The sequence below is a fragment of the Erythrolamprus reginae genome, chromosome 9 (assembly GCF_031021105.1).
Source record: "Erythrolamprus reginae isolate rEryReg1 chromosome 9, rEryReg1.hap1, whole genome shotgun sequence".
Classification (NCBI taxonomy): Eukaryota; Metazoa; Chordata; class Lepidosauria; order Squamata; family Dipsadidae; genus Erythrolamprus; species Erythrolamprus reginae.
In genome coordinates this window covers 227,489-487,687 of record NC_091958.1, presented here as the reverse complement: position 1 = coordinate 487,687, position 260,199 = coordinate 227,489, and the positions used below count along the sequence as shown (strand labels likewise).

The following is a 260,199-nucleotide window of genomic DNA, read 5'->3' as shown; positions in this document are numbered from 1 at the left end:
CTGGAGGAGAAAGAGAGTTCAGGGCTGGGAGGGGCTGCTCTGCACTGCAGGGAGGGAGGGTCCAGGAAAGGCAGGGGAACAGGGGCTCTCGCAAGGGGGTTGGGGCTGCCCACAATCTCCTTGGCTCTTCCTCACCCAGCTCCTAAGGGCAGGATGAACTGGGCTGCCTGAAGCCTCCTCTGGCTCCTCCCCAGTCACACTCACCCCCAGGAGCTGCCACATGATGGGTGGATCCCACTCGGGGCCCTGCCGGTGTGCTCACCATTTGCCTCCGAGGATCCCTGGAGGAAGCACTGCAGGAACTCTCGGCTGCTGGTCCGGATCCCCTTCGCCCCAGGATGCTGCTCCTGTCTTGCCTGCTGGCTTGGTTCTCCGTCTGCTTGGCAGATGTCCATCAGCTGGAGGCAGCCAGGATTATGAGTGTCACACCTGTGGTGGACGGGTAAGAGGATCCCTGCCTTCCTTTCGCTGCCCTGGGTTGGTGGAGAAGAGCTCCAGCCTTTGCCCTCCAGGGCCTCCTGTGGGCACTTAGCTGGCATCCAGCTTTCCACTGGGCTGGCTGGTTGGCGCAATGCCACAGGACTTCCAGCCGGGCTGACACACTCCACCCCCGGGAGACGGTGTTAAAATGTACGTGCAACGGGGCTGGGCTGCTTTCCAGGGAGCAGAATCTATAGGGCTGGCTGGGGTGGGGGGGAAGTTTCTCATCAAGGCTTTCTGAGAAAAAAAAAACCCTTTTAGAAGTGGCTAAATGGTGAAGTGCCCAGGGGGGGAGAAAGGTCTGGGCGAGTCCTTGAAGGGGGGGGGGGGTTAAAAAAAGCTGGTGACAAAGAATTGCACAAGAGTCTCTGCAAAGTAGGGAACAAACATTAAACTGTCAGATGTGGTTCAGTGGAAATAAAACAATGGATTTGGGAGCCAAACTCTGGAGGAGAGAGGCCTGAGGCTGAGCTCTCTCCCTGGGCAAGCGGGGGGGGGGGGTGAAGGAAGGTGATTCACCTGTAAGGAGGCAGGTTTTCTGGTAAGGTTCATGTGCAGCAGAACCGGAGAGGAAAGTCCCGATGGCTGTCATAGGGTGCAGGGTGTGACCTTCCTGGAGCAGCTTCCTGGATTTGGCCATCCTGGAAAGAATTTTTGGAGAAGGAGGCGGCAGGAGAAGCAGCCCAGTTAGCGGAGGGCTGGCCAAGCCCCACTGGGAGGAAAGACCTCTGTGCCAAGGCCTCTGTGAATTCCATTGAGCAGAGGGGGGAGAACGGCCCAGGAAGGATTCAGAGCAATGCAGGGGAAGAGATTACAGCCCCCTCCCCTCTCCACCCTGGCCTTGATCCAGCAGCCCTTTGTTCCGTGAATAATCAACCACCAGGTGATTGCCCTCAAGGCTGGCCAAACCTTACACCTCTCCCTGGAGGGTTCTGGCATTGAGGTGGACGTACAATGGCCAGGCAGCCTTGGAGGTGTTGGGAAACCCAAGGGTGAAGAAACGTAAAGGCTTTTTCAACCCTTCCCCCTTGCCTGCCTCTTGAAGACCAGCAGGGCTTCCAGTAGAACAGTGATGGCAAACCTTTTTTTCCTCCGGTGCCAACAGAGCACATGCTCAAGTGCCCACACCCATAATTCAATGCACGGGGAGGGGTGAAAACAGCTTCCCCTGCCCCCGAGAAGCCTCCTGGAGGCCAGAAATGTTTCCCAACTTCTGGTGGGCCCAGTAGGCTCGTCTTTCGCCTTCCCCAGGCTCCAAAGGCTTCCCTGGACCAAGGGAGGATAGAAACGCCTTTCCTCATCCCCCCTGGAGGCTCTCTGAAAGCCGAAAACGCCCTCTCAGAGCCTTTGTGTGAACCAAAAATCAGCTGGCCGGCACACACTTGCACAGTGAAGCTGAACTAGGGTAATGGCTCGCATGCCAGCAGATATAGCTCTGCAGGCCACTTGTGGCACCTGTGCCATAGGTTCGCCATCACTGCAATAGAACCTAGAAGTGGGTTGGTCCATCTCTGGGCACCAGGAAGCCAACAGCTCCTCCGACTCCTTGCTTGGGATTCCTTCTGAAGGTGGAAACAGCTGGGGCTGGGCAGGCACATTGATGCAATCTGGGGAACTGCAGGCGGATTCCAGCTGTTTTGTGTTAACAAATAGAGGTGAGTGGTGGCTGCGTATTCTGGGAATTAGGAAGGAAGATCAGTTTCAATTCAATACACAATTACCTTCAAGATCAAAGCAACTTTTAAAGAATAATAGACCTGTCCTCTCTCTCGTTTTAAAGAGAACTTGCTTTGATATTTAATGCAATTTGTTTTGAATTATAGCTGAACTTATTTCCTTCACATATTGGAAAAAGAGGCCGTTCGTGGTTTGGCTGCTCTGCCATTTCCAGTTAAATGCAATGAAATAACTGAACTTAGAAGACAAGCCATTAACGGACGAAGTAGCCTTTTCATGGCTTGTTAAGTACAGTGGTCAGAAGGGCAAGATCTCCCGCAGGGCCACGCAAGGTTGCTGGCGTTACAATAAGTGTATTGTGTGATACCAGAGCCTGATACCTGGTCTTTTGAGAGAGAGAAGGATGCCAACTGCAATGCAAATTAGGGATATAAGTGGAGGCGGTTGGCACCTTCATTACCTTCCCGCAGCCTTTTACGTTTTTAGCCTTTTTTTTGCATCTGTCTCTTTTATTTATTTGCTTATTTATTTATTTATTATTTGGATTTATATCCCGCTGCTCTCCCAGGACTCGGGGCAGCTTACGACATATAAAAGAAAACAACACAAGTATCCTAAATCCAATTAATTTAGATTAAGTAATCTAAAAATTGCATTAAAAGTCAATCATTCCCATTCAAACAACAAACAACCACAAACAGGCCTGACATTCACTGGCCAGTGGGGGGGGGGCTGGGGGGGGTAGATGAGTCTCCAAACTCTTGCAGAAGGTGAGGAGGGGGGGTCAGTACGAATCTGCAGAGCTTGGTTTATTATCTCTTTTATTGGTTTATTGTATTTTTATGTAGTTTTAAAATGTTTATGCTTTAATTGTACACCACCCAGAGTCACAAGTGAGATTTTGCCAAATAAATAATAAATTGATTGTTGTTGTTGTTCTATGAATGGCTTTCTCTGATCAAAGCAAGCCAGGTTCTTAGTGTTGCAAACCAGCCACTGACCTACCGCAGTTCAGCCCATCCTTTAATCCAATGGGAGGGAAACTAACCGTTACCATCTCGCCCTTTGCCCTCCAAGGACAATCGCCTTATCAATTAATCTGCTGCAATCAGCCTCTTGTATCATGACCCAGCATCTACCAAGATGATAAGTGGTTATCTTTCCTTTCTGCAGACACAACGATCTGCCCTGGCAGTTGCTGGAAAAATTCAACAACCAGCTGTCTTTGAAGGCAGCCAATCTGACCGACCTGCAAGACACTCACACCAACATTCGGAAGCTGCGTCTCGGCCACGTGGGCGCCCAGGTGAGAGATGAGCAAAAGACACCTGCAAGTCTCCCGTAGAACAAAATAGGGCAGATTAACTTTCCTGTCAAAATGTCCCATCACTCAGATATTTGCGAATTGCTCAGCCTTGTAAACTTGCTTGTTTTCAGGTAAAGATTTCCAGCCCAGCTTATTTGTTCAGCCTTTTGGCCGCGTTTCAAATTCCCCGTCGGTGGGTCCACCCTCTGCTGCCTGCCCACTTCCTTCCTGTGGAAAAGCGAGACCGCCTGTCCTCTCCCCTTGTCCCTTGGACCCCCTGCTGATCCAGATGTGGCCTCACCCAGGAAGCCTCGTAATGCCCCTTTGCCTTCCTCCTGCAGTTCTGGGCAGCCTACGTGCCCTGCGACACCCAAAACAAAGACGCCGTCAAGCGAACTCTGGAGCAGATCGATGTCGTCCATCAGATGTGCCACCGATATCCAGATGTCTTCAGTTGTGTTACTGACGCTGCAGGTGAGCGCAGAGACGGGGCCACGGCTGTTGCTTCCTGGCTGCCTGGGAGGGGCACAGGGCCAGGGGGGGCTGCTGCCCGGATGGAGGGGAACGCAGTGGGGTAGTGAAAATAGAGCTCCACCCCAGAGCCCCCAATTTGCACGGAAAGATGTTGAAAGAAAATGCAGGGCGCCTGCACAAGCCACGGCCACAGTGGGATAGTAAACATGTTGGAAGCCCTTCACTGCACAGGGCACCCTGCACGTCAGTGAGGCACCAGGTGAGTAGGGGGCTGCTCCACATGATGGAATCCAAGCCCCCTGGCTCAGCCTCAGGCCTCTGGAGACCACCACTGGCCCTTCGTGGTTAGCTACTTCCAGGGAAAATCAGGAGCAACATCAGCAACTGCTCTGGAATCAGGGCCAAAGGCCAGTGCTGGTTTTATCCTTGGCAGGAGAAAGTGTCTGGAGCTGTATTTACATGTAATGGGTGCAATCATTTTTAAAACCACGATTCATTGACTAAACCACAAAATACGACCTGCAACCCATGGATTGCAAAGCATTCGTGCCTGGGTTCACGCAATGACAACATCCAGTAGCTTGATCCTGGCTTGCCACACCGAGTGAACCCAGGTGACTGCACTTTATTCAACAAGCTAACAGTTGAGCAAGCCACAGCTTAGTTGATGTGTGAACCAGGCCAACATTCTAAACCAGGGGTAGGCAAAGTTGGCTCTTCTATGACTTGTGGACTTCAACTCCCAGAATTCCTGAGCTAGCAGGTTTGACTCAGGGATTCTGGGAGTTGAAGTCCACAAGTCATAGAAGAGCCAGCTTTGCCTACCCTGGTTCTAAACAAACTCTTAGCTGGTGTAGGGCAACACGTGAACTCCATCTCTGCCAGAATTCTCCATTATTCAGTGTGCAAAACCCAGCATGGGTCAGGTTGGAGAAGGGTAAGTTAGCCCTTAACTGTGAAAATCAAGTGTAGACTTCAACCATTTCATATTCCCAGCTGGTCAGCCTGGACGGAAATCCTTCTCTTGTAGGTATCCAGAAGGCTTTTGGCACTCGCCATGTGGCCAGCCTCATCGGCGTGGAGGGGGGGCATTCCATCGACAGCAGCTTGGCTGTCCTGCGCACCTTCTACCTGCTGGGCGTGCGCTACATGACCCTCACCCACAGCTGCAACACCCCCTGGTAAGCAGGGAGGCCCTGAAGCCTCCTTCCGAGTATGGACATAGCTACCCAGGGGCCCATCAGCAGGGCAGAGCCGCAGCGCATGGCTGTGGGGTAGCCCTGCAAGCGTTTGTGTAGGGAAGGACCTAAGAGGGTCGTGGGGCAAGTCGTTTCAACAGCAGAGTCCCATTTTGGGGGAAAGGAGGTGCACCCCAAGACTGTTTAGGGGAGGGAGGTGTAGAGAAGGAAGTGTCAGGATTCTATGCGCCTTCACCTGGGCTCCTCTTTCCTTGGCAGGGCTGACAACTGGCTGGTAGACACGGCGGAAGAAAAGCCTGTCCACAATGGCTTGACGGAATTTGGGAAGGTCAGCGAAGGGTCCGTGGAAGGATTGGAAGGGGGAGGGGGCGATACACGGCTACCCAAGCTGTGCAACTCATCCAGCAAAGGGAGGGGAGGTTTTGTCATTGTCCCAAAGCAGAGCCAGTTAACAATTGAAACAGGGGTTGCAAAAGTGACCCCACCAAGGGGCAACTGGTGGGAGATGAAGGCTCGTGCCATAGAGTTTGGGGCAGGCCCCCAACGCTTCCGGGGCTCCTCCTCTTGATCCCAGAGTCGCCTTCTCACACCATCACAGTGCCCAGTTGGGGCCAAATGACCCTCCGCTCCTTTGCTCCGCAGCGTGTGGTCCGAGAGATGAACCGGCTGGGCATGATGGTGGACTTGTCCCACGTCTCTGTGGGGACCATGAAGGCTGCCCTCGAGGTCTCCAGGGCCCCCGTGATATTTAGCCACTCCTCGGCCTTTGCAATTTGCCCCAACAGACGGAATGTGCCGGACGATGTCCTCCTCCAAGTGGTGAGCTTTGGGTGGGCGCGAATGGACGCACCTGCTCTCCACAGCATCAAGGCCGGTCGGGAGGGAAGCCTTTGCCCTGCGTGCTTCCTGGGCTCCTCTTCAAAGGGGTCAGCCCCCTACCTATCCACGGGCAGGCACGTGGTTGGGTGCAGCTGCAGCAGGGGGAGGAGGGGGCAGAGAAATGGGGGCTGTTGCTGTTTCCGGGCACCAGCTTCTGGGCGGCCCCTTTGGTGATGGCCTCTTCTCTTCGCACAGAAAGAGACACGCAGCCTCGTGATGGTCAACTTCTACAATGACTACGTCTCCTGCAGCAGCAGTGCCACTCTGGCCCAGGTAGCAGGTAAGCCCAACAGAGCAGGAAGGACGCGGGAGGAGGCACGGGAGGGGGAACTGAGGCACACAGAAAGGGGTCAACCTCTCATCCTTCTCGCCTGCAGACCACATGGACCACATAAAGCGCATTGCTGGAGCAAAGGCTGTGGGCATTGGAGGAGACTATGATGGGGTGCCCAGGTATCAGCAGGGGAGTTGGGGGGGTGGGGCGGGGAGGCTTGAAAGAAGCCCAACCTGCAGTGGGAGAAACGTCAGCCCCACGGCTGGAGGGGCTTCACTGCCTGAAGATTGGAGGCAGCTGCCAAGAATGATAGTCGCAGTTTAATGGAGGGCCGTGTGTCCCCATGGCATGTATATGCGGTGACCTTGAATGAACAGGGACTCGGAGAGGGGAAGTGGTCCTTGCTCTTAAGACGTCCTGCCCTCTGACCAAGACATGGCCGGTCAAGGTGCAGGTGGGTGCAGATGGGCTCCTGGATCAGCCCTGGCCCGAGATGGGCTCCAGATCAGCCCTGGCCCGAGAAGAGAGCATGAAAGGGTGGGGGCGAGAGACATGGAACCCTGCCCTTAATCTCTTGCAATTTCTCTGGGGGGGGTTTTGTGGGGGGGGCACACAGAGTCCCTGAAGGCTTAGAGGACGTCTCCAAATACCCCGACTTAATTGCTGAACTGCTGAGGAGGAAGTGGACAGAAAAGGAGGTGAAGGATGCCTTGGCCAACAATCTGTTGAGGGTCCTGCAGGAGGTGGAGCAGGTAAGACCTCTCAGAAGAGCTGGAGGGAGGTGGGGCAATAAGGGACTTGGGCGTGGAAGACCCTCAGCTCTGCAGGCCAGCCATGTTCTTCTCAGCGGCTCTTTCCTTTCCATGTTGCGCTCATTTTCGGGCCTTTTTGAACAGCTCCTGTTTGGAGAACCTCTTCCCAGCCAGGAGAACCAGGTTGACTCAAAAATTCTAGACGGAAGGGTGCCTTAATGGTTAAGGTGCTAGATCAGGATCTAGAATCCGGTTCCCTTCCACCCGTGGAAGCTCAGGGGTTGTCTTGCAACCCATCGTTTTCTTCCCCAGCCTCGTCTACCCAAGAGGGCAGGAGGGTGAAGAGGACTAGAACCCCATCTAAATCTAATGAACTAATCTCCTTCCTTAGGTGCGAGACGAAATGTCTAATGTCGCTGCCGATGACACCCCCATCGCCTTCGAGAAACTGGAAGGAGGGTGTCGGACGCACTATGGGTACGCCAACCAAGGAGACCACCCGAGAGCTCTGCCGGCTGTGCTCCTCCTACTGCTGCTGTCCACTCTGATCTAGTAGAAGCCCCAGAGTCGCCTTCCTTGTAGACTACGAGGGTCCTGCTAGGTTGGCCGAGAAGCATCGTTCCTACATCCAATTCCTATCGCACTTTAAACTCTGCCCAAATCTTGGACTCTTATCGCTCATTACCTCCATTAACTTTTGGCCGGTTACCAAAATGCCATCAGGGCCTCAGTTACTTCTGCTCTTTCCCTACGGTGGACATCGGAGGAGGAGCAAGCGGGAATCTGCTCTGAACTTTTCAAAGTATTTGCTGGCCACCTTCAATGCTCTGCAGACCTCAGGCGCATGCAGCAGGCCAGGCACACACGACGGGGAGTTCAGGGAAGAACACCAGGCAGCGCCACTTACGGGGTGTCCAGGGGGAAAGGGTTGGAATTCCCTGACATTTCCTTGTAACCTGAGATCTGGCTAAGGCGCGGTCGTAGATGACGTCACACCCAAAGCCATGGAGAAATATCGGCAGCTGAGGAAGCAAGTTGTGGCCACATTAATCTTCATTTTTCCTTGACTCTGCCAGGCAGCTCCACCTGTTTCTTTTTTTCACATGATTTTCTCTGACTTTTCAACACTTTAAAAGTTTGTCTTTTCCCCTTAATTTATTCCATTTTTTTCACGAATTCCCTGATATTTCCCTGATATTTCCTGAACTGCCCATTTCCCTGATGGTTCTGTTGTAGGTTTGCTGGAGCCCCTGCACTTGGGTGCTTCTTCGGTTTGCCTGGCTCTCCCCCCCCCCCCTGTGAAGGGCAGAGATCAGGGTGACAAGAGAGCAAGCAGACCCCCAGTGGGGGATGCAGATCAAAAGCCCCACAGTGGCACCCGCAGCCCTGAGTGCACGACGCAAGAAGCCCAGCGCTCGCCCCTGTGCCCCTCCCTCCCGTGAAGGCAAACAGCAGCATCGCTAATTCCTCCCCGTGAATCACCCTTCTGGGGTGGGGCGCTTGGCAGGTGGACAAAGCAGAGGAGCCAAACCCATTAGTTTTGAACAGGCTGTGTCTGCCCTCTCTCTCTCTCTCTCTCTCTCTCTGTGTACATTCGAAGAGCAGGGAGGGGTGAAAAAGAAGGTGCAGTTGTGCAGGATTCACATCAGTCCCGACTTAGCCCTTGCTGTGCCTAATAGCGCCAGTGGCCGATCCCAACAGTGGCCACTAAATGTAGACGACCTGCCTTATATCATAACCTGCATTGGTGTAAGGGAACCAAGGCCTTGGGCCAGAGCGCTGATGGCAAAGCTTTTCTTCCTTGGGTGCTGAATAACAGGTGTGCGTGTGCTATTGCACAAGTGCCCAAACCCATCATTCAATGCCTGGGAAGGGCAAAAATGGCCTCCCCCGTGCCCCCCTCCCGGAGGTTCTCTAGAGCCTAAAACAGCCACTTCCCAAACTTTGGTGGTCCCAGTCGGCCCGTTTTTCGGCCTCCCCAGGCTCAGAGGCAAGAACCCCCCTCACTGGAAGCCAAAAACGCCCCCCCAGAGCCTCCAGGCGAGACGGAAATCAGCTGGCTGGCACACACATGCACACTGCAGTGGAGCTACGGCAATGGCTCCGTGTGCCACCTGTGCCATAGGTTCTTCATCGCAGGCCTAGAACAAGGAGAGACGGTGAGTTCAAGCCCCACTGTCGCCTAACTGTCCCTCTCAGCCTAACTGGCCAGAGTTGTTCTTGGGAAAAGAGAAGGAATATTGGGGTCGTTTGCCACTGTGAGTTGTACATGGGAAAATAAATTGGGATACAAATCTTTCCTTAACCCTCCCCCCCTTGATGGAAATATGCAGGGTCCACGGTCTAGGCAAGGGGGGCTGACCTTTTTTTAAACAAAGCCCTGAGAAAGGGGATCAGACCCAGAAAGGGCCCTAAGGCCTGGTCGACTCGGGAACCAGGAAGCTCCCAGCCATCAGCTCCCGTGACTAAAGCCAACACCAACCAAAAGGAATTTTACCCCCTTCCTGGAGAGTTGATTTCCTTAGCTGCTCAACCCCGGTGACCTGCCCTGCTGCCCACCTGTCCCCCCTCCCTCACTGGGCCCCTCCCCCAGGAAGCAGCGCCTGTGAAGAGGGAAACAGACCCTCTCCCTGCAGGAGTCCCCCTCCCCTTCTCCCCCAAAGCAGGAAGCCCACCTGGGCTCCTTTGGGGCCTCCCCAACCACACAGCCGCTTCCGTGAACCATTTGGGCATCCCGGCCGACACACACACACACCAGCTTTGCAAACCTCCGGGCGGCTCCTGCTTCTTCCCAGAGAGAGTTTGTTTATTTAAGCCGGCATTAAAACAACAGCTGACAACATTCACTTTTCATTTACAAAAAGAAAAAAGGCAAAGACAATTTTCCGTAGTGTTGGAGGCTTCACTGCTCTGTACAAAGGAAACGTGCCAGGGAGGAGGGGGGGTCACACCTCCCCAGCCCAGAGGAGCCCCCGCCTGCAGCGATGGAGGACACACACACACACACACACACACGCAATGCCACCAGTAGAAGGGGATACTTGCTTGCCACCCCAACTTTGGCTTTTACAGAGAAACGGAATTCTCAAGGGGGGGGGGGATGGCCTTGCCTCTCATTTACACACAGACCCTCCCTCTCTCTCTCTCTCTCAGTCTGTGCAAGGGGGATCCTGGGGCTCGTAGCTCATAGGAATGGCCGGGTGGGGGTGGGCTAAAGCACCAGTGAGGCAGGAGGGTCTTCTCCTGAAGCTGGAGTGTTTGGCCACAAGACAGGCTGTGGGGAGGGGGGGGGAGGGGGGCGCATGCACGAAGGCCGACGGGGGGAAGGGCTGTTTCCAAAGGTCACTTTGTGGTCTGTCAATTCAAGGCAGGTTGAAAAGGGGCCCCTCCCCCTCCCTGGCAGCGTCTTCCCAACTTCCAAGCGGCCTGTCCCACCCCTACACCTAACAAGGGGGAGCGGGGCAGCCATCAGCACCCCAGGGTCTACGCGTGCAGCAGCCGGCCCCTTCCTCCCAGGAGTGCTCCCCCCCCCCCAAGGGCTGTGCTCCCACCAAGGCAAGTGCTGCAGGCTCAGGTGCCTCTCCTCAGGTCAGGGGAGGAAGAGGAGCAGGAGGAAGAAGAGGAAGAAGAGGGGGGCAGTGCAGGCTGGGAGGAGCAGCAGTTGGGGGGGGGGCAGGGTATCCAACCCAGGAGACCGGGCAGCCCAGGCAGAGTCCAGCTTCTTTAGACAGGAGCTCTGGTTGCTGGAGGATGAGGTGGTGGTCCACGCTGGGCACAGCAGACCTGCAGGGGTGGGCGGGGCAGTCTCCTCCCTGGCCCTCGAAGAGGGTGGCCAGAGGCTGGAGGGGCTCCGGGCAGAAACCCCACCAATCACAGCAGGACAAGGGAGGGGCGACTGAAGGCCACGGGGCAGGGGAATTAGTTCCGCAAGGCCGCCAACCTGGAAAGGTGAGAGAAGAAGGTTAAGGCAGGAAAACCAAACCTCGTCTGGCCCAACCGGCGTCCCAGAAGAGAGAGATTCCCAAATGCCGCATTGTTCCTCAGACACAGAGCCCCCCCGTGTGGCCTTGGCGCATGCTCCAAGCATGAGAGCTGCTTCCCTTTCAACTTCAGCCCTTTCTTCTCACCAAGGTTTCCAACACTTCTGGCCCCTCTTGTGAACACACGGTGTAAGGTCAGCCAATTAAGGATGGGCTCAGGTGCAGGCGGTGGATGTGCATAATGCTCAGCCAGGATTTCTTTTGACAATGGCCTGGTTCACATCTCATGCCATCCGCAATGGGCCAGTTCCCAAAAGCACTCGGAGCCCCCCACCTCACCCACCCGGCGCATGACTGGGACAGCTGCACCTCTGGCGTCACCGAGCGAGGCAGACCTGACAGGGTGAACCACGGCCAGAAGCAGGAAAGCTGACCACGCAGCCCCCCTGAGTGGCTGCAGACTTTGGGGGGGGACAGGAGCCCCCACCAGCCCAGATTTCCTTCTGCGCTTCTTTCGTGTAATGGGTCATTCTTTGTCAAGTGGACCAGGTGTCCCCACTCGACCCACCTTCAATTTCAATGAAACTTTGCACATATATTCCTTAGGGTATAAAACTGAGGAACTAAACACAAGGACCTAAAATTTTGCACACCTCAGTTTTATACCCTAAGGAAAATATGGGCAAAATTTCATCGAAATTGAAGGTGGGTCGAGTGGAGAAGATTCTGAAAATTGGTCCACTGGACAAAGAATGACCCTAATGCTATGCACATTTAATCTTCTCCCTTCTGGAAAGCTCCACCTGCCCAACTCTAGCTTTACGGGCTGGAAAGGGCTCCCGGCCAGAGGTCCGGTCCTGTGGTCAGGCAGAGGGAAGCAGACCAACCTCCGTGACAGCTGGTCCTCCTGAGAACGCGTTGAGCTCTCCCCCACGGCCGAGGCCCCTTCGGGCAGCTGGTTCAGCTGGTCCATGATCTCCAGGCCGTTCTCCTCGGCAATCTGCACTATCAAACTGTCCACCTGCTCCTGGGGCGTTGTCAAGGTGGTGGCCGAGCTCATGGAGTCCTCCATCACCTGCAGAGACCCCAAGCAGAGGCGTTGTGATCAAAGCAAACAACAGGTGGGAGCTACAGACAGACGCCCTGAACAAAACGCATTCCGGGGATTCAACCCCTTCACCTGCTTCTTGCTAGGGACCCACGTCCTCTCGCTGAACTCAACCACCCTCCCAAGCACGGTCATCTGCAGCCTCTTTGCTCAAGCCGTTTGGGGAAAGGAGGGCGCCTCTTCTTGCTGAACAGTGGAACATCTGGCACAAGGCAGGACAGGGGGCTGCATGAACCACTGGCCTGAAAGGCGACGGGGGCTGCCAGTGACAAAGCAAAGCGCTGGACTCCGCTTAGTCCTCTTTCAAAGCCTGCTTGGTCATCACCCGTGCCACCTCTCTGATGTGGAGATTTTGGCTCAATGGGGAATTCCCACAGATACCCAAACACTTTCACACGCACACAGAGAAGGCAGCAAAGGCTAGAGGAGGACAGGAGTAAGCTGACCGGCAGGAGACGATGAGCTCTGAAGCTCAGCTTTCCCTGCAGCACTTACTGAAGTGTGGACGTCCAAGTTCTGGACCTGCTGCTCAAACTTGTCCATCACAGCCGAAACCTTCTGAAGATCCATGGAGCCGAGAGCTTTGTCCAAGGCCTTGGTCACCTGGGCCATATTCTTGGTTACCTGCAACAGTCAGGAATCGTATTCACTTGGAGAAGTGGTTCTCAAACTTTCTAATGCCGCGACCCCTTAATACAGTTCCTCCTGTTGTGGTGACCCCCAACCATAAGTCTATCACCAATTCTCCCAACAGAGCTTTAAGCTGATTGGGTGGAAGGTGAGAGGGACACCCCCAATGTAAACTCCTGATTGGTCAGATTGTAAAAACATCTTCCAAGGCGCCAGAGTAGAAGCTTCCGTTCCTAACACCAGGGGACATTTGTCTCTCCCCATGAAGATCTTAGGCGACCCCTGTGAAAGGGGTCCCGACTCCCAGGCTGAGAACCCCTGACTTGGAGGAGCCACACCAAGCCAGGGCCAATCCTGCAAAGGGGGTGCCCCATGTGACCCTGGAACAGCAGCCCTGATCAGGTCCAAGAGAAAAGTGTGCAGTGGCCGGTCAGTGCCAATCTCTCAAGGGATCTTCCTCTTTTCCTTGTGGAAGCCCTGAGGCAGAAAGAAACCCAAGGCCACCGAGCGAAGGTCAGGCTGAGTCTGAGAGGCTGGTTGATAAAGGCCGGATGGCAACGGGCGAATGGGGCAAGAGGAAGCCAAGCGGCCTGATACTGTGTTTTCCAAAAAACAAGACCCTGACTTATATTCTTTGAACCCTGAAATAAGCCCTTGGCCTCACTGCCATGCACTCAGAAGCCCCACTGGGCTTATTATCAGGGGAGGCCTTGTTTTGGGGGGGACAGGGTAGGAAATCCAATGGGTAACTTCTACAAATCAACATACACTGCTCAGAAAAATCAAGGGAACCCTTAAACAACACAATATAACTCCAAGTAAGTGAAACCTCTGTGAAATCAAACTGTCCACTTTGGAAGCAACACTGATGGACCGTCAATTTCACCTGCTGTTGTCCACATTCAACTTTGTACAGAACAAAGGATTCAAGGAGAATGTTTCATTCACTCAGGTCTACGATGGGTTCATTGAATGTTCCCTTTGTTTTGGGGGGCAGTACAGTTTCAAACACTCCCTCCCCTAGAAATTTAGCTGGCTGGCAACGATGGCAGCTGTCCATACCTAGAAGGGGCCAGTTTAGTGTAGATGATTTTTTTTGGCAGCCTCCAACAAAGAAAACCTCTACCTGTCCCCCGAGCGCAAAGAAGGCCACGCAGTATCAAAATAGAGCTCCTTACTCCCTTCATGGTCACCGCTGTCTGGACCTTGGAGGCCACGGCGTCCACCCGGGAAGCCATGCGCAGCCAGTTCAAGCCCTCGTTCTTCTTCCGGATGGCATTCTCTGCGTAGACCCGGGCACACTCCACGTTCTTCTGCTGAAGGGCCTGGAATTCAAGACAAGGGGCAGAGCCTTCAGCTCCACAGCTTCTCCAGACAAAACCGAGAGCGGAAGGAAAAGAAGGGGACCAGACTTCCAGAGGCTGAGAGACACATTCTAGGCGTTTGTCTGCTTTGAAAGTGAGGAAGGGAAAGGGGTGTGTGGAAGGGAAAGAGGGGGGGGCTCCTCCAGCTCAGAAAGACATGGGAGGGGCAGGGCAGGACCAGGAGAGCAGAGACGCTCAAGCTAAGGAGAGGAAGGGGCTGCAGACAGACCCTCAGGCCAAGGCTCAGAAGAGTAGAAGCTCGATTGGTAAGAAAAGTGGGGCAGCCCAAAGGCTTAAAGGCAGCAGAGACGGAAGCCCGGCCTTCCCGACCCATTCCCCACCCATTACGCCTGGCCCTGGCATTCAGGCCCCTCACCTTCTTGACTTTGGCTTGTTCTGTTTTGGAGTCCTTCTCTGCCTTCTTGGCAAGCTTCTCCAGCTGCTTGGCTGTAAACTAGAGAGGGACAGATGTTCAGCAGGCCTGTAGGCAAGAGCAGCCCCCCACCCCCAGGCCCTCTGGATGGAGCAGAGGAGGATCCCGGTCCGACAGAAGGACAACCGGAGATGGAGGGATATGTACTGAAGGCCTGATGGATGGAGAGGCGGCTATAGCTCCAAGTGGCATGAAGAAAAACAGCCACCCCCAGATTTCTTGACAAAACGGGACCAGGAATTGTTCTGCTACAAAAACAGACAGTCCCTCTCCAAGGAGCAGTGTGTTTCCCAATCTGAGTGTTTATTGTGAAAGCATTAATTGTCTGTTAATTTTGCCACAAGAATTTTGATTTTAAGGCCTAAAAGAAGCACATTCCATGGCAGGACCACTCACCTTTAACTGAAACAGTGTATCTGTAAAGAGAAAAATGGGAGCAGTTGGAAGATTTAAGGATAAAAGGGATCTTCAATAGGAAGGGCAGATTTTTGGAAACATTCACAACATTATTTTGCCCAAATCTGTGCACTCCACAAAATGTTTCCATAAATTTGAAAGAATATGAAAACATTAGTTCCTTGTGTTTTTTAAAAAAATATCTGTTACTATTTCTCACAACTATAACACATTGGGGCTCATCCCTTTGATCGCTTAGAGCAGGCAAAGTTGGCTCTTCTATGACATGTGGACTTCAACTCCCAGAATTCCCGAGCTAGCACGATTGAAGTCCACAAGTCATAGTAGAGTAGTCATAGTAGAACCAACTTCGCCTGCCCCTGGCTTAGTTTTGAGGATGATCCCCAGAGATTTAAGATTAAACGCTCAGGTTTCCACTTACAGAATGACAAGGTAAATCTATCCATCCCTTGGCACAAGAAACCTAGAAGATTGGCGGCAGAAAAAGGCCTCCTGGTCCATCTCGTCTGCCCTTCTACTATTTCCTGTGTTTTATCTTAGGATGGATCTATGTTTATCCCAGGCATGTTTACATTCAGTGACTGTGGATTTACCAACCACGTCTGCTGGGAGTTTGTTCCAAGCCTCTACTACTCTTTCAGTCAAACCACATTTTCTCACGTTGCTTCTGATCTTTTCCCCAGCTAACTTCAGATTGTGCCCCGTGTTCTTGTGTTCACTTTCCTATTAAAGAGACTTCCCTCCTGAGCCTTATTTAACCCTTGTTCACGAAGTCTTTCCTGAGACTTAATGAGCCCGAGCAGTCGCAGAAGAAGAAAAAGAGGAAGGAGAAGAGGGCCTTATTCTGCCTAATTCAAACATCCGATTTAATTTCCGGGGGCCAGTCTGACGCTGCGACCCCTGGGCGGCACCGCCTGCCCTCTTTCCTTCGGCCACTCCCTGGCTTCTCCTTGGCCGTGCCCCCGCCCTCCTCGGCCCCCGCCCTTCCCTTTGGCCCCCCCTGGCGCCAGAAGTTCCGCACGACCACCACGGGTAGCCGCCCGGAGCCCAGCTGGAGTTGGGCGGCATATAAATGTCACAAGTAGAATAAATGAAATGAAATGAAATAAGCTCCAGTCAGCCGCCGCATTAGATGTGAAACACCCCCCCCTCCCCCCTCCAGCCCCTTTCCCCGCCCCGGGAAGAGACCCCCGCCCCTCCCTCACCGTCCATCCCGGCTGAAGTCCTCGCTCGCCTTTTCTTGCCAGGACTTCCGGGTTCCGGAGACGCTCACTTCCGCCTTCCTGCCGCTCGGGAGGCGGGGCCTCGGGCGGCGCATACGTCGCCCTCCCTAGACCGGACAGGGAAACAAAAGGCTCACGTACCTCTTTCAGAAGGCGGCCGCGGTTGCTGGGGCAACGAAGAGCCCGGATGTTGAGGAGCTCAGGGCCCTCCTCCAGCTTTTGTTTTGTTATTTTGTTTTTATTTATTTAGATTTCTCGAATTTTATTTTATTTTATATTATTTATTTATTATTTGCGCTGCAATAAATTCTTTGGGTGGTAAATAAGATTAATTGTAGAGCAGTTCAAAGCATCTTACTCCAGGCTTAAGGCTGGAGGTGTACAGTTCCCAGCCAGCCCTATTGGCTGATTGGGGATGATGGGTTTGGAAGTCCGATCTCCTGGAGATTCCAGCCCGGTCTCGGACCAGCTGCCACACCTGCTTTCCGCACCCTGATGCCCCGCTGCTTGCCGGGGTAGCCTTGACCCTGCGCCCACACGGGTTGGCCCTGCCTCCATGGGATCCACCTGGGCGCAGGGTCAGCAACCGCCTGTGTGGGAATCCAGGAGGGCCTGCAGGCTGGGTGATGAGTTTCTGGTCACTAAAGTCCTTGGCTGCTTTGCACCTGCAAAGAGAGTGGAGGTGTGTGACATTTGAAAACTGCTGGTGTCTTTTGCACTTGACTGAAATGAGAGGCCTCTGTCCAATGGTGAATTTTATGCATTTATTAAAGGCTCTGCTGATAAAATAGCAAACAGAATATTTCCTCTAACTATAAAAACTACATTTCCTGCTTTCTCACGATGATAAAAACATATTTCACTCACAAGGCTAAAAAGTGTATATAAACCTTGCTGATGTGCCAGGCTGTGGTCAGCCGTCCTAGAAACAAGCGTTGTACAATTTCAGTCCCAAATAAAGTAGAGAAACTTCTTCCCAGGCAGCTGCTGTTTGTGTTTTCTTTCCTTGGAACAGAATGCGAGACGTCCAGGCAGCTTTTAGCCCCCCCCCCTTAGAAAATGAACCCCCCCTGGGGGAGGGTGCGGGCCTTCCCTCTTCCACCAATGGGTGGAAACTAAATAAGGAGAGAAGCAACTTTAGAACTAAGGAGACATTTCCTGACAGTCAGAACAGTTGATCAGTGGAACAGAAGTTGCCTCCAGAAGCTGTGGATGCCCCAACACTGGAGGTTTTTAAGCAGATGTTGGATCACCACCTGTTTGAGGTGGTGTAGGGTTTCCTGTCTAAGCAGGAGGTTGGACTAGAACAGGGTTTCCCAACCTTGGCAACTTGAAGATATCTGGACTTCATTCGCTGGCTGGGGAATTCCCCGGGAGTTGAAATTCAAATATCTTCAAGATGCCAAGGTTAGGAAACCCTGGACTAGATGACCTCCCAGGTCCCTTCTTCCAAATCTGTCGTTCCATTTAAATGTGTTTGTTAAATGCAGGGAGTCAAGAGCAGATCTGTGCCTGCCCTAATAAATGAATATTGGGGATATAATTCTAGGGGCAGACCTCCTTTGTGAGAGTCTTCCCTTCCTAGAGTGAGGGAAGGGCTTCTGGGCCAGGGCTGCTGGGGGGGGGTGAGGGGGGAGCTGCCGACTGCCTTGGGGGGAGACGGGGGGAGGCTCTGGGAGAGAGGAGAAGCCATCGACTGCGCGGGGCGGCTGCATGGGGAAGGAGGCGGGCGGGGGGCGTCAGCGGCCTTCTTCGGCCCGCCCCTCCAGGTGGCCTGCGGGAGGCGGCGGGGAGGCGAGCATGGCGGAGCAAGAACCGGAGCCTCTCCGCCTGAAGCGGCTGCACGGCGGCTCCTTCGCGGTGCCGGCTGCACACCGGGTGGGCGAGCGGACTCCCTCCGGCTGCCCCGCTCGGGCCTCCTTCGGGCGGGCCGGGAGGGCCGGGGAGTCGGGCGGGCGCCGGGGCTGCAGCTGGGCCGGAGGAGCTGCGCCGGACTCGGGCGCCTCATCGCCGCCTTCTCCTTCCAGCTGGGAAGATGCCGGAGCGTCAAGGAGTTCGAGAAGCTCAACCGGATCGGAGAGGGCACCTACGGCATCGTCTGTGAGTCCCGCCGGGCGTCTTTGGCCCAGGAGACCCCCGCCGCCGCCGCCCCCCGCCCCTTTCTCCAGGGAGGGCGCTGCCCCGGCTTGGGGAGGGGTTGGGGGGTCCCTGGACGCCCCACTCTCTGGAACGGAGCAAGCGCCCCAGGCGGAAAGGCAGCCCGGGCAGCTTTGGGGGGGGGACTGTTTGTGCCCTGGGCTTGGGGGGACCAGGAGGAGGCGGGGGGGGCGTTACAACTCCCCAGACACTTTCTTTCTTTCTTTCTTTCTTTCTTTCTTTCTTTCTTTCTTTCTTTCTTTCTCTGTCTCTCTCTCTCTCTCTCTCTCTCTTAATTAATTAATTAGATTTGTATGCCGCCCCTCTCCAAAGACTCGGAGCGGCTCACAACAGACAATATACAGAGTACAAATCCAATATTAAAAACAGTATTTAAAACCCTTATAGTAAAAAACGATCAAACAACCCAAATAGACCATACATAAAGCATAATAACTGAGGGGTATATCAATTTCCCCATCCCTGACAACAGAGGTGGGTTTTCAGGAGCTTTCGAAAGGCAAGGAGGGTGGGGGCAATCCTAATTTCCAGGGGGAGTTGATTCCAGAGGACCGGGGCCGCCACAAAGAAGGCTCTTCCCCTGGGTCCTGCCAGACAGCATTATTTAGTCGACAGGACTGGAGAAGGCCAACTCTGTGGGACCTAATCGGTCGCTGGGATTCATATGGCAGAAGGTGGTCCCAGAAGTAGTCTGGTCCAGTGTCATGTAGGGCTTTATAGATCATTACCAACACTTTGAATTGTGACCAGAAACTGATTGGCAGGCAGTGCAAGCCGCGGAGTGTTGGAGAGACGTGGGCGAACATAGGTAACCCCACAATAGCTCTCGCGGCCACATTCTGCATCATCTGAAGTTTCCGGACGCTCTTCAAAGGTAGCCCCATGTAGAGAGTGTTGCAGTAGCCGAACCTCGAGGTGATGGGGGCATGAGTGACTGTGAGCAGTGACTCCCTGTCCAAATTTTCCTGCCCCGCTGTTTCAGACCGTGCCCGAGATACGCAGACGGGGGAGATTGTGGCTCTGAAGAAGGTGCGGATGGACAAAGAAAAGGACGGTGAGCAGAGGGGGGGGGGGCTCCTGTCAGGCCTGGCTGGGGGAGGAGCCAGGGCAGCCCCCCTCTGAGCTGGGTCCTCTCCCCCCCCCCCCCAGGAATCCCCATCAGCAGCTTGAGAGAAATCACCCTGCTGCTGAAGCTCCAGCATCCCAACATTGTGGAACTGAAGGAGGTGGTGGTGGGCAACCACCTGGAGAGGTAACTCCCTGGGCAGGTGGGCAAAGCACCTCCAGGTGGATGGGGGGGACACACACAAACGCTTGCAGAAAGTGCCCCTCCCCTCTCTGAGCAGAAGGAAAGGAGGGCTCAGCCTCTCCTGAGGGGCCTTTGGGGCAGGCCCCCTTTCCTGGCTGCAGCTGGGAACAGGCCTGCCCCCCCCCGCCCCGCCCCCCTGCAGCATCTTCTTGGTGATGGGCTACTGTGAGCAGGACCTGGCCAGCCTCCTCGAGAACATGCAGGTTCCCTTCTCCGAAGCCCAGGTGGGTCCGCAGGGCAGGTGCGGTGCTTGTGCTTCGCTTGGGGTGGTGCCCCATTGGAGGAGAGGCCAGAGAGCCTGGGGGGAGGGCTCTCGTCCGGGGCCAAAGGGCCGGGAGGGGCCTGCTCCAACCCAAGCAAGGTGTCCATAACAGGGTGTTGCCTGGTTCAATGGCAAGAGCCTGATATAAATTACAAAAAAAACCCATGGAATAATTCCAGCTGAAAACAACAGTGGGGCAGGGATCTGAAAGATTCACTTGATGCCCCAAAGACTGCAGTGCAGGGCAGCCTCTGGGGAGGGGGGGGGGAGTCAAGGCACAGCCTGGCAAATGGACATGTGACCCTCTGTGTCCGAACGGGGCTAATTTGTTCACATGGTTTGCTTTGTGCTGGCCAGGGCGACTGGCACAAGGTAGGCCCTGCGTGTCCAGTTGTAAACAAAGGAGCCATCATTTTAGCGTCTCCTTCTGGATCTTGAGTCCAGAACGGCATCCAGCACAGGACATCTAGGTTGGGGAGCCCCTAGTGACCCTCCTTTGTTTGGCCGCCTCCCTGCAGGTGAAGTGCATCGTTCTCCAGGTTCTCCACGGTCTTCAGTACCTGCACAACAACTTCATAATCCACAGGTGAGAAGGGCAGGGATGGGTCAAGCAGGGAGTGGGCGCTGGCATGGGTGGCCTGAACTCAGGCAGGACCCCCCCACCACCTGTGTTTGGTCAACTAACAGGGACCTGAAGGTGTCCAACTTGCTCATGACTGACAAAGGTTGCGTGAAGACAGGTGAGTCTTTGGCCACAGCATCTCGGTTGCCACATACTCAGCTCAGCTGCTGCAGAGGTAAAACCAGGCCCCTCTCTTCTCTCACAGCGGACTTTGGGCTGGCTCGGGCCTACAGGCTCCCCCTGAATCCGATGACTCCCAAAGTGGTGACCCTGTGGTGAGTTGGCTAGACAGCAACCCCCACCCCACCCCAATAGAGCACTGCGGACCTCCTTCGACAGGAGCGGGCTGGGCGTTGGGTCACTCTGTCTTTCTCCCTGCAGGTACCGGGCCCCCGAGCTCCTCTTGGGCACGATCACGCAGACCACGGCCATCGATATGTGGTGAGGGATAAAGAAGGGGGTAGGTGGGCAAAGTCTGAAGGAACAGAGTGGGCCTGGGGGGGAGGCAGTGTCGCGCAGTGGAGTTCTCGCCACCATCTCTCTTTGCCCTGCAGGGCAGTGGGCTGCATCCTGGCGGAACTGCTGGCCCATAAGCCTCTGCTGCCCGGGAGCTCTGAGATACAGCAGGTGGACCTGATTGTGCAGCTGCTGGGCACCCCGAACGAGACCATCTGGCCCGTGAGTCCCTCCCGCCCCCCTTTGCTCCTCCGGGCCCAATGAAAAGCACCATCCCCCCTTGGGCTTGTTGGGTGTGGCTGCCTGGGGAAGTCCGGGAGCTAAGCACTGGCCCCCTTGTGCCCGCCCCCCCTGCCGGCTTCCCAGGGCTTCTCCACGCTGCCCCCTAGTGAGCCAGTACGCCCTCCTCGCAAGCAGCCCTACAACCACCTGAAGCACAAGTTCGCCTGGCTGTCCGAGGCCGGCCTGCGTCTCCTGAACCTGCTCTTCATGTACGATCCCAACAAAAGGTGAGCGGCCTTCCCTGGCCAGCCCCCAGGTGCAGCTGCCCCCCAGGGAGGGGAGGCCTGGTGGGGTTCTCCGACTGGGGCTGAGGGGCCCTCGGTCGGCAGGCTCCTTCACCGCCCCCTCTCCTTCCCAGAGCAAACGCCGGAGACTGCTTGGAGAGCTCCTACTTCAAGGAGAAGCCCTGGCGTGAGTGGCCCCCGGGACCCCTTTCCTGCAGGGTGGGGCTGCCTCCTCCCCTCCCGGGGCTGACCCCTCTTCGCCCTCCTTCCTTCCTTCCAGCCTGCGAACCGGAGCTGATGCAACCTTCCCTCACCATCGCAACAAGAGGGCCGCCCCAAGCACGGGAGGGGACTGCCTGGGCAAACGCAGCCGGCCCTGAGAGGGCAGCTTCCGTGGGCACCCAACAGGTGGGGCAGGCTCATCCCAGAATGGCTGGGGGGGCAGGCTTTCACCCTGGCGCTGTTTTCAGGGACATCTGTGGCAATGCAAACCTCAAAAGTCTGACCTATCAGGCCGCTGGTTCCGTTAAAAGCAAACCCCTAGATCAGTCATGGCAAACCTACGGCACAGCTCCCCAGGTGGCACGCGGAGCCAGACCTGCTGTTACACGAGCCCGTTGCCCTAGCTCAGCTCCCACGTGCATGTGAGTGCCAGCCAGCTGGTTTGAGGCTCACACAGAGGCTCCAGGGGGCAATTTTATCTTCCCCTGCCCCAGGAAAGCCTTTGGAGCCTGGGGAGGGGGGAAACACACGAGCCTCCTGGGCCCAGCAGAGGTTGGGGGTCAGGGAAACTGTTTTCACCCTCCTTGGGCGTGGGTACTCGCACATCCACAATAGATACACAATAGGAAAAAAAGGTTTGCTGGTCAGCTATTGTGTGGGTTAAATCTGCCCGTGGGTCCCGCAGTTCCTCTTCCTTTTACAAGACCAAGAGAGCCAGGGACGTCCTTTTGGAGAAAGGCGGGTGGGTGTCTGTATGCAGCCCTCCCCTTTCCTGACGCTGCCTCCTTCCACCCCTGCCAGCCTCCTGCCAAGTGCTGCTCCCAACGCGCAGAGACGGCCCAGGAAAAAGTGGGAGGCAGCCGGATTCTGGGCTTTCCCTCCCGCTCAGCTCCGTGGGAAGCGAAGAGGCTCGCCGCGAGCGCAAGCACAGCACCCCTGAGGGGGCACACTGAGCAGCAGCAGGTGCCTCTGGAGCGTGGAGCCTGGGCCTTGCAGGGAGCTGCTCGGTGGCAGGAGCCGGGCAGCTGAGCCCTTTGGAAGAAGGGGAGGGGGCTGCTTCAATAAAGGCTTTTCCTCCGGCCTGAGGACTGCTGGGTGCCTTGTTGGGGGGGGGGGGGGCACCTGTGGGAGATCTCCAGACGCCGCTTTGCCCTCACCAGTTACGCACTCCCTGCGTGGGCGGCTGCTGCTCCGTCTGCTCCTGGGCCGTAAATAGACTATTGGGGGCGGAAGAGGTGCCAGTCCCAGCTACGTTGCTTCTGCACAAACGTGCACACACGCACACCGCCCACTGCCTTTCTGCTCCCGAGGATGAAACGCTGGCAGCTATGCCACCCATGCAAGCGGAAGCCCCCCACCCCTCATGCCCAGAGACAGCAGGAAGGAGCTCCGCCCTCCCCGGGCCCCTCTGTCAGTGGGCATGGCTTGCCCTGGGCACCGAGAGTGGCCCCTGGGCTCCTTCTGGGGAGGGGAGGCTGCTCTTCCCTTGGGCCCTAAGAGCCATCATCCCAGGCCCTCCTGGCTTTTGAGCGGGAGGCCAAGAGGGGCAGGCGGGGAGGGGGGGGGCGCCCAGACATCTCCAAGACGGAAGGTAGCTGTCAGTTAAGTTTATTACAACTGCATCTTTCATCAGACATCAGCAAAGGGACCACTACCAGGGGGTCCGTTCTGGATTTGTAAAAATGCTGCCTGCAGTTCCTCCCTCGCTTGGGCAGGAGTCTCTCCGCAGGGCAGCCTCAGGCCACGCAAATTCCAGGAGGGGAAAGGAGACCGGCCGGACGTTGGGACATTGGGAAAGGGCTCCCCAGGCGGGACGAGACTGGGTCCATCCAGAAACCCCCAGTCACAAGGTCTGCTCCCCACCTGCCTCCTCTAGACTTCACTGGGGCCTGGGGCCCTCATCAAACCTGGGCAAAGCCCTCCCCATCTCCCCCCCCTTCAATTCTCCGCCAACGAGGTCTACCCAGCTCAGGGAGGGGGGAGGCGCCCTTGACCGCTGGTGGCCCTGCGCTGCCTCAGGCCAGAGGAGGAAGAGGAGAGCAGGCTGGACCTCGCAGGGTGAGGGGCTCCCCACCCTACTGCCAGGACCCTCCCCCCTCCTGCAGCAGCCTGTCCACCTCTGTCCGTTGCAGCCACAGCCGCTGCTGCTTCTCGCTCTGCAGCTCTTCCACGAGGTGGTGGAGGCTCCGGCAGAGCTGGACCCCGTCGCAGCTGCCAACGTGCAGCAGCTGGCAGGTGTTGCAGCAGGAGCAGGGCAGGGACCCCGGGAGCAGGCAGCCGTGCATCTGGTAGCGGACCGGCTTGGGGCTAAGTCCTGGAGTGCTGCCGTGCGGGCTGGCCTGGCCGAGGCTCCTCCTGGACGGGGGGGAGGGAGGGCCGCTCGTTGCCTGCGAAGGGGGGTCAGAACTCTCGTAGCCCCCCAGGCCAGAGAACATGTACGGCCCCCCCAGCTGAGCAGGGAAGTCCAGCTCCGAAGTCCTGCCGAGCTCCCGCCTCAAGGAGATGAAGGAGAAGGAGGTGGCCAGGTCGGACTCCTCCGGGCCCAGGACTCCGTTGCCGCAGGAGGACTCCCGGCTCCAGGGCGGCTCACTCCGGGACTCGGCCAGCGGCTGGTAGCTCTTCCTCGGGAGCCGGGGGCTGCTGCACTCGCTGAGGGAAGAGGCTTCGGGGCCCCAGAGGCGGCTCCCCGCAGGCTCCCGGTAGAAGCTGTGCCCTTCCGGGCTCTCCCGGTAGAGGTCAAGCCCGCCGGACAGGTCCGAGGGAAGCTCACGGCTCCGCGGCCACCGCGTTGGGTTCTGCAGTTTGGCCACGCAGCGGTCCAGGCTGCCCTTGGCCTCCTTGCGCGCCTTCAGCAGCTCCTTGGGCGGCACCACCTGCGGCTCCAGCTCCTCCACGATTTTGGCCAGGATCTGGCACTCAACCCGGGCGGCAAAGAAGCAGCAGGCCGTACACAGCAGACTGGCACTGGGCGGCAGTCGGGAATTCACCAGGTGCAGCCGGTCTTGCTGCACGTAGCCCAGGCGGCGGAAGCTGCGGGCCAGCTCGGCCTCGGGCAGGACCCCCTGCAGGGCGTGGACGTAGACCCCCGAGAAGGTCTGCGGAGAGAGAGAGGGAGGGGTGGTGGTCAATGCCCGGGGCCTTCCGGGACCCCCTCCGCGCCCCCCCCGCCCCGCCCCCGCCGCGACCTTGATGGTGGCGAACTCCTTGCGCCAGGGGAAGAAGTAGAGGTTGACGGCGGCCACCTCCAGCACCTCGAAGGCCCGCGCCAGGCCCCGCAGCGCCGCCTTGGAGTCCAGGTGTCCGCGCAGGGCGGCGGCGAGCGTGGGCAGCGTCTCCTCCCCGCCCAGGCGGCCGTGCAGCTCCGCGTCGTCCAGCAGCCGGTGCCACAGCCGCTCCCTCAGGCCGGCGTCGCTGCAGGCCCCCACGTGGCCCCGCCGGAAGTCCCGCTCCAGGCAGCGGCGATACTCCTCCTGCAGCCCCGCCCCCGACGCCATCGCCCCGCCCACGCCCCGCCCCCCAACCGCCCACGCCCCGCCCGCAGCGCTCAGGACAGCGAAGGCGCGCGGACCCCGGCAGCCCCCGCCCAGCGTCCCCCGGAGCGGCCCGGGCGGGCAAGGCGGCCTGCGGTCCCGCGGGGGTCTCGGGGCGCCGCGGCGGGTCCACCGGTTGCGATTGGAACTCGCGCCCCGCCGCTCACCTGCCGGCGCCCGCTCGACGCTCCGCCGCTTCCGGCCCCGCCCACGCAGGCGCTGCGTCATAGGGGGCGGCGTCGGTTCCTCGGGCGACCGCGGCTCCTGGGGGCGGGGCTTCGCTCCCAGACACGCCTCCTTCTCCCCGCCCCCGCGGGTTGCAGGAAGCGTGTCCAGGGGCTCCCTGAAGCGGCCGCCCCGAGCGCCACCTAGCGGCCGCGGAGGGAAATGCCCCTCCCCGACATCCCCCGATTTCCCTGCTTGCAAAGGGGCCCCCGCTTCTACCCCCCCAAAGCCCCCCGCGGCGGGGCCGGGATTTCTAAGGCTACCAAGCCCCTCCACCTCTCTGCTGTGCTCTCCGGGAGCTCCCCCCCTTCCTGTGGCTTCCAGAAGCAGAATTCGGGGGGGGGGGGCTGTGCAGCACAGAGGGTCTGCCAGGAAGTGGAGCCCCCACTCGCCCCTCAGTGACCCTGCTGCCCACGTGCCCCCCCCCCCCAAAGAAACACAGCCAGCCGCGGGAGGCAGGAGAAGAGCAGCTTTATTCCCAAGAGGCTTCCAGAAGGGGAGGTGGACGGGGAGGGTCCGGTCAGTGCAGGGCCTGCTTCCTCTGGGGCAGTGGAGACCCCTCAGGACCCCCGAAGCCCCTCCCCAGCAGTGCCCGGCCACCCTCTGTCTCCCTTCCCCCCCCCCTCCCTTGGCTGCCTTGGGTTCCCTTGTGCAAAATCCTGCTGGCCACTCTCGGCCTTCCGGATTCCTCCTGGACATCAGTAGATAACGCACTGTCCCCCTGGGAAGCCGGCCCCCCCTTGCGGGCTCCCTCACAGAGGAACTCAAAGGCCTAACTTCATGCCAGGAGGGACCCCCGGCCTCCCCCAAGTCCATGAGAAGCCCAGCCGATGCCACGGGGAAAGGGGCCCCAGGGTGAAGCAGCTGCCCCACAGGAGGGGGCCATGCAGAGCAGAGGGGGGCATCGCTCCAAGGAAGGGGGGGCAGCTGAGAGAATTGGGGGGGGGGCTTTACAAGAACTCTTAGTGTTAATGCAGAAACCAGCTTTACGACTGTGGTGGGGAGGGGGGCGCAGGTGGGACAGAAGCCCCAGGGCAGGGCAGAGGCTGGTCAAGGTCTGCCTGCAAGCCCCCTCCCAACTATTGTGCAAGAGAAGCCGGGGTGGGTGGGGGCTCAGTTTCCCTGTGGCAGTCCTCCAAAGACAACAACCCCCCCAGGCAGCCGGGATCCCAGGTGAGGCGGCTCAGGGGGCTCGGCTACTTCCGGAGCACCAGGGACCCCTGCAGGCTCTGCAGGTAGGAGAGGGCACTCTGCAGAGAGGTCAGGCAATAGCCCTCTTCCCCAATCAGGTACCTGGGGGAAGAAACGGGGACTGGTCAGTCCTAAAGGGGGCGGGGCTTTACTCAATCATACACAAGAGGAGCTTTTTCCCAAACGCCCTCACTCTGCTAAACAAATCATTCCCCCAACACTGTCAAACTATTTGCTAAGTCTGCACTGGTATCACTACTAGTTTTTTCTCATCCTTCCTATCACCCCTCTCCTCCCACTTATGCATGACTGTCAGTTGTTGCTTGTCTCCTGAAGGTTTTTATTAATATTGTTTCCTCATTGCTTCTTTGACCCCTACAACAATCCTTAAGTGTTTTGTACCTTCTTGACAAATGTCTGTTTTCCATTTTTTATCTTCCCTGAGAGCATCTGCACCAAAGACAAATCCCTTGGGTGTCCAATCAATCAATTCAGAGTCCTATAACCAGGGATCACACAACCCACCTGCCCCCGAAGGCCCTTCCCGGCCCCATCCTCCCCTCCAGGCAGTGCTTCTCCACCTTCACAATGGGAGGAGGGGAGCCGGGTGGGGGGCCTGGCCCTGGGGCAGCCTCCCCTGAGAGGCAGCCGCCTACCCTTCGTGGATGAACTCTTCCAGGGCGGCACACTCGGACACCAGCTGGGGCAGGTTGCTCTGCAGGACCACGAAGGACAGGATGGGCAGGAGGTCGTCGGCCCCGCTGCAAAGGGGGGGGGGGGCAGAGCCAGTCAGCCCCGGGCAGTGCTGGGGGGGACACTGCCCAGGGCTTTCCCAGGAGTGGCCCCGAGAGGCCAGGCACCCCCTCTGGGCAGGACACGCTGTGCTCACATGGCGGCTGATGGCGGCTGCAGGCGGCTGCCACAGTATTCCTCGGCACATTCACAGATGACTCGTAGGGTCCTCACTGCAGAGACGGGGGGGGGGGGAGAGACACAGCACAGGGCTCTAGGCACCGGCCCCTTCCCTCCTGGACTCTCTTGGGGCAGCCTTTCTCCGCCTGAGGGGCCGCCAGGCCGCCATTCAAGCCCTCTGGGCCCTCCAGCCCCACCAGCTCCCTCCCTCCCTCTTGGGAAGCCCAGCCTTAAGTGGGGAGCCCTGGCCCCTCCCCCCATGCCCTGCCTGCCACCAAATGTGGGGGAGGAGTTTCTGAAGCCCCCCAGTGGGTGACACCCTCCCCCCGGCCCAGTTTGCCTCACCGATGCCCTCCAGCTTCCTCTGTGGGCAGCTGCTGAGGGGGAGGAGGAGCAGCTCCTGCACGGCTGCAGCGTATGGGGGGGTCCCTCCTTCCCTGGGGAGCAGCTTGGGGGGGATGCCCATCTCCGTGGGGGAGGCCTTCCTGCGCAGCTCCATGCTCCTGGAGAGAGCGTCTTCCTGGGCCCTGTAGACCGTCCTGCAGGGTGGGAGGGGAGCAAGGAAAGAGAGAGAGACAGGAAGGAAGGGAGGGGGGGAGCTGAGCAGACCCTTCCAGGTGAGAAGCCCCCCCACCCTGTCCTTTGCCCACCCTCCACTCCCGAGATGCTCCTTGCCAGGGGGAGGGGGGCTCCCTGCCTCTTCCGGCCCAGCAGCCCCTAAACTGCCCCCTTTCCAACAGCCCCACCCGATCAAGAGGGCCAGGGGGCGGGGGGGTGCTGGCCGGGCCACTCGCACCTGTACACGGTCAGCAGGGGCCCCCAGAGAGGGCCAAAGAAAGCTTCCTCCAGCCGCGCCAGGCTCTGGTCCTTGGCAGCCGCCGTGTTGAGGCCTTCGAAAGCCAGCAGGGTCAGCGACAGCAGTCGGTCTTCAGGGAGGAAGCGGCCGGCCTCCATCAGTGCAAACTCTCTGGGAAGGGGGAGTGCGCCTCCCCCTTTCCCTGGGATGCCCCTCCCCAGCAGCCCGGCCCCTCCGCGGGGGCTCACCGATGGCGTTGTGGATGTCCTTCACGAGCACCTTGAGGGCCTCCGCTTGGGAGCCCCTCTCCTCCCCAGGCAGGGGGCTCGGTGGGGGCCCAGCCGGCCGGGCTTCGGAGGTGGACAGGAAGCGCTCCAGGTCCTCGAAGGAGCTCTCCCGCTCGGCTTCCTGGGGGGGCAGCGAGAGGCTCTGGTCCTCAATGAAGGGGGTGCCCGAGAGGCTGCGGCGGAGGTTCCGCTTGTTGTGTTCCTGGACAGAGAACATGGAGTGCAAGCTTTGGGAGGAGCGCAGGGGCCGCCCCTCGGGGGCCAATGGCGGGAAGGCCTCGGAGTCCAGCGAGGAGGAGAGGGACCAGGCGCGCGGGGCCTCTCGCCGGCTCTGGACGATGAGCGGGTAGATCCGGTCATAGGCCGAGCACTGCAGCTTCTTCAGCAACTGGCAGATGGGATGATCCCCAAAGCTGGAAGGGAGGGAGGGAGGGAGGGAGGGAGGGAGAAATGGAAGGAAGGAGAGATGGAAGGAAGGAGGGAGGGAGGGAGGAGGGAGGGAGAAATGGAAGGAAGGAGGGAGAAATGGAAGGAAGGAGAGAAGGAAGGAGGGAGGGAGGGAGAAATGGAAGGAAGGAGAGAAGGAAGGAAGGAGGGAGAAATGGAAGGAAGGAGGGAAGGAAGGAAGGAGGGAGGGAGGGAGAAATGGAAGGAAGGAGAGATGGAAGGAAGGAGGGAGGGAGGGAGAAATGGAAGGAAGGAGAGATGGAAGGAAGGAGGGAGGGAGGGAGAAATGGAAGGAAGGAGAGATGGAAGGAAGGAGGGAGGGAGGGAGAAATGGAAGGAAGGAGAGATGGAAGGAAGGAGGGAGGGAGGGAGAAATGGAAGGAAGGAGAGATGGAAGGAAGGAGGGAGGGAGGGAGAAATGGAAGGAAGGAGAGAAGGAAGGAGGGAGGGAGAAATGGAAGGAAGGAGAGGGAAGGAAGGAGGGAGGGAGGGAGAAATGGAAGGAAGGAGAGAAGGAAGGAAGGAGGGAGGGAGGGAGAAATGGAAGGAAGGAAGGAAGAAAGGGTCGTCACCGAACCTGGCTGGGGTCCCCTTGCTTGAGAAGGATCTACTGGGGGCCCCTTGCTGCCCCCAAAAGGGGGAGGAGGAAGCAGCCTCTTCCGACAGGCTCAGGCCAAGGCCAGGGGCCGAGGGTCCTGCTCTCCCACCAGGCCAACACAAAAGTCCGCTAAGGGACCCAGAAGAATTCTTGAAACCGTGGCTCCCCCCCACTGGGTGGTTGTGCCCTGCTGCCCCCCTCCCTACCTGAGCAGGTGCGAGAGCAGCTTTGGCACCAAGGACGGATCGCTGGGGTGCTCTCTCAGCTGGGCCTTCCATAGTCTCGGCCAGTCCTGGGGAGAGCAGGGACCCCTGAGCAAGTGCCCCCCTCCCCCTTTGCCTCCCCCGGCCCCTCCCCGCCCGCTTCTGGGTCCTTCTGCAGGCTGAGAGCCCGCTCCGTCCTTGTGGGGCCCAGCCCTGCCGCCCGCCTACACACCTGGTCCTGCTCGTACTCCAGGACGGCTGCGTAGATGGCCCTCTGCTCCTGCTCTTCCGGGGTCAGCACCGCATTGCTGGAGAACCTCCTGGGGGGTGGGGGAAGAGGGGCTCAGAAGAGCAGGGGGGGCTCCTCCCTCCCCACCCGTGAATGGAGGGGGGGGCAAAGCCCAGCTGACTTGCCTGTTGGCAGCTTCCTGCAGTCGCAGCCGATGCTCCTCCATCTTTCTCTGGAGCTGGGGGGGGGCAGAGTCAAGGTCTTGCCCAACAAGCTTCAAACCCCACCTCCACAGCCCCCACCGGCAGTCCGGCTCAGTCCAGCTGGCTGCAGGGACAGCCAAAGAGGAACCAAGAGGTGGTCTGGGATGGGGGGCCACTAGGGGATCCCAGGGTTGCCAGCTCAGCCTGGGGGAGTTCTGCCTCCCTTCGGCACCAAAGAGCCAGAAAGGATACGGACTCTTCCCGGGCTTTTGCAATCACCAAATTCTCCATCATCTGGCGCTGCAGAGAAAGTGTCTGTGGAGCAAAACTCAGCTGTCAATCTCCCTGCCCAGGACTGGACGGAGGACGAGGGAAAGGACCCCCCCTCCCCCACCCTGAAAGGGGAAGGCCAGCCTCAGCTCAGCTCTCGGGCAAAGACCCCCCCCAAAAGGCGTGGGCCGTCTGGCCTGCCTCCCCCAGGACCCCCGGGGCCCCTCCTCTTCCCAGCCGGCCCCACTTGCCAGGGTGGTCTTCTGCACGGCCTGGTTGGGGTTGAGCCGGGCCAGCCGGGCCTCGTAGGTCGCCCTCAGCTTCTGGTTTTGCAGCGATGCCTCTTCCAGCGGGCTCAGCTCTCGGCTGCAACAACAGCAAGGGCAGCTAGGTTTGCCCCTTGCCCCCTGTGACCCCCTGGGTCCTCCGTTGACCCCCTCGGAAGGAGGGAAGGCCGAGTCACCCTTGAAGCAGCAGCAGAGGCAGCAGGGGCTCCTCGGAGGGCCGTGTCACCCGGGCCAGCTCCAGGCAACAGGCCACCCAGGGCCCAGAGCCCCCCCTACCCCCCCCACCGCCCCGTCTTACTTCCTGGGGCTCTGGCCTTGAGCGATCTGCAGCTTCTGGAACATCTCCGGGGGCAGGAAGGGCGAGAGCTTCCTGCCTTCGTCAGAGGAGACTCTGCGGTGGCGGAGAACGGGAGCGGGGCCCACCTTCTTCCCCAGCGGCTGGGCCTTGGCCTTCCCTGGAAGTGGGGGGTCCAGAAGAACACGGGGGGAGCCCCATTGGGGTCACAGCAAGCATCTCCCAGAGGGGCAAGGCAGGCCGGAGTGGCAGGGCCCAAGGGAGGGCTGGACAGCCAGCAAGGCCGACACAAGGGCCTGTGGCAAAGGCCAAGCACAGGGAGAGCATGTTCCAACTATAAGGCAGCACACGGGCTGCACACACACACAACACACACACAATACTCACACAACACACACACATTAGGCGTCTGCCCAGTTCAAAAACAATAATCAACACTGGGTCCCTCCTAGGCCCGTCTTGAGAAGGTAAGTAGGGTCAGACCAGGCTAGCAATTATAAGAAATAAATAAAAATCAAGTAAATAAAGAAATAAATAAATAAAATAAAACAAACACTTTACTGTCATTGTGTAAATCCACACAACGCCAGAGACCAATCTCGACACGCACAGACTCGACCCGCCACAATTTCCCACCTGAGCCTCCCAACATCCACACCACAGGCCAAGCACTACTGTCCAGCCGGTCACTGAGGGTGACCCCCTAGTACGTTGTCAAGTGGAATGATAGCTCTGGGATAAAATAAAATTAGCCGGGAGACCCACTGGACGCTCCCATTCGTCTGGCCTGGGGAAGTGGAAGAACACTCCCTGCAGGGAGGCCACCAAAGACCCTCCCCACACCGTTGCCCGGGAAATGGCCGGAGGGGCCCAGGGGAGCCACCAGGAATGCAAAATGGCCACTGAGAAGCAGCGGCCTCCACACTTGGAGCAAATTTAAGATTTGGAAACTTTTAATTCCAGAATTCTGGGAGTTGAAATCCCCACGTCCTAAAGTTGCCAAGTCTGGAGACTCCCGACTGGTGGAAGCTTCATTCTAAGATGACCACTTGGAGAGGAAGCGCTGACCGAGCAGCGAGGCCCACGCCCCCTTTCCCACCTGGACTCAACCTTTTAGCCGGGTCCTGTTGAAACGAGGGAGACCCCCTCCTTCCTTGACTCTGCTTGATGAAAAGGGGGGTGGGTGGGGTGGGGGAGGAGCTATAAAAAGGGGGCATGCCCACCTATCTTTGAAGCGCTGCTCTTGGCTCTTTCCAGGCACTGCTCGGCCACCTTGAGCATCTTGGGGGTGTCGGGCGCCAGGTCGTCTTCATCCCCTTCGGGACAAGGAATGTGTGATTGTGTCTGTCCAATTACAAGGGGATGCAGACCCACCTCAAAAAGGCCTCCCAGGGAGCTCCGTGTCCGCCAGCCCCCTCTCCCCCCTCCCCTGGTGGCAGCATCACCCAGCGTCCCACCCCCGAGCAGGCCCTGCAGTGTCTCTCACCTTTAGGGACAGTTAAGAGACACAGACCCCTCAAGGGCCAGGATCCCCTGCTCAGAAGGGATGGCTGGGGGATGCTGGGCACTGAAGTCCAACTAGTGGCACGGGGTGGGAAAGGCCCGTCCAAGGGGGCCACTCCTGTCAAGGCTTTGGCCCCTCACCTTCAGGAAGTGGTGTATGAGTGTGAGAAGGGGGGCCCAACAGTGCAGCTCCAAAGGCAATGATCTGAGCATTAACTATTAATAATAATAATAATAATAATAATTTATGAGACTTGTCAAGGCTGCATTTCTCAGGAGGGGGGTTGAGGGCCTTCCTTCCATTGTCCTGAAGGCACCAACTCCAAAGCCGACTGGGGGGGAGCAGAAGTGCAGGGCTCACCGGTGGGGGCTTTGGCCTCTTCCAGGAGAACCTGGGTGATGTAGCTGATGCTCTTGAGATATTCCACGTAGGCTTCCTGCCAAGGGGAAGAATTGCACAGGTGGAAAGACCCTTTGTGGCTGCCTGGGGGGGGCAAAAGGGGGGGCTCTACTCTGCACTCCCTCCAACCTGGACCTGCTTTACAACCTGAGCCCTAAAGGGGGGGAGGGGGAGAGTCTGCAGCCAAGAGTTCCGACCCAGCAGCTTGGCTCCCCCCTCCTGCCCCCCCCCTTTGGCCTTCCGCCTCTCCCGGCCACGGGGCCCAAAGGCCGGACAGGCCGAGGGAGAAGGGCTAAGGTGGCGCCCGGAGCTGCGAGGGCGGGCGGAGAGCAGCGCAATTAGGCGACTGTGCCCGGGGGAAGCAGCCGCCTCCAGCAGCCCCCTCCTCCCCCAACCCCGGAGGCAGCGGGACGAGACCCCCCCGGCGCCCCCCGTGCAGGCGCCTCCCTCACCCGCGGGCGGTCTGCAGCGTCCAGCTCGAGGGCGGCCTTGGCCAGCTTCATGGCGCCCTGCAGAGGCTTCACCGGCGGCTCGGCGGGCGCGGCGGCCATGGCGGGGCCGGACCTTCGCCGCGCCGCTCGGACGGGGCCGCAGCCGGTGAGGTCAGAAGGGGCGCGGCTCCGCCCGGGGGAGGCTCGTTGCTCGGCGGTGCCCGGCCTCCGCTGCCCCCTCAGCCGCGCCCTCTAGTCCCGCAAGCTGGAGGGAAGCAGAGGCGGCCATGAGGCCCCCGAGGCTCCGCGTGAGGTGCGGCTGCAGGGCCCGGGACTCCACGGCGGGACCCCCCGGAGCCGCGAGGAGAGCGCCCGCCCGTCCCCCCGCCCGTCCCCCCGCTGCTCCCCCGGGACGGTCCGGCGGGGCTGGAGGCGGCGGGCGGGGCGGGGCCGGGCCTGCTCCTCCTCCTCCGTCCGCCAGGGGCGCTGCGAGCCGGGCAGCCGGGGTGGGGGGGGGAGAGGGGGGGGGGCGTCGGGGCGCTGGAGCTCGGTCTGCGCGGCCATGAAGCGGGATCGGCGTGGCCGGTTCTTGCCTGCAGCGCTGGGGGCCACGATCGCCCCAGAGGCGCCGCCCGGCAGCACCAGGCCGCACTCGGGGAGCCGCACGCGCCGCAGACCCGCCGAGGAGGAGGAGGCGGCGGCGGCGGAGAAGGGCCTGCAGAAGGGCGGCCCCGCACAGGCCTTGCCCGGTGAGCGGAGCGCGGAGCTTCCCCTGCGGAGCGCGGCTGCCCTGGAGCCCAGCGGCGGGTGGCGGGGGCGCATGGGAGCGGGCGGGCGGGGACAGCAGGCTCGGGCGGCGGGGCGAGATCGGGGCTCGGGCGGCCGCCTGCAGGAGCCCCAAGCCGGTCCGGGCCGCCCGCTTCCCCCGCTCAGGCCGAGCGGCCCTTCCTGCTCCGACCAAAGCCCCGCCAGGCAGCGCAGCAGGCCCGATCCTGCCCCGGAGGCAGCCCAGGCCGCTTTGTGTGTGGGAGGGGGGGGGGGATTCTGGCCAAAGGGGGGCCAGAAGGGCTATTGTGGCCAGGGACGGGGGATGGGGGCTTTTGCCAAAGTCCAGCTCTCCTTTGAAAGGGATTGGGGGGGGGGGCTGCTAAGGTGGACTGGTGCAGTCTGCTGGCCCCTGGGGCTCTGAGGGCTAGTGGAGTCCAGCGCAATTCTGCTACTGCACCTGGGCATGGGGGCACCTGTGTGTCCATGCACAATTTTGCTACCTGCCCAGGTGCCATAACATCATTGCGCTGGACTCCGGTACCCATGGGGTCAAGTAGACGTCACCCGTCCGCCTTAGCAGCCCCCCTCTGGACCGTCTGGGCTGCCAGTGGGAGCCTCAGCAGGCAGAGTGGCCTGAGCAACGCCTGTCCCACCCTCCCTGCAGAGACCCCCCGGGGCCTGACCGCAGGCTTCTGCCGCCTTTGCCACGGGAAGTTCTCCTCGCGGCACCTGCGGACTGCCTTCGGGAAGGTGCCGGTGGTGAGCGAGGACGCGGCCAAGCAGCGGCGCCTGGACCAAGTTTTTTTCGCCGACTTCCAGCGGCTGGTGGGGGTGGCCGTCCAGCAAGACCCCGCCCTGCCTCCCTTCGTCTGCAAGAAGTGCCACGCCCAGTTCTACAAGTGCCGCAGCATCCTCAAGGCCTTCATCCAGAAGGTGAACGTCTCGCCCGCAGGACCCCCCAAGACCCCACCAGGAAAGTAGGTTGACAGCCTCTGCCCACCGCCTGAGGGGTGGTGGCACCTTCTCTGCCCTGCAAGCAAGGCAAAGCAAAGGAGGCTTCTCAGTCCAGCGCGTCCTGCTCGTCTCACCTGTCTGCCGTCCCTTCTCTGCAGGACCAACCTCGTCCAGACCTCACTGCCCGTTGCTTCAGCTGGAGGAGAGGCCCCCTGTCTGGGTAGGTGGGGGGCTGGATTCCCGTGGAGGGGTTGGCCTGTCGCGTCCAAGCTGAAGGGGGTGCATCTCCTTGTGGCTGGGGGCCACGGAGGGTCAGCACAGGCCTCGGGCTCCAGGTGGATGCCAGCAGTGAACCTGCACGGCCACCCTTTGTCTGGCCAGGACACCGACCTCTGATCTGAACTGAGGAGCAGAGCGGTTTCTCCACAGTTTGAGCCTTAAGGCAGCTCATAAGCCCCCCCCCCCCCCCCCCCCGGGATTTAACTCCATGTGCTGCCTTCAAGCACTGCAAGGGCCTTCCGCATGTCCCACATGTCGTCTTTTGGACTTTCAAAGATTTTGAAGGGACAGGTGAGGAAAGTTAGAAACTGAATTCATAACAGTGATTTTTTACCTGGTGAAACTAAGCCTGGAAAACTCCCCCCCCCCCCCTTTAAAAGAACAGAGGGGCACAAGGGGCATGAATGACGTGCAGGGAACCCCCCCCCCCCGCCTGCCCCCACTAGGATTCTTGCAGGACTGTGACCCTCAGACTGCAGACTTCCACCCCCGTCCAGGGCAGTCTTAAAGGTGAGCCCCACACCACACCTGCAAAAGGTGCAGGTGTGAAATGGACGGCGCTTATTGTGGAAAAGACACTGGCGCCATGTTCAGTGTTATTATTTGAGTGTGGCTGGGTGTTCTGGGAGGGGTCCAGTGTCTTCCCCGCAGGGGCCACACACACGCACACACCTGGGAAGGAAGCTGTTGGCCGGCCCTGCAGCAGAGTGGACCCAGTCCGGACGTGGCAGGTCATCCTTCAGCTTAGATGGGAGGCTGGACCCTCCCCCCTCCCACAGGAGCTCTTGCAGCAGCCGCAAGCTGGGCCTGGACGGCCTTGACCATCGGCTGTTTTCCTCCCTGTGACCTGCAGACCTGATCACCTCCAGCCCGCAGTGCCTTCACCAGCTGGTCAGGTGGAGCCACGGCCACGCAGAGATCTGCCCGATGGCCCCCAGCCTGCACAGCGTCTTGTCATCCAAGTACTGTGGGATCGTCAGGGCAGTCTGGGGCTGCGAAGAGGGACACAGTTACATTATGAGCACCGACCCGGACGGCAGCACCTTGCTGGTCGACGGTGCCCTGGGGGCCCAGCGGGAACGGAAGAAGGAGAGCCCCCAGCACGCGACAGGCAACGGGGTGGCCCCCGACAGCTCCGAGGCGGCCAGTCCCTTGCTCCAGCCCCAGCACAGCGCGGCAAGGGCCGTGGCCAGCCAGCAGCCGGCAGACAGTGGGACGGCTTTACCGGTGCCCGGTGCAGAAAACCTGGTTCCCGAGAGCCGAGGTTTGCCTTCCCCACAAGACCCCTTGCAGGAGGACCTGCTCCAAGCCCCCTGCCCCCGGTTGGGCAGCCCAGGTGAGAGGGAGCGATGGGGAGCCGAGGGGTCCCGGCTCCGGGAAGAGAGACCCCGGCTGGTGCTGAGACCCCTGCATCTCTGGACGCTCGGCCTTTCCCTGTTCCCCTCCTGGCCACGGATTCTCCTGGGCCCAGCGGAGAGGAGAGGGGGGTGGACAAACGCTCCCACGCCTGCTTCTCTTCCGTGCTCGTCTGCCTTGTTTTCCATTTCTGCCCTGTGAATTGCCCCCCCCTCCTTCCAGTCCAGAGACCCCCCCCCTGCTCAGGTGGAAGCAGGCCACGGACCCTGGAGGCCCAGCCCTGCTCCTCTCCGGTGGCCGAGGGTCTCCTCCCCTCCAGCCTCCGTGACCCCTGCCCTTCTTGTTTCCGCAGGGCAGTCGAGGGAGAAGCTGGCGCTCTCTGCAGCGTCGGATGAGCGGGTAAAAGACGCGTTCAGTGACCTTTCCGAGGGGTGAGAGAAGAGGGGGGGTCAAAATGCCCTCTTGGCGCGCATGAAAGTGGTGGTGTTGCAGGGAGACATTTGCTGACCGCTGAGAGGGTTGGGAGGGAAAGGGGCCATTGGGCGAAGAGCAGCTGTTGCGATGCCAGCACCCTTTGGACACGGTCCACTTTGGGTCCGGTCTGTCCCATTGTCTATAGGAGGGAGAAAAGGGAGCTTTCTTTGGTAGGAATTTCCAGCCCATGTTGCAGCTTTGAAAAACTATTTTGGGGGCCGAGTCCGGCCACCTTCCTTGCCGGGAGCTGTTGCATCTGAAGGTGCTGCCACGTTTTCTGGAGTTGCCGAGACCGGGACTCTTGTGTGCTGCCCCCGAGTCTCCCTTGGCTCCATGGGGACGAGCCTGCTCCTTCTGTGGCTTCCAGAAAAGCCTCGTCCACTCCAGACGTCTGGGGTGGGGACCTGCCTTGCAAGGCCCAGCTTGACCATCTCCCTTTGCCTCTCCAGCTCAAAAGGACCAGCCAGCTGTGACAGGGGGAACAGAGCTGCTCAGCCGGGGGGGGGGGGGGGGTGTTCAGTGTCTGGCCAAAGCCTCGAATTTTAAAAGTTTGCTAAGAACACTTAGAAGCTGTGGGGGGGGGGGGATTAATTACAGATGGGGAGAAAACTGAGTGGCTGGTGGTTCTAAGCGTTGAAGTGCATTCGTGAGATACAGGTAATGGCCGTCAAGCCATGGGGTCCAGAAGCCTTTCTCCTCCGTCCCAGAATCCTCTCGGGAACATCTGCAGGCCTTGGTTAGCTTGTAGGGGGGGCCCTTGCAACCACCGGGAGCTGGGAATGCCGGCACCTGGTTACGGGAGAGGCCTGGTGGCCCTTTCAGGGGGACGGTTCCCTTCCTGCCCCCTCAGTGGCCTTTGCACAGCGGACTCCAAGTGGCCTCCTTTCCGAGAAATGAGATTCATTGATTCGGAGCCGCTGGCCAAGGAAAGGCCACGTGGCTACCAAAGGTCTGTGGAGGGTCTCCATCACCCAGGTCACGGCTGACCCAATGGACTTTTGGTTTCTTTGAAGACATTTCCCTGCTCATCCAGGAAGTGTCTTCAGCTCTGACTGGACGGTGGGGGATGGGAGGATTTATATTCCTTGCGGGCAGCCAGTCATTTGCATCCTTTCCGAGGGTCGCTGAGGCCATTCGGAGGTGGGTCACCCGAGTGGCGCAAATGGCTGTGCCAGAGACCGGAGAGGATGATGCCCCCCACGCTCTGCTGAGAGGGGGCTACTTTCACGCAGACGGCCTCCCTTTGATCGGATTGTGCTTTTATTTCATGTATTCAATTCTGGTTCTGCGTGTTCACTGGACCACACCGCGATTGACCAGGGCACCGTTCAATTCCAACGAGCGAAATGGCTAAGTTTCTCTCCTTCCTCAGAGAGTCTTCAGACGAGGAGGAGAACCACCACAAGGCAGCGCAGTCGTCGGACGATTCCTTTGAGCCTTACCCAGAGAAGAGGTGGGTCCCGCCTCCCGCACCCCCAAATCCAGGAGGGCAGCCTCCCTGCAGCCCCTCCCTCCCCTGCTCTCTTCCTCTCAGGGTCTCCAACAGCAGGAAAGCAGAGAGCAAGGAGGCCAACGTGGAGGAGCCCAAGGCCAGGAAGAAGCCGGGGCCCAAACCGGGCTGGAAGATCAAGTGCGAAAGGTCTTGGGGGCCACCCTGGCTGAGGCCCTGGGGGTGGTGGGGGGTGTTGCCTGCCAGAGCTCTGACCCATCTGCCCTTCTCTTCCCCAGGGAGGAGCTGCCAAACATTTACAAGTGTCCTTATCAGGGCTGCACAGCCGTGTACAGAGGGGCCGACGGCATGAAGGTGAACGGGGCCGCCCTGCAATGCAAGAGGAGGGGTGGGGGGGTGGGAGTCCCAAGGAGAGGAGGACACACTCTCAAAGTGTGTGTGTGTGTGTGTATTCCTCCAAGGTGGCCATGGCCAGGGCAGAGGATCCCTATAAACCAAAACACCCAGTTACTTGGGGTTGCAGCCCTGTAGTTAGCTGAGGGGCAGTCCTGTGCAGACCCCGCAGAGAAAACAACGCCTGCCTTCCAATTAAAGCAGCGCCTCCTGCGAGAGCCCAGGTTTTGCTGCAGGCTTGATTGAAAGCTGCCACACGGGGCCGGTGGATCAAAAGGCAGATACCGAATGCCAGGGCCCTGAGAGAAGGGGGGGAGGGGGAGGAGAAAAAGAACGAGAGGAAGCCAACTCCCCACACACACACCTGAAGCCCCCTCTCTGGTTGGGTCCAGAAGCACATCAAAGAACACCATGAAGAGGTCCGGGAGAGGCCCTGCCCCCACCCGGGATGCAACAAAGTCTTCATGATTGACCGCTACCTGCAGCGCCACGTGAAGCTCATTCACACAGGTAAAGGCCTGCGACCTCCGCCCTCAGCTTGGACATCCCCTCGGGCCACCCAAGACGGAGCGGAGTCTGGCAAAGCTCCAGAAGGCAGCCCCCCCTCCCCTCGCTCCCCCAGGGGCAAGGGCCCCTGCAAGACGAGCAGAGAAGAGACCCCCAAGGAAGGGGCAGCCCCTCCCCCCTTTTCTTTGGCCAGTCTCGCAAGATTCTCCATGGATGCCTCCCTTCTCTGGCCACGTTATTAAAAGATCTGCAACTAGTCCACTGCCAGTCAAAGGTGGATCCCAAAAAACGGTATCCCAGAGAGGAGGCTTAGGATCCTCCTCAGACACCCCCACCCCCAATTTTCCTGGTCTCACAGGTGATGGCACCTGCCTGCAGCCAATTCTAGAATACAATCCAGAAAATACAGAGCGTTTAAGAATCCACAGTCTAAAAGAAACCTCGTGCATAACATAACGGTCTGTTTTCCTCCCCACCCAGAGGTGCGCAACTACATCTGTGACGAATGCGGCCAGACCTTCAAGCAGCGCAAGCATCTCTCTGTCCACCAGATGCGCCACTCGGGAGCAAAGCCACTTCAGTAAGTGCTGGTGCATTTGGGGGCTCTCGGGCGCAGCCCCCCCCCCCCCGGCTGCACTTGCGCTGTCAGATGGGACCCCCTGCCTTGCGTGTCCTTCTAGGAACAAGGCCCCCAAACAACTGTCCGTAAAAGAAACAGCAGCCGCCCGGTCTCCCTTAGCGCAGGTGTGACGGTTCCGCAGGTGCTTTTTTATATATATACAAGGACAGAAGGAAAAGGGGGGACAGGATCGAAACATTTAAATAGGTGAAAGGGTTAAATAAGGTACAGGAGGGAAGTGTTTTTAATAGGAAAGTGGACGCAAGAACAAGGGGGCACAACCTGAAGTTAGTTGGGGGGAAGATCAGAAGCAACGTGAGAAAAGATTATTTGACTGAAAGAGTAGTAGATCCTTGGAACAAACTTCCAGCAGACGTGGTTGGTCAATCCACAGGAGCTGAATGTAAACATGCCTGGGATAAACATATATCCATTGTAAGATAAAATACAGGAAATAGTATAAGGGCAGACTAGATGGACCAGGAGGTCTTTTTCTGCCCTCAATCTTCTAGGTTTCTATAAAAGGAGCTTTTTTGATGGTTGATATGGAACCTGCCCTCTTTTTCCCACAAGACCAGGTAGAACGGGAAGATCTGAGATGGTGTTGACTCCCCTCTGCACAGCTGTGTATAGGCAGCCCCCCCTGTCCTTTGTGCTCTGCTTCCCTCCCCCAGGTGCGAGATCTGCGGCTTCCAGTGCCGACAACGAGCCTCCCTCAAGTACCACATGACCAAGCACAAGGCAGAGGCCGAGCTGGACTTTGCCTGCGACCAGTGTGGGAAACGCTTTGAGAAGGCCCACAACCTCAACGTCCACATGTCCATGGTGCACCCGCTGACCCAGACGCAGGAGAAAGCCAAGGGGACAGAGGCCAGGGCGCTGCTGGAGACGGTGGAGGGCCAGCCCATCAAGGAAGAAGCGAGCGCGCAGCAGGAGCCCACCTGAAAAGGCCCCGACTTTGCGGCTTTGCATCGACCGCCCGGGGCAGGAGGTGGGCTCTTCGGAAGAGGCCCCGGGAGAGGACTTCTGCTCGCCTGCCAAGAGCTTCTCTCCCTGGCGGGGACTGTCGCTCCCCCCCGCCCTGCCCTGCCCACTGACCATGGTCAAAAAAAAGGTATCCCGCCCGTTGTGAAGGTGCAAAGGGCTCCCAAGTCGCTGGGTCTCGGGAATGACGGAGGGTTGAGTCCAGGTGTTTTGCATTGAATTCCAAACCAGGCTCAAAACGAAAAACAGGACATTTGCAACCTAATTTTTACTGCCCACAAAAGTCATAATTATGCTTGTAATAAATTATTTACACAGTATGCCGGACAGATCCGGCTTCAAGGCACATACTCCATCTGTCCTTCCTTGGTTGGGGGGCATTGGGGGCGGGGAGGCTCCGGCCTTCAGCAAAGCAGGAGTCCTCCGCCTAGCAAATCCAACCCCCCTGTGCTGGCGAGGGCTGCCTGGAGTTCTGGGTCCAGATCCCCACAGAGGTCCAACACCTGGGAAAGAGGGAAAGGGGTGCTGAGGGGGCTCTGCCCTTGGAGCCGAATCCAGAGCAGAGCGGGTGGGGTGGGGGTGCTGCTCTCAAAGGCTCAGAGCCCCACACTTTCAGAGAAGAGCAGCCGGGGCTGCAAAACAGGCCGTCCTCCCTTAGGGGGAGGGGTGGAAAGTGGGGGGAAAGCTGCCTGTCCAGCCAGCCCGTCGGGTCTGCTCTGACTGACAGCGGCTCTGCAACCGGCTTTTGACTAGAGAAGGCTGAGACTACACCCGACCCCCTCAACTGACGCCTCTTCACCCCCAAACTGCCCTTGCAGACAGCGAGTCTGCCCCACTGCCCCAGAGGTGATGTGCAAAGAAGGGGGATTTGGGTGGGGTCCCTGTCTTCTGGGAGGGAAAGATGGGAACTGCCTCCCTGGCCCACACCCGTCCTTTGCAGGAGCCCAGGGGGCTGCTCTCTAGGTCTCCATCGCAGGGCTGCAGAGTGTGGGCGGGGGCTGCATCTGAAATCCCTGCAGCCCCAGGGAAATCTGTCGGGAGAAGTGGGCAAACGTTGTGTGGCCGAGCAGGGAGTGGGCTGACTCCTGGGCTCCTGGGCCTCTCGGGTGTCCGGAGCAGGCACTCACCTCCTGGAGGTTGGAGAAGCTCCCTGGGGGAGAACGAGGGATGGTCCGGAGCAGGAGTTGCCGCGCCTGCTGGATCAGCAGCAATGAGTCTCCCTGGAGAAGACGGGTCAAGCTCAGCCTTGTGAGAGGGTCGGGGCAGGAACTGGGGGGGCTGCAGCCGGACAAGGCGCTTCCTTCTCCGGCCACCCTGTGCCCCTGGCCCCATCTAAGCCCTTGCTCCCCAGAGAGGGGCCGGTTGCATCCCAGGGTGAACAGGACTGAATGGGTCACTCTTGTTCAGGCAGTTGCCTGGACTGCCCTCCCCAGAATGCTCGGCCCTTGGCCCCCTGGCTGGGAGTTGTGGGAGCGGCAATTCCAGCACATCCTTCCTGTGGAGGGAGGGGTCGGGGGGGCTTCCTAGCTTTTACAGTCTCTACCTTTTACAGAAGTGCTGTGATCCCCTCTTCTCATGCGTCTAAATGCGCAGCAGCACCACTCAGGCCCAGCTTGGGTGCTTCCCAGTTCCTGGATCGTGGCAACCCCCCACCCACCCATGCCCACCCCCCACTAGATGGGCCCTGGGGGCCAAGGGAGGGCCTGGGGGAGAAATGCTCACGAGATTGCAGGGCTGCAGGTTCTGCTCCTCCGTGAAGAGCCGGAGCAGTCGGGCGAACATGTCAACAGCCACAGGCAGGAACGCTGGGTCTCGCGCAAGAAGCTCCTCCCCCTCGAAGGCAACGAGCAGGCTGGGGGGCAGGGGTTGAGCAGGCAGCACACCCACCGCTCAGCAGCAGGAGAGAAAAGGTCGGGGGGGGGCCTTGGGGGGGCTGCGTGGGGCCAGGCCAGACCCTCGAGAGAAGCACAAAGGGGGCCTGGATCCTCCCAGGGATGAAGGAAGGTGAGCCAGGCAAAGGCTTCAGAAAGCCCCCCCCCCCCCGCCAGCCTCAGGGAGGCAATGCCCCCACCCCCACACAGTCAGGGTGAGGTCGGGGGTGACCCCTGGGGTGAAGAGCAAGGAGAGCCCTTTTTTCCTCTCTCTCGTAAGCAATGCCAGCAATTGCCTCGCCCGCTGCCCCCCTGCTCCCTGAGGGTCCCACCCCCTTGCACACCAAGAGCCCCTCCGGGCTTCACCTGTAGAAGGCCACCGGCAGCATCTCCAGGTGTTGGTCAGGCGCAGTGTCGTGCAGGGCCTCGTAAAGCTCAGAGCCTGCAGAGCCAGAAGGGAGAGGAAGGCCAGGGCTGGTCCTTCAGAGCCAGGCGGTCAGTCCTGCCCTGAAGCTGCCCCACACGGGATGCTCTCCGCACCTTTCCCCGATGGACAGAAGACAGCCAGCCAGCCCGGCCCTCCTGGCACCAAGCGCTGAAGCACCCTGGCACTCCATTCCAGAAGCTTCTGAGCATCATCCGGGCCTTCCTGGAAGGAAGAGATCAGGTCAAGAACGTCCCTGGCTCCGGATTCTGGCCACGGTGACCATCTGGCTTTAGACAAACCCCGGCCTGCCCTCTTCCCCGTCTACAAAGAGCCTCCTTCAAAGCAGCTGCCCCTCTGCCCTCCTCTCATGATGATGATGGACATTTACTTCTAACGCCCTTTTAGCACAGGGCCTGACAAGAGGCCACGTACAACTGATACAGACAGACTAACCCTTTGTGGGCAATATACACACTTAGCAAAACACACAGCTAATAAAAACCCACAAAAGCTTATGGAACCTTCCCAACCTCCCCAGGGTCTTCCCTCGTACTGACCCCCAGAAAAAAGGGGAGTGTTTTTCATGCCTTGCGAAAACAGTGGAAATTCTCTCAGGCAGCGACTGAACCTTCTCTTCCTCAGGTGCTGAAAAAGCGTGGGCATGCGCCACCCCCCATGTGCGAGCGCCCACACCCATAATTCAATGCCTGGAGAGGACGAGAACAGCTCCCCCTGCCCCCTGGAGGCTGGAAATGGGCCCTTTCCCAACTTCTGGGGGGGCCCATAGGCTCCTGCTTCGCCCTCCCCAGGCTCCAAAGGCCTCCCTGAAGCAGGGGAAGGGCAAAAAGGCCCCCACCCCCCTGGAAGCCAAAAACATCCTCCCAGAGCCTCTGCGAGCCACAAATCAGCTGGCCGGCACACGCTTGCACATTGGAGCTGAGCTAGGGCAACGGCTTGCATGGCACCTGGGGTCAGATCCCCTGTGGGCAGCCTCAAGACAGTTGACCCAGACGATGCCCGTTTGAAAGGATGGGTGTGGTGCTGTAGAGGCAGGTCCAAGGGAGGCTCCAGCACATGAACCTGCAGCTCTTTCAAGCCGTTCAGCTTTCACTTCAACCAGTCCTCGCCCCCCCCCTCCCCCCCCAACTAGCCAGTGTGGAAACAGGACTTGCCTGGGGATCCACTTTTGCCGAGATGAAGTCCATGACGGAGAAGAAGAGGACGTAGACCAGGAACTGCCAGTGCGAGAGCCGCAAAGAAAACCAACCACCATAGTGACCGCCTTGAAGTTGTAGCCCCCCAGTCCCTCCACCAGACCACGCGACGCAAGGTCAGGGCTCCCCCCCCTTCTCCCTCCCCCGGCAGCATTTGGCTGGAACTTCCCCGTGCCGAGACTTTCCTCCGGGCAGCTGGAAGAACTCACCGGCTCTGCTTTGGGCCCCAGCCTTCTCAGCACGTCCCCCTGTCCTTCGGGACCCACCTGCTGCTGGACAGTGAAGTGGAGGAAAGCAGCAGAGACCCAGGCCGCGTGGCAGGGCAGGGGAGCCGCTTCCGATGCAAGGCAGCTGGGAGGTGGAAGGCAGAGGGTCAGTGGGAGAGCCGCCCAGTCAATCCTAGACACTGACCGCTGGCGGCTCCATGGCCCTCAGCAGAAGCTGGGTTTCTGCTCTCCCGGAATCACAGGAAGGAACCTCTCAGATAGAAACATAGAAGATTGACGGCAGAAAAAGACCCCCTGGTCCATCTCGTCTGCCCTGATGCTATTTCCTGTATTTTATCTCTGGATGGATCTATGTTTTCCCCAGGCATGTTTACGTTCAGTTCCTGTGGATTGACCAACCATGTCTGCTGGAGGTTTGTTCCAAGCATCTACTCCTCTTCAGGAGGGGGTTGGCACCTCCTCCTGAAGGAAGAGGGAGGGAGGGAAAGCACCCTGGCCACCAGATCAGGCAGGGACAATGAGAACACTGCTTGAGCCTCTCAGAAACACCTCCTGTTCCTATGGGACCACGGGAAGAGCCAGCCGTAGCCGGAATCTAAGCCCCTTGGCCAGGCCTTTGCTGGGGCAGCAGACGAGAGCAACTCAGAGAAGGCCCCCCTCCCCCAGCTGCCCCCCGGACACAGCTCTTCGGACTCACCTCTGGAGGGAAGACCGCAAGTCCTTCAGGCTTTGCAGCCCCGGGGCCAAAGGAGAACCGAAGAGCCCCTTCCATTGCAAGGAAAGCACCGGCTCCAGTCTCGGCCACCATCGCTGGAGGGAGGCAACCAGCAGACTTCGTGTTGGAGCTTCCTGGAGGGTCCTCCGTCCAGGGGCCTCCCCCTCCCTCTCCTCACAGGGCGATGGCAACAGTGGCCCCCTTTCAAGCCTTTTGGGGCAGCCAAAGCAAACCAAGCCTTGCGGAGGTTTCATGTTGAAAGAGGCTCTGCATCACTGAAGCCTCTTTGAGACCAATTATAATGACGCATTCATCCTTCTCTCCAACCAAGCAGAGGAGGTGAGATTTGGGGGGCCTCTCCTTTTTTACATTGCTTTCTGAAAAGGCTGCCTCCAAATCCTCCACAAATGAACCCAGTCTACGAGGCCCCCGAGCCCCCAACCGGTGGAAGTGCCCCGAATTTGAGAAGGAGGATTGTGAGGAAAGGCCCCTTACCGCGGCAGAAGAGAGGAGGAGGGGACACCGGGCTTGGCACGAAGACAGCACGGCCGACACCTCTTGGCCAGGGTGGCTGCACTCCAAGCTGGTGCTGAGCAGGCCCTGAGAACAGCAGATCCCTCAGCGTGGGGGAACCCCAAGAGGAACAGCCAGCATCCTCACCCAGGTCATTTAAAAGACCTGGCTGCCTGGTTCCCAATGACTTGAAAGCCCCTCCCACCCCCCTTCTTCTCCAGGGCAGCCCCTCTCCAGCCGCTCAAGCCCTGGGCAAAGGGAGCAGGGGGAGAAGGTGGCGGCTCATCTCTCGGGGGGGGGGGGGGGTCTGCAGCCCAAGGACACCCCCGTTGCTGGGCAGTCAGGGGCAGCCGAGGCAAACCGTCACAGGGACCCCCCACAAGGAGAGAAATCATCTTCTTTACCCTGAAGAAATGGGCGGTGACGTCGTAGGGCAGAGCGCATCCCCTGGAGCAGCTGTTCCGCTACAAGGACATGGGAGGGAGAGCACAGGTGAGGGGGCTTCCCCAAGACACCAAGGCCGACCAGCGCCAAGGATGGAAGTGAATGGAGGGTTTTTACACTTGGATATTGCGTACTGTTTTTATTATGTTGTGAGCCACCCCGAGTCCTCAGAGGGGTCGCATGCAAATCCAATCAATCAATCAATCACTCATCCTCAAAGCTCCCACCCCCGGTCATGTGATCACCATCTCCAGCACCCGGCAACTGCCTCGCATTTACGACCGGTTGTGGTCAAGGAGGTCTCTGCAGTTGTCCAGAAAAGACCACTCACTGGATAGGCTGGATTCCGACTCATGGCCAAAATTCTGGACACAAGTCGAGGGCCACCTGCACTTCAGGGGCCTCAGGAGGGAGCAGCTGACGGCAGAGCCCGCAATGGATGTTGCTCCTGAAGCGCCTGCTTGACCCTCTTCTTAGCAAGCCTCCTGTGTCCAGAGGGAGCAGCCAGGGTTGCCTCAAACCACCTGCACCTCCCAGGCTGCGAAGGGGACGGCTTGGGCCAGGCCAAGATGGCTCTTCTATGACTTGTGGACTTCAACTCCCAGAATTCCTGAGCCCATGGTGCTAGCTTGGAAATTCTGGGAGTTGAAGTCCACATGTCACAGAAGAGCCATCTTGGCCTGCCCCTGGCTTGGGGGGTTCCCCAAGGACCTGCTGAGCTCCAGAGGGGGGGGGGGGTGTTTACACACCAGCTCCGTGTTTACGAAAGAGAAGAAGGCTTCACAGGCCACCACGGTCTCCTCTGCCCTCTCCTGCGTGGCCACAAGAACAGACGGAGGGAGGCTCAAGAGGACCCTGGGGAAACAAGAGGCTCCCTCAGGCAAAGTCCCACCCAGGCCTTCCTGCCCCCACCAGCCCCTAAGTGGCCCCTGCCTCCCCCCTGTCTGTTCACCTGGTTTGGGAGAGCAGCTCCTGCTGCCGGAATAGCCGGTCCCCCACGGCAGCCCCGGACCCCAGGGCCCCCAGCCTCCCCCGGAACAGCTGGAACAGGAAGTGCTCCCTCCCGCTGCGGCCTCTCCGGCGGTCCAGCTCCAGCTCCAGCACCAGCTCCTGAAACCAAGGCAAGCTCTGAAGGCCCCCCCCCCCTCTCCTATGCAGCCCCGGGAACGGAGGGCAGGGGGGAGAGCAGAGCCAGTCCCTGCCCACGCGTCCAGGCGACTCCTAGGGAGCCAAAGCCCCTCGACTTCAGCCTTCTGTCCCACAGGGGCCCCCCAATCGTCCGTGGGGATCTTGAGCAGAAAGAGAAGGCAAGACCCTCCCTGTCCCTTGACGCCCAAGAAATGGGGCCCAAGGGAAGCCTGCCTGCCTCCACCCACATAGAGGCATAGGCACTTGGACATTCGTTTCAATCACCACCATGGAAACACTTGGCATCCCTGGACCTCCTGGGCCAGCATCACGGGCTGAAGTACCACAACCCAGGAATGCTGGAAAAATAACATTGTTTGCATTGTTATGCAGGGAACTCTGCCGTCTCTGGAAGAGAAGGGGGGGGGGGAGGAAGGATGCCTGTTCCAAGCAGGCTGATGGAGCAGCTTGGCTGTCAGATGCCCCAATGCAGCCAGGAGGAATCCAAGCGTTGGGCCAGTGCGGCTGGACTGACAGGAGTTGGACATCCACCATGCCTGGGGAGGGGGGGAGTGTTTCTTTGCCGTCCCACATCTGCACAGAGGTTGGAGCCCCATGGCCAGCCGCTGCCTCTCTCCATGCAGGGGCACACCTGGGCCCCTCACGCACGCATAGCACAAGGGTTGGCAGCGCCAGGTGACACTAGCAGGCCCAGCCCTGCTGCCACGTGCCTGGCCCCTCCTGCTTGCACCCTGGCCACAGCTGAAGACACCCCCCCAAGCCCATGGAAAACACTCGCAGGGAAAGGACAGGGAATAAAAGGCGGCCCCCACAGCTGCCCCACCTGAAATCTGCAGAAGAGGTCAGGGTTCCCTCTTGCAGGCCTCAGAGAAGGACACCTGGGGTTCGATTGGAGGCCGCAGGTTTCCGAGTCTCCCCTAGAAGTCAAAGCCATGAAAAACCATATAAACCATCCGTGCAGAAGACAAAGCATAAGGCATTGTCCCTTGAATGGCAACAGATACAGACCGTCCATCGGTTACAGAAGGAGCTGTGTGTTAAAAGAAAACCCCACAGGGCAGCTCACCTTTGTAGGAAATCCAGAATGGCGTTGGTGAACAGGGCCCCCATCTCTCTCAGGCCCCCCCCACAGCCTCCAGCTGCAACAGGTCTCGGGAGATAGTGCTGGTACAAAGCCCAGGAATGGAACTCCTGCCTGCCGAGGGACCAAAAGCCCAGGGGTTTGTTTTGGGTTTTTTTGGGGGGGAGCACAAACACACAAGTGAGGAATTCAGGACAGAGGTGGTACTACATGTTAGTACTATATACACTACGAGTAAGCATGACTCTCTCAGATTCTCTTGGCTATTTCTGTTTTGTCTAATGTTACTATGCTGTAGTAAGAACTATGTTTTCAAATGATGGTTTATGTACTTGTAAGCTGGACAAGTAAGGTTTATAGTATGGTATATGTACTGAGAGTTACTAGAAACATAGAAGACTAACCTCATGGTCCATCTAGTCTGCCCTTATACTATTTCCTGTATTTTGTCTCAGGATGGATCTATGATTATCCCAGGCATGTTTACATTCAGTTCCTGTGGATTTACCAACCACGTCTGCTGGAAGTTTGTTCCAAGTATCTACTACTCTTTCAGTCAAATAATATTTTCCCATGTTGCTTCTGATTTCCCCCCCAACTAACTTCAGATTGTGTCCCCTTGTTCTTGGGTTCACTTTCCTATTAAAAACACTTCCCTCCTGAACCCTATTTAACCCTTTAACATATTTAAATGTTTCGATCATGTCCCCCCTTTTCCTTCTGTCCTCCAGACTAGACAGATGGAGTCCATGAAGTCTTTCCTGATACGTTTTATGCTTAAGACCTTCCACCATTCTTGTAGCCCGTCTTTGGACCCGTTCAATTTGATCAATATCTTTTTGTAGGTGAGGTCTCCAGAACTGGACACAGTATTATTCCAAATGGGGTCTCACCAGCATTCTATACAGTGGGATCACAATCTCCCTCTTCCTGCTTGTTATACCTCTAGCTATGCAGCCAAGCATCCTACTTGCTTTCCCTACTGCCCGACCACACTGCTCACCCATTTTGAGACTGTCAGAAATCACGACCCCTAAATCCTTCTGACTAAATCAGTTACTGACTGATTTCACTTTGTGTGACTAGGACTGTTCTTGACTAAGATATTTGACAAAGTAAACAATATTTTATACACTTAATGCATCAGGATTGTGTTACTGAATTACCTCTCGTTGTCAGAGAGCAGGTCTTGGTCGGGAAGGACCTGCAGCTCCATCCTCAACCACTCGGGGAGGGTCAGCTGGAAGAAGGGCGAAAGTACTCGAGGCCGAAGGGCATACGGTCAGCAGGGATGGGGGGGGGGGTCTCAACCCAAGACCCCTGCGAAATCTCACCACCCTCCCCCGCCAGTTGATGCTCAATAATAATAATAATAATAATAATAATAATTATTATTATTATTATTATTATTATTATTATTATTATTTATTAGACTTGTATGCCGCCCCTCTCTCCAAAGACTCCGAGGCTCAAGGCTCCCTGGGGGGCCCTTACCTGGAAGGCCCCCTCCCGCAGGAGTTCCTGGAAGCGGGCCTGCGTCCAGAGGCCGAGGGCAGCCTTTCTGTAGCAGGGTGGCGGAGAGGAGAGTGTCTTCCACGGAAAGGCAGCCGGCTCCCCTTCGCGGCCACTTCCTCGGGCCTCCAAGCAAAGCCGTGGCAGGACATACTGGAGCTGGGGAGCAGGAGGGGCCTTGGCTGACCTGAGAGGCCCTTCCTCCAAGGTGGGAGCTAGCCTTCGGAGGGGGCTGCCCTACCACTGAATTTGATTGACAGACTCGGTCCTCCATGTGACGGGACGAGGACCACCCTACCTGCATGCTAGCTCCACCCTTCTACGGAGAAGAGGCAGCTCCCGGTGGGGCCTGGACCCTCCACACGAGGAAACCCTCCTGAATTCTGCCTCCGTGGAGGGGGTCACTGAGAAAACCCCTCCAGTGCAAAGTGAGAATGGACGTTGCCACCACCAAGACACACACACACACACACACACGCTTCCTTTGCACCCAGTTTCTCCTCTTCAGCCAGTCAGGCAGCTGCAGAAACTGACTTGGTGGCACGGCCTGACTTGTTGATGCTGGGATACAAAAGCTCCTTGAAATGGGGAACAAGGCTGAGCTGATCAGGTGGCAGGCACCCTCAAACTCTGAGCTGCCCGTCATGCGGAACCTTGGACAATCCTCCGGGCAGGTCCTGCCAGCAGCAGGTCCCTGCACAGAATCCTCAGCAGGGGGGTGGGGTGGCATGAAAGAAGGTGGGATTGAATTTAGGGAAATTACCTTTTTCACGAACCCTGGGTGGAGCACGGAAGGAAGGTGCTCGTGGGGAAGGGCAGGGAACTTGCACAGGAAGTAGGAAATGGCGGCAGTGCAGAACCTGCAGGGGGGGAAGGGGGGGAGGGGAGGGTCATTTGTGGGACCAACTTCTCAGACGTCCATCCCCGTCTTCGCTGGAGGAACAATGTGGCCGCAGCTCTTTCTCGCCAGCTGCTACACCAGATGCAGCAACACTGAGAAAGAGACCAGCTCAAGGAACGGCACCAGGCAGTGTCCACTATTCCATTCCGCCCCTCTGGATCTAGCTAAGGCCACGGTCGTGGATGACGTCAGGCCAAACGGCTCAGCCATGGAGAAATATCGGGAGCTGAGGGAGCCAGTTGTGGCCCCAGTTGTGCTCATTTTTGCTTGACTCTGCCAGGCAGTGCGATCCGGTTTTTTAAAGCATGGTTTTCCCCTGACTTAAACATTTTAATACACTTTGGTTTTTGCTCCTGATTTATTCTGGGTTTTTTTCACCAATTCCCTGATAATTCCCTGTTTTCCAGGTTTGCTGGACACTCCGTATAAAACGCCTATTGCACTTGAGCCCTCACTCATCCCCAAGGGCTTGGTCCCCAGAGTGGACCGCTCCCTCCGCAAAAGGGGAAGGTTTAGGGCCCCGATGGAGAGGGGGGCTTACCGCAGGCAGAAGAGAGCCGACTCCCCACACCTGGGGGCCAACAAACAGTCCCACAGCCCAGCCAGAGGGAGGCCTGTGTGAAGAGCCACGCCAGGAACCGAGGGGGAGCAGAGGTCCACGGGGGGGAGCAGGGACTCGGCCTCGTTGAGATGGACCACGAAGGCGGCCAGGCCCAGCACAGCAGCGTCGCTCAGGGAAGGCCCCTGCAGACAGCAAAGGGGGAGATTGACAGGTCAAGGGTCCTCCAGGAGCCTCCTGCAAAAACCTCCACCCATCCCGGGTCCGGCAGAACCAACCTGGTGGCAGAGAAGTTGGCAGAGTCGGCTCAGCAAGGAGGTCAAGAGGGGCCGGTGCCCACAGATCATCTTCACGAAGAGGGAGGGCCAGGGGCCTTGCCTGCAGGGGACACAAAGCGGAGGAAGGCGGGAGGGGGTGTGCGTGTGAGTGTGTGAGTGTTCCCCCGCAGTCGCTGCAAAGAGGCCAGAGTCTGTTTTACCTCTCAGGGGGCAGGAAGAAAGAGGCGGCCAGGACACCCTGACAGAAGGACTCCAGCAGGAGGTCAACAGCCTGCAACACAGACACAGCCAGCTCACCCCTCTGACCCTTCCTCCTGGTGGGGCTCTGGGCCCTCCAAAGAAGGGAGAGGGAGGGGCCCCTTCCAGCCCCTCCCCTTCTGGCCACAGTCTCCCCTCCGCACCCCTTGATCTGCTGCAGCCACTTCAGGAGCCGAAAGGTCCAGCCGGGCCCTCCAGGTCAGGGATGCCGCTTCATCGTCATCGGTCAGGGACCCCAAAACCTCCATCAGCTTCCCAGAGATGACCGCCACCTGGGCTGGGACGGCTGCAAGACAGGAGAGCCCATCCCAGAAAAGGCAAAACTGTTTTTGACCAGCGGATGAAATTCTTTGCTGGCCTTAAGAGCTTCTCCTGCCACCTGCTTTGGACAAGCTGGGCTCAAGGGACGCCTTCACGTTGCCCGAGTGACCTCAACAGATCTGGGCTAGACTTGCGTTTAATCCGTACAGCAGAAACAGAGCAGGGACCGAGCCCGGCTGCCCCAGTGTCTGAGAGTCCCCCAGAGTTGCTCAGTTCCATGGGAGCGGAGGTTCTCACGGTGGGCAACGTCTGGGTGCCTGGACTTCCACTCCCAGAATCCCCCAGCCAGGCTGCTCCGCATCAGAGGCTCAGGGAAATCCTCCATCCGGGGGTCCAGCCCCCTTGACCTACCCCCGTGCTTGTCCGCGTCGGTGACGAGCAGCCTCAGCGCCTCCAGTTCGGCCTTTAGTCCCTCCAGGGGCTCCCTAGGGCCCCCCACCTCTCCTTCCGCCGGTCCCTCTGAGGGGCAGAGAAAAGAGCTTTGGGCCCTAGAGAAAACTGTGGGAGCCTTCTCAGATATGGGTTGGAGAGAGAGACAGAGAGAGGGGTTGGGGGAAGTTGGCAGCCTTGGCCCCCGGTAGCTGTTCCACGCAGAGAGGAAGCAGCCCTCACACCACACCCCCCCTGGAACTTCAAACTCACAATCTGAAGTATCAATAGTTAGTTAGTTAGTTAGTTAGCTAGTTAGTTAGCTAGTTAGTTAGTTAGTTAGCTAGCTAGCTAGCTAGCTAGTTAGTTAGTTAGTTAGTTAGTTTATGGGATTTGTATGCTGCCCTTCTCCAAAGACTCGGAGCAGCTTTACAACATATAATAAAAAACAATAAAATACAAGGGCAAATCCAATTAATTAAACTAGATAACTAACCTAAAATCCCCAATATTTTAAAATCCAATCGTACATATTCAGACCTGAGCCATACATAACATTCATCAGCCACGGGGCCTACGATCCAATTGGCCCAAGCCTGGCTGCGGCCTCTCACTTCTCCCATCACCTGCAGAGTACGACTGGAGGGTCAGCCAACTCGGAGCCCCCGAAGGCTCCCGGCCCTGAAGCCCTTTGATGGCTCAGGGACAGAGGCCCCCTGGCAGGCCTTGCCCCACCTCTCTGCCGAAAGGGTCCAGGCCTGGGCCCACCTCCGCCAAGTCACAGCAGGAGAACCGGAAGAAGGGGCTTCCATGCACACAGAGCCCAGGGAAGGAGTTCCGCAGGGGGCTCACCTCGCCAGGGCTTCCTTTGAGCACCTTCGCATCCTTCCAGGTAAGCGGCGTAGGCATTCGGAGGGATTTTTTCAGCCCTGGTTTGGGAGACACAATTGTTTTTCCTCCTCCAACGCTCAGTGACTTTGCTCTCTCCCCCCCTCTGTTCCCCAGGCTCTTTCCTCTAGAATGCAGCCGAGACGGCAGGCAGACAATCGCGGGCGCCTGGTGGCACCTTCACCCTCTGGATGCCGGACGGGAGAGAGAGAACCAGTGGAGGCTCTTCCCAAGCAGCCTCTGATTACGACCCTCTCCAAGAAGGGCAGCAATACACAAAGTAGGTCTTACTCCTAGAGTATCCTACTGACTAAAGAGGGGAATGATGAAAAGGAGGCAGGTGCTGAGCCCCCACCCAAAAAGCTCTTACTTAGCACGAGAAACCTGCTCCTATGATCCTGGGTGACGTGGCCAAGGGAAAGGAAATGCCAAAAGAAAGTAATAACCCCTTCTCAGCTATTTTTGAAAGAAAGCGATGGCCACAGTATTTCTAACTAGGGAAGCAACAAAACCACACCAACCCTGGGCAGAGAATTGATATCAAAGGCTCTGGTTAGCAGACCCCCTTGCGGGCTGAGAAGAAACGCCCGTCACCCCAAGTGAAAGCTAAGATCAAAAGGCAGAGTAACATTACGGGGGACTGGTTAGGTTGCTCTAGGCACAAAGCAGAGCGCATCGCCATACAGGAAAAGCCAACGTCAGATCATGAAAGAGCTGAGACCCAAGGGCCTTTGTCCGCCAAGGCTGCTTCCCTACCTCTTCAGAGCTTCTATCAAGGCCACGCGGGGGTCGGGGGCTTCAGGAAGCTGCAGAGACCATCATAGAAAAAAGCCAGCGTGAATCCCCCATTGGAAAGTTAAAACATATTGTAGGCATTTTTTATCCTCAAGGTAATTGGAGAGAATTGCCCAGCACTCTGAACAAAAGAAGGTCCAAAGATTCCACTGGACACGAAAACTCACCACTCGCGGGACAAGCAAAGCCGGGAGGAAGCGGGAGACGTAATAGGACCGTCTGAAAATACTGGGAGAGAAAAGCGGGCAACACATCCAGGAGTAAAACGAGGGGCTGTGACTGGAAGGGTGACTCTCTCCCACCCCTTCAGCCCCAGAGGGTCTCCCAGCAGGACCTGCTTCAGGGCCCCTCCCTGGAGGCCCCTCTGCCTGCAGCTGCCCACCCCCTGCCCCCTGACCTGGCCTCCATCACGCTGGCTGGGATCTTGCCAGTATTCCGGAATATCTGCGTGGCCTTCTCAACATCCTGAAGAGCTTGGTGGGATGGCTGCATCACACACACACACACAACGCCACACAAAGGAGAACACCACCCGGTTTGCACAACTGCCCAGGGAGAGAAGAGCCTGGCTGGGCAGGGTGAGCGCTGGGCAGCAGGGAGGGGATGGCCAAAGCGCCAAGGGGGATCAGGCCGCTCGAGGCCCATCGGCTCCGGCCCACGGCTCAGGCCCAGCCCTCCAGGGGGCCGCACACCCCAGCCGCCTGCCCCATCTCAGCTGCCTGGACAGTTTGCGGTGGGGTCTCGTAGCCTCCCTGGCCCGTTTTGCGGTTGAAATCTGCCCCCACCAGAGGTTACCATGACAACAAGCGGCCCCATTTACTGGGCCAGAATCTGAGTCCATACCTGGGCGTCTTCCTTGGCGGAAGAGAGACTCTCATAGAGGCCCATGTCTTCGATCGACACCTGGGGAGACAGGCAGAGAGAGCTGGGGAGGGGGGGGGCAGCACGGAAGGAAGGGGGGGCTCCTACCACCCTCCGCCATCTCTCTCCCAGCGAGGGGGGGGCACCTTGAGATCTGCCAGGCGGGTTTTGGCCAAGGCGATGTAGTCCAGCAGGAGGGGCCGGTACTTGCTGGGCACAAACGGCGGGTGCAGGAGGTGGACCTGGAGAGGTTCCGGCCAGGTGAGGCAGAAAGCAGAAATGCCCCCCCCACACACACACACACAACACACACACTCCAGGTGCACCAAAGCAGGTCTCTGAGCTGCACGTGGGGGGAGGAGGCACCTTTGACCTACCCCCTACACCCCCCCCCCCCCAGGGCCCTGGTCTTTTTCTTTTGGGGGTGGGAAGCTCCAGGAGTTGCCGAGGGTGGGGAGCAAGGGGGCTTTTCCCAGAGGTGACAGATGTGCCCCTGTTTTGCCCCTCCTCCTTTGCGGTGCCTCCTGGGCAGAAATGGGCCGACTGGGGCTCTGGCTGCTTCGACAGCATCCTCCGAGGCAGCACCGACTTGGCTTCCACTCCCATAATCCCCAGCCAGCCTGGCCTATGGGCAACGGTTCAACATGCCCAGAGGGAAGCAGCCCCAGCAAACCTCCAAGCCCACCCCGGGGGGGACTGGGGGGCAAAAGCGGGGCCCACCTTCAGGTACTGGGGGGCTTCGAAGGGCACCAGCTGCGAGAGGAACTGAAAGAAGAAGACCAGGGACTTCTTGCTGCTCCCATGGAGGCGGCTGCCGTTCCCAAAGGTCAGCTGGAAGCAGAGAGCAGTGCCTGGAGCCCAGCCGGCCACCACCCCACCCTCCTTCCCTCCCTCCGATGTCCAGCACCACTGCCTGGGACCCTCCGCAGCCCCACGGACCAAGCAGCCTTGCTAAGCTGGTTCTGTGGCATGTGGCCTTTCCACTAACCGTCCCCCGGGCGTAGCTGGACCGAGGCCTTGGGACGCCTGGAAGAAGGCCGGGTCACGAGGCTGCAGCTTGGCTCCTCCTGGGCAGCCTCCTTTCGCTGCCCTCCTCCCCAGGGAGACCCCCGTCCCCGTCCCAGCCAGGAGACCCCTCGGGGCTCTCACCTTGAACCATTCTGCGTACGGGGGGAATAAGGCCGGGCCTTCCAAGGCTGCTTGCCGGACAATTAAGAACGCAGTGATCAAGCTCTCCAAATCGTAGTCCGCAAAGGCCCTTCTCAAGAGACCACCCAGGAGGCCTAGGAGACACGGAGGAGTCTCGAACTCGCTACCCGGCTGTGGTTAGGGAAACTTGACTCCTGGAGCCCCAGTTCGAGGCCAAATCGCCTCCTGGCCCAGTTTTCACGGTCTCCCAAGGCCCAGGCGCTACCTGTCACCAGCTGCTCTGCTCGGGAGTGGCAGACCAGGAGGGTGGAGACACACGAGAGGACGTGGTGCCAGTTGACTTCGCTGGTCTCCAGCACCTGCTGCAACCGTTGGGTCACTTCCTCCGGCTGGAACGCCACGAAGACCTGGAATGGGGCGGAATTTCTATGCCCCCCTTCTCAACCGACTCGGGAACTGCTTTCAATGGGGGGAAGCTGAGTCCCAACTGCCCCCAAGGGACCCTTCTGCCCAGGGGTGAGGGGTTCTTAAGACATCCCCTTGGGGGTTGGGAACTTTTCATCTTCCCCAAGGACAACTCTGGTTCTCCCTCCCACCCCGCCCGGCCATCCAGGAAGGCCCTTTCCCTGTCCCTGCCCCCTCCCACCCCTGAGAGCCTCCACTGGCCCTGCCAGCCTCTTGGCAGAGAGAGAGAGAGAGAGAACTGGTGGGGCACTTGTGGGCTTTCCTGCCCTTCTGGGCCAGAGAACCAGTTCTGCAGTCATTGGAAGGGAACCGGGTCGCATGGTGGCACCTTAGAGTGAAAACTGGTAAAGCGCAGGCTGGCTGATAAAGCCGCGTTCACAGGGCAGGAGCACCTACCTGGCGGTATAAGGTAGTAAGCAGCGAGCTGGTCCTGGCAAAGCTCCATTCCCTCTGCAGACGGAGGGCCTCCGAGACTGCTCCGAGAGAGGGAGGGGAGGGCAGGGGAGGGGGCGCTGGTTTCACAGAGCCTCTTCCCTGGCTTGTGCCTGGCAAAATAGGCAGGGCCTCCCCCCCCCCCCCCCCGGGTCACTGCAGGATCCGAGTCCCAGAGACCGAGAGACTCTGGGAAAGGAGACCTCAGACCAGACCTATCCATGGTTGCCCGAGTGCCATCACCAACTTCCAGGGGAGCCTGTGGCCGTGTCCTGCCCTGCCCTGCCCCACTCCAGCCCAGCAACAAATCCTCTGCCTTACACAATGGAAAAAAGGATCGGAACCCAAAATGCAAACTTGGTGGAAATGAACTTGCAGACGCCCCTCACTCTGCCAAAGACCTTGGGGGACTCGTATCCCGTGACCTCAGTGCCAGAGCCCACTGTGAGAACATTGCCAAAAAAGCACTAAGAGCTGTTCATCTAATTTTACGTAGCTTCTTCTCCAAAAACACTGAACTTCTAACCCGAGTTTCCAAAACGTTTGTCAGACCAATTCTAGAATACAGCTCACCTGTATGGAACCCGCATTGCATATCAAACATCAGTACAACCGAGAGAGTCCAGAAATATTTCACAAGAAGAGTCCTTCACTCCTCCTCCCACAACAAGACACCTTCCTCCATCAGACCTGAAATACTGCGATTAGGCAACTTACAACTACGTCGCCTCCGATCTGATCTAACAGTAGTTCATAAAATCATACACCAAATGTCCTTCCTGTTAGCAACCTTCAACTGCAACAACACATGGGCACGTAACAGATGCAAACGTAACACAAACCACTCCAAACTAGATTGCAGAAAATATGACTTCAGCATCAATGCCTGGAACACATCACCTGACTCTGTGGCTTCTTCCCCAAACCCCAAAATCTTTAACCTCGGAGTTGACCTCTCCCTTTTTCTGAGAGGTGGGTGAGGGGCGTGCATAAGCGCACCATTGTGCCTGCCGTCCCTGTCCTACTGTCTTTTCTCATTATTTACTACTTACGTTATGCTTATACAAACTACAATCTTTTACTCATTTGACAAAATAAATAAACAAACAAATAAACAAACAGCCGCTGAATGGAGAGACCGACCGTCCCAGCGCTGGACATTAACACATTAACTACTAACAGCTGAGGAGTAAAAGGTGCCTTCTGCCTTTGTCCTCACTTGAAGCACCCACTTGACCGAGCCACCAATGAATTTGTCCCTCAGCTAAGAGGAGGAAGGAGACTCTGCAGGCAGCCGGGTTCCACCCACCCACTTGGGCCCTGTGAACCCCTCCGTTCGGCCTTCCAAGACACACCAGGCAGAGGTGCTGGCAGGAACCTGGGGCCTTATGGGGGGGGGCAGGGGGGGCTGGTCCAGAGCCCGCTGGGTGATTCCTAATGGCTGCAGGGAGTCCTGCAAAAGACCTCCGTCCCCCAGCCATTCCAAGCACCCCTGGCCCCCTTCTGGGCATCCTACCTGTCAGGTGAGGGTTGTGGGTAAGCACGCGGGTGAAGATGTGCCCAAAGAGGGGCTGCAGAGACTCTGGGGGAGCCGCTCCTTGGAAGCCCACCAGGCTGTGTACTTGGAGCCTGTACACAGAAGGAGAAAATGAGTGAGCAGCCCTGAGAATTACGGCTAATTGCTCCCGTTCTTTCAGTAAGTAGGCATAAATATTTATTTTCTGATTATTGCCCAAGCGCTTGGCAAAAAACACAAAAACATGCCATTATTAGTAAATATCACAGCACAATTCAGTGGGCAAAACTTTGGCCCGGCAGAGCTCTGCTGCTGGAAAGAGGAGTTCCGTTTTAAGAGCCTCACGCTGCTTCGTACACAGGCACAGAAGCCACTTGGGAGAGACACACAGGGGTCTCTTGCAGAGCTCAGAAGGGCTCTTCCCTCGGGTGGCGGCTCTCCGGTCCTCCCCCGTCCAGCCCTAACCTCCGGGAGGAGTCAGATCCTTACCAGCACCTCACTGCCTTTCCTGCGGGGGAAGCCCTGCCCTGCTCCTCCTCAGCGACAGCGTCCAGCACCCCTGGAGAGAAGAGGAGGGAGTGCAACGTTAACCCCCAACGTTCCCAGTTGTGCAGTGCGAAGTGAGGGTGGGGGTGGATGGAAGCCCAGTTCACAGCTGGACGGTCTGAAAATTCCAGACTGTGGATTTGCACACCAAGGGGCGTGGTAAGAGTTCAAGCTGTTTGTGTGGTGGTCCTGTCCTGCGAGTGACTCCCACAAGCCTCTCTCTCTAAAGGAGGGGCTACGCTCTTGACCCACTGCTGCAGCCATCACTTACAGGCCAACATCCTCTCCAGCACAGCACAGCAGACCTGGGGGGGCGGGGGGGAGGAGAGAAGGCAAAGTCAAAGGCAGCATTTTAGTCTTTCATTTATGCTTTTCCTCCTCTGAGATTTCAAAGCCACACACCCAAAGAGCCCTCCCTCTTGTGGGTGTTTTTTTAAATTCATTGACAGGAAACCTGCTCTAGCCTCACTTCAGAAACTTTCTTCGTTTCCAACCTCTTTTCAGACTCAGGTGTTCTGGGAAATCCATTTTGAAGCAGCACCAGCGCCAAGTCTAGGGATTCGAAAGGAAGCCTGGGTCAGAGGTCATCCCCTGGGCCAGCCGGGCGAGGCAAGAACAGATGCAGGAAAGATGGGAAAAGGACTCGGGCAAGAGACTGTGAAATAACGCTCAGTGGGGGCCCAGTTTGCTTTAATAAATCTTCACCCATGAAGCAGCCAGTGTTCCCTCTAATTTTTTTTTGGGGGGGGCGGAAAAGTATAGTGTCTGAGCGGCAGTCCCTTTGGGACTGGGCGGCACAGAAATAATAAATAAACAAATAAACAAATAAATAAATAAATACATACATACATACATACATACATACATACATACATACATACATACATACATACATACATAAATAAACAATCAAACAAATAAAAAGCCCACCCTGTTTTGCCTCAGAGAATTTCAAAATAAAATACTGTACTGTGTGTCTATAACAGTGGGCTCATAACAGGGCAACTCTATCAATATCAAAATGCCACTTAAATAGTTGAGCTAGTTTCAAACTAGATTTTGATTTTCTTTCTCTCTTCCTTACTCACATTCTTTTTCTTTCTCTTTTCCTTCCTCTCTTTTTTCTATCTGTTTCTCTCTCTTCCTCTCTCTCTCCTTCCCTCTCACTCTTTCCCTCTCGGCTTCTGGGCAGGTTTGGAAAACTCTGAGTTGATGGTGATTTTTAAGTGAGCGATTGCTCACTGCTCAGCTTAGAGGGAACTATGGAAGCAGCAGCCACAGATATGGAAACTCCATAAAACATTTCTCATCTTTTCCTGCCCCGTTTTGTGCTTGGCTTTTGCTATCATTACTCTAAACATAAAGCATTCTATATTTATTTGTATGTTATGACTTTTAATTAAGAAAAAATAGAAAAAAGGAGCAAAACACAAAGAGGGGACTCATTTACACAGAATAGGTTTAAAAAGTTGTATGAATGTTTTAGAAATAAAGACAAACTTGAATATTTGCATTAGACAAGTAGACATACAACTGTAACTATTGTTGCGATGTTTCACATTTGTTTTTCCTTTGCCATATTTCTCTCACCCTTTCCCTTGAGCCCTTGTTGTGTGTGTGTGTGTGTGTGTGTGTTTCCTTCTCTTTGGCAACTGTGTGTCTCTTCAGTTTATTCTAAAGTCTGCCAGAAGCCAAAGTAGGTGGAAGCTGCACAGCGTCCTGGCTGTTTGTTAAACAAAACCAAGTGTTGAATGCTGCATACAAGGGTGGGTTCTGGATTCTTTTGTTGCTGGTTCACACAGGGTTGTGCCACGTGTGCCCACAGCAATCAAAAAATAGCTTCTGCACAAGCAGATAGGTTGACATCAAAATTAAATAAAGAAGACTCAGAATATTACAAAACCTGGAACTCATTTTATAAATGGTAGAAACAAGGAAGGAACAAAATTAGTGTATAATTATGAATTAGATATAAAAGTAAGAAGGATAATGTTAGTCAAATAATAACCTGTTAAAGATGGATAATAAACTATTTGATTTGTATTAATTGAGATATTGTAATATTGATTGACACAAGGCGGTTAAAATGTATATAAATTAAATAACCAGAACTAATTTTTCTTTTTCTGTATCACCATCTGTAATAGCCGTAAAAATGACTATGGAGATAACGTGTTTAATGGACGAGAATATTTTAAGTTGAATATCTTTCTGTGTGTGTGTGTGTGTGTGTGTGTGTGTGTGTGTGTGTGTGTACAGTATATATCTGTGCCCTTGTGTGTTTGTATGTTAAGTTTATGGTTTTTTTCTATATTGTTTTTGTTAATGTATATATTTCAATAAAAATATTTTTTTTAAACACCAGAAAATAACATGCGCAGAAGCAAAATCCAAGATGGCGGCACCCACGGAGACACGGTCAGGACTCGCTCCACGACATCACGGCTGAATTACTGACGGTTCTAAAGAACTGGTCAGAACCAGTAGGAACCCACTTCTGGTTTAATAGTGCAAACTGACGTCACAGAAGAAGACTTCAGCTCAGCCACCAGCTGCAAGGCTGAGATTCGCAGGCCTGGACCTTTTCCTAGCCACCAGCCCCCTACGCCCCTCGTGCTGGCCCTGCCTTGCCTGTGAGAAGGTTCCGGCCAATCTCCGCGTCCATTTCTTCCATCTGATGGCACAGGAGGCAAAGGTTGCTGGACAACCAATCCACCAGTGCAGCAACCTCCAGATTCCTGAGAAGACAGAAGCGTCGGCACCATTTGCCTTTTCCAAATAAATTTCTCCCCTCCAGACATTCCACTCCCACAGGAGGGGTCTCCAAGCTGTGGACTTCCGCTCCCAGAATGCTTTGTCCAGCATGCGTTCAACTCTGGCAGTTGAAGTCCACAAGTCTTAGAGTTTGGAGAGGCCTGGACTCGAAGGACAAAATGTCCCATGAAGTCTGAAATTTTAAGTTCAGAACAGAGAAAGTCCCTTTACATCAGGCCTTCACGTGCAGTTGTTGTTCCCACCGGATAAACTGCTCCTGGATGTGGAGGCTTTCTTCAGCGTTACCCAAACCAACTGGCAGCTGTTCCCCACAAAGTAACACTGCAAATCATGCTCAGTGCGCATCTCTCTTCAAGGGGAGGAACCGGCTTCCACAAACAAGTCTACATGCTGACAGACGGCACCAGGCAAATAGTCAGGCCTCTACCTACCTCTCCAGTAACACTTCCAAGCGAACAATGTTCTCTCTGTGCAGGTGCCAGGCAACTTCCAGAACAGGTGGGCGCTGGGGGGAAATAGCACTAAAGTCATTTCAATGCAGAGACGCCAGCAACCCCACAACGTGCCTCCACCCAAAAGCCACCCAGGTAATTCACTCTGGAAATAGGAGCTGCCCTGCCCTCTCCACCCACTCACTTTCCCCAAGAGGGGAGCAGCTCAGAAAGGGGGGGGAAAGGGGGCATCATTGAAGCATGTGGGTTCAGTGCTTCCCTCTCCCTCTGAGCCCTCACGGCCTTACCTGCATTTTCCACATTTCTTCAGCAAAAACAGAATGACAGAAAGCATTGTACGTTAATAATTCCTTCAAGGACTGGAACAAACAAAACAACTTCTTCTGCAAATAAAAAGAATAAAATAAAACGGAGTGATTTGATCAGATTTTTAGTCTGTTGCCCACCACAATACACCTGTTTATAGGTAACTCTTAGTAATTAAGTAATTGTAGTAATTTCTTATAATTATTTAGTAATTATATGCTTTGGGAGTCCTCAGAGAGGGGCTGCATATAAATCCAATCAATCAATCAATCAATCTACATTCTTATTTGGTGAACTAGACATAGGTGTCTAGTTCACAGTGTAGCCAATGTATATGGCTTGGCATTGTTTTTGAAGAATTAATGAGCCAATTCTAAAAAATATTATAACCTTTAAATCCTGAATGACAATGCACCTTTGGAAAATTAACTAGCCTTTTAAAACAAGTACTTAAAGTGAAACTATTTTCTGCATATAAATCAATCTTCTACTAGTTTGCCATTCTCAGAATTCCCCGTGGCTGTTTCAGGACCACTGACCACCACTTCCTCTTTAGCAAGGCCTGAGCAACCTGAGCCTGCTTCCCTCCCCCCTGCCATACATGGAACAGGCATGTTTCCCCTTACTCTGTGTTCTGCACTCAATAGCGTGGTCTGGTCAGACTCCATACAGATCTTCTCAGTAAGGTTGGCTGCCATTCTGGCCGATAAGATTCCTGCTGGAATGCCCAGCACAGAGGCCTCACCCCTCAAGGCTGTGACTGCAGCAGAAGAGAAGAAACTCCAGTCAGACCTTCTAGTTTCCGGTCACAATTCAAAGTGTTGGTTATTCTATTTATTTATTTATTTTATTATTTAGATTTGTATGCCGCCCCTCTCCGCAGACCTTTAAAGCCCTACATGGCATTGAACCACAGTATCTCCAGAACCGCCTGTTACCGCACGAATCCCAGCAACCGATAAGGTCCCACAGAGTTGGCCTTCTCCAGGGCCCGTTGACTAAACAATGCCGTTTCACGGGCCCCAGGGGAAGAGCCTTGCCTGTGGCGGCCCCAGCTCTCTGGAATCAACTCCACCCCGGAGATTAGAACTGCCCCCACCCTCCTTGTCTTTCGTAAATTACTCAAGGCCCAGGCATAGGGGAACTTCCCCAGCCTTTAATATTCTGTGTTTGATATGTATGCGTTGTTTGGTTTTAAATGATGGGGTTTTAGATGAGATTAGGTTTATTGGATTTATATGCCGCCCCTCTCCGCAAACTCGGGGCGGCTCACAACAATAAAAAACAGTACATAATAATAAATCCAATGCCCACCAATCTAATTACAATTTAAAATTAATAAATTCATAAAACAATCCCAATGTATATAAAACAGACACACAGTCAATCAATCAAATGGCAAAACAACATGGGCAAGGGGGAGATGTTTAGTTCCCCCATGCCTGACGGCAGAGGTGGGTTTTAAGGAGTTTACGAAAGGCAGGGAGGGTGGGGGCAATCCTAATCTCAGGGGGGAGCTGGTTCCAGAGGGTCGGGGCCCCCACAGAGAAGGCTCTTCCCCTGGGTCCCGCCAGACGGCATTGTTTGGTCGACGGGACCCGAAGAAGGCCGACTCTGTGGGACCTAACCGGTCGCTGGGATTCGTGCGGCAGGAGGCGGTCCCGAAGATATTCTGGTCCGGTGCCATGAAGGGCTTTATAGGTCATAACCAACACTTTGAATTGTGACCGGAAACTGATCGGCAACCAATGCAGACTGCGGAGTGTTGGAGTGATATGGGCATACTTAGAGAAGCCCATAATTGCTCTCGCAGCTGCATTCTGCACGATCTGAAGTTTCCGAACACTTTTCAAAGGTATTTATATGTTTTCTCTTTTAATATTAGATTTGTTCCACTGTAACATTGTTCTTATTATTGTTGTGAGCTGCCCCGAGTCTTCGGAGAGGGGCGGCATACAAATCTAATAAATTATTGTTGTTGTTGTTGTTGTTGTTGTTATTATTATTATTATTATTATTATTATTATTATTATTATTATTATATATCACCCTAAATTGTAACTGGGAATAGCACAACATGATGAGGTTGAACAGATATCAAAGAAGAAAAATCCCAATTGTTGGCAGACACATTGAAAGAGTTCTGTCTCAGGTGAGGAATGCTTGAATCCTGGAAACCTATACCTGAATGTCTCAACATTCTTATTAAATTTAGCCATTCTCTCTGGAAAAAAATACATTCTATTTCACCCACCTACAAATTGTTCTGGGACTGACATTTCACTTCCGCCCCTGCTCAAGTTACTGGGAAGTGTGGTCTTGCCATGTTCTGAACTTCCACTCTGTTAAAAAAGAGAGAGAGAAAAGGGCAATTGTCTTGAGGGTAGAGCACATCAAATCCTTTGGTCTTTAATGGCCTTTTCCAGACACAACATGAGACTTTACTTATTCATCAAATACGTCAGGGTCCCCAAAGGAACACAGCATTCTCTGAGATGGAGATAGCTTCCCAGTAGGCTTAAAAGGAACAGGGAAATAACTCACACCGCATTTTTTAAAACGTGCAGCCATGTATATTAATGTTCTGCAGCTTGATAAATAAGCTCACCATAGAAGCTAAAGATGCTAAAGTATCTGGTGGTCAGTCTAGATTTTTGTCCCTGCCAAAGGACCTTTCAGCAGCGTAATTGTTTAAAAATCCCAGAGCACTATTAACCCACTATGAAAACAAGGCCACCATCCTAAAAAGAGACGTAAGCACTACTGAAATGTAAACCAATATTGCCTTAACTAAATTATTATCTAAATCCTGCACTGTTGTGTTTTTAACTGTTTTACAGTTTCAAATATTCTACTGAATGTTCTCATTATCATTGATATCACAGCTTCCAGAATGCTTCAAATGGTGACCACTTGCTGTTTACCCCGCCCCCCCAACTCTTTTTAACAATGAACAAGTCTATGACGGCCACGTCTCAATCTCAGCAATTTTAGCCTTTTAGAAGGTTGAGTTTTCACTCCTGGAATGGCCAATCCATACAGCTGGCTGGGGAAACCCACCGTCTTTAAAGCCCCAAGATCATGAATGTCCCAACACTGGAAGGTTTTAAGCAGATGTTGGATAACCATTTGTCTGAAGTAGTGTAGGGTTTCCTGCCTAAGCAGCGGGTTGGACTAGAAGACCTCCAAGGTCCCTTCCAACTCTGTTTTTTTTAAATATATACATATTATTATTAAGATTGCAGAATGTAGGTCAGAGGAGAAATTCAGGTGGTTCTGGAGAGCCGGTAGCAGAGATTGTGAGCCGTTCAGAGAAGCGGCCCATTCCACCTCTGGCTGCCCCAGGGGAGGGCAGGGGGGCTCAGCAGCACTCTTCCCCTGCCAGGCCCACAGACCCCTGCCCCCCCCCCCCAGGCGGGGCTGCCCGCTCACCTCCAGCAGGAGCTGGTCCAGCCTCTGGTGCCGCCTGCAGATGCCCAGGGCCGCTTCCCGCAGCTCCTGCTGGGTGGGGGCTCCTTCCGGCCTCTGCTTCTTGCACCTCCCCGCTAAGAACAGAGACAAAAAGTCCGTTATGACCCTTTCCCTCTCCTGTTAACTGAGGGGCTTCTGGACCTCCCGGAACGCGGCTCCCACTTCACGTCCCTCGCGGGGGGGGCGCTGCCTCCTGGAGCATGTGCAGAGCGCAAGCCCCACCCTCCGGGGCGGCCCGAGCCTATCGCCAAGGGTCTCTGGGCATGTACAGAGCGCTCCCGCCGCCGCCGCCGCTCCCCCTCCTACCCAGAAGGGCCGAAAGGGCCCGGCCGGCCATTCTCCCAGAGTGACGCCTCCCGTCAGACAACTAGCGCGCCCTACGTTCTGATTGGCCGTCGTTTGAACGCCTCCTCCAATAGGAAGGGGACTGAAGAAGAGAGGCTTTCTATTTGCTAAGCGGGAGCAGCGGCCATTTGGGGAGGGCGGGAGGGAAACGAACGCCATCTTTAGTGTGGCAAGGAAATCGGTCCTGGCAGAGCTTCTGTGCGGGGAGGCGAGATGCGCAGGCGCGGCTTGCAAAAGAACGGTACCTTTGTATGAGCGCGCGCAGGTCTAAGCACGTCATTTATTTACTTTTATTTTGTTTGTTTGTTTTGTCAAGTACATGTCGGAGGTATGAAAACACAGGACAATATTCTCAGCTCCAGACCTGGCCCGGGAGGGAGGAGGCGGAGGGGGGCCCGTCCTGGCGCTCCCCTCCCCTCTGTTCTACAGCCCCGGGGTGGGTGGGGGAGGCAGCAGAGAGTGTTGAGTGACAGCTGTATGTTTGCGTGAGGGGGGGAGGCGCAACTGCAAAAGGAGCCTTTTGTCTTGGGGGGGGGGCAAGGAGTGCCCGGGGAGGGTCCGGGGATCAAAGGCAGGTGAAGGACTTTGCCCCAATCCCTGAAGATTTAACGCCGCCGTCAAATAAAAGCCAAGTGGGCGACTTTGGGCCAATCACCAGCAGAAATCTCATACATAGGCACCCAAAAAATTAGAGGGAACATTGGTAATCTTCAAATCGTTCAAGCAAATCAAAAAGCGTTTATTAAGGGTGGTGGTCTTTTCATAGGGTACAGGAACACGTGATGTGCCTGTATTTGGTATGTGTGACACTCAGCACACAAGCGATCAAAGAATAAAAGGCATTGATTACATGTGAAGCCTGAACAAAAGGAAACATTGATTCTAAGCAACCTTCCACAAGCCACAAATCTATGGGTTGCAAGACTTTCCCAGCTGAGGGGGTATCTTGCATGCTGCACGTGTCTTCAAGGATGGTCAGAATGCAGGGCCCAGAAGAAGAGAAGTGGCTAACGGGGCAAAACTTTCTTGCAATCTCAGGTTAAGCATCGGGAAGGAATCAGCCTTGCCAGGGGCCGGTTTCCTATTCTCCCTTGGTTGCCAGGGCAGTGCTATCAAAAGGAGGCGGAGGTCAGGATATTTGGCCAGAGCAGGTGATGGAGCAGGGGAAGAATGCCAGAGGCCAAGCCTCACTAGGGCAAGGTGAGCTGGGCCAGGCAGGGTGGCCCAATTCACAGAGAGGAAAGAGCTGCGCCAGGTAATCCTCATCTCTCACACACACACAAACACACTTCTGGCTGCTGGATTTGGCTCCTAGCCAGGGCCTCTGCCCTTGCAGCGTGAGGTGTGAGCACGGGGCCTGAAGGTGTGAGCATGGGGCCAGGGGTCATTGCTCTGATGTTGGCCTACAGGGCTGCTCCAAGCCTGGTCCGCAGCAGGAGCCTGGAGCTTCTGAGGTAGGGAAAGAAAACTAGCTGCGGTGCCTTGATCTCTTGAGAGAGATTTCAGGAATTTGTTCAGCCGTGTCAAGCCATGATTTCTTTAGCCATCATTTATTTCATAAACTGCAATTGGCTTCGCAGAACACCTGACAAAGAAGGAGAAAGCACACGGTGGCTTGTTCAAACTCATTCTCACCCAGTGAACTTAGTCGTTGTTACACTTAACTCTGAGATAAGGAGGTGAAGCCTGCCACCCGCCCAGCTGTGCAAACCCACAATGACTGTTTGACTTGGGCTGCTGACTTTAGCAGACCAGCCCAGGAACATCCCCCCCCCCCTGGAGCAGCTGCCGCCTCCACTTAACTGGTAACCGTGAGGACTGAGCACTGAGCTAATGCATCTAATTTAATCTGATAAAGGGCTTTTTAAAAATTAAGCCATTAATGCCGGGAGATTGAATTGGGGCTGGGGGTGAAGTCGCTTCTCCCAAGGGAAGGATCTGCAGATCTAAAGGGCCCTGAAGAGGACACCTCTGGCCAGAGAGGGGAGATCTGGGGCAGATCACAATCGGCATTGATGGATCACCCCATACCCAGAAGACTGAGCCCCGCTCCAGTATCCCTCCCACTCCACTGAGTGCCGTACAGCCTCCAGGGAGGGCCACCACTGACCAGAAACACACACACACCCTGGGCTGTCCTGCGTGGCCCAGCTTCAGGCCTCACCAGGTGGATGGGATCTGTTGCCAAACTCCCCTCCCCACAATGCCTGATGGGGCAAGGAACTCACTCAGTCCCATATAGAAAAAGCCTTCCCTGGATCCCTATTGGCTGGGCCTAGAACCAGAAGGGGTGGGGGTGGGGAGGTCCACCAGAGTCCAAAAGCCTTCAAGATGAAGGCTTGCACTCCAGTGAATCAAAAAGGAGCTGGACTCAGCTGGGGGGGTGTGGTGTGAGAGAGAAATACATCTAGTTTTGTGTGAGGCCAGCAGAAGACATCAAATGCTAGGCTAAAAATAAACCTTGGCAGATTTGCTGTGATGCCACCTTAAAGACCCAGGCCTCCATGTGGCCCTAGCTGCTCCTTTTAATGGTCAAAACAGCCCAAGCATTGTTTCTCCAGATGCTGATAATCACATCAAAGCCTCCCGTCCCCCTCCAGTGTTGTGGTTGAAGGCAGCGCAAACACAGACCTCAAACGATGTTTTTCTTCTGGTGTGTTTTTTTTAGGAAACAAATGGCACTAATAGGCCCTTCAATTACTGCAGTCCTGTTTTCTGCCAATCTAAGACTCCAAGCAGCTTACAACAACCAACCCCTCCCCCTTGTCAAATACAACATAGGATGGTAATGTCAAAACAACTAAATACATTCTTTGTTGAAGTTGATTTAATATTGTAAGCCACCCGGACTTATCCTGTAGCCAATACATTTAATACATTAAAGAAATAGATGAATAGTCTAGCCTCCTCCATCCCAGAAGCCCTTCTTGGGTGGGAGTATTGCAGTTGTAGTTCAACAATGGGGGGGGGGTCTCAGGATTTGGGGGGGAAGCTGCATTAACGCATTACAAGTGGACCACCTGATTGTGCCTCTATAACAACTGGGGGAGGGGCTCCCAGGATCACGAAGGAGGAAGGCTGAGTGGTCCTCCTTCCCCTCCTCCCATGCAGCCGACTTCACCTGCCTGTTTCTTTCAGGTTGTGACTATGCCCCATTTCCCCCTCTAACCAGTCGGAGGGCTTCGGTTGTTAGCCTCCCCCTCCTTGCTTAAACTCTTCCCAAGAGCAGCTGAGGCCCTTTGGGGGAAAATGTTTGGTGGAATCGTGTTGAGGTACCTGATGTTCAGAGTCTGGCTCTGGGATCTTGGAAAGTTTAAAGTTTTAAAGCCCTGAAAAAGAGATGTGTAATTTTCAAATACCTCCAGGACATAAAACTAGAACAAACAAACCGGCTTAGAAAGGCTACATCAACTCTTTTGGCTTGAGTTTAAAAATAACTGGTGTGGCTGTTGGGTGTGTTTGTGTGTACACACTGCTGCTGTGGTTAAGAGAGGTTGCACCTTCCTAGCAACAAAATGTAAATCCTGGGAAGGCAAGAGAGTGGACGTGGACTCTCTCCCGGAGCAGAGGGCAGAACTCTGGACAAAGGATTGGCTTTTTATATGAGGGGGGGGGCAACTCATTTATCACCATTATCATCATTACTATATACATGATTGTGGCTTGAATGCGTAGGATTGATTTTTAACAAAATTGGATTTTTAGTTTAGCTTATTTAGTTTAATTAATTGGATTTCGCTATTGTATATCATTGTTTCTTTTATAAGTTGTGAGCCTCCCCATCCTCGGAGAGGGGAGACATATAAATCCAATCAATGGATGAACAAACAATAACAAACAAACAATATCATTGTTATTAGTGGGAGCAGGGGGGGGGTTGAGTTTCTGAAGGGTGAGCCCATGTCCCTGCAGGTGTAGAAAATGGGGTTTGGGTTTTAGGAACAAATAGGTCCCTGTTGGATTGGTCCAAGACGGCTGCTCTTCCCCTCCCTCCTCCACGGACTCTGAAATTATTTGAGAAGGGAGGGGGGCAGGCCTTGGCTGCTGGGGAGAACGGGAGGCCCAAGGCAGTCAATCCCTGGCCCCCCCTGCAGGCTTCCAAATAGTGTGTCTACCTGTCCTCCAGGCTCCCAGGTGGAGCTTGAAATTAACCTGATGAGCCCCACCCTGGAAGGAGAGCCCTCCCTCCAAGTCTGAGCCGGAAGGCACCGGGCTTCGGCCCCAGAACCTGTTTTAGAAGCGGAAGGCAGGTGCTCCAGAACACATCCGGGCTGCGTCCCCCCTTCTAGTCTTTCCAGGTGAATATGTTTTACCAAAAGGATCCCAGACCCTTCTTCCCTTGAATAAAAGGTGATGGGCTGCAAAGGTGCCTCTTCTCTTCTCTATTCTACTCTACTCTTGACCAATGTCTCTTTTCTTTTAGGTCCACTGAGAGCATCTGCAGCGAACACAAACTCCTCGTGTGTCCAATCACACTCGGCCAAGAAGGAATTCTCTTCTGTTCCATCCTACCGGGCAGGGGCCGCCCCCGGGCTTTGACCATCCGGAAAGGGCCGAGGCGGTCCCTGAGGCCATCTCTGCGGCGCTGGGCCTGGGCTGGGCTCCCTCCCTCCGGCGGGCGGGCGGGCGGGCGGGGCGGCCGACTCAGCCCTCCTCCTCTCCTCCCCCTGCCCAGGCCGTCCGCAAGCGGCAGCAGCGAGGAGCCCGCCATGGAGCCCGGGGCCGGGAGCCGCTGATGGAGCCGCGGCCATGGCGCGCGCCGGAGCAGCCGCAGGGGCGGGCGGGGCTGGGCCGGGGTCCGGGGGCGGCGCGGCGGGACCCGGGACGGAGGAGCTGTCCCTGGAGGAGGTGCTGAAGGCCTACGAGCAGCCCGTCAACGAGGAGCAGGCGTGGGCCGTCTGCTTCCAATGCTGCCGCGGGCTGCTCCGGCCCGACCCGCCGGCCGCCGAGGAAGGGCGGCGGCAGCGCAGGGGACCGGCCGGGCGCCTCCGCGACACCGCCGATCTCCGCCTGTACAAGGACGGCGCCGTCTCCGCCCGCGGCGAGTTCGGCCAGGCTGGTGAGTGGGGAGGGGGCGCGCGGGGAGGGAAAGCCGGCGCCGCCGGAGAAAGTCCTGGCTTGGAGGGAGCGGGAGGAAGAGATCAGCCCCCTCCGCCTGCGGGGTCCCCGACGCGGTCCCGAGCCTGAATCCAGCCCCCCCCCCCCCCAAAACCCCGCTCCCACCGCAGGAGGGCCTGGCGCATCTCCCCCCCCCCCTTTTTTAGTGCTCCCTCCCCCGGCAGAATTCCCAATCTGGGTTAGGAAATGGTCCCAGTTTGGGTTCTTCAGGCTTTCGAAGCAATTCCCGGAGCAGAAAGTCGCGGCGCCCCAAGCAATGGAATGACTAGCAGGGCTGCCGATAGTTTCCCAGGAAGGCGGGGGGGGGGGCAGCCTGCGGGGCTCCGTGTGATGCGACATCCCAACCGGTCCAGATCAAGGAGTCCGTCCTCAAACCCGGATCTCTCGGGGAGTTTTCCGGGAAACCCCCTTTCTCTCCCTTCCTCTGAGCAATTCTCCACATTTATCTGCCCCTTTGCCCCAGTGGTCTGGGCGGGGTTTGGTTTGCCTTGAGTAATTGAGTTGTTATGTGAGGACAGAGGTCAGAAACGGCTCTTTCACCTCCTTGCCGTGTGTCTGGGTGCGTAACTGCACCAGCTTTTGGTGCCAAAGCAGATGGTTCGTGGTGGCCCTTTGGGGGCTGCGGTCTCCCAGTCCTGAGGGTTCCCACCAGGCAAGAGGGGCCCCGAGGAGGGTCTGCTCCAGAGGAGTGAAGTGGCACAAACCCTTCAGAGGAAGGACAGGTGGCCGCATCCCCGAGCAGGAGGTGACCAAGCCTGGGTGCTCACGGCTGCATCCTCAGGCAGAGAGGAGGTGAGGGGGGGCGGGTCAAAGCCACATCCAGGGTGGGGGTCTCCCCAGCCTCTCTGCAAGGCAACAAAGAAGCACCCTCAACCGCAACCTTGGTGCCTGGGGATCACGTGACCTTAGGACAGGGGTGGGCAGCCTTCTAGCTCACCGCGTGCCAACCTGCATGATAGAAATGACATGCAAAGCCACCCTGCCCGGACTCGCTGGGCTTCATGCGTGTGGGAGGGCCAAAACCTGGAAGAGCAGCATTCTGGCACACATGGGCGCACTGGTAGCCAAACCTCTGGCTTCCGGCACATTGCGCTGGCCATGGTGCACGCACGCACAGGATGGAACCCCAGAGGTTCAGGTGCCAGCATGCGCACACACACACCAGAACGCTGCTCTTGCAGGCTTCAGGGCTCCTGCGCATGCAAAGACCAGCTGACCGGCACACGTGTGCGCGCAGGAACGTGGGAGAGGAGCCGGCAAGGCCCTGCATCTCCCCCAGGATGCCCCCCCTGTCGCTTTTGGCACTGGTCCCAGAGGTTCGGCACCACTGGCCTCAGGGCCTGGGGCAGGAAGGGCGATCCTCCGGTGGGGGCTGGGGGGGGCTGAACGTGGCAAGGGTGAAGCCAGAGCACCACTTCAAGGCGAGGACTTAGGACTTGGGGCGCGGAGGGAGAAAAGCTTCTTGTGCAGCCTTTTTTGAGAAGGGGCCACCCTGGCGACAATGCCCCCAACCAGTGGGGCTTTTGCGTGCAGGCCATGACAGACAGCTGCCAGAAGAAGGTTCCCCCCCCCCAATTGAAGAACCAGCACCAGTGGGCAGATGTCCCCCTCCGGATGGCATCAACTCAGTGGGAGAGTTATGGCTCTTGCCTGAACAGGCCTGGAGTAGAGTAGAATGCCAGGGCTAGATGGGACCACGGAGGTCTTCTAGTACCCCACCCCACCTTCCTTAAGGCAGGAGTCCAGAGATGGTTGTTCATACAGGAAAGGGAGGAGGGAGGGAGGAAAGAATGAAGGAAAGGAAGGAGAGAGGAAAGGAATCCCTTCACTCGCGTATCCGCTTCCCTGTTCCATGACTGCCCCCTGGTCTTCTTCCTATTGCTCAATTGGGATTCCTTCCTCTCGGGCCAAGTCCTGGTTTAGCCAGTCTTCAGTCCTGCACCTGCCTTTCTGTGCCTCCCTGGTGCCAAGCAAAAGTTTTCACTTTGTGATTTTCATTCAGCCTCGTCAGTCTTGAAGTTACAAAGCAACACCCTCCCGGAGAGGCCCTGGCTCCTTAGAGAGGCCCTGGCTCCTTAGAGAGGCCCTGGCTCCTCAGGCGGCCCTTTGCCTCTGCCCTTGTCCGGGATGCAGTTGTTGGGAAGCTGCAGCTGCTTCTGACAATATTGACTTAGAAGTGCAGCCCAACCCATCCTCAGAACCCGTCCAGCCAGTTCTCCACCCTTCCAAAGCCCAGCTGGTGAGTTATGGCCACGGCTGGCGTTGAGGGTCACTAACCTGGTGGCTTCCTGGATGAAGGTTTGACTCATTCCGGCCCAGAATCTGCCTCCCTGCAGGCGGCCTGGAGGTCTCGGTGGGGAGGACCAAACGCGGCATCCGTTGGAGAGGTCCTCCAGCAGCGGCCAGAGGGGAGTTTTGCTGCGGCAGAGGAAAACAGGGGGCCTCTGGTCCAGGCAGGGCTCCCCTGGCTCCCCAGCCTGATATCGGGTGTATTCAGGGATCAAACCCCAGGCAGCAGTGGGCAAGGGAACTCAGCTGAGAGTTTTGCAAGTACGGCTTCATTGCTTGGGGGTGGTTTTTTCCAACTTAAATCTGCACAAAAGTGTGTCTACTTTCTCCAAAGACGTGAGCTTCTCTTACAGTTTTGCCTCGTGCATCGTTGTTTGGAAAGCAATTTCCCCCAATTAAATGCACATGTGCCATGTTGTCTCCCCTTCAGATACTTTTATGGTGAAGTGAATGATAAGATCCCAGGGACCGAGCCCTTGCCATCCGAAGGGGGACTTGGATTAGTTTGAGAACGTGAATCAGCCCGGGGAAGAGGAAGCCCCTCTGGTCCCTAGGAAGGGCCTTTCCCCCCAGGGTCTCCAGAGCAGGGAGCTGTGCAAGGCCTGGCTGGGGCCACCTGCTCCCCACCTGAGGGCTCACAACAGCTCAGCAGAGTGGGATTCTAGAAAGGCCGCCAGCCTCAGGGTAGGGAGTCCCACGGCTTCCCATCGGCCTCCATGGCAGGCAGGCAGGCAGGCAGGCACCGGGGCAGAGGCTGCCGCAGAAGGGTTGCCCACAAGGCTTCGAGGGCTGCGCTGCCCCCTCCCCTCCCAGCCTTGGCGCTGTGTGATGTCAGGCGGTGGGAAGGAGGCAAAGTAGCCGAGGAGTTGGCTCTGCTCACGATGCTGCTGCTGCCTTAAGTGGCTCTCTGCTTTCTCCTAATGGCTCCTTTTCCTTCCTTCCTTTTTGCCAAACTTCATCTTATTGATTCTAGTCCATGTCACTCTCTGTGGAGAAGGTGACCCCTAGAATCCTTTCCCTTCGCCTCCCGGTTCAGAAACAGGGCGGCAGTGGGAGGGAAGGGCTGGGTTCGTCTGGAGAGCGAGAGAAGGGGGGAGGGGGCAGGACTCCCTGGGCAGAAAGACCTCTGTCCATTCTGCACTCCAATGTCCCCAAAGAGAAAGCGCAGCTGTGAAGTGGGGCTGCTGGACATCTTGTCCTCTCCCTAGAGGGACGTTAAGCGGATGGAGGGTGGGGAAATAGCAGGGAAGGGGGGTCCGGAGTGGCCACGTGTACATGATGCGTGTGCCAGGGTGGCTTCCAGACTGGCCTTAAGCGCACCGGGAAAATTGCTTTTACCGGCGTCTTACCAGTTCCGTTTGCAGAAATCCTTTAGGCGAGGTGACCCTCTTTCCCTGGCGTTTGCCACAATCTTCCTCTGAGCCCTCTGGAACTGGGCACCACATAGGCCAAATTAATAAATAAATAATGAAATTGTAAGTTCTGGCCTTCCGCGTTTTTTCATTTTGCTGAGAGCTCCCATTGCCCCCTCCCCTAATATTTTACACTTCTGGACAAACCTGGGTGTGTGACCCCCAACGTGCCACTTGCCTTAATCTCATGCACACTGGTTGTGTGAATCGCTGCCCCAACACAGGGCAAAACGTTCCCCATTTAAGCATCCAAAGGAGAGACTCTACCCACTTGGCCTCTCTGCCCTTTTACCAAAAGAAGGGACGTCAGCGTGGAACCGGCTTGGTTCTGGCCTGGCTCTCGGACGAGGGTCCGGGATGGGCTCAGGTACACAGGTGGGTGGGTGGGTCAATCTGCCTGGCGCTCTCGGCCTCTTCTAACTGCGCCGTTTTCCCTCTGCAGAGCTCCCCCTGACCTTGGCACCTGCAGCAGAAGCTCAGGTAGGTGGCGGCCGAGGGCCCTGCGGAGAGTTCGCCCCCTCTTCTTGCAGGCCTTGGGGACCGGATAAACCTGGGAACCGCTCCACAGTCTCTTGAAAGGCTAAGGATCGAGCCTCCCTCAGGTCACGTTCACTGGCAAAGCCTTGGCAAGCGTGGAAGACCCGCTTTGCCCCCTCTCCCCAAAGCTGCCAGGGCCTGAGCACCTTGGCACACCAGGGCCTTGGTGCAGCTTTTTGGCATGGCTGCTGAGCCCCCCCCCCCCGCCCTCCAAGGACACCACGCGGGCAGGTTCTCCCTGACTCTGATCTCTGGGAAGGGGTCTTAGGTTTGCCCTGGGGAGAGAATACCGTATTTTTCGGAGTATAAGAGGCACCTTAGTCTTTGGGGAGGAAAATAGGGAAAAGAGCCTGCTTAACAGGTATCCATGTGGCCAGCGGCCTTAGTCAGGTCAGCTTCAGCACATTGTTTTCTCCCCTGGTTAAGGGCTTTATAAAAACTTTATTCTGAGAGAGCTTGCAAGCCAGTAAGAGCTGGGAACATCATTAGCACCTGGAAAGAAACTTATTCAGAGCAAGCAGAGCAGTGGAAAAAACCCTGCAAAGACTCAGGGCTTGGAAAACACTCTTTGCAGAGAGAAACCATGAAAGAGCCTGCAAGGTCAGAAGAGCTGGGAAGATCGTTAGCACCTGGTTAGGGCTGGGGAAAAAGCTACATTCGGAGTATAAGACGGACCCAAATTATTAGCCTCTCTTAGGGAGGAAAAAGGTGCATCTTAGACTCCAAAAAATACAATATTTAATCGGCATTTTATTATTGTTATTGTTGTTATTGTTATTATTATTATTAATTAGATTTGTATGCCACCCCTCTCCGAAGACTCGGGGCGACTCACAGAGTAAATGCAGCATAAGGATTTTAGCACATTTGAGGAAAGCAGGGTCTCAGCCAAGCCTTGCCCCCCCTCTTCTGCCCATTCCCTCCCCCCCTGCAGATGGTGCAGTCCCTGGGCTTTGTCATCTACCGAGCCCTCGACTGGGGCCTGGAAGAGAACGAGGAACGTGAGCTGAGCCCCGAACTGGAGCGGCTGATCGACCTGATGACCAACGGGGACTCCGAGGAGGACGGCGCCAACGGCAGCAGCACCGCAGACGAAGGCTACAGCGGGCAGGAGGAGGAGGAGGAGGAGGCGGTGGCCACGGGGGCCCTGAGTGCCGTCCGCACGTTCAGCCAAGTGATGCAGCTCTGTGCCGCCCGCCTCTCCCAGCCGCAGGAGGCCCACGCTCACTACCAGGCGGTGTGCCGGGCGCTGTTCCTCGAGACGGTAGAGCTGAAGGCCTTCCTGGCCAAGATCCAGGACGCCAAGGAGGTGGGTGGGGCTTGCCCGGTCGTTCCCGTAGTGCCGCCCTGCTCAGGGGGGAAGTGGGCATCTGGCCTCGGCCTGGATACGTGGCCGGCCTGGCGCTTTACGGCACAATCTGTGATCCTCCTGTTGGCAGCTGCCCCCCGCCCAGCCCAGCTGGGGAGTTGATCTCGGGAGGTGGGGAGGGGCTCGGCCTCCCTGCAGCAGCTGCCCAGCTGTCAAGAGGGCTCCTGGGCGCCCCAGATACAGTGGCCTGGCTGAGGCCCAAGGGCCGGGCTGCTTGGTGTCTGGAGGTCACTCCAAGTGGGGTTTTTCCTTGCTTAGCGGCATTTCTAAGCCATCCCAGCAGCCCCCCAGGACTCTGGACCGAGTGCTGACCGCTCAGCAGCAAGGAACCGAGATAAAATAAGCAGGGTGGCTAAAAGGACCCCAGGGAGAAGAGCCGGCCAAGGACCGGTGGGGGGGAGTCTGACTTTCACCGGGTAGCAAAGGGTGAGGGGCTACCGGGGCCTCTTGGGGAAGAGCATCTCAGACAACGGAGGGGTCTCAGAGAAGGCCCAGCCGGTGCTCCTCCCCCTCCGTAGCCCCCCCGTCCCCAAGAATCAGAGCCAGATGGGCAGACTGCGTCCATCAGATTCTTTGGCCCTAGCTGGGCATCTGCTGTGAGCGCCAGGGAGACGGGCAGCTCCTGACCTGCCTCCCCTGCTGGCTGCTGCCCAATGGAGCCAGGACACGGTGCCGTCACTCACCTCAAGGGTTAGATGCAATTTCTGTCTCTATTGACTATTACTGAACATCCAAAATATACTCTTTAATTCTATGTATATATGACATGTGTGTACATATATATTACACACAGGCACACAAAAAATATACATTACCTACTATATAAACTGTATGTGTATGTACACACACACACGCACAGCTCTTCTAAAATGATACACATTCATCCTCATTTACTGCAATAGGAAAAACAGACCCAGAGCCCAGAAGGGAAAAAAAGAAAAAAAATCAACATTTTTCTACTGGTTCTGCGTACCTGACCGTACCTGTAGGAGCCCCTATTGCCTGGGATGGAGGCCGGCTGGGCGGCTGCCTGAGGAAGCCATGCTCTCGGTGGGCTTGCTCTCGGCCTCTCTTGGGAGGAACCCTGAGTAGCTAACGAGAGCTGCTAATTAGGGACTCTCCCGCCCAGCCCTCTCCAGGGAAAGGAGCCCGTCTCCTGTGGGAAAGAGTTCGTGGAGAAGTCAATCCCCCCCCCCTCTGAAAGAGTCACCCGGGGAGCAAATTCTATTCTGAATCCTCATGGTGGAGGGGAGCGTGGCCGAGAGAGGGGAGGGTGGCAGGGGTTCCCCTCTCTTTGCAAGGAGGCCTTGGGGGGGCAGCCCCACAAGAGCATCAAGCCACATCAGGCCCTGCTGAGAAACTGAACACATACACACGGACATTGGCTTTTCCGGAAGGCCAGCCGGCCGAGATCCCAGGACGCAGCTAGCTTAAGCCATTCCAAACTCTAAGACTGGCGCTACCCACATGAGTCAACCTGCCACCTCCTCCTCCCACCTGGGCATCCTGAGAGGTGGCAGCCACCTGTGCCTGGATAGCTGTGGCCTGTTCTCTGCTCGCCTGCCCTTTGCTTCTAGTCCCTGGTGTGGAGCATTGCAGCTCCCAGTCAGGCTCCAGTTTGGAGAATATGCACCACCACCACCACCACCCCGTGCTAATGCTGGTTCTTGCCCCAGTCCCTTGTTTGCACAGAAGGTCCAGCTGAATAAGGACTTCATCATCCCCCCCCCAAGACCCCAGTTGTCCGGAGTAAGCTTTGGCTGCCCCCACCCTTTCCAGTTCATCCCAGTCTGATCCTGGAATGGAAATGGGAAAGGCTGACCGGCCTCTGGTCTTGGCTGTGCAGATGCTGGTGAAACTGAAGGACGAGGAGCTGAGGGACCGGTCGGAGGCAGAGCTGGACAACCTGAGGAACACCGACTGGGTACGGAGCAGGCTGGGAGAGGGGGGTGGGTGGGCTTTTAGGTAGAAAACTGCTTCCCCTCAAGAAGAATGGAGGGGAGAACCCGGCCCAAACTTTACACTCCATCGCCATCTTCACTTCCTTAAAGATACGTCTGCAGCCATAGGGCCTCCCCACAGACCCATTTGCTAGGAAGGGTTGGCCTGGGCGGAGTCACGCCGCGTCGTCACAGCTGTGGCTTGGCCCTGAGCACAGTCTCCCAGGGCTGCCCCCGGCGAGACCTTCCCAGCACGTGGGAGAGAGGGTCCACTCTGTTCCCAGGGGGGAGGCACTGTCGTCCCCAGAGGAAGCGCGGGAGGAGGGGTCCTCCGCCTCCCTTCTGGCTCAGAGTCTGGGGGGAACCCACCCTGGTGGCACTCTCGGTCTGTGACTTGCAGGCTCGGCTGTGGGTCCAGCTCATGCGAGAACTGCGGAATGGCGTGAAGCTCAAGAAGGTCCAGCAGAAACAATTTGACCCCCTGCCGACCGAGTACCAGCTGACCCCCTTTGAGATGCTGATGCAGGACATCCGAGCCCGCAACTACAAGCTCCGCAAGGTCATGGTGAGAAGAACAGGGGCTCGCCCCCTCCCTCTCTGGGGCCCCCAGGCAACCTGTGCTGCTCGACCACTCTCTGGGGCCTTCCTGCTACCTGTGGGTCCGGGCCCTAGAGCAGAGTGGGAGGTTCCACTTAAAGGGGGGGGTCAGCAACTCTCCCCCCTTGAACCTTATAGCAGCCCCACTCCAATGGCAGACAAGGTGGACAGGACTTTGGAAAGGAGCAGAAGTCGCCATCTCTCCGTCCCAGGTAACTAGAGGGGCCGCTGTAGCTAATTCTTCCGCATGGATCTCTGCCAGGTGGACGGAGACATTCCGCCCCGGGTGAAGAAGGACGCCCACGAGCTCATCCTGGACTTCATACGATCCCGCCCACCACTGAGACAGGTCAGGCCGGGTTCTGCATTTCTGCACTTTACGGGGTGGGGATGGAAGTGGCCCTCGGTCGGACTTTGCGGGTTTATTTATTTATTGGATTTGTATGCCGCCCCTCTCCAGGTTTCACTAACAACCACCTTAATTGCTTTTGCCACTTCCAAAACTCCACCATTTACTTGAGACTGTCATTTGCCCAATAGGAAATTGGGAGGGGGGGGGAGGCGGCTGGGGTTGCTTTCTGGATTGGACAAGGGGTTGTTGTTCTGGCCAGGCAGAGCTGTTTGCCATGGCGTAGTGGATGCCATGAATGAGGCCACGCAGTGTACCTGCTGGCTTGGTTGACCGTCATTCGGTCACCTCTTGGAAGGCGCAGATTAGGGGCCCCTGTTGGTGGCCTTAAGGTGCCCCGTCAGCTGCAGAGTTGGAAGAGCAGCAGCCGGTGGAAACGGGGCTCTCTGGCTTCCCAACCCCCCTGCAGGCTTCCGAGCGCCGGCTGCGCCCACTGCCCCCACAGCAGAGGAGCCTCCATGAGAAGATCCTGGAGCAGATCAAGCAGGAACGGAAGCTCCGGCCGGTGGAACTGCAGCACCAGGGCCAGAGAGGTGGGTCTGTCCTTAAAAAGGAGGCCGGGGGGGGGGAGGCCAGTTGGCTCCCCTCCTGTGGGGACCTTAGGGGGAACCCCAAACCTTCGTCTAGCCCCACAGACACCTCAGGGTGCTCCAGGCTGAGAATGCAGCTGTCTATTAAACCCCCCCCCCCACTGAAACAGGAGGGAGCTTGGAAGCCTCTTTGGGGGGAGACACTTTGGGCCCAGAGGGTTCGGGTGCCACATCCTTCAGCCCTGCAGCTCTGGCGCACGCTGACCTTTGGATGGGCCCCCTGGTCGAGGGCCAGGCTGGGCACAGCTGTGGCCCTGGTGAGAAGGGGGGCCGGGCTGGGGTCTGCCGCCTGCCACACTGTGCCCTCTCCTCTCTCGTCCTGCCAGGGTTTGGTTCCTTGCCCTGCCTGGTGAAGGCCGGCTCCAGCCACGTGCCATCGACCTCTTGCATCAACCTCTCCGTTTCAGAGCCCGGTGCCCCACTGCAGCGCCAGAGGCCGAGGGTCCTGCTGAAGGCCCCCACGCTGGCAGAGATGGAGGAGATGCTCGTGTCGGAAGTAAGAGACGGGCCCCACTGGCTGCTTTCTGGGCAAGGGGAGCCCCTCGGCCACCACGTCCACTCCTGCTGGCCTCCTCCTCCTCTTCTCCCCCTTCCTTGGCCTCAGGCCCACTGCTCCGGCTACCTCTGCCAACCTCTAGGGGCGCTGGCACCATTGCTCCCAAAGGCCTCTCGCTTGTGGGTCTTCCTTCTCCTGGGGGGCAGGAGGGCCATCTTGCTCTGACCTCCGGGGGGGGCAGGGGGGGCTGTGCCTGGGCAGGCGGTGGGAGCATTCGGCAGGCGTGCTGACCGTTCCCTTTTCTGCAGGAGGAAGAGTCGCCGTGCTCGGAGGCGGTTCAGGAGCCGGGTCCCCTGATGCCCCTGAAGAGGGACCGCTCTTTCTCCGAGCAGGACTTGGCCCAATTTCGAGAAGACAGTGAGAGCAGCGAGGGTCACCTGGAGCACTACAGGCCCAGCCTGCCAGACCCGAGGCCTCGCTCAGGTACCAGGTCCTCTGCATGGGCCAGCATGGAAGACATTGGCAAGTGGACCTCTTTTTGTGCCCTAACCCCACAGCGGGAGGCCGTTCTCTCTGCGCCCCGCCTTTCCCAGCGGACAGGGTGCAGCCCCACTGTCTGAGGCCCACTGCAGACCCAGAGAGAGAGAGAGCGCAACTTTTTACCAGCTCTGTCTGGGTGTGAATGGGTTCCTCTCCTGCAATTGGAAGGGCAAGGCTTGCTGGAGGAGTTTTTCTTTCTTTCTTTCTTTCTTTCTTTCTTTCTTTCTCTCTTTCTTTCTCTCTTTCTTGTATTTCTATGCTGCTCAACTCCCAAAGGACTCCGGGCAGTTTACAACAGGATATAAAATACATTTTAAAACATTTTAAAACATCATATAGTATGTTGTAAGCTGAGAAAGAGAAAGGTGGCATAAAAGTCCAATAAATAATAAGTAATAATAATCATAAAAGATTAAGGGAAAACAGTTTTAAAAAATCACATACATACATATCATAAAATTGCGAGGTCAACAGCCCCAACCCTCCCAGAAAAGTTAGGTCTTCAATGCTCTCCGGAAGGTCAATAGAGTGGGGGGCAGTCTGGATCTCAGGGGGTAGTTGGTTCCAGAGAGCCGGGGCAGCCGCAGAGAAGGCCCTTCCGCGCAGGCCCACCAGCCGACACTGTTTAGCTGATGGGACCTGGAGGAGACCAGCTCTGTGGGATGTTACTGGTCACTGGGAACTATGAGTTGGAAGGCGGCCTTAGAGATAACCTGGCCCTGAGCCATGCAGGCCTTTAAAGGTAATAAGCAACACCTTGAATTCAGCCCTGAGACCGAAAGTGAGCCAGTGGAGCTCATGGAGGTGTGGTGTGATGTGTGTGTACATAGGTGCACCCACAACCACTCCCACGGCTGCATTCTGGACCAACTGTAGCCCCACGTAGAGCGCATTGCAGCAATCCAGCCGTGAGGGGACAAGGGCACAAGTGACTGTGTGGAGAGCCCCCTGATCCAAGCAGGGTCGCAATTGGTGCACCAAAGCCCCCCCTTGCCACAGCTGTTAGACGTTGGTCCAATCTTCGCTGTGGGTCTAGGAGGACACCCAGAACGGTTCTGAGGGGGACAGAGCCCAGGATGGACAGTCAATAGAGTCTTCGGGAGGCGACACCCACAGCCACTCGGTCTTGTCTGGGTTATGTCTGGGGGTAGGGGGGCCTGTTCTCCCTGCTGGGCAGATTCTGACTTGCTCTCCCTTCTGTTCTCCTGCAGGTTCGGTTCCGGCTCACTACCACCCTCGGGTCAGTTCGTGTCCTCGTAAACAAGGCATCCTGGGCTCCGTGGAGGAGAACTTGGAGGCCAGCTCTGTGCCTGTCACAGACGCCAGTCTGAAGTATTTGTGGCTGGTGAGCATTCTCAGTTGGCGGGTGGCCACACACGCTCGGCCTCTGTCTGACCAGTGAGGCTGGTTGGGGGAACTGCCAGCACAAGGGCTCCAATTCAAGGGTGGCATCCAGCAGGTTCTGGGGGGTTCTGGGGAATCGGTAGTGGAAATTTTGAGTAGTTCGGAGACCTGGAAAATGCCCCCCCCCCCCTGTCTGGAATGGGGATTTTTCCAGTACCCTCCCTCGCCACGCCCACCAAGCCACGCCCACAGAGCCAGTAGTAAAAAAAATTGGATTCCACCACGGCTCCAATGATTCCGTTGTCTTTCTGGCGTTAGAACCTGGGCCGCGTGTGGACCATCTTCCTTGGGAGGTTTTCCTATTTGGGGCCAATTCTGCAGGGACCTGAAAGCTTTGATTTCTTTTCCCCAAGGGGAAGGCGGCCTCTTTCTCTGCCTTGTGAGAGAGTGGAGAGCCAGCTTTCCCTGGCTGTGGACCTGGGCTGCCCTCTCTGCCAGGGCCTGACCCCAGACTCTGCCCCCCACAGCAGGAGTTCAGCCACCCCGTGGAAAGCCTGGCCCTGACGGTGGAGGAGATGATCAACGTGCGCCGGGTGCTGGTGAAGGCGGAGATGGAGAAGCTCCTCCAGAGCAAAGAGCTCTACACCAGCCTGAAGAAGGGGAAGGTGGGGCCGGAGGGGCTGCAAGGGGGGGGGAGGGGGCCACCCCGGACAGGCTCTTGCTGACCGTCTCTCCCCTGGCTCAGAGCTGCTGCTGCTGCCGGACCAGGTTCGCCCTCTTCTCCTGGCCCCCCACCTGCCTCTTCTGCAAGAGGTGAGCAAGCGGGGGCCCAGCGGGGGGGGGCATGGTGGGATGAATGGGGCTCCCGGCTGAGCCCGGCCTCTCCTCTCTTGCCTTTAGGTCTGTCTGCAGTACCTGCAGCCTGAAGGTAAGAAGCGTCCCGTCCCCCCCGTCCCCCCCCGGCCAAGAGGCCTCCTGGGCAGCTGGGTGGAGCAGCCCCCCTCCCCTCCGCTGAGCCCTCTTTCCTTCCTGCTTGGCCCACCTAGATCAAGATGCCCTCGAAGAAGCTGGCCCACATCCCTGTCTACGCGCTGGGCTTCGAGACACTGCATGGATCTCTGGGAGCCAAGGGGCCCCCAACCCGCCGGCAGGAGACTTTCCAGTAGGTGGCGCTCCTCCCCCTTCCGTTGCCTGCTCATGTCCTGAAACGCCTGATTGGGCTCATTGTGGGCACAGGTCTTCTTTTGGGGGGGAAACACGGAAAGACGCTAACGGACAATAGTTTCTGATCTGTCCTCGCGTCCTTTCCGTTCCTGGATAAGAGATTATTTGGCTTGAGAAATGGAAGGGACCCAAGGTCCCCGAAAGGCCTCCTGGCTCACGGGTGCAGCTCCTGCAACCCCTTCAAGTCGCTGAAGGTTGGCCAGAGATTACAGCGTAACAATTGTGTGGCGCATAAGGACGTCCCATAAAACAAGGCACGTGAATCTCAGGGTGTGTTATCAGCAGGGCTTCCCGATACAGGAGCCACAGACCTCTTGAGCCAAGCAAAGCCCTTGGGTGGCGCTGGGGGGCAGCAGCATCAGGCGCAGCTGCCCCAGAGCAAGGGCCGCAGACTCGAGAGCAGCCCGTTTTTGCCTTCCAGCTCCCTGCAGGGCACCCGCTGGCGCAGCGTGGAGGAAGAGTTCCCCTGCATCTACGCCCACGGGTCGGTGCTCAAGGACGTTTGCCGCGACTGTTCTGGCTTCGTCACGGACGTCGTCAGCTCCAGCCGCAAAAGCATGGACATTCTCAACACCAAGCCGGGCAGGAGCCGCAAGACCCAGTCCCTGTACATCTCCTCCAGCTAGAGGCGCCTGGAACCTCCCCTCCACGGGCTGCCCCCAAACCTCTCCCGCTCCGGCCGGCACCCAGCCTTTGAAGGCCCGGCAGCCCAGACTCTCCAGCAGAGGAAACGCAGCTTTGGGCCCTGCTGGCTTCCACCTTCCTTTATGCAGCCCACCCCATCTCCCAGGGACATCCGCCTGCTCCTCTTATGTATACACACACACACACACACACGTGTACACACCCTTGTAGATATTGTATGTTTCTGCAGCGGACATGTTGCTTTAGCTGAGCAGCATGGCAGCCCCCCACATTGGCAAACGAGAACTCTGCTGAACGCACGCCAGCCTGGAGGTCAGCCAGAGGGAGCCTGGGCACCGGAGCCTGGGCACCGGAAGGGTCCAGCTGAGCTGCCGGGCAAAGGCCAGCTCCTTCCCTGCTGCTTTCCCTGCAGGAAACGTCCCTCCGGCCAAGCGGGCTCTCCCCTCACAGCCAGGCGCCTGCCGCTGAGCGCACCTCCTGGGGCCGCTGGCTGCTCCGTGTCATTTCCGTGGCTCTCGCTTGTCGTCCTTCTCTGGGTGGAGGAACGAGGTGGGTCTCCTGCCAGGACTATGAAAAAGGGGGGGGCTTTCCCTCCACAGTTTCAGGAGGAGTGTGTCTTCTTTGTACAGCCAATAATAAAATGCCTAATTTTATAAGAATCTAGAGATACAGAGCCCCTGTTCCCAGCCCCTAACAGCCACTTGCATAGGGAGGGGGGAGAGCCGCCTGCACGGAGGGCGCCAGGATCTTTGTGGGGGCGGAGGAGGTGGGGGCCGTCCGTGTCCATAGAGGAGGAAATCCTGGTTCCCACGTAAACGGGGCCATATCTGCACATGGCACTAAGCTGTGCAAACTAAATTGGCCACTTGGGTAGCGACGTAGCACAAAGTGGATCTTCACAGCTTGTTTAACAGCCCAGCTTGTGGGGGTCCTGCACGAGCTTGCCAAGGAGGTTGCATTCTGCCCTCTTTCCACTGACTTGAAATGAAGACTAGGAGCCTGAAGCAGGGGGGGGGGAGGGGGGAAGGACCCCTCTGTCAAAGACCCCTCCTCCTGGGAGCGGAGCCACTTCCAACTGCCAGACCACATCCCAGCATCTTGCGCAAGGCCGGGCCCATACCAGGGACTGAATGGAGAAGACATAGCCCCACTTAGGGCTGCTGCAGGATGGCCTGAATAGCCGGGCTCTTTAGTGGCTCTTTCTGGGAACCAGCCAGAAGAATTTTAAAAATTGGGTAATGGTCCCAAAAGCTGAACTGGCGTGTGGGGGGCATGGGAAAAGGCCCCCCCTCCCTTCCTCCAGGTTTTCATTCCACCTTCCTCCTAATCCCGCTCCCCTGCCTCACTGGCTGCGCACGTTATCCAACCCGGCCTTCAGTATTTATGGAAGCGAGACTCCTTCCTACTTGCGCTTCCCAGCTGCACAAGAGTGAGATCCGAGCCCTGCCCTTCCCTCTGAGACTTACGTAATCCCGACAGGGCTTTTTGGACCAGGAACTCCGCCGAGGGAAGCCTATGCCCCCAGCCTTCCATGGAGCCCCACAAAGAAGCCAATCTTCTCCCGTCTTCAGCCCACAGGCTGGTCTGCTGTGCTGAAATGGAAGGGACTCCCCGGTGCCCTCCGGGTTTTGCCAAGAGCCTCCAGACCTGCTTCTGCATGCCATCCTCCCCTCCCTTGCGCCCCTGCTCCACTGTTTGGAAGAAGCCTCCGTCTTGTGCGGGTTTTGTACCTAGCATCACAGGACTCAACTGGGTCGAGCGCCATTTTGCTTTCGCTAAGATGCTGGCCTGGAATCGGACCCCAGGTCTTCATGCCTTAGTCATGGAAGTCATCTGGGTGACCGTGAGCCAGTCATTCAGCTCAACCCACCGCACAAGGTTGTGAAGAAAAGGGGAGGTAGGACTATTAAGTTATGTTTGCTGCCTTGCGTTATATATAAAAAGGGGGGACTAGAAATCTAACAATTCAACATGCTCAATTTCGCAAAGCTCACATCCGTGGCTAACGTGGCATGCCAGAAATGCACCCCGTGCGCAGGTGGATGCACAAGTAACTGGCTGTGTACAGTGTATATAGAGTGTCCATAATCAAGACGTTGCCTAGAACTGAGAACGTGGTCAGAAAGCAAAGCTCAAGTGTGGAGGGGAGGTTTTGGGAGATGTTTGTAGACCAAGAGGAGGGTCAAGACTTAGCTGGTGTTCTGGGGTCCCCCTCCTCCTCCTGTCCTCTGTTACAGTCTACTTGCTTGACATTTGACCTGACCTTCAGGTGTCGCATTGATCTGCTCCTCACTCTTTTTGGCAGTAGCTACTTGCTGTGGCAAAGCAGGGTCCCTGTCCCCTTCTCAGCCCCGCGTGTCCTCATCCTCCTCTGCCAATGGTTTATACGAAGTGTGTACTTTAAAGAAGTGTAAATAAAATTCAAAGTGAAACAGACCTAGTAATGTTCCTCTGTAAATCCTGCTCCCAAGGAAGGAACAATTTCCCAGGTCGGCAGCAGTCGTCTGAAGGGGAAACTCGCCAAGCAGAGGGGGGATCTGTGGCTGATAAAAATGCTTCCTAAAACTCCAGACGGAAGAGCTTGTCGGAATGTTTAGAGCAGAGCTCCGTTTTTTGCCCTATGCCCCGCGCTTATTTTACTCTCCCAGCACGGATACAACGTAGGCTGCAAAGTTAACCCAAAGAGATGATTAAAGGAGCTTTGGAAGGTGTGCTTGATTCTAGGGTTCCCCAGTTGGGCACTTCAGAGATCAAAAGGTCACCCAGAGCCTTTGATCTGATCTGTGACAACTCTTCTTATTCTTTTTCCAAAAGAACAATGGGGAGAAGTTTCTCAATTTGAATAGCTCCACAATAGGATTGCAATAAAATTATCTCCTAAATTCCACTGCTATAAAGAAGGGTCAGAGGTGATTGGGACTATTGAAGGTCTGGTTCATGAAGTTCTTAGTGTAGTTACACCACAGTGCGAAATCTGCCAACTCAGCTCTTGAATATAAGATTTGTGTAGAATATTTAATTCAGCCATATTTATTCCAATTCCACCCATCTTACATGTAAGAGGTTTGCAAAAAGCTGCATGTAACACCACAAAAATTCAATTTAAAAACACCATCAAAGTCCCGGCGGAGATGATCACTTGCATCAAAATAGAACAGCCCCCTCCCGAGTCCTCGAGCCCACCAGCAAAAGCAGCAGAGTCAGGGCCGAGCTGACCTCCAGGGCCCGCGGCACCACCCCGACCCCGACCCCGGCCCCCTCCTCAGGCCTGGCGGGAGCGGCGCAGGAGAAGGGGGCCAGTTCCAGTCCAGCCTCAGGCACGAAAGCTGGTCGGGTGGGGGAACGCCCCACTTGCAGCCAGGCCCGCCTCGCAGGGTTGTCGTTGGGAGGCCGAAAGAAGGCGGGGGGGGGGCGCTCGTCGCCTATGAAGGAAGGAGGGAAACTGCCCTCGGCCTCACACTCTAAAGGAGGGAAACGGGCGCTGCTGCCCGCCCTCATAGGGTCCCTCTCCTTTTCATACCTGAAGGCCCGGATTTCCCTCACAGATGCCGCTCGAGACAACAGTGGAATCAGCGCCATTGGTTTTGCACGGCCAGACGAACCGCGCATGCGTATGCGGCGCAGCGGAAGTGCGACGGGCCGTGGCCTAGAGGGGCCCCTGCTCTCCTTCGGGTCGTCCCCAAGGCTTCCGGTCCGGCGGCGTTACCGGCGCGGGTGCTGCGGGTGGCGGCGATGTCTCGCCGGGCTCTGCGGCGGCTGCGGGGCGAGTGCCGCGGACAGGGACTGCTGGGCGAGGAGCCGCCCCTCGGTGGACCGGAGGCGCCAGACAGCGGCGAGGACGACGACGGGGAAGCCGCGGAGGACCAGCCGACGCCCGTGTCCGGCGGCGGTAGGAGGAGGCGGGGCCCGCGGCGGGAGCCCTTGAAGCGGGTGGCGAACCCCTTCGAGCTGGTGAGGATCTGCCACGGCCCGGCCGGAGACCCCCGCCCCTGCCTTCCCCGCAGGGTTCGCAGCCTCCAGTCCGAAGGGCAAGAACCGCTTGGCCCCGGGATCGCCTCTGTCCCCGGGTTGGGAGGCTCCACAGAGGGACCGCGGCCTCCCGGTGCCTTTCAAGGGCTTGGGTAGCAGCTCCAGCTCTTTGCGGGTGGTTGTGCTCGGTCTGTCTGCCCAAAGTTTGCCCCCAGGAAGAGTTCTCTGTGTCAGTGACTTGCCGGTGATCCTGTTTCTGGCGACCCTTCTTATGCTGTTCTCCCCTGTAACGTTAAGGGAGAGAAAGCTAAGCCAAATGATGTTTGTGCCATATGCTTGTTTGTGGACTGGGGAACTTTTAACCCCTGCAGATAAACAATGAAGGACTGGATGAGGACCTGGTGCCTAAAGAGGAGACTGAAGACTACCGACTGCAGGGAGGAGGCAACCCAACAACTGAAGAGGCCGAACCTGATCAGCCTGAGAGCGACAAGAGGGAGGAGGGCGGAGAGGTGGAACAGCTGGATCAAATGGCAAGTCTCCTGTAGAAAACGGTGGTTCCTGTTTTGCTTAAAGCTTATTTTTTCATCAGTGAGAAACAAAGCAATGTAGAACACATTATGAAAAACAATTATACAAAAAATGCATACAAACAGGTCCGCCCGTGACAATAATAGTAACAAACTGCAATCTATACTTTGGCAAATGTAACACTCCTGCTTCGGGGCTGCATTGGTAGACAGATGCAATTCAAGATGCTGTTTGTCACCATTAACGTCCTTCAAGGTTTGGTTATCTGAAAGATTGTCTACTCCCAGTTATTTATACCCATCTAGCCCAGTCTGGCAGGATGGGCAAACTCCTGGTACCAACGGCTAAGGAATGGTGGGGAGCAAGAGGCCTACCTCTTCTTCCCTAGTGCCTTTCCGCTGGGACATCCCTCTCCTGAGTTTACAGTGGTCCAGCCTGGCTGCCCTTTCAAAGGGTTTTACTGTGCTTGGGGTCCTGGGGGCTCAATTTCCTGCTACGTTGACATCATGAAGTATAATATTACTTGGCTGCTATTTGCATTTTTATCTGCTGCCACATCTTTTGGGTATTTGTGAGTTTAGCCCCCAAACAGGAACTTAGACATTTTCCTGGGTTAGATAGCCTGTTTGAAATTCAAACTTTTCATGTCATGCTTCACTATATTCATATTTCAACCTTTTATTTTAATTTTCTAAAGTCTACTGCAAACAACAAATCACGAAAGAAAAAGAAGAAAAGAAAGAATAAGAAGAATTCTCCAGGCGAAGCTCTGGTAAATTGAATTAGGTTTGGGGATTAAGCACTTGTACAGAAGTGCTGAATGTGAATTAAACCAGTTGAGGAATGTGGGAAAAATCATGGTTATTCCCTTTGCTGCCTGGAATTTGAGACTCTGTGTGGGGTTAAAACACTAAAATATGATTCTACCTTTACAAAACCATCACTACAGCTCTACAGAAGCTTGACTGTTTAGTCACCAGAAAGAGCCTGTGGTTCAAGGAACAAAGACAAATAAAACCTGTGTAAGATCAAGTTCAAGCCGAATCCAGGGATTGAAAGGGGCCCTGGAGGCCTTCAACCTCTGTCTGGGGCAGAGTTTCAGATAATCCTGGACAAATGGCTGTCCTGTGTTCAGTGATGGGGCAACTATGATTCCAGAAAGTGTTGGTCGTATTAAAAGGGGCTGTTAATGAGGGTGCCTGCAAGAGAGCAGTGAGACTTGCCTTTACATAGATTTTGTCTGAGAAGAGTGGAGCCCCTTTGCTCATTTGTTTCTTCCCAACAGTTCCTTGGAGATGATGACCAAGTGGAAAATATTGAAAGCATCTTGCTGAGCATTGAGAGTTCCGGTGGGCCCCCGTGCCAGAGCCAGACTAGGCCGGTCACAGATAATCGGCCTCTTCTTTACATCGAACACAGGTGAGAGGCCTCAATCATGGGCGGTAGATAAAATGACCAATCGGAGGCTCTTAAATGGAGGGAGAGTTCAAGAGGAACAAGTCCTGTGCCTTGTATTTTCTTATACTTGCTATCAAACCTATGAGATGCCCGTTGCACATAAGAACGACTTCAAGTGCCCCCGTGACAAAACATTTAAAGGGAACTGAATTGACCCTGAGCGCTGGCAAGGAAAAGAATGAGCCCAGAACCTATGACCTGGTGAACCGGATTTCTCCTATTCACCGGCCATATCCCAGAGATAGTACGACTGGCATGCTGACCTACTAGGAAGGATAAGTATTAATGTGACCCAGGTGGCTTTACTTAAAATATTCAATTTCTGCCGCCTCTGCCTTTTTCCTTTTCAATATACGGGCCTGGGGGGTAGAAGGTCTAGCTCTGCCTTTGCTCACGGCTGTTCAGCACAGGGCAACGCTTGGAGGAGAGGTCAGGAGACAATGGTCGCTTGCATGCAAATAAAATCACATTGTATCTGGAGTTTGATGGCTCTGAGTGAGCATGGTTTCAGACGCAACGGCGTGTTCTCTGCACGGAACAGGATGTAGGCATTGAATGACAGGCAAGATTTGTCTTCCCAACTTTCCAGGAGCTTGAATCCAGAGACGGAGCTGAAGAGATACTTTGGGGCCCGGGCGGTTCTGGGAGATCAGAGGTGAGATCCAGTGTTGTGAGATGGACATCTGTCTCTGGATTTGGTGGGGAAGCAAAACCTCTGGCCACACCAGCCGCAATCTGTGGAAACACTGTGGTGGGAATGCCATTTGCCAGAACTGACCCACCCTGCCTGGCCCGTAGGTCTCCTCCAGGGGAGGATCGGTTTGGGATCTCTCCCAGCCACTCTGGGACCGTGGTGGTTTTGGGTGGAGAGTTTTTATTGACGGTCCAGATGTGGCTGAGGCAGAAGGACCCGCCCTTGTGCCACTCTTGAGCATCGCGGGCTCCTCCTCGCACCCCGGGGGAAATTCCAGCCCCCAGCCCTGCCCCGGGAGGTGGGTGCCACGCTGCGGGTTCCCCAGCGTCTTGCTGGAGAGAAGGCGGTTGGTGCCGGTTCCTTTGATGGACTCGGACAAAGTTTTTCTCACGGGCATGGCATGCATGTGAGGCCAAGCACATGCCTCCGCATTAGATGTGGTTATTCCCTCTTCCGCTGCATCTGTTTAATCTTTGCGCTGCCTGGGAGGCGGGGGTGTGAGACACTCACTTCAGCGCTTCCTGGCTGGAGAACAGAGGCCGTTGCCGTTCCCCAGTGAGGAAGACCACATTCTCTCACTCCCAAAACAAGGCCGTGCTTATTTTAATGTGACTGGCAATCGCTTGGGGTGGTGGGGGGGGGGGAGGGGCCAGGATACATCAATAGGACTTTGAAAACAGCCCTGCCCCCCACGGGGACTTTGCTGCAGCTGCTGAGCAACTGGAATAGAGATAAAGGCTTCGGCGCATGAATTCAGGTCTTATAAAGTGTGCTCCTCCCTTCCAGGCCACGGCAGAGGCAGCGCCAGTATGTGCACAGCACGTGGTTGACTGCACCCAAGGACACATGGCCACGCCACAGCAAAACAGGTGAGAGGCCTCCCCCAAAGCCTCTTACACCTCGGCTGACTTTGGGACTGTGGCAAAAGGCTCCAATCTCTTCTGATGGCACGTTGGCTGCTGAGGGCAGTGGTCCCTCTACTTAAGAACTTCATTCATTCCGTGACCAGGTTCTTAAGTAGAAGCAATTTTTCCCATAGGAATCAGTGTAAAAGCAAATAATGCGTGCAAACTCATTAGGAAAGAAATAAAAGCTCAGAATTTGGGTGGGAGGAGGAGGAGGAAGAGGAGGAGGAAGACAGTCGCTGTTGAAGGAAGGTGAGGTGAGCGGCTCCTTTTGCCTTTCCATGCCCAGATGCTCCAGGAGGCAAACTCACGCTGGGTGTATGGGAGGCAGCATGAGGGAGCCACCACAGCGAAGTGGTTTATTCCCTGTCCAAGCGCCCAGAGAAAGGAAAACGCTCCGTTCACTCTGGGCTGCCAAAGCCTCCTTAAGCGCCACCGAAAGGCTCCTCTGGCAGCCCAGGTGGCCGGGATTAAAGGGGGAATGGCAGGAAACTGGCCGGGCCTTTGTGCCGCTCTCAAATTTCCTGGGAGATTTTTCCAGGCTTGGGCTCTTAAGTAGAATATGGTTCTTAAGTAGAGGCAAAAAGATCTTGAGCACCCGGTTCTTATCTAGAAAAGTTCTTAAGTAGAGGTGCCACTGTATATTGTGGCTGCATTACCAGCTGCCAACTTCCCTTCCGGTGCCGGTGAAAAGAGAGGCCTTCGAGGGCCCCCGTGGTCGTCCCACAATTGTAGGAATGCCTCCCTCCCTCCTTCTGGGCTGTTCATACTCTTGTCCTCCAACTTTGTGCGGGAGAATTCCAGATGTGTTTTAAGGCTGAAGAAAGGAGGGGGGCTGCCTGGCCCCGAAACAATAGGTGGAAGTGTTTGCATGGCCCTCTGGACCTCTCTGGCATGGAGGCATGATGGGGAAGGACAGGCTGGGGACAGGGGCGAGGGCTGCAGTTGAAGTCCCAATCTGGACTCCTGCATTCGGCCTGAGGGGAACCAAGGCCATCCAGTGGGAGAACCCAAGCCCAGCATTCCGTTCCTCTCCAGAGAGACAGGCCAGGGTTTACTCAGCCGTGGCCACTTTAAGATACCATGGTGTGTATTGTCCCTTCTGGCTGGAGAATTCTGGGAGTTTTGAAGTCCACATTCCTTAAAGTAGGAAAAAAGAAGGAGAAACAGCGAGACGGACGCTCCCCTCTCTGGCCCCTGGATTATCTCTCCATTCAGGCTGACCACCCTCTCCTCCCCCAGGTATATCGATGGTGCTTTTGGAAACCCGGCGTGGGGAGCAGCACTTTGCCTTTGAGCACAGCCGGGAGTACCAGTTGGTGCAGTTCAAATTCCTGGATGCCGTGGAATCGATGGACCCAAACAATCTTGTGGTAGGTCCTCCCCTCACAAAGGCACGAATTCAAATTCACCAACTTTTCGACCATGGTGATTGGTTCCATCCCAGCTTTGACTTCTGGACTTGCTGAGGATTTGGCATTGTCCAGCCATGCCCAGTTGGCGCCCTCCAGAGGGGTCTGCCCCACCCTTCCCCCTGGGCCGCTGCTCTCGGCTGTAGGAATCCAGGGACCCTCCTGGGCCCCAGCTGTGCCTGGCCCACTCTGCATGCAGACCCCTGGCAGAGGCCCCTCGGCCACACAAGCGTCGGCCCTTGAAGGGTCCAAAATCCCTGCACTGCCTCCCCCGAGAGGACGTTGCATGACCATACAAAAGGGGCTTTCTGACCCAATCTCCCCCTCTGGCTGGGCCAGTTCCAAGGGCCTCGGTTTCCCTCCCTGCAACAGGCCCATGCTCAGTCGGCTCTCGTGGGGCAGGGAAGAGCCTGGGAAGCCCCCAGCCCACCCCCGTCAGCCAGCCAGCCTTTGGCTGAGGACTCCCAAGCCCTGAGGACCAAGACTGCCGATGGCGTCCAGCACGGGGGGATTTATTTGTTTATTTATTTATTAGAGTTGGAAAGGACCTTGCAGGTCACCTAGTCCAACCCCCCGCTGGAACAGGAGACGCTTTTTTTAAATATATAAATATTTACTATTGCTGGCTCTTCCCCTCCCCTCCTGGGATGGCCTCTCTGCCCTTCCACCCTTCGTTCATCCCCCCCCCCCGCCCAGCTTGGTCCGTATTGGGGAGGGGAGGGGCAGACTGGGAGGGCGTTTGCCCCGCCCCTTTCTCTCCCCTCCTCTGCTCAGGGAGATCTAAGCCAACACTTGTGCTATATTTAAATCTTGACCATCTTGGAGGGAAGGAGCATCTCGTTTCCCCAGGGCTTCCGAGAACAGCCTCGGCTTTGAGGGGTTTTTGGCCCTGGTCCAGCTGTGTTAACTGCGAAGGGTTTAATGGTAAATACAAAGCGCGGAAGGCCAAACTTGTTCTTAGCCTAATGTTAGCTGGATAATCAAGACATTGAGTTTGGAGACCTGGCCCCCCCCCTTCCTTCCTCCCAGCCAGGATAAATGTGGCTCTTTGAAATTGGAGCATTGGGGAGATAAAAGCTCTTTTGTCCAGGAAGGACTCCCAGCTCTGCCCCCCCAGCCCCCACTTTCCCCTGCTCCTCAAGGGGGAATTCGGCCCAGTTGAGAGACGTTTGGGTTCTCCGGCAAACAGGAATGTCGGTTCTTGGAAAACGGGAAGGAGTTTGGTGGCTTTTATGCAAGCGCTTGGTTTCAGCGGTCGGTCAAAGGGGACACACAGAAAGCTCTGTACAGGGGGCTTTGCACAAGTGATGGCAGCAACGAGAAACAAGCTAATTTCAGTGGCCAGTAGGCACGAGGTGCCACTGAAAATCAATCCCATGTCCGAAGGGAGAATATTTGGCTTCTGGAAAATGCTTCACGCTTCATTAAACGTCCTGAATGTGGGCTTTGTAAATCTGAGCCTGGAGCAGGGATGGAGGAGGGGTGGGAGGAGGAGGAGGAGGAGGAAGAAGCAGGGGAGGATGGCTCTGAAGGCCAAGTGGGAGCCCAGGGGCCAGAAAGGGGCCTGGAATTGCAGGCCAGCACTAGGCCCACCACTCAGGCTCTGCTTGTCTTCTGGACCCTGTTGAATTTGGGAGGCTCCTTTGCGGTCCGGGGGTGGTGTGGAGGGGCCTCCCAGCAGGTGCCCCCCCCTCCAGGTTAGCTAGCCTGGCTCTTTGGCTTTGCCCCCAGCTGCTGCTCCAGATGAACCCGTACCACGTGGACTCCCTTCTGCAGCTGAGTGACGTGTGCCGGATGCAGGAGGACCAGGAGATGGCCAGGGACTTGATTGGTAAGAACTGGAGAGAGAGAGGGGGGTTTGGGGTGCTGGGTTTGAAAGCTCTGGGCCAGAAAGCCAGGTGTCCGACGTGCCTGGGCCACTCGTCTGCCCCTTTCTTACACAGATTGCAAAGGCTTGCGATACCTTCCTTTAATCCATTTATTCACAACACTTTTCGTCCAAATGACCACGCCATCATTTCTTTTCCAGCTCAGTTCTCGGCAACGCGGCCATTCAATCCGAGCTCTAATTTAATGGCTCCGGGAGCTGCACCCAAAGCGAAGTCCTTTCTGCCCCAGAGAGATCACATTCCGCGCGTGCCACGAGCACCGACAGCTTCCCCAAAGGTTCAGATCCCTGACGTCTTCTTCTCGCTTAACAGTTCTTCCTAGCTAGGAGCCGTGATTTCTGAGAAAGGTCATCAGAGCCCCTGGGAGAAGCGGCTCCTGCGAGAACAGTTGCGCTCCACAAAGATTTACCCAGACTCCCGTTCCTTATGTGGCTCTAGTGACGAGACAGCCACACCTGGTGCAGAGTCCTTTCCCCCTACAATTTCTGCTCCCGCTGTGGAATCTTCTAAATCGAGCATCTAACAGAGGTTCCTTTTCCCTAAGGTCTCCTCTTCCTCCTCCTCCTCTCAGAAATAGCCTGCATCAACACCACTTCCCCCTCGTCTTCCTCCCCTCCCCTTTCTGCCTCAGCTGGCCAGGCCCTGGGCCCAGCGCGTCCAGACGGCCCTGGTTCTCCCTGGTCCTTGTCCCCAAAGTAGGTCCAGGCTCCCTCACAACGGCCACGATGCCTGTTTTGCAGAGAGAGCCCTCTACACCCTGGAGTGCGCGTTCCACCCCGTCTTCAGCCTGACCAGTGGCACCTGCAGGCTGGACTACCGCCACCCGGAGAACAGGTGGGTGCCCCCCCTGGGAGGCTTGGAGGCAGGGGGCTGCTGCTTGGACCCCCTCCCACTCTCCCTCCTGCTCTCCCTGGCAGAGCCTTCTACCTGGCCCTCTTCAAGCACCTGCTCTTCCTGGAGAGGAGGGGCTGCCCCCGGACGGCCCTGGAGGTCTGCAAGCTCCTCTTGAGGTGAGGCCTGGCGGCTCCCGGAGGGGGGGCGGCCCTCCCCCCATTCCACTTCGGGACAGGTCTGTGTGGGGCCCCCAAAACCAGGTTGTGGAGGTCCTCTGGCGGCCACCGGGGAGGGGGTTGCTGTCCCCGGGGGCTCCTGCTGGTCCTCCCTCCGCCAAAGGCCGGCCAGCTGTCCTGAAATAGCCACCCTCCTTTTATCTGCCCCCCCCCCGCCCCCAAAGCCTGGATCCAGAGAATGACCCGCTGTGTATGCTGCTGGTGGTGGACTTGCTGTCCCTGCGAGCGAGAGAGTTTGCCTTCTTGACCCGCATGTTCCAGGAATGGGAGGTAGGAAGGGCCCCACGCAGCTGGACACACACACCCCGGCCACCAGCCCCGGCCTCCTCTCTAGCGCCCCCAGGTGTCGCCTTCTTCTGCCCTGCTGCCTGTTAATGACCTTTAGAACAATTGGGCCAGAAAAGGCCGGAAGAGCTCCTGTCTTTCCCGCTCGGCCTGCGGCTGGGGAGGGAAGTGGACACACACGGGTGCCTCCCTCGGCCAAGGGCCTGCCTGGACTTCTTGAAAGGCACCAGGATCCCAGCTGCTGCCCCCTCCCCAAACCTCCCCCCCCGTCTCCTTCCTGGAAGGCTGCGCTGCCTCTTCACATCTGTGTCTACTCCCCCTCCCCTCCCCAATCTTAGGGTCATCGGAATCTGAGCCAGCTGCCCAATTTTGCCTTCTCCGTCCCTCTGGCCTACTTCTTCCTGAGCCAGCAGGAGGACCTGTCGGAAGCTGAGCAGAGCCGAGCCCGGGAGCAAGCGGACGGCCTCATTCGACAGGCCCTGATCATGTTCCCCAGCGGTACGGGAGGCCCCCAGACCCACCCAGCTGACCCCCAGCAGCAGCAGCAGCAGCACCAGAGAGGGGGAGGGGGCTTGGGTGGGAGGGAAGGGGGGGGCAGTTGCAATTAAGGAAAGCGCCAAATGTCACACACACATACACACACAGAGGAGTCGCTCTCAGATTGGGCCAAGGGCCCCTCCCCAGCCTTGCTAAGGCGGCCTGAGCTTTTGCCCTCCCCCTCCAGCCCTGATGCCCCTCCTGGACCGGTGCAGCGTGCAGCCTGACCCCGTGGTGGCCTCCCATGCCTTCTTTGGAGTGGAAGCCCAGCTGAGGTAAAGGGGGGGGGGACTTGGAGGACCCCAAGGAGAGCCTCCCAAGCGGGGAGGGCAGGAAAGCCCTTGAGGGCAGACGGGGGTCACCAGAGGGTGGGGGGGGATGAAGTCTTGCCAGTGGCAGAGGCGGAAGGCAAAGCTTTGCTTGCTGGTCGCTGATGGTGAGGCCGGGGAGGTTGGGGGTTCAAGACGGTGCAAGTCCTCCTCTCCTTTCCCTGTGGCCTCCTTTCCCTTTCTGCCAGAGGGAAGGCCCCAGGAGCAGCTGCCCCAAAACGGTGACGGTGGGACAAGCACCTGACGTGGCCCGGAGCCGAGGGTGCGACTCTGCCGCTCTCCTTAAAAGCCCCCCTCCCCTCCCTCCCCCCAGTGTGCCTGCAGCGCTGAGCCAGCTGGTCTCCCTCTACCTGGGGAGGGGCCACGCCCTCTGGAAGGACCCCACTGTCATGGCCTGGCTGGAGAGCAACGTCCACCAGGTGCTGCGGGTGGTGGATGCCAAGGAGCCCGTCCTGGAGGAGGCGGAGCAGAAGTGAGTCCGGCCCCGGCTGCTGACCCCCCCCACCCCCACCCCATTGGTTTCAGCTCAGGACGGGGGGTGAGGGGAGCTGGTGCTTCTGGTGGGGGGGGCGAAGGAAGCCGCTTGGAGACTCCCGGCATCCCTCCCCCCTCCCCCTCTGTGTGTGCAGGCGGAAGGCCAGATACCAGAACGCCCCCAGGAACGTCTACCGCCACGTGATCCTCTCGGAGATCAGAGAAGCCACAGCCGCGTTGCCTCCGGTGAGGGGTCTTGGGAAGGGGAGACATAGAGGAGGGAAAAGACCTCCTGCTCCATCTCGTCTGCCCTTCTACTATTCCCCGTATTTTATCTTAGGATGGGTGTATGTTTATCCCAGGTTGGTTTAAATTCAATGACTGTGGATTTACCTACCATGTCTGCTGGGAGTTTGTTCCAAGCATCTACTACTCTTTCAGTCAAATCATATTTCCTTCCATGGCTTCTGATCTTTCCCCCAACTAACCTCAGATTGTGTCCCCTTGTTCTTGTGTTCACTTTCCTATTAAAAACACTTCCCTCCTGGACCTTAATTAACCCTTTAACCTATTTAAATGTTTCGATCATTTCCCCCCTTTCCCTTCTGTCCTCCAGACTCTACAGGTTGAGTTCATGAGGTCTTTCCTGTGAGTTTGATGCTTAAGACCTTCCACCCTTTTTGTAGCCCGTCTTTGGACCCCTTCCATTGGACCCATCTCTCTTTGTAGATTGTGGGGTCTCCATCTTTTGGCCTCTTTCTTCCCTGGAAGAGTTTCCATGCAAGCCGTCCAGCGTCGGTCCTTCTGCCTGGCCTGGCCGGGCCCCTTTCTGACCTCCCTTCGTGCTTTTCCTTCGGGTGGTCAGCCCGTCTTTCTCAGGGGCAGTAAAGGGGATTCATTCAACGGCTCAGTAGATGAAGGCTGGACGATGGTGGCCGCCCCAGCCCCTGACCTGTTGTTTCCCTCTCTCAAGGAAGTGACCTCCCAGCCCATCATGGGCTTCGACCCCCTGCCCCCCCTGGACTCCACGGTCTCCTACACCAGGCCCGAAAGGTATTTCCTCGCTCTGCGCCTGGCAGTTCCCGGGCGCTGCGTGGCCTGGCCGGACTGCACTGGAGCCCCCAAGGGAGCCCCTCCCTCCCTCCCTCCTCAGCCCCTCTTGTCCTTCCAGGGCGGGTCATCCAGGCAACGAGAGCACTTTGTCCCTCTTCTTTCGGTCCCTGCTGCCAAACTTCAACTTACAGGTAAGGGGCCCTTTGGAGCTTGTCCAGCTGTGTCCAGAGCACGGCTGGGGGCGGGTGGGGCTGTGAGTGCCCAGGTTGCCTGCGGGGGTTTTACATTTGCCCAGAGGCCCTGGGGGAGGGGCGGCCGTGGGGGTCACTGGGCTAAGCCCAGCCCAGCCATGGGAGGAGGGGGGGCAGGGGGAGGGGCTTCCAAAGGATTGACCCGGCCTCCCTGTCCTCTGCCCCACCCCACCCCAGGGGGACCTTCGCGCCGGAGGAGAAGCCGAGCCGGGTGCCGGGCAGAACCTCAACCAGGGAGTCAACCGGCTGATGGCGGCCATGCGGGACATGCTGGCCAACATCCAGTTCCAGGAGCCCCCCCGAGAGGACCCCCCTGAGGGCGACGGGGGAGACTGGGACTGAATCCCAGCGCCCCCCTCTCCCCACAATAAACAGAAGAATCTGGGACGGCCTCTGTGCTTTATGCCCCGCCCCCTCCCCCCTTCAGGAAAGGACACCACCACCCCCGCACCCATCCCCCCACCGGTGGTCCTGGCTTCCCAGTCACGGCTCCAAACCTCACCTTCCGATGCTGCCGTCTTCTTCCCAACCACGTGGAGGGAAGCGGACTTTCTCTTAGGAAAGTTCAGGGCCAGCCTGGTTGCCCCCCCCCCTCCCCTTGCCAACACCGGCCTGGCTGGGTCGGGCAGGACTTTCCAGGCCCTCTGCCCCCCACCTTCTCCCCAGGCCTCCTTGAGGCTCTCCTGGTGGCTTTCTACCCTGGGGCAGCAGCTCCCGCGGTGCCTCCTGGCCCCCTCGCCGGCCTCCCTGGCCAGCTGCCCCATTCGCTCGCCCACCCACCGTGTCCCCTCTTTTAGACCGCGGGGGTTACACCCCACCACTTTGTAATGAATAAAAGTTAGGAAAATGTTGTTGTTTTTAAAATACTCCTGACACGACCATGGTTGAACCTTTTGGCCTTGGTGCGAGGAAGGGAGGGTGCTTGGCTGCCAGGCTGCCCCAGCATGTTGGGGTTCTGCCCTGGGGGGGCAGGGGGGTCTGCGGAAGAGCCCCTCCCTCTTGTTTTCGGACGCTTGAGATCCATCCAGCCTCTAACGTGGCCCCACAGGAAGCGCACAGATGTCTCCCCCCTTCGCCACGTACATCGCAGGCACATGGGCAGAGTTGCTTGTGAACCGGGAGACCCAGCCGGCCTGCGAAGCCGTTCTTGAGGTGGCTGTGTGCCCGTTTGCAGTTCCTGGAAGTCCTGGGCCAGGTTAATCCACAGACCCCGAGGCTCCGCTTCCCGTGCCTGCCCTCCTGAAGGCCGAGCCAAGCCTGCTCCACCAGAAGCCCCGGCACTCGCGGCAGCAGCAGAGCCAGAGAAACGGAGCAGGCCAGGGAGGAGGAGGAGGAGGAGCCTCTGGCTGTGCCCAGAAGCCAATTTCCCCTGTGAAGCGATGGAGAAACGGGGTTTGGGCTCTTGCGTGGCTCCAGGGAGGGCTGTCCTTGAACGCAGCCACTTCCCCTCCCTTCCAAAGACCAACTGCCCACTGCTGGGCTCAGGCCAAAGGCAACTGCCTGGAGCGACCGAGGCTCCAACCGCTGCTCCTTCCTGGCTCAACCTGCTCTGCCTGTCAGGAAGGTCATGTGTCTTCCTGGGTTCATTGACGGGTCTCCCCCCCACTTTCCCCACTTAAGGCTTGTCCTGCTGCAGGAGCCTTTGCCCACGGAGGAGGCAGGTTCCGGGGCCTCTGCCAGGTGACAGAAGCCACCATCAGGCTTGAAGAATGTGCTTCTTGGTCTCCGTAAAGAGGGTGACCCCTCCGCGGTGATCCCCCTTTGGAAGGACCGGCCTCTGTCTTGGGAGTCCATGCCCGCTAGCGTGATCTAGATCAGTGTGTCCCAAGCTTGGCAACTTGAAGCTGTTTGGACTTCAACTCCCAGGATGGGGAACTCTAGGAGTTGAAGTCCAAACAGCTTCAAGTTGCCAAGCTTGGGACACACTGATCTAGAGAATGCGGTGCCTGTGGACAGCCACAGAAAGGGTCCCCTGCTAGGTCCCCGCAGATGGACATTAGGTGCCAAGGGAGTGACTTCTCATAAGGATAAACTCTGCAACATAGGCCTGGACGTAGATTGCAGGAGAAGACGGCGCTTGTGTCCAGAGGGCGGGAGGCCTTCCCCATAAGCCTGGCTCAGGCACAGGTGGGGATGGAGGGAGAACGCTGGCTGGCTGGCGGGGAGATTTCAACCAGGGCAAAGCTCTCAACAGAAGTTAAAGCGTGTGTGTCGGTGGCAGAAGAAGCTATGAGGGGCGCAGTGCCACGTAAGGGCATCCCGGCCATCAGGGGAGGCTCCCTGGAAGAAATTAGCCCAGGGTCATTGCTGGCCCTCCTGTAGTGGCAGCCTGGCCAAGCTGTCTCTGCTGCCCCTTGCGAGCCCAGGTGGCCACCCTCCTCTTTCTTCCCCTTCCAGAACGACCGGCCAGCCTGTTTGCGAAGGCCCCAGCTCCCCCCCCCTGACAGTTTCATAATGCCTCCCTGCCACTCAAAGTGCTCGCCGCCTGACTTGTTATCATGTGGATCCCCCTCCACCCTGCTGCCAAGGGAGGAGCTGGGCCTGTTCCTTTAAAAGGAGGGGGAAGAAAGGGCCCTTTCTTTGCCGTTAAGTTTTGCTAATCGATTTTGGAGGCAGGGACAAATTCAGCCATTGGGAGGTTAGGAAGGAGGCCAGGGGGAGTTTGAGATGGGCACAGCACTTTCTGAGATAGAAGCCGGCGGATCGCTCTCCTCCTGAGCTCCGCAGGCTGAAGACCAAAGGCGACCTGCAGAAACCAAGGAGAGCAGCCAAGAGGTCAGCGCTCTGGGCTCCCTGGGGTCGAGTCCTGGAGAAAGGTCCTCCTGCAAGCTGGTGAAGCGCTGCTGGCTTTGCCATCTCGGCTGCTTTGTTGGAGAGTGGACCGCACCAAGCTGGGACTTTCTGGGAGGGACCTGCAGCCCACAGGTGAGTGTTTGGGGCAGCCAAGGATACCGACACTCGTCCTAAAACGCTTCTGAAGAAGAAACGCTCTTCCAAAAGCGGTGGGGGGCTCCTTTTAGCCCCACAAAGCACCCACAATGGCCGTGACATTGTCCCCCATGAGGGTGCACCTGGACTCCCCCAATAGCACCACCGATCATCTTGCCAACTGGACCAACGAGACCTTCTGCGCCAGCGAGCAGCAAGTGGTGATCCCCAGTGAGCTCTTCTTGACTCTGGGGGCCATGAGCTTCGTGGAGAACCTGCTGGTGGTGGCCGCCATCGTCAAAAACAGGAACCTCCACTCCCCTATGTATTACTTCATCTGCTGCTTGGCCGTTTCGGACATGCTGGTGAGCGTCAGCAACCTGGTGGAGACTCTCTTCATGCTGCTGATTGAGCACGGGCTGCTGCTGATCGAGCCCAGCCTGGTCAAGCAGGTGGACAACGTCATGGACATGCTCATCTGCAGCTCCTTGATGTCCTCGCTCTCCTTCCTGGGTGTCATCGCCATGGACCGCTACATCACCATCTTCTACGCCTTGCGCTACCACAGCATCATGACCCTCCAGCGGGCGGCCATCCTCATGTTGGCCGTGTGGCTGGTCAGCAGCGTCTCCAGCGTCCTCTTCATCGTCTACGACAGCACCGCCGTCCTCATGTGCCTGGTGGGCTTCTTCCTCTCGGTGCTCAGCCTCATTGCGGGGCTCTACATCCACATGTTCGTGCTGGCACACCGGCACGCCAGGCAGATCTCCACCCTGTACGGCAAGCAGCGTGCGCCCCAGTTCACCAGCCTGAAGGGGGCCGTCACCCTCACCATCTTGCTGGGGGTCTTCTTGATCTGCTGGGGACCCTTCTTCCTCCATCTGATCCTCATCCTCCTCTGCCCCAGCCGCCCCGCCTGCAAGTGCTACTTCCGCTACTTCAGCCTCTACCTGATCCTCATCGTCTGCAACTCGGTGGTGGACCCGCTCATCTACGCTTTCCGGAGCCAGGAACTCAGGAGGACGTTGACGGAGGTGGCCCTGTGCGCCTGGTGACAACGAAGGAGAGGCGGGGCCCTGAGGGCACGGCGCAGGCCCACGGTGGTCACCCACGCCCCAAAGAGGGTCCCGAGGGGCCTTGGAGGGGAAGCAGGTGGCTCTTTGGAGACGCAGCACCGGGAAGAGTGGAGACGGGATGGGTGCACTTCGTGCTTCTGACCGCTGGAAGAGCCCATTGTCCTGCCTCTGCTGACCCGGGTGCTTATTGATGGCCACAGCCTGGAGCTGGAAAGAGTCACCATGGCCATAATCCGCCGTAACGGGTGTCAGTGGCTGCCTCCTATTGTCCTTCCCAGAAATTGCTCCCTTGCGATTCCCACGGGATCCGTCCCGTCCTCACTGCACAGGACGCGAACGGGCCACAACCAGCAGTTTGGATGCAAAGACCTTTTTGTACGGGGTGGTTCTTGCTTTGTACTAAAAACAAGTGCTTGGATTTCAGGTGCCTGCAATATTTTTTTGAGGGATCAATGAAGACGCTTCCTTCCTTTAGGTTTTGCAGCTGCCTCTCTCCTTCCTCCTCCTCCTCCTCAGTGGCAGCTGCCGACCCTTTAAGGGTGAGAGGAGTCTGAATCAGATTGAGTGGCAGGGGGGGTGATGGGAGGGGGGAGGGCAAATGCCAGTGAAGCATGAGGGTCGCAAGAGTTTGGGGCCAAAGTGAGAACTGGGACCTCTGACCTGCACCGTTCTTTGCACGTGTGTGTGTGTGTCAGTTGGGTGAGATTTCAGGGCAAGTTCCTCACAAGCCCCTTATAGAGGGACCGATCCTTTTTTAACATCATGTTTCCAAAGGGCAGAATTAAAATCCCACCAGGAGCGTTGACAAGGCTACTCTTGCGGAGGTGAGTCCACTCGGGGAGTTCGCTCGATAGGTCAGCTGGGACTGGAGTCCCTCCTTGAGAAGGGGGGGCGGGGGGGCTGACGAGGACAAGCAGGGGACAACAAAAGAGGCAGTTGGTCTGTTTGTGGGATGTCTTGGATGGATTCAGCCCCCCACCCCGCCGGATCCCACCTGAAGGGGCAGGGAACCTAAGGGGCAGGTTGCACCCTCAACTCTGCAGAGGGAACAAGGGCATCGGGGGTGGGGGGTGGGGGGGTGGATGGACCCAGGGAATATAGGAGATCCATCTTCTACCCGAAATACACTGCTCAAAAAATTTAAAGGGAACACTCAAATAAGACATTCTAGATCTGAAGGAATACAATATTCTCCTTGAATTTTTCATTTGCAGAACCGCAGGTGAAATTGATTGTTAATCAGTGGACAGCTTGATTTCACAGAAGTTTGATTGACTTGGAGTTATATTGTGTCGTTTAAGGGTTCCCTTTATTTTTTTGAGCAGTGTATAATTCTTGCAGGTTGTCCCTGTGTAGGCGGGAGATAACATTCTTGACTAGGGGCTTGGGGGCCGGGTGGGGTCTGGGTCGAAGAAAGGGCTGCCGTGCAATTGCAGAGGGGGACTGGGTGGCCGCTCCAGCTGAAGGCATCTGCAGGAGAATGGCAATAAAGAGGAACATCGAATGGATCCACCCAGGATGGTCAAAAAAGTCAAGATGGCCACAAGAAAATGTCACAACCTAAAAAAGGGTGGAGCTCCACTGCCTGTCCAAACCTTTACGACGCGCCCTGTTCGTTGCCATCTGATGCCACTCACATCCCCTCCTTCCTTCCTCTCCCCCCTTCCAAGCCATCCTGCCCTCCCATCTTACTAGGGAGCGGGGTGGGTGCGGGTGGGAATATGGTGAAGGGGAGAGGAGACCCCACACACACACACTAGCCAGCCAGCGAGGGGGTCTGGGTGGGCGGCCAGGCGGCTGGAAAGCCGGTACGGTGCCTGGGCCGGTTCTCGCTGCCGGGCTGATCTCCAGACCGATCGAGGTGCAGAGGAGGGAAGCGCGGGGTTCATGTGGGGCTTCGGCGATTGAGCAGCGGGAGGAGCGCGCGCGGAAAGCCGTCTGTCCTGAAGGCTCCGGCTGGGATCGCGCCGGTTAGCAGCAGCGCCAGGATCGGCCGGCGGGGCAACCGAGGGGAAGGGCGGCGCCCGCAGCCTCCTGGAACCTCCGGATGACGGGGTTCTGCTCGGAAGGAGGGAGGGAGGGGCGCGGGCTCCGGCCCGGCCCGAACGCCGCCTACCCCGTCTCCCGCGCCGGGGCCTGAGCTCGGGGTCGCCACGCCAGGTTTTGTTCCCCTCCCGCAGGGGAGCCGCGGCGCAGACACAAAGAAGGGGAGGGTCGCGTCCCCTCCCTCCGCCCCCCTCCGGAGAAGCGGGCGGGGGCCTGGCTTCCTGGGCCCGCTTCTTTGGGATGCTGGCGCCTGAACAAAGGCCGGGAGCCGCCCAAGGTGGACTGCAGCAGCTCGCTTCCCCTGCCCCCCTCCTTCTTTCCAGGCAAACGGGCCTTTGTCCGCCCCTCCCCCGTTCCGAGGCTGCAGTGCCGAGGACCAAAGAAAGCCCCCGCTGTCCGGCTGGAACTCTCTGCGCGCCCGCTTGGCCCGGGGCTGGGAAGTGGGCGGCGGCGGCGGCGGGCCCAGCGGCTCGCCTCGGCTCCAGCTCGCGAAAAGGACATTTTAAAAAGCCCGTTGCAACGGAAACAAAGCGACCCTCCCCAGCATCCAAAGGGAAAGAACGGGAAACCCAGAGTGGGGCTGCTAAGGGGCAGCGGGGTGGCGTGCTCGCCCCTGTACCGGCTCTGAGTGCTGGCGGAGTCCGGCGCAATTCGGCTACTGCACGTGGGCAGGGAGCGAAACCGCGCGCAGACACGCAGGTGCACCCCTGGCCCAAGTGCAGTAGCAGAATTGCGCGGGACTCCGCCAGCACTCAGAGCCGGTACAGGGGCGAGCACGCCGCTCCGCTCCCCCTTAGCAGCCCGCCTCTGGGCCAGCCCCGAACTTCAGGTGCCCTCCCGACTCGTTCTCGCAACGGGAGGCGGCGGCGGGTGGGCTCGAGAGGCCGCGTAACAACGGAGGAAGCCCTCAGCCCGCGCTCCGAAGCGCTCTTCCCCAGCAGAGGCCGGAGCGAACCTGGCTGCGTAGCGCGTGGAGGAGGCGGCGAAGCGCGGGATCCCCAAGGGCCGAACCGGGCGCCTCCCCTCCGCCCCCCCCCCAAGCGCGCCTGGTCCTGATGCTGCAGCATTTGCAGCGGCGCCTCCGGATTGGCCGAGGCGTGGGCGGTGACGTCAGCGCCCAGCCCGGGTGCAGCAGCAGGCGCCCTCGATAAAACCCGCCGGCAGAGCCCGGCCGCCTCCTCCGATCGCCGCGCGCCCACCGCTCCTGCCGCTGCCCGCCGCCCTCCAGCCCTCCGCCGTCGCAGCAGCCCCGCCGCCGGTGCAGCATGAGAGAGATCGTGCACATCCAGGCGGGCCAGTGCGGCAACCAGATCGGAGCCAAGGTAAAGGGGGCGGGACCGGGGGAGGGGGGCTCAGGTACGCAGGAGGCGCCCGGACCCGCTTGGCAAGGGCGGCTACTTGTGGCCTGGCTTCCTGGGGGGCGATGGGCGTGGGCCGAAGGGTGGCCGAAGCAGGACTCTCCCCTCAACCACAAAGTGGGCAGTGGTCTCGTTCAGCCCCCGAAAGACCCCCCGGATCTTCTCCAGAACAAAGAGGGTGCAGCCAGAGGCTGGGGGGGGGGTCCCTTGTCCCACCGGCTCCGGCCTCCCCTGCCCGCCACCAACGTGCCCCCCGCAGCCTCTCTGCCTCTGGCCGATCTTCCCAGGAGGGGCGTCTCCCTTTCTCCCCTTAGCCGGAATGAAGGCGTCTCAGTGCGCAGAGGTGGGAAAGAGGATTTCGGGCTGGCTGGAGGGGCTCCCCATCCCACTCCCAAGGCCCCCGGGCAGCAGGTGTCTGGGGAGCAGACAAAGAGCCGGCCAGGCCAATGGGAACTTCCTGCTTGAAAGGAGCAGCGCTGCCAGGGGGGGCTGGGGGGAGGAAGGGGCCTCCTCCTCCGGGCAGACAGCGGATGGGTCCCGAGAAGGCTCTGCCAAGAGAGGGCGAAGGCTCCAGCTGCCATGACTCAGCGCCACAAAGCTGGCTAATCATCCCTCGAGCCCCCTCCCCACCCCCCCACTCGTGCCTGCTTTGAATGAAAAGAAGACCAACTCCCTGCAGAGGGACCACCCCACTTAAGGCTCTGCCCATCCCCGCGGGTGGAGGGGCGCAGCAGCCTGAAATCAAATCAGCCTCCGGGGCACTTTGGCAGCTGAGCCTGGGGGCCCTTCCCCCTCCCTCCTTTGGGGGAGGGCAGCCTGCCTTTCTCCTGCTGGAAAGGGCCCCGCCCCACACAGCCCAGATGAATAATGAGCTCCCCCTCCCCACTCCCAGGTTTGGTTCCTGACAAAGCAGCTCCAGCTCCCAATGGGCCGTTCTGGGATGAGCCCCACAACAAAGAAACCCCTTGGAAAGCAGCAGCATTGTTCTGGTCACTATTACTTTATATCTCCCACTCCGGTGAGGGAGGGAGGAACGTCTCCTGGAACAGCAGCCTTCAGCCTGAGATCTTAGTCCGAATTAAGCTTCACTGCAAACAAATTACATGGATACTTTTTAATTACCCAGGTTACATAATCTTTATAACCCTCCCCCCCCCCAATGAAATGCACCAGGATAAGCAGTGACAAGTTTCCCGCCCCCCTCCATGGGCAATTTAAGCAGCCTGGTGCATGTGCTAGTTGTGATGAATAATCCATTGCAACCCACAGATTCTGTAAGCAAGGACTGAATCAATGTAGAACTGAGATTGGCCTTGCCATGTCCCCAAGAAGGAAACCGAAAGGGAGACCCCCCCCCCCTCAGTGCAACCCCAGGACAGGAGTGTTGTTGATGGAAACCAGAAAGGGTCCGAGTTCCTCAAGGGCAACTAGTTCTTCTTATTCCTGCCCAGCGACTGGCTCTTCATTTAACATTTCCTACAACTCTTTGAAGGCCACCCAGACACGCCCGGTTGAGGTTTGATTAAACCAGCGGGCCATCTCCGCCCGTCTCCCCCGCTTGGGCCTCGGCAGACCAACCCGGTCCCTCTGGGACAGCTCAGCCTGTGATCCACTAGGCTGAGCCGGGGGCTCAGCTGGGCTTCCACGGCCCAGATCCGACGTGACGCCTCTGCTAAGGCAACAGATCCAGCAGTTCCCCGAAAGGCTGGTCCCCCAGGCGAGCGGAAGCTCTCCGACCAAAGACAAAAAACAGTTCAGACAATCCGGAAGATTCTCTGTGGCTCTGCAGTTTCCCATTCTTGTAGGACGCTCCCTCTCCGGGGGGACGCAGCCCCTGACCTTGGCCGGGGAGGAAGGGCTCTCTGGCCATGGCGGCTCCTCCGCTGGCATCACCCTCGTTCCACAAAGGAAGAGCAGGGTCTTCCAGTCGAGGACAGCCCCGTCCGAAGAGGCGGCGGCCGTCGCTCAGCCCTTGTTTACAAGCTCCAGCCTTTCTCCCCAGCTAGAAACCGGATCCTGGTGAGCGGTTGCCCTTCAAGGCTCTCTGGGGAACGCGTGACGCTCTTGCTGCAGTCCGCATCCGACTGTTGATCCCAATGCCCAGAAGTCGAGCGCTTTCTCTCTCTCTCGACTGGATTAGTCTGCAGAAATGGATCTGCTCGCCCGGATCTGATTTCAAGGGCAAAACACGGCGTTCCTTTCTCAGCTTCTTCTTGTGGCCTAATCGCTTTCGGATTGCGGCCAGATGTGCCTCCGCAGCTGAGTACATTAGGGGCTGAGAGAAGCCCTGTGGAAATTAAGCTCCCCCCCCCCTGGGAATGTGGCTGGGATGTGACGACACCCTCCCCCCTCCCCCCGCATCTTCCACAACGTCTGCCACGAGAAGGGGAGGTTTCAGCACCATGGCCAGCTCCCCCGACTACCCTCCCGGGGAAGGGGTCCTTGCCTTGGCTGACTGGGCACAAGCTTCTGGGGGAGGTCGCCAGTTTGTGGGCAAAAGGAATTCAGAGGAGAAGCGACTTGGGATGGGTTTTTTTGAGGTTTGACAGAATAGAATAAATCTTCTAGTAGTGTTTTGATTCCAATTCTTGTTTGTTGAAGATACCAGAAGCACGTGTCTCATTTCCCCCCTAACCTCTTGTTCTTTTCTCAGTTCTGGGAGGTGATCAGTGATGAGCATGGGATAGACCCCAGTGGGAACTACGTCGGGGACTCTGATCTGCAGCTGGAACGGATCAGTGTGTACTACAATGAAGCCTCCTGTAAGCTTTGCTCCTTACCTAACCAGTGTTTTCTGGCACCAACCATTTCCCTCCGGTCCTTTCTTGGAAATGACACAACCAACCACCCCATTTGACGTACAGGTCTTTGCCTCAGGCACTTTCGATGCTACCAGGGGGGAATGAAGTCTGCACAAAGATGGCCTCGTGGTCACTTTTATCATGCCCAGAGGGTGCTGGCAATTATTATGTATTATTTTTATGAATTTGACTTTTATGCCACCCCTCTCCATGGACTCAGGGTGGCTCACAACATATAATATAACAATGCAAAGTATCTTAAATCCAATTAATTAAATATTAAATGAGAAAAAAAGGATGTGGCTCATAGGTTCCCAAACCCAGGAGGGAAGTCATTTGGCCGAGCACCTTTTGAGCATAGCCCTGTCCATAGAAGGAGGCATAAAAGGGTGGTAGGAGCATGGGATGCTTTGAGCCCCCGTGTGCCTGTGGGGGTGGGGGGACGGTTTAGGTTTAGGTTTAGGTTTAGGTTTATTGGATTTATATGCCGCCCCTCTCCGCAAACTCGGGGCGGCTCACAACAATAATAAAAAAACAGTACAGTACACAATACCAAATCCAATGCCCACCCATCCAGATTCCAATTGAAATTAATAATCTCATAAAAAAAAAATAAAAAAAACAGTATATATAAAAAACAGGCACACAGTCAATCAATCAACAAAACAACATGGGCAAGGGGGAGGTGTTTTAGTTCCCCCATGCCTGACGGCAAAGGTGGGTCTTAAGGAGTTTACGAAAGGCAGGGAGGGTGGGGGCAATCCTAATCTCAGGGGGGAGCTGGTTCCAGAGGGTCGGGGCCCCCACAGAGAAGGCTCTTCCCCTGGGTCCCGCCAGACGACATTGTTTAGTCGACGGGACCCGGAGAAGGCCAACTCTGTGGGACCTAACCGGTCGCTGGGATTCGTGCGGCAGGAGGCGGTCCCGAAGATATTCTGGTCCGGTGCCATGAAGGGCTTTATAGGTCATAACCAACACTTTGAATTGTGACCGGAAACTGATCGGCAGCCAATGCAGACTGCGGAGTGTTGGAGTGATATGGGCATACTTGGAGAAGCCCATAATTGCTCTCGCAGCTGCATTCTGCACGGTCTGAAGTTTCCGAACACTTTTCAAAGGTAGCCCCATGTAGAGAGCGTTACAGTAGTCGAGCCTCGAGGTGATGAGGGCATGAGTGACTGTGAGCAATGACTCCCGGTCCAAATAGGGCCGCAACTGGCGCACCAGGCGAACCTGGGCAAACGCCCCCCTCGCCACAGCTGAAAGGTGTTTTTCTAATGTGAGCTGTGGATCGAGGAGGACGCCCAAGTTGCGGACCCTCTCTGAGGGGGTCAGTAATTCCCCCCCCAGGGTAATGGACGGACAGATAGAATTGTCCTTGGGAGGCAAGACCCACAGCCACTCCGTCTTGTCTGGGTTGAGTTTGAGTTTGTTGACACCCATCCAGGCCCCAACAGCCTCCAGGCACCGGCACATCACTTCCACTGCTTCGTTGACTGGACATGGGGTGGAGATGTACAACTGGGTATCATCGGCATATTGATGATACCTCACCCCATGCCCTTGGATGATCTCACCCAGCGGTTTCATGTAGATATTAAATAGCAGGGGGGAGAGGACCGACCCCTGAGGCACCCCACAAGGGAGAAACCTCGGGGTCGACCTCTGACCCCCCACTAACACCGACTGCGACCGACCGGAGAGGTAGGAGGAGAACCACTGAAGAACAGTGCCTCCCACTCCCAACCCCTCCAGCCGGCGCAGAAGGATACCATGGTCGATGGTATCGAAAGCCGCTGAGAGGTCAAGGAGCACCAGGACAGAGGACAAGCCCCTGTCCCGGGCCCGCCAGAGATCATCCATCAACGCGACCAAAGCAGTTTCCGTGCTGTAGCCGGGCCTGAATCCAGACTGCTGAGGACCTAGATAATCGGCTGATATGACTCTTGGCAAAGGAAGTCAGCACATGTGGAGGGACCATGTCGAATAAATGCAAATGCCTGCTTGGCCGATGAACTGCTTTGGTTGCTCCAAGGGGAAAACACACTTTGTCTTTCCAGCTCACAAATATGTTCCCAGAGCCATCCTGGTGGACCTGGAACCTGGCACCATGGACAGTGTTCGCTCTGGCGCTTTCGGACACCTCTTCAGACCAGACAACTTCATCTTTGGTATGATCCCTCTTTGTGCCCCTTTGGCCCCGTTCTCCCTGCTGCCTCCTTAAACCCCTGGAGATGCCGCAGCTCCCCTTTCAGAGGGGTGGAATTGCCCCAGTGAGCCGGGAGGGAGGGACAGGGGGAGGGGAACCGGCTGGGCCAAGGGCGATGAGGGGACACGGGAGTTCCACCCCAGGCTAGGACTCTTCTTGAAGGCCTTCTTGGCTTCTGAGGCAGGACCAGGTGTTTTTGGGCAACGGGAAATGCAGGCTGGGGACCCCTCAAACGTGTCTCCATTCCTCTTCCACAGGCCAAAGTGGTGCAGGGAACAACTGGGCTAAGGGCCACTACACAGAAGGCGCCGAGCTGGTGGATTCTGTCCTGGACGTGGTGAGGAAGGAATGCGAGAACTGCGACTGCCTGCAAGGCTTCCAGCTCACTCACTCCCTCGGTGGGGGCACGGGGTCCGGCATGGGGACCCTCCTTATTAGCAAAGTCCGCGAAGAATACCCAGACCGGATCATGAACACTTTCAGCGTGGTGCCTTCCCCCAAAGTATCTGACACTGTGGTCGAGCCTTACAATGCCACCCTGTCCATCCACCAGCTGGTGGAAAACACAGACGAAACCTACTGTATCGACAACGAAGCCCTCTACGACATCTGCTTCCGGACCCTCAAGTTGGCCACCCCGACCTACGGAGACCTCAACCACCTGGTTTCTGCCACCATGAGTGGTGTGACCACCTCCCTGAGATTCCCAGGGCAGCTCAACGCGGACCTGCGCAAACTGGCGGTCAACATGGTGCCCTTCCCTCGCCTCCACTTCTTCATGCCCGGCTTCGCCCCCTTGACGGCCCGTGGGAGCCAGCAGTACCGGGCCCTCACCGTGCCTGAGCTCACGCAACAGATGTTTGATGCCAAGAACATGATGGCCGCTTGCGACCCCCGCCACGGCCGCTACCTCACCGTTGCCACCGTCTTCAGGGGCCGCATGTCCATGAAGGAGGTGGACGAGCAGATGCTGGCCATCCAGAGCAAGAACAGCAGCTACTTCGTGGAGTGGATCCCCAACAACGTCAAGGTCGCCGTGTGCGACATCCCGCCTCGCGGACTGAAGATGTCCTCCACCTTCATCGGCAACAGCACCGCCATCCAGGAACTCTTCAAGCGCATCTCGGAGCAGTTCACGGCCATGTTCCGGCGCAAAGCCTTCCTCCACTGGTACACAGGGGAGGGCATGGACGAGATGGAGTTCACGGAGGCCGAGAGCAACATGAACGACCTGGTCTCCGAGTACCAGCAGTACCAAGACGCCACCGCCGAAGAGGAAGGGGAGATGTACGAAGACGACGATGACGAGTCCGAAGCCCAGGGGGCCAAGTGAGGGCCCCTCCCTTCCTGGGAAAAAGCTGCCCCTGGCACCGTCCCGTGGCTCATCTTCATCCGCCAACTGCCCCACCTGATGAGTTTTAGACAACCAGCTTCTAGTTACTTCGGATTCAAGCCTTCCAAAACTTAATCTCGTTTTTTCCTTTATTTTGAGCTAGCGCAAGTCCCAGCGATAGTCACTTTGATAAATTCAAGGGTCCTCTTCTTTACTTTTTACTGGTCTGTGTCTATTTTTATGTTTTGGAATACTTAATAAATTTGTTGCTGTCCAGCTTGTGGGCTCTCTGCTTTCTCCCACTTGGAGGCTGGGTGGCTGGGTCAGCAAGGACAGAGGGATGAGAGCCCCCCATTCCTTTGGTCCCTCTTTGGGTGGGCTTTGCTTGTGGGCACAAGCAAGAGGATGCTGGGCTGTTGCAGGCCGCTCCCTGCAGGGCCACCCCTGGGTTGCCTGACAGATCCCGGAGACAAGCCAGAGGGATCAGGTGGATCTGCCCGAAGGGATCACAGTCTTTGCCTTGGCTGGGCTGGCTGAAGGACAAAGGCAGGGAATCCGAAGAGCTAGTGAGAACCCTCCGGGCTGAAGATGTACAAGCCCCCGCAAGTGCATCTGTTCCCCTGGGACATCTGGCAGCAGTTGCCCTGTTCTCAGTGGCCCAGGAGTCAGAAGGGGGCCACACCTGCATAAGGCCCTGCCTTCTTTCTTGGCCCCTCTTTGAGGTTCATTCAGTTTTGCTGACAGGCAGGAGGAGGCTCTTGCCAGGCTCAACTGGTAGGGCACAAAATGCCATTCTCTGCCTCCCTTTGCTGCAGCCCGTGACCCTTTGGGGGGGGGACATCAGTGCTGGCCCTTCCCCATTTCCCACTCTCAGAAACACATAGGGGGGCCTTGCCCGGGTCCACTGAGCCCAGAAAGGTTGGCAGTCAGCGAGCGGTGTGGGGGGGTGGGGGTGCCAGAGAAGCCACTCCCAGGAAGGGGAAAGAGCCCCCTCTGGTCAGGGCTGCAGAGAAAATCCCGGGAGAGTCCTCGGAGAGGGGCAGCATACAAATCCAATAAAATGAAATGAATCAAATGTGTCTCGGGGCTGCCCTTCAAACAGGGAGGCACATTCCGCCTTGGCTGGTGGTGGGAGCCTCCTTCAGGAAAGCGGGGAGACGTTTCCGGGTGGAGGTCTTTCCTTCTGCCCTGCCTTCATTTAGGGGGGGCAGGAAGAGGGGGTGAGCACCACAGGGGCTCTGGCAAAGTGCCCAGCAGGCCCCTGCCTTCCTCCCCCCCCTCTGGCCAGCTGGAGCGGAGGTCCCACTTCCGCCCATGGGACCCTCATGCACACCACAAACAACAGCACTCAAATATTTTCCACGTGGTTCGGGGGGGGGTCCCTTGGAGTGGGGACCAAAGAATGAAGCTGGCCCTTGCAAGCAATGCACAGGTGTTCAAAAGAAAAAAGAGGTGGGGCTTAAGTTGTGTGGTCACCACTGCCCCCCACTCTCTGCAAAGACCTTCTCCAGCAATAACCCCGGACTCTCTGGGCCCTGCCTGGCTGGAAACAAAGGAAAGTCCTTCAGGGGGTCAAGGGAGCTCCTGGCTGAGGCCATAAAAGTAACACAATTGTATCTCCTCCCTTCCCTGGGTGAGCCAGCCTGGCCTTTGAACTGATAGCAAAGGTGTGTGTGTGTGTGTGTGTGTGTGTGTGTGTGTGTGTGTGTGTGTCTGTGTGTGGTGCTGCAGGCCTTTGTTTCTTGTCACCGCCAGCCTGTTCTGAAAGAGGCAGCTGCCCCCCCCCCCCAAGGACAGGCATATCAACCAGGAAACACTGGAAAGTCCCTGCAAGGAAGGCACTTTGGCCTCACTTCTTCTTTCAGCTGGACGCCTCCTGAGGAAGCCCAGAGGACTGTCCTCCCCATGTGGCTCCAATGGCTGAAGGGATCATGACGCTTGTGCTTCAACTGGAACAGTTTCCGGAGAAACCAAACTCCAGGTGCCCTTAGTGGAGCTCTTCCTTAATCCCAGACCAGGCACTGGGAGGGGGGAGGGGGAGAGAAGGCCCTCAGTGGCCCTCAGGCCTTGGAGAGCCCAACCTCGGGGCAAGCAAGCACTGCCTGGAGGGGGAGTGGCCCCCAGGGCCCCAAAGCTGAGAGTCACCCCTCAGGCCCAGCCACTGGGGGCTACTGACTGACTGGCTCTGATGGGCCACTTTGCAGCAGCTCCTGTGCAGGGAAAGGGATGGGGTTCCCCTTCCTGGAGGGGGGGATTTCCCCTCTGGGTCTCCCCTCCCCCTCAGCTGTGGGACCAGAAGGAAGCAGGGCTGATGACCCCCTCGTTCTCCCAGCCCCTCCCGCCACTAGAGGCCCCTGGGCTGTGCCCCCCCTCTAAGCGGCCAGAGGGGAAGGTGGAGGGAGCGGGGGGCGCACTTCGTGGGGGCTCCTGGCGCAGGGCCACCTTGGATACCGCTCCCCCCCCGCTTTGGCCAGAGTTGGCGGCCGCCTCGGGCGCCTCAACCACCAGAAAGGCGGGCGGGGATGAAGGCGGGCGGGGAAGCCCCCGAAAGGGCCCTGCTGCTGCCGTCCAGGCGCCCGGGGAGGGCGGGTGGGGAGTCCCGGCAGGAGAGCCGGCCGAGGGCGGGGGAGAGGCGGCGCGTGGGGGTCCTCCGACCACGCGGGGGCAGCAGCGGGCGTGGCGGGCGCTCCGGGCCGCGCTGGGCTGAGCGGGCGGCGGGCTACAATGTAGCAAGCGGAGGAAGCGGCGCGTCCGGGCCAGGCGACCGGGCCGGGCCGGGGCCTCCCTCCCTCCCCTCCCTCCCCATGGGCGCGCAGGTAAGGGCGGGGGCCCCGGGCGGCCTGGGTGTGTGCGTGTTGGGGGGGGGCGCTCTCCGCCCTGTCCGGCCGTCGGTTGGAGCAGAGGCCGCTTCTCCCGGAGGCCCCGTCGGTGTGGCTAGGCCGCCGCCAGGCCCGGGTGATCCCCAGACTCCCCTCGGGCCTTGGGCTGCGCGGGCTGCCTGTCGCCCCAAGGCCTCCGGGGCTGCCCTGGTGGAGAGTCCCGGCCGAGCGGGGGCGGCTTCCGCGGGGCCTCTGGCAGGCGAGCCCGGCGCGCTTCCCCCGAGCGGAGTCCGCAGGGCCGCCCTGCTTCTGCCTTCCGGCGGGGGCGGGGGGGAGTCGTTGTGGCTTCGCCCCGGTTCCAAGAACAGCGGTGACGGGTGTTGGTGGTTCCTGCTTTTGAATCCCGGCCTCTCCAAGGGGCCGAGAGCTTCGCCCGACCGTGTCTCCTGCTTGCTTGCCATTCTCCGGGCCTTCTCGGGGCCTCCTGCTGGAAAGCTCCGCTCCAGGCCAAGGCGAGGGGGGGGGGGCTTCCCTGCAGAGCTCTTCCGCAGAGCCCGGGGAGGGGGGGAAGCAGCAGGGGCCAGGGGCCACCCCTCCCCCGCTCTGGCTGGGTGTGTGTGTGAGAGAGAGAGAGAGAGAGAGAGAAGCTGCTTCCTCCTCCACGTCTTCATCAGGCAGAGCCTTTCTGGGGGGGGGGGGGGGATCCACCCGGCTGAGGGTCCCAGCAAAGCCCGGATGCTCTGGATGAGGTCATTGTGAGCCCTGCTTGAGAAAATGAGGCAGAAGAAAAGAGCCAAAGGTGGAGGTGGTGGGTGGGGGTCCTTTCCCAGACAGACACACACACACAGACAGCACACGTCTGCCAGCCCCCTCCCCTCTTCTCACCTCCCCTCCCCCTAGAGCTCCCTAAATCCCCCTCAAGCTTCTTTCCCTGGAGGGAGGCTGAGACTCTGCACTGGGAGAGTCCCCAAGGTTGAAGATCACAGGACACTGAAATGGGGGTCCTGAAATTCCGCACCCCAAACTGCCAAGAGCTCTGAGCTGTACAAGCGACCCTGATAGATCAGGAGGGGACGGAGGGAGGGCCTGCCCTTGGAACTCCCTGAGACTGGCTGTTTCCTGGCAAGGCTTCTCTCTGGAATCCTTGCTCCTCCCTAGGACATGGCTGGCGGCAACCGAGTTGCCCCAGAAGGTGCTCTCGACCGGCCGGCCAGGTGTGTCCATGAGCCTGCAAAGCACACAGGGACACCTGAGCTGGCAGAACTGGCTTTTCTGCCTCCCAGGATGTCGACAAGGCTTGAGAGGCTGCGAAGCAGAAACTCTACTGGGCAGAGGGGGGGGGGACAGTATATTTGGCAGGCTGAGCCCCCGACCCTGGGTGAGGCATGCTTTGTGGGTGGCTCAGGCTCTGCCCCCTGGCCTTGCCTCCCAGCAGGTTGGACTGCTATGGAATATGATGAGAAGTTGGCCCGTTTCCGGCAGGGCCACCTCAACCCGTTCGACAAGGCCCTGCTGCAGAATCGGCAGGAGCAGAAGACAGCCGGGGGCGGAGAGGACTCTCCTCAGAAAGGTGAGCCTTCCGACCCTCCCCCTCGCTTCCAGATCCAGGGGGATTTTCCTTCCTTTCCCCTAAGATTGGACCAATGCCCGTTGGAGATGTGAGGGCTGGATCTCTCTGGCCAAGGGCCCCCATTGATGTCAGCCTTTTGGGGGGGGCTCCAAGTTAATACCCAGCTGCTGGGACAGCCGGAGATCAGCTCTCCCTGGGAATCCTAAATTCCTGAAGCAGAGCCCCGATTGGCTGACAGGGCAAGGCCTTTGCGAGGGGCCAAGCAGAGAAAAACGGTCCCTCCTGCTTCCCAACATGACACCGTGGCCTCAAACTGCTTCCGTCCCCTGGGATTTGGGCTGCAGGTGTGTGTGTGTGTGTGTGTTTCCGGTCAGAAATGGCCACCCCTGAGCAGCTGTCAGTTCTGCCAAGGCTGGGAGGCTTCTCCGGGCTTCTCGGAGGGACCAAGAGGGGGGGCTCTCCGTCCTTCTGCCCCCTCTCGTGGCAATGCTCTGCCTTGTCTGAAGGCTCGGCCACTTCCCCCCCCCCCCCATGTAGACATGAACCTGGGGTTCTCTGCGGAGGAGCCGGCGGTGTTCCCTTGCTCAGAGCGCAGCATGGACCTGGGCTTGGCCGAGGACCACTTCTCGCGCCCGGTGGTAAGTGGGCAGCCTTATGGGGGCGGGGGCGGGAGGGGGAGGGCCTGGTGGGAAGCCCCTCCAGGAGCTCTCGGCACAGGCTGCCCCCCCCCGCAGGGCCTCTTCCTGGCCTCGGACGTGGAGCAGCTGCGCCAGGCCATCGAAGAGTGGAAGCAGCGCATCCTGGAGCTGCCGGAAAACTCCGAGAAGCAGAAGGACGCGGTGGTGCGGCTCATCCACCTGCGGCTGCGGCTGCAGGAGCTGAAGGTGCGGGGCGGGGGGGGCGATGGCGGGGGATTTGGGGGGGCGGGGGGAGGGCTCGAGCAGCTGGGTCCTTGGGAGGCCTTGCAGCCCTTGAAGGAGTGGGCGGGGCTGTGGGCTGAGAGGGCCAAGGACTGCCCCCCCCATGTGCCCCCGCCAGGACCCCAGTGAGGAGGAGCCCAACCTCCGGGTGATCCTGGAGCATCGCTTCTACAAGGAGAAGAGCAAGGGGGTGAAACAGACCTGTGACAAGTGCAGCACCGTCATCTGGGGGCTGCTCCAGACCTGGTACACCTGCACAGGTGCGCACTGCCCCGCCCCTCCCCCCCTTTGCCCACAGAGCCTGGTTCTGGCCCCCCCGCCCCCCAGCCTGGCGCTTTCTCTCCCTCCTCCCAGGCTGCTCCTACCGCTGCCACAGCAAGTGCCTGGACCTCATTGCCAAGCCATGCGTGCGCTCCAAGGTCAGCCACCAGGCTGAGTACGAGCTGAGCATTTGCCCGGAGACGGGCCTGGACAGCCAGGACTACCGCTGCGCCGAGTGCCGGGCGCCCATCTCTCTCCGTAAGCAAGCGGTGGGGGGCTGAATGGGAACCCGCCCTGGGCAGAGCCCCTGGCTTCACTCCGGCCTCCGTAAGGGTCACTTCCAGCCGTCTGGGTCTCGCCATGTGAGCTTGGGCTCCCCTCTCTGGCCCCCGCTGTCTGGAGGGGAGGCCCCAAAGGAAGGCGGCTCCCTGCCTCGCTGCTCACCCCCGTTTGCTCTTCCCGCCACAGGTGGGATCCCAGGTGAAGCTCGGCAGTGTGACTATACGGGCCTCTATTACTGCAGCAGCTGCCACTGGAACGACCAAGCGGTCATCCCCGCCAGGGTCATCCACAACTGGGACTTTGAGCCCCGCAAGGTAAGCGGAGCTTGGGGGAGGATGAAAGGGCTGAAGTGGACGAGCCTGCGGTGGGGAATGAAATGTGTGACCGCTAAGGGCCATCAGGAGAACCTCTCTGAGGGACAGGCTGGTGTCCTTCAGCTGTGTTGAGCCACCTCCTCCCCTGACGTGAGAGCCAGTGCGGCCATCTCTCCAGACCAAACTGGGGGGCAGCTGGTTGGAGAAAAGGAGCTGCCTGGACTGTGGGCGGACCAGGTGGAGTGGGACGAGGGAAGCCGGGCAGACCAGGTGGGCAGCCTGTATCTGCCCTGGGATGAAAGGCCGGTGGGTCTTGCCAGCCTTCCTTGGACTGGGGGCTCACCCTCCGCCTCACCGTGTGAGTGGGGACACTTCCTACGGGGCCCTGTTATCCAGGGGAGGCGGAGAGGAAGCGCCCTGCCCCGATCACATCCCGCGCAGAGCTCTCCCGTCATTCGGGGCAGGCCGGGTCCCCTCGGATGCTCTGCCTAGTCGCAGACCTCCCCAGTCCTCTCCTTCAGGAGGCCCCTGTGGTTTTCAGGTCTGTCGGTGCAGCATGCGCTACTTGGTGCTGATGGTGTCCCGGCCGGTCCTCAAACTGCGGGAGACGAACCCTCTCCTCTTCAATTACGTGGAGGAGCTCGTGGAGATCCGGGTGAGTGTCGGCAGGGCTGGACGTGGGGCGAGGGGGCCTGGGTGGGGGACCAGAGCCGGGGCTGAGCGACCGTTTCTCGACCGGGCCTCCCTCCTCAGAAACTGCGCCAGGACATCCTGCTCATGAAGCCCTACTTCATCACCTGCAAAGAGGCCATGGAAGCGCGGCTGCTGCTCCAGGTCAGCGGAGGCAGCTCTGTCCCATCAGGGCCCACTGACCTCTTCAAAGCATTGGGCGGGAGGGCGGTTGGCTGCTTGGACTGGGGTTTTTGGCTTTCCTAGGTGGGGGAGGGCGTGGGAAGCCCTCCTGGCCGAGAGCTCCCTCCTCCCTTCGCTTGCCCATCCCCTCCCCCGGGGAAGGAAGACTGAAGCCTTGTGACCCCCCTCCAGCTGCAGGACCGGCAGCACTTTGTGGAGAATGATGAGATGTACTCTCTGCAAGATCTGATGGACATCCACGCTGGGCGGCTCAGCTGCTCCCTGACGGAGACCCACACACTCTTTGCCAAGCACATCAAACTGGACTGTGAGGTGAGGCCGGCTGGGCAGGAAAGGGGGGCGGCCCGAGAGTGGCTGTGGCCGTAGAGAGGGGCAGGGGGCCCCTCGGAGGCCTTTTCCTCCCTGCCAGTCGCTGCAGGGGTGGAGTGGTCTTAGGCGACCCCTGTGGAATGGTTGCTCCACCCGCAAAGGGGTCCTGACCCCCAGGCTGAGAACCACTGTTCTTCCAGTATTGGAAGATTCTCCCCTCCCGCCACCACTTCATGGGTCTGTCTGTATGAGGCCTGTAGGTGTTTCACAGCACAGGGTTGGTAGTTGTGGGAAGGGCCCAGGTTGGCCCCTTGACCACCCAGACTCCCTTTCCCCTTCTCACAGCGGTGCCAAGCCAAGGGCTTTGTGTGTGAGCTCTGCAAGGAGGGGGACGTGCTCTTCCCCTTTGACAGCCACACCTCCATGTGCACGGACTGTTCAGCCGTCTTCCACAGGTGAGTGGGGGCACTGACGACCACCTGCTCCCTGGCGCCTCTGGGAGAGGGGAGCCAACGGGCGCTTTGTCTTCCCTGCCCCAGAGACTGCTTCTACGACAACTCCACCACATGCCCCAAATGTGCTCGACTTAGTCTCAGGAAAGAGTCGCTGCTCAGGGAGAACAACATGGAGCCGCAAGCCTAGGGGCGACTTCTCCGAAACCGCAGCCAAGCCATGGAGTTCCCAGCTTGCCCGCGACTTCCTAGTCCTTCCGGAAGGGAAGCAGCTCAGGCGGGGGAGGAAAGAGGCCTGCCAGAGGAAGGAGCGGTGGGAATGCCATGCCCAAGCTGGAGAAGGATGCTGCCCCTCCACCTCTGGGCAGGTGCCAAGGTTCTCCTTGAGTTTCCAAGTCCGAGGATCTCCTTCAGGGGCTCAAGTCCTGGCTGCAACTGGCCGAGGTGGAGAAGGGGCCGCCAGATGGGTTTATGGAAAATGGTAGCATCACCCCTGCTTGGTCGGCACAGAGTCCAGCTGTTCTGGCTTCATTACAGCCCACGATAGTTTAGCAAAGACAATGGCTGCAGCTGGGCAGGCTGTAGAAAGGATGGCATTTGGAAAGTTCTTCCCTTGACCTGGAGATGGACAGACGTGGTTCTCCTTTCCCATCCCCTTAGCCCAAGATGGCGGCAATTGCCAGGACTGGATGTATTATAGAATAGTCTCTGCCAGCCATGAAAAAAAAGAGACTATGGGACTCTTTACACCACAGTAATTTATCACAAGCACTAAAATCACTTTAAATAAAGCTAAGCATAAATACTGAAGTCTGATGTGTTTGTAGGCTATTTTCGATCCTCTAAAAGAGGTTAATGGGGGGGGAATCCAATTTGGGGTACAGTTCCAACTCTTGTGAAAGCTGGGGTGGCGCAGTGGTTATAGTGCAGCACTACAGGCTCCTTCAGCTGACTGACAGCTGTAGTTCAGCAGTTCACATCTCACCACCAGCTCAGGGTTGACTCAGCCTTCCATTCTACCGAGGTGGGTCAAATGAGGACCCAGATTGTTGGGGACAAGAGGCTGACTCTGTAAACTGCTTAGAGAGAGCTGTAAAAGCTTGATGAAGTGTGATATAAGTCTACCTGCTATTGCTATTGTATATTCTGGCAGCCAGAAAGAAGGCTGTGGGGGGGGCAGCATCTTCCATTCAAGTCTCCTGGCCTAAATGTAGCCTTGGTTGGGAGCCTTCTCACTCTGTCATCTGAAGGACGTTAGCACCCACCCCTCTCCTAGAAAAATGAAATATCCTAAGAAATATTGAAAAGGAAGAATATGTTTCTGTTGTGGTCTGCCAGTGGCCTGCGAAGAGTCAGAGTTGGACAGCGAGGAGGCTGGGGAGGAACGGGGGGGGGGGAGGGAGGGCTGTTCTCAACATGCTCATGCGCAGAGCTGCCAGAAGGCAAGAACAGGTGAGGACTACTTGGGAGGAAGGCTTGGAGATCATTGGCCCCTCCCAGAGAGGCTATATAAGTGGAGCACAAGGGAGGGCTCTCCAGGAGCAACTTCTTTCAACTCATGTTCTAGCTTGGAGGCTCTGTATTGGCCTTGTCAAGTTTCCTGCTAATTGGTCTTTAGCAGCTTGTCAAGGAAGATCAAGGTTTGTGTGCTTAACTGCCTGTTCTGGAAAGACTGTTGTCTGACTTATCATTGTTTGGGACTTATTACAGTTTGGAATGAAAGTAATTACCAGCCATTAAAATGAAAGAGGTTTGTGCTATATTATTGATCACGAAGCCTAGGTCAGAACAGTTCCCTGGATTAGGGGAACACCCCCCCCCCCCCCCCATGTTTTAAAGACAGCACAGCTCCCTGCCCTCCCCCCTTTCAGCTGCAGGGTGATGATGAGATTAACGCCTTCACCCTTAGGATAGAAGTGGCCCTCCACCCATCTCACCACCTGGGAAGGCTCAAGCAAACCTGGACTTGGATTCTCCTGCACAAATTTGGGTCATTTGTGGTTCTGACATTGACATGTTTTATATTAGGAAGATGAAGAGCATCGTGATTGAGGCCTGCTTTGAGCCCACCAGGTTTTGAAGACATTCCTGGAGATCCTTTGGGAGGCTATCCATCCTAGTTCAGAAGAAAGATGGCATTTGTAGACATTTGGTCCACGAGGTGTCCTTGGAAAAAAGGGTTTGGGAGACTATGTTCCACTAAAAAGAAGGGCTGAGGAGCAAGGGTGTCTTGATCCCCCCTCCCCCCCAAATAAAACTGGAAGAGAGCGAAGCCTTTGAGGATCCTCTTTGGTCCTGTCAGCAGCTCGCAGAGTGCACGAAAGCGGAGCAAAGTTCGGTGGAGGGCAGTTGCTCCCGAAGGGATGGCGGCTCCCACCTCCCGTTAACGGTCGGCTAGCCGGTTAAAAGCCAGCCCTCACGAAGGGCGCCGGTTTGGAGCAGCCCCGATGCGGGAGGCAATTTAGAGGCGGAACCGAAGGCCCCGGGCTCGGCTGCCCGGCGGGCTGCTTTTCCGGTGGCGCGGCAGGCGCCTCCCTTCCCCTGGAAAGGGCTGCTCCGGCGCCTGCGCAGCTCGTCCCAGCCCGGGAGTAGAAAGAGCTGCGATCGGCTTTCGCCCGAGCCCTGGGGATGAACCGTCCCGCCGCCGCCCCCCCGCTTCTTGTGTGCAGGAAGGGCGGCTGCATCCTCCCAGGCGGCGGAGGCTTTGCTTTAGCAGCCGGAATGCCAGGCCGAAAGGTTGCCCCAATGCACAGCTCGCATATTGCATCCAGGTGTCCCGCAATGGCAGAGCTACAACCCCCCCCCCCCCCAGCCTCTCTATTTTGGGCCCAAACGGGGGCAGCTCGTCCCCTGCCTTCCCCTCTGCCGCCGCCGCTGCTGCCGCCACCTTATCGCGCGCGCACACACACACACACATCTCCAAGCAGCAGAAGCGAAGGCCTGACCCGCTTTCCTGTCCCCCCCCCCCCTCGGGAGTTCTCTTTTCAACATGCCTTGAAGCAGGGATGAAATCCAGCAGGTTTTGAGAGGTTCTGGAGAACCGGTGTTTTGAGAGGTTCTGGAGAAGCGCCAAATACCCCTTCTGGCTGGCCCAAGAGTGGGGAGGAAAGGGAGATTTTGTAATATCCTTCCCCTGCCACGCCCACAGAACTGGTAGGGAAAGTTGTTGAATTTCACCCCTGACTTGGACTGTGGTTCATCCAGACTGACCACCTTGAAGCTGGTCTGCGTTTTCCCACCAGGTTGGCCTGGAAAACGCACGGATGGCCCAGCCCTGAAGCTGTCTCCTTGCAATGCCTGGGGGGTGGGAGGGGGTCCTAGCATGGAGAAAAAGAAGCTCTCTTAAACCAAGATGAGTTTCCTAACTTGCATGTCTACCTTAGAAGCGAGCAGAGGTCACCTTGAAAAGTAGCAGAAAATGCTTCCACGCTACAGCTTTTTCTCCGTGTGTGCGCTGACCGACTGCCTAAAACGAATCAGGAGGAGCAAAAACTCTACAGAGACCGTTTGAAACGACTTTAATCATCGGAACATCAGAGGTAGCAGAGGGGCTGTACAAGTATGGACAGAATTTAATCCAGTGATGGGATGGGGGTGGGTGTTAAATTAGGAATGCAGAGCACGAAAGGTTCCAAGTGTTGAGGACACCAGGCTGGTTGGGTGGAGTATTGTAGAGACCCCAGGAGGGTCTTGCTTTGCAAAAGGCAGGAGTTGGCTGCCCTTGGGAAGATCTTGAGTTCCTGCTGGGAGTTTAGCCAGGGTTTCCTTGATGCTGGGACACAAGGAAGAGCTCCTTGGCGCTTAGAATGCAAATGGCCCCCCCTTCCCGTGTGCGTTTGAGCTTGCTTCCTTGATTGGTGCCCTAATCATCAGCCCACACCCAATGCCTGCCTTTCGTGGGGCAGTCGGACGTCATCGGTAGTCGCCTCATCTTGCAAGGGGTTCCCCCCACTGCTGCACAAGAGGATGACGCTGTCTAGTTGAGGAACAATTGGTACTCAGTGTTATCTGTGCTTGACCCAGTGGTGAGTTGCTACCAGTTCGGTGAACTGGTAGAGGGGACAGTGGGAGCCTCTGGCCACCTGCCCGGATGTCATCAAAAAAGCTCTGAGCATGTGCATAAGCATTGAGCACAGCTCCCCTTCCAGACTGGTAGCAAAGGCAAGAGAGACCCACTAATGGCTGGACCCCAACATGCAGCCTGGAATGTGAAGAAGAAGAAGAAGATGGGGGTGTGGGATACGGCCAGGATTCAGCAGAGCCTGCAAGGTCCACTCTGGTGCTGCTGGAGGGAGGAGCTGGCCACTCTGCACTCAGACCCACGCCGGCTGCCCTTCTGGGCCAGGGTGCTTCGGATGGTAGATCAGCCTCTCTCTCCAGCAGCTCCGCCCGGCCCGGAGGAGGGAAAGCAAGCATGGAATGGGGGCTTGGGGTCTCCTGTTGCCCCTCACAAAAGGACCAGCTTGGCCACTTTGTGCCGGGGAGGGGGCAGGGTTTCCTTGCCTGGATGTCTCTCCAGGAGTCCGTACAACGTTTTTCCTAGGGGAGGGTTCTCCACACACCCCCTCGCATTGAAAACGTTTGCGTCAGTCCCTTTGAGTGGCCCTAAAGGGGAAGGAGAGCGGGAGTCTTCCGGGAGGGGTGGCATACAAATCTAATAAACTAAACTTGCTGTCAACCAGAGGGAACCTTTTGTTTTTCTGTTCTGGACCCACCCCCACCAAGAACAACTCTGAGCCGGCTTCCTGGGATTTTGTCCCCGTGCTGGAGAGAACCCAGGAAGCCTCAGGAGCCAGGAGACCCTGGACTGGAGGGTCTCCTCTGCAGAGCCTCCCCCCTTCCTTGGCCCTGGAGAGCAGCCCCCTGCCCCTTGCTTTACTCAGGCCTTGTCCTCCTGGGCCAGTGGCTGCGGAAGGAGAGACCGTGGGCTGCCTGAATGAACAGGGAAGGTGGGGAGGGGGTGGCAGAGCAGGGCCCTTGCCGGTGGCCCCCAGAATCTCCTCCTCCTCCTCCTCCTCATGCAGAGCTCCCTGGCAGGTGAGGTTTAATGGCAGCCGAGGTCGGGTTGTGCGGTGTTTTCTTGGCTGGAGTCCATGTCTTGAGCTGGCAGGCAGAAGGCCCGGCTGTATCCAGAGGGTGGGGACTGGGGAAGGGTGCTGTGCTCAGAGACTGCCCCCCCCCCAGCGCCACCCCAGACCACGTCCCCCTGTTCTGGCAGAGGGCGTGGCACTCTTGTGGGCACGGAAGGACTCTGAATTGGTGAACCCTGAACTACCGGGTGCTGTGGAGGCTCAGAGATTGGGGGGGGGCTTCCTGGCTGCCTCTCCCTGGGGAGATCCTTCAGCTTTTGTCCGGGGAGGGGAGGGAAGCTCTCTGCCGTCCACCAGCATCCTGAGCCGCCCTCGGCCTTCCTCCCAGAGGGTCTGGCCACAGCTGTGGGTTTTGGAAGCACCGGGGATCCTGTTCCAGCCCTTTGCTTCCCCTTGGGTGGCTCAGCTCTTTCGAGCACCTGGGAGGTTGGTCAGCCACCACATCAGCTGCGTCCACCTTCCAGCCCCGCTGCCCCGCTGGCCGGCTCCCTCTGGAGGGAAGCTTTTCCTGCTGTGATGTGGGGGGGCTCGGGGGGGGGATAGCCGAGCCTGGGGGGAGTGGGCGCTGTGCACTTTGGGCAAAGTGGTGGATCTGGGCGAGAGTTAAGGCCATTGAAGACGACGTGTGCTTTGAGCAGGGGGAGCCCCAGGGTCCAGGCTGCTTCAGGGCCCACGAGACAGTGCCGCCTTCGCCCCTCGGTTCCTTTGGTATCTCGGGTGGCTGGTCCCGGCACTCAAGGCACGTGGCTGGAGGGGAGGCCGCCCCTCCTTCAGGCTTCAGCAGCTCTCGCCACCAGCCCCCCCTCCAAGTAAGGTTGGGCGAGCAGCCCTGACTCAGCCCCCCTGCCCCAGCCCAAAAGAGGGGAGGGGGAGGCCCTGAAAGCCAGCAGGGGACGGGGGGGCAAGGGGGGGCTGAAAGGGGATTGGCAAATCAAATGGAGGGCGAGGCGGGAAGGGGGGCTCTTGGCACGGGGTGCACTTTGCAAAGGTCCCAGAGTGAAGGTTGGCACCTGGGAGGGGCTCCTGCCCCCCCCCTTTCTCCCCCCTCCGCCTACTCCTTCTTTGGCTTCTCCCCAGGCGAGAAGGGGTCGGCTGGGAGCTCGGGAGTGCCGGGGGGCTTCTTCTCCCGCCCTGGTTCAGCTTGTGTCCGTGTCCAGGAGGGGGAGCGGAGGTAGCCGGCTCGAGGGGCGGAGTGGGTGGGGTGCAGCCCTGTGGAGGGAGAGGGGGGGGTCAGAAGACACATGCACCCCACGGTCCCTCCCCCCCCATGGAGACCCTCTCGCCCAGGCTGCTCTGCTGCTCCAGCTGCCCTCCCAGCCCACCTGCAGAGAGGAGCCTCGGTTTGCATGGGGGGAGGGGAACGGAGCTCCCCAAGAGGGAGTGAAGCTCTACACACACACACACACACATAATTTCTGAGCTCCTTGTCCACAGGGTGCTGCCCCCCCCCCCGCCCCACTTCTCCCTCCCAACCAGGGAGCTTTTCCTAACTGCTCAGCCTGTTCCCACCTGGAGGGAGGGGGATTCACGTCTCGGCCCCTGGGAAGCAGCAGCCGCTGTTGCCGGCCCCCTCCCACCTCCGGCCCAGCGTGTTAGCTGTATCAGCAGCAGCAGATCACGCAACCTTTGGGGAGGGGGCAGAAGAGAAAGTAGGGCAGGGCACAAGGCCGGCAAGGCAGCTGTTGAGCCCCCCCCCTCCCGGTCTACAGGCCCCAACCCAGTCCAGCTGTCCCTTGATCTTTTGGGGTCCCGGGTCAGGCTGGAGCTCATGGTGCCCCTTGTATGTCTGCTGTGTTTGTGCGCAGAGCTGTGCAGGCTACAAACCTAAGCCGGATTCCTGCGGCACTGGCTGCCACGCCCACCTTGCTGTCCCCCTCGCGGCCAGGTGACCTCTCCGCCACGGCCAGGAGAGCTGAGCCAGCCCCCAACCAGCCATGGGGCAGTCTGCTGGTTTATGCCCAGCTGGACAGAGAAGGCAGCCCAGACCTTGGGGCCCATCCAGCTGCCTGAACATGTGGTCGGTTGCCATCTTTCAGGGGTCCTGCTTAACTCCCCTCCCCCACCAGCTGCCTTCAGTGGTACAATGACCCCTTGACTGTGGTCGGAGTGGAGAGTCCTTCCGTCATTTGATCCCTGGAGGATCGAGTGGGGCAAGCAGAGCCAAAGGTGATGGGGGTGTGTGGGGGGGAAACCCCAAACACAAGCCAGGGAGCCTGGGTGCCCACACTGCCACAACAGAGGGGGGGCTTCACACTGAGTGCCCCATCATCAGTCAAAACACACACACACACACAGACTTGGGGGGGGGCACTTACCAGCCGGGGGCTCTCGGGCTGCATTTTCTTCATCCGAATCTGCAAAGACCTCGGCCAACTCTTGGTCAGACATGTCGGTCAGCTCTGTGAGGTCCAGCAGGTCGAAATGCACCTCCAGAGAGGAAACGCTGCTCAGGGGCTCTGAGGAGAGACCGTGCGGGGGGGGGAGATAGAGCTCAAGATGTTTCCCTTGGTAGAAGCCTTGTGAAGCCCCCCCTCCAGCCTCCCCCACCCCCGGACTAGCCCTGTACTCACGCCGGCGCTCAGCCACCTGCAGCAGCCCTGAGGTGGGCACTGGGGCCCCTCCTTCCTCCTCCTGCTGCTCAGCCAGAGAGCTGGGGGGCTCTTCCACCAGCCCATGCAGGGAGAGGGTGATGGGGGTCTGCCCCTCCAGTTTGGGGGCTTCCCGGGTCAGCTCTGAAATAACAAAATGGGCCGGAGAGGCCCGGCCAGCTCAGCCTCCCAGTTCCCTCCACCCAGGCGCCTCCTCTGCCGTGGCCCCTTGCCTGCCTGGGGGGGCACCTGGAGGGAGGGTCCTAGCGCCCCTGCCCCGGCCTCATCAGGGTCTTCGTGGGGTGCATGTGTGGGTGGCAGGGGGGCTGCCCTCCCAGCTCAGCCCTCGGGTCCACCTAGTGCCTGACTGTGGGCTGTGTGTGCAGTGCCCCCCCCCAGAGCCCTCCAGACGGGCGTGTCAAGAGCTGATGAGCAGCAGCTGTCGGGTACCAGGAACCCAAGACTCGGCTCTGTCCACCAGCCTGGCGCCTGTGGAGACAAAAGGCCGGCTTCTTCTGGAGCAGGTGGCAAGAGCACAAAGGCCGGTCTGCCCTGGGGAGGGAGGGGCCAATGGGCCCCAGAGCTGGCGGTGTGCCAGGTGTGCCTGAGTTACCCTCTGTGTGGGGGGGGGGGCTTCTGCTTCCTGGAGGGGCCCTGGAAGCGCTGCAGGAAGCTGACTGCAGGGGAGGGGGCCTCTCTCCGCAGCTGCCTTGCTGAGGCTGCCTTCCTGCCCTTGAGCCCTGGGTGTGGGGGGGGGGGGCTCTTTGGGAAGGGAAGAAACCTAGCCAGGGGGCCCTCCAAGTCCCACATTGGTCCTGCTCAGGAATGCCTGGCAAGGCTGGCTCTCCTCGGGCAGCCTCTTCCCCAGCCCACCCTTGTGTCCTAGGGACCCCCCTGCTTTTCCTATGGGGTGGGGGAGAAGAAGGAGGGGCCAGGCCAAAGGGAGAAAAACAGCCTCCAGTGCCTCCCCCCAAAAAGCCCTGAATTATTCATGGCCAGGTTTTTAAACAAGCCAAGTGTGTGGGGAAACGGCAAAGGGGGCGTGAAAAGAACAGGGGTGGGGGGCTTTTGCTCTCGGCTGGCTGAGGCCTCCTGACCAGCTGGCAAAGAGTTGAACTTGGAAGCCTCTCCCTCTCGGAAGGGGCTCTTCACCACCCGGCCCTCCTGCATGCAGGGTGGAGAGCCTGTTGGCCGCTTCTGGGAAGCCCCTGGCGGTCTCAGAGGTCAGCCAGAAGCCCCTCTCAAGCAGGGCCTGCCTGCCCCTCCCACTCCACTCCCAGGGAAAGGAGCCCTCCAAGGGCAGCCTGACCACAGCAACCGCCTGATGCCCTGAGATGTTGCTGGCCTGAGGGCCTGGTAATGCCTTCCTTCCTTCCTTCCTTCCTTCCTTCCTTCCTTCCTTCCTTCCTTTTTCTTTCTTTCTTTCTTTCTTTCTCTGTCTCTCTGTCTCTCTGTGTCTCTCTCTCTCTCTATCTATCTATTTGGATCCCGCCCCTCTCTGAGGACTTCTTCCCCAATCCTGCCTCTTTCCTCCTCCAGCCTTTGGCCAGACACATTCAGCTGGGAGCATATGGCTTCCCCCCTCCCTCTCTCCCTCCCCCTCTCTCTCCTGCCCACCCACCACCAGAGTCTGCCAGGCTGCCGTGGCTATTCCTGTCCTGCAGCAGGACTGGGTGCTTCGTGCACAGGAAGGCTGCAGCTGCAGAGGGTCGGGGCCAGGGCACCCCTGGGAACTTGGGGTCTCCCCCTTCCAGCAAGGGTCACACCATCTCTTGGGTGCTGGGGGGCACCTGCTGCCTTTGGGAAGGGACAGAGCTGCACCCCGAGGGGCAGAGGAGGCGGTTCAAGCCCTGCCACCTCCAGCAGGCCAAGCCCCCACCTTGGCCAAAGAGCGCTGGCAGCCCCCTTGGGATTCCCCCCCTTCAGAATCTCTGGCTGGGGCTTTTCTCCCTTTCCACCCTGGCCTGCCTCTCTTTCCCAGCCAGAGGGCCTCGGCCTTGAGCAAGCTGTTCCACCTGCAGGGAGAGCCAACCCAGCCCGCCTCCTTCCCACCCGGAGGGGCCTCTTCTTACTGGGGTGGCTGGAGAGAGGCCACGAGCCACTCTTCCTTGACCTTACCCCTCCTTCCTTAGGGTGGGTGCGGAAGGGGCGGGTAGAAAGCAGCGAGGCCGGCTGGGTGGCCTGGAGAAGCAGCAGCCAAGGCCGGGCCAAGCTGGAGAAGGGACGCGGTCCAGACTCGGGTGGGAGAGCTGCTCGTTATGAGCTTCTCTGCCTGCCCGAGCCCTTTCCCAGCCGCGCTTCCTTCCAACCCTCTCGGGTCCCCTTTAGGCTTCCACCTGCCTCCAGCAGCCCCCCCCCCCCCCCGCCTCCGACGCAGAGCAGGCCGCCCCCCTCCCCCGGCTTCTGCCTCCCCCCGGGGGTCCCCCCCTCCCCGCCTTGCTCTGATTCAGCAGCCGCCCTGCAGTCGGAAGAGTCGGGCGCACCACTCTCGCCGCCGTCGCCAGGACCGCCGCGGCTGCTGCTGACTCACGTTACAGGAGCGGAGCGCAGCCGGGCTGGTGGCTGCAGGTTGGCCCAGCGAGGGGAGAGCGGGGCGGGCTGGGCAGCTCCCGCCGAGAACCGGATCCCCTCAAACGGAATCTACCGACAGCCGTAAATGGGCCAGGGGGTGCGCTGAATTCTGGGGAGGGACCTTGCACGTTATCGATCCAATGCAGAAACTCCCGGAGCTCTTCCACCCCGCCCAGTCGCTCCCTGCGCCCGCTGGGTTTGGGAAGTTCCGGGGATGGTTAAAAACAGAAGCGCCGCGCCTGGATCGGAGCCCCGGAGATTCAGCTCGGAAGCCTCGGCTGCAACCCACCCAACGCTCCGGCAGCTTTGAGGAGCGCTAGCAGGCACCGACTCCCCCGGCGGCACGCTCCCTTCCCCGCGCACGTTCGCGCGGGCTCCTTAGCCCCGGGAGTCCGAGAGCGTTCCAGTAACAGCCCGCTGCGTGCGCCAGGCATCCTCCCCGGAGCCCGCGGCTTGCCCCGTCTGCCGTCCCTGGGGCACCGCGCTTCCCCTTGGGCTTAAACGGGGCCACCAGCTCCGCCGCCTTCCCAGCGCCTGAAGACTAAAGGCGGCGGGGGCGGCGGGGGGAGACTTCTTTGCCGGAGCCCTCTCGGCTCATTGGAGACGCCGAGCTTTCAGCTCTCCGGCCCTGCCAGGGAAAAGTGGGACGGGGCGTCCGAAGTTGACAGGCGGAGAGAAAGCTGCTTCTGGTCGGTCCTTCCCGCTCCCCGCTACTTCCCCGAGATCAAAAGGCCTTTGGGCCACCAAACGGGGAAGCCCACTCCTCAAGCGCCCGCAGCGCCTGGCCGACCCCCCGGACTCCGCGGGGCCTCCCCACCTCGCAGCTCCTCCGAGCAACAGCGGCTCCTCCGCGCCCTCCGAGTCACTCACCCGGCGGGGCGGCCCCTCCCGGCGTCTCCATCCGTCCCGCCTGCACCAGATGCCCGCTGCGCCGCTGCCGCCTCCCTCCGCGCCGCCACGACCACTGCAGCAGCAGCAGCGGCCGCCCGAGCGCTCATCGCCGGTGGGGAGGGAGGAGCGGCGGGGGGGGGGCGAGCGCGTCCCGCCGCCGCCGCCGCCGCACTAGACTAGAGGATGGAGGAGGCAGGCAGGCAGCCGTCGAGCAGCGCAGGGCAGGGGGAGGAGAGGCGGGGCGGGGCCGGGCGGGTCTGGCACGCAGCCCGCCAAGTGGGGCGGGCGGGCATCACGGCTGAGCAGTCGCCCCCCTCGGCCTCCGGAGGGCGAGGGCGCCTCGGAGCACAAGGGAAGCGACGCGGGGCAAGGGGTCGCCTGCCTGCCTGGGATGCTCGCCCAGCCTCCCACCCGCAGCAAACGCCCGCGACTCGGTCCCGGCTCCGGAGCCCAGCGGCGCCTCTGCAAAGGGCCGAGCCCGTCGGGAAGCAGGCGGGGCAGCCGAGGCTTCGCCGTTCCCGCCGCCGGCTCGCTGGGGCCCCGGGCAGAGGGGGAGCCGTCCGGGGCTGCTCAAAGCTCCCCTCAAGCTCCGGCGGCGCGGACCAGGCGGCGCTCTGCACGCGGACAGGAGCGCCCTCTTCTGGTTAAACCGCCGTCGCCGCTTCCCTCCTGCTCCCCCCTCCCAACCCGCGAGCCAGCGAAGGAGGCCCCGCCCCGTTGCTAGGGCGGTCGTCAGGGACGGCTGCGCGGCCCGCCCTTCTCGCGAGACTCGGAGGCCGGTTGCCAGGAGACGCGGCGGCCGAGCGTCTCCCTCCGGCGGCGTCATGGTGAGGCCGGCGGGGCGCCCTCCTCGGGCGGCGATGGCGGGCGGCGGGGCGGCGGGCGGGCGGGGGTCTCAGCGGGGCTGCCCTCCACCCTCCCGCAGGCGCCCAAGAAGAAGGCGGAGAAGAAGGGCGGAGGCGGCAAGAAGGGCAAAGGCGGCAAAGGGCCGGCGGTGGTGGACGCGCTGCCCCCCGACGGCATGTCCCGCGAGCAGGTGGGGCGGCGCTCTCCGGGCGGGCGGGCGGGGGGGGCAAGGGGCCGGGGCCGGGGGGTTCTGAGCCTGGCGGGGCCTCTTGCAGCTGGAGGAGCACATGGGCCGCGTCCGGGAGGAGCTGGACCGCGAGCGCGAGGAGCGCAACTACTTCCAGCTGGAGCGTGACAAGATCCACACTTTCTGGGAAATCACCCGGCGGCAGCTGGACGAGAAGAAGGCCGAGCTGCGCAACAAGGACCGCGAGATGGAGGAGGCCGAGGAGCGGCACCAAGTGGAGATCAAGGTGGGGCCCGTCCAGGGGGAGGAATGCGAGGGGGGGCGGAGTTGCGCTGGACTCTGCTCACCCCCCTCCCCTCCCTGCCCCCGCCCGCCCCCTGAGCGCTGCCCGCTGCCGCCCCTGCCAGGTGTACAAGCAGAAGGTGAAGCACTTGCTGTACGAGCACCAGAACAACCTGACGGAGCTGAAGGCAGAGGGCACGGTGGCCATGAAGCTGGCGCAGAAGGACCACCGCTCCCAGGAGACGGAGCTGCGCAAAGACATGCGGACCCTGAAGGTGGAGCTGAAGGAGCAGGAGCTGGCCAACGAGATGGTGGTGAAGAACCTGCGCCTGGTGAGTCCTCGGCCGAGAGGGCCCCCTCCCCCTCCGCAGCAGAGCCCACTAAGCGGCCCTGCTCTCTTCACAGAAACAGCAGGAAGACCTGACGCATCTGCGCAACGACTTTGAGAGGCAAGTGAAAGGTCAGTCTGGGGTCTCCGCACAGCCCAGTCGCCCCGGCTTCCTTTCTCACGCAGGCCTGGTGTCCGTGAGTGCTCTCTCCTGGGTCTCCAAAGCCGGAGGGCCCGTCCGTCACCCACCTCAGCCTGCAAATGACTGGCGTCCCGTAAAGTTACAGAGAGGGCCTGCTGCCTCGCGGGGCGTGACATTGCCCGGTGCCTCTGGGGGACCTTCAGGCCCAGGGAGCACGTGCCCCTTCCTTCCTCTGGAGCCCCCAGCTAGCGATAGAGACCCAGGCAGGCGGGAGAGTGGAGCCTCCAGCCCGGCCTGGTTGCTGCTGCTTCTGCAGAGATCGAGGCCAAGTACGAGAAGAAGATGCGGGTGCTGCGCGATGAGCTCGACCTGCGCAGGAAGACGGAGATCCACGAGATCGAGGAGAGGAAGAACGGCCAGATCAACACGCTGATGAAGAACCACGAGAAGGCCTTCAGCGACATCAAGAACTACTACAACGATGTCACCCTCAACAACTTGGCACTGATCAATACCCTCAAGGTAAACCGAGGGCACCCGCCGGACCCCCTTGTGGGCCTGGCTCGGCTGGTCTGAGTAGGGTGTCCGCACCGTCCCTGGCAGCTCTGCACTCCTTTATTGGCGCAGGGCAGGTGACAGATTACACGGAGCTGTTTTTAGAGGTTTGTTGTCTCTTGGGTGTCGGTTGTGTGAAAAATAACAGTCCTTGCTGGTTCGAGAAGAAAAAATAAAAGCCTGCAGTAGGGTTTCATTAGGAAATGGACCAAAGAACACGCAGGAGCTTTGCCTTGTCCTATCGTCCAGTCCCAGCTTGGCCTTTTGTGTGTGCTCATGTGGGATCTGAGTGGGGAAGGGAGCCTGGGAGGGGAAGCGGCCTTGGGGGCTCTGAGACGCCTCCCCCTCCTCCCATTCCCTGGAGCACAGGAGCAGATGGAGGAGATGAAGAAGAAAGAGGACCACCTGGAGAAGGAAATGGCGGAAGTGCTCCTGCAGAACAGGAGGCTGGCGGAGCCACTGCAGCGTGCCCGGGATGAGGTCTCCGAGCTGCAGCGGAAACTGGCCCACTACGAGAAAGACAAGGCCATCTTGGCAGTAAGCGGCCGGGCCCTGGGGTCGGGACAGGCGCTCAGGCAGCTGGCAGGGCGGTGGGTGGCCGCAGTGACCCAGTGCCAGCAACTGGAGCTGCTCTGGCCCCCTTCAGAGTGGGGAGGAAAAGGTGCTTCCTCCCCCCCCTCCTCCTCCTCCTGCCGCTTTCCTGCGGTCCACCTGAATGGGGCTATGAACAGGTGACGGAGGCCTTCAGGGTGGGGGGGTCTTCAGTGGCATGGGCCGGGTTCAGGGAATGAAAGTTGAGGGCTGCAAGAGAACCTTGGAGACAGACCCCCTTCGCGTCCCTCCCCTCCTTTCGTGTGTTCTGCATTCCCACCACCCACAAAGGCCTCGCAGCTCTTCTGAGCCCCCTTTCTCCCAACACCCCAGAGTATTCGGGCCCGGCTGAAAGTCACCGAGAAAGACCTGAAGGATCTTCAGTGGGAGCATGAGGTCCTGCAGCAAAGATTCATCAAGGTGAGGGCTGGGGGCCAGTGGCTGACCCGTGGCCTGGGCGGAAGGGAGGGAGCGCAAAACCAGCCGGCTTCTGTAAACAGCCGCAGGAACTCTCCCCCACTGTGTGCTGGCCCACTTGGCCTAGACTGACAAGGGCTTGGAAGTGGGTCACCCCCTGCGTTGTGGCCACGCTCCCCAGCAGTTCTCTCTCTGCTGACCTTCCCCCACCTGCCTTCCGTCTGGCTGCTGGGGGTCCTTATGCTGGAAACCGCTCAACGCTCTCCGCTGTGACCGTTGGAGGGCCGCTGCCCCACTGACCTGTCTCTGCAGGTCCAGGAGGAGCGGGACGACCTGTACCAGAAGTTCACCAAAGCCATCAACGAGGTGCAGCAGAAAACCGGCTTCAAGAACCTTCTGCTGGAGCGGAAGCTGATCGGCCTGGCCAGCCTCCTGGAGAAGAAGGAGGTGCAGCTGAACGAGGTCTTGGCCGCCTCCAACCTCGACCCCAGCGCGCTCACGGTGGTCACCCACAAGCTGGAGGTAGGGGACCCCTCCTCCTGGTCCCTACTCTGCTGGTCAGTTTCTGGCCTGGTCAGAGGGTGGAAACCAGTGTATCATCAGCGCCCTGACCTCTCTGGTGAGCAGCTGAGGCATTCCAGCAACGGGAGGGGCACCCCGGCAGGCCCCCTCCCTGGGACCTTCCACAGATGCGCTACGAGAGAAAGACGAGGCCGTCTTGGCAGGAAGCGGCAGGGGCCTTGGGGTCGGCACAGGCCATCTGCAATCTTGTGCCCAGCGCTCCGCCCTTCGGACATGCTCATTCTGTGTCTTCCAATGCGGAGGGAACAGGAGAAGGAGCGTCCTGGAAGGAAGACTGGACCGGGCCCATCCTGGTCAGCAGGAGCCGCTGCCTCGGGTGTGGTTGTCACCGGCCTGTGTTTCCCCTTCGCAGGATGTGCTGGATTCCAAAAACAATTCTATCAAGGACCTGCAGTACGAGCTGGCCAGGGTCTGCAAGGTGGGTGAGAGCTGCCAGTGGGAGGAGCCTCGCGGGGGAGGGGGGGCGCTGCATGGGCTGTGCAAGGCAGGCCCCTAAAGTGGGGTCGGGGTGTCCCCAGCTTCCTCTTTGGCCTCACAGCCCTCTCCTCCCCTCGCAGGCACACAACGATTTGCTGCAAACCTATGAGGCGAAGCTGACCGCCTTCGGGATCCCCTTGGACAATCTGGGCTTCAAACCCCTGGAGACCACCCTGCTGGGACACACCCTCGGCCAGGGCCCTGCGGGGTTTGTCTCGACCCCCACATAGCCGAGCTGGGCCTCCTCCTCCTCGGAAGACGGGCCGGGCCGAGGCTCCTGCGGTTTTGGGGGGGGGTCAGTGGAGGAAGCGGCCCAGCCCAAGAAGAGACCTGCCTTTTGTATTAAAGCCTTCAGGGCCCTTTTTGTAAACGGCTGAGGCACGGCAATCTTTGATTTACCCTCACAACACCCCTTCGAGGTGGACCTTTTATTAGTCTTGGGTTTCCGCAGAAGACCGCCCGAGCCGGCGTTACGGCTGGCCTTGGGGGCACTCCCGGACCCCATAGCAGCCCCCTCGAGGGGAGAGGCGGCTCTTGCACTAGCTCCCCCGGTAGGTCGAGTAGGAATAGGGGCTGAGGAGCAGCGGGATGTGCACCTTCCGTTCAGCCGCTGTGATGGTGAAGACCACCTGCAAGAGAGGAAGGTGGAGGGGGGGCTGGAGCTCTGCAGAGGCCCAGAGAGGCCCCGGGGCCAGAGGAGGGCCCAACTCCCCCGCTGGCTGGCTCGTGTGCCGCCGAAGCAAAGACTTACTTCCACGTAAGGGTAGAAGCTGACGAGGCCCTGTTGCAGCCAGTACTCCCCCGTGGCAAAGTGCAGCTTGTAGGTGCCGCTCTCCAGCGGTAGTGAGGCCAGCTCGCTCCTGTCCATGCGCCCGTCCGTGCTCGTGGCGCTGCAATCAGAAGGCGGCGGGTGAGGCCATGGGGCTCCGCAGCTGGCCAAGGGAGGTCGGGGCTCCCCCCTTCTCCCCACCTGGCCATCAGCTCCATCCAGGCCTGGTCGGGGTCCCGGAGCTGAGAGAGGTACACAGCCAGGCCGGTGGCAGGAAGCCCAGTCAGCAGGTTCAGCGCATGGACGCTCAGGGATGCGTGGGGGCCTTCGCTGGGGCTGGAGACCTGGATACGAGCAGAGAGGCCTCCGTCAGCCCCGCCCTTCCAGGCAGAGCTTGTTCCCGCCCCCACCCACACCCCTTCCTGCCACAGGAGGGCGGGCTTCCTGGTGCCCTGCCTGGGGGGGGGCACGGGGGGAGGGAAGGACGCTACTGTGCCCAGAGGGACGGGGCTTCTGCAGCCCTGCCCCCCCCCCTCAAGTCCCCGGATGGCTCTCCTTTCTGCTGGCCACATTGCTGGGCTGGGGCTGCCGGATTTACCTGGGCTCGCCCTCCACCTTTGTCTGGCAGCCCCTCCATCCTCCTCCCTTTCTCAGTCCGGCCCCTTCCTGCGTAGGCCTGGCAGGGAGCCAGCCGTGAATCAGCAGGGAGCATTAACCCTGCCGGGACCAGCTGTTCCTGGGGAGGAGCGTTTGGTGGGCCTGTGGCTTGTGGTGGCAGAGTTCCTAGCCGCCTGGGGGGCAGAGTGCAGCTCCAGGGAAGGGCGAAGGGAAGCGGTCCTGGCGCTCTGGGACGGAGGCCTCCCAGCAGCCTCTCGGGCCTTACCTGGATCACCGCACGTCCGGTGGTGGAAAGGCCGGCCCCTGCCCTATCCGCGGCTTGCACAGTCAGGGTGTACTGGGGGGCCTTCTGGAAAGAGAGAAATCCATTGGGGGGTGGGAGGCTAAAAAGAGGCACCTACCCAGACTGTGGATCTTCAGGGTGGCAGAAGGTCAGCCAGGGGGCTTAAAAGTCGAAGCTGCGGCTCTTAGGAAAGCTGGAAAGGCACGCAGAGGGCAAGGGGGGGCGACCTCTCCTTCCCAGCCATTGACCGAGGCCGGAGGGGCGGCTGCTTTGAGTGCGGGGGCTTAGGTGCCAGGCTGAGTGGCTCCCAGCCACTTGCTCACCTCCCTGTCCAGGCCGGCTTTCCCCAGGACAATGAGACCCGTCCGGGAATTGATGGTGAACATGTCTGCGGAGGGCGCTGAGGGCTCCTGGCTCAGGAGGGAGTAGCTGACGACCCCGTTGAGGGAGCCCACGTCTGCATCCATGGCTGTCACTGTCAACACAGAGGTCCCTGGGGGGGGGACAACAAAAGGAGGGGAGGGGGCTGCTTAAAGCCTCCCTTGAAGGAGCCCAGCAACCCCGGGCACCTCCAGAGGTCGTAGGGGCTGAGCACTGCATCCCGCAGGGGCACGGATGAGCGGGCATTGGCCGGACAGCCTGAGGTTGCCGTCCAGGTGGCTTTGACCAGGCTGCCCTTCGTTCCCCAGGGGGGGTTGTGCCTGTGCCACAGGGGGCAGCCACGCCACAGGAGGGGGCTCAGGATCACATCCCTACCTGGCTTAGCGCCCTCTTGCACGGACCCTTTGAAGACTTCCTGTGTGAACTGTGGACGGTTGTCATTGACGTCCTCCAGATACAGGAGGAGAGTCCCTGTGCCGGTGGCCGGTTCATTTGCTGGACAGAGGGGGGAGGGAGGGTCAGTTCCACATATATATAGACTATATACCCCCCCCAAGCTCCCCAGAGTTTTGTTTTTGTTCGTTTGGGTGAAAGACAAAATGCAGAGTTTTATTGGGGGGAAGCTGACCATTGTCGCTGGCCACTATGGTGGCTTTGTAGATGTTGTCCTTCACAAAATCTGACTCTCGGTCTAAGAGGGCTCTTGACGTGATCTGGCCAGTTTCAGGGTCAATTTTCAGCCAGCCGGCTGGGTCATTCCTGACAGAGTACCTGCAAGAGAGACAGTCCAGGGTTCAGCCTGCGTCTTTGGGGCATGCGGCCTGCAGACCTTGCTGGATCGTTTCCCCCTGCAAAGGATGGAGCCTGGAACACACCTCTCCCCACGGCCCCCTCCCTACCTGAGGCTCTGCTGCAGGAACCTGTCCGGGTCCTGGGCTGTGTACATAGCTATTTTCTCTCCAATGGCAAGGTCTTCGGGCTGTGACACCTTCAGTTCGGGGGGAACGAAGACGGGGGGCTCGTTTCTATCACTCACGTTGACGACGACAGTAGCGGTGGAGATTCTGAGGGGGACCGAGAACTCAACCACGTTCACCACGATCACTTCGAGGGTATACTGCTGTCTGGCCTCGTAGTCCAGTTCCTGGAGGGACAGAAGGGGAGTTGACTCGGTCTGAGTGGAATTCCCCCCGTTGACACTCCAGCAGCGGATGGATGGGGCTGGCAACACCCTGGGTCCTGCTAGCCCCCTCACAGAGGGGTCCACCACCCACCGTTGAGGTGGTCAAAAGGCCGTCGTTGGTCTTGGGGTCAGTAGTGACCGCAAAGTTCCCGTCCTCGTTCCCTTTCACGATGCTGTACTGGGCTTTCCAGGCTGAGCTGTTCTCTTCGTCTGCGTCTGTGACCTTCAGGGTGGCAACCGGGGCCCCCACCTCATTCTCGGGCACAGTCACCTTGTACTGCAAAAGAGACGCAGCCGTCAGAGGGGAGCGAGTGCCTGTCTCTGGGGGGCTGGAGGGAGAGGGGGAAGGTCCCACTCCAAGGAACGGCAGCCCACAGATCCCACCCATGCCTCTGCGGAGGAAGTGGGGACGGGGCTGGGCAGGTGAATTTGGGGTCCCTGGGTGACACAAGCGTGGTCAAGAGCGGTGGGGGGCGTTCCTCCACAAGCCCTACATGGCATTGGACCAGAGTACCTCCAGAACCGCCTGCTACCGCACGAATCCCAGCAGCCGATAAGGTCCCACAGAGTTGGCCTTCTCCGGGTCCCATCAACTAAACAATGTCATCTGGAGCTCCCCAGGGGAAGAGCCTTCTCTGTGGCGGCCCCGGCCCTCTGGAATCAACTCCCCCCGGAGATTAGAACTGCTTCCACCCTCCTTGTCTTCCATAAACTTCTTAAGACCCACCTATACCGCCAGGCATGGGGGATTTGAGACACCTTTCCCCCAGGCTTATTATAATTTATGTTTGGTATGTATGTACTGCTTGGTTTTTAATTATGATAGGGTTTTTAGTTTTTTATTATTAGATTTGTGCCGTTATAATATTGTCTTTATTGTTGTTGTGAGCCACCCCGAGTCTTCAGAGAGGGGCGGCATACAAATCTAATAAATTATTATTATTATTATTATTATTATTATTATTATTATTATTATTACCATCACGGGGTTGAAGATTGGCGGGTTATCGTTGGCGTCGGTGACGGTGATGACAGCCTTCCCGGTGCTGCTTAAGCCTTCTCCCTGCATGTCGGTTGCTTGCAGAAATAGGATGTACTGGGGGAACCTCTGCAAAGAACCAAGCACACCCCAAGTGACCCTCTGTGCTGGCGGGTGGGAAGGACCTCGGGGGACGGGGGAAGGGCTGCTGCCTAGCCTGACCGGGGGGAGGAGAAGGGAAGGCGGGGGAACGCTTCCGGAGGGGCCCTCCATAGTTTTCCAGAGAGGCAGTGGAGGGGAGGGGGGAGAGGCTCCTGTTCGGGTCCCCCGACCCTCAAGGGAGCCCTCACGGCTGGGCTCCTCCTCTGAGCTGCCCTGGAGGGCTAACAATCTCTCTCTTTAGGGGCCAAGGGGGATTCTCCCCTTCCTCACTCGGGATTGAAACTGCCCCCTCCCTCCCCCCTCCCTCCCCAGGATTATTTCCACTCTTAGAAACAGCGTGCTTGGAATCCCCGCCCCCACCTCAACCCGTCATAGCACCTGGCATTTACCTCTCGGTCCAGACCGGACACAACCACGCTGATCAGGCCGGTTTCATTATTGATGGTGAACATCTGTCTTTGCGGCTCAGGTTCCTGGCTGAGGATGGAGTAGGTGATGACCCCGTTATAGGACAAGATATCATCGTCTGCGTCCGTGGCTGTCACTGTCATCACAGAAGTCCCTGGGGGGGGGGAACAAAAGGAGGGGAGGGGCTGTTTAAAGCCTCCCTTGAAACACGCGCTGGAGTCATGCAGGATCCTCCAAGCAACCCACAACACCTCCAGAGGTCGTAGGGGGTGAGCACTGCATCCCGCAGGGGCACGGATGAACAGGCATTGGCCGGACAGCCTGAGGTTGCCGTCCGGGTGGCTTTGACCAGGCTGCCCTTTGTTCCCCAGGGGTGTTGTGCCTGTGCCACAGGGGGCAGCCACACCACAGGAGGGGGCTCAGGATCACATCCCTACCTGGCTTAGCGCCCTCTTGCACGGACCCTTCGAAGACGCTCTGGGTGAACTGTGGACGGTTGTCATTCTGATCAACAACTTTGACAACCACGTCCATGGGGTCCTCTGCTCTCTGGCCATTGGCAAACACCGCGTGGCAAAGCAGCTGCATGGGAGGCGGAGAAAGGCCGCTATTCACCAGGGGCAGGAAGAGAAGCCGGAGACGCAGCCGGGCAGCAGACTTCACGGAGCCCAACCGCTCTTGGCCCCCAGCACTTCCGGCTCTGCAGCGGCTGCCCCAAAGGACGAGGGAGGAGTGGGAAGCCCTCGGACGGAGGGCCCGGGACCATCTCAGACCCCCTAGAGGCCACCAGCAAAGGACAGGAGACCCACCCAATCCACACGGCCCATTTCCAAGCACGTGGCCCTCCGCACCCAACCAGTGCTGCCCCCCAAAAGTGAAAGCAAAAGGTGGAAGGGCAGCAGGGGACGTGGACTCACATTGTAGTGAGAAATATCCTCCCTGTCCAGCGGGCGAGTGACCTTCAGCATTCCGGTTTCCCTGTCGATGATGAAGATGCCAATCGGAGGGCTGTCGGCCCCCCGCCCAGTGATGCTGTAGTAGACGGTGCCTTCTTTGTCTTTGTTGGACCTGACCTGGTTGGGGAGATGGGACGGAGGAGGTCAGGGACTGGGTGAGACTGCAGCCCTTCCCACCCTCTGGGGCAGGTGCCGAGCAGACCATGGCAGCTGGGTAGCCCAGGGCAGAAATGCGGCCCCAAAGCCCGGCTGGAGTGAGATCCATCCAAGGGGTTCGGGCGAAACATCTACTCAGCCCCGCCACAAGCGTGTTTGGGGTCCTGCCTTTGTGGGTCATTCCCAAGTCACCTTGCAGCAAGATGGGCAGCAAACAAACTTCATAAACAAAGTGAAGAATCCCCGTAGAAGGCGCCAGAGGCAAAGCCCTTACCGGCAGCAGGTCCTTGGGGAAAGGGCCCCTCTGGTTTTCAGGGGTCAGAATGTCCGGGATGATCCAGTCTCTCTTCTGCCGCCTCAGGCCAGGCCCCGATCCTTGGAAGGGCAGCACCTCCGCCTGAGCAGACGGACGGGTCTCCTGTGAATAAAGAGGGGGGTCTCTGATTCTTTGTCCCCCAGAGATGCCTGTGGCCAAGTGGAGAGACCCTGCCCCAAGGCTTCACCTCCTGGGGCTGCAGCTAAAGTAGGGGGCTGCCTCAGCTCCCCCAGGCTTTCTTTGCCAGCCTCCTCTCTGCTGCCCCCACAGCCTTGGGGGGCAGCAGTGAGAATGAGAGGAAACTCCCAGGAGTGGGGTGAGGCCCCTGGTGGTCCTGCAGGGGTTCCTCCAGCTGGAATTGCCCCTCTGGATCTCTGCCCTTCTTGTGGGTCCCTGCATGTGCGGCCATGAATGGCCTTTATCCTCTCCCAGTTGCCGGTTCTTGGTTTTAGGAAGAATTTTTGCATCCAAGCTTAGCTTTAGCTGATTGGGACTTTGTCCTAGGTAGGTCAGAAAGGAGCAGCATGGACAACTGGGGGGAGGGAGAGTGGGAGAGGAAGGAAATAGAGAAAAAGGAGGATAGGAAAAGGGAAGGAAGGAAGGCAGGCTTCCTTCTGAGAGGCAGAATGGGTGAGTAAAAGAGGAGGTGGGGTTATGGACTCCAGACTTCATCTAAGGGAGGCTCGCCCCTCCCCCTTTGCCTGGGGAGTTGAGCGGAATGGACGACCCTTTTGTAGCCAGGGTCACACTGGACTCGTGGGCAACCTTTGGGGCTCAGGATTGCATCCCTGTTTCTCTCCGTGCACTCCCAATGCACCACACAACCTGCTTTCACATCAGGGCAGCCGTGGCAAAGCTTTGCGTAACCCTTGTGTCCCCTAACCTGATAAAATACATTGGGGAATTCAGACTGTTTTGCCCCAGAAAGCTGCCTATTTAATCTAAGCCTATTTTTAGAGTGGCACAATGATGAAAAATAGCCGTCTTTTGGGAACACAGGAAGGTCCACTGGGTGAGCTGGATCCAGAACATCCGTGTTCCCTCCCTGCTGGCGATCACTCGCCCGCTCTGCTCTAGAAAACTGAGTTAGTGGACCCAGCTAAGCAGAAGTCCAAAGTGACTCTTTCCAGCCACCGCCCTGCAGCGAATTCTGAACGGGGCTAAAACCAAGATCCCCTTTGAACAGATAATAACATATAACTGGCTTGGTTAGGCTGATTGTCCTTGGAAGTCTGTGCAGATGGTCATCGTCTTCCTCATTTTTCCCCGTGTTTGTCTTTCCCAACATAGAACTTTTAATGTTTTAGAGATGTTTTGTGTTTGGTTCTCTTAAAGGGAACGTGTGTGTGTGACTGAGATTGTGGAGGTAACCTTTGTGATTTGGTTTTACTGATCTCCACTTTCCTGGACTTTGAGCAAGAGAGCAGTTGGAGGGGAGCCTTTCCCACCGTTGCGCTCCCACCCCCTCCCCTCTTGATGTCATTGTAACTCTAGCTAGGGGAGGCCCCTCCTTTTCATACATCTCCCAACCTCCACCTGCCTTGCTACCTCACAGGTCTCTAGTGATTTATTCCATGGAGCTGTGAGTTCACAGTGCAGAGAGAATATTGTCCCGCCTGTTTAAAGTTTGCTGCCCCTCTGTCACCCTTGGGAAACTCTCTGTTTGTTTTAAATGGGAGAAAAACATCAGGATGAAGGCAGCTGGGCTGTGCGCCTGCTTTCAGTCTGTGCTTATTGTGCAGTCATGGGGGGGGGTCTTCAGTGAGAAAGGCTGGAGAGGTTGCTTGGCAAACAAAGCCGCTTAGCCCCCTCCCTTGAGTGTTTTGCTGCTCCATCGGAGGTTGCCCTGTCCTGGCCCTCTTCCTTGGGGCGGGGGAGGTGCCCCTCTTCTGGAAAGACTCTGAGGCTCCCCTCCTGCTGCCTGGGGTGGACTGCCAGGCATGGAAGTCCAGGATCTCCAAAGGGAACCGCCTGTCTCGCCCCTCCCTGCCAGGATCCCGCCCACGACCACCAGCCTACCTGAAAGAGGAAGGTAAGGCAGAGCAGCAGCGTGATCCGCAGGCAACCCATCATCCTCTTCCTCTGCCCTCCGTGGTGGCCAAGTGGCTAGCAGGTGGGTATAACCACAGGGCAAAAGTCTGTTTGCTTTCGCATTTCCGCATAGGTGGAGAACCCCGGGCAAAGTGCCAGTCAGCCGTCTTTGAATTGGAGGAAGAGTCAGCGCTCGCTCGCACACAGGGCTTTGGGCAGAGGGGGTGTCGAGCACCCGGCAGGCAGGAAGCCTCCGTCCAGGGCCAGGTGGGGGCGCTTGGACTCTAACATTGTCAGGTTGAGAAGGAAGCTGGGATGTAACGTTACTGTTCCGTTTTTATATGTGCTGTGAGCCGCCCCGAGTCTTCAGAGAGGGGCAGCATACAAATCCAATTAAATAAATAAACCAACCAACCCTGGGAATTCCTGGGCTCTTTCTGATTCTCCCAGAGGGGCTTTTCCCAAAAGGCAGCTGGAATTTCTGTGGGAGTGGGGGGGGGCTTTCCTTTGAAAACATTTCCCTTCTGATTCAAGGAGCTCCTGCAATTCAGTTTGTTTTTTGGGGGGGGGGGATTGAGGTTGGGGTTGGATTTTTTTTTTTTTGGAAAAAGCACCTTAGGAACAGTCATTTTTTATTTATTTGTTTGTTTGTTTATTTATTTATTTGTTTATTTATTTATTTATTTATTCGATTTTTATGCCGCCCTTCTCCTTAGACTCATGTTAGCAATAGCACTTTTTTTTAACAGAGCCAGGCTATGGCCCTCACAATCCGGGTCCTCATTTTACCCCCCTCAGAAGGATGGAAGGCTGAGTCAACCTTGAGCCGGTGATGAGATTTGAACCGCTGACCTACGGATCTACAGTCAGCTTCAGTGGCCTGCAGTACAGCACTCTACCTGCTGCGCCACCCCGGCTCATTATCATGATCTGGGTGAAGGAGAATTCCTCGTTTGCCTGCTCTAGAGACTGAGGGGCCTCCCCACTTCCCCTCTCCCTCCCTTGCTCTGTGGGCAGAATAGGACTCTCGATCTGGTAGATCACCAGAGGGCTTCAAGAGATCCCTGACTGCGCCGGGCTTTCCAGAGGTGAGTCACAGCAGCTACAAAGGGGGGTGATAAAGGGCAGCACTGCAAGGAGATGCCAGCAGAGGGCGCTCTCGGAGCATTCTGCCTGCGTCTGGAACAGCCGCTCAAGGGTTGCAATAGAAGGAAAGCCCAGCACTAGGGTTCCCCCCCCCCGCCCCCGGAGAGCCTGTGCCCCCCCCGGGTTGCCCAGCGGCCCTCAGCCTCCCGTGTGACCGGGGAGCCAGGCTCTGAGCTGCAGAGGTGTGTCGTCGCAGCAGGCAAGTGTTTGCGTGTGCAGACGTACCCCGGGTGCTTATCCAAGGGGGGGGGGGAGGGCAAGTCTGGATCTGCTCGGGGCCTTTGGGAAGTTGGGAGCGCTGCATCCTGGCACCCCACGGGCGGCTGTCCCTCCTCCTCTTCCCTGGCTGGACCCGAGGTTCGGGAGGGGGCGGGGCTCGCGGGATCCTGCCCAAAATCTGAGCTAGACTTCGCCTGAGTCCAAAGCCCCCCCACCCTAGTCCTTTCCCCCCTGCAAACGCTGTTGCTGGCAGCTTTTCCTTAGGGGCCCTGCCCCCCCCCCCCCTTGCTGATCAGTGATCCAACTGGCAAATGTAACCTTGATCCTCTTTGCTCACCGGGGACCTCTCCTTGGAGACAGGCACCGACGCCTGGTGGGACCCGGGTTTCGTTCTCACAATAGCCCCTTCCCCCAGGAGCCCAGAGACCCCTGCTCCCCCCCCCCGGAGATGTCAAGCTGCAGCTGAGAAAAGCCTTGCAGGAGGGGGCCGCTCCCAAAGAGGTTTTGGGGTGCTGACTTCGCTGTGTCTATCCACACCCAAGCACACTTTCTGTGTCCAGGCGGTCAGTGCTTTTGTACCAGCAAGGCAGGCACTATATAAATCCACTTGGCATCAAGTGTTTTGCATTCTCCAGGACTCTTAGCTCAGCGACTGAAAACTTTAATATATTTTATACTTTTAAAAAATCCAAATGGAATTTAAAATAGCTCTGAGGTTCCAATTTTAAAATACCAATTGTAGTTTTAGTTGTTTAGGGGCAAAAAAAGGCACCCCCCCCCAATTCTCTGGAATAATCTTTCTTCCCCCCCCCCTGGAAGTCCTTTTGGGTGGCGGCTCCTCTTTCCGGATTGGAGGAACCCCCGAGGCAGACACGTGGGCACAAGTGGGTTCGTGGCCAGAACCGGATTGCTTATTGTGGGACCGGCTGGGGAGGGGGTGGAATGGGTGGGGCCTCGGCAAGGCATGCCAGGAAGGGGGTTGTCTGCCCTGGCCCTGCCCACTGCCCCCTCCGTTCTCTGCCCTCCTCTGCCGGTTGGGGGCCGGGAGGCGGAGGGGGGCGCTGGTCGAGGGCCACAGCTGCGGGGGGGGTGTTATTTATTAGATTGGTTTTGCCAACTCCTGCCTCCTTTCGGTGGGGAGCGGCTTTTGGGGCCGCCTCCATGGGGCCCGCTGGAAGGAGCCGAGCTGCGGCGGGCAGACCTTCGGGTTCGTTCCGGTTCTCTGGCCGGCCGATCCCTGCGGCTGAGCGAGGGGCGCGGCGGGGGGCGGGCCAGCCGGAGCCCCGCCCGCCGAGGCTCACCTGGCGCGGCGCCTTTAAAGGCCCGGCAGGACAGGCGGAGCCCATTCAGCGAGCGGGCGCACGAGGGGAGCCCCAGCCTCGACGGCAGCGATGGGCGGGCGGTGGGCTTCGCGCCTCCTCCCGCTGGCCTTGCTCGTCCTCCTCCAGGTGAGCGCCTGCCCGGAGCCGCCCGCCCGGCTCTCACTGGACTCGGTGGCGCCCGGGAGGGAGGGAGGGTGGCGGGGGCCGCAGGGCTGAAGCCGCCCATTCTCTGCCCCGCAGGTGGACCGACGCCTGGACGCCTGGACGCCTCCGAGCCAGGACGGGAGCCCAGGTAAGGCCCCGGCGCCTCCCCCACCCCGAGGATGAGCCCCTCCGGAGTCCCCTCCGCCCCGCCCTCGCCCCCTGCTCTTCCTCCCCCGGGGGCGCTCGACTGGCTGCGGGCGGGAAGCCGCTGCCCTCTTGGTGGGCCAGGTACGTGGCCGGAGCGGGCTGCCCCCTTCCGAAAGGGCCGCTACTGGCCGGGAGCTCATCGCCCTCTGCTCCCCCGTCCCTTCGCTGGACGCCCGTCGGGCGGGGAGGCGGCCTGCGCTCAGTCCCAGAGCGCTTCCGAAGCGGCGGGGAAGCCTCCCCGGGGCGGCGGCGGCGGCTCCTTTGCCGAACTTTGCAACCGTTTTGCGCCCAACGCTCTGCTCCGCATCGAGCCGCCTCCGGTGGTCGCAGGAGGTCCCGAAACCCCCGGGGAGGGGAACGCGGAGGAGCTCGGGGTGTCTTCGAAAGCGGAGCGTCTGCTCGGCTCCCTTAATAAACGCCTCGACTGCTCGGTCGCGGTTGGTTCCTGGCGAGGGAGGTCTCCTCGGATCCAGCGTGGGGGATGGGCTCCCTTGGGGGAGGGGGAGGGCGCAGGGGGAGCGACGGGATTCCTGCAAGGGACCTCCTCTGCTTCCCCCTCAACCTAAGTCCCCCCCCCTTTAAAGATGGGGTGCAGTTAAAAGCAAGAGAAATACTTGTTCCTGCTGCGGGAGCCTGCAGGGAGTGAAGGGTGCCCCCCCCCCCAGAATCGCCCTGTGAGCGGGGCCAGGCTGGGGCTCCCAGCACCCAGAGCAGCCTCTCGCTTTCCCCCTGGCCCAGCGGTGGGTGTCGTTGCCTCCGCCATTGTCTGAGAGCCCCCCCCCCCCCCCCAGTTCCCGGAAGAGGCTGTTGTTGTGCAAACGAGGCCCATTGTGTCCCAAACAGAGGCTGCTCTGTCTCTGCCCCAGCGCTGGATCCTGCCAGGACCCCCTTCGCTGCACCAGCCGCTTCCGTTGTCCTGCAGCCCAGAGCTGCCCCGGTCTCCCCCAAGGCCTGGAAGGAGGATGGGGGGGCCGGGGGGGGACAGGGGACTTCTGCCTCTCCCAGGACTTGGAAGGAGCCGGCCCGGGCCTCTCCCAGTGACCCCGTGGGTTGCCCCTGAAGTCCACTCTCACACAGGGCTCCCCAGACTTGGCAGCTTTAAGACTTTGGGATTTCAACTTGAGATCTTCAACCATAGCTGGCTGGAGAATTCTGGGGGTTGGTCCACTCATCTCTTAAAATTGCCAAGTTTCTAGCCCTCTGTGGTCTAGTCGCTCTTCATGGTCAAAACCGGGGGGCTTTTGGAGGGAAGAGCTTCCGCCCCTCCAGTTATTCTCCCCTCCCCTGTAATTGCACTGGATGACAGGGGTCCCTGCAGACCCAAGGCTCCCCCCTTCTGTCCCAGGGTGGGCGGGGTCTCCATTGCCCCCTCAGGAGGAGGAAGTTTCTGAATCGTTCTGCTCGGCTGCTATGAGGAAGAAGTTGCAAGGCCTGGAAACCCTCCAGCCCCTCCCCCCCTCTGGCTGCTTTGGAGCCTGGGCTCCTGGCAAAAGGGGGGTGGATTCGGAGGGAGGGGGTGAGGGCTCTGGCAGGGCTCCCCCTTAGCCAGGGAGGGTGCCCACCTGTAGCCCCCTCAGCTGAGAATGAACTCTGGGGAGGGTGGACCACGCAGGGACCCCCAGGAGAGACGCCCCTTCCAGCGGTTGTGAACGGGATGGGCCATCAGGTCACGGTGACCCGACTGCCACACCCACAGGCGGTTCTGTCCCGTCCCTGAGCTGCTCTGAGTTGTGGGGGGGGGGGTCACTGCGACTTTTGCTCCGAAAGGTCCTTGCAACAGAAGCCTGTGTTTGTGCTCTGTGCCAGGCCAGAGATCAGTGGGCCCTTCCTGCGCCCCCTCCCCACGCAAGAAGCCTGCTGTTTACTGAGGAGGAAGACTAATCTGCCACCCACCCCCCAGGCTGTGTGTGTTTGTTTTCCTGGCCTCTTGGGCAGCTTGACCCTGTGGATGGAGGGCCTGGAGGGGAGATAAGAGCCCTTGTCCTGCAGGGAGGCTGCAGAAGGGGGATGGGGGCTGCCAGCGCCCCTCCCCCCACCTCTTGGCCATGCTCAGGAAGAGAGGCAGGGGGAGCACAGCCTTGGCCTACCCCCACCCCACCTCCACCATGGGATGTCCTCGGACAGGAGGGGAGCAGCCACTTCCTGGCCCTTTGGGGGGGGGCAGAAGAGGCCGCTCTGGATGGGCCACCAGGACATGGCGAGGAAGAGTGAGGGGCCGGCCAGCTTCTCCTTGCGCTGGGAGGAGCTGGCACTTAAGTGCCCCCCCCGTCTGTCCTGTCCACCCTCTGTGTAGGGCCAAGAGGCAAGGCATGGGGGGGGCTCTGTGCTCCGCTCTTGACCGGCCTCCTCTGGGGAGAGAGGTTTCCACTAATGGCCTGCAGAGGGAGGGATGCCAAATGGCCCATTCCCCTAAGTGGGCAGAGAGGCAGAGAGCCCAAGTCCTCCCCAGCCGAGCCTGGACACTGGGCTGCAAGGCAGGAGGGGGGCGGCCCTGTGGGTGGGTGGGGGTCTCCAGGAGGGGCTTCATGAACAGGGGCAGCCTTGGCAGATGGTCACTCTTGGGGGGCAGCCTCTCACTGTCCCACGACAGGTGGGTGGTGTCCTGGGCCCCCCCCATCAAGGGGTGGGTATGTGCTGGTTGTTGCCTGGGAGTCTCTCTTCAGCCATTCGGGGGGGGGGTCTCCAAAATCAGCTGGACTCACAGGACCTGGGATTGAAAGGATCTCTTTCGATCTTTCCTGGGGAGGGATTTAGAGAAAGGTAGACCCTCTCTATTGGGGGGAGCAGTGCAGCCCCTGCTGAGCATCTTTGGGGCTGAGGAAGGGAGGGGGCGGCTTCCCCAGTATTCCACCCATCGTGGTGGGGAGGGGGAGGTCTTTTATTCTCAAGACCCCACAGCTGCTCTCTGCTTCCACCAGCCTCAGGGGCTGCGTCTTTGGGGTGCAAGTCTGGGGTCTGAGTGGGGAGACCTGGGCAGGCCGGCCCCAATCACAGGCAAGCTGATCTGGGGGGGGGTTCCCTTTTAGTGGTGGTGGGAGCAAAACTCTGGAAGCTGGCACTGCTTTGGGGCAGCCGCTGCCTCTACCAAGGGCTCCCCCTGACGGTGAGCGAACCCTGGGTGGCTGAAGAGAGGAGAGCCCGGTGGCCTCAAGGCCAGACAAGACTTGGCCACCGTATCTGGCATGTGGGGCAATGGAAAGGAAATTCCCCCCCCCCCCGCCACCACCTCTCTCCCATTGTCCCTCTGTGAAGGCAACCCAAGGACTGGGAGTGCCCATCCATTAAAGGCCCATCAGGATCCCAGCTCCAGAAGGGGGGGCTGCCTGAAAAGGCTTCTGGGGTGCATTAAAGGCCCTCCCCCACCTCTTAGTTGGGCTGGCACTTGCAGGGGGAGGGGCTCCTGCTGGTCAGAGAGAGACCCTCCCACTCCAGTGCTATTTACGGCGGGGTGGGGGGTTGTTTGGACCCTAGTTTGGAGGTTTCCCTGGTGCAGTGGCTTCTCTCTCCCCCCAGTCAGGTCTGCGGATTCCCCAGGAGGGGAGCCTGTTCCGGGCAGCCCCCCTCCAGTGGCCGCGGATGGAGAGGTGGGGGTGCAGGAGAGGCCCTCCGAGGAGATGCATGCCGGAGATTCCAGGGGGATCCGCTCACCCGCCCCGGCTGCCCTGCAGAACAAAGGCCCCCTCCCTCCTCCTTCGCAGGTGAGCCACTTCTGCCCTCGGGACAGCCCAGGTGGCAGGGGCTCCATGGCAACCCTCCTGCCTCCCCGGCCGTTGCGGTGGAAACTATGCTAATGGAGCTCTGGGCCTCTGCACAGGCAGGTGGAATGTGGGAGGGTGTCACGGGGGGTGAGGGGGGGCTTTCGCCTGGCCTATGGAGGGAGAGGGTTTGGGCTGAAGGTCCCGGAAGAGTCCACTGCCTCTTCCATCCAAACTCTACACCGGCATTGGCGTTTCCAGTATTGGGTAATACTTTGGCTGTTGTTGGACTACAATTCTCAGCATCCCCAGCCAGGCTGGTGCGGTGTGTGAATGTAACAGCATCTGCAGGGCCACAGCAGCAACAGCATTATAGTATTTGTGGATTCTGAGCAGTCACATTAAATAAAAAATCCTCAGATTTTCCTGGGCTCCATTTCTCAAATGAATTGCAACAATAAGTTTACTAAATAAATATTCATAAAATGTAGGGATCGTTCAATGAAACCCTCTTTGTTTGCAAGAAATTCACATTTTTCACAGAATAACAATCATTGATTCATCCCGTCCTCCTGTCGGGACTGTTTGAAAACCTCTTTAAAAAGGAAATGGTCATACCATTATAGTGGCTTTGCCTCTTGTGCCTGGGTCCCTAGAACAAGGCGGATCCTTAGCTTTGATGCCATCGTAAAAAGTGCCCGGTGGTGGTGGTGGTGGGAGTCTCCTTCTCAGGGCAACGTTTGTGTCCACTTTCATCCCTGGGTTGCCCGTTGGCGTTTTCTTCTGCACCCCAGGTCCCCGGGGTCCGTAGCTTCAGTTTCAGGTCTCGGGCGGCAGTGGTCAGCTGAGCTCAGAGAGGCCGCAGCCTGCCCGGTTGCCCCCTGCAGACCAGGGCTGGAGAATAACTGTCCTTGGGCAGTGGGGGCCGTGCTGGCCTTGTGGGGTCAGTGGCCCTCCTTCCCATGGGACCACTCATAACCTGCCCGAGCTGTCCCCGCAGGAGGAATCCCCGCCTGCCAGGCTGATTCGGCGCAAGAGAGATTGGGTGACCCCCGTCATCCAGATCCCGGAGAACGAGAGAGGCCCCTTCCCCAAGAAGGTGGTCCAGGTGGGTAGAATCTGGAAGGGGGGTCTGGTGAGGAGGGCCGCTGGCTTTTCTGGGCTAAGATCAGGGATGGTGCCGGGGGGGGGGCTGCACTGCCCAACGGGTCTAGGGTGACCCTTTCTTTCCCTCTCCTGCCTCAGATCAAATCGAACCGGGATAAGGACACCAAGATCTTCTACAGCATCACTGGGCAGGGGGCTGACACCCCCCCGGAAGGCGTCTTCATCATTGAGAAGGAGACGGGCTGGATGAAGGTGACCCTGCCCCTGGACAGAGAGAGCATCAGCCAGTACCAGGTAGGTGGTCAGGCTGAAGCTGCGGTGGGGGGGGCAGCGCTTGGGGGGCTCCTGGCATTCCAGACAGGTCTCCCTCTTTCCGCAGCTTTTGTCCCACGCGGTCTCTGAGAACGGCAAGCCGGTGGAAGAACCGATGCCCCTCACCGTCACGGTCATCGATCAGAATGACAACAAGCCCAGGTTCACCCAGGAGGTTTTCCGGGGGTCGGTCGTGGAAGGAGCAACCCCTGGTAAAGAGGGGGCGGGGGGAATCGGCCCCAGGAGCTGGGAGGGAGGGAGGGAGGGGGGCGTCCTTAGATTGGGTGGGGGGCTACCTGGCCGCCTGACCTGGGCGCCTGCTCCCCTCCCCTAGGGATGTCAGTGATGCAGGTCACGGCCACCGATGCGGACGATGCCAACACCGAAAACGCGCTCCTTGGATACTCCATCCTGAGCCAGGCACCCCAGGAGCCCCACCCGCAGATGTTTGCCATCAACCGAGCAACGGGCACCATCAGCGTGATCGCCAGCGGCCTGGACCGAGAGGTGAAACAAGCCCCCCACCCCCGAACACTTCTCGGCTACAGCCGGCATGGGTAGGGCCCCCCCTTGGAGGACGAGGGCCAGCTCAGGCGCTAACCGGAGCCTTTCCCCTCCCCAGCGAGTGAGGGAATACGCCTTGGTCCTGCAAGTGGCCGACATGGACGGGGAGGGCTTGACCGCCACAGCATCGGCAGTGATAGAAATTGTGGATGCCAACGACAACCTGCCCGAGTTCACCACGTCTACGGTAGCTGATTCTGCAGAGGCCGGGAACCCTGGGAGTGTGGGTGAGGGGGGGCCTTCCCGGGAACAGGCGTGGGGGGGGCAGAGGAGAGGAGCTCAGCTGGGCTCAGGGCAGAAGCAGGAGCGGTGTGAAGCTGCAATTCCGAACTGGGGCTGAACGGGTCTTGTAGCTTCGTGGGAGGCTTCGAAGGGGCCCAGCCCAGCCGTGTCCAGCTGCCTGCCCCCCTCCCCTCTGGGCTTGGCTATATTGATGCTCTCCCCCATAGACAGCCAGGTGGGCCGATGGAGGGGTGGGCAGCGCTGCCTCCCCTCCAGCCCCCTGAGCTGCCAAAGGACGGAGAGGGGAGCTCATTGTCCTTCAGGCTCTCAGTGGGCTGCTTACACCCCCCCCCCCCAGTATTCCGCAGAGGTGGCGGAGAACCTGGCAGGTGTGGAGGTGGTGAGGCTGGCTGTGATGGACAAGGACGAGCCCCACTCGCCTGCCTGGCGTGCCGTCTACAGCATCGTTCAGGGCAACGGAGGAGGGCTCTTCTCCATCTCGACTGACCCAAAGACCAACGAAGGGATCCTGACCACAGCAAAAGTAGGCACAGACTGCAGCGCCTTCCGGGAATCAAGCTTATGTGTGTGTGCGCGTGCGTGCGTGCATGCGTGTGTGCAAAGAGGGACTGGCTAGGGCAGGGGTACGCAAAGTGGGCTCTTCTATGACATGTGGACTTCAACTCCCAGAATTCCTCAGCTAACAAGCTTGGCACAGGAATTCTGGGAGTTGAAGTCCACACAACTCAAAGTTGCCAAGGTTCGGGTGACCGGATGGAGGCTTGTCCCCTCCCTTAACTGGGCAGCTGCCCCCTCACCCCCAGGTTTCTCCGCCTTTCGTTTTAGGCGCTGGACTTTGAGACGGCCGGTCAGTTCACTCTGCAGGTGGCAGTGGCCAACGAGGTGCCCTTTGCGGTGAAGCTGCCCACCTCCACAGCCACCGTGACCATCCGTGTGGTGGATGTGAACGAGGCCCCCATCTTTGCGCCCCCGGTCCTGAAGGTGAAGGTCTCGGAGGAGGAGGGCCCCGAGGGGCAGAACATCACCACCTACACAGCACGAGACCCAGACACGGCCCAGCGCCAGAGCCTCAGGTGAGCCGAGATGGGTGCCGCCCCCACGACCTCCAGAGAAGGGCAGCTGGAGGGACCCACAGCACCTGCAGCTCCTGGGACGAAGAGGCTACCTGGGCAGCACCACTTCTGGGCCCCCCAGGTTCATGGGAAGGCAGGGCAGAGGAAGGACTGCACGGAGCCACTTGTGGGGGGGATAGATTTCATGGGGGGCCTGCATGGGGAACCTGAAGGGAGCAACAGCCTGAATGCCACTGGAGACCTTCCCCAGAGGGGGGCTGCCCCTTGGCCTTCTGCGGCTCCTCTTCTTTTCTCACCTCCCGGCAGCCCAGCCAGCCCAGCGCCAGTCAGGGGCCAAGCTCTCCTGCAGCCAAGCAGAGGGTCCTCCCGGCCGGCACCCCTCCCTCGCTCAGCCCGGGTCTGCTCTCCCTGCAGGTACTGGCTGGGCAATGACCCTGCCCAGTGGCTGGACATCCACCCAGAAACCGGCCTCATCCGTGCCAGGGCACCCCTAGATCGGGAGTCCCGCTTCGTCCAGAACAGCACCTACCAGGCTCTGGTGCTGGCGGCAGATGATGGTAAGTCATGTTGGGCAGAGGAGGGAGGGGCCCCCCCACCAAAGCCTCCCCCCTCCCGCTCGTGGCTGGGGAATCAAGGGCTCCTTTGTTGAGCTGAGTGGCTTGAGAGCTGCCATGTGAGGGGCACATGGTGGACGCCTGCGGAGGCTGCCGGTCATGAGAACCAGCCTCTGCGAGTGAGGGGGAGTGGTGGTCCCTGCAGGGGGCCTTGCAGCCCCCTCCAAGAGCTACTGTCCACTGATTCAGCTTTGATGCCCGACTGTGCCCCGTTCTTTCTGCCATGCTTTGCCACGGCTGAGGCCGGCGGGCACTCGCTGGGCAGGCAAAGCAGCCCCCGGAGACTGGATCCTTGGGGGAGAAACGGGGCGAGATGTGGCGGGAGGGGGGCTTTGGGGGGGCGGAAGAGAAGCAGCCTGGAGCCTGTGGAGGCTGCTCTGTTTCAGGCATGGCCCCCCTCCCCCTCCCCCAGGAAGCCCCCCCAAGACTGGGACGGGGACGCTGCTGCTGACCCTCCTGGACGTGAACGACCATGGGCCGGAGCCCGATCGGAGAAAGTTCACCGTCTGCAACCGTGACCCGGCCCCACAGCAGCTGCGCATCTCGGACAAGGACCTCCCGCCCCACACCTCCCCTTTCCAGGCGGAGCTGGCGCACAGTTCGGAGGAGAACTGGGCGGTCGAAATGGACAGTGGAGGTGGGCGGCTGTCTCCCAACACGTGGGGCCCAGCCCGGCTTCTCCACTTGGGCCCCGTCACCCGTCCCTTGGTCCGCCAGGCGGGGTGGTTCCCCCAGGAGGAGCGTTTGGGCCTTGTTCCCCCGGGAGCCCCACTCGGGCCCTGACCCCCTCCTGCCTCTTCCAGGGGAGATAGCCGTCCTGAGGCTGCTGAGGCCCTTGAAGCCCGAGGCCTACGACGTCCACCTGCGGCTCCTGGACCAGCCGGGCAAGGCGCAGCTGACCACCCTGCGGGCCACCATCTGCGAGTGCGAGGGGCCGCTGGAGGTGGAGGAGTGTCCACAGGGGCAGACGGGCATCCCTGGGACCCCCGTCATCCTGGCTGCCTTGGGGGCCGCCTTGGCCCTCCTGAGTGAGTAGGGCCAGGGCTGCCCGTGGGGGGGACGGGATGGTAGACTCCCCACATGTCAGCCTGGACGCTCGTGGGGGAGGGGCCTTTCCAGCGAGGCAGAGCGGGGTCTTTCCAGGCCGCGTGAAGAAGCCGTGGGTTTGAATTACTTCTGCATGCCACTCCCCTAGTACTGAGGACTAGAACCATGGGAGAGTGGCGGTTGGGTCTTGGGGCTGTAGCAAGGTGGGGGTCTGCCTGAGCTGCACTCCCTCCCTCGGCTGCGACTTCAGCAGAAGCGCCCACTGACCCTGGGCGGGTTCTGTGTTCCAGTCCTGCTGCTGCTGCTGCTGCTCTTCGCGAGGAGGAGGAAGGTGGTGAAGGAGCCGCTGCTGCTGCCGGAGGACGACACGCGGGACAACATCTTCTACTATGGCGAGGAAGGAGGGGGCGAGGAGGACCAGGTGGGAGCCCCCCCCCAGGAAGGGCCGAGCTCCCCTTGTGACTGGGCCTCAGGGGTGCGAGCTTTGCCCAGGATCAGGCTGCGCTGGCGGAAGGGGCTGGGGGAGCTTCTGCGCGTGCCCCCCTTGGCCAACCCACCGCTCCTTCCCTGCCTCCCCAGGACTATGACCTCAGCCAGCTGCACAGGGGCCTGGACCCCCGGCCAGAGGTCCTCCTGCGGAATGACGTGGTGCCGGGCCCTTTGCCGGCCCCTCAGTATCGCCCCCGCCCTGCCAACCCTGATGAGATCGGCAACTTCATCTGCGAGGTGAGGGAGGCTGTCCCCCCCCCGGCTCTGCTGCGCTCTGCATGGGGGGGCCTGCCCAGCTGGGTCTCCTGCCCTCTGCAAGCAGCCAGAGCCGCCCCCAGGGCCCCGTCTGTGAGTGAGTGTGTGTGTGTGTGATAGTCTCCGGAGAGGGGCGGTATAGAAATAAATGTAGTAAAACTATTGAGAGAAGGACTCTAGAAGCATCTGCCCCCCATTTTAAGGCTGGTGTTGTAGCCCCTGGTTTTCCTGGTGGGGCCCACTCCTTTGAGCACCAAGCCTGGAGGGGGGGTCTCTCACGGGGCAGCCCTGCCCGGATCAGCCGGGATGAGGAAGCCCCTGAAGTCCTGGAGGCTCCCCTGCCCCACAGACACCTGCTTCCTCCTTCCCCACCCAGAACCTGAAGGCGGCTGACCTGGACCCCACGGCGCCCCCCTACGACTCCCTGCTGGTCTTCGACTATGAGGGCGGGGGCTCCGAGGGGGGCTCCCTCAGCTCCCTCAACTCCTCCGGCGGAGACCAGGACCAGGACTACGACTACCTGCACGAGTGGGGCAGCCGCTTCCAGAAACTGGCAGACCTCTACGGGGGAGGCGTGGCGGACTAGGGGGCCTCCCCCTGCAGACAAACCCCTCCCTGAAGAAGCCGGGCTGAGCACCACTGCTGCCCCCCCTCCGCCACCAAAGGGTTTGCGGCTGCGGACTTGGGGGGTCTCCAGGAGACAGACCGTCTTTGCAGAGGGGCAGCCCAGGCTCTGCTTCCTGGGCAGAGGGGGCTCGAGGGGGCTCTGTCCTGGGGGAGGCTGGAGGGGCTGCCCCTCTGCCTCTCCTATGTTAGTTAGTACTTGATTTCTTTCCTCTTTTTATAGCATGTGTGAAATACCTTGATGGTCACTAAAGGGCTGGACAATCGGGATGTAAAGTTTTAATAAACATTTTTAATAAGAAAAAAAGGGCTCCAGAGAGCCGTCTCCTGTTTTCTGAGGGAACCATCGGCCCCTCTTAGCTGTTGCCAGCCTTCCCCAAAGGGCCTGGGTGGGGCAGAAGCTCCTGGCTCTCCCCAAAGACCCCCTCCCTCCCCTCCCCAATAGTTGCCTGTCCTTCCCACCCGAAGGCTGCAGCGCACCCCCCTCTCTCCTTCCAGCTCTTCCCTTCGAGGGACTTTCGCAGAGCTCCCCCTCCTCCCTCCCTTTACTTGCTCGGTTCCTTTTGTTCTGGGGCGCCAGAGAGAAGCCGGGGCTGCAGCTCCTCTGGGGAAGCCAACCGGTCCCCCTCACCCAGCTAGGGCGATTTCCCCGGGACGGGCGGAGACCCCTGGGCCCGCTGGACAAAGCCTCGCCCCCCACGGCGGGAGGCAGAGAAGAGCCGCCCTCTCCCGCTTCCCACGGGCCCTTGGCGTGCTCGCCCCGCCGGTTTTTCCTGCCGCTGCGCGAGGCGGGCCGCCAATGGACGCTCGGGGCGGGCCCGCGGAAGGATCGGGTCCCCGGGGGAGAAGCGCTCGCGACCGCCGCCCAAAGGGCCCGACAGCTCCGGGGCCGCCCGCCCACCGGCAGCGATTCAGTCAGCAAGGCCGGCACAGCGCTTGGCGCCCTCTGGACGCTCCGACGGAAGGGACCGGGCTGCCCTGCGCTCCTCCGACGGCCCCGCTGCCCCTTCCTCCTCCCCCCGGGGGCGCAATTGCCCGCCGCTCTTCCCATGCGACTCAGCCCAGCGCTGCCCGCGGAAGCCGCCCACCCTTCTGCCCGCAAAACTTGGGCGGAGGGTCCCGGAAGCCGCAGCCGGCGGGTCCTTCGGCGGTCGAAAGGGAGCGCGCGAGGACCACTCGGCCCACCCCGTCCGGCCGCACCTGCCGAGCCCGCGGCGCAGAGCCGGGCGGGGCGGGGCCGAGGGTCGCCTCCCCCTTTTCCTGGGGCGGGGCTTCCAGCGCGGGCGGAGCCTCACCTGCCGCAACCGGAGCAGCAGGCTGGCCGGGGCAAAGTTTGCGGGCTCGGCTAGGCGACGGCACGCACCTCCTCCGGCTACGATGGGGACACAAGCGGGACTCGCGCTGCTGCTGCTGCTACTTCAGGTAAGACGGGCGGGGGCCCCTCGCGCCCGCTCGCCCCCGTTGGGGACCCTCCGAAGCAGCGGCTGGTTTCTGGCGGCCTCCCGGGTGCCCTTCCCCGCCCGCCCACTGCCGCTCCCCCGCGGCTCGACCCCTCGCCTTCGTCCGCCCAGAGCCTTCCCGCTCCCCCGGGACCTTGGGAGGCTTTGCCCCAGGGAGGGGGTCCCGCCGGGGTTTGACCGGGGCCTAGAAGGGGCTCCGCAGCCCAGGCTCCTTCTGCCCGGGCCCCCACCTGCCCTCACACTCCTCTCTGACTCCCCAGGGCGAAAGGGGGCTGAGCCACGATGGGGCCTCTTGCCGGCCAGGATTCAGCTCGGAGGCCTTCGTGTTCCAGGTGCCCAGGCGGGACTTGGAGAGGGGCCGGATCTTGGGCCGAGGTGAGATGCCCGCTGGGGGCTGCCCAGTTATTTGGGGGGGGGGCTGAGGGGGAGAGTGACTGGCGCTCCCCTCTTCCAGATCGGCAGCTGCTACTGTTGCTGCTGCTGGGTGGGTTGGAGGGTTGTTCAGATCCCGTCTCCCCCGCCTGCCTTCTGAAAGGGAAAGTGGCAGCTCTTGGGGGAATCTGTGCAATGGATGTGTTGGCCTCTCTGAAGACAGAGGACCATTAAAAGTGGGAGTTTTCCTCCGGAAGGATGAATCTCAGTCCTCAAAAGCTCATTCGGCTCCATTAGGCCGAGCACTTTACCGGCAAGGGTTGACTCTACTGTTTACTAATTTATTTTCTTTTTGTTTTTAATTGTTGTTTTCTGGCAAAGTTTTAAAATAATGTTGCATCCGTCTAGAATTTGGTGCAGTGAGGCAGTTTGAAAGTATTTCCAAGAAAAATGTCCACCTCCAGAGTTGTTGTTGTCTCTTTATTAGTGGCTTCAGTACATGGGTTCTGGTTTGAAACCTTGTACCAGATTTGTTGGCAACTTAGAAACGTAGGTTGCAAATAAATAAAAATAACATTGTGCTCCGGCTGATAGCATGGCTGCAATTGGGATGAATTTGGTTGAGTGGTTTTAAATGTCTGGGGTTTATTTAGGTTTTATATTTGGGTTTCATCAATTTAGTGTTTTGTATCAATTTTATTTTGTGAGCCGCCCTGATTCCCCTGGAGAAGTCCAAATAAATGAATAAACAAAGTCCCCAGACTTCCTGTCTGGGGCCGTTCAGGGTGTCAGAGGAAGGCCCCGGTGGCTGGCCGAGGGAGACGAAAGGGGAAGCCTCAGACTTCTCCCGAAGTGACACCCCAAGAAAGCCAAACTGTTCCCACTTAAAGCCGAGTGACAGAGACGGCGGGGAAGCAGCCCTTGGAGCCGGGCACGGCCACCTGCGGGCTCAGGTCGTTTCCACCTGGCCTCCTTTTCCTCCGTTGGCAAAGCAAGGTGGAGCTTGGCAGGTGGGGGAGGGGCCTGCGTCTCGCAGCTGTGCAGGGCTGGGCCTCCACAGGCTGCGTGAGGTGTGTGTGCGTACGCCAGCTCCTTTTGAACTCTGACGGTCGCTTCTGGCTTCCTGCTGGCCCTCCAGCCGTTGGGGGGGGAGCCTGGGACGGGGTGGTGGCTGCCCCTGGCGGGTGTCAACAGCCTCGGGTGAATCATTTACTCGACTGAGCGGCTCTGCTTCCAAAAGTCCCTCTGAGCTGACCTTGCCTCTCAGCACAAGCCCCCCCTCCCCAAGCAGGGGCCCAAACTGGCTTCCCAACCCTCCCCTGCCACACTGTGTTGGTGCTGGTTGTTTGACCGGGCACTTCCCCTGCTCCCCTCCGGGGCCTGAGGCTGCAGCGGGAGAGCCAAACGCAACTGGAGAGTCCGTTCCAGGCCCAGCCTCTCCGCTCCTCTCCGGGCACCACGTTGGGATTCGCATTTCATCCCGTAACGTCTTTCTGTTTTCGGGAACCCTTAGCGCCAGCTCCTTCGGTTTCCTAGGTGTGCTTTGCTAGTGGTGACGAAGAGAGTGTGGCAGGTGTGGGAGGAGCCGTTCGGAAAGGTCTTCAGGTGGCTCAGTTGCTGATAAATGTGAAATGAAGAGAAACTGAGTGGAACGTTTTGACTGTGTTTTGGTGTTGGCATTGGGCTAATTTCGAGGAGGCCCTGGATTCGTTTTCACATAGCAGGACTTTGAAAGTGCAACTGCACTCGGGGTCAAAGAAACTACAACGGGTTTTCCATGGCACACATGCCCACTTGGGGGCTGACAAATGTCCAGTCTGTGCCTAAGAATTTAAAGTATTTTCTGGGCTGCCTACAGAACAAAGGCACGAGACATTTGCCGGCATTCTAAGAGTTTCATGGATAATTTTGGGGCCCTTTAAGCCAAGGTTCGACAAACCCAGGCGCCTGGTCGCCAGTGGCGCCTAGAAAATGTTGTCTGGCGCCTAGAAGGGCGCTGCGGTGCCTCTGACCTCTCCGCTCCTGCCCGATGCCGCGGTTTCTGGCGCTCTCCTGCTGGGTCCCAAAGAAGGCAGGCAGGAAGGAGACCTCCATTCTTCGCGCCTTTTTCCCGCCTTCCTTCTTTGGGGCCCAGCAGGATAGTGCCAGAAACCGCGGCATCGAGCAGGAACCGGGAGGTCGGAGGCACCGGCACGGCAGCGCCCGCCCTGCTGAAGGTCGGAGGCACCGGCACGGCAAGTGTCCTTTGGTTGCCCGGCGGGAGGGCACTGGCGGTGGGAGCGAAGGATTTATACTCCTGGCGGTGGGAGCGGGGGGGGGGGCCGCGGCTGCAGCGGCACAGGCAGTCGCGGGGAGATGGCGGGGGGGGGCGGCTAAAGCGGCCCCGGGCACCGTTCCCTGTACGCTTTTCCAGGGGCGCGCAGGGAGCCGCGGCCACCCGCCCGCCTACCGGATTTCCCTCCGCGCGGCTGGGGAGGTGGATTCGCCGCCCCCGCCAGCCCGATCTCCCTCCAGTGGCTGGTGACGTAGTTCTACCGCCCTCGCCAGCCTGATCTCCCTCCGTGGGGGGGGTGGGGGGCGACGAACCGACGACCGGGGGCTGTCCGTCCGTGTTGGGTGGTGCAGGGCAGGCACAGGCAGCCCCAGGGGAGAACAAGGGAGGGAGAGAAAGGAAAGAGAGAGTAAGGGAGGGAGAGAAAATTGAATGAAGGAGGGAGAGAAAGAAAGAGTAAGAAGCAGAAAGGATAGAGAAAAAGGAAGAGAAAGGGAGGGGGAGAAAGGAAAGAGGGAGGAAGGGGGGGGAGAGAAAATTGAATGAAGGAGGGAGAGAAAGAAAGAGTAAGAAGTAGAAAGGATAGAGAAAAAGGAAGAGAAAGGGAGGGAGAGAAAGGAAAGAGAGAGAAAGGGAGAGAAAGGGAGGGAGAGAAAATTGAATGAAGGAGGGAGAGAAAGAAAGAGTAAGAAGTAGAAAGGAAAGAGGGAGGAAGGGGGAGAGAAAGAAGATATGAAGGAGGGAGAAAAAGAAAGAGAGATAGGAAGGAAAGAGGGAGAGAAAGGAATGAGAGAGAAAGGGAGGGAGAGAAAGGGAATGAAAGAGGGAGAAGGGGTGAGAGATAGAAAGGATAGACAGAAAGGGAGAGAAAGGAAAGAGAGAAAGGGAGGGAGAGGAAGGAAAGAGATGAGAGAGGAAGGAGGAGACAGAGGGGGTGAAAGCGATGTCAGGTGGAGACTCGGCAAAAAACCAAGTTTGCTTAAAAAAAATTCTGGCTCCTAAATTTTTTGGCTGGCTCCTAGATTCTGAACAACTTTGTCGACCCCTGCTTTAAGCCCTTGTGGATCATCTGCAGACGCAGCCTTGTCAAAGCCCCCAGCAGAGCAAAACCCGTCTAGTGGGTTGCTCAGATGTCCGACCAGCTTTTCTACCCAGGTGCCTTCCAGAAGTGCTGGGAAACCTGGGAGTTGCACGTAGCTCCAAATGACAGGGCAGAAAAATTGGGTCCTGGATGTAGCCACCCAGGGGGAGAGGGCTGGAATCCGTTTCTGTGGCCTTGAACTTGTGAGCGCAGGTGTCTCTAGGCTGGTCTGGTCTGTGTGCTGCTGGGCATTAGGAGAGAGGAAAGCTTCCTTAGGCCGGACCTGGTTAAGATTAAGAGTCCCTTCAATCAGCCTCTTAGGCCACCGGCCTCCGCAGGGACCTTTCTTGGACAAATCGCCCACTCCAGAGCTCCCTGGCTTTCTTTTCCACTCTGAACTGGAGCTGTTACCGATCCACTGCTGTGAATAACAAAAGGACTTGACCTTTGATTCTTGACAGTTTTAAGGTGTGGTGTCAAACATTGAAAGGGGCTGAGCTGAGTCCTTTGTCACGTGATGCCTTTTCCGAGAGCCGAATGCCGGACCCAGTGGAGAAAAAAGGGGGCCGTTCTTTCTGAGTGCCCTTGGCCTGCTGCCCCCTTGAGAGGTTTTCCTGAGGACTCCATCCTTCCTGGGTCCCCTCTGTGGTTTCCCAGGGGGTCTGCATGCGAGGGGGCTCCCCTTGGGCAGATAATGGGGCTGGTTGGAGGCTGGGCGGCCATTGGGGGAGCGTGTCTGAGGTTCCCTCTGCTGAGCTGAGACTGATGACCTCAACGGCCCCTTCGAACCGAGTGTTTTGTGACATAGCATGTGAATAACGTGTATGCTACGCATGCAATATTTTATGATGCGCACATTGCAACACTTGAAGGAAGCTGAGTCAAGTTTTGCTGCTCCAGCCTCAGTCCCAGGGCATCTCTGGTGGGGCTCCTTCCTGTGGGTTTTTCCTGCGACTTTTGTGCCATCACTTCCAGCTGTTTTGCAAGAGGTTCAGTCAGACGGGGCACAGCCTTGATTTGCGCCTGGATGGACTTGGTGGCCTTAAATCCACCAGAGCCTTAAATCTGAAGAATCTGGACAGACTTGAACATGGGGTGCCGTCTAACAAAATGAAATTCAAGGGTGAAAAAAGTAAAGTTCTACATTTAGGCAAGATGCACAGGTAGAGTTTATGTGGTGAATTGCTCCACAGTAGTAACTGTGAGAGGGATCTTGGGGTCCTAGTGGACAACCATTTAAATAGGAGCCAGCCGTGTGTAGCAGCTGCCCAAAAACCCAACACAGTTCTAGACTGCATCAACAGAGGCAGAGAATCAAGATCATGTGAAGTGTTCATAGCACTTTATGAGGCCTTGGTAAGGCCACACTTGGAATGCGGCATTCAATTTTGGTTGCCACAAGTACACAAAAAGTATATGGAGACTCTAGAAAGAGTGCAAAGAAGAGCAACAAAGATGATTGGAGGCTAAAACATATGAAGAACAATTGCAGGAACTGGGTATATCTAGTTTGATGAAAAGAAGGACCAGGGGAGACACCCGAGCAGCCTTCCAATATCTCAGCAACTGCCACAAAGAAGAGGGAGTCAAACTATTCTCTCCCTGAGAGTAGAACAAGAAGCAATGGGTGGAAAATAAACAAGGAGAAAAGCAACTTAGAACTGAGGAAAAATTTCCTGAGGGTTAGAACAGTTAATCAGTGGAACAACTTGCCACCAGAAGTTGTGAATGCTCCAACACTGGGAGTTTTTAAGAAGATGTTGGGTAATCTGTCTGAAGTAGTGTAGAGTTTTCTGCCTAAGGAGGGGGTTGGACTAGAAGACCTCGGAGGCCCCTTCCAACTCTGTTGTTGTTATTATTATTAATCAGTCTCCTTTGTCCAGATGTCCACCCTCTTGAGGGCAGCCATCTCTGATCTGCCTTTGAAGGCTGTTTATAAGATGGTTTGTTTCAAAATCTTGGCTCAGAGATACTTGGCATATCTCAGAAATCCAATATGTCCACAAGAAGCTGCCTAAGAAAATCCTAGCAGCACGGAGGGTGTTGGTTGCATGAGCGATGGAGCACCTGGTCTTCTGCTGACCTGGCTGCACACCTTCTGCAAAGGAGAGTGGATGATCAGGAAAGGCCCTTCTGGCGCTCAGAGCCCCGGGGGCCCCATCTCTGCCCACGAGAGAGGACAGCCAGCTGGCTCCAAGCGCGCACACTAGGTGGTTTGGGCGTGGGTGTAATTAGGCCACCCCAGGGGGGAACCCCCTCCAGCCAGGGCTCAGACCGGCCCTCAGACCTGGCAGGGAGGGGGCCGGGTCCCACTGGGGTCCTACTTGAAAGGAGGCCCGGGAGCAAAGGCTGTCTTGTAATTAGGGGCAGAGCGCCACCCGCCTCTGCAAATTAATGCTCGCAGGGAATTGTCCCACTGAAACCCCCCTCCCCCAGACCCCCGCAGGGCCAAGGGGCTCAAGGCATCCTGGGGGCTGGGCAGCCTCCTTGCTGGTACCATAGCTCAGCTTAACTGGGTGATGCCATCTGGGTCTCAGTGAGCCTTGTGCCCCCCCCCCGGTGGGCCTAAGGCTGTGGGCAGAGAGAGGAAGCTTTGCGCAGGCACCTGGGGCTCCTCCCCCCTCCGTCCTCTGCTGCCTTTCCAGGGTTGGCCCCCCACCCCCTCCAGCTGACCCAGTTCTCCCGATTTCTGGGAGGCTTTTCAGGAAAGTCCCACCAGGCTGGCAAAGGCTTCCGTCCTCTGAATCAGCCTTCAGGTGAAACCCTTGTCCTGCAACTGGGAAAGCTGTGGTGAAACTCCCGGGTGAGGTCACTGCTCGAGAGTCTGACTCTGCCCCGCGAGGGGGATTTGCCCCCCCCCCGCCTCCTTTGACACATCGAAGGCACCGTCTGACCTTCCCAGTTCCTCCTCTGGCGGCTGGAGGGGGCGAGGCGGTGGCTCCTTTCGTCACTGGGCAGGCGGGGGAGGGGGGAGGACAGGCAGGGCTCAGCACAGGTGGTGGGGCTGAAAAAGGGAGGGGCCTGGCTGGGCAGAAGAAGGGGGGCTTTGCCGGCCCAGAGGCCTTGGTGGCTCCCTGGACTCTGTTCCTTGCTCCTGGCCAGTTGGCGATCGGGTAGCCCCCTCCCCCACTTATGACCACCGCTGGGGCCAGAATTTCCACTGCAGCTGTTTAAGTGAGTGGTCCCTGGTTCTATGACCTTCTTTGCCACCTGTTGCCAAGCAAGTCCCTGAAGCGGTTAAGTGAACCACGCGGTCACTAAGTGAATCCGGCTTCCCCCATTGGCTGGGAAGGAGATCACATGACTCCGGGGCCCTGCAGCCATCAAAAAACCCCTCGTGGCTGCCAAACACCCAAACGGTGGTGCCACAAGCAGGGGGGGGGATGTCCGTCAGCTGGTTTCTTCAACGCTAAATGAGGGGGGGCAATCCTGCAGCTCTGAACCCCTGGGGGCAGCACCACGTGGGTTCTTCCTCCTTCTGCTGCCCAGAAATGGACAAACATCATGTAATATTAATACAAATGGGAGGAATATTAAGGGCCCTGCATAAGTGCCCCATTGTGCCTCCCGTCCCCTGTCCTAGTGTTTCTTTTACTAGTTTCATGTATATAAATATTATATCTTTGTATACCACCAATATTTACTTCACAAAACAAACAAGCAATAAATAAAATTCCAGAGAGAACAAGAAATACTTTTAACATGCCCTGCTTTCTAGATGGTGCCCAGCGTGCATCTTGTGGCCATGAGTTCCTCAGTATCTTGGAATGTGCTCTGAACCAGGACTTTCCCTTTAGTGCCCCCCCAAGAGCCTCCCCCCCCCCGTGACTCTTTTCTGCTTAACCTGGCCTGATGAGGAAGTGGGGCCTTTTTTGTGTCTATCGTATATTCTGAGGCGCCCAGCCCTGAGCTGGAATGCAGGAAGATGACGAAGGTTATTTGCTTTCCCTGATAAAGGCAGGGAGGGAGGAAGCTTTGCCCATATTTGGCCTTGCATTGGCCGGGTGGGGGGGGGGGGTTGGCTGGTTCATCCTGACTTTTCAGAATCCATAGGAGCCCCCCCCCCCCCCGTTCCTCTCTTCATTGCTGCCTTTCCCTGTTGGAGAGCCAGGACTTTTGGCTTGTAGTTCTGAGCAGAGGTGAAATCTGGCTTTTAAAGGGCGGGGGGGGGGGGCTCTTAGCCCTTTCTCCCCTCTTCCCCCCATCTTCTCGGGGGGGGGCAAGGCAGCCGGGGTGGGTGGGGGGCAGAGCTGATTCAGACTCAGGCGAGGGGTTTAGGGCTTCCCCCTTATACCGTGGAAAGGATTGGGGGGGCAGTGGCCTGGGTTGCTGGAGGTGAAATGGGGGGTGGGCCGCTTTTGAGGTTTGAGGCTGTGGGTCTTGCAGAGAAGCACGAGAGGCCCCCCCACTGCCAGGAAAGAGGGGCAGAAGAGCAGAAGGGCGACCCTCGTGTACCGTGGCTGGAGAGACCCAGTTGAACCTGCCCCCGCTGTGGTTGGGATTCTCCGAAACCCAGAAAATGTGCCTTTCAGCCACTTTTGAATAAGGAAACTGAGGAAACACAAAAATAAAATCACAAGATTTGCCACGTTAAAAACAACAACAGCCAACAACTTTCTTTTTTGAGGGAGTGAAGGTCGGGCTGGAATGAAAACGTTGCTTGCCAAGGAGAAGACCATCCGAGAAGCCTCCAGGGGCTCCGTGGGTTTGGCCCCAAAACCTCTCCCCCCACCTGTAAATGCAGAGGCCCCTTCCTGCTGGTTGAGAGCCTTTCTGGGCCGGTCTGGGGGGGGCTCTCCTTTGCTCCCTTCACCCAAATCCCCTCAGAGTGGAAGGAGGCTCCAGAGGTTGCCAGCCCCCCCCAACTCAGGAGACGGAGGGGGGGCTCATGCCCTGCAACGAGGCTTCCCACTCTCCCCCCATTCCGGCACCTTGGTTTAGTTTTGGTTTAGTTTTCTCAGTTTGTGGCGCATGTAGGAGAGAGAAGCATAAGCATGAACATAACACATGAACGCATCAGTATAAACAGGTATAAGCCTACGCATAAGAAACAGGTACGAATAAATGGGGACGGTAGGCATGCTGGTGCGCTTATGCAGGCCCCCCTTACGGACCTCTTAGGAATGGGGTCTGAGGTTGAAGCTGGGGGGCCTTGAGGATGCAACAACGGAGCCCGGTAGAACATTCCAGGTTGAAGTTGGAGTTTCTGCAACAGAGTTTGGAGCGGTTTACCTTGGGTTTGCATCGAGTGTGTGCCCGTGCATTATTATTGTATGGAAGCTGAAGGAGCCGTTGACAGCCAAGAGGTTGTGGCAGACAGTGTTGCGTACTGCGCTTAGGTCAGACTGTAGGCGGCGTAGTTCTAGGTTGCCCAGGTCCAAAATTTCAGCTCTGGTGGCAGAAGGGATTCCATTGCGAGCAGAGCGCTGGAGCCTTTGTCTGTCTCGTGAAATATCCCTCTGGACTCGTTCAATGGCCTCCATGTCCGTCACACACACACACATACACACACAAAGTAGGTAGGTGGGTGGGTAGACAGGTGTAGACATAGTCACAATGGATTCCAGGCAGACGAGCTGCATTCGAGAATTGACCTAGCAGTGGTTGTGTATGTCCCAGCTACTAGACTGTGCAGGGGAGCCTGGGGTTGGGGGTCCGGTGGGGAGGGGATTTCCTCTGGAGCCCCCCTTTCCCCCCCTCTTGGCCTCTTCCAGCGCTGAGGCCAGGCCTGCAATGGGAACACACACCCCTGTGGAGCCTGCCTGGGCTTGCATAGATGCACGCGGTGGGTGGGGGGGGAGAGAGACCGAGGCCCCTCCCAGGGTGAGGCAAACCCTCTCCTGCCCAGGCATGGGACCCAGCCAGCCAGCGAGCGAGTGAGCGAGCGCTGCTCCCCCCAAAGTGGCCCAGCTGGAGGAACCGGATTCAGCTCCTCTACGCCCTCTGCCTTCCCCCCCCCCCAAACACACACAAACACACATGCTCTGTGCCCAGGTGGCTTCTGGGCTTTGGAGTCCAGGGCGGAGCCTCCCTGGGGCCCCAGTGCCAAAGGAGGGAGGGAGGGAGGGAGGGAGGGGTGCATGGAGGGGGGAGCCCAGCCTCCCTCTCAGATGGCCCCTCCCAGCTGCTTCTGGGGGAAAGAGATGGAGCCCCCAGAGCGGATGAGAGAGACTAGAAGGAGGCCCCAAAGCTCAGGTGGCCTCTGGAGAAGCCAAGAGGGGGCGGGAATATCTTGGGGGGAGGGGGGAGCTTTAGGGAAATGTGGCCCCCACATCTGCAGGGAAAAACCCCTCCCCTGCGGGTTCCCAGCCTCCCCATCGCCTGGTTCTGATTCTGCCTTTCAAGTGGCTCCCCTTCGGAGCCAGGAGATGGAGGGGCAGGCCATCCGCTGACCCATAGCAGCCTGGGGGGCCACACGAGGGGCACTCGCCCTCCAGGACACTGGCCACATTAGCATGTCAGGTGGGTCATTGGGAGCCAAAGGGGGCTTCCTTGGCATTGGGCAGTTCCCTGGACTGCTTGGTCCAGTGGGGGGTGGGGGTGGCCGGAGGGGAGAGGGGCTGGCTTTGCAGGTGCAGCTGGGAGCATTCTTCTCCTGAGGGGAAGTGAACCTGCTTTGGTTTCCTTAAAGGGACCCAAAGTTTCAAGCCTGTTTCCACCAGTCGTGGTCTGCCTGCCGCTGGCCCCCTCCTTGGCGTGTTTGGCTCTGTGGGGGCAGGATTTGGGTGCACAGCTGTTACTAACCGCAACCTCCCTGGGGGTCTCTCGACCTGGGAGGGGGGGAGTTTGCAGTGGGGGGGTGTTATTCCTTGGCAAGGCTGCCCTTCCCCCATGCAGCCCCTTCCCCATTGATTCAGCTGCAGGACCTTTGCTGGTCCGGCCTCTCCTTCGGTTGCTGCTGCCTTTTGGGGAGTCCCGTCGGTGTTGGTTGGCTTGGTTGGGGGTCTGTGGCGTCTCCCCTTGTGCAACACCCGCTGCTCTTGGGACTGCGGCCTCCGCCAGCCATCACAGGGAAGGGGGCTCTTGTCTCTCCTGCCTCTGAGCTGCACGGGGGGGGGGGGGGCAAACCTTCCCACCCAGCAAGTCTAACAAACGTGAATCTGCCTCCCGGGCCGCAACCTGCTCGTGTGTGGTGTGAGCCCAGCCTGGCCGGTCAGTTTGGAGTTTGACCGGTGGGGAAGAATGGAGAGAACCTCGGTTGCCAATCAGGGGCTGCATATTTTAAAGCATCAGATGCTGGAAAGAGGTAGAATCCGCCTGGCCAGGGGCTGGGGTCTCTCTCTTTCTCTGGACCAGCCAGGGACCAGGGATCTGCTTGTGAAGAGAAGGGGGAGGGGCTGCCCTCCCTTGGGGGAGGGGCCTTGCAGAGGAGCCTCTCGCCCTCATCAAAGGGGCCTCTTGGCAGGGGATGATGGGAACGGACCAGGCTGCAATCGGCGCATCTCCTGGGCTCCCCCTTCCTGCAGGGTTGACCTTGCTGGGCCCGAACACTGGGGCTGGGGTAGGAAGAAGGGCAGGCCACAAAGTTCGGTCCCCCCCCCGCAGGGATGGGGGTGGGGGCTGAGAGGGCTGGAGGAAAGGAGCCCAAGACCCCCTGCAGCTACCCCCCTTACCTGCCTCCTAACAAGGAGCCCTGCCTGCGCCCAGGGAGGCTGGACCTGCAGAGGCTGGGAGGGGCAGCCGGCAGGGCAAACCGCTGAGCCTTGTTTGCCTTTGAAAAGCAGCCTCTGCCTCTGGCGGTGCTGCACTGGCGCCCCCTGGTGAGCAGAGTCAGCCAAGGCAGCTTGGCAAGAGAGGGCAGGCGATGGGTCCTGGCTGGCTGGGCTGCCGGCTGAGGGTCTGCCTTCCTCACCCTCCTTCCAGTGGGCTTCGAGGGCTGCGCAGGGAGGCGCCTGGGGGCCTTCCTCTCCCAGGACACCCACTTCACGCTACACCCGGACGGCACCGTGGTGGTGAAACGGCCCCTGCACCTCCACAAGCAAGAACTCAGCTTCCTCCTCCACGCCTGGGACCTGGCCGGCAGGAAACACTCGGCCCGAGTGACCCTCCAGCTCCACCACCAGGGCCACCCGCTGCGGCCCCCTCGCGGGGTAAGTGCCCCCCTCCCCTGGCTGGCCCCCCTCCCCTGCCGGCAGAAGCAGAGAGAGAGCCGTCCTGTCTTTCTTCCACGCAGGAGACCATCCCGTCTGCCCAGGTGGGGGCGCTGTATTTTGGGAGGCCGTCTTCGCCTGGCCTGAGGCGGCAGAAGAGAGACTGGGTCATCCCGGACATTCTGACCCCTGAAAACCAGAGGGGCCCTTTCCCCAAGGACCTGCTGCCGGTAAGGGCTTGGCTTCTGCCACCTTCCCCGGTGGGATTCTCCGGCACACTTCAAACTTACCTATTTGTTCGATTTTTTTAAAATGCCGCCCTTCTCCTTAGACTCAGAGCGGCTCACAACATGTTAGCAACAGCACTTTTCAACAACAGAGCCAGTTTTAAGCATAGTTTCTCCTCCTGAGTAGCAAGTGACCCTCAATGGAGGACCCCAAACATGGCAGCCTAAAGTCCAGGTTCTGGAGATCCAGTAGCGGCCCCTGAGTGGGGAGGGAATGGGGATTTTGCAGACTCCTCCCCCTGCCTTGCCCACAAAGCCCCACCACGCCCACTAAGCCACGCCCACAGAACCAGTAGTTTTAAAACATTGGATTTCACCACTGATCAGAACCCCTTGGATGGATCTCACTCCACCGTCTGCTCAGCCCCAGACCCCCACGGCACCTGCCCCAGAGGGTGGGAAGGGCTGCAGTCCCACCCAGTCCCTGACCTCCTCCGTCCCATCTCCCCAACCAGGTCAAGTCCAACAAAGACAAAGAAGGCACCGTCTACTACAGCATCACTGGGCGGGGGGCCGACAGCCCTCCGATTGGCATCTTCATCATCGACAGGGAAACCGGAATGCTGAAGGTCACTCGCCCGCTGGACAGGGAGGATATTTCACGCTACGATGTGAGTCCACGTCCCCTGCTGCCCTTCCACCTTTTGCTTTCACTTTTGGGGGGGCAGCGCTGGTTGGGTGCGGAGGGCCACGTGCTTGGAAATGGGCCGTGTGGATTGGGTGGGTCTCCTGTCCTTTCCTGGTGGCCTCCAGGGGGTCTGAGAAGGTCCCGGGCCCTCCGTCCGAGGGCTTCCCACTCCTCCCTCGTCCTTTGGGGCAGCCGCTGCAGAGCCGGAAGTGCTGGGGACCAAGAGCGGTTGGGCTCCGTGAAGTCTGCTGCCCGGCTGCGTCTCCGGCTTCTCTTCCTGACCCTGGTCAATAATGGCCTTTCTCCGCCTCCCATGCAGCTGCTTTGCCACGCGGTGTTTGCCAATGGCCAGAGAGCAGAGGACCCCATGGACGTGGTTGTCAAAGTTGTTGATCAGAATGACAACCGTCCACAGTTCACCCAGAGCGTCTTCGAAGGGTCCGTGCAAGAGGGAGCTAAGCCAGGTAGGGATGTGATCCTGAGCCCCCTCCTGTGGCGTGGCTGCCCCCTGTGGCACAGGCACAACACCCCTGGGGAACAAAGGGCAGCCTGGTCAAAGCCACCCGGACGGCAACCTCAGGCTGTCCGGCCAATGCCTGTTCATCCGTGCCCCTGCGGGATGCAGTGCTCACCCCCTACGACCTCTGGAGGTGTTGTGGGTTGCTTGGAGGGTCCTGCGTGACTCCAGCGCGTGTTTCAAGGGAGGCTTTAAACAGCCCCTCCCCTCCTTTTGTTCCCCCCCCCAGGGACTTCTGTGATGACAGTGACAGCCACGGACGTAGACGATGATATCTCGTCCTATAACGGGGTCATCACCTACTCCATCCTCAGCCAGGAACCTGAGCCGCAAAGACAGATATTCACCATCAATAATGAAACCGGCCTGATCAGCGTGGTTGTGTCCGGTCTGGACCGAGAGGTAAATGGGGTGGGTTGAGGTTGGGGGGGGAAGTCCAGGCACGCTGTTTCTAAGAGTGGAAATAATCCCGGGGAGGGAGGGGGAGGGGCGCGTCTGTGTTGTCCATTTTCTAGAGCTTCAATCCCAAGTGAGGAAGGGGAGAATCCCCCTTGGCCCCTAAAGAGAGAGATTTTTAGCCCTCCAGGGCAGCTCAGAGAAGGAGCCCAGCCGTGAGGGCTCCCTTGAGGGTCGGGGGACCCGAACAGGAGCCTCTCCCCCCCTCCCCTCCACTGCCTCTCTGGAAAACTATGGAGGGCCCCTCCGGAAGCGTTCCCCCGCCTTCCCTTCTCCTCCCCCCGGTCAGGCTAGGCAGCAGCCCTTCCCCCGTCCCCCGAGGTCCTTCCCACCCGCCAGCACAGAGGGTCACTTGGGGTGTGCTTGGTTCTTTGCAGAGGTTCCCCCAGTACACCCTCGTTCTGCAAGCGACCGACATGCAGGGAGAAGGCTTAAGCAGCACTGGGAAGGCTGTCATCACCGTCACCGACGCCAATGATAACCCGCCAATCTTCAACCCCGTGATGGTAATGTGGAGGAAAACCCCCCACCACTCTTGGCCACGCTTGTGTCACCCAGGGACCCCAAATTCACCTGCCCAGCCCCGTCCCCACTTCCTCCGCAGAGGCATGGGTGGGATCTGTGGGCTGCCGTTCCTTGGAGTGGGACCTTCCCCCTCTCCCTCCAGCCCCCCAGAGACAGGCACTCGCTCCCCTCTGACGGCTGCGTCTCTTTTGCAGTACAAGGTGACTGTGCCCGAGAATGAGGTGGGGGCCCCGGTTGCCACCCTGAAGGTCACAGACGCAGACGAAGAGAACAGCTCAGCCTGGAAAGCCCAGTACAGCATCGTGAAAGGGAACGAGGACGGGAACTTTGCGGTCACTACTGACCCCAAGACCAACGACGGCCTTTTGACTACGGCAAAGGTGGGTGGTGGACCCCTCTGTGAGGGGGCTAGCAGGACCCAGGGTGTTGCCAGCCCCATCCATCCGCTGCTGGAGTGTCAACGGGGGGAATTCCACTCAGACCGAGTCAACTCCCCTTCTGTCCCTCCAGGAACTGGACTACGAGGCCAGACAGCAGTATAACCTCGAAGTGATCGTGGTGAACGTGGTTGAGTTCTCAGTCCCCCTCAGAACCTCCACCGCTACCGTCGTCGTCAACGTGAGCGATAGAAACGAGCCCCCCGTCTTCGTTCCCCCCGAACTGAAGGTGTCACAGCCCGAAGACCTTGCCATTGGAGAGAAAATAGCTATGTACACAGCCCAGGACCCGGACAGGTTCCTGCAGCAGAGCCTCAGGTAGGGAGGGGGCCGTGGGGAGAGGTGTGTTCCAGGCTCCATCCTTTGCAGGGGGAAACGATCCAGCAAGGTCTGCAGGCCGCATGCCCCAAAGACGCAGGCTGAACCCTGGACTGTCTCTCTTGCAGGTACTCTGTCAGGAATGACCCAGCCGGCTGGCTGAAAATTGACCCTGAAACTGGCCAGATCACGTCAAGAGCCCTCTTAGACCGAGAGTCAGATTTTGTGAAGGACAACATCTACAAAGCCACCATAGTGGCCAGCGACAATGGTCAGCTTCCCCCCAATAAAACTCTGCATTTTGTCTTGCACCCAAACGAACAAAAACGAACCTCTGGGGAGCTTGGGGGGGGATATATAGTCTATATATATGTGGAACTGACCCTCCGTCCCCCCTCTGTCCAGCAAACGAACCGGCCACCGGCACAGGGACTCTCCTCCTGTATCTGGAGGACGTCAATGACAACTGGCCAGAACCGGACCCCCGAATGTTCAGCATCTGCAGCCACAATCCAGAGCCCCAGGTGTTAAGCATTGTGGACAGGGATATCCCACCCAACACCAGCCCCTTCCTCGCAAAGCTGGAATTTGACTCCGGTGTCAATTGGACAGTCGAGACCCACCAAGGTAGGAAGAGGGCGGCTGCTCTGCAGAAGAAGGGACCCGGCACCAGAGCCTCCTGGCTTCCTCTGAGCTCTTTCCTCTTTCTCCTCTTTCTCCTCTCCAAAATCTGCATTAGGGTAATGAGTTTGTTAGTATGTCTCGGTACAAAACCTTCAACATACATTAAGCAGAGTTGTTGTGGTGTAGGCAAATGTGGATTAGCCAGACAATGACTCAGATAGTATCAATGTATATACAGCAATACTGTTATTTACAAATATACAGAATCAACAATATAATACTCTAATAGTTTACAAACCACGCACTCAGCAAGAATATGGCAGAATATATCTCTAACAAATTAATTCTCCCCAAAGGGAACGGTGTTGGCGCCCTCTTGTGGCCAACCAGTAATATTTCCTTAAAGGTAACATGGTTAGCTACTGCAGTGTTTCCCAACCTTTTTTGAGCCGCGGCACATTATTCATATTTTCAAAATCCTGGGGAACACTGAACGGGGTGGGGGTGGGGGGGTGGCTAAAGAAAAGTTTTGACAAAAAAAAAAAATCTTCCTCCATTTCGCTCTATTTCTCCCTCACTCTTTCTCTCTCTTCCTTCCTTCCCTTCTTTCTCTCTCTCCATCCCTCTTTCTTTCTTCCTCTCTTTTTTGCTCTCTTTCTCTCTCCCTCCTTCCCTCCCTATATGTCTTTCTCTCTCCCTTGCTCTCTCTGCCTCTCTTGCTATCGCTCTTTCATTCTCTCTCTTTCTTTCTTTCTTTCTTTCTTTCTCTCTTTCTCTCTGTCTCTCTTTCTCTGTCTCTCTTTCTCTCTCTCTTGCTAGCTCTCTTTCTCTCTCTTTCTCTTTCTCTCTGCCTCTCTTGCTATGTCTCTCTTGCTCTGTCTCTCTTTCTCTCTCTTCCTTTCTTCTCTGCGGAGGCCGGCGAAGGTTTTTCTTCTTTTAAATGTTCCGGGTGGCAGGGGGATGCGGAGCCCGCACGCACACACCCCCGACATTCCAAATTCTGCCTCAGCTGTGCGAAGAACGCCTGCCCCGCCTGTCCTGCAGCCCTTTCGCTGACAGCCTGGGACAAAAGCGCTCCGTGAAGGGACTGCAAGAGGGGCCGGGCAGGCATTAGCAGCCGGATGAGGAGGACGAGAAGCCGCTGCAGCCACCCCCAATCCCCCCCCCTTCCCTGGGTGCCTTCCAAAGGCCCCTGGAAAAAGGCAGGAGGTAGCAACGAGGCGCGAGGACAAGCAGGCAGCTTGGTGGAGGGGAAGCGCTGAGGGGCTCTCCTCCTTCCCCACCCCCGCGCTTCTCTCCCGCCCTGGCTTTTGCTTCGCCCGCAGATTTCCCCGCAGTTCAAAAGGAGGCAAGAGGTGGCCTGGATGAAATTGCGGGGAAATCATGGGGCGAAGCGAAAGCCAGGGCGGGAGAGAAGCGCGGGGGTGGGGAAGGAGGAGAGCCCCTCAGCACTTCCCCTCCGCCAAGCTGCCTGCTTGTCCTCGCGCCTCGTTGCTACCTCATGCTGCTCCCACCATGGCTGCTCGCGGTTCCGGTGCCCCTGGCTGAAGGTCGTCCTGTGGCTGGTCTTTGGCTTTACGGTTGCTTCCTGGTTCCCTCTCCTCCCTCCGCCTGTGTCTACCGCCAGCGCCTCATTCCTCGGAGCTGCCGCTTCCTTCCAGGCAGCCCAGCCACGCTGCCGTAGAAAGTGCAGAGGTTATTGCCGCCACCTCTGCCTCCACTCAGGGAGCCACCGTGGTTGAGCTGAGGGAGAGGAAAAGGCGCGGTGACCACGGTGGCTCCCTGAGTGGAGGCAGAAGCGGTGGCAATAACCTCTGTGCTTTCTACGGCAGCGTGGCTGAGCTGGACGGAGGGAAGCGGCAGCTCCCAATCGAGAAACCCACGGCAACGGGCGACGGCTTGGTGGGAGGCGACGGCGGGAGACACAGGCGGTGGGAGGAGAGGGAACCAGGAAGCGACTGTGAAGCCCAAGACCATCCACAGGATGACACTCAGGCAGGGGCGCCGGCAGCGCCCCGCCCAGCTTGAGCTTTTCGCGGCACACCTGGCCATGTCTGGCGGCACACTACTGTGCTGCGGCACACCGGTTGGGAAACGCTGAGCTACTGTATGGCAACACCCAAGTAGGTTATGCTCTATATACTAACAGAGATCATTAGCTTTTTAATCAGTGTTTTAGAGCATGGCTCTATCCCACTGAAACTTACAGTCTGGATGTGTGTCCTTTGCAGACAATGTGACCCTTAAACTGGTAAAGCAGCTGGAGCCTGGGGAATACAACATCGCCCTGAAGTTGACCGATGGCCAGGGGCTCTCTCATGTCACCACAGTCAAAGCTACTGTCTGCAACTGTGACGGGTCAGCCAAAAACTGCGAGAGGAAGGCGTTTCTGCCAGCAGCAATCGGGACCTCGGCCGTTCTGGGCATCCTGGGTGGCATCCTTGCCCTCCTGAGTGAGTACTGCCCTCCTTTGCCCCTTTCTGCTCCCGGGGAAGAAGCTGGGCGGCTCCACTTAAGGTCCACCTGCAAACGCCAGGCTTCCCAGTGCTTGGGTGCAAGGCCCATCCCAAGCCTGGCCTGGCCTGGATGTCCTGCGAACCCTGACCCGTGGAGGAGGCCAGGACCTGGATCTTGCTCCAGGTGAGGGATCATCGCGCTCTCTCATTCCTGGCCGCTGGAAACATTTGCTTCCTCTGAGATTTTGGCGGGCATTTTTTCCCACCTTGTTAACCGCGAGAGGAGGAGAGTTGGACTGTTCCACTTATATGGGCGTCCACGAAGCTGGAGCTCAGCATCAGACCGATCTGCTTGCCGGTGGTTCAGATCAATGGCCACCTGGGGCTCTGGTGGTATCCTGGGAGGAAGAGCCATTCCTGAGACCGGACCCCTCTTGGCACTGACGTCCCGGGAGGGGGCCTCCGGTGATTCCCGGGAGCTGGTCGGCGGTCCGTCCCCGCTACAGCCGGACGGGAGCTTCCTGGCTGACGGGGCCTCTTGACCTGCCTTGCAGTCCTGCTGCTGCTGCTGCTGCTGTTTGTGAGGAGGAGGAGGCAGGTGAAGGAACCGCTGCTTCCCCCTGAGGACGACACGAGGGACAACGTCTACTACTACGACGAAGAAGGTGGAGGGGAAGAGGACCAGGTGGGCCTCCGGCTCAGGGCCCCCGGGACCAGGCTGCCTCTCCTCAGCACACACCCCCCCAGCCCCACACCCTGTCCCTGGGCCTGGACTGTACTTCTGCTCCCCACAGCCATTTCCTTTCCTGCTCCTGCAGCAGCTGGGAATGGCTGGCCCTCCAGCATGGCAGTCCCACTTAAGGGCCCCCTCCTCACTCGGGCTGGCAGGGAGCTTCCCAAAGGGCCTGGCAGGTGCTCGATGTATTCCGGGTGTCCCCCAGCAGAGCTGAGCTTTGGAAAGGACTCCCTTGGGGTTGGGGGGCTGTTAGTGCTACGGTGAAAGGAAAAGTATCCGAACGAAACCCTTTTGTTCTTCCGGGGGGAGGGAGGAAAGGTCTTCTGGGCTCACTGTCTGTGCTGGAGGAAGGTCACCAGCCCTGGTTCTGGCCAGCTCAAAGTCCAGGAGTTTCCTTCCTCTGCCAAAGGGCCTGCGGTCATCTTCCCTTCCTAGGACTACGATCTGAGCCAGTTGCACCGAGGCCTGGATGCTCGCCCTGAAATCACCCGGAATGACGTCGCTCCCACCCTCATGCCGGCCCCGCAGTACCCCCGCCCGCGCCCTGCCAACCCCGATGATATAGGCAATTTCATTGATGAGGTGAGTGGCACCCACAGAAACCCAGTTCCCAGGCGGGCGAGCATTCCGTGGAAGCCAAACGTGAGCCCGGAAGCGAAACCCTAGCGGCTGAACAGCCACACAGGCAGCCTGGGTGGAGACTTTGAGCTCCTCCATCAGTGGTTTGATGAGCCCTGTGTGGTCGTTTCTCCACCCGAGCAGCTTTGAGACGCTCGGCTCCCTTGGGCTGGGGGATTCTGGGAGCCGAGGTTGGCACGCCCGGTTGCGCTCTTCAGCTGACGGGAGTTTTGTTCCCTTCCCTCCTTGCAGAACATGAAGGCAGCGGACACGGACCCCACGGCGCCCCCCTACGACTCCCTGCTGGTGTTTGACTACGAAGGCAACGGCTCGGAGGCCACCTCGCTCAGCTCCCTCAACTCTTCCCAGGGAGACCAGGACCAGGACTACGACTACCTGAACGACTGGGGGAACCGTTTCAAGAAGCTGGCTGACATGTACGGAGGGGGCGAGGAAGAGGACTAGGCGCGGCTGGAGTGGGGGGCTGGAGGGTGGGGGGCAGGAGGGAACAGAGCAGACTCTTCGGGACTCTTGCCAACTTTGCCATGATTCACCAAAACAAGGGATCCCCCTTGAAGAAGATTCTGACCCCCTCGCCTCTGTGGGATAATGATTATCAGTGTGGCCTTGTTGAGGCTGATTCAACGCAACAGGACAGAGATCCTGGAAGGAGAGAAGGACCCTCTTGGGGGGCCTTGGTCTTCGAGTCAAGAAGTTTTGTCTGAATGTTTCTACTCTCGTCCTCTTGTTCCTCCATCCTTGGTTGCTGAAGAAGAACATCAGGCTTCTTGGTGCAAAATTGTAAGGCTTATTGCAGAATATGAGGAAACATACGCAAGAAAAATATTTTGGGGAGGCAGAGGATAAAACGCAGCTAGCAGTGGGGCCACGTAACTGGACAGAGGTTCCTATTATTAATGGCCCCCTTGAGGGGTGAGGAATCTTCTGCCTGCACGGATTCAAATTCCACAGTCGGGACACGGGGACTAATGGTTGGAACTTTCTCCCAAAAGGATGCTGTTTCCAAAGCCCCGGCCAAAAAGATTTCGGGGGATTCTGCTCCTGTGTTGCACTCGGTTCCCAGCCCTTGGCTCTTACTCTTCAGAGGCAGGGTCTCTGTGGGGGGGGGGGGGTTTGCCATGGCTCTGCTGGAGGGACCCTTCTAAGGACTCCCAAATCACCCTGTCTCAAGTGCCTTTCCTTTCAGGCAGTGCCTCTGCCTGGACTTTGCCCCTCAGGCGCCCAGTCGGGGTCATCGGCAAAACCATCCGATCTCCTTTATTGTGGCTTGGAAATCGTGGCTTGGGTGATGTTGGCCCAGGAGTGGGTTGTGGATCCCATCGCTCCCGGTTTGCTTGTGCGCATGTGCAGAAGCGTCCTGGGTGAGTGGGCGGAGCCTCCCGCTGCCACTACCGGTTCGCCCAACCCACCATTGTGACTGTCTGCTGTCTTATAGAGTTAAGTTAGCCAACCCGGTTTTGGCACGAGGCGTTCCTCCCCGGTGCCTTCTCATAAAGTGCCTGGACAGGAGGGACCAAACCTTCCCTGCCCCTGTAGGTTTTGGGCCAGAGGGAAGCCCAGTGGTGGCCCAGAGCCTGGCACAAGCTCTTCCACCCTGGGCCTTCCTCTGGGGCCCAGTCCACACCCACTCCTGTGCCTTATAAAATGCAGCCGTGCGAGGCGGCATTTGTCCACCAAGTAACCCCTCTGGATTACGGCCGTTTCTCCTCCTGCCAAGGTGCCTGGTGTCTTTCCCACTCCCTTGCCCCGATGGGATAAAATGGCTTTCTAATTTTAGATCTGTCTTAAGCTATCGTTTTTGGAGACACATTGTGGAAAGATTACAGGGATGCACATTTTAAAAAAATTATTTTATTGCACAGATGCTTTTAAAAAATAATAAACTTTATTGTTTAAAAAGTACTTCTTTTCTTGAATCTCTGTCATTTTGCTTTGACCTTCTCCTGGTGTTGCATGCTTTTTCTAAACACCCACACACACACACACACACACACGCTGCGCCTTTCAAGCCTCGCTTATCCAACCAAGTGGCTTCCAAGCGCATTCGCTGTAGTGCGCGTGCGCCAGAGGGGTCTCGTAGCCTACAATTCCACCAACCGCGAGACTTCCTCCGGAGGACGGCTTCCCTCCGCTCCTCCTTCTCGGCCCCCTCAAAATGGCAGCCGGCAGTAACTTCCGCCCTCCTCCCTCGGCCCCGCCCAAGGTGGCGTCGTCGCCGTGGCGCAGGCTCAGTGGACCTTCCCAAGATGGCGGCGCCCATGAGCGCCGAGGGCCGGAGCGAGGACGGGGGGCCGGAGGGGCTGCGGCGGGCGGTGGAGGGCCTGCGGTTGTTGTTGGGCCGGAGCGCAGGCGCCGCCGAGAGCCCCCCGTCGTCGGATTCGCTGCGCCTGGGTCTGGCGGCGCTGGAGGAGAGGCTGGCGGGGGACCCCCAGTGGGCCTCCCTGCGCAGGGCGACGGCCGAGGTGGCCCGCCGTGTTCAGGGGCTGAGTCCCGGCCCCGACCCGCCCTGGGCCGCGGGCCGCCAGGCGCTGCTGCTGCTGCTCTGCCTCAAGCGCTACCTGGCCGCCGCCGCCCCCCCCCGCAGCCGGCACACGGGCAGAGGCCGCGCCCCCCCCCTCCGCCGGGCCCCGACGCCCTGAGCCTCGCGCAGGAGGGCACCGTGCAGGCGGCGGCGCAGCTGGCGGTGGCGTTGGGCCTCCGCCCGTACCTGCTGCCCGGAGTGGCGCCCCCGCCGCGGGACAAGGCCGGCCTGCTTGCCGCCCAGCCCGAAGCCCCGCGGAGGCTCCTGGCCGCCTGCAGCGCCCTGCTGGAAGTGACCGAACACCCCGAGCTGGGCAGGCTGATCCTGGCGCGCCACCTGGGCGACCTTCTGGCTGCGCTGTGCCAGCTGGGCTTCGGCCCCGCAAGGAAGGCCAGGGCGAGTGCGGAGAGGCAGGTGAGGGTTAAAACCGGCCCCGGGGTAAAGCGAAGCAAATGTCTCCCTGTTTCCTCTGGCCAGTATGAACTGGGAGGGGGACTAGCAAGCCATCCTTGGGCCCTACAGTTCTGCTGGTCAGGGAGGTGCCGTGGGGCCCTTGTCACTGCCTTAGTTGGCCGAGCCTCTTACTAGGGCTGCTGAAGGGATATTTGGAATAAGTACCTTTTTGCATTTTTGAGAATTCCTTTGCGTGTTTTATTCTTTAGCTCTCTGGGATTTTTTTCAGGGATTGACGGAAGAGGAACAGAGCAGCTGCAAAGAAGCCTTGCAGGGCCTTTTGGACAAAGTGTACCAGCCCCTGGTGGTCCAGGAACTGCTGCTGCTTCAGGGAGGGGCTAAGCGGGTATGACTGTGAGCCGTGGAGGAACTAAATTTGCGTCTTCTGATTTGGTTCCATTGTGCGTTCCTGCCTGCAAATCTATCTCGGCCATCCTTTCCCCTCTCCCCCCCAACCCCAAGCATTTTTGGAGCGATCCCAAATTGCATCCCTTGTATGTAGCTCAACTATGACAGTAGATACATGACATTGACCCCAGGAGGAACAAGCACCAAAGGTATAGAACAGTCTTTCTCAAACTTACCAATTTTATGCTGGTTCTGGGGAATTCTGGGACTTAAAGTCCACATATATTAAAGTTGGGAAGGTTGGGAAACACTGGCATGGAGTTTCCTTTTAAGTGAATCATATCACAGCCCTGGTCTGTCCTTCCAGCTTAGCACTGCCACTAGGTTCGTTTAGCTGTGGCTCTGCAGAACAGGTACCTATCTCTCTATCTGTATCTATCTACCTACCTGCCTATCTATCTTTTCTATCTACCTACCTACCTATCAATCATATCTATATCTACCATCTATCTACCTACCTACCTATCTAATCTATCTATCTACCTACCTAGCTACCTACCTATCTATCTATTTATCTATCTATTTATTATATCTATCTATCTACCATCTACCTACCTACCTACCTACCAGTCATATCTATATCTACCATCTATCTATTTATCTATCTATCTTTCTATCTATCTATCATATCTATCTATCCACCCACCATCTACCTACCTACCTATCTATCATCTATCTATCATATCTATCTATCTAATCTATCTATCTAATCTATCTATCATATCTATCTATCTATCATATCTATTATATCTATCTACCATCTACCTACCTACCTATCAGTCATATCTATATCTACCATCTATCTATCTATCTATCTCTATCTATCTATCTTTCTATCTATCTATCATATCTATCTATCCACCATCTACCTACCTATCTATCTATCATCTATCTATCTATCTATCTATCTATCTATCTATCATATCTATCTATCTTATCTATCTATCTAATCTATCTATCTATCTATCTATCTATCATATCTATTATATCTATCTACCATCTACCTACCTACCTATCAGTCATATCTATATCTACCATCTACCTATCTATCTATCTATCTATCTATCTATCTATATCTATCTATCTTTCTATCTATCTATCATATGTATCCACCATCTACCTACCTACCTATCTATCATCTATCTATCTATCATATCTATCTATCTAATCTATCTATCTATCTATCTATCTATCTATCTATCTATCTATCATATCTATTATATCTATCTACCATCTACCTACCTACCTACCTATCAGTCATATCTATATCTACCATCTACCTATCTATCTCTATCTGTCTGTCTGTCTGTCTGTCTATCTATCATATCTATCTATCCACCATCTACCTACCTATCTATCTTATCATCCATCTATCTATCATATCTATCATATCTATCTATCTACCTACCTACCTACCTATCTGCTGCCCAATTCCAATTGGACTCTGGATGGACGCTCAGTCTTGCTGCTTGACGACCTGTCATCAGAGATCCCACTTGGGCCTTTCTGCCTTCTTGGCAAGTGGGTCAGTGGGAGAGGAAAGGAAGAGGTGTCTAAATTGGGATGCAATACAATCTGACTGAGTGGTAGTCTTGTCAGGTGCCCTTCTGGGAATCTGCTGCTGGGTGACTGGTGCCCTCACAGAAGCTTTCAGTGGAGTAACTCGAGTCTGCTCAGTTTGGGGAGGGCAGGGTATGCGCCTGTTGCCTGGTGTCAAGACAAGGCAGAGGAAGAGAGGCCGCACTGCAGGGCTGGTCGTGAGGGTCCATCGTGCACGTGCGTTTCTTTTCCAGGCCTACCGTCCCAGCCAGCAGAACAACAAGCCTTCTACGGTGCCGGCACCAGCCTGGCTTCAGCGCCTTTGTGGGCACCTGCTGTCCGGGAGGCTGCTAAGACCCGGTGGAGTTCAGGCGGTCATCCGTGGCATCCTGGAGGCAGCCGGAGGTGAGCGAGGCTTGACCAGTCAGCCATTCAAAGGCTGGGACAAGAGCAGGAAAAAAGAGTCCTTTGTTCCACTGTTTCTAAACTTGGCCCAGCCAGGTTTGCGTGTGAGAGTTCCTGTTTTATCTGCATGAAACTGGACAAATGACTCCATGCCCATGTTTTTTGGATCAGTCAGAGGGGGCAAATAAGGCAGCCTGGTGCAGGATCCTCCCAGGCTTTCCCCCCTCCCATGGGCTGGCCCCTCTTCTCTGCACGGCATTGCCCAAGAACCGGCCCTTCTAGGCAGGACGCTGGTCAGGCCCAGAGCCTTTGCCCCCCTCTTAAGAAAGAGCGAGAGCAGGGAGGATGAGGAAGGCCCAAGGGAGCTGGCGAGGACACTGAGCTGGGGGGTTGCTCCCGGGGTGAAGCTCCTTCCTGGTGGAGGAAATGGTGAGTGGCCACAGGACGGGCAGTGCTCTGGGTGCTTGTCTGACATGGAGCCTCCTGCTTTCCAGCCGGGGCTGTAGGGGACAGCAGTGCAGAAGCGGCAGCAGCCGACTGGCAGAAGTGCGAAGCCGTAGCCCAGATCCTGTCCTCGTGTCCCCAGCAGTCCCTGTCCCTGGAGGATTATTGTCGACAGGTTTGCCCGCAGGTACGTCCCCCGCCCCTTCCCTTCCTATCCAGCGGCTGGCCCTCCCCCTCCCTCGGGCCCTCCCATAAAGCGACTCCCTTTTCCTGGGCCGGCTCGTGGGGTCTGCGGCTTCTGCTGAGGCTTGGGGGCTTGTGGCTCTGTTCCGCCTCTCCCCCTTTGGGCAGTTTGTGGCCGTAGAGGCCGGGCTCTCAGAGGTACGTTGAGAGAGGAGGTTGCTGGTGACCCTCACGCCCTCTGCTTTTCTCCCTTCAAAGGTCCTGCAGCTGTTCCTCATCCAGGATCAGCGGGTGGTGCGCCAGTTCCAGCGAGTGGCAACCGCAACGGTCCTGGCCATGGTGAGGCAGCACCCGCAGCAGGCGGAGGAGCACCTGCTGCGCCCCCTGCTGGAGCCCCTCTTGCGCTGCCTGGGCCAGCCAGGTAACGCCATGACCCGCCCCACCTCCCGAACTCCAGGCGGCGGAGTCGGGTGTATGGTTTGCATGTTTTTAGAATGTTAGAACCGTCAGCCTCCCAGCGTCACTTGGTCGAGTTGGGCAGCCGTGGAGGTCGGGTGGGGTGGGTGGATGATTAAACAGACAAAGGGAACTTCTGTCCTCTTGGGGGGGGGGGGGGGCTGCTTGTTTTTCCAGGGGCTTCTCTGCCCAGAATTGGTAGCTCTGGGTTCTTAGGCCTGCAAGGGGACTGAATTCTGACCCAGCACAATCAGTTGCGACAGAGCCAGGCACGGCAGGCTGAGGTGGAGGCTCACTTGAACCCGGGTTTCCTCCGCAATTCGGATTTATATCCTGTCCTCACTTTCCCCCTGTGAGACGGTCAGGCTGAGGGAGGGCCCGGCCCAGAGCCCCCCCCTCCCTCAGTTTCTAGCCTGGCATCTGGGAGGCTCTCAGGGAGGCCAGGCTGGAATCAGTGGCCACTTGTATCGCGGGGTAGGGTTCCTGGAAAGTGGCCCCTGCATTAGCTGCGCCCACACGTGACGGTCTCCCCCCCCCCTTTCCTGTCTTCAGAAGGTGCCCTGGAAGCCCTGCCAGCCGGGGCGGTGCTGGTGGAAGAGCAGGCGCTCTCGGGGTGCGTGGAAACGGTGTACAAGGTGCGTCACCAGCACCCCTGTCTGAGTGGAGTGTTGGGAGGCGGAGCGGAGGCCGAGGAAGGGCCCCAATTGGCTCCCAGACCGAGTCCTCTTCCCCAGCTGGGCTGGAACAGGCAGCCCGCCCTTCCCTGGAACGCCAGGGGGGAGGCGCCATTCCCACGTGCCTTTCCCCCTCTGCTCCGCCTTCCCTCCCACCCTTGCAAGCCTGGTGCTGCGGTCAGCTGTCAGGCGCCAGAATCCAGCCTTGCCTGGCAGCCCACCCGGGCCCTGCGGTGTGGATCAGCCTCATCCCCAGAGGGATGCGGTCCCAGCGCGGGGCTGTTTCCCAAGCAGGCTTGGCGGCTGAGCCATTGGCAGGCTCAGAACAGCAGGCTGGGCTGCTCCGTTGGTTCAAGTCCCCGTAGCTGGAGCATCTAAGCCCGGTGCATGGCGCGAATGGGCTGTTTGGGAGGGCTGGCCCAGAAGGCCCTGAAATAGCCAGAGGTTCTTGTGCGAGCATTTGGAATGTGTGCTTGCAATGCGCAGGCATCCTGGAGAGAGAGAGAGTGTGTGTGCGTGTGTGAAGGCTGCCAACTGAGTTTGTGCAGAGTCCCCCTCCTCCCAGCTGTTCTCTCCTGCAGGTCTGCGTGGTGGGCAACGAGCCCCCCCCCTGCCTCTTGGGAGCCCTGCTGCCTGTGCTGGGGGGCCGTCTTCGCCCTCTGGTGCTTCACCAAACAGAACGTGTCCTTCCTCCGGTGAGGCACCGGGCCTGTTGGGGGGATCTCCGGAGCTCTTCTGGGGGCTCCCTGGCTGAGGCCCCCCACAGGGGCTGCTCTCCTCCTGGCTCCCGTCAGCCGAGGCCCCCCCCCCCCCGGAGGGGCATTTGTGCTTGGTTCATACCCACCCACCCCTGTCGTTTTCAGTGCCCCCTGCCAGGAGCTCCTGCTGTGGTTCCTGGAGAAGAGCGAGACCCAGGCCTCTGTGGCGGCCCTGGAAGGCTTGGCGGAGCTCAGAGGAAGCCCCCGCCTGCCCCACCCGCTCTGCCAGTTCCAGGTGGGCAGCGAAGGGGGCGTGGTGGCCACCATCAAGGAGGCCCTGAGGTGAGAGGAAGGGGGGTTGCAGGAGGCGGGGGCAGAGAGGCAGCTGCAGCTCCCCCAAAATATCGGGGGGTGGGGGGGCTCTTCCCAGGAGGATTCTCTGCAGGAGGCCAGCCGTGAGGGAAGGTCTTTCAGGGCCAGGGGGGGAGAGGGTGGTGGAAGAGGCGGTCCAGCTTCCTCCGGGGCTTTCCCCCCCCCCCCCAGTGACGAAGACGAGGCACTCTACCAGACGGTCTCCTCAGAGCAGTGGCGGCTGGAGCGGCTGGTGGAGCTCTTGGCTCAGTGCTGGAGGGGCAGCCTGGCGGGAGACTTCTTCCTGGGCTGCTTGAAGGTGGGTGGATGTGCCGGGTCACCTGGTGGTGGGGGCAGCAGGGAGGCTCTCAGGGAAGCCCCACTTCTCCGGACCTGGAGGGGGGGTGATCAGAGGGGGACACGTGGGGCCCAGGGCCTGCATGGGTCTCGTCTGGACCACCCCCCCCCCCCCGCGTGGTCTCTGTGTGTGTCCGTGTGTGTGTCCAGTGAGCCATCCTTCCTCCCCCTGGTGCTTTCTCTGCTGCTCTGGGGCAGGGCCGTCTCCTGCCCGGTGCCCAGTCTCTCTTCTCCCCCTGGGCAGGAGTTGACCCTGCTGGCCTCCGAGAAGGACCCCCCGGCCCCTTCGCCAGAAGACCGCCCCCAGGAGAGGAGCAGGCAGCTGCAGGGGCTTCGGGTGGTGGCCATGCTGACCGAGGGCCTGTCGGACTCTTTGCTCACAGATGTCAGGCAGGTGGGTCCCGTCCTCCTCACCCCCCCATTGCCCCCCCCCCCGCCTGCACAGCCCTGTCGCATCCCCTGGGGACAAGCTCTCCCTCCTTAAGGGAGGGGGCAGATTTTTGGGGGGAGGGGGGTTGGCCTTAACTCCATCCTTTCTGGGAAGCCGGGGGGTGGGGGGGGGTGTTCCTGCCTGTCAGCCCTAGAGCTGCAATAGTAGTTCGTGGCCCATTGTCGGTTGTGTCCGTCCCACAGGTGGTGGCGTTTGTGGCGGCCACTCTGCAGCGGGCCTGTGCCGGCCTCCCCAGAGGCTCTGTGAGCACCGTGGACTCCCAGACGCTCAGCCTGGCCATGGGGCTGGGGGCGGCCGTGCTGGGAGGGGCCCTGCAGGTGAGGAGCCAGGGGGCAGCGACGGGGCAGCGTTGGAAGGCCGTGCGGGGGCTCCGAGGTCGGGAGGGGGGAGCCTGCCCGGTTTCCTTCCTGCTTCTGAGCCTCAGTTTCCCTCTGGGCTCTGCTCATCCGCCCTGCCCCCTCCCCTCCCATTTTGACCCCCAGTTCAGAGGGACCCCCTGCAGGGACATTGCTGGGGGAGGGCCATTGCAGAGTGGGAGCAGGCCGGGGGGGGGGGGCTGCTGGGTCCCACTGACCCCCAGGAGAGCCTCTGCCCACCCAGTGAGGCCCCTTCACTTCGTCTGGAGGGGGGGGGGACCGTCTCTGGCTCTCTGACCAGCCTGGAAGCAGCAGGGAGTGAGGGGAGGGAGGGGGCGGAAGTCTTGCTGTGACAGGCTGAAGCCCAGAAGCTTCCGTGCTCAAGTCCCGGCTTGCTGGGGCTGCAGACACTGAGCCGCCCCCCACCCCCTCCCACCCCTCCTCTCTCCTCCTCAGGCCCCTGCTTGTTCCTCCTTAGCTGAAGGCTGCTGTGGTTTCCCGGGGGAGGGGGGGAGGGGAGAGGTTCTGGGGGGGCTAAGCAGGAAAAAGGCCCCCTCCACCCCCAGGCTTGAGAGGGGAAGGGGAGGCGGGGCTCAGCAGGAGGAGGGAGGGGGTGCCAGGGGTGGGGCGGGGGGGGGTTCTGGCAGGATGTGCCTGGGACAGGAGGGGGGGGGAAGGGGGGGAAGGGCCGGGCCGTGCTCCCTGCCTGGGGGCTGAGCTGGGATCCCGGCTGGGCCTTCCCTGCTGCTGCTCCTCCTGCCTGCCCCCCCCGCCCCCGCCCCCCCATGCACCTGCCTGATCTTATCCGCCCTGCTGGCGTCTGGGCACACGCCCATAACGGTCACCACCGCAAAGGCTCCGGGCACAGCGCCCCCTCCTGGTCGCTCCCTGCCTTCCTTCCAGCCCAGGGCCCAGTCCTCAGCCTCAGCCCCGGTTCCCCTCCCGGCAGCCCCGGCTGAGCTGCTGCCCCCCCTCCCGCTCTCCCCCCAGCTGAGGTCGGAAGACTTTGCCTGCCTGGAGCAGCTGGTGCCCCTCCTCGGGGAACTCTCCCGCCTCCACCCGGAGCCCGACGTCCAGGAGCTGGCGGCCGACCTGAGCCTCTCCATCTGCACCCACCGGGCCTTCTCCACGGAGGCCGTGCGCACCGCGGCTGGCAAGGCCCTGGGCCAGAGCGCCCCCGACAGGACCCCTCTGCCCCGGCAGCCCCCCAGCAACCCCCCAGGGCGGACTCAGGGGAGGGACTCGGCCTCCGGGGGAAGCTCCGCCCCCTGCGACCCCCAGCGCCCCCTGCAGGCGCTTCTCTCGGAGGCTTACAGCCCCGAGGTCCCCACGCGAGCGGCTGCCCTGCGCTGCCTCTCTCGGATGGTCCAGCAGAGGGAGCCTGGAGCCCTGGAGGCCCCGGAGAAGTTGCTGCAGGTAGGCGGCCGGAGCCTCGCGTGGGGGGGGCCCCGGGGGACGACACGTGGGGGAGGGGGCTTGGGCAGACCCTGGGAGGGAGCCCCTTTGTGGGGGTCCTGCCTGCAGAGAAGGGGGGGGCAGGAGATTCAACCTACGCAGGAGTTTCTATCCAGCCACTTTCAGGGGGGCAGAATTGGGTTTTCTGTTTCCTGGTGGGTGGGGGTGGGTGGGGGTGGGTGGGGGTGGGTGGGTGGGTGCCCCCCCCCAAGACTGAGCCCCCTGATGGAAGCTGCTTTTTCTGGGAGAGCTTGTTCCTTCTGCTTCCGAGCAGCCTGGATGTTTTGAGCCTGGGGGAGAAGAGCAGGTGGGGCTGGGGGGGGCGCTGGGGGTCTGCAGGCAACCTTCTGCCCTGCCCAGGAGGCCCCGGCCAAGAGACACGGTCGGCTGCAGCTGAGCAGGCCAAGTGACCAAGTGACCCTTGGTTTTAATTTTCAGGTTTTTGTAGAGAACCTGGAACACAAAGACTCCTTTGTTTACCTTTCTGCCATCCAAGGTAGGCGGAGCCAGTCTTGCTCCCAGGCTCCTCCCACTCAGACTGCTCTGGGGTGAATGGGGGGGGGGGCAAATCCCCCAGGACAGGGAGGGCTGGGTGAGCCCAGGTCACAGGCAGGAAGCCCCTCTGCCCGGTGGTCTTGAGAGCGGCCTTGGGCAATGGGGGGAAGAGGCAGAGCCCCCCCCCCCAGAGTGGGCCCCCCCTCTGTTCCTGTGCCTCTCTGCTGGTTTGCTCTCCTGGGGCCGGGGGGGTCTTCCTTCTCCTTCTGCCCAGGGAGGGCGCCCTTGATCCCCAGTCTGGGCTGGAGAGGAGGGGCTCAGGTTGGGGGGGCTGCCCTCTTCTCCCGTGGGCCCATGGAACCTCTTGTCCCTTTCTGGAGAAGCCGCCCACTCCGCAGGGAAGGAAAATCTCTCCAGCTTCCTCCGGGGTCCTGTTGGCCAAGCAGTGCCGGATGGCGGGACTGCAGGGAAAGGGCCTTCTCTGTGGCAGCTCCGGCTCTCTTCAGCCAACTCCCCCTGGAGATCTGCACTGCCCCCCATCCCTCTGCCCCACCCTGCCCTTCCGAAAGGCCTTGAAAAGGTGGCTTTCCCCACTGCCCCCTGCTCCAGCCAGAGGCGGTGAAGGAGCGAAGGCCTTTCGGGGCCTTGCATGGTTCCCTCCTGTTTTGCTGCTGCTGTGTTTTATTGCTGTGCCACCCAGAGTCCGTCTGCAGATGGGAGGCTTCTAAAGCGAATAAAATTAAATTAAATTAAATTAATTCCCTGGGAGGGAAATGGAGCCGTTTCGCAAGATCCCCGGGGGGTGGAAGGCTGTGGATCGCCCTGGCAGCCTCCTTCCCTCCCCTGGCAGCAGACGGGGGCCCTCTCCCTCCTCCCTCCCCAGCCCCCCCAGCCGCCTTTCCCGCCTGGCCCCGAGTGGAGGGGGCCCCAGAGGAGCAGGCCCTGGGCTTCTTTCCATTGTTTTCTATCGATATGGTTCTGGATTCAGTGTCATAGAAGTCAGAATGAATGAATGAAAGAATGAATGAAAGAATGAGAGAGAGAGGGAGGAACAGGCAGACTCCTTGCCCCCCCCCACCCAGAGTGCCACCCAGGCCCTTGCAGGCCCCCTCGCTCTTCCCGCCCCTCCCCAGGCGTCTCCCCGCCAGCCGCTCCGCTTCCCAAGGAGCCTCCACCGAGGGGCCCCCGGCTGGGACTTCTGGGCCTCCTTGCTGAGCGTAGAGCCCAAATTCTCTTCTGGGTCCGGAAGGGAAGGAGGGGAGAGACCGCTAGGGAGCCTCTCTCTCTGTGCGTGTGTGTGTGTGTGCCTTGCTCTGAGGCTCAGCTCCCCGAGTGCTGCTGCTGCTGCCGCCACCCTTTGGGGCCCCGTTTTTGCCAGGGGAGCCTCCCTTTCCCCCCACCCCACGGCTGGGCCTGAGCAGGTGGAGGGCTTCCGGCTGGGCTGACTCCCTGGCACGGCCATCCTGGGGCACCAGTGCGGCTCCTGCCACGTTGAGCAACCGGGCCTTGCAACAGCCGGGGAATGCCCCGCCTTGAGGGACGTCTGGAGGAGGCCGGGGAGGGGGGTGGGGGTGCAGGGGAGAGCTCCCTCTCTCTCTCCCCCCCTCCCCCCGCGGAGGCTAGGTCCAAGGGCAGAGGTGGAGGGGCCCCCTGCCTTGGCGGGAGAGGTGGGCCAAAGCCCCAGGAGCTGCGCAAGGCTGCCCAGGGGATGGGGGCCTTCGGGGGCCAAGGAGGGGTCGTGCTGCCGCCTCCCCTGTCTGTTGGGGGCTTCCTGCCTCAGGGTGCTGCTCCTGCCCCCCTGCAGGTGTGGCCCTGCTCTCCGATGCCTCCCCCCGAGACGTCCTGCCCGTCTTGCTGGCCCAATACGCGGGCGCCCCGACGGCCGAGACCCGGATGAAGGTGGGAGAAGCCTTGATGCGCACCACGCGAGCCCTGGGTGAGTCTGCCTGCCAAGGCTGGGGGGGGGCAGAGCTGGGAGGGGCTCCGTGAGGCCATGGAGTCTGGCCCTCCACTCACACTTTCCGGAGTCGTGCAGGGAAGCCGCCAACTCCGCTCCCAGCCGCTGCATGAGTCACTTCCCTCACCTGTGCCTGGGGGGGGGCTTCTTGGGAATTGCCTGCCTGCTTCCCTGTGTGTTGCAATCGGCCCCTTTGCCCCACTGGCTGCTTCCTCTTCCTCCTCTTCCCCTTTCCCTCCCCACCGGCCTCCCCCCAAAGGCCCCCTCCCTCCCCTTCCTCTTCCCCCCTGGCCTTGTCCACCTGGCACAGCTGGGAGGTTGCCAGAGCATGTGGGACGCAGACCCCCCCCTGCCCAGCCACACTGCCGCCTCAGTGAGCTCCATCTGGCCCAGATGTTCCCCCCCCCCCCCGCACTCCCTCCCCAGACCAGGCCTCCCCCCCTCTCTGGGCAGCGCGACTCCAGGCTCAGGCTGCTTGTCTGAAGGGGGTCCTCCCATCACAGCCCCCCCCCCACGTGCCCTCCCCCTGCCCGACCTGCCAAGGGCTCAAAGATACAATAAAGTGAAATTAAATATAAATATCTGAAACTGTAAACTCCTTCTCCCAAAATCATTTTGGACCCCCCCCCTCGAGACAGGAGTGCAACTAAACACTTGCTGAGCCCTGTGCTGGAAGCCCCCCCCCCCCCGTCTCCCTGAGCCCACTCCTCTCTGGAGCTCTCGTCCCCTGATTGCTGCCTGTGTGCCGGCCCTTCCCCTCCCCACCTCCCTTGGGGGGACGAGGGTCCCTGTCTCCTCCACCTGCCCACAGCCCTGGGAGTCCCCCCACCCCTTGGCCGAGCCGGGCAGCCTCCTGAGGGCTGAAGTGAAGCCTCATCATTGTCAATCACCCCCACCCCCCCTTTATAAGACCCGCTTTGCCCCCTCAGCAGTCCTTGTGGTCTTTGGAGGCGGGGGAGCCCAGTGCCCTGCGGAGGGGCTGGCTGCTTGAGGGGGGGTCCGCAGAAGGTGGGCCCTGGCCTTCCTGTCCCAGGGGGCTGTGGGGAGGGGCACCTGCACCCCCCTCAAGGGGAGCCCTCCTGCCACCCCCGCCCAGGGAGAGCTGTGGGTGGGCAGTGGCCTCGGCAGAGCCCCTCCCTTCTGCGGAAGAGGGCCCAGGGCTTGTGGGGGGGCAGAGCCCCTTTTGGCCCCAGGCAAGAGGAGCTGCCAAAGCCTCGGACGCCCCTGGCCCGCTGGTCGTGAGGGTGCAAAGTTAGTGGGAGCCTAGCATCTGTTCCTTTGGCCCTCTCATCGCAGGACAGGTGCGCAGGCAGGTGAGCCTCTGGCTCCTCCCCCTCCTCTGCAGTGGGGGGGAGGCTGCCCTGTCCGGCTTTGGGCTCGGTCCCTAGGGAAGGTTCTGCCTGGTGGGCCGTGTGGAAGCCCCCTGGCCCTTGGTTTGGGGCGCCCCTCCTTCCTTTCTGTTCCTGCACTGGGAGGGCGCAGAGCCTGTGATTTGGGAGGCCGGGGCCATAATTATCATCGCTGGCTCAGCCGGAGGGGCCTGGCGCCTGGCCTGGGGGGGGGGCAAACGGATTCCCTTCACTCTGGGATGGGGGGGGGGCGAGGCAGCTGGTGCTGGAGGTGAAGCTGATTTCAGCCTCTCAGGCAGGGGGGGCAGGGCTTTATTTGAGCAGGGTATCAATTGTGGCCAACTGGCTCAGGGAGGGGAACCGCAGCCAGCTTGGCTCACCTAGCAACAGCCTGGTGTTGGGGGGCTGCTTCACCAACCCCTCCCGACCCCCATTAAGGACTGTCCCCCCCAAAGAAAGACCAAAGGGAAATGGGAAGGAGAGAGGGAGGGGGGTAGGCTAGCCTGTGGGACAGATCCTGGGACGGAGGGATCTTCTGGGGCCCCCAGGCCTGCGGAGGGGGAGCGGCCCCACGGGAGGGGTCCTGTCTGCCCAGGGGCTCGTCTTGAGCCGGCCCCTTCCCCAGTGGGCTGCTCAGCCGTGGCCCTTCCCCCCCCAGCCAAGAGCCCCTCCGGTCACCGGGCCCTTCCCTCCCCCCCCCCGCAGGAGACCTGGTCTTCCAGCACAGAGAGAGGCTGCTCCACGCTTTCCTGCGAGGCGTCCAGGATCCCGACGGCCCCCTCAGAGCCAGCAGCCTCTCCAACCTGGCGGAGCTGTGCCAGATCCTGGGCTTCCAGCTGGGCTCGGTGGTCCACGAGGTACCGGCCCCCTTTCTCCGCCCCCCCTTCCACCCCGCCCCCCCAGAGGCCAGCAGCCCGAGATTGATGGGGAGGGGGGGTTGCCCCTGAGCCCCTCCCGGACTCTGAACCTGTGGCTCAGCCAGAGAGCCCAGCCAGGCGCGGCCGTTGAAGGCCGGGGGCATCTCTGCCTCTCCCCATGCAAGCAGCCAATCCTCCACCCCTCCAGCGCTGGCTGCTTGTGCTGGGGGCCTCGGGGCCTCCTCCCCTGCCCAGCCACGGGGGCAGCTCCAGGCAGGGGAAGCCGGGCGTGCCAGGGACCCAGAGGGGCTTGGGGGGCGCCTCTTCCGTCAGGGCATCCGGAGCCCCCCTAGCTGTGGGCCCAGCCGGCCTGCAGGGTGAGAACCAACCCTGGAGGCTGCGGGATGAAGGTGGCACTGGGGAGGGTCTCACGGCCAGGGATTCGGCCCCCTGCAGGAAAGAGTCAGAATAACACTCAAAGGCTGCAAGCGAAAAGGGGGTGGGAGGTCAGCCATGCCCTGGCCGAGGTCCCCCACTTTCATCCAGGCCCCTCTGATCTTGGGGTGGGGTCTGCCCTGGCACCTGCCACTCCTGGGCAGAGTGGCCCCCTGTGGTTCCCACAGCCAGAGCTGAAGCACCAGGCAGAGGCAACTGGACGCCTTCGAGTGCCGCTCGTGGGCAAGTGGGGGGGGCGGGGGGGGCCCTCCTGGGCTGCTTTGTGAGGTTGCAGCCGGGGCCGCCCGAGCGCTGTGGGCACCGTGGGGGCAGCTGAGCCGTGCAGGAGAGTCACGGGCCTCTTGCCAAGGCTGCCTGGGGCCTCCGGGACACGGGCGGCACTTTGAGGTCCCACCTGTGCGGCCGTTTCAGGCGCTGCACTGGGCCCGGTGCCAGCTGACTCACCGGAAGCTGCTGCAGGGGGCGGAGGCGGCAGGCTGTCCTTGAGCCCAGGGGGAGGAAGGCCGGAGGTGCAACTGCCCTGGCTCCCCACCTGCAGACCCGGCCCTAGGCCAAAAGCCCCTCAACCCCCGGGGTACATGGGGTGGGGTGGGGGGGCGAAGGCCTTCTGCAGGTGCTGCCGCCAGGGCTCTGCTGAGGGCGGGGTAGGGGGGAGTCAGCCCTCGGTCAGGGCTCTGGAAGGCCCCGGGGATCAGGCTCCCCTGTGGCTCCATAGCCTCCCCCACTCTCTGCCTCCCTCTCGGACAGCTGGCCTCCTGCCTGGCAGCGGTGATCAAAACCGACCGGGAAGCCGAGGTGCGTAGAGCCGCCGTCCACGTGGTGGTGCTTCTCCTGCGGGGACTCAGCACAAAGGCGGTGGAGGTGAGTCCCGCTGCTTCCTTCCCAGGGCTTCGGTGGAGAGCAGGGGGTCTTCCACCTGGGGGTCGACCCTGGGGGGGAAAGACCAGCTTCCCCTGGGGTTAGGCACCAAAGCTTCCATGTTTGCAATCTGATCATCAATCAGGCGTTTAAAGTGGAGGTGTCCCTCTGACCTTCCTGCCAATCAGCTTCAAGCCTTGTTGGGAAAATTGGCGCTGGACTTATGGTTGGGGGTCACCACAACATGGGACACTGTATTAAGGCACCGCGGTACAAGGAAGGTTGCGAACCGCTGGTGTCGAGGGAGAGGAAGCTGGGCCGGTCCCGCTGCGGAGGGAAGAGGCCCCGCGGGTGGGCCCCCCGCCCGAATTCCTGGAGGAGAGGCTAGTGGGGAGCTTCCTGCCCTTCTGTGGGCCAGAGACGAGGGGCTGCTGCGGAGAAGCCTCCGTCCAGAGCCCCTCTTGGCCCCCACCGCACACCTGGCCCTTCCTCCCTGGGTCACTCCCTGCCACCAGGAAATGCCACGGAAGGGGGGGGCAGGGGGTTCGCCCAGCCTGGCATTTACGGGCAGGCGATTTCCGCTTCCTTGGAACTGGCCCAGGGCAGTTTCTCTGCACCTTCCCCCACAAAGGTGTGTAACATTAATTAGTGACATAATTAAATGCCAGCCTTGGAAAAATCAGGAGGCAGCGAGTTCTAGTCCCGCCTTAAGCATGAAAGGTGACTTTAGGCCACTGGCTCTTTCGGCCCAACCCCCCTCGCAGGGTTGCTCTTGGGGGGGGGGAAGTGGAGGAGGGACGAAGCCATTTCACCTCTTCACCTCCTAGCTTGAGAGAGGTGGAATAGAAAGGGAGGGAGGGAGGGGGTACCTAGCAGCGACCCCAGGTGGGCTCAGGGCCTGGCTGGAGAGGGTCAAGGGACGATGGGCAGCCATTGGTCTCCCGCTCAAGCAGGGGGCTGGGCTAGCGGCCTGGGGGGATGAAGTCCTGAAGAGCCTGCCGTCTCTGCTCCCCTTTCCAGGTCCTCCGCGACGTCCTGCTGGACCTCTACCGCCTGCTGAAGTTTGTGGTGCGCTGCGAGGAGGACGAGGTGGCGGTGCTCCACGCCCAGCTGGCCTTGGAAGAGCTGGACGGGCTCCTCCGCCAGGCCCTCTTCCCTCCCCAGACGCTGCAGAAGAAGATCGTGGTCCTGCCCTAGGGGCCCTCCGAAGCCCTCGCCCGGGCACTCCGCCCCCGTGGGGCAGGCCCCCCACAGATGGGCCCCATCCCCACCCCGAGAAGCCCCCGAGGGGCAGGTGCAGATCAGCCAAGGCAATAAAGGAAGCCCAGGAGGGGCCGAGTCGGAAAGGAGGCTGCAGAGGGTTTTTTGGGGGGCGGGGGGGGGGGGGCGGGCAGGGTGTGCCTGGTGGGGGGTGGTCTGTGAGCCTGCCTGGCAGCATCTTCAAGGGCTCTTGTGTGGCCCCCAACCCCCCCCCCCCCCAGCCACCCCGCCCTGGCTTCCCCTCGGCTGCCTCCCTCTGGGAGTTGGAGCCCCCTCCAGCACAGCTCCTGCCCAGGAAAGACCCTCTTGGCAAAGCCCCACCCCCACCCCACCCCTATGAGCCTCTGTGGCACACTGCTTAGAGGGCAACACTGCTGGCTGCTTCTGCTGACTGTTGACTGTAGTTCACCAGTTCAAATCTCACTACCGGCTCCAGGTTGACTCGGCCTTCCATCCTTCCCAGGTGGGTCAAATGAGGACCCAGAGTGTTGGGGGCAAGAGGCTGATTCTGTAAGGCGCTTAGGGAGGGAAAAACACCAGCCTGTATGTCTAAATGCTGCTGCTATTACTATTGCTTTAGCCCCAATAGGGACCCCACCTTCCAAGGACCTCAGAAGGACACCTGTGACACCCCCCCCCGAAAAATAGGTCTCAAGAGAGCCCTCCACGCGCCTTGTGTCTGCCCCCCCACACACACACTTCAAAGTTTCTTGGACAGGTGGGAGTGGAAGCTGGCCGCCTGGGGTGCGTTTGGGCCGGTTGCCCTTCCGCCCAGCCTACCTCGCAGGGTTGTAACAAGGAGCCAGGGCAGCCGGGAGCAGGTCTGGGCTCTGGCTCCGAGATGCTTTGGAGGAGCCTTGCAGCCCCTTCCCTCCACCCCACAGCCAGGACCGGCGAGGGAGCGGCCGAAACGCTGGAGCAGCTGCGGGGCACCGCTGGCATTGTGTAGCTGGGGAGCGCCCGCCTGCCTGCCTCCCGACGGGCCCGCTCGCCCCCTCCCGGGAAAGAAGGCGGTGCCTGGGCCCGCGGCGGAGGGTCCCCGGCGGAGCTGGCGGTGACGCGGGCAGCTTCCCTCTTTCCCGGCTTGCCTCTTGCCCGCCGTGGGGTGCCTTTCCCGCGCGGCGGAGGGGGAGAGCCGCGCCGGCCGAGCCTCTGCGGAGGGCGGCTGAGCTTTTCCCGGCCGGCCGCGGAGCCTCGGGAGGCTGGAAGGTAAGGCGTGCCGGCTGCACAATGGAGCCGCGGGGGAGGCGGCACCTGCCTTGCAGCACGGAAGGGGCCGAAGCTCCGAAGTGGCGCTTGCCTGGAAGGGTTTGGTGAGAGACCCCCGCGGTCGGCTGCCCTCACCCGGCCTGCCTCTGGAAGGGGACCGGTCCCCAGCAGGAGGGGGGCTTTCCGTGCAGCCTTGCGGGAGGGGGCGAGAGGGATGCGCAGATTTCTTTGGCTCCTGCGCGCCTTTGCAGCAGAAGCGGGGGAAGCGCCAGGTGCAGCCCAGAGGCCGGGAATTAGTCCGGGCTTGGGGGCTTTTGAGGGGGCGGGGCTGCTCCGGGCGGAGGCGGCCGAGAAAGTCCTTGATGCGGAAGGCGCCCGGCAGCTGCGGTCGCCCCGGAACGCCTCGAGACGCGTTCGTGGGGCTGGTTTGCTTTGGCTGCGCGCCTGAGAGGAACTCGGCCGTTGTAGTTGCAACTCCGGTTTGTGGCTTCGTGAATTTGTGAGCCCAGCCGGTGATGTCATGAATGAACGGCGGTTTAGACTCCCGAGGAGGGACCGGGTTGCACGGAACAGGGAGGAACAACCGGAGGAGTGGAGAGCCCCGGGCAAGGCGGCCTCTGCGAATCGGGAAAAGAAATGGGCCGGTTCGCGAGGAGGCAGGAATCGGGGACGAGCGGGAGAGCCGTTGGCGCCCGTGTTGCTCTCCTGCCGGTTCGTCTTGCGCCTTTGGGCCCGCGGGCTTCCTGTTTTACACCCTCCTGCGCGTTCCTCTCCTGGCGGGGGTGGGAAGTGGGTCTGCAGAGGGAAAGGACGAGGAGCGGGATGGAGAAGCCGTGTTTCAAGCCCCGGGCGCTTTCCCGCTCGCAGCAGCTCTTGCGCGCCTCGGAGGGACCCCGCGGACCTCCCTTCATGGGGAAGAGGCTCTAAGGAGAAACACCCGAAGGTCCCATCGCCCAGGTAGAGCGGGCCCCGCTTCCTGGTCTCTCCCGGCGCCTCACTTGTCTGCAGCCCCCCGCCGCGCCAGCAGAGGAGGCCCCGGTGCTTGGCCCGCTGACCATCTCCCTTCCTCTTCTGCCCGGGAGACTCAGCAGCTGGCAAGGGGGGGAGGGCAGGGATGGGTCGGTACATTCATTTTGTGCGCGTTCAGAGCAGAGTGCTGAGAGCGTTTCTGAAACACTTGGACTGTAAAAAGATAAAATTAACTCTCCGAGGCCATTGTGGGAACCGAAAATAGACTTGGAACGAAGCAGGCTTTGAATGAGATAATTGGTGGAATCAGAAAGTTCATTGACGATATTTGTGGGGAGGAAGGGAAAGGTCATCCCTGCAGGGAAGGGCTGCTGAAGAGTGGGGCGGTGGGGAGTCCCTGGGGGGCCTTTTCTGAAGCAGGTTGGAGCTCTGCCCCCACCAGGGACGGGGGGAGGGGGAAGCCCTGCCCCACCCACGGCCTGGCTTTGAACCAGGGGCACCTCTTGTAGCTCACCCTAAATTGCTTCAAGTGTGGTTTACGGAACAAACCACAAGGTCCCGCTTCCCCAATGCCAAGAAACTGACATTGCAGCCAAACACCTGTGTGGATGGGGCCTCAGAGACCCTTTGGGGCAGAGGGCCAGGGGGGCTCAGGATTGCTCACCAACTTAATGCCTGGAATTATCTGCAGGTTCTGGTGCCTAAGAAAAGGAGGCCATTCAATCTTCTGTGGGAACCTTAGTGGGTCCTTCCCCTCACCTGTTCCACTGCCCGGTGTCCCTCAAGGCCAGGCCACGTAGCCAGCCCCTCCCCTGCATTGCTGCCCTCAGTTCCCCTCAGTGGGTGCTGGGCCTCAACCGGGAAGGGACCCTCTCGCCTCAAGGGAGTCCAGACACGGGAGGCTCTCTGGCACAAGGGGAGCCACAAGCGGTTCTCTTCCCTACAAGGAATCCGGATTCTTCAAGAGGAGCAGTCTGTGTATTAGTCTGCACGATTAGGGCACAGGAGGGATTCGAACCCAGGGTCTGATTAAGAAGTGAGCAGGACTTGGCCTTCCCCCAACCCCTTTCCTTCCAGATGTGCCACTTAGGGGACTATGACACCATCTGCAGGCTCAGCATTGGGGGACCCGGAAGGATGTCTAGAAGAGCACCTGGTCACGGGAGCTGCTAGATGCTCTTGAGAGACTCCACCTCCACCTCGGCCAAGGAGACTCTGGGCCCATTCTTGGCCTTGAGCAGATCAAAGCCAGGAGTTGGCTGACATTTATTTGTATGCAAAAAGCAAAAGGAAGAAGTGGGGTGGGGGGGCACAATGTAATACTAGTTTTGCTTGACTGGATTTTGAACTCTATACTTGATGGAGTTTTTCCACTGCAATTTTACAGGCATTGTGATTTCCTGGGAAACTTCTGCAGTAGGTAGGAGACCTTTGTGCTAAATTTATCATCTGAAATTAATCTCCACGGTTATTTCTGCTACATCTGAAGGCAAGGGGTGTGAACGGGATTTGTGTGTTTGTGCGTGTAGGTGACAGGCAAGCAAGAACAAGATCCAGTTAAGAAACAGCCTGGTGTGCAATTAACGGCTCCTGCTTTGTGGGAGAAACGCTGCTTTCCCCCAAGGGGCTTCATTTTAGCCAAGCGGGGCCCACTGGAGCCCGAAGCCCCTGGACTGGGTGGCCTCTGCGGGGGGCTCCCACTCCAAAAGCAGCGCCTGGAAGAGGAACCGCCCAGCTGGGGGGAAGAGGACCCCACGGGACCCTCCTGGAGCATCGCTCGGTCCCGGCCCTGCTTGGAAGCTATTGAGGGGCGGGGGGGGGGCGGGAAAGCGATGTAAGCAATCTGGGGGATTCCCTGGCTGCCCTAAGAAACGGCCAGCGGTGCCAGATGCGCCTTCCAACCAGCACAGCAGGAGCGTCCGAGACTGCTGCAGCCCCTCCCGTCAGGGAAATCCCTTCTTCGCCCTTTGCCGGAGAACTGCGCGTCCTTGGTGGCGCCTCCGATCCGTATCTTGAACGGGGTCTCTCTGGGTCAACGGATCGCTCAATTGGGATTGGCGCAAGAATCGCTCCAAGTCTGCGGGGAGAACGGCGGGCGGGCGGGGAGATGCCGGGGGACCGGCGGCAATTCCGCTGCTGCCACCACCTCGCGGCAGGCGGGCTCGTGGAAAGAGACGGGAGGACGAGCAGGAGCGGAGCCGCCTGCGCCATTCCTTGGCCCCGTCCCGTCATCGCGCATCTCCGGAGTCGCGTCGCCCCCGCGCTGCCCCAATCTTTTTCCCACGGAAAGCGCGCCCGTGGCTGCCCCTGCTGGACTCGGGGGGGGGGGAGGGGAGGGGCGGTCGACCAGAGCACCTGCAGAGGGGGGCAGGTCACGCTGTCGCCCCTCCCCTCCGCCTGGGAGGGGGCTTCCCCTCGACGGGACGGGGAGGGGCGGGGCTGGGCTCTGGCCTCTCAGGTCGAGCGCTTTAAAGCGCAGCTCTGCTCGGAGCCCGGGAGAGAACGCCACGGCACGGTGGGTCTCCCTGCGAGAAAGGCGTGGGGGGGGGGCTGCGGGGCTCGGACCCGGCTTGCATTTTGGAGGGCGCGCTCTGCACATGATCCGCGGTGGCCTCCTGCTCCGTGGCACGTCGGGCGGCGGCGCATCTCTTTCCTCCGGCGATTCCGGGCAGGATTTCGGAAGCGGCGCCTGACTGGCACCGTCTCCGGGCTGCAGGGCAGTGGAGGCCGCCAGGAAGGACCCGTCGCTGCAGCCGGAGGTGGCGGTGGCGGCGGCGGGGAAGGGTAGCGCGGATCGGGGAAGAAGGTGCGGGCAGACGGGTGGACACCGCCCGGCCGTCCGCGTTCGCACCGGTCCCCTCCGAGACTGTTCCGTGGGGCTCTCTGGGGGCGGAGGAGAGCAGGAAAGGGCAGCGGCCGCCACCCCGCCCTGTCCGTAGCTGAGAGCCAGCCGGGAGCGGGCAGCGCTGTGCTGGGCCGGGCTGCCTTGCTGCCCTCCCGGTCTCTGGGCTGAACGGAGCTGTGCGCGGCGCAGCGGCTCCGGGTGTTCGGGGCCCCGACGGCTCTCGGGCGCAGAACCGGGCAGGCGCTCATCTCCGCCGGCCGGCCCGCCCGCCCAGAGGAAGGGCCGGTCTGGGAGGACTGCAAAGCCCAGCTCCTTGGGGGCCGGGGAGGGGCGGCAGTGGCGGGGCGGATCCTGGCCAGGGGTGGGGTCTCAGCGCCAACCGCACCGGGTGGGGAGGGTCCTTGCAGCTCTGTAAGCGGGCCTCTCTGCCTCGTTCCGCAGATGCCCGTGAGCCTCCCCACCGCGCTGCGTGTTTCCGGGACGACCCTCTTCGCGGTGACGGTGCTGGGGGGCATCCTGGCCGCCTACGTCACGGGCTACCAGTTCATCCACACGGAGCAGCACTACCTGTCCTTCGGGCTCTACGGGGCCATCCTGGGCCTCCACCTCTTCGTCCAGAGCTTCTTCGCCTTCCTGGAGCACCGGCGGATGCGGCTGGAGGGGCGGCCGCTGAAGCTCCAGGCCTCGGTGGCGCTCTGCATCGCGGCCTACCAGGAGGACCCGGACTACCTGCGCCAATGCCTCCGCTCCGTCCAGCGCATCTCCTTCCCGGGCCTGAAGGTGGTGATGGTGGTGGACGGCAACGGGGAGGAGGACACCTACATGCTGGACCTCTTCCAGGAGGTGATGGGCTCCGAGCAGACCGGCAGCTTCGTCTGGGGCAGCAACTTCCACTCGCGGGGGCCAGGGGAGACGGAGGGGGCCCACCGGAAGGCCAGGCAGCACGTCCAGAGCCTGGTCCGCCACCACACCCACTCTTGCATCATGCAGAAGTGGGGGGGCAAGCGGGAGGTCATGTACACTGCCTTCCAGGCCCTGGGGGACTCAGTGGACTACGTGCAGGTGGGTGCAGCATGCAAGGCCTCCCATCCCCCAATCCCGGCCTCTGCCCCATGGGAATTGCCCCAGAAGTGCCCTCTCCCCATCTCTCAGGTGGAAGGGATCCCTTGCCAGAGACTGCCAGCAGGTGCCCCCCCTCCACCCCCCCAATCCCTCCCGGGCTCCTGTATCTTTTGTAGCAGGAAGGGCCGTTTCTCATTCCTGTGTGAAGGACTGGGGCATGATGTCCTGCCCCACAGGAGGAGGATTCCCTGCATGCTGGCCAAGCGAGGCCCCCTTGCTCTGTGGGGCAGGCGCCCTCTGCAGGGACCATCTGGGCATTTGGCCCGTCTCCTGGCTGCACGGGCGCCTGAGTTGTTGTCTTCCCCCCAAGCATTGCTCAACGGGAAGAGTCCCCTGTGTGTAAATCCTACCTTGGGCCGCGGTGGCCCTTTCTCCTGGGGCAGGTGTGTGACTCGGACACCGTTCTGGATCCTTCCTGCACGGTGGAGATGCTCCGGATCCTGGAGGAGGACTCCCGTGTCGGTGGCGTTGGTGGAGATGTCCAGGTGGGGCCCGGAAGCTCAGGGAGCCCAACAGTGGGGGGGGGCAGGGTTGGTTCTCCCTGATGTTCAGCCTGGATTTCTGTGAGGTGTGTGAGAATCCGGCCCTTCCGTTTAATCCTGGACATTTTGCAACTCTGCGACATGCTTGTTCATGCTTCGCTCAGCCATTGTAAACTGAAGCTGTGGCCTCGTGCTATGTGCCAATCCTACCTGATTTATTTAATAAACAATTGTCAAAGGAAGTGGGGACAAATGCGGAGCTTGAGCGGTCACCTCACGGGAAGCAGAGTTTTGAGAAAGGACCAGATGGAGCAGCCTCAAACCCCCCCCTCCTTCTCTCCTAGATCCTCAACAAGTACGACTCGTGGATCTCCTTCCTGAGCAGCGTGCGGTACTGGATGGCCTTCAACGTAGAGCGGGCCTGCCAGTCCTACTTCGGGTGCGTCCAGTGCATCAGCGGGCCCCTGGGCATGTACCGCAACTCCCTCTTGCAGCAGTTCCTGGAAGACTGGTACCACCAGACCTTCCTGGGCAGCAAATGCAGCTTCGGGGACGACCGGCACCTGACCAACCGCGTCCTCAGCCTGGGCTACCGCACGAAGTACACGGCCCGCTCCAAGTGCCTGACGGAGACCCCCACCCGCTACCTGCGCTGGCTCAACCAGCAGACCCGCTGGAGCAAATCCTACTTTCGGGAGTGGCTCTACAACGCACTCTGGTTCCACAAGCACCACCTCTGGATGACCTACGAGTCGGTGGTGACGGGCTTCTTCCCATTCTTCCTCATCGCCACCGTCATCCAGCTCTTCTACCGCGGCCGCGTCTGGAACATCCTCCTCTTCCTGCTGACGGTGCAGCTGGTGGGCATCGTCAAGGCCACCTACGCCTGCTTCCTGCGCGGCAACGCGGAGATGATCTTCATGTCCCTCTACTCCTTGCTCTACATGTCCAGCCTCTTGCCGGCCAAGGTGTTTGCCATCGCCACCATCAACAAGTCCGGCTGGGGCACCTCCGGCAGGAAGAGGGTGGTGGTCAACTTCATCGGCCTCGTCCCCGTCTCGGTCTGGGTGGCAGTGCTGCTGGGTGGGCTGGCCTACACCGCCTACCGCCAGGACCTCTTCACGGACACCGAGCTGGTCTTCCTCATCACGGGCGCCATCTTGTACGCCTGCTACTGGGTGGGCCTGCTCACCCTCTACCTGGCCATCGTGGCCCGGCGCTGCAGCAAGCCGCAGGAGCAGTACAGCCTGGCCTTCGCGGAGGTGTGAGGCTGCCGGAGGACAATGGAGGGAGCTGAGGCAAGCGCCTTCCCCTTCGCGGCTGAGGCTCCTTGGGGAGGGCCGGCCCCACCCTGCTTGAAGCGGCGTTTCATGTGGCTCGTCTGGAAGCAGCTGGCAAGCTCAGCATGCCAGTACTCTCTGCTGGGGGAGGGGGAAGGACGGGTTCTGGCGGAAAGACACCCCCCCCCCTCCGTGCAGAAGACCTGAGCGTCAGCTCCTCCTCTGCCCTCTCATGCACGCAAGGCTGGGGCCGGAGAGGAGGATGGGGGCCCTCAGAGGCCACACTGTGGGGCAACCACCCTCGGGAGACCATTGCTGAGTCCTCGTCAGGGGTGGGGGCCTCTGCCGGGTCTTCAGGCGGTTTCTCTGCAGGAGTCAAGGGGGGGAGGGAGGCCAGGGAGCCCCTATTGGGGAACGTGCCCCACCCAGCCTCCCTCACGGATAGCTGCAGACGGGGAGGCCTGAACTGACATGCTATGCAGCACAGGGAGGACGTTCGGCCTGGCTGGGCCTCGTTCCTGCCTGCAACCGTGAGGTTGCCGTCTTCCTCGGACCTTCTACCTCTGTCCCTCCCCCGGAGTCTTGGGGGCTTTTCCAGAGATTCCTCCCAGGTGCTACTTCCAAGAGGGAGGGGGGCAGCCCGGCTGCTCCGCCCTCCGTCCCCCTACCCCCCTCTTCCTCCTCCAGCAAGAGGGGGGTGGGCGGGGACCTCCTCACTCAGGGGTGGGGGGAGGGAGCTTTGACTGCAACCTGTCACTCCACTGAGAGGGAACATGATGCCCCCCCAACACCCCCTTTGCCAGCTTCCTGCTTAGCCAGCATCTGAAGGGGTGGGTGCTGGCGGTCCCTCGGCAGAGCCTGCCTGCCCCCTGCTGGAGTTGAGAGGAAAACCAGCTCTTCCCAGGTTCAGTCCAGAGGATTCCTGAAACTCTTCATGTTTATGCCTTTTTTTTGAAAAAGCAAGTTTCTACATTTTGAGCAATATTTTAAACCGTCTCAGAGAAATCTGGAGGCTTTTCTGGAGTTTTCCCGCCTTGTACATCTGTTGCCAGATCGTGCTCTTCTTCTTGCAACCCCCCCCCCCCAGCCTGCCTTCCGAGGTGGGAGGAAGCTTTTAAGAAAGGCCTGAGCAGGGGGTTGGAGTAGAAGACCCCTAAGGTCCCTTCCAACTCTGATGGGAATGTTCTGCTCTAAACCTTTTAGCTTATCAGAAATATGGATAAGCTGTAAATGAGGCCTGCACACTTAAAAGAACGAACGTTCCATGTCCTGAGAAAACTTGTTATAATGACAATATTTGTCATTTTGGTGTTGAATGAACTAATGCAACTTTTACGGAACTGTTGCCATCTAGATGTATGGACTTCAACTCCCATGATCCCCAGCCAGCAACTAAACTCCAGCACATCTGAAGAACTAGTGAAGGTTCATAGGCTGTCTGCATTACACCTGCCCTGGGGCCTCTTCCTCTTCCTTGCCAATTGGAGTGCCCGATCCTAACCGACATCCAGACCCCTCAGCTTCCTTTGGTTTGGGGCACGTGGGTGGGTGGGGGAGGGCGGCAGGTCTTGTGCTTCTGCCCCCTAATACGGCGTCACAACTCTTTCTCAGAGGCAGCTATGTTGACTCAAGACTGGGGAGGGGGCATCACAGCATCTCTCCTTTGTCTACTATGGGCATTAACTTCTGAACCAAAAAACGTATTTATATATATATAAATATATATAAATATATATATATATATATATATATATATATATATATATATATATATATACACACACATACACACACATACCCTTCTCCAATTAGGCACACTCCTTCCTTGTATAGAACATGTTGAGAAAATCATTCTGTAACCAGCGATTACTATGCTGCAACTAGACATTCTGCAAAAAAGGTTTTATTTACATATTTTGCTTTTGATATGCAAATGGAGGGTTTTGGGAGAAGTGGGCATAGTCTGCTTGTGCTTTTCTGTTATTGGCTTGAAGTGCTGACGTTGCCAAGCCATCAAGAGGCCCAGAGTCTTGCTTGGTACAAATCCCAAGAGCCTTCAGGGTCTCACGGGGTTTTCCTGTCATTCCACAGAGCAACCGTCTGCAGCCCGTTTGAGTTTACTCCTGCCTTCAGCACCTTCGCCCAGGCCATTTCTGGCTGTGCCAGTGTGCCAACTGGTCATTTGGGAACTGATGCCGAGGAAGGGCAGTCACTGGTGCTCAAAGGGGGGCAGGGGCTTCTTCCAATGCTGCCCTTTTGCACAGGCCCCAGTGAGAGGAAGCACTAGGCGCAGAGGCTGCTACCTTTCAGAAGGAGTTTTTCTCCCCAAGCGGCCAAGGCCAAAGGGTGATGGGGAGGAGAGCCACGATCCAGGCTGGGCTTCCTTCTTCTGGGCTGGCTGCTTCTTCTCCTTGCTCCTTGAGCCAGTGGTTAGAATGCAGTTCCACAGGCTAAATCACTGCCCACTGCCAGGAGTTCGATTCTGACTGGCTGGAGGTTGAGTTGGCTCTCCATCCTTCCAGGTCTATAAAAGGGGGAGCCAGAGTGGAGGTGACAGTAAACCCCTTAGAGGGCTGCAGAGTGGGGGCTAAATCTAAGGACCACGGCTGCTCTTCTTCTCAGATCTGCTGAGCTTCAGCTGCCTCTGTTTTGTAGGCCGATTCTTTGGGGTTCCAGTCCCTCCTTTGAAGACTTTTGGTACTTTTGTTAATAACACCAGATGAACACTTGAAAGTTATTTGTAACTTTATTTATTTTTTACTTGCATTTCCATTTTTTAAAAAGAGGTTTGGATTTTTAAAATGACATTTGTTACACTAAATAAAGCTTTGGAAACCGAGGAGCCGGTGGCCGCTCTCTCAGGCCTTCTTGGGGGCGCCGGGGACGATGGGCTTGGGGCGCGTCTTGAAGAGCAGCTTGGTGCGGATGAGCGCGGCCACCTCGTAGGCGGGGGGGCCGCGGGGGGGGTCCTCGGAGGCGGCCTCGCCCCCCCTGCGCAGCACGGCCACCGCCTTCTCCAGCCGCACCACCTTCCCGTAGAGCACGTGGTGGCCCAGCAGCAGCACCGGCGCTCCCTGCGGGGACGGAAGGCGAGACGGGGCGGCCCCGGGGAGGGAGGGTCAGCGGACAGTCTCTCCCCCCCCTCCCGGCCCCTCCCCCTCCCCCTTCCCCCGCGCTGACCTCCTGGGTGAAGTGCAGGTCGCCCAGCAGCCGCCCGGCCAGGCCGCCGTCTCCGCCTCCGCCGCGCGCCTCCAGCTGCCCCTGGAGCTCCAGCAGCAGCCACTCCGCCTCCGCGCCCGCCGCCCTGCAAGAGAGCCGGAGCCGGTCAGGGACGGGGCGCCCCTCGCCCCCACTTCCGCCCCCTCCCCCCTCCCTCCCGGGCTCACCGGCGCACGGCCAGCTGCACCATCGCCCCGCCCCCTCCGCCCCCCGCCTCTTCCGCTTCCGGGTCAGCGCCGCACGTGGAGCCACTGCCGGCCATGGGCGACTTCCAGGTGCACCGCGCGCGGCTCTTCGCCTTCGTGCCGTCCGGGGTCCGCTGCCTGGCCGCCCCCGGCGCCCGACCGCCCCGCCGCCGCCTGGCCGCCGCCCGCCTCGACGGCGCCGTGGAGCTCTACGACCTGCAGGCCAACGGCGCCCAGGAGAAGGTGGGCGGGCGGGTGAGGGGGGTGGGGAGTGGGTGGGTGGGGTTCCTCCTCCTGGTCACCCCCCCCGGCCGACGCTCCCCTCTCCCCCCCCGCAGGTGATCCCGGGCCACGAGGCGCGCGCTCCGGAGGCGCTGTGCTGGGCGGCGGGCGAGCGGCTGTTCGGCGCCGGGCTGGGCGGGGCGGTGCTGGAGTACGACCTGCAGCGGCTGCGCGTGAGGGCCGCGCTCGAGGCCTTCGGGGGGCCACTCTGGAGCCTGGCGGCGGACCCCGAGGGCGCCCGGCTGGCGGTGCGTGAGGCGGGGGCTCTGGGGAGGGCGTGGGGGGGGCGGCGGCGGGAGGGGCGGCTGACCGACGCTCGGCTGCTCTCGGCAGGTGGGCTGCGAGGACGGCTCGGTCAAGCTCTTCCGAGTGGAGGCGGACGGCATCCAGTTTGAACGGCAGCTGGACCGGCAGAAAGGTCGGGGGCGCTGGGCCAGAGGGGGAGTGCGGGGTGTGTGTGTTTTGCTTCCAGTGCGGGGAGCTGAAGGCTGAGCTGCCTTTCTACCAATACGAGTCCAGGCGAAGCCTCTGGGGGGGGGGGAGGCCTGTAATTAGGAGGCTTTAACTCCCTAACGCTTTGCCCAACGTTGTCATTGAGGGGAGGAATTCCAAACGTCGCCCACCAGTCTGTTTCCCCAGTGCAGAGTGAGGAGGGCCCGGCAGGCGTCCAGTGGGGCCTGGGTGGTTCCGGCCTCTGGGCCTGAGACTCTGCCCGCTTTCCCTCCCAGAGCGCATCCTCTCCCTCTCCTGGCATCCCTCTGGCACCAAGATCGCAGCTGGCTCCATCGACTGCTTTTACATCTTTGACGTGGAGTCGGGTAAGTCCTCCAGCTACTTTGGACCAAGCGAAGCAAGAGCACCTGAGTGGTGGGCACCTGCCTGGGCTGGCGCTCTCTCTTCACCGCGCCAGACAGAGACATGGCAGGGCCCTCGGTCATCGGAGTCTGTTCTGGCCTTGGGGTGCAAAAGGCCCTGGGCTCAATTTCTGTAGGTGTTCCAAAGGAAAATGGGGAAAACCATCAGGGGCCCCAGGTAGCCACCGCGGGAGAAAAGAGTTTCCTGTGGCTTTATCTGAGCAACTCTTTCCCCCAATTGCCTTCAAGTGGATTCGGGCTGATTTTTAATTGCCGCACCATGCGCCTTCCTTAGGTCACACCAGCCAGCGGATCCTGGTAGAAGGGCGCTTGCAAGGCCCCCCCCAGAGAGAGGTGCCTGGTGTGGGGCCTGGCCTTCCTTTCAGATGGCACAGTGGTCAGCGTGGATTCTGCCGGAAAAGTGCAGTTCTGGGATTCGGCAATGGGCACGCTGCTCTCTAAGCACCCCATCAGCAAAGCTGCCGTGCTTTCCGTGGCCGTGGCCGAGGTGGGTGAGGGTTGCAAATCCTAATGAAAGAAGGACTAAGGGAGGATTTGTAGGTGTCATCAGAGGATTGAATGTTTATCCATATTCTGCCCTGGTGCAGTTGGGCCCGGCCAGCTGCCCAGATTCCCCCTCAGGCCTCATGGTGTGGAGCTGCGGGGTCAGTTTCCCACCCACAGGCTGATGCTTCGTAGAAAGGAATTCATGGGCGTCTGGGGCCACAACTCCAGTTCGAAATGATGAAGTTGCCCACCGCTGAGCAGGAGGAAGCCAAGGGCCAGCTGTGGCTGAGCCACCGTCCCTTTCAGCGGGGCATCTGCCTGGGGCATAAGAGGCAGAAGAACCTTTGGGGCCTGGGAGGTTCACGGCATCGTGTCCTCACCCCTTGGCCTCCCCTGGTTTTCTTCAGGTGGAAGACAGTATGGTGGTTGGCACATCGGAGGGGGCAGTGTATCAGTTCCAGCTGCTACCGGTGAGGTTGGGCAGCTCTGAGCGCCAGTGGGTGCGCACCCGACCCTTCTGGCACCACACACACGACGTGCGGACAGTGGCCCACACCGCCACAGCCTTCATCTCTGGAGGTACAGTAGAGCTCCCAACATCCAGGCTGTGATTCCCCAGCTGAAGGCGGTTAAGGGGACCCCCCTCCTCCCCCAAGGGAGACAGCCAGGTCGATGAGGCCCGTTGCATTCCTGGTGGCTGGGGTGGCTCTGCTCATTGCTCTGAGCCCTGGCTGCTTCAAGAAGGCGGTGCCTGCTGGCTGGGATGAGCCAGAGGCCGGGAAGCGTCCAGGTCGCCTGAGCCAGCTGTGATCCTTCCCTGGTAGGGCTGGATGGGCAACTGGTGATCCGGCCCCTGATGGAGCGGGTGGAGTCCAAGTCCTACGACGCTGCCCTTCGCACCATCACCTTCCCCCACGTGAGTGCAGGGGCCTCTCCCTCGGGCTGGGCGGGGGAGGGGGAGGGGCTGCTCTTGAAGCGGAGGGAGGGGTCTCTTGCTGGTGCTTGAGGGGCCTTCCTCTTCTCCCAGAGGCGCCTCGTCTCCTGCTCCCGGACAGCCCGGCTCCTCCTCTTCCAGTACCCTCAGCACCTGGAGCTCTGGCGGCTCGGCACCACAAACGTCTTTGGTGAGCATGCGCACGGCTCCAACGGGCGGAGGGCGGGCACGGCCAAGAGCGCAGCCTGCCTTCCCTGCCACCCTCTCTGGCGATTGCAGCCACAGGACCTTCCTGCCACGCCCTGTGGCACCTTGTTTCTTGCTGCAGGAAGGCCTGGCGAGGTCCTGCCGGTGTCCAGCCCCCCCCAGAACCTGCTCCAGCTGAAGGCCAAGGTGAGGAGGTGTGATTTCCCAACCCTGGCACTTGGCACTCCGAGTGGGGCAAGTCCGTCCAGTTGTCCAGTTTGGCCTTTCCATCCTTGGCTACCTTCTCCGCTTGGAGAAAGAAGGGGGATGGGTGTCTTACAAATGCCCCTTGAGAGACTGCTGGGTCTGGAGAATCCACCCGTTGCTGAGTCCCTTCCTTCCTTCCTCCCTCCCTCCCTCCCCTTCCTTCCTTCCTCCCTCCCTCCCTCTCCTTCCTTCCTTCCTCTCTTTCCTCCCTCCCTCTCCTTCCTTCCTTCCTTCCTCTCCTTCCTTCCTCTCCTTCCTCCCTCCCTCTCCTTCCTCCCTCCCTCTCCTTCCTCCCTCCCTCTCCTTCCTCCCTCCCTCTCCTTCCTCCCTCCCTCCCCTTCCTTCCTTCCTCCCTCCCTCTCCTTCCTTCCTTCCTCTCTTTCCTCCCTCCCTCTCCTTCCTTCCTTCCTTCCTCTCCTTCCTTCCTTCCTCTCCTTCCTTCCTCTCCTTCCTCCCTCCCTCTCCTTCCTCCCTCCCTCCCTCTCCTTCCTTCCTCTCCTTCCTTCCTTCCTCTCCTTCCTTCCTTCCTCTCCTCCCTCCCTCTCCTTCCTCCCTCCCTCTCCTCCCTCCCTCCCTCCCCTTCCTCCCTCCCTCCCTCTCCTTCCTCCCTCTCCTTCCTTCCTTCCTCCCTCCCTCTCCTTCCTCCCTCTCCTTCGTTCCTTCCTCTCCTTCCTCCCTCTCCTTCCTTCCTCTCCTTCCTTCCTTACTTTCCTTCCTCTCCTTCCTTCCTTCCTCTCCTCCCTCCCTCTCCTTCCTCCCTCCCTCTCCTTCCTTCCTCTCCTTCCTTCCTTCCTCTCCTTCCTTCCTCTCCTTCCTTCCTTCCTTCCTCTCCTCCCTCCCTCTCCTTCCTTCCTCTCCTTCCTTCCTTCCTCCCTCCCTCCCTCTTGCTTCATCGCAGGGCCCAGAGCACATCCGCAGCAGCTGCCTTTCCCCGTGTGGCGCCTGGATTGTCTACTCCACAGCTAGCAGGTTCTGCCTGCATCGGGTTCAGCTGGACAATGACCACATTTCCATCAGCAGAGTGAGTGAGACCGCCACGGTGTGTGTGTGTGAGCTGTGGGCACTGAAGCCAGTTGGAAACCTCCCTGTCTCCTCCAGAGGGTCCTGCCGGTTGCCCCCATCCTGGCTCCCTTTCCCCCAGGTTCGCAAGATCCCCAGGCTGAAGGGCTCGGCCCACCACGTCCTTTTTTCTGGCGACTCCACCCGGCTTTTTCTGGCATCGGATCGGGGCTGCGTGCACGTGCTGTCGCTCTTGCAGTCGGGGGCCTGCAGGCATCTCTGCACGCTTCGACCAAATTCAGGTAACCATGGTTTGTTTTAGATGAAGGCATGTTGAACATTCTAGCCAAATAGAAGAGAGTTCTTTCTTGGCCCAGTGTGATTGGACACACACACACACAAGGAGTCTGGTGCAGCCGCTCTCAGTGGACCTAAAAGAACAGAGGCATTGGTCTAGAATCAGGGGGTGCAATACTTAATGATTGTCATGGGGGTCAGATAAGCAGAGAAATCACATTAGGAAACAGTCGATATAAATTGTAATGATGCAAGCGACAAAGTCACACTGTCGTTTGTGGGAGGAGGCAGGGATGGGAACGATGGGGAGATTAGAGGCAGTGCAGACTGAGAAACAGTTTGTGTCCAGGGGGGGCCAGAGGGGTCTGTGGATATTTTCACCGCCCTGTTTCTTCTGCCGTGTTTTCTGCAAATGCTCCCGATGAGAAAGGCAGAGGCAGGGGTTAATCGGCCTCCACAGCTGCCGGGGGAGATCTGACCAACCGCTCATGATCTGTGTCTTCCTGCAGAGACCTTGGAAGCTGTGCTGCAGCTGGCGGTCAGTCCGGACAGCAGGTGGCTGTGCGCAGCGGGCGGAGACCGGGAAATCTGCGTCTACAACTTGGAGAGCCCCAAGGTGAGTCCAGCGGCCGCAGAGACAAGATCCGCTGCTTCCTCCATCGCTTTCCTGCCCTGGGTCTGGCGGCCAGCGTTGGTTGCCCTGCCAAAGTCCTTGGCTTGGTGGGAGCAGAGAGTGGGCTCAGCCACCGATGAGTCCAGGAGCCTCTGTGGAAGAAAGCGCTTCTGCCAGGGGGGAAACTAAGGCAGGCGCATGCTCTCTCTCATTCCGCTGCGCCCCCTTTCCCCAGCTTCACTGCACCGTGCCGGCCTACGAGTGCCCAGTGACGGCAATGGCAATCCATCCGCTGACCAATAACCTCCTCATTGCGCATTCAGACCAGCAGGTAAGGGCTGCACTTCCCTAGATGGGCAGAGTGGGCACAGACCGGCCTCCGAGAACGGCCCCGGGCCTTGCCAAGTGAGGACGGACGGGGCCGGCCTGGCACACCCGCCCGCCGTGCAGACTTTGGCCGTGACCTGCTGCTCTTGGGGCCAGGAAGGGGAGGGGCTTCCACTGAGGGGTCAGCAGCCCAGTCGCCATGGTGGGTCCTGGTGGGAGCGGAGTGCCTGGTTTCCCTTTGGTGTTCACGCTGGGGGGAGATGGGTGGGAGGGAGGGGGGGTCACGCCCGCTGCTGGCTTCCCTCTGCCCAGGTGTTTGAGTTCAGCATCCCGGAGAGAGGCTACACGCCCTGGAGCCGGAAGCTGCAGCAGCTGGGCCTGCACCGGGATTGGCTGGAGCGGGACACGCCCATCACCCACATCGCCTTCCGCCCCGGGGACCCCTCCCACGTCCTGCTGCACGACACATACATGTTCTGCATCCTGGACATGTCGCTGGTGAGTGGGGGGTGGGTGAGGTGGGGGTGCAGAAAGGCTCCTCTGAGCCCAGGCCGCTCCTGCTGCTTGCCCCCCCCCATCCCCCCCCCCCAGCTGGCTCAGGTGGGGAAGCACCGTTTTGTGCCCAGACCTCCTGCCTCCCCAAAGCGGGGGCCTGGGGGGTGGACTGACTCTGGAGTCCAGATCAGGGGTCAGCCAGCAGCTCAGCCCGGAAGCTTTTCGTCTGGTCAGGGCTGGGCACAAAAGGGGGCGGAACCGGCCAGTGAGATCCATGCAGCAAACCCCACCTTCAGCTCGGACGGGGGCTGCCCTCCTGATGGCCCCACTTGCTCCCCCAGCCACTGCAGGAGGATTCTGCGGCCTACAAGAAGTCGGACCCACACGTGAAGACCATCCAGCTTGGTGGTGGTGGTGGTGGCCGGGCCTTCAAGATCTGCAAGAAGTTCCAGGTGGGTCTTTGGGCAATGTGGGGGTGGGGGGGCTGCTCAAGCGGCAGCTGCAGAGTAGGACCCCCCCCCCACCCCAGGTCTTCAGTCCCAGCCGGGAGATGAGTTGGAGGCTCCAGGGGAGGCGTTGGGCCTTCGGATTATTAACCAGGGTGGTCACTGGGTCTAGTTAGTGATTGCAGGGCATCGGTCTGCCAGAGATGTCCTGGGCCAGCCAGGGCCGGCAGCGGTTCCAGAGTGTATGGGGCAACCTGGGTGAGGGGCGTTGGTCCAGCTGCTGGAGCCCTTGGTCCCTTGGGGGAGCAGGAGGGGGGCGGCTGCTGGGTGTCGCGGAAGAGCAGCAGAGGTCCCTTCATCCGGAGACCTGGTGCCTGCAGGGGGCGGGGCCTGTGCTGGCAGAAAAAACCCCACCCCAGTGGGCCATAATTCCCCCAACCCCCCTCGTGTGAGGGCGCCAGGAACCCTCGTGCCTGCCAACACCCAGGGGGCATCGCTGCCCTTAGCAGGCGCCAAGGCGGAGGGCCAGGCGGGAGACCCTTCAGGCAATGGGCTGAGCCACAAAGCCCCTCCTGACTTGACCACTTGCCTCCCCGCAGCCTCTGCTCTTTGTGGACTTCCTGGATGACACTTCTTTGGTGGTGATGGAGCGGCCACTGATGGACATCAAAGCCCAGCTGCCACCCCCCCTCTATCAGAAGAAGTTTGGGACATGAAGGGGCTGACCTGCAGGGGCCTTGGAGGATCTGGGCAGAGGCCGGGCTTCACTGGGGGGCTTCCAGTGCCCCTCCCTTCAGTAGCAGGGGGCTGCGTGGCCAGAGGAGCCACGGTTCATGGGGACCAGGAGGTTGCCCGTTTTCCCACCGTGGCCTGGCTGGGAAAGAGCGCCCCCCCCCCCATGGTGATTAGCCGCTTCGCTCTGCCTTGACCGGCACCAGAAGACCGGCTGCTTTTCTCTCGGCCTTCCTGGGGAAGAATGGCAAAGGTGGACTTTTATACACGGCGTGTCGGGGCGCATCCCTCGGCCAGAAAAGTGACCCAGCAGCTGCATCCCCTTGGGCCAAAGCCTGTGGCCGGCAGACGCTTCCTGCTGGGTCAGTGGCCTCAGGGCCGCCCTGGGACCCCTCCTTTCCTCTGCTGAGGCCCCGTCCAGGCAGCCACGCCAGCTCCCCCCCCCCCTCTGCAGACTGACTGGGAGCCCCGATTTCCGCCCCATCAGACCAGAACAGCCGAGTCAGCAGTGAGGGAGGAGGTGGCCTTGACCGGGCTTTGTTCTGGGCTCCTCCAGGAAGGGTGTGAGTTGCCTCTGTAGAGGGAGGGAAGGAAGGAAACACGCCGGGCTCTTCAGTGGAGCCTGAAAGTCCGGTGTCCTGGGCTGCCCCGAGAATCCCCCCCCCTCCGTCCCTCCCTGGGGCCCCTGAGGTTGAGATTGCTCCTCTTGCCCAGCAACACCAGGAGCTTCACTGGAAATAAATGGCAATAAATAAAAACCCTTCCAGCAGCTCAAAAGCCTCCGTGGTGCACTCATTGGGGGGGGCGGGGGGGGGGGGAGAGAAGGAGGCTTCCCGGGAGCTTTGCAAAAGTCCCCAGTCGCTTCTGCTTTTCGGAAACGGAGGCGGCTTCTCGCCCAAGGGGGGGGGGCGCTCCCCTCTCCCCAGCATCATTCACCCCCCCCATCACCCGCTGGGCGGCCCGTGCAGGGGGGGCGGTGATCCCGCCAGGCTCCGCTCGAGCCCACGCGCTGGGTTCCGCGCCGCAGAAGAGCCGGGCGGGGTCACTTGGGGCCTCGGGGGCGGCGCCTCCCTCCTTCCCTGGGCGGGTTCGAGGCCGCTCCGGGGCCCCCGCCGGCCTCCCGGTGAGCGAAGGACGGCGGGCAGACACCCCCCCCCGGCCGCCGCTCACGTGACGCGCTGCCCTTGGCCCGAACCTGCGGGGGGCGGCGCCGGCCCCTCCCTCCCTCCCCGCCTGCCAGAAGCCCCTCCCGCCCGGCCAGCGGCGGCCTCCCCCGAGCGAGCGAGCAGACGTCCGCGGCGCGGGCGCGGGGCATGGCGGTGTGGGCGCGGGCGCGTCGGGCGGGGCCACTGGAGGTGCTGGTGGGGGCGCGCTGGGTGCGGGCGCTGGCGGAGCTGAGCGGGGAGGCGCTGGCGCTGAGCCCGGAGCCGCCGCCGCCCTCCGCCTCCCCTCCCGGGCCGCCCTCCCCTGCGCGGGGCTCTCCGCCGTCGGGGCTGCGGCGCGTGCGGGTGCTGAAGGCGGAGGCGGGCGGGCTGGGCCTGAGCATCAAGGGCGGCCGGGAGAACCACATGCCCGTGCTGGTCTCGCGCATCTTCCCCGGACTGGCGGCCGAGCGCTGCGGGGCGCTGCACCTGGGCGACGCCATCCTGGCCGTCAACGGCCGCGACCTCCGCCACGCCACCCACGACCAGGCCGTGCAGGCGCTCAAGCGGGCCGGGCGGGAGGTCCTGCTGGAAGGTGAGCGCCGCGCCGGGCCCCGCTCGCCACCCACCCCCCCGCTCGGGCTCCGGGCACTCAGAAGGGGGGAGGGGGGCTCCTCCCACCCGTCGGGGTCAAGGCTGCCCTGGGGCTCCCCTTGGCGGGGGTCTCTGGTGGGCCCGGCCAGGCGAAGGGAAGTTGGGGTGCCGAGGGAGGGAGGGAGCAAAGAGCAGCCATCCTGGAGAGGGGATGGGGGGGGCCTTTCAAGGGCAGCCCAGCAGTTGAGGGCCCCCCCCTCCCTTGCCCCGAGGCAGAAGGCCAGCCTGAGCCTCCGCTGACCTGTGGGGACTGGCAAGGGAAGCGGGGGGGGGGGGGGCTCACTTGGCCAGGCTTCCCCTGAGTCTCCCCACTTTGTGCCGGGCCCCCCTTTCCTCTCCCCTCTCAGCAGCAGCCCCTTCAAGGGGGGCAGTGGGAGGGGGGCACTGCAAGGCAACTGCAGACTGGGAGCCCGGTGTCTTTCTGCCCTGGGGAGGGGGCCGGGCGGTGCAGAAGGCAAAAGGTTGTGAAAACTTCCGGAAAGCTTCCCTTCCTCTGAGCAGTGGCTCTTCCTGGGCTGGGGGGGCGGTGATGGGGGCTGAGGCCGCCTGCGTTCGGTCTTCAGGGCAGCGGGTGGGGTGGCCGGAGGGCTGCAAGCGAAGGTCCTCGGGGTATTCCTGCAGAGACCAAGGACTTTGCAGCTGAAGGGGTCCCCCGAAGCCCCTCCCCTCTCCTGCCTTTCCCTCCAGGGGATTTTGGGCCGAATGAAAGACTTTTGCCCTTGCAAAGAAGGCGGACGACCAGCACTTGAGCCCTTGGCCGGCTGCTGTTCTTGGGACTGGCTGGAGGGGAGCGAAGGCCTCCTGGGCAAGGGCGGGCAGGGGAGTGGAGAGGGAACATCTGGAAGCCAGCTGTGGAGCCCCTCTTCAACCCAGCCAGCTTCCTAGGAGGGGCCTTTCTCCACTCTGTGGCCTGTGCTGCTCCCTTCGCCCTCCCCCCCCCCCCCGCATCTTTAGAGAGGCCCTGTGTGTGTGTGTGTGAGAGAGAGAGAGAGAGAGAGAGCGCCTGAGCCATGGTTCTTCTCCCCACCAAGTGCTTGGCTGGACAGCCCCCTCTGGACCACTGAGGCAGCCGTGGCTGAGACTCTGACCCTGCCCCCTGCCCTCCTTGGCCCAAGCCTGGAGCCCTGCTGGACAGCCCCACTCTGCCCCCCCAGCCCTCATGAAGGATGCCCCCTGCTGACCGGGCACAGACAGCTGAGAGCCTGCCGCCACTTCTGCAGCTGCCTGGGTTGGAAACCGGCTGCAAACGCCTGTCCTGCTCTGGCCTGGTTGGGGACGTCCGGCAGAAGCCAGACCCTTTCTTTCCCCGTCTCTGCTCCCGACCTCCCTGCAGCTGGGGGGGGGGGCGTGCCAGCCTGGCAGGGCTGCTGGGGAGGGTGACGTTGGGCGAAGGGCCTCCACAGGGTGCTTGGCCCGCCTGCCTTTTTGGGCTGCAGCCGGTCTGGGAATGAGCCGCCCTAGCAGGGCCAGGTGACCCCAGGAATGCCGGGCCCAGGACTGGCAGGGGAAGCGGAGACGGCATTTCCCCTGGCCCTGCTTCAACCGGAGGCGGAGGAGAACGCGAGCGCTGGGCTGGTGCCGGATGCCCTTTCCTGTTGCCCCCCCCTCGGTGCCAGCTGCTTCCCCCCCCTGTCTGGGTCCTCATCAGGAGACCCCCAGTGCCCGCCTGGGACAGGGAGGCCCCCTCCCGGGAAGATTCTCTCTGGCAGTCCAGGCAGGAGGGGTTTGTCTTCTGCCCTGTTTGTTTAGAGGCGAATTCTTTGCCCCTTTCCCGGAGGCCGAAGGGTTTCGGAGATTTTGAGAGTCTCCCTAAGGTTTTGCTCAGCCCCTGCTGGGGGTCTTGTGGCTGCCAGAGGCTCCTGTTGATCAGCTGCCTCTGCCGGCAGATAATTGATCTGGATTTGCCTTCTCCGAAGGGCTTCGGGCCAAGAGCTCCATTAGCCAATCAAGCAGACGTCACAGAGCTAACCCAGATGACCAGCCTTGTGCCGTCAGATCACAGGCCTCCTCTCGTAGCTGCCTCTTTGCCGGGGGGGGGGAGTTGCCCCAGAAACAAACCCCCCCCCCACTGCTGCTGCCTCTGCACCCTGGGGGCAAGTGGGACTCCCCTGCAGCGTTTCCCTTCCCTGGGTGCCAGCTCTCCTTGCAGAGTGGGGTTAGAGAGAGGCCTTGGCGGCACTAATCCTCTCGGGGGGGGGGGGAAGCAGGACGCAGAGCTGATCCCTGGACAAGCACCTTGGGAGGGGCTGCTCTCCTGGCCAGGGAGCAAAGGGGAAAGAACGAAAGAATGGAGGAAGGGAAGGAAGGAAGGGGTGAAGCAAGCAAGGAGAAGGGCAGGAGGCCTTGTACGGGGCCATCTCTGAGCTTCCCCTGATGTTGTCGCCTGGCTGGCAGCTCCTGGAGGGGGGGGCGGGTTTTGAGGTCTCTAAGGTGAATATGGAGGGGGGGAGCAGGTCGGTCCTTCACCTGGGGGCCCGTGGTGGGGAGCCCCCGGGGATGAGGCTCGGTGGGGCCGTGAGGGTCAGGCTGGCGGCTCCTGGCAGAGGGTCAAGCGCCCCCTTCTTCGCCTGCCCCCCCAGTGAAGTACATGCGGGAGGCCACCCCCTACATCAAGAAGCCGTCGCTGGTGTCGGACCTGCCGTGGGAGGGGTCTTTCCCGCCGTCGCCCAGCCTCAGCCTCAGCGAGGAGTCGGGCTCCCCCAAGCAACCCAGCCCCCCCCAGGACCGCAAAGTCATCCCCTTGAAGATGTGCTACGCTGCCCGGAACCTGAGCATGCCGGACCTGGAGAACAGGTCAGAGGGGGGGGGCGCAGGAGACCTTGCAGGGTAACGGGTCTCCTTACATGAGGACTAGTAACCTGGGCTGGCAGCTAGAAACCCCCCTCCCTCCCCGATCCTGCCAAGGTTGCAGCCCTGCAGAGCCCTCGCAGGGGGGCGGATCAACATCCAACGTCTCCCCCCCCCCCCCGTCCAGTTGTTGTTCCGGAGTGGGTGGTCTGGCTTTGCAGAGGCAGCACACGCTCTGGACACGGGCCGAGGCGTGTTGTGCCCCCTGCCCCCAGGCTGGCTGCTTGCCTGGAGAGGCCCTGGGGGGCCCTGGCAGCTGTTTGAGGCCGCCCCAAAAGTCTGGCAGGGATCAGGCCTGGTGGATGTCTGCTCAGGGGCCATCCCTGGGGGAGACCACTCTAGCCCTCAGCCCAAAGGAGCAGGGAGCGAGTGCGAATAGTGCCCTGCAATACACCCCGGCCCATCTCCGCTGGGTGTGGGGCAGTCTTTGCTTTTGGCATCTGAGGATGCAGCCTTAAACCCCCTGGGTGTGTGTGTGGGGGATCTTTGGGCCTCAGCCAGGCAGGCAGGTGGGGGGAGGCTGTGCCAGGCCCCCTGTTTCCTCTGCTGCTCCCAGGGTCGGGTTTCAGTCCCTTCATCCGCTTCTGAGAATCCAGAGGGGGGGGCGGGGTAGGGACGGAGCAGAATCAGAATGGGGGGGGGCTTGCCAGCCCCCAACCCCAAATAGCTTTGGCAGCCTGGCCCTCTGCTGCCTGAGTGGCCCCCACAAACCCCCTTCTGAAGGAGCCTGGAGATGGGGGGGGCAGCGAGGGGCGGGTCCTCCACTGAGGGGGAGGGCTGGAGGGGCCAACAGGGAGCCCCCCCCCAGGAGCTCTGCCTTCCCTCCGCAGGATGATAGAGCTGCACTCGCCCGACAGCCGCAACACCCTCTTCCTCCGCTGCAAGGACTCGGCCACGGCCAACACCTGGTTCACGGCCCTGCACAGCCACATCCTGGCCCTCCTCCCCCAGGTGCTGGCCGAGCTCAACGCCATGCTGGGGGCCAGCCAGACTCCGGGGGGCAGCCGGGAGGTCAAACAGATCGCCTGGCTGGCCGAGCAGGTGAGCCCCCCCCGCCCGGGCCCTCTGCGACAGGGAGGGGCGGGCTGAGCTCCTTGATGGGGAGGGGAGGGCTGGGGGCTTCTGGGACATAGCCCCTCCCCCCTCCGACCACTGCCCTCTCAAAGACAAGGCGAGGGCCTGCGTGTGTGTCTGCCAAGGCTGGTCTTCCTGCCCTGGGCCGTCTACGTGGCCCCTGGCTGCCCCCTCAGCCCCCCCGTCTCTCCCGGCTTCCTGCAGGCCAAGCTGGATGGCGGGCGGCAGCACTGGCGTCCGGTGCTTCTGGCCGTGACGGAGAAGGACCTGCTGCTCTACGACTCCGTGCCCTGGACGAGGGCCGCCTGGGACGCCCCCTGCCACAGCTACCCTCTGGTGGCCACCAGGTGAGGAGCCCGAGGGGGAGGAGGAAGGGGCCCCGGCTGGTTTATGGGACCGGTCAGCCTTCCCACCCAGGGATTCTCAGGGGGCTCCAAGGGAGGGGTGGGCGGCAGAGACTCAGGGGGGGGACTCCCTCAGGGGGGCTGCCTCCCCAGGGGAATTTGCTGCTCTCTGGCCTGTCCACATGCCCAGCTGGGGAGAACAGGGGGCAGGGCTTGAGGTAAAGGATGCCCAGCCCTGAGCATTTCTGCAGCCCCTCTGGGGTGGGGGTGGGGGGGCTTATTTGTTCAAAGCCATCAAGGCTCACACACCCCCACCCCGCTTGCAACTGCTGCTCCTTTGCCCCCCACTCAGGCTGGTGCAGTCGGGCTGCAGGTCACCCTGCCTGGGGTCCGACCTCAGCTTTGCCACACGGTCCGGCTCTCGCCAGGGCATCGAGATGCACGTCTTCCGCGTGGAGACCCACCGCGACCTCTCCACCTGGACCAGGACCCTGGTGCAAGGCTGCCACGCTGCTGCCGAGCTCGTCAAGGAAGTCTCCGTAGGTAGGGCCTGGAGGACTTTGAGCCCCTGGAGGAAGCCCAGGTGGTCACTCTAGCGGACGGGGGGGAGAGGGAGGGATGAGAAGGGTGGGGGGGCCGGCAGTGGGGCGGGAGTCCCTGCCTGGAGGAATGGGCAGCCTCTGAGGCTCCTTGGCCCGGCCATCGGAGGAGGGGAGGCCTGCTCTTTTGGGGCAGATCAGGCACCACCTGCTGAAGTAGCCTGTCGTCCCTTCACACCTGAGGGGCAGCCCTGGACGAGGGGGGGGGGGAGACTGGGGACCGACGGAGGGGGCCCCTCCTCCTGACGCTGGAGGCTCCGCTTTGTGTCCTTCGGCCTAGGCTGTGTCTGGAACAGCCGGGACGTTCGGCTGACCATCCACTTCGAAGACGGCTTCACCGTGTCCAGTGAGGGGTCCGGCTCCACCGCCACCCTCCTCCGATACCCCTTTGAGAGGCTGAAGTTGTCGGCGGATGACGGGGTCCGGAACCTGTTCTTGGACTTTGGCGGCCCGGAGGGGGAGCTGGTGAGTGGCTGGCTGAGGGTGGCAGTGGGGGGGCCCTCCGCCCCCAGAAGGGACCGTGGATTTCGGCCTTTCTCTGCGGTTCTGCCGGAGGGTAAAGGAGGGAGGCCGCCTGCTCTCACGCCCAAGGGGGAGGCAGCCACAGAGATGGCGCCTTGAAAATGGCCACCGCCCATAACCAGAGAGGTTTGACCCCTGAGCTGAGAGGTTTGGCCACGCTTGGGCCACGGCTTCACTGTTGTGTGGGGACGAAGGGGTGGCTGCTGGTCCTTGACCCTCCCTCCCTCCCTCTCCTCCGCAGGCCCTGGAGCTGCACTCCTGCCCCAAGCCCCTGGTCTTTGTCCTGCACACCTTCCTGTCGGCCAAAGTGACCCGCCTGGGCCTCCTGGCCTAGCCCCAGCCTCTGCCAGCGCTGCAGCCGCCCCGCGGGGCTCCTGGCCTTGGGAAGCTCCCGCCTGCCAGCCTCAGTGCCTTGCCTGGACTCAGAATGGCCCCGTCTCTCCCCTCTGCAGGGGCCGCAGCCTTCAGCCCTTGGCCAGGTCGGGAGCTGCGAAGGCTGAAGCCGTTCCTCTCTTCCACTCACCAGATGTGCCTTTGGGTCGCGCCCATAAGGGGAAGGACGCTGCCGCCCAGAAGGGCCCCAGTTGTGCACTGCTGCTGCTGCTGCTGTGGGAGGGGCTCTGGGCGAGGCGGGGGGCTTCTGTCTCCCAATCCAGAAGGGCCCCCAGAGCCTCTGTCCCACCCCCCGGTGGGAGTCTCAGTCCAACAGTCGTCCAAAGAAGCTCCGGGGCCACGGACGGTCTTTTCAGCAGCAGGAGGAGATGTCTGATTCGGAAAGCGGCGCAGGGAAATTGAGCAGCCCCTCTTCCTACAAAGGGGGGGGGGTGCTCTGTGGCCCCCCCACGTGGACGCTGACTGTTAACACCAGAGTTGGGTCAAGCCTGAATGACAGTGTCTACCATTTATCTTCCTGGGCAGAATCTGCCCCAGCCTGGGTGAATGTGTCCGCAATTCCTAACGGGACCCCTCCGAAAACACTCGGCCCCTCCTGATGCAGAGCCAGGGAAGAGGCTGCACCAGCCACAAAACAGCCCCCCCTCCCCCCTCAGGACCCTCCCCAACAAGAGGAACCGGATCTCTTGATAGATACAAGAGTTGCGCAATCTCCCCAACGCCACCAGCGAAGGGCAATGAAGGCCCTGGGTCTTCTTGCCTGGGGGAAGCAGGGGGCCCGGAGGAGGGAGCCCCCCAGTTCAGGCTCCACCAGAGGGGGGTGGGAGGGAGGGGCCGCTTGCCACCTGCCCCATTCAAGGACTTGGACCAAGAGGGCCAGCAGAGACTTTGCCGTGGGGACCCAGGAGCAGAGCCAGAGGTCGCGGCCTCCGTTCCTCCTGTCTGGAATGGGTCTCAGGCATCGGTTGGGCATCCTCTGACCGTTGAGCCATTGGCCCTCCTGGTGCAGGTGAAGGAGAGAGGAGGCAGGAGGCTCCGGCCCTTGCTTGCCCTGGATGTCCGGCTGCTCTCTTAGGGCTGGAATTTAGACTTCAGGGAGAGCTCAAGGAAGGGTCATCGCTGGCCCCTCTCTGCCTCCAAAGCCAGTGTCCCTCCCAAACAGAATGCCTTTCCCCAGGCAGCCCCTCCCTCCGCCCTGCCCTTTGACCAAGGGGGCCGGCTGCTCCTGTCCAGGGACCCCCATTCCCGGTGGCTGCCAGGGACCCTCTTGCATGTCTCGGAAGGCAGGTGTGAATGGACAGCATGGAGGGGGGAAATCTGGCCGGCTTTAGGTTTTCAAAGGGGGCTTTTATATCTCGGGGGGGGGGGTCGAATTACCAAATTGAGGCAAACATAAAAACGGGGATGTGGATGTGCAGCCTGACTGTCCCGGTCGACACCCTGGCAGCAGAGCACTTTCCCCAGCAACTCCAGTGGGGGTTTTCCAGCCGGGGATGATGGGGCAACGAGTGTTTAGACCCCAAGTGGAGGTGGCGCACAAAGGGGGCTGGTAGGTCTCAGGGCTCCTTGGGTGGGAGAGCCCCCACTCAGTCCTCTAGTTGCTGGAGCCCCGGGGCCCCTTTTGTTGCCGGCTGCCACCTTCGCCCCCATGTCCGGCGTTTACAGGTGGGGTGGACATGGCCGGCGACAGGCCCACAGTGCCAAAGAGGTCTGGAAATTTTGCACAGCAATCACTACAAGTAGCGCTCGGCCTTCAGGCGGTGCGAAGCTGTGTGTGTGTGTGTGTGTGTGTGTGTGTGTGTGTGTTGCAAGAGGTGCCGTCACAATCAAACCTTAAATGTACAACCAGCTTTATTTTTGTATTATTCTTCACACGTGCTATTTATACAATGACTTGCTTTCCAAGGATTTTAAATGCAGCCCTGGGGCTCTCGGAGGGGGGGGGGGGAGAAGCTGTGGCCCGCTCCGGGCGACCCCCTTCTCTCCCCCGAGGGCGGCTGCTGGAATAAAGCCTCTTTCTCTCCGCCTCGACTGCCGCCTGCTCTCTCCGGGAGGGGGGGAGGGAGTTCGCCGCCTAGGACGGAGCCGTGGAAGGAGGGGAGGGGGCCTTCCCGGAGACCGTCGCCACTTTCCCCGCTGGGGGCGCTGTCGGGAGGCGCGGGCGGGCGGGGAGAGCGGCGCGCGGGCGGCGGACTACCACTCCCATCGGCCCGCGCGCCAGCGGAAATCCCGCCTCGCCCCCCCGCGTTGCTTTTCCCGCGCCGGCCTGCAGGGGCGCTCTGCGGACCGAAGCCGCCGCTCCGCCCGCCGCCGCCCCGGAGCCCCCCGCGACCCCGCCGCCGCGGGCAGAGATGCGATGACCACGTCCGCCCTGCAGGTGCCGCCGCCCCGGCCACGCGCGCCTCTCCCGGCGCCAGCCCGCCCGCCCGCCCACGGGCCCCCCCGGCCTGGCTGCTCCGCCTCAGCCGCCGCCTCTGCCGCCCCCCCCCAGGGGCCCCTCTTCCACTGCGGGGGGTGTTGACGTGGGAGGGGGCGCGGGTGGGGTTGGCTGTGGGGGAGGTCTCGGGGCGGGGGGTCCTGAGCGCGCCTGTCTGTCTCCGCAGAAGGCCATCGACCTGGTGACCAAAGCGACGGAGGAGGACAAGGCGGGCAGCTACGAGGAGGCGCTGCGCCTCTACCAGCACGCGGTGGAGTATTTCCTGCACGCCATCAAGTGTGAGCGCGGGAGGGGGCTCCGGGGAGGGGGCTCCGGGGGGGCTCCGGGGAGGGAGGCCGGGGGGCCCCGGGGCTCTAGCACCCCCTCCCTCTCTCCCTCTCTCCCTCCCTCCCTCCAGATGACGCGCACAGCGACAAGGCCAAGGAGAGCATCCGCGCCAAGTGCGCCCAGTACCTGGACCGGGCGGAGAAGCTGAAGGACTACCTGCGCAACAAGAGCAAGCAGAGCAAGAAGCCTGTCAAGGAGGCCCAGAATGACAGCAAGGGGTGAGAGCCGGTGGGGGCTGCTGGGGGGGAGGCCCTGCGCGGCCTGTGCCAAAGCTGATAGGAGAGGAGCCCTTCCTCCACTCATGGCATTATGGGGGGGGGCGCGTCTTCCTCTGCAGCAGCGACAGCGACAGCGAGGGGGAAAACCCGGAGAAGAAGAAACTGCAGGAGCAGCTGATGGGTGAGCCGCCTGCCCCACTCACGCTTCATGGGGGGGGGCCCCTCAGAGACCGCTCTGTTCCCCCTGGGACGGAGGGGTGACTCTGGGGCAACCTACCTCGGCTGCAGGTGCCATTGTGATGGAGAAGCCCAACGTGCGGTGGAGCGATGTAGCCGGCCTGGAGGGCGCCAAGGAGGCCCTGAAGGAAGCCGTCATCCTGCCCATCAAGTTCCCTCACCTGTTTACAGGTGAGAGCAGGGCGCCCCTTGTCCCTCCCCACTTTCTCTGGGAGGTTTTGGGGTGGGTGAGGCCATCTCACAGTCACTCATGCCCTCATCACCTCAAGCTGACTACTGCAACGCTCTCTACATGGGGCTGCCTCTGAAGAGTGTTCGGAAACTCCAGATCGTGCAGAATGTGGTTGCACCAGCAGCCATGGGCCTTCTCAGATACACCCATGTTTCGTCAACACTACGCAGCCTGCATTGGTTGCCAAATAGTTTCTGGACACGATTCAAAGTGTTGGTGAGGAGCTATAAAGCCTTACATGGCATGGGACCAAAATACTTAGGGGACCGTCTTCTGCCGCATAAATCCCAGCAGCCGATTAAGTCCCACAGAGTTGGCCTTCTCCGGCTCTCGTCGACCAGACAATGTCGTCTGGCAGGGCCTAGGGGAAGAGCCTTCCCTGTGGCGGCCCCGGCCCTCTGGAATCAACTCCCTCCGGAGATTTGAACTGCTCCCACCCTCCTCGCCTTTTGCAAGAGCCTGAAAACCTATATGTCGCCAGGCATCGGGCAACTAATGTATCCCCTTCTCTGACCATTAAAGTTATGAGTGGTTGTGATTGTGTAGTATCGATTGTTTTTAAGATAATAGGTTTTACAGTTTTAACTATTGGATTTGTATCTGTATTGTTTTATTGTTGTGAGCCACCTTGAGACTTCGGACAGGGGGCCATACAAGTCTAATAAATTATTATTATTATTATTACTACTATTATTATTATCTCCCTTCCTCTCCTTGGCCAGGCAAGCGCACCCCCTGGCGTGGGATCCTCCTTTTTGGCCCCCCGGGAACTGGGAAGTCCTTCCTGGCCAAAGCAGTGGCCACCGAGGCCAGCAACTCCACCTTCTTCTCCATCTCCTCTTCGGACCTGGTCTCCAAGTGGCTGGGGGAGAGTGAAAAGTAGGCGCTCTGTGGGCCCTTGGAGGGGGGGGGTTGAAACGAGGCCGGCAGCCTGGGGGGGGGGTGTCTCCATGGGGAGTCAGCTTCCACCAGGTGGGCAGTCCCGGCCCTCTCCTCGCCCTGCCCGGCTTCCTCTCTAGGCTGGTGAAGAACCTCTTTGAGTTGGCCAGGCAGCACAAGCCGTCCATCATCTTCATCGATGAGGTGGACTCGCTGTGTGGGTCCCGCAATGAGAACGAAAGTGAAGCTGCTCGCAGGATCAAGACAGAATTCCTGGTGCAAATGCAAGGTGGGTGCTGGGGCAGCGATCCGGAGTCGCCGCTGCTCTCGGGCCAATGGCCAGGGCTGAGCAGTCCAAGATATTGGAGCATGGGGGCTGCTCCCTCCAGAAGGGGCGACGTTCTCTTTTTTCTTCTCAGGTGTTGGGAATAATAACGATGGCACTTTGGTTTTGGGTGCTACCAACATCCCCTGGGTCCTGGATGCTGCCATTCGGAGGAGGTGGGTGAGGGCAGGGCAGGGGTGGGCAAGCGTCGCCTGGCCAAAACAATCAATCAGGTTCACAGGGAGCAGATTGCAGGCCGTTCATCAACCTCACACTGCACCATTAGATGACCTGTGGCTTCTGCCCTGCGTAGTGCTGACCATTGTGCCTTGTCTGGCTTGGAAAGTGCTCGGGCGGGAGGGCTGCGAGCCGACCAGGGCAGCCTGTAAAAACCCCGTCATAGGCAAGGGTCCTCTACCAGAGTCCTGAAGGGTGGGGGGCATTTTATTTACTACTACAAAGCACAAGACGACAAACGAAGCTGAGTGGACACTGGACGGAAGGCGAACCTCTTCCCTAACCTCTTGGCCAAATGCAGTGGGCTGAGACCGCCCCAGAGGGGAGGGGTTGCTGCCACTACACACCTCAGGGGCCTCACAGCCATGGGGGCCGGGGGGGCGTGAGGGACCCCTGCCACGCAAGCCAGCGGTGGAGATTGAGCCCCGCGTTTCTTTCTTCGCACACAGGTTTGAGAAGCGCATTTACATCCCGCTCCCAGAGGAGCCGGCTCGGGCCCAGATGTTTAAGCTGCACCTGGGCAACACCCCGCACAGCCTGGCTGAAGCCGACATCCACGAGCTGGGCCGCAAGACGGACGGCTACTCGGGGGCCGACATCAGCATCATTGTGCGGGACGCCTTGATGCAGCCCGTGCGCAAGGTGCAGTCGGCCACACACTTCAAGAAGGTGAGGCTGGGGGGGGGAGCGGCAGTGGGCCTGGGTGCGTTTGCTGTCTCTCTACCGGACACGGCAGCCATTGCTCCCTCATGCCCTAGGAGCAGCCAGAGCACTGCCACAGCCTCTGGGTCCTCGCAGGGCCCCCTCCCCTCCGCCATCTTTGTCACTGTTGCTGTAGAGCAGGGGGTGGGGGGCTCATCTCCTTTCCCAGCCCTGTGGGTTAGACAACCCCCCGATCTGCCCGCTGCAGGTCCACGGACCGTCTCGCACCAGTCCTGGTGTGCTGGTAGAGGACCTGCTGACGCCTTGTTCCCCGGGGGATCCTGGGGCCCTTGAGATGACCTGGATGGAGGTGCCTGGGGACAAACTTCTGGAACCGCTGGTCTGCATGGTGAGCGGTGGTGGCCAAACCCCTCCCCTCCTCCTGGCTTAGGCCAAAGTCTGCGACAACCCCCGGGGCTCCTGAAGGTGGGTCCGCAAAGCGGAACTGAGCCCAAAGATGAGAGATGGCATAAAGCATCAGCCCAGGGGCCCCCATCTTGAAGGCCCTGCTGCTGGGCACTTTCTGAAGGTTTCTCTTTCCGCAGTCAGATATGTTGCGCTCTCTAGCCACCACCCGCCCGACGGTCAATGCGGAGGATCTCCTGAAGGTGAAGAAGTTCACAGACGACTTTGGCCAAGAGGGTTAATGCTGCACCTGAGGGACGCCCCCTCCTTAGCTGGGAGCAGCCCCGGGGCCCCATTTTCCTGGCCAGAAGCGGCTGGTGGACTCTGCCCGGCAGAAGCTTCTTTGCCCCCCCCCCCCCCCCGATCTCCACTGGGGCATCTCTGGCTGGGGGTGGAAAGGGGCGTCTGCTGGTTTGTTCCTGCCCGTCACATACCCCGTGTCTTTCTGGGTTTTCCCTTTTATTTCTGATGCTTAGTTTCTGTCGTCCAAAATAAAAGCAACCCCTTCTGCTTCCAGCCGTTTCCTCAGCCCTCCCAGTGGGCCCACTTCTGCTCCCCAAAGAAAAGCCGGGGTCCTCCCATCCTCCCCTTTCCTCCTCCGGGACCGCCGGGCCTCACTGCAGGGCCACTTGAGGAAAAGGGAGGCGGTTTCATTGGGCGCTGGTGTGTTTTGCCCGTGTCGAGTTTCTGCCCACTCCAAACCCCTTTGGCTCCCACAACCATTGCCCTTCCAGCCTTTGGGGAGGGTCCCCAACCACTGCTTGGCTCCTGGGCGCACGCTTGGTGTTGGGTCAGGGGGTGGGGGCAGCCGTAGCTTCAGACTGCAGGACCCCCCTTTGCAGCCCTGCCCTCCCACCTGCCTGCCAGATTACTTTGCAATTAGGGGGGTGGAGGCAGGGGCCCTCCCCGTAAGGGCCAGGCGAGTCCCAGGGAAGCCTTTGGCCAAGCAGAGCTGCCTTCTGTGAGCAAAGCTGAGCCGGCAAAGGCCCCTTGTTTTACTGGGTGAATTTGTGCTGCAGGGGAAGGCAGGTACACACACACACACACACATTGTTAATATATAAAGTGATGGGTTGTATGGAGAGGGAAGAATAAAGTGATGGAAATTAAGCCTCGCAACATTCTTTCCTCCCACCGAGTTCACACAGAAACAACTAGTAACGTTTGCAGCAGGTTCAAGGCTGGACGGCTGCTTTGAGCAAGGCCCCCTGTGAAGCAGCTCCCTCACCGGTTGACCTCGGCCCAAGGCAGGCGGCTGGAGGTCCCGCTCTCCATCCTGTCTACGTTGAGGATCCCTCTTAGGGGGTCCATCTCGTGCTGAACGATGCAGGCCACAAAGCCTCTGGCTTGCCACGCCCTCTCCTCTCTGGCCTCATCTAGTCGGGGGGGGGGGGGGCGCTGTGGGATCCGGAGGGGTGCGTGTGTCTGTGTCAGCAGCCCCCCCTCCCCACCTGAGACCTCCACGGCCAGCACCAGGTCCCCCACCAGGCAGACGTGTGGGAAGGGGGGCTCGCCCAGGCCCAGCAGCCACTGCCACTCCCAACCACCGGGCACCCCCCAGCACCGCTCAGAGAAAGCCAGGTCCCGCAGGCCGTGGCTCCAGCTGCCTGGAAGGTGGAAGAGTTCCCCCGTGCGCCCAGCAGCCCCGTCTGGCCCGGCCGCGAGAGACGGGTGAGTAGAAAGATCGGGGAGCACAAGCGCAGACGGTGGCCAAGCCCCGCCCCCTGGGAAGCCCCTCCCACCTGCAATGAAACACCTCCGGGGGAAAAAAGCAAAGCACTGACTTTATTCTCAGTTCTTCTCTCGCATCTGCCCCCCCAACACCCCCCTCTTTCCTTCCTGCTTGGCAGGGGGCCAGAAGCAGAACCTGCAGCCCAGTGCGGCCCTTTGGGGGGGGGCAAGACGCTCCTTCAGCAGATGAGCCCCCAACCTCCAGCAGCTATCCTGTTGCAGAGCCCCCACTGAGCGGCCCAGAGTCCTCGGGAAGGGGGCTATTCTCTGCAACGGGGGGGAGAAGAGATTCGGCAGGGCTAGGACCGCCCCCCCCCCTGCTCTGAGCCGGAGGACCCCATGCCCAGGGGGAGTTGCAGGGCCAGCCCCTCCTCAGCAGTCTCTTTCTTGGGAAGGACTGAGCCCAGGAGCTCCTGGATGACCTCCTCCTCTACGCAGGCGAGACCTCCATATTTATGGACCTGAGCAGCGGGAACACCTAGCAGGGCAGGAGACAAAGACAGGAGTGGGAAACCAGGCCCTCCCACCACCACCCCACGCCCCAGGGGAGGCTCCTTTCTGTGCTTTCCAAGCCTGTCCTCCCCCACCCCCCTTCCTGGGGATCTATGGACATCATTCCCTGACAGGCCCAATGGGCCCAATACCCCTTTTTCCTGGAGGCGATTGGACATGGTTGGTGTTCAAAGGAGCCTTTCTGTGAAAAGCACCTGGGGCCAACAATCATATCTGGCCAGACGTCCGCCAGCTTCCTCCTACCACCTCCTGCCAGGGAGTAAAAGTAACTGACCCAGAATCTGTGCCGTCTGGGCTGGAGGGAAGAGGAGCTGGAGGCAGCGGTTGAGGTAGGGCACCAAGTCTTCCAGGAACGCCGTGCAGAACTGGACAAACAGCTCTTGCTCTTGACCGCTGAACGCTGCCGCCTCTGCCCGATGGAAAGCCAGAACGACCTTCACACCCTGGTGAGAGAAAAGGGCCATCAGAACCCTTTGGTTTATACATTCAGAACAACTGGATGGAAATTACCCACTAAAAACTTGTATCACAAATTACCAAACCAGGCAGATGTGATAGTGCTCCCCCCATAGGCAGCACATGTGCAGAATCCACTATGACAGATCCTAAGGAGCTCGGTTCAAAATGGGAAGAATGCATTGGAGCTTCTGGAATAGCCATTAAAATTATTATTATTATTATTATTATTGATTGGATTTGTATGCCGCCGTGGACTCGGGGTGGCTAACAACAGTGACAAAAAACAATGTAAAAATCCAATACTACAATAGCTAAAACCCTTGTTATGAAACGAATCATACATACAAACAGACCATGCATAAATTGTAGACGCCTATTGTCCTCACTGAGCAATACAGAACATTCCCCCCAGCCTAAGAGCAGTACCTGGCTGAGCACGTTCTCCAGGAGCGCTGCCACAACTGGGGCCAGAGCGACAGGACAGCAGAGACGCAAATCATTGAAGGCCATCAGGATGTTGTTGAGCAAATGGGCAAGGGGGGGAAAGTCCAGCAGCACCAGAGGGGGCTGCAAGCTGCCTGGCTGGGCAGAAGGCATTGGCACAGAGGTGGCACTGCCCAAGAGAGCCGGCGCAGAGATCAAGGTGTAGGAGTTCATCTCTTCTTGGAACTGGCCTGTGGCTTCCTGCATAGCTTTCTTGAAAGTAAGGAGCATCACGCGCTGAAAAATGGGAACAAGCTGGCCCCGGAAGTCCGCTCCTACCCGGCTGAAGGACAGGCCAAAGTACATGCACTGTCCCAGCAAAGAGTCAAGGCGATTGCCCACACCACGCTGCAAGTCTCGCTCGAGAACCAGCAGGAACTGGGAGACTTTCTGCAGCACCCACCCATGGAAGATGGCGCTCTCATTGCAGGTGTCCTTCCCCAGGGGCAGCACCAGCGGCTCTTCGTCTGCAAAAATGGCACGATACTGCGTGACAATGTCAAAGAGATGCACGCGGCAGGCCTCTATCGTTTTTGTGATGTGCACATAGGGGTCATCGTCCGGAACAGCCGCAAGGATGGAGCGCAGCCAGAAGTCTCTTGCTTGCAGAAACGTGATGCGCAGCTCAGCCTCTGTGAACACATCCATGCAGCGCAGGTAGCCAATCACACGCAAGCAAGCGGGCAGCTGGATGTTGGTCCGTAACTGCTGGATCAGTTGAGTAAGCATGAGCTGTGTGGACTGACGCACCTCGGCCACGATGCCCTGGGAAGGAGAGAAAAGCCGTTCTTAGTGGGGCAGGTGCTCTGAAAATACATTCCCAAGACCATATCCCAGTTCTAATTCTGGACCCCACACAGCCCTTGGGACACGTTGTAGTAATACTGCCATAGACGAGCTCTAGCAATATTAAGGACAGCTGGCATAAAATGTCTACGCTGAGATGTAATATGTCTCGAGCAACTGCATATACACAGCATCATGTAACAAAAGGCCCTTGGTCCTAAATCACCCCAAGTTTCTGAGTATAAAGGTGCTCGGTGTTCTACAAATCAAAAGAAAAGCCACAAAGGCCGAACACTCTTGCTTTGCCTCCTCTCTCCTCCGAGTGGGCATTCGGCTCCAAGACCGAGGCCATGTCCTGCCCTGCTGCAGAGGAGAAGGAAGCCTCGTTCTCCGCGAGCAGAGCCTGGAAGGTCAAAGCCTCCCCCCCAAGGGGCACCTGGATGACGGGGATGCCGGCGTGCTTCTTCTCCAGGCGTCGGACGTGGGAGACGAGCTCCAGCGCCTCCTCGTAGTAGCTGTTCCGGACACAGGTGTCCATCAGCTGCGGGATCTCCAGCACCTCCAGGATCTCCGTGTGCCGGTTCAGCGTCACGTTGTTCATCCGGCGGTTCTGGGCGATCTGCTCCGCGTGGCGCATGAAGCTCCTGCGGGAGAAGGCGGCGAGTCAGCGGGCGGGAGGGCTGCCCGGGCCGCAGCCACCCCACCCCGCCCGGGACGCTCACCGGCAGGCCTCGGCGAAGGGCGGCAGGCGGTCGAGCAGGCGGCCCAGGTCCTGCTCGATGCCGCCGAAGGCGCGGCGGGTCTCGGCGGTGCACTCGGCCGAGCGGATGAAGGTCTTGTAGTGCGCGAAGGCCAAGGCCCGCGTCTGCGCCCCCAGCTGCGCCCGCTCCTCCGCCAGCCGCCCGGGCTCCCGCCGCAGCGCCTCCAGGCCCAGCCCCGACAGCCTCGCCAGGTAGGCCGGCAGCTCCGCGCCCCCCGCCGGCAACGCCGAGGGCGACGCGCGGAACAGCCAGGCCAGCAGGCTCGCCTCCTCCACGTCCGCCGCGCTGCCCGGGGCCGCCATCGCGGAATCTACGTGGACCAGGAAGTGATCGCTATGGCAACCGCGTCGGCACTTCCGGCTTCCTTGCGACCACTCTGCCCCTGCTTGCCCTGGCGCTCTATAGTCCATGAAGCGAGCGCGGATTGGATGGTCCTGCAGTGAAGCAACTTCCGGCCCTGAGAGTCACTTCCGGGCCCGGCCACACGCTGGTCACGCGGCGTTCGGAGGGGCGATGCGGCCGCTGACCGAGGACGAGACCCGCGTCCTTTTCGAGAAGCTCGCCCGATAGTACGTGCCGGTGCCGGCGGGGGGGGGGGAGAGGGGGCTGGAGTGGGGGTCGCACTTTGCCTGGGCTGACTCGGCCGCCTCCTCCCTCCGCAGCGTGGGCGAGAACATCCAGCTGCTGGTGGACCGGCCGGACGGCACCTACTGCTTCCGCCTGCACAAGGACCGAGTCTACTACCTCAGGTGGGTGGAGAGGCCTAGGAGCCGAGGGCCCGAAGGGATGGCCGGCCCTCCGTTTGCCCCAGAGTCTGGGAGACTCCCCGGTAACTGCTCCTCCTCCGCTTTGCTTTTCAGCGAGAGGCTTCTGAAACTAGCCACCAACATCCCCCGGGGAAGCCTGGTGTCCCTGGGCACCTGCTTCGGAAAGTTCACCAAGGCCCAGAAATTCCGTCTCCACATCACCGCCCTGGATTACCTCTCCCCTTATGCCAAGGTAAAGATGGGCGGGTGCCAATTTCATTTGACTAGCAGCATTTCTCTCTGTTCCAAGGCAGGAGGCTTGGAGGAGGGGAGAGATCTTTCTCCTGCTCCAAAGGGAGAGGGCCTTGGGACAACGAGTAACACATGTTTACTGCAGCGGTCAGCCAGAAAGCAGTAAGGCCTGGCAATGAAGCAGCGATAGCTCTCTAATTCAGTGCAGGAGGCTTGAAGAGGCCGTTCCGTCATGCAAGGAGCCACTTCTTGAGGCTTTAGAGGTCAGTGGGTCCTTCTGTCTCTCTCCTGCAGTACAAAGTCTGGGTGAAGCCTGGAGCAGAGCAGTCTTTCCTTTATGGGAACCACCTCTTGAAGTCCGGTTTGGGGCGCATCACTGAGAGCACTGCGCAGTACCAAGGAGTGGTGGTGTATTCAATGGCTGATGTTCCTCTGGTGAGTTGTGGCAGGTGCTTGGATTTGCGTGGGTTCTGAGACACAGAAACGTTGCATCCTTCACTTTACCTTGTTTCCTGCAGGGATTTGGGGTGGCAGCCAAAACCACCCAGGAGTGTCGAAAAGTGGATCCCATGGCAATTGTAGTATTTCACCAAGCAGACATAGGCGAGTACATACGGCACGAAGAGACACTGACTTAATGAACTGAGCCGAATTCCTCCCAGCAGTCTTTGGCAGCAGGACACCTTAAAAGCTGCTGTGCTTTGGATTATTTGATGCCCTTTTCTGTACCCTGGAAGGACTGCTGATAGATACAACCGTTGCCCAGTCAGAAACCTTTAATATGTGACCAGTAGCTGCACATGTTAGCTGGACAACTTGTAAAACTTTTGGATGAAACCATAACTCTGTCAGAACATTTGATGTTGTATTCACATTGTTTTACTCAGGTTGAAATGCGGGAGCTGATAAAGATTCCATTTGTGTTATTTCTAGCTCTGTGAATTCACTTTTTTTTACCTTATTAGCTGGGGAGTTACAGATAGAAGATAACATCTCAAGGCAAAGAAAATTTGTTGGGAAGAATTCTGGTTGCATCTCCCCTTTTCTAGTTGGTTTATATAAGCTGTCTCAACTCCCTTGTTACAGCATAGTATACTTTTAAAATTAAATTAATATTTATTTTAGCATAGGCTGGTTATGAGCGGGGTTCCGCCACTCTGGGGCTTGGCATTGCACCCTGCTCAAGCTTCAGCACGTGGGCTTGTTGCTGGGCTGCGCGGCAAAGAGGCTCTTGAGGAAGCGGAGCTGGAGGACGCCAGAGAGCACAATGGCAACGCTCTGAGCTGCCGACCACCAGTTGATGTAGATGGAGTTGGACTGGAGAAGGTTGAAATCTACCGTTGACCTCATTCGAGCAAAGTTATAGTGGCGCCACATGTGGAAGACATGGAAAAGCAGCTTGATGGTGCTCTTCTGTTTTGGATAAGGGAAAAGAAACGGTCGGGTTCAGTTCCTGGCCCTCACCTGCTCTTTCTAGAGGACAAGGAGACCTCCCCTTTCTCCAGTGTTGTGCTATCAAACACACTTGAGGCTCAGATGCTGGAGAAACAGTTTGGGAAGCCCCATAGTGGATTTTCTACATAGGTACCTCAATTGCTTCCAGAGTGCCATTGAGTTCCGTCCTCTTGGGCTCAGTCGTTTCTAGATCAAAGCCTTCGTAGAAGACCCCAAAGTTGAGATACACTTGCACAGTCCCAAAATGGTTATATCGATTAGTCACGCATAGCTGGTAGAAGCCTGTAAGCAGGAAGAATTACACCAAGCTTCAAGGACATTTCCTGTGATACTGTCTGCCCTCAGCTGCACTGGGTAGTTGATATACAATAAATGGGCAGGCTGTGTCCCTGGTTAATATACCTGCTTTCCCTTCTAAACAGTGCTTTCCTGGCAATTGCTCAGTTTTATCTCTAAAGCACAAAAACAGAAATTGGGGGAAGGGGGTTTGGCTCTCAGAATTTTAAAAAAAGACTATATAGACTAGGATGTTTGCATTGAAAAGCTATAGGTTGGACCCCAATGGAATGTTGAGGCCACCAAGTGGAAGACTGCAGTAGGAGAGCCAGGTGCGTCTTTTCGGAAGATCTCTGGCAGGCGTCATTCCACCAGCTGTGCTTGCTGGCATCCTGGAAACTGGGGCTCCGGTGGACGTGGGGGAGGGCTGGATCTAGCTCCCTAAACCGTGACTAGGAGCCCAAGTGCTGCCTTTGTGCAAGTGTCAGGCTGGAACCAGGGTGGCCTGGCTGTGCCACGTGGCACCACAGGAAAGTGAGCCATTTAAGGACTTTGGGGCAGAGCCAAGCGTGGGGCACCTGTCTCCGGAGTCAGGAAGTTGATCTGTCCCTGCGCATTCTCGGAGGTGCCGAGGTGGAAGCCACTGGGGTCGTTCACAGTCGCCAACAAGTGCCTGTCGAAGCCAAGGCCTGAAGCCTTCTGCACCTGGAAGCGAGAGACACCACGCAAAGCCATGGCAGGGCAAGCGCCCCTGTTGCGCCCAGACGACGGGGTCTTCCTGGAGCCCGCAAAGAGGGATCAGGGGGGGCAGATGATGTATGGTGGGGGAAGAGCACCCCCCCCATCTTCCCAAGCAGAATGGAAGCTCAATGGTGCTGGGAACAGACGGTGGGATTCCTCCTGTGGGCCATGAAGAAATGCCCCCCCCCCTTCCCCTCCAGCACAAGAGGCAGAATTGAGATCCAGGCCCCCCAAACCTGCATCTCCCTGGCCTCTGCTTTGGCCCTTCCGCTCCAGCTGCTTCCCAGCACACGTTGACGGGCAGCTTTGCAGGATCCACCCCCCCCCCCCCCACTTTGCCTTGAGAAGAAGAGTTGGGTGTACAAGGGACCCTCCTCTTCCCCCACCCCCCAGGATGGCTCAATCTCTGGGCTCCACTGGGAAGGGCGACAGACGCTGGGCAGAATCCAGCCAGAAGAATCCAGAGCTTTTTGGCTGCTCACATTGGGGGCTGCCAGGAATGACTCTGCCCCACCCAACTCACAGGTCAATGGGGGGGGGGCTTCCCTCTTTGCCTCCCTCCCCCCTGGCACCCACCTGATAGCTGAAGAAGAAGGAGCCATTTTGGTGTGCAAATTGCCAGAAGCATTCGATGCTCCCTGCAGGGATGACAATGGCAAAGTCCTGCCGGTCCTTTGTGTGTGGGGGGAGAGGCTGGTGGGGGGAGCCCCGGGGCTGCTTCCACTCTTGACAGTGGGCCAGTTGCAGCCCCTGAAGCAAGCCCAGGAGCCCCACCATCTGGAAGAGGGCAGGCATGTTGGCAAACGCAGGCCAGCTGGCCATGGGCTGCCAGGAGGAACTGCAGACAACGACCTCGCAGCTGGCTGAGCTGATCATTAACTGAGCTGCTCCTGCCCAGCGCTGGGTTGCCCTGTGGCTGCCAGCTCAGGTGGAGCGACGCAGGGGAGGGGCGAGAGGGACCCCCTGGGAAGCTGTGCACCTGCCAGAGCGCAGAGGCGCTGGGACCAGAGCAGATGGCCACCTTTAGGGCCGGTCCTGGTCCAAGGGGTGAGCCTGCATTCCTGCCGCCCGCCATGTGGGACGGCCAAGGGGCTGCTGGTTCTCAGGGTGGTGGGGGAGGGCTCTTAATGGGGGTCTCGGTTGAACGGTCAGCAGGCAGGATGGAGCTTCCAGGCTGCCCGTCCATTGCAAAGGAGGGCTCAAAAGCAGAAATGGCCAAGATGGCGCTAGGCTTCGCTATACAACTAATTTTTTTTAACACCTTATCTTGGCCTTTCCTTTCTTCCTTTCCCCTTGGGAAAAGGAAAATAACCTATATGTGTTTACATATGTAAACTTCCCTGGCCTGAAGGACACGTCGTTTCCAAAGAATTCTGGCCAGATCACGGGAGGGAGAGAATAAGGCTGACTTTATACACCTGATTGTTTGGAGCATAAGACACGTTTGTCCCCGAAGAACATGGAAAGGTCAGTGCGTCATACACTGAATACAGCAATTTTTTGCCTCGCAAAGCCTCCCTATCCCATGTTTGCAAACCATGGGGGCGTTTTTCGCAAAAATTGAATAGGCAGAGGGTTTGGGAGGCCTACAGTGTGCTCCTGGGAGCTAGGGGAAGGCAAAAACACCTTCAGTTGTTCTCCACACGGAAAAATGGCCCATTTTTTGCAAAAATTGGCGTTTTTGCTTCCCCTAGCCCCCAGCAGGCCTCCCAAACCCTCTGCCCACCCCACGTTTGCAAAAAAAGACCCCAGGGCACGCATAGGGCTTGGGAGGCTTACAGTGCTTCTCTGGCTGGGGTGGACAAAACCCTTTTTTAAACTTACTTACGTCTTTGAAATCTTGGTGCGTCCCATACACTGGTGTGTCTGTCTGAAAACTACGGCAGCTATTAAAGACAGAATGAACCCCTTTCACTGGCGGGGGAGCCTCTGCCTACAACCAGATAAAATGCTGCCAACAAGAGGGGTCTGCCCCATGCCACTCCAGCGACTTCTTCTCCCATCTGGGAACGTCAAGCACATTAACCATAGCTCAGCCTGCCCTGCCACATCACACAAACACCTTTTGCTGGAAGGCCCAGTTTACAATGGGGGAATATATATACACGTAACTATATTTACAGCAGCACGAAGCTTATAACTTCAGCCTGATGATGGTGAATGTGATTTCACCGAAACGTCGCTCAAAATATTACACGGGGCAAAACCCGAACTCAGAACAATCTACACACACACACACACACACATATATATATAGGCATATGTATTCCATTTTCATTAACTTGCTTTGGTCATGTTGATATGCAGTTGTTCCACCCATTCATTTGCCTTCCTTCTCGAAGGACTTGATTTGCTGCCGATTGATGTCCTGATTGCTATAAAACAAACTCCCCTCACTGCAAATTAGTCAATACAAACGTTTTATTCTTTAATTTACATAATGTATTTAACAAACAGCCAACTCAACACATTCGAGGTATATGTATATATATATATATATATACAGGCATATATTCCGTTTTCATTAACTTGCTTTGGTCACGTTGATATGCAGTTGTTCCACCCTCTTGAAGGACTTGATTTGCTGCCGATTGATGTCCTGATTGCTATACAACAAGCTCCCCTCACCGCGAATTACTCAACACAAACGTTTTATTCTTTAATTTACATAACGTATTAATTTACATAACGTATTTAACAAACAGCCAACTCAACACATTCGAGGTGCCTTGTGCCCTCAACTTCAGCTTAGCCCCAGTTTCTTCATTGTTCTCCAGCGGTCCTTGATCATCACAGTGGTGCGATTCTTAAAAGGATAATTTTGAGAAATCTCTTTCCAATTCCCTTCTCCAAACTTCTCCACCCCTTTCTTGATCCACCTACTTTCTTCCGAAGTCCACTACAAAAGGAACAATGGAAACCCCCCCCATGAATATGCAAGAATGGCAAACCTCATTTGCAGCTTAATTCTTCTGCTAAACAGAAATTAATAAAAATATAGAAAATGGAACATAAAAATTCTCAGGGAACTCTATGTGCCCGTAATAGTTTTAATTTTATATTGGCTTTGCCAATTCTGAGGCAGCTGAAAGAGCTTGAAAGGGTCGCGGCCACAGCAGAGCCCACCCTAGCAGTGACAATAATTATCTAGATTGTCTAATTATTTTTAGAGAGAAGAAATGATGAGCAACGAGCAATTTGCTTCATTTCAAAAAGTCTTTGTTTGGGTTAAGTTGTATTACCTTCTTTTTAGTCCCAGAAGTGTTGGTGCCAAGTGACGCCCTTGATTCTGAAAAAAATGAAAAATGGGCGATGCCTTCCAGGTGCCGAGAGGCTGAAACACCCCCCCCCTTGAAGGGCCCCCCTTCTCCCACTCCAAGGCTTCAGCTGTCCCCCTTTGGCAACCTCCATTCCCCCTCGCTGAAACCAGCAAGCAGAGGGTGCCTGGTGAAGGTGGTCTTTTTGCTGAGGCACCAAACATGAGATCCACAGGAGGTTCGCCCAGACGTCTCCACTCACCCTGGTCCATGAAGATCTCGTCCTCATCGCTCCAGGATTCCTTCTCTTCATGCAGAACGGGAAGAGACGCTTGCCCTGCCTTCCTAAAGTAGAAAAAGGCCCACGGCAGCGTGAGATATTTTCAGCCACAGGGGCCCACGTCAGCACATGTCCAAGAAGAATGGGCCCTCAGTGCCGCTACATCCAAGACTGCAGCTGTGCCACCCGGGAGGCCTGAGGGAGTCGCCATACCTGGAACCTGGTGGCAGCGTACGTGGGGGCGTGTCTTCGCCCTGGGATGGCTGGGGTGGCACAGTCCCAGGTGGCTTTGCAGGGGGGTTCCTGCCATCTTCCCCCTCTGCGGATGACAGTACGTTGCTTACAGGGGAATCGTCCCCCATATTCTCCACGACCAGGACAGCCTGGACAGAGATGTCTCCCGTCTTCTGGCGCTTGGCTCTGGGGGAGGTGGAAGGCAGGAGTGGCCGGGAATACATCCAATCAGTCTTGTCCAGTTGCGAGAAGGCCTCCTCGGGGTCTGGGGCATCATAGAGACTCTTGAATGCTTCTCTCAGCACAGAAAGCACGTAGAAAGCCGGCTTCAGGCTTGAGGCCCTGCAAAACACAGCAGCCACCTCAGAAGCATGCTTGGAAGTCCAGGTGAGGCCACTCCTGTGCCCCCTTCGCCAGGGGGAAATTAAAATGCCCAGGAAAGAGAGCAAAGACAACGATCAAGGAAGCATCTACTTGTGGCAAAACTGCTGGTCTGCCAGAGCAACTCCCCAAGTGCCATTCCATGAAGCCTGGAAGACCTACTGGCTACCAGCACCACAGTGGCCCAAAGCAGACGTAGTAACAGAAGGACCACAGTCGCATTCATCCCCCACCGTTGCATCTCCTGCTTTGCTGCACTGCAAGATCCTTCGCCTCCCAACCAGCGGATGGGGGCCACAAACACAGGCAGGGCACAGACTAAAAGGTCAAGGGACCCGCCTGGATTTTATTCCGCTGGCTGTTGCCAACTACAGGGCAGGGCAGAGACGGAGGGAGGCCCAAGGCAGCTTGGCAGTGTTCATTAGATCCTACTGTTAGGGAAACGGCCTTTTACAAGCCACGTGAGTCTCTCCTCTCTGTTGCAGCTGTTCAATTGTAAAGATTTGATGCCCTGCTTTAAAGCAACTTCAAATGTGGTTTAAATCACCCACCCCCCAAATTAAAAGACCTCCACAATTTAAATGTTCACTTATATTAATAGAGTTCCCTGAACCAACATGTTTGCTCCGACGTCCCTTTGCCTAATATTTGCAGTCTGCAGCCCTTGCTACCTGGACTCTCAAGCCAGAGAAGACTTACTGAGTGGAGTCGTCAGAAGCTGAAGACACGGGGGCCACGGCAGCAGGCTCTGCTGTCCCTGTCGCTCCGTCCACCGGTGGGGACGCTTTGGTGGGCTCACTGGCTGCCGGCAAGCAGCCCAAAACGTCACCTGGTGCTGGCAAAGATTTTGCTGCTGTTCCTCCGATTCCTCCTGCCTGTGAAGACGACTGCCTGAGTTGCCCTGGTTTTTCTCCACTTGCTGTCCCAGGGGTCGTCGGGGCCTTTGGTGCAGCCCCTGAAGCAGCCATTTCCTCCTTGCTAGCTCCTCCTGCTGTGCTCCTCTTGGACTCCAGACGTTCAGTGCAATGCTTTTTTGCCATCTTAAATAAAAAGCACGAGTCACCACAGGAATCCTAATATGATACAGAATCCAGAGACAGGCTGTAGTTGCTTTTCACACACACAAAACTATTACCAACACCCCCACCCCCCGCTGAACTCATATCTATCTTAATATTTTGCCATTGGTATAACTTACAATTATTGCTGTTCTTAAATCTCTATCACCCGGTTTGATTTCTACTGCTGTATTTGTAGCCCTATGTGGCCACTGAAGTAATGATCAAATCATTAAGGCCAAACGTGATCCCAAACCAACACTCACCGTTAAGAGAAATGGCTCAGAATCGTCCAAGTAAGTTTCAAAGAACAGAAGAATCCGCTGCTGGAAAGCTTTGTAGGAGAACTGAGAGATGACTGGATGAGAAAAATTTTTCTCTTGGATGGCACGAAGCAAAAGAGCCTTCATTTCCTAGCCAAGGAAAAGCAGCAGAGATCCACATCTTTGCAAAGGCCTAGAAGGGATACTACTCTAATAGCCCCGTAGAGCAGTCAAGAGCCTGCTCTCTTCTATTATCCAAAACATTCACCTTGCAGCCTGGGTCCATTGACAAGTGTTCCCTTAAGATTCTGCTGGCTTGTTCCAATTGTTTGTTCCTAATACAGATGACAACAGCCTGAAGCAAAAAAACAAAAATGCTAGCACTTTTTGCAGCTTTCTAAACAGTGTTTTCTGAAAAGGTTTCACATGCCCCCAGCTAAACCCTTTCTCCAATTCCATGCTCCATGATGGAAAACAAGTGGAGATTGGGCTGTGGCAGCTCCCCTGCTTCTATTTTAGGAGTCTTTCTCTCAACATCCCAGGCCTGCTCCTCCCTTGTGTTTTCATCATCTGACAGCATCCAGCCTTCCTATTCTTTTCTCAAGGTACAAGAGTATTGTGGCTATTAGATCTATGCAAAACAAGTCAGGAACATTTGTAAATATAGTCTACATTCAGTTTTGGATTGGAAAAAAACAGAAAGGGGAAGCATTGCTTTTTTAGTGGGTGGTACTATATTCCTTCTAAAACAAATCCCACAGTGTGTCTCCCCCTTCTGCTTAAAAAGAGTGACCACCATCACCACTGAAATTAGTGTTGACAGGAAAGAGTCATCCTTACAGCCTGCTTTATTCTTGTCTTTAATTGTTCCGTTATTTCCATACTGATGTGGCATTTCTCTCTGAGGTCCTCCAGAAGGACAAGCACTTTTTCAAGAGGCGTGAGGTCAGTTTCTGGATCAATGCTCCAATCTAAAGACAGTGAGAGAGAGAGAGAGAGAGAGAGAGAGAGAGAGAGAGAGAGAGAAGGCTTGACTAAATGGAATGTACATTTTGGAAGCACACATGCATTGTTCAGTTGCTTTATGAATATTATTAAAATAACCCTTTTTTAAAAACAATACAACATACAATTTATTTATTTATTATTTGGATTTGTATGCCGCCCCTCTCCGCCCCTCCCCAATCCTGCAATTGAAAGAGATCACTGAGACCCCCACACTCCATCTCCTCTTCAATGCAGACAGTCCTGAGAAGTGGTTGTCCAATCTCAGCAGAGCATGACCTGCATATAGGAAGAAATTCACTACCACCCCCTCAGACGCTGGTTCTAATGTTCAGGGATTCTTATTGTTACGGAGACTTTCTTTAAAATCTTTATATAGGCTCCCATCTTATAACCAACTCTGGGCAGCTCCAATCAAAAACCAGACTTTGAGGAATCCTTGGGGTCCCCTGAGCTCGGCCATTGCACAGATTTCATTCCCAAACAAGGTCATCAGTGCTATGAGCCTTGCAAGCAAACCCAGCCCAGAGAGCACCAAGGGGCCCCTCATTTCTACACCCACATCCTTCACCGGAGAGCTCCTGCACGTGCACCGACATCGTTTTCCGTCGGTTTAACACAATTATTCCCTGGCTTGGATTCTAGGTCTTTGCTCGCCAATCTCCTCGTCCCGTCAGGTCGTGCAGCCTCTCTCTCTCTCTCTCCCCGTGATGAGACGGTTCTAGCCCCGCCGCCCCCGCTCACCTTTCTCCACCCGGGACAGGATCTGCAGGATCCGCAGCTGCATCCGGAACGGCTCCTCCAGGGCCACCGGGCGCGCCAGGATGCCTGGGGAACAAGCGGAGACGGTCAGACGACCCCAGCCAGGCCCCCGCCGCCGTCCCCCCCCCCCCCCCGCTGCCGCCGCGGCCCTACCGTTCACGATGACGCACAGCTCCCGGAACTCCCGGGTGTTCCCGGCCCGGAAGGCCCGCAAGGCCCGTTGGCCGTAGAAGAGGATGGTCCAGAGGTTGGCCTGCGACTCCGCCTCCAGATCCAGCCTCCGCGCCTCCACCGCTTTCTCGGCCGCCGAAGCGCCCTCCGCAGCCATTCCTGCCGACATGACGTCACTCGCGCGCCGGAATTACGGCAGAAAGCCTTTTCCCGCGCGCCTCCCGCCACAGGACCAGATCTCCCAGAGTGCTTCGCGGCGTCCTCCGGGACGCAAGCGCAGTGAGCGCCTGAATGCGCCCCGCCCGGTTGCGCGGGAGGCGCCACAGAGGAGCCAAGACTCCCGCGGGAGCCCTGACGGGGCGGCCGCTTCCCTGCTGGCGCGCCTGGGCCCCTCCCGGAGCACGGCCGGGGGCGCGGGACGCTCCTCTCGAAGGCCCGGCGGAGCTCCCGCGGGCCCTTCGGTGCAGGCCTCGCCCCCTTCCCCCTGCGCACCGTCGGGCCCGCGGCCAGGTCAGGGCGTCCAGTGGGGGGCGCTGCTTGTTCTGCGCCCGGCCAGGAAGAGGCTCGCGGGCGCTCTGGCCGGGCCACCTTCCCCGCTGGGGCTGCTCCCCTGGCCGGGAAGCCTTCAGCCGGCGCGCGCGCGCGTCCCGCTCCGGCTTCCCTCTCTGACCGGCGCGGCTAGGCGCTGGGAGGAGGCGGGGAAGGGAAGGGAAAGGAAGGGGGCTCTTGGGGCCGGTTGACCCCTGCTGCTCCTTCCCAGGTTTGCTCGCTTGGGAGCAAGAGGCGCCGTGTTCCCCCGAGGGCACGTTCTGCCCATGTCATAAAACTCGTTCCACAAACCTGTTTCTGTGCCCAAGGTGAACCAGTTGCCTTTGTGAGCCATTGCACCATTTTATAAAGGGAACGGAATGCTGCCCCCATTTTTTCAGTTCCCTCAATGTTACATAATTGGGGGGAGGGGGAGCTGAGTGAGGCCTTCCCCTTTGGCAGCAGATTCTTCTGCAGATAAGGACTGCACCGGACAGAGGGGCAGGGGTGTCCCCCCCCCCAGGTTATATAGTCTTGCGGATACTAATAGTATCAGGATAGTAAGCAAGTAAAATCTTATAATTTCACACACACACCGGAAAGCTTGCCCATCTTATTCTGATCTGATACATACAATGTATGTCCATAGGATAATACAGTCCAATAATTGGTAGATGCTTGAAAAATCACACTGGCATTTTTAAACTGTTATGACTTCAAGATATTAAACTGAAGCAGGACAACTATGGTGCAGACAGACCTTTAACAGATGTCAGTGTTCCCCCATCATTTACACTTTCAACAGAACCACCTTATTGCTGGGCAGGCTCTGTGGTTCTGCAAACTCCCACCATCACAGAGTCACCTTTGTACCCAGTGGCTATTCAAGGAAAGGAAGTGGGAGTGAATTCCTTGAGCGTCTCCTGGGCATTACGGAAACCCCCTCCTAAGGAGGAGGCGGAAATGCCAGCAAACCATTAAGAGGGCAAGTGGAAAACAAGGGAAAGTGAGCAGAGGCACTTTCCTGCCATTTAGGAAACAGGATAGCATTTAAAAAGAGGAAGTTGGTTTTTCACCTTTCACCCTACAAGTACCAGATGCTGAGTTTACATTGTGGGGATTATCAAGCAGCTCAACTCTGGTCAAAGTTAATATTTCCACTAAATATATTTAACTTCTGAGTAATTTTTAACTGGATGATAAATTGTTTATGATAATTTTAACAGTACTGTAGAACTCGCATTTTAAAGGAAAGAATGTAGAAAAGATGCTGCATGATTTTATGATCACCCAGTGACAAATTGTTTCCCTGAAAAATGTTATCCGTGTTACAATAGGAAGATCTCGCCATTGATGCAGCCCCTCTTCCCATTTCCCTCCCTCCTCTGGACCAGAGGTGCCATTCATAGAAGGCCCCCCTCAAAATAGAGAGGATACATCGCATCAAAAGATAATTCAGGTGAAAATAACGCATGTCTGTTAAAGTATGCAGGGGGATCTTTAATTTAATTTCGGTCTATCCTACCAGAATAGGTACTACTCTAAGTAGAAGACTGTGCCTCCTGCTGAGTTTGCTGTCCAGAGGAAGCTAACGGGATGGTCAGCAACACCAAGAACACCTCAGCATACATGACTGAGCCCCTCAGAAGTGGATTATTCTGGGGATACAATAGCGCAAGATGTTCTGACCCCACTAGGGAGCTCTGGTTATCAGCTCTTGCTCTGTGTGTGTGTGTGAATGTGTAGGAGAGAGAGATTAAATGTGTGTGTAAATACATGTAGATAAATAGACAAAGAGTGAAATTGTCTGAACTCGCTTCCCACCCTCAGCCTTTCCTGTTGGTCCTGGGCAAACAATGCTTAAAAACATGGCTCCTTCTCCAAGAACCAAACGCCCAGGTCCCTTCTGTCCATCAGCCTCCGAGGGTCCCTTGGCAGGCCTTGAAAGAGAAGAGCGGAGAGGTGGAGGGTCACCAGGCTGACGTTTCCTCTTCCACAGCCCCCCATGGTGTCATTAGTGGGAAAGTCTCTGGTTTCTGTGTGCCAAAAACAACATGGGTCAGGAAGAAGCGAATTATGCCTCTTGTCTTGGCTGCCTGATTTATGAGCCTCAATGCAGCGATTAGAGATGAAAGAAAACATTCCAGCAGACAGATCCTGTGCCTGGCCTTCTGCACACGTTACGCTCAGAAAAATTTCAAACACCCCACTCCCCCTGCTGCCATTAGCAAATGCATAGATGCCACATCCAGGCCTTGCGTAGGTGCTGACTCGGGTGAAGCTGGGGCATGAGAGGCAAAGGCAGCACTGCAACCAGTTCAGTGAGCAAGCAGCATGTCTCCAGGCACATTGGAGCTAACCTAGGGCAACGGCTCACCTGCCAGTGGCAACAACTGACACCACCGTATAGTTGCCAGAGGAGTCCAACAGCATCAGAGGAGCTTGTGAACCTCAGCCATGTTTTTCATGCTTCCTCTTATGGTTCTTGGTGATTACATGTGCTGATCCATGCATTTGGGAAGAGGGTTGCCAGCACTCTTTCAGCATGCTTTCTAATTTGAGAGTCTAGGCCAGTGATGGCAAACCTATGGCACGGGTGCCACAGGTGGCACGCAGAGCCATATCTGCTGGCATGCGAGCCATTGCCTTAGGTTAGCTCCAATGTGAATGTGTGCCGATCAGCTGATTTTTGGCTCACATTGGGAGGGCGGTTTTGGCTTCCAAAGAGCCTGGGGGGGGGTTGCTTTTACCCTCCCCCAGCTCCAGGTAAGCATTTGGAGCCTGGGGAAGGCGAAACGCAAGCCTACTCGGCTCCCCAGAAGTTGGGAAACAGGCCGTTTTCAGCCTCCAGAGGGCCTCCAGGAGGTGGGGGAAGATGTTTTTGCCCTCCCCAGGCATTGAATTATGGGTGTGGCAATAGTGCGCATACACGCTCTTTTGGACCTGAGGAAAAAAAGGTTGCACATCACTGGTCTAGGCTGAAAACAGAGGGATCAATTTGGTCCTTGAAGGAGGGTTAGAATTAAAGTCTTGCGGCTTCTTGTCCAGCACCTTTGACTACAGTAATACTGAATCCTATTGGTTCTTACTGTGCTTACTTTCCAGTAAATTTCAACACAGATAAATTTGTTAATTATTTTGGTCAGATACAACCAGCCACAGTTCTTTGATATAGAGTAATAACTGGACTCAGCAGCCGAAATGCAATGGCACATCACAGCTCATTAGCATATTGAGGGGTTTGGTAAAATCTGTAGTATAGGAAAAAGACCCCTGTGGCAGCCCTATTTTAGACCCTTGCTCTAAGAGATCCTCTTCTGAAATGCTGCTCTGGAGTCCAGAAACCATTGCAGGTATCATGGAGGGAAGGAAGTATATAGCTGAAATTTATATCTGAAGGGTTTATGCGTTGGACCGGTGAATGAGGGATACCTACTGTAGATACTTGTAAAGCCAAACTATCGTTTTGTTTGAAAGTCCGAAGGGAAAATAAATGACTCTGGATTCTCCCAAATTCCAGCCATGCATAACAAGCCTTCCAGAAGCTCAAGGTAACGCTTGTGTCACCTTTCAACAAACGAAGCGAGTGGCCAATCTACCCTACCTACATTTTTTGTTTTTATTACCTGAGATAAGATGGAGCCAGCACGCAGATAGGCCTGCATTGTGATTGTGTGCCTCTAGCCTATCGTTATCTCCACCCCATTCCGACCCTGTAACTGGAGGGTAAACAAATGAAGAAGCTGCTGGGCGGCCTCCAGCTCATGTGGCCAAACTTGCTTGACTGGAAAATAAAGAGAAGCGCACGTTTCCTGTGAAAATGACGGCTTTCCACCCCGGCTGCCCCCCACCCGAAAAGGTTTCCCCTGGCTGACCAAACAAAGGCCAGGGAAGGAAGGCCAGGCCCGCCCGGGGGACACGCGCAGCCCACTCGGCCTCCTCGCTTCCCTGCGCCTTGTGCTCAGCAACGGACGGGCACGTGCAGGCCCGTCCGGCAGGCTAACTCATGTTCCCCGAGAGCCGGCGTGGCGGTGAGACTGATGGCTTCCAAACCAGAAGAGCGGGGGGGGCGGGGGGGGGCGCCACCTTCCCTTACAGAGTTTAAAAGGGGGAGAAAATGGCGCGTTGCTTTATTGGGCGCCGCCCAGGGCTGCCTCCATCCAGACCGCTGTCCGAAAGAACGTGGCGCGCTACGGACAAGGCTCGGAGGCCTCCGGGGTTGACAGCTGCGGCCCTCCGGCCCGACGTCACTTCCTTCTGGAAGACCCGTTCGCCGGCGCCTGATTGGCTGCCTCGGGGCGCGCGCGCGGCTGCTATTGGCCGAGCCAGGAGGGCAGGCGGCGGCCCGGGCGCGGGGCCTAGAGCGGCGAGGCGGGAGGCGCGGATGGGGACGGCCGGGGAGTGCGGCGGCGCGAGGCCCGAGGCCGGCCCGGTCTTCACCTTGGCCGAGGTGGCGAAGCGCAGCAGCGAGCGCGAGGCCTGGCTGGTCATCCACGACCGCGTCTATGACGTCACCCGTTTCCTCGACGAGGTGGGGGCGCTGGGGGGGCGGGGGGAGCGTGGCGCCCGCTTGGACCCGAATTGCTGCCCCTGCGGACGCTCTGCCCGGCGGGAGGCGGGAGGGAGGCCCCTGAGGGGAGGCGAGCCAGAGAGCCCGCCCGCTCCCTCCCTCCCTCTGCGGGCATGGCTGCAATCAACGCCCCAGTGGCCGAGCCTCCGCTTCCTCTGCCACGGACTCGTATGCTGAGGGCTGCATTGAAAATACCTCAGGGAATAAACAGTGCCAATGGTGCTGTAGTGGGTAATATGAGCTGCCTTGAACGTCCTGGCCAGGCTGCCCGGAGAGGAGGGGCCCAGCTGCCTGTCGCCCACAGCCAGGGTATGCAGCAGGCTGCTGGCAGGGCAGAGCCAGGGCAGGGAGAAGCTGCCGTGGCCCTCACTCCCCTCTGCCCCTGGGCCCTTGGCTAATCCAATTCCTAAATCTTTTTGTACATCTGATGATGCTTCTTGTTGAGCTGGATTATTCAAGGGGCCGTGAACCACAGCCTGTAAGGAGGAGCCAAGCATAGAAGTCCTGGCCACATCCTGGCCTCCCCCAGTGAACTGGAAGTCAACTTAAGGAAGTCCACTTACATGGTGACTTGCCCAGAGTTTGGTGGCACCAAAACTGAATCTTGTAAATGGAGAGTTTGGTGTTGCCTCATCTGAGCAGAGGAGCCTGTTGCGTGTCTCGCCTTTCACTTTAGAGGCCAGAGAAACAAAGGAGGGAGGGAGGCCAATTGCAAAGGGAGCCCTCATTGAGTGCTGTCCATGTCTGCTTGCTTCCCCCTATGTCCACACTACTTTCTGTATTTCTCTGGGTCAAAATGTAAAATCAGCCACGGGGGAAATTAATGACGTCAACCAGAGATTATTCCCTTGACCTCTGCTCCCCACCTCACCCTTGGAGGAGTTTTACCCTGGGAGCAAAATCCGCCGCAGGTTCCTCGCAGAGCACTCAGGGTGTGTCTGGGCCTGTTTTGCCCACTCTGCACTCACTGACCCGACAAGCTGTCTGGCTTCCGTGCTGTCAGCTGATGGCATCTGCTCCCTGGGGGCGGTGGGAGAGGGGGGCAAGCAGGAAGCCAAGCATCCCATAAGGAGCCTTCTCCGCCTGCAAGGCCATTTGTCCTGCTGGCAGCAGAGCAGGCGGCTTCCCCTGCGCCCCTTGCTTGGTGGTATACAGCTGGCCGCCTGAGAACCTGCTGCCCAAGGGCCCTGCTGGCCTCCAGCCTCTTGGGAGCCGTGAAGAGTCTTGAGCAGCTGAGCCCCAAACAGAATAAAGAACTGCTGTCACCCTCAAAATATTAGGGACAAGAGGAGGCCATAGAAGTCTTACAAATTCCCTGAATCAGAGAAGTGTGCTCAACATACCAGCGTTTATCTGGCCAGAGATAAGAAAAACAAACTTCTTCCTGAGAACCAGAGCTGCATAGGGGGGAAGGCAAGTGGACAGGGCTGGACTGCAGCTCCCAGAATCCTTTGTTCTGGCCATATTTCTGTGGACAGATTGGAAAACAAATTTAGATGCCTGGAGGAGACCGAACGGTCTATATTTGCAGTATTGACAATATCTAGGTGCTTGGCTGATGGAGGCTCCATCAGCCAAGAGAAAGCCACCTGCCCTTGACTGATGGGTTTCCTTAAGCTGGTTCCCAGAAAAGCCGTGCCACATGCCTGTTTATTTACCTCTGAGTTTCTGTGCAATTTAAGGGGCTGGGCCTTCAGAAAGGGTGCATTAATAGCGTGCAGGCCTTTAAAAATGTTCTAGGAAAAGAGCCTGTTGCTTTCGTCTAATGGGTGTTTAAGGTCAAATATCCCATGGTCCTCAGTGAGAAAAACCTTGAATGCTTGCCAAATATTTATAGCATGGCTCTTTCTCTGCTTGCTCCTCTTTCTAAGACTTTCTGTCTTCTTTTTAGCATCCAGGGGGAGACAAGGTTCTGCTTGAACAAGCTGGTAGAGATGCCACCGAGAGCTTTGAAGACGTTGGCCACTCCGCGGATGCTAAAGAAATGCTCAAGCAGTACCTCATAGGAGAGGTCCACCCGGTAAGGTCCGATTCATAAGATAAATCTGGGGCCCTGGTGATGCCTGCCCTGAAAGCTTTTCTCCTTGGGGGAAGAGCCCCCTTTGCTGAGCCCCTCTGCTTCCACGGCCCTGGGAGCCTGTCTTCCTTCGCTCGGCTTCTCCGAGGATTCCTGTTCAGCAGGCCAGGCGGCCTCCCTTGCGAGGCGCGAGACGGTTGTGCAGGTGAAGTCAGGCTTAGCCAGGAGGGACTGACAGCCTCTCTGGGCAGCTTCCATGCCTTCCCCCCATCTCTCCAGAGGGATCCTGACGACACAAATGGCTAAGCTGACACGGATCAATCAGAATGGATGTGAAAATGAATGGGAGAGGCCTTTGGCTGTTCTGATGCTCCCTTATCAAAAGATATTTTCTCAGGGCAGCAAAGACCTTAATGGTCCTTATTGCCCTAGATGAAAGAAGAGACGTGATTTTGATTCAATGCATTTTTGTAGATTTTCTGTTTAGAATTGATGCTTCTGAGTGTATATAGATAGATTTATTCTGTTCAGTCCTAATGTTGCCTTCATTCCCTGTATCAGAACATTCTCAGTGGCCACCAAGTTCCCTGCGGACTCCTCCAGCCGCAGCCTGTGCCCGTCTCCAGGGTTTGCCCAGGGGGCCGGTCATTCTTTCAGAGGAGGCAGAAGGGGGGGCTTCCCTCCGATGTGTAACCAGAGTGTCTCCTGCTTTCTCCTTTTCTCAACAGGACGATCGCAAACCAGGGCCCTCCAAGGTAAGGCCCCGTCTTGGGAGTGTGTTTTTCTCTTTGCTCTAGCAGGGAGGCGTCTTTCTGGTCCTCCAAAAACGCTGTAAGAATAGAAACATGTTTTCAGCTGAGTGACACGTAGGAGGAGCTGGCCGGGGTGGGGGGAGGGGAGATCTACCCTTATACTGTTGGCAGGGAGCACAAGGCGACCAATCCCTGAGCTGTCAGTCTTTTCCACCGGCAGCATCTTTCTGTCTTGCGAGGGGTGCCGCCTGTCAGTCTTCTAGCTTGAAAGGAAAACTGCCCAGGGAATTGGGGACCCGTTGTGCAGGCTGCCCCCGAGAAGAAAGGACTTTCTCTTTTTATCTGAGGGGGACAGGGCAGGAGAAACCCCCCTGGGGCAGAGGTCCTGGCACAAGGCACTTGGCGTTTGCTGGAGGGGGCGAGACCTCCGGGTTCCTCTTGACTGCCCTGCTCCAGTACAGTCCTTGTGGGGTAGCCCTCCGGTGGAAGTGGCTGAGTGACCGCTTTCCTTTGGGGAGCGTGTCGGGTGGAGAGCAGAGTCCGGCCCTTTGCAGGACACTTAGCCTTCAGCCCGGTGCTAGTTGTCTTATTTTGGCCCTCCTTCCCTCCCTCCCTGTATTATGTCAACAAAGGCGGGAGGAGCATGGCATCCCATCTTGGAGCTCCCTGAACCTGCCCCACTTTCAGCTGCCGTGGGTGGCCTTGGTTTCTCCCAGGGGGGCCCTTCTGTACTCCGTGCTTCTGGGGGAGAAGCAGAGGCTGGGTGGATAAAGTCTCCCCGGCTGGGAGTCTCATGGGAGGAGGGTCACCTGGCTAAATAGGCCTGCCTGGTTCCGGCTTTGCAGCCGGTGGGGCCAGAGGCTTTGTCCAGGCACAAGGGAAGCTTCCCTGTGGGGAGAGCCTGCGCCACGGGGGAAGCAGAGTGCTCTGGTCCTTCCCTCCGATCCCTGCTGTGGGCTCTGCTCGCTCCCTCGAGGAGGCCGTCGGAGGGAGCTGACCCCTTGGCTGCCTTTCCTTGTGCTCTCCTGCAGGGCTGTCCGGCGGCCCCTCTGCACGGCCCCCACTCGGGGCAACCCAGAGGTTTCCCCAGACAGATCCTGCCTTCCCGTTGTGGCTCCTGCGGGGGCTTCTCCTCCGCTCAGGATGGCCCCTCTCAAGCCAGTCTTCTCTCTGTGTTTTCTCTCCCTTTGCCAGGCCTAGTGGAAGGGCTGCTCTCGCGTGACCCCCTCCTTCCTCCCTCCCTGCTTGCTCCCCTCCTGCGTGTGCTCAGCTAACACCAGACCTGTGAGTTTCAAGAACCAGTGACATCTGCCTGACGCGGAGGGGCCCGATCCTGTCCTGGGCTTTTTCAGCAACGCTTTAGCCACGGCCAGGGGGAAAGTCCCGAGACTGGACCTCCTGCCCTGGGGACAGGAACACATACTCGTGTCTGCCAATTCAGTGTGTGTGGGGGGGTGTTTATGACGCTGCAGCTGTAATTAGGGAAGGGTCGGCCGGAATTCCTTCCGAGGTTTCCCTGGCCACGAACGTGACTGTCCCTCTCCTGGAGGCCCCTCAGGTGGGATTTGACCAGAACGGGCTGGCGTGCGATTGGTGGGCAGCGGTTGGTAAGGGGAGCGATCCTGCTTCCTTTTGCACCCGGAGGTACTTTGTCTGTCTGTCCTTCTGGACTAGCAACAAGGAACGGAACCGAAACCCAACACACGTCCAGTCCTGCCCTGCAGGTGTCTTCCCAGTGAGAGCTCCCAGGGAAATGTGGGGCCCGGTGTCTCCTCCCGGGAGCAAAGCAGGCACCTCAGGTGGGCTTCAGCCAACTCCTGGACCTGCCGCCTTTTCCGCTGACCCCCCCCCCTTCCCCAGAGAGTGCCCACAACGTGCCCAGCTCCCGAACTACAGCCCTCCTTCTGACCCTTTGCCTTGAAGTCAGCTGCCCCCTCCAGCTGGGGCAGAAATCTCCGTGAGCCCCCTGCCCCGTCACTGGGAGGCTGGCTCCACCCTTGAGCTGCCTCAGTTTCCCTGCCGCATCAGCCTTCCCCTGGCTGGGCCTTTGCTCCACGGCCTCTGGGGAAGGGGGCGCAGATTGATTGCGGGGAGGGCTGGGAAGCGCCACCTCCCACCTTCTCAAAACGTTGCCTCCCTCAAGCGTCAGGACCAGGGTCTCGCGGGGGGGGGGGGGCTTTCCAGTCTGGGGGAAACCTGAGCATCTGAAGGGCGGCCTGGGGCTGCGCAGGGCCAAACCCCGGAGCAACCTGGTGCACCAGGGGAACAAGGCAGGGGGGGGAGGAAACGGGGGCTGTATTTGCACAACTGGCTTGAACTGGTCACCTCACTGGCTTGTTTCCTGACTGCACCATAGATGGAGTCATCCAGCACAGACTTAGGTTTGGTTTGCAACCCAGGCTGTCAGGGAACCCGGGGGGCGGGGGGGCGGGGGGGGCTGCTCTCTGCGCCAGTGTTGAGCAGCACTTTTGTCAGGGAAACTGTTAACAAACTGACTTTGCCACAAACCTGGGTTTCTCAGGAGGGCCCCTGCGCCTGCTCCCCCTCCCCTCCTGTCCACGTCCATTATCTGCGATGACTAGAGGCCCAAACATGTGTCTCTGACTTAATGGTCTTACTGCTCTTGCAGGGGGATTATCCCTTTGACGCACTGAGTTTCTGTTTGTCCAGCTGGGGCTTCTCTGGCCCTTCACCCTCCCCAAGGCCTGGCTCTTCCCGGGGAGCCTCTCGCCCTTTCCTGCGGCCTCCTCTCAGCTTCCCTTTCTTCCCACCGGCGGCGTGACAGTTTTTCCTACCGCGAAAGGCGGCTGACTCACCGGGCGAGTGCAGGCGGTGGCTCCTTCCTCTCTGTTTTTTTCTGGCATTTGGGGGGACGGGAGTGAGCAGAGGGAGGCGTCGGGGTCCCAGCCACGTAGCCTCTCAGAAAGGAGGTTTGTCTGGGCTGCCGTTGTCCCCTCTTGGGGTTTGCTTTGAGGGTCTCTCCTGTCGTGACACCCCAAAGAAATACATTCTTCCTAAAGTCTCTTTTGTTTTCCTCTGTTTTTGACTGGCACAGCCTTTATTTTTCCGCCAATAACCGAAAGGTGATTCCCTCGGTCATCTACACACAGGACAGGCTGGAAAGCCTTTTCTTCTTCGCTGAAGTCCAGAGCAAATAAAGTCATAGGCTGCTGTAGATGTGAACAATTGGAACAGTTCTTGCCCCTCCAACCTCTCCTTCCCCACCCCCACCCTGGGATGCCCTCTGCTGTCAATCAAAGGGGAGGGGAGGGGCTTCTCTTGCCATTTGCTTGCACCGGCCTGGCGAGGGCGGCAGCAGTACAGGGGGCCGGCTGCTCTTTGGGCAGCTTGCTGCCTTCTGACCCAAGAAGCGCCATCTGATGTCTTGGTGGAAGGAACTCCCTAGAGCTGGCAGGACAGGCAGGGCCGAGGGCCAAAGACAGGACTCACCTCGAGCTAGATTGAGTGGTGTCAGGGAGTCGGCTTTTCTCCCCCCCTGGCTGGGAGCAGCCGTGCTGTTTTGGGCAGGCCTTCTCAGAGGGCCCTGCACCTACCCCTTTGCAGGAGGCTCGGCAGGGGGCTCGTTAGGCGCTTCCAGCAGGGTCTTTTGAAAGGACCAGGCTGAGCACAAGATTGCTCTTAGGAGGAAATGGGAGGGGGGAGCCCAGTGGCCCAGACCCCAGCAGGGAGGGAGGGAGGGAGGGAGAGGCCGGGCATCTGGTTCTTAGGATGGGCTGGGAAATGTCCGTCTCTTTTAGAAAGGCCCCCTTGCCTGAAGTGGGACACGATGGCCCGCAGAATAACTGGGGAGAAGGGAGGCGGGGACTAAGGCACCCCCTTATCCCCAGGATGTGGGGAAGGTGGGAAGAGCTGCCTGGCTCTCTGACCAACTGCCAGCTTAACACAAGGATGTGCCTTTTATCTCCCCAGGTCCCAGGCCCATTCCATGAGTCCAGGTACAGTATCCTGACCATATTGTAAATCTAAGGAACGTGGGATTTAAAAGCAGCCCCTGGAAGTGTGTCTCCTCCTGCCCCCATTGGAAGGCGTCCAGGCCTTGGGTAGCTAGTGAAACCTCCCTCCCTAGTGGTGGTGGTGGTGGTGGTGGCAAAGAGAGGAATCTTATAAGTGACACTTCCGTTAGACCTTACATTCTGCGCATGGAAACAACCTAGAGAATTTCCTTGGGCAGTCTTTAACTGTGGGCCGCCACAAGGCTGGGACATGAAGTGGGGGGGTCTGTAGTGTGACCGCATAGTTTGGCTGAGCCATGCAGGAAAGGCCACGGGTGCATTGGTTCCAAGAAGCTGAAATACAGCACTGCACCGAGGGAGAGGAAGAGGAAGAGCTGGGCTGGCGACCTCAGCCTCCTTCCCCAGCCTCAGTTGCTAGAAGGGGATTATGAAGGTGGCCAGGACGCTCCTGAGCTTTCTGAGAGCAGGAATCCCGGAAAGGTGGCTGACCCCCCTCCTCTTTCTCCCTGGTCCCTCAGCATTTGGACGGTCTGGCTGATCCCCATCCTGGGGGTCTTGGTCCTGGGCTTGATGTACCGCTATTACGTCATGGACGGCAGGTCCTCCTGACTTGGGTCTGCAGGAGTCATCAGCACGCGCCTCACTCCCTTGACAGCTGCAGATGTTTTCTAACTCCTGGTGGCTCCCAGGCGTCTCCCCCTTTTCTCGTCCCTCAGTTTCGTGGCCAGCAGGGACCCAGGAAAACCGCCTCCTTTGCTGCAGACTCCAGGAACTCACATTCCACCGCGACCTGCTTTTCCGGGCATCCGTTACGGGCCATTTTCATTGAATTGGTCTTGATATTGTAGAGTGGCCGTCGCTGCTTATTCCAGCTTGTCTTCTCAAGCACCGTCAGCAGCCAGAGTGTAGCCAGGTTTCCCACCGGCATTTGCCAAAGGGATTTGCTGGGGAGGATTTTCTGTAGGCGTCTCCTGTTCTTGGATTTTCAAATGGTTAAATTAACTGTGTGGTTTTTAATTGTGTGTTGGTTTACATAGTCCTCTTTCGTTGTATGCTTCTTCTGTAATAAAAGTCTCTCTGGACCACCCAGATTCATTTCCTTGACATGTCCAGCTGGCCAGGGGGTCCCTCTGCTGTTGGTGTATCTTTGCCTATGTGGGGGGGGGGCACTCTTGGCTTCTCCATCAGGGCAGGAGGGCTACAGCCCTGAGCTGAAGACAGCAGAGGCAGCCAGGGCTTGAGCCAGATTCAGCACCAAGCCCAGCTGTAGGGGTCCTCAGAGGGCCTCGTGTGGCTGAGCGGGAGTCCCTGGTGTTAACTTTGGGCAGAGGGGCCAGGCTGGGGACGGAGCATTGCAGAGGACACCTGCGTGGCTGCTGAGGGTGGATAGGGGCTTGATGGCACATAACCCGAGGTCAAAAGGTACGGCAACTTGCAGTATGTTTTTGGGGAAGGAAGGTCTTTCTCTGGGGAGGGGAACGCTTCCCACAAAAAGCACGGAGGGTTTGCAGAAAGGCCACCGAGCTGCGTCTGTCAGTGCCTGGGCCTGGAGCCGAAACAGCCCCGGCTGCAAAGGGAGGAGGGCCAACAGGGGGGCCGGCCACTTGGAACAGAGGCTTTCGGCATCCAGCCGGGCTGTCTGCTCTCAGGAGGTTAGAATTTTGCTGGACTTGAGCCGTCTCTGCAGAGCCCCTGGCAGTGGAAGGTTTCGCAATGATTCCAGCTCCTTTGAAACTGGCTCTCTGGCCGCCCAGAGCCGCCAATCGTAAATACACGAAAGCCCGGAGGATTTGGCAACGTCAGTGCAAAGAAATGCAGCCAGCGGCCAGATCGGCTGTAGGGACGGTCGTGGGGGGGTGGGGGTCCTCCTCAGAGGCTGCATCTGCTCCGGTGGGTTTGTTGAAATTGGCTGATAAGTCACCAAGGTCCCCACCCGTCCCCCTCTCGCTAAATCCCGGGCTCCAGTCTTGTCTTGGAAGGTGATCCCGCTGGGACAAGGGTTGGGGTGGGAAGCCCCTGGCTCCTTCTGGGAAAGGGCTTCGGCCGGCTTATCGGTCTGGAGAAAGGCCACATGGGGAGCGAAACCTGCGGGGCCCCTGCCAAAAGGGTGGCACCTCAGCCCCCCCGGACAGACCCTCCGCTCGGCTATGGGGCCAGGCTGGCTGGTCAAGGGTCCAAATCCAGAGCAGTGGGAGTCGGTTAAGCAAGGGGGTTGGGCAGCAACTCAGAGGCAGATCCATTCTGCCCTTGCCGGCTGGTTGAGCCCCTGCCTGGGTCTCCAGGGCCGAGGGTGGACGCTGCTCTCGCCTTGACCGCAGAGGAGTGGCAGTCAGAATGGGGAAAGTCTTCCCATCTCCACTGACCTCGGCACTGCCTGACTCTGCAGCCTGCAGGAGGGCCTCTCCCCCCCCTCCCACCAGCAGCCCCCAGTACGGAAGATCCCTTTGGGGCAGGAGGGCCCTGGCTTCTCCTGCTGGGCAGGGAAAGGTCAAACTGGAGAGAAGAAGCACCTTCTCTTCCGCAAAGGCCGAGGGGCCTTGGCCAGTTTGAGAGACCGGCAGTCAATGGACTCTTGGCTGGCCTCTCCAGTGGACCAACCTAGGGCCTCCCATGATTTTGCAGTGGTCAGTCCTTGCCCAAGAAGAGGTTCAAGGCCAAAGGGGCCGTGCAGCATCTGGAGTGCAGTTTGGGTGGCCCTGTCCCACAGCCACAAACCTGGATGATCTCTGGAAACATAAGGTGAACCAGGGTGGGAAATTTATTTACACAATTTACAGGCTGCCCACCTAGCTCCCAGGTAACTGGGTAAGGAATCACCTGGAAAAGCTGCAAGCTAGAAAGTGCAACTCCACCCCTGGCCTTCCCCGTCCACCTGGGCAAGGCCAGAATACAGAAAGGGGGTGCAAAATGAACAGGGACGGGGGGGGCAGCCCTGAATCCCCCTGAGCCTGTTGGGGGAGATTAAGTAGACCATCGGGTGGGGCTACGGGAGGCTCGTCTGGCACTGCTGGGAGCTCTGTTCCCGCACCTATGCCAAAGGGACTTTCTTTAGAAGGGCCTGTCACCTTAGGTGCTATGGGGGAAGCGGATGGACATAGGGCCCCCCTCCC

At 58.9% G+C, this 260,199-nt stretch overlaps 27 protein-coding genes and 1 long non-coding RNA gene across 47 annotated transcripts; 17 read left to right on the top strand and 11 right to left on the bottom strand.

Moving 5' to 3' along the window:
* The first annotated feature begins 241 nt into the window (after positions 1-241).
* Positions 242-8,195, top strand: DPEP1 (dipeptidase 1). The gene is made up of 10 exons (XM_070761775.1): positions 242-442; positions 3,331-3,463; positions 3,805-3,937; positions 4,968-5,118; positions 5,395-5,464; positions 5,779-5,955; positions 6,211-6,295; positions 6,393-6,468; positions 6,906-7,041; positions 7,433-8,195. The coding sequence occupies exons 1-10, from the start codon at positions 339-341 to the stop codon at positions 7,592-7,594; spliced, it is 1,227 nt and encodes a 408-aa protein (XP_070617876.1). The 5' UTR covers positions 242-338; the 3' UTR covers positions 7,595-8,195.
* Positions 8,196-9,800: 1,605 nt separating this feature from the next.
* On the bottom strand, positions 9,801-16,266 carry CHMP1A (charged multivesicular body protein 1A). Its single transcript, XM_070761777.1, has 7 exons — positions 16,179-16,266; positions 14,953-14,972; positions 14,500-14,577; positions 13,938-14,084; positions 12,625-12,753; positions 11,909-12,096; positions 9,801-10,981 (listed from the first exon to the last, which is right to left on the bottom strand). The coding sequence occupies exons 1-7, from the start codon at positions 16,183-16,185 to the stop codon at positions 10,960-10,962; spliced, it is 591 nt and encodes a 196-aa protein (XP_070617878.1). The 5' UTR covers positions 16,186-16,266; the 3' UTR covers positions 9,801-10,959.
* A 1,588-nt stretch (positions 16,267-17,854) lies between these two features.
* On the top strand, positions 17,855-22,811 carry CDK10 (cyclin dependent kinase 10). The gene is made up of 14 exons (XM_070761769.1): positions 17,855-18,074; positions 18,224-18,296; positions 19,336-19,407; positions 19,503-19,605; positions 19,805-19,886; positions 20,443-20,510; positions 20,612-20,664; positions 20,752-20,821; positions 20,928-20,987; positions 21,101-21,224; positions 21,369-21,511; positions 21,643-21,695; positions 21,789-21,916; positions 22,532-22,811. Exons 1-14 carry the CDS (start codon positions 17,910-17,912, stop codon positions 22,757-22,759), a joined length of 1,422 nt encoding a protein of 473 aa, XP_070617870.1. The 5' UTR covers positions 17,855-17,909; the 3' UTR covers positions 22,760-22,811.
* A 511-nt stretch (positions 22,812-23,322) lies between these two features.
* SPATA2L (spermatogenesis associated 2 like) lies at positions 23,323-25,224 on the bottom strand. Its single transcript, XM_070761773.1, has 2 exons — positions 24,916-25,224; positions 23,323-24,825 (listed from the first exon to the last, which is right to left on the bottom strand). The coding sequence occupies exons 1-2, from the start codon at positions 25,222-25,224 to the stop codon at positions 23,806-23,808; spliced, it is 1,329 nt and encodes a 442-aa protein (XP_070617874.1). The 3' UTR covers positions 23,323-23,805.
* A 715-nt stretch (positions 25,225-25,939) lies between these two features.
* Positions 25,940-33,946, bottom strand: VPS9D1 (VPS9 domain containing 1). Of its 2 annotated transcripts, none has more exons than XM_070761767.1 (15): positions 33,559-33,946; positions 33,068-33,143; positions 32,427-32,519; positions 31,207-31,363; positions 30,873-30,987; positions 30,604-30,666; positions 30,334-30,386; positions 30,152-30,239; positions 29,923-30,008; positions 28,633-29,084; positions 28,385-28,514; positions 27,934-28,127; positions 27,566-27,641; positions 27,333-27,437; positions 25,940-26,778 (listed from the first exon to the last, which is right to left on the bottom strand). In XM_070761767.1, the coding sequence occupies exons 1-15, from the start codon at positions 33,655-33,657 to the stop codon at positions 26,682-26,684; spliced, it is 1,884 nt and encodes a 627-aa protein (XP_070617868.1). In that variant the 5' UTR covers positions 33,658-33,946; the 3' UTR covers positions 25,940-26,681. The 2 variants fall into 2 exon arrangements, with proteins under 2 accessions (XP_070617868.1, XP_070617869.1); XM_070761768.1 differs by having other exon boundaries at positions 32,427-32,547; positions 33,559-33,711.
* Positions 33,947-34,046: 100 nt separating this feature from the next.
* On the top strand, positions 34,047-41,667 carry ZNF276 (zinc finger protein 276). 3 transcript variants are annotated; one of them, XM_070761757.1, is made up of 11 exons: positions 34,047-34,286; positions 34,970-35,282; positions 35,418-35,479; positions 36,392-36,874; positions 37,247-37,325; positions 38,741-38,821; positions 38,903-38,998; positions 39,097-39,172; positions 39,604-39,721; positions 40,199-40,298; positions 41,012-41,667. In XM_070761757.1, exons 1-11 carry the CDS (start codon positions 34,100-34,102, stop codon positions 41,280-41,282), a joined length of 1,866 nt encoding a protein of 621 aa, XP_070617858.1. In that variant the 5' UTR covers positions 34,047-34,099; the 3' UTR covers positions 41,283-41,667. The 3 variants fall into 3 exon arrangements, with proteins under 3 accessions (XP_070617858.1, XP_070617856.1, XP_070617859.1); XM_070761755.1 differs by having other exon boundaries at positions 34,055-34,286; positions 38,903-39,007; XM_070761758.1 differs by lacking the exon at positions 37,247-37,325 and having other exon boundaries at positions 34,070-34,286; positions 35,125-35,282; positions 38,903-39,007.
* On the bottom strand, positions 41,575-67,201 carry FANCA (FA complementation group A). Of its 2 annotated transcripts, XM_070761748.1 has the most exons (44): positions 67,123-67,201; positions 66,778-66,890; positions 65,600-65,687; positions 63,972-64,105; positions 63,327-63,422; positions 63,019-63,092; positions 62,444-62,550; positions 60,282-60,364; positions 60,084-60,117; positions 59,756-59,825; positions 59,267-59,379; positions 57,715-57,791; positions 57,119-57,260; positions 56,854-56,987; positions 56,425-56,535; positions 55,851-55,946; positions 55,687-55,746; positions 55,241-55,329; positions 55,011-55,071; positions 54,805-54,854; positions 54,013-54,089; positions 53,143-53,250; positions 52,614-52,756; positions 52,413-52,483; positions 52,213-52,312; positions 51,917-52,119; positions 51,238-51,334; positions 50,457-50,633; positions 50,129-50,202; positions 48,948-49,076; positions 48,705-48,798; positions 48,146-48,268; positions 47,685-47,842; positions 47,482-47,587; positions 46,693-46,752; positions 46,271-46,375; positions 45,758-45,870; positions 45,043-45,184; positions 44,792-44,854; positions 43,733-43,841; positions 43,559-43,634; positions 43,044-43,173; positions 42,449-42,541; positions 41,575-41,824 (listed from the first exon to the last, which is right to left on the bottom strand). In XM_070761748.1, exons 1-44 carry the CDS (start codon positions 67,151-67,153, stop codon positions 41,726-41,728), a joined length of 4,413 nt encoding a protein of 1,470 aa, XP_070617849.1. In that variant the 5' UTR covers positions 67,154-67,201; the 3' UTR covers positions 41,575-41,725. The 2 variants fall into 2 exon arrangements, with proteins under 2 accessions (XP_070617849.1, XP_070617850.1); XM_070761749.1 differs by lacking the exon at positions 48,146-48,268.
* Positions 67,202-71,865: 4,664 nt separating this feature from the next.
* SPIRE2 (spire type actin nucleation factor 2) lies at positions 71,866-88,107 on the top strand. Of its 5 annotated transcripts, XR_011559893.1 has the most exons (16): positions 71,866-72,220; positions 76,423-76,460; positions 77,452-77,826; positions 79,733-79,810; positions 80,227-80,391; positions 80,686-80,772; positions 81,242-81,365; positions 81,749-81,918; positions 82,227-82,440; positions 83,670-83,803; positions 84,330-84,467; positions 84,548-84,615; positions 84,703-84,730; positions 84,849-84,964; positions 85,448-86,220; positions 87,151-88,107. XR_011559893.1 is itself a non-coding variant. In XM_070761750.1 (15 exons), exons 1-15 carry the CDS (start codon positions 71,911-71,913, stop codon positions 85,650-85,652), a joined length of 2,250 nt encoding a protein of 749 aa, XP_070617851.1. In that variant the 5' UTR covers positions 71,866-71,910; the 3' UTR covers positions 85,653-86,330. The 5 variants fall into 5 exon arrangements, 4 of the variants coding, with proteins under 4 accessions (XP_070617851.1, XP_070617853.1, XP_070617852.1 ...); XM_070761750.1 differs by lacking the exon at positions 87,151-88,107 and having other exon boundaries at positions 85,448-86,330; XM_070761752.1 differs by lacking the exon at positions 87,151-88,107 and having other exon boundaries at positions 71,867-72,220; positions 81,830-81,918; positions 85,448-86,330.
* Positions 88,108-89,331: 1,224 nt separating this feature from the next.
* On the top strand, positions 89,332-100,913 carry TCF25 (TCF25 ribosome quality control complex subunit). The gene is made up of 18 exons (XM_070761754.1): positions 89,332-89,622; positions 90,012-90,173; positions 90,869-90,943; positions 91,457-91,590; positions 92,219-92,284; positions 93,110-93,192; positions 94,471-94,601; positions 96,372-96,471; positions 97,270-97,363; positions 97,447-97,539; positions 97,764-97,869; positions 98,223-98,382; positions 98,609-98,696; positions 99,064-99,222; positions 99,380-99,470; positions 100,198-100,277; positions 100,396-100,468; positions 100,706-100,913. The coding sequence occupies exons 1-18, from the start codon at positions 89,404-89,406 to the stop codon at positions 100,868-100,870; spliced, it is 2,079 nt and encodes a 692-aa protein (XP_070617855.1). The 5' UTR covers positions 89,332-89,403; the 3' UTR covers positions 100,871-100,913.
* Positions 100,914-103,468: 2,555 nt separating this feature from the next.
* On the top strand, positions 103,469-114,555 carry TUBB3 (tubulin beta 3 class III). The gene is made up of 6 exons (XM_070761620.1): positions 103,469-104,507; positions 106,902-107,521; positions 107,743-107,900; positions 110,590-110,698; positions 112,798-112,908; positions 113,204-114,555. The coding sequence occupies exons 1-6, from the start codon at positions 103,567-103,569 to the stop codon at positions 114,277-114,279; spliced, it is 3,015 nt and encodes a 1,004-aa protein (XP_070617721.1). The 5' UTR covers positions 103,469-103,566; the 3' UTR covers positions 114,280-114,555.
* A 1,519-nt stretch (positions 114,556-116,074) lies between these two features.
* Positions 116,075-122,889, top strand: DEF8 (differentially expressed in FDCP 8 homolog). 4 transcript variants are annotated; one of them, XM_070761746.1, is made up of 12 exons: positions 116,075-116,260; positions 118,531-118,668; positions 119,206-119,306; positions 119,403-119,552; positions 119,707-119,848; positions 119,943-120,107; positions 120,318-120,445; positions 120,987-121,100; positions 121,199-121,279; positions 121,490-121,630; positions 121,973-122,082; positions 122,167-122,889. In XM_070761746.1, the coding sequence occupies exons 2-12, from the start codon at positions 118,545-118,547 to the stop codon at positions 122,267-122,269; spliced, it is 1,359 nt and encodes a 452-aa protein (XP_070617847.1). In that variant the 5' UTR covers positions 116,075-116,260; positions 118,531-118,544; the 3' UTR covers positions 122,270-122,889. The 4 variants fall into 4 exon arrangements, with proteins under 4 accessions (XP_070617847.1, XP_070617845.1, XP_070617846.1 ...); XM_070761744.1 differs by lacking the exon at positions 116,075-116,260 and adding an exon at positions 116,905-117,095 and having other exon boundaries at positions 118,534-118,668; XM_070761745.1 differs by lacking the exon at positions 116,075-116,260 and adding an exon at positions 116,952-117,095.
* Positions 122,890-125,580: 2,691 nt separating this feature from the next.
* DBNDD1 (dysbindin domain containing 1) lies at positions 125,581-129,895 on the bottom strand. Of its 2 annotated transcripts, none has more exons than XM_070761741.1 (3): positions 129,740-129,895; positions 129,485-129,625; positions 125,581-128,378 (listed from the first exon to the last, which is right to left on the bottom strand). In XM_070761741.1, exons 2-3 carry the CDS (start codon positions 129,555-129,557, stop codon positions 128,221-128,223), a joined length of 231 nt encoding a protein of 76 aa, XP_070617842.1. In that variant the 5' UTR covers positions 129,558-129,625; positions 129,740-129,895; the 3' UTR covers positions 125,581-128,220. The 2 variants fall into 2 exon arrangements, with proteins under 2 accessions (XP_070617842.1, XP_070617843.1); XM_070761742.1 differs by having other exon boundaries at positions 129,756-129,804.
* Positions 129,896-133,941: 4,046 nt separating this feature from the next.
* On the top strand, positions 133,942-137,996 carry GAS8 (growth arrest specific 8). 2 transcript variants are annotated; one of them, XM_070761739.1, is made up of 11 exons: positions 133,942-134,046; positions 134,145-134,255; positions 134,341-134,538; positions 134,660-134,866; positions 134,940-134,994; positions 135,321-135,526; positions 135,929-136,096; positions 136,484-136,570; positions 136,880-137,089; positions 137,502-137,567; positions 137,707-137,996. In XM_070761739.1, the coding sequence occupies exons 1-11, from the start codon at positions 134,044-134,046 to the stop codon at positions 137,854-137,856; spliced, it is 1,461 nt and encodes a 486-aa protein (XP_070617840.1). In that variant the 5' UTR covers positions 133,942-134,043; the 3' UTR covers positions 137,857-137,996. The 2 variants fall into 2 exon arrangements, with proteins under 2 accessions (XP_070617840.1, XP_070617841.1); XM_070761740.1 differs by having other exon boundaries at positions 134,005-134,046; positions 134,940-134,983.
* A 43-nt stretch (positions 137,997-138,039) lies between these two features.
* On the bottom strand, positions 138,040-145,951 carry LOC139172582 (cadherin-1-like). The gene is made up of 15 exons (XM_070761737.1): positions 145,857-145,951; positions 143,796-143,939; positions 143,327-143,482; positions 142,847-142,991; positions 142,391-142,563; positions 141,840-141,968; positions 140,952-141,137; positions 140,577-140,821; positions 140,306-140,448; positions 140,053-140,172; positions 139,620-139,789; positions 139,279-139,362; positions 138,597-138,739; positions 138,378-138,516; positions 138,040-138,255 (listed from the first exon to the last, which is right to left on the bottom strand). Exons 1-15 carry the CDS (start codon positions 145,908-145,910, stop codon positions 138,166-138,168), a joined length of 2,121 nt encoding a protein of 706 aa, XP_070617838.1. The 5' UTR covers positions 145,911-145,951; the 3' UTR covers positions 138,040-138,165.
* A 2,615-nt stretch (positions 145,952-148,566) lies between these two features.
* Positions 148,567-159,236, top strand: LOC139172581 (B-cadherin-like). The gene is made up of 16 exons (XM_070761736.1): positions 148,567-148,681; positions 148,796-148,847; positions 152,420-152,604; positions 153,602-153,709; positions 153,847-154,002; positions 154,088-154,232; positions 154,355-154,527; positions 154,643-154,771; positions 155,165-155,350; positions 155,653-155,900; positions 156,315-156,457; positions 156,927-157,151; positions 157,318-157,542; positions 157,852-157,982; positions 158,141-158,287; positions 158,682-159,236. The coding sequence occupies exons 1-16, from the start codon at positions 148,625-148,627 to the stop codon at positions 158,889-158,891; spliced, it is 2,520 nt and encodes an 839-aa protein (XP_070617837.1). The 5' UTR covers positions 148,567-148,624; the 3' UTR covers positions 158,892-159,236.
* Positions 159,237-160,192: 956 nt separating this feature from the next.
* Positions 160,193-181,729, top strand: LOC139172580 (B-cadherin-like). Its single transcript, XM_070761735.1, has 16 exons — positions 160,193-160,351; positions 160,650-160,764; positions 171,978-172,204; positions 172,288-172,434; positions 172,947-173,102; positions 173,439-173,583; positions 173,866-174,038; positions 174,470-174,598; positions 174,812-174,997; positions 175,128-175,372; positions 175,501-175,643; positions 175,778-175,999; positions 178,228-178,449; positions 179,007-179,137; positions 179,624-179,770; positions 180,059-181,729. The coding sequence occupies exons 1-16, from the start codon at positions 160,307-160,309 to the stop codon at positions 180,269-180,271; spliced, it is 2,646 nt and encodes an 881-aa protein (XP_070617836.1). The 5' UTR covers positions 160,193-160,306; the 3' UTR covers positions 180,272-181,729.
* Positions 181,730-182,020: 291 nt separating this feature from the next.
* Positions 182,021-197,896, top strand: TANGO6 (transport and golgi organization 6 homolog). Its single transcript, XM_070761734.1, is given in 19 exon segments — positions 182,021-182,401; positions 182,404-182,762; positions 183,031-183,147; positions 185,003-185,153; positions 185,648-185,784; positions 186,039-186,201; positions 186,789-186,871; positions 187,492-187,551; positions 187,553-187,605; positions 187,774-187,950; positions 188,152-188,278; positions 188,561-188,710; positions 188,950-189,084; positions 190,114-190,539; positions 191,017-191,074; positions 192,878-193,009; positions 195,085-195,236; positions 196,440-196,553; positions 197,571-197,896. Coding segments are annotated over 19 exon segments (3,099 nt in total). The 5' UTR covers positions 182,021-182,073; the 3' UTR covers positions 197,748-197,896.
* Positions 197,897-202,488: 4,592 nt separating this feature from the next.
* On the top strand, positions 202,489-207,414 carry HAS3 (hyaluronan synthase 3). Its single transcript, XM_070761732.1, has 4 exons — positions 202,489-202,503; positions 203,275-203,895; positions 204,339-204,440; positions 204,782-207,414. The coding sequence occupies exons 2-4, from the start codon at positions 203,275-203,277 to the stop codon at positions 205,703-205,705; spliced, it is 1,647 nt and encodes a 548-aa protein (XP_070617833.1). The 5' UTR covers positions 202,489-202,503; the 3' UTR covers positions 205,706-207,414.
* Positions 207,415-208,451: 1,037 nt separating this feature from the next.
* CHTF8 (chromosome transmission fidelity factor 8) lies at positions 208,452-209,140 on the bottom strand. The gene is made up of 3 exons (XM_070761733.1): positions 209,104-209,140; positions 208,898-209,021; positions 208,452-208,791 (listed from the first exon to the last, which is right to left on the bottom strand). The coding sequence occupies exons 1-3, from the start codon at positions 209,124-209,126 to the stop codon at positions 208,576-208,578; spliced, it is 363 nt and encodes a 120-aa protein (XP_070617834.1). The 5' UTR covers positions 209,127-209,140; the 3' UTR covers positions 208,452-208,575.
* Positions 209,141-209,181: 41 nt separating this feature from the next.
* On the top strand, positions 209,182-216,837 carry UTP4 (UTP4 small subunit processome component). The gene is given in 17 exon segments (XM_070761731.1): positions 209,182-209,364; positions 209,460-209,651; positions 209,737-209,821; positions 210,132-210,221; positions 210,553-210,605; positions 210,607-210,765; positions 211,172-211,343; positions 211,589-211,680; positions 211,792-211,888; positions 212,027-212,091; positions 213,050-213,172; positions 213,293-213,452; positions 213,957-214,063; positions 214,296-214,391; positions 214,700-214,885; positions 215,224-215,334; positions 215,928-216,837. Coding segments are annotated over 17 exon segments (2,073 nt in total). The 5' UTR covers positions 209,182-209,196; the 3' UTR covers positions 216,045-216,837.
* Positions 216,838-217,340: 503 nt separating this feature from the next.
* SNTB2 (syntrophin beta 2) lies at positions 217,341-225,658 on the top strand. 3 transcript variants are annotated; one of them, XM_070761727.1, is made up of 7 exons: positions 217,341-217,797; positions 220,436-220,649; positions 221,534-221,744; positions 221,982-222,124; positions 222,474-222,664; positions 223,001-223,185; positions 223,769-225,658. In XM_070761727.1, exons 1-7 carry the CDS (start codon positions 217,374-217,376, stop codon positions 224,009-224,011), a joined length of 1,611 nt encoding a protein of 536 aa, XP_070617828.1. In that variant the 5' UTR covers positions 217,341-217,373; the 3' UTR covers positions 224,012-225,658. The 3 variants fall into 3 exon arrangements, with proteins under 3 accessions (XP_070617828.1, XP_070617830.1, XP_070617829.1); XM_070761729.1 differs by having other exon boundaries at positions 223,695-225,658; XM_070761728.1 differs by having other exon boundaries at positions 223,484-225,658.
* Positions 225,659-225,890: 232 nt separating this feature from the next.
* On the top strand, positions 225,891-230,744 carry VPS4A (vacuolar protein sorting 4 homolog A). The gene is made up of 11 exons (XM_070761723.1): positions 225,891-226,012; positions 226,239-226,350; positions 226,470-226,617; positions 226,737-226,798; positions 226,906-227,025; positions 227,809-227,965; positions 228,106-228,254; positions 228,385-228,466; positions 228,977-229,196; positions 229,438-229,578; positions 229,775-230,744. Exons 1-11 carry the CDS (start codon positions 225,992-225,994, stop codon positions 229,874-229,876), a joined length of 1,314 nt encoding a protein of 437 aa, XP_070617824.1. The 5' UTR covers positions 225,891-225,991; the 3' UTR covers positions 229,877-230,744.
* Positions 230,745-231,399: 655 nt separating this feature from the next.
* COG8 (component of oligomeric golgi complex 8) lies at positions 231,400-234,792 on the bottom strand. The gene is given in 6 exon segments (XM_070761722.1): positions 231,400-231,681; positions 231,683-231,843; positions 232,153-232,321; positions 232,764-233,585; positions 234,043-234,250; positions 234,329-234,792. Coding segments are annotated over 6 exon segments (1,917 nt in total). The 5' UTR covers positions 234,778-234,792; the 3' UTR covers positions 231,400-231,573.
* A 30-nt stretch (positions 234,793-234,822) lies between these two features.
* On the top strand, positions 234,823-236,291 carry NIP7 (nucleolar pre-rRNA processing protein NIP7). 2 transcript variants are annotated; one of them, XM_070761725.1, is made up of 5 exons: positions 234,823-234,936; positions 235,030-235,116; positions 235,228-235,366; positions 235,660-235,800; positions 235,884-236,291. In XM_070761725.1, exons 1-5 carry the CDS (start codon positions 234,881-234,883, stop codon positions 236,001-236,003), a joined length of 543 nt encoding a protein of 180 aa, XP_070617826.1. In that variant the 5' UTR covers positions 234,823-234,880; the 3' UTR covers positions 236,004-236,291. The 2 variants fall into 2 exon arrangements, with proteins under 2 accessions (XP_070617826.1, XP_070617827.1); XM_070761726.1 differs by having other exon boundaries at positions 234,828-234,925; positions 235,043-235,116.
* A 187-nt stretch (positions 236,292-236,478) lies between these two features.
* TMED6 (transmembrane p24 trafficking protein 6) lies at positions 236,479-238,696 on the bottom strand. Its single transcript, XM_070761724.1, has 4 exons — positions 238,414-238,696; positions 237,675-237,801; positions 236,954-237,102; positions 236,479-236,778 (listed from the first exon to the last, which is right to left on the bottom strand). The coding sequence occupies exons 1-4, from the start codon at positions 238,657-238,659 to the stop codon at positions 236,554-236,556; spliced, it is 747 nt and encodes a 248-aa protein (XP_070617825.1). The 5' UTR covers positions 238,660-238,696; the 3' UTR covers positions 236,479-236,553.
* A 1,544-nt stretch (positions 238,697-240,240) lies between these two features.
* TERF2 (telomeric repeat binding factor 2) lies at positions 240,241-245,733 on the bottom strand. 4 transcript variants are annotated; one of them, XM_070761718.1, is made up of 11 exons: positions 245,231-245,733; positions 245,060-245,143; positions 244,151-244,281; positions 243,579-243,665; positions 243,314-243,460; positions 242,689-243,062; positions 241,588-241,950; positions 241,357-241,439; positions 241,080-241,126; positions 240,721-240,736; positions 240,241-240,643 (listed from the first exon to the last, which is right to left on the bottom strand). In XM_070761718.1, exons 1-11 carry the CDS (start codon positions 245,415-245,417, stop codon positions 240,519-240,521), a joined length of 1,644 nt encoding a protein of 547 aa, XP_070617819.1. In that variant the 5' UTR covers positions 245,418-245,733; the 3' UTR covers positions 240,241-240,518. The 4 variants fall into 4 exon arrangements, with proteins under 4 accessions (XP_070617819.1, XP_070617821.1, XP_070617818.1 ...); XM_070761720.1 differs by having other exon boundaries at positions 242,689-243,029; XM_070761717.1 differs by having other exon boundaries at positions 240,241-240,736.
* A 1,522-nt stretch (positions 245,734-247,255) lies between these two features.
* Positions 247,256-249,560, bottom strand: LOC139172569 (uncharacterized). Its single transcript, XR_011559891.1, has 2 exons — positions 249,403-249,560; positions 247,256-247,812 (listed from the first exon to the last, which is right to left on the bottom strand). It is a non-coding gene; the product is annotated as an uncharacterized lncRNA (long non-coding RNA).
* Positions 249,561-250,111: 551 nt separating this feature from the next.
* On the top strand, positions 250,112-258,176 carry CYB5B (cytochrome b5 type B). Its single transcript, XM_070761721.1, has 5 exons — positions 250,112-250,307; positions 252,238-252,366; positions 253,092-253,118; positions 257,046-257,071; positions 257,608-258,176. Exons 1-5 carry the CDS (start codon positions 250,161-250,163, stop codon positions 257,696-257,698), a joined length of 420 nt encoding a protein of 139 aa, XP_070617822.1. The 5' UTR covers positions 250,112-250,160; the 3' UTR covers positions 257,699-258,176.
* Positions 258,177-260,199: the final 2,023 nt, after the last annotated feature.

Coding starts and splice junctions, on each gene's coding strand:
- DPEP1 (XM_070761775.1), top strand. CDS start 339: ATGCTGCTCCTGTCTTGCCTGCTGGCTTGGTTCTCCGTCTGCTTGGCA. Junction 5,956..6,210: donor ACGATGTCCTCCTCCAAGTG/GTGAGCTTTGGG, acceptor CTCTTCGCACAG/AAAGAGACACGCAGCCTCGT. Junction 6,469..6,905: donor GACTATGATGGGGTGCCCAG/GTATCAGCAGGG, acceptor GGGGGCACACAG/AGTCCCTGAAGGCTTAGAGG.
- CHMP1A (XM_070761777.1), bottom strand. Junction 14,578..14,952: donor ATACACTGTTTCAGTTAAAG/GTGAGTGGTCCT, acceptor GTCCCTCTCTAG/TTTACAGCCAAGCAGCTGGA. Junction 12,097..12,624: donor ACTTGGACGTCCACACTTCA/GTAAGTGCTGCA, acceptor GGGTCTCTGCAG/GTGATGGAGGACTCCATGAG.
- CDK10 (XM_070761769.1), top strand. CDS start 17,910: ATGGGGAAGGAGGCGGGCGGGGGGCGTCAGCGGCCTTCTTCGGCCCGC. Junction 20,511..20,611: donor AACAACTTCATAATCCACAG/GTGAGAAGGGCA, acceptor GTCAACTAACAG/GGACCTGAAGGTGTCCAACT. Junction 20,665..20,751: donor CAAAGGTTGCGTGAAGACAG/GTGAGTCTTTGG, acceptor CTTCTCTCACAG/CGGACTTTGGGCTGGCTCGG.
- SPATA2L (XM_070761773.1), bottom strand. CDS start 25,224: ATGGCGTCGGGGGCGGGGCTGCAGGAGGAGTATCGCCGCTGCCTGGAG. Junction 24,826..24,915: donor AGGAGTTCGCCACCATCAAG/GTCGCGGCGGGG, acceptor CTCTCTCCGCAG/ACCTTCTCGGGGGTCTACGT.
- VPS9D1 (XM_070761767.1), bottom strand. CDS start 33,657: ATGGCCGCCGCGCCCGCCGAGCCGCCGGTGAAGCCTCTGCAGGGCGCC. Junction 33,144..33,558: donor ACGCTGCAGACCGCCCGCGG/GTGAGGGAGGCG, acceptor TCCCCTTGGCAG/GAAGCCTACGTGGAATATCT. Junction 30,240..30,333: donor CTGCAGGAAGCTGCCAACAG/GCAAGTCAGCTG, acceptor CCCACCCCCCAG/GAGGTTCTCCAGCAATGCGG.
- ZNF276 (XM_070761755.1), top strand. CDS start 34,100: ATGAAGCGGGATCGGCGTGGCCGGTTCTTGCCTGCAGCGCTGGGGGCC. Junction 34,287..34,969: donor CCCCGCACAGGCCTTGCCCG/GTGAGCGGAGCG, acceptor CCCTCCCTGCAG/AGACCCCCCGGGGCCTGACC. Junction 39,173..39,603: donor GAGGGGCCGACGGCATGAAG/GTGAACGGGGCC, acceptor GGTTGGGTCCAG/AAGCACATCAAAGAACACCA.
- FANCA (XM_070761748.1), bottom strand. CDS start 67,153: ATGGCCGGCCGGGCCCTTTCGGCCCTTCTGG. Junction 55,947..56,424: donor AAGCCCCCCAGTACCTGAAG/GTGGGCCCCGCT, acceptor GAACCTCTCCAG/GTCCACCTCCTGCACCCGCC. Junction 51,335..51,916: donor TCGGCTCTCTTCTGCCTGCG/GTAAGCCCCCCT, acceptor CCCCCCCTGCAG/GTTCTGCACTGCCGCCATTT.
- SPIRE2 (XM_070761750.1), top strand. CDS start 71,911: ATGGCGCGCGCCGGAGCAGCCGCAGGGGCGGGCGGGGCTGGGCCGGGG. Junction 81,366..81,748: donor GCAGCACCAGGGCCAGAGAG/GTGGGTCTGTCC, acceptor TCGTCCTGCCAG/GGTTTGGTTCCTTGCCCTGC. Junction 84,965..85,447: donor CGCCGGCAGGAGACTTTCCA/GTAGGTGGCGCT, acceptor TTTGCCTTCCAG/CTCCCTGCAGGGCACCCGCT.
- TCF25 (XM_070761754.1), top strand. CDS start 89,404: ATGTCTCGCCGGGCTCTGCGGCGGCTGCGGGGCGAGTGCCGCGGACAG. Junction 94,602..96,371: donor TGGACCCAAACAATCTTGTG/GTAGGTCCTCCC, acceptor CTTTGCCCCCAG/CTGCTGCTCCAGATGAACCC. Junction 98,383..98,608: donor CCTGATCATGTTCCCCAGCG/GTACGGGAGGCC, acceptor CTCCCCCTCCAG/CCCTGATGCCCCTCCTGGAC.
- TUBB3 (XM_070761620.1), top strand. CDS start 103,567: ATGGCCGTGACATTGTCCCCCATGAGGGTGCACCTGGACTCCCCCAAT. Junction 107,522..107,742: donor AGCGCTCTTCCCCAGCAGAG/GCCGGAGCGAAC, acceptor ACCCGCCGGCAG/AGCCCGGCCGCCTCCTCCGA. Junction 112,909..113,203: donor ACCAGACAACTTCATCTTTG/GTATGATCCCTC, acceptor CCTCTTCCACAG/GCCAAAGTGGTGCAGGGAAC.
- DEF8 (XM_070761743.1), top strand. CDS start 118,260: ATGGCTGGCGGCAACCGAGTTGCCCCAGAAGGTGCTCTCGACCGGCCG. Junction 120,108..120,317: donor CCGGGCGCCCATCTCTCTCC/GTAAGCAAGCGG, acceptor TTCCCGCCACAG/GTGGGATCCCAGGTGAAGCT. Junction 122,083..122,166: donor TGTTCAGCCGTCTTCCACAG/GTGAGTGGGGGC, acceptor TCCCTGCCCCAG/AGACTGCTTCTACGACAACT.
- DBNDD1 (XM_070761741.1), bottom strand. CDS start 129,557: ATGTCTGACCAAGAGTTGGCCGAGGTCTTTGCAGATTCGGATGAAGAA. Junction 128,379..129,484: donor AGCCCGAGAGCCCCCGGCTG/GTAAGTGCCCCC, acceptor CTCCCTCCACAG/GGCTGCACCCCACCCACTCC.
- GAS8 (XM_070761739.1), top strand. Junction 136,097..136,483: donor AAGACAAGGCCATCTTGGCA/GTAAGCGGCCGG, acceptor CCAACACCCCAG/AGTATTCGGGCCCGGCTGAA. Junction 137,090..137,501: donor TGGTCACCCACAAGCTGGAG/GTAGGGGACCCC, acceptor TCCCCTTCGCAG/GATGTGCTGGATTCCAAAAA.
- LOC139172582 (XM_070761737.1), bottom strand. CDS start 145,910: ATGATGGGTTGCCTGCGGATCACGCTGCTGCTCTGCCTTACCTTCCTC. Junction 143,483..143,795: donor TCCCCAAGGACCTGCTGCCG/GTAAGGGCTTTG, acceptor CTCCCCAACCAG/GTCAGGTCCAACAAAGACAA. Junction 141,969..142,390: donor TGTCCGGTCTGGACCGAGAG/GTAAATGCCAGG, acceptor GGTTCTTTGCAG/AGGTTCCCCCAGTACATCCT.
- LOC139172581 (XM_070761736.1), top strand. CDS start 148,625: ATGGGCGGGCGGTGGGCTTCGCGCCTCCTCCCGCTGGCCTTGCTCGTC. Junction 153,710..153,846: donor TCCCCAAGAAGGTGGTCCAG/GTGGGTAGAATC, acceptor CTCCTGCCTCAG/ATCAAATCGAACCGGGATAA. Junction 157,983..158,140: donor GAGGGGGCGAGGAGGACCAG/GTGGGAGCCCCC, acceptor CTGCCTCCCCAG/GACTATGACCTCAGCCAGCT.
- LOC139172580 (XM_070761735.1), top strand. CDS start 160,307: ATGGGGACACAAGCGGGACTCGCGCTGCTGCTGCTGCTACTTCAG. Junction 160,352..160,649: donor TGCTGCTGCTGCTACTTCAG/GTAAGACGGGCG, acceptor CTGACTCCCCAG/GGCGAAAGGGGGCTGAGCCA. Junction 178,450..179,006: donor TGGCATCCTTGCCCTCCTGA/GTGAGTACTGCC, acceptor CCTGCCTTGCAG/TCCTGCTGCTGCTGCTGCTG.
- HAS3 (XM_070761732.1), top strand. CDS start 203,275: ATGCCCGTGAGCCTCCCCACCGCGCTGCGTGTTTCCGGGACGACCCTC. Junction 203,896..204,338: donor ACTCAGTGGACTACGTGCAG/GTGGGTGCAGCA, acceptor CTCCTGGGGCAG/GTGTGTGACTCGGACACCGT. Junction 204,441..204,781: donor GCGTTGGTGGAGATGTCCAG/GTGGGGCCCGGA, acceptor CTTCTCTCCTAG/ATCCTCAACAAGTACGACTC.
- CHTF8 (XM_070761733.1), bottom strand. CDS start 209,126: ATGGTGCAGCTGGCCGTGCGCCG. Junction 209,022..209,103: donor GTGCAGCTGGCCGTGCGCCG/GTGAGCCCGGGA, acceptor GCTCTCTTGCAG/GGCGGCGGGCGCGGAGGCGG. Junction 208,792..208,897: donor ACCTGCACTTCACCCAGGAG/GTCAGCGCGGGG, acceptor CCGTCCCCGCAG/GGAGCGCCGGTGCTGCTGCT.
- SNTB2 (XM_070761727.1), top strand. CDS start 217,374: ATGGCGGTGTGGGCGCGGGCGCGTCGGGCGGGGCCACTGGAGGTGCTG. Junction 220,650..221,533: donor ATGCCGGACCTGGAGAACAG/GTCAGAGGGGGG, acceptor TTCCCTCCGCAG/GATGATAGAGCTGCACTCGC. Junction 222,665..223,000: donor CGTCAAGGAAGTCTCCGTAG/GTAGGGCCTGGA, acceptor CCTTCGGCCTAG/GCTGTGTCTGGAACAGCCGG.
- VPS4A (XM_070761723.1), top strand. CDS start 225,992: ATGACCACGTCCGCCCTGCAG. Junction 226,799..226,905: donor ACTGCAGGAGCAGCTGATGG/GTGAGCCGCCTG, acceptor CCTCGGCTGCAG/GTGCCATTGTGATGGAGAAG. Junction 228,255..228,384: donor ATTCCTGGTGCAAATGCAAG/GTGGGTGCTGGG, acceptor TTTTCTTCTCAG/GTGTTGGGAATAATAACGAT.
- NIP7 (XM_070761725.1), top strand. CDS start 234,881: ATGCGGCCGCTGACCGAGGACGAGACCCGCGTCCTTTTCGAGAAGCTC. Junction 234,937..235,029: donor TTCGAGAAGCTCGCCCGATA/GTACGTGCCGGT, acceptor CTCCCTCCGCAG/CGTGGGCGAGAACATCCAGC. Junction 235,367..235,659: donor ACCTCTCCCCTTATGCCAAG/GTAAAGATGGGC, acceptor TCTCTCCTGCAG/TACAAAGTCTGGGTGAAGCC.
- TMED6 (XM_070761724.1), bottom strand. CDS start 238,659: ATGGCCAGCTGGCCTGCGTTTGCCAACATGCCTGCCCTCTTCCAGATG. Junction 237,802..238,413: donor CCTTCTTCTTCAGCTATCAG/GTGGGTGCCAGG, acceptor TCTCGCTTCCAG/GTGCAGAAGGCTTCAGGCCT. Junction 237,103..237,674: donor CTTCCTGACTCCGGAGACAG/GTGCCCCACGCT, acceptor TCCTGCTTACAG/GCTTCTACCAGCTATGCGTG.
- TERF2 (XM_070761717.1), bottom strand. CDS start 245,417: ATGTCGGCAGGAATGGCTGCGGAGGGCGCTTCGGCGGCCGAGAAAGCG. Junction 243,063..243,313: donor CTGAGCCATTTCTCTTAACG/GTGAGTGTTGGT, acceptor GTATCATATTAG/GATTCCTGTGGTGACTCGTG. Junction 241,440..241,587: donor ACGCTGCCACCAGGTTCCAG/GTATGGCGACTC, acceptor TTTCTACTTTAG/GAAGGCAGGGCAAGCGTCTC.
- CYB5B (XM_070761721.1), top strand. CDS start 250,161: ATGGGGACGGCCGGGGAGTGCGGCGGCGCGAGGCCCGAGGCCGGCCCG. Junction 252,367..253,091: donor TCATAGGAGAGGTCCACCCG/GTAAGGTCCGAT, acceptor TTTTCTCAACAG/GACGATCGCAAACCAGGGCC. Junction 257,072..257,607: donor GGCCCATTCCATGAGTCCAG/GTACAGTATCCT, acceptor CTGGTCCCTCAG/CATTTGGACGGTCTGGCTGA.